The sequence below is a fragment of the Ochlerotatus camptorhynchus genome, unplaced genomic scaffold (genome assembly GCF_037179485.1).
Source record: "Ochlerotatus camptorhynchus isolate MF236.1 unplaced genomic scaffold, CSIRO-AGI_Acam_v1.1 ptg000253l, whole genome shotgun sequence".
Lineage (NCBI taxonomy): Eukaryota > Metazoa > Arthropoda > Insecta > Diptera > Culicidae > Ochlerotatus > Ochlerotatus camptorhynchus.
The window spans coordinates 36,764-325,121 of record NW_027040743.1 but is presented as its reverse complement, the minus strand read 5'-3'; the positions used below and the strand labels follow the sequence as shown (position 1 = coordinate 325,121).

The 288,358-nt window shown below is 39.8% G+C and overlaps 1 protein-coding gene and 2 pseudogenes across 1 annotated transcript; 2 read left to right on the top strand and 1 right to left on the bottom strand.

Annotated features, from left to right (window-relative positions):
• Positions 1-46,634: 46,634 nt before the first annotated feature.
• Positions 46,635-279,323, bottom strand: LOC135704972 (acid sphingomyelinase-like phosphodiesterase 3b). Its single transcript, XM_065226514.1, has 10 exons — positions 278,515-279,323; positions 207,854-209,008; positions 147,912-147,980; positions 139,271-139,427; positions 103,899-104,107; positions 102,771-103,225; positions 69,612-69,807; positions 69,441-69,550; positions 69,190-69,368; positions 46,635-48,795 (listed from the first exon to the last, which is right to left on the bottom strand). The coding sequence occupies exons 2-10, from the start codon at positions 207,984-207,986 to the stop codon at positions 48,375-48,377; spliced, it is 1,929 nt and encodes a 642-aa protein (XP_065082586.1). The 5' UTR covers positions 207,987-209,008; positions 278,515-279,323; the 3' UTR covers positions 46,635-48,374.
• LOC135704974 (heat shock 70 kDa protein cognate 4-like) lies at positions 89,561-90,293 on the top strand (annotated as a pseudogene).
• Positions 260,674-261,971, top strand: LOC135704961 (aspartate aminotransferase, mitochondrial-like; annotated as a pseudogene).
• Positions 279,324-288,358: the final 9,035 nt, after the last annotated feature.

Genomic DNA, 288,358 nt, shown 5'->3' with positions numbered 1-288,358 from the left:
TTACCTTTGGGATAAATAAATAATACTTTGAGAAACAAAAGTTGCCCACTCATTTTATCGTGTCTCAAATGGTAAGCGAACAAAAATTACTGCTGACGAAAGTTACGGAAATAAATTTGAACAGGATGATACTAATAGAAATATGATTCGTCATATAATCTCAGTAATAGGAGCTCAATTTATAGGTCAAATCAAGCAATTGGGATAGAGTAATTTTTTTTTTCCTTGATTTGTTTTCGTCGATCTTGTTTTCCGTGCTGAGTACCAATGCTACCGACGCCAGGGAGGCAGCTCCCACACCTGGACCCTACCTTACAACCCATCAACTCATGAACCGGGGACCAACGGCTTTACTTCCCTTCCGAAGGAAAACGTGATCAGAGATGTTATGCCTCAGAACAACTTGGCGGCGCCGACTGGGATTGAACTCAGGCCTGCTGGGGTGAGAGGCTTATCACGCTTACCAGTACACCACCGGTGCCGCTATGGAGTAATTAAGTTTAACTGCATTTTAAATAATGTCCTAAATCTCCGTGTTTATTTCTGATCTAATTCTGAAAACTAGTGATGTCTTTGCAATTTTACAAAATACCAAGACTTCAACATCCTGATCCCATACATGTGAAGCATTTTAGTGTTTTATTTTTTTTACTCTCGTCTTCTAAGTGTTTTTCTTTTTAAAGTAAAATTGGTGTGCTATGTGACGGGCCTAACGTATGGTTCAAATTTTTTAGTTTATATACTGTAATACTTTAATTGAATTGAGCAAGTTTTTGCAAATGTTTTATTTCTGCATTGCTGATACAATGATCCTTGGTGTGCTCTCGTACTTCCCTTTATTACACGGTATGACCTCGGCCGTACTGCTCTACTGTTCGGTTGCTGTGATGAGTAACGCCTTTGTTCACAGAGTGTGGTTTAAAAGATCAGATACCAAAAACACGTACGATCATGTAGTGTTTGAGCTTGGCCTTTGGCCTACTACCGGGTTTCAAAATAGCCATCCGCACTTACAAACAGATTACTTTCCGATTGAATGCGTAAAAACTTAACGTTATTTATTTGAAGAGCCGAGTGAGATTTTTTTGCTCAGTGAATTGAATCAGTTTAATTGGCCTTAGCAATTACGTTTATGTGTTACAGTATAATACTTTTCTCCCTTTTTTTTTTTTTTTTTTCCTTTGGTTTGTTTTTTCCGTCGATCTTGTTTTCCGTGCTGAGCACCAATGCTACCGACGTGCCAGGAAGGCAGCTCCTACACCTGGACCCTACCTATCGACCCATCAACTCATGAACCGGGGACCAACGGCTTTACTTCCCATCCGAAGGAAGGCGTGATCAGAGATGTTATGCCTCAGAACATCCCGGCGGCGCCGACTGGGATTGAACCCAGGCCTGCTGGGGTGAGAAGTAATCACGCTTACCACTACACCACCGGCGCCGTTTCTTTTCTCCATGTTAATACTTATTTAAATGTGGCAAATTATGTTTAAAGCAAGACAATAAAAGTGATTCTTTTTTTCAGGGAGTGTGACACATTCAAATCTAAATACTAGATGCTTGAAAAATGTTATGCTAACAAATCAATCTACGAAAAATCTACTTTCATTTTTCAGATCTATTTGTTTCCCCCTCCTTTTTTGGTAGGAGATCATCAATAATCTTCTATCTATCTACTCAACGTGCGCACAACTCAGCACAGCAAAAGGAAGTTTTTCCTGTATTGAAGTCAAAGACAGTCCCTTCGTCCTTTCTACAAAATTCTCTCTCAACTCACTCAGCAGAATTCAATCGTAAAACGCTCATCATGCACAAAATAATAAGTGCGGAATCATCTACACTGCTACTTTCAAAATCATTCTGCCTGTTTTGCTAAATTCTGCGTTCAGCGAAGACAACAGAAGCAAATACTCGTTTCTGATGTTGTATGCATGTGACGGAGTAGTAAAGGCAAAATGAAACGATTTTTTCCATTCTTGATTTTCGGTAACATATGAAGTATAGTAGACCTGGCTGCAGGTGAGTTCTGCTGTTCAAAAATATAAGGATCTTTCTCAGGCCTACCTACGACTAGATGCCTCCCTCCCCTCTCCAACTGGAATCGGTGACGAGGTCTTCCAGCCTGTACTTACAGGGAAGTATCGATACGTTCCAAAACCTTCTTTTTCTGAGCCACCTTCCGCTTCCAGCAGCGAATACTTAACGCAACCATCCGATCCAACCTCGCCTTCTGAAAACGACGTAGTAAGCTCGATGTCTTCTGAACTCTGGATGAACCAATCTGCTTTGCAACCGGGACGCATCGTGGAAAGCTTTATGGAAGCCCCCGGTTCCTCTAACTCAGTCGTGCTAATTCCTGTCAGCGTTCATCATAGTCGTCCTGGCCCTGATTTTAGATGTGGATTGGGGGTCTTCCAACTTGCTAGAACAGGCGAGTACATAATTAATAGCGCAAATACGATGTCTGATGCCGATCCAAATTTCAGCACCTTGAATGCCGCCGAATCAACTCTCGTACCTCGGAGCCCGGAACGCGCCGTAGAAAGCTTCGTGGAAGCCCCTGATCCCTCCGTCTCAGTCCAGCCATTTGCTGCCGCCGCTCACCATAGTCGTTCCGGACCTGTAGTCGGATGTGGAGAGGGGGTCTTCCAACCCAGTCACTATGGCGAGTATCCGCATGGTATTGTTAATGTTCATTCGCTGCCTGATGCTTCCGTGATTTCTAGGGAGAACAGACGTTCGATTGTAAGCCGCAAGCAGGACATCGTGATTTTCTTCCAAAACGCCGGCGGAATGAATTCTGATGTTGACGACTACCGACTTGCTGTATCGGATCGTTGCTATGATGTGATTGTCCTATGCGAGACGTGGCTCGATTCGTGAACGCTTTCCAGCCAGGTGTTCGGATCCGATTATGAGGTTTTTCGTTGCGATCGGAATCCAAACAACAGCCGAAAATCTACTCGTGGTGGCGTTCTTGTGGCTGTCCGTTCCGGATTGGAGGCGAGAGCAATCAAAAATGAATCGTGGAACAGGTTTGGACAGCCATTAAACTGGGCGATCGCACATTATTTTTGTGCGCATTGTACATGCCACCAGATCGAGTTCGTGATCTTGAACTCATCGAGACTCACTGTCAATCAGTCTTCACAGTAATAGAAAGAGCGACTCCAATTGATGAGCTATTCATTTTTGGGGACTTTAACCTAGCAGGCGTTTCATGGAGACCATCCCATAGCGGCTTCCTCTATCCAGATCCAGAACGTTCTGTATTTCATGCAGGAGCTATCGGCCTTCTCGATAAATATAGCGTAGCAACGCTTTCTCAAATTAACTACGTAGTCAACGAGAACAACCGTAGTTTGGACCTCTGCTTCGTGAGCACTCAGGACAATGCTCCGTTCATTTCCACAGCACCTTGTCCACTAGTTAAGCTTGTTCCGCACCACCCTCCTCTGATTGTCACTGTTGAGGACAATCTCGTTCGTGATTTCGATAGTCTTCCTGCTGCGGTTTCTTATGACTTTCGAAAGGCCGACCATCGAAGCATTGTAGATGTGTTGTCAAACATGGACTGGGAGAACATTCTTGATCATGACGACGTTGAGGCCGCTGCGCAAACTTTTTCTTATGTATTGGCATATGTCATTGACAGACACGTCCCGAAAAGAATTCAACGCAAAGACTCTCACCCTCCCTGGCAGACGATTGAGCTGCGTAGGTTGAAGTCGATCAAGAGAGCAGCATTGAGAAGATTTACGAAGTATCGCACGCTTCCTCTGAAACATCACTACGTGAGGCTTAATCACGAGTAAAGGGTGATACGGTCAAAATTTGGTCAAGGGAAAACGCGTGTAAATCGGTGAAATCGTTTATTTAAAAAAACAAATTAAATTTCTTTTTCAAGTTCAATTAGTATAAAATTCAGGAAAAATATTCAGTTAGGCTTCCGCTTTTCCAAATCCGAATTGCCGGGCCTTACGCTTGACCCCTGCCATCAGATTTTGTACAGCCACCTTGTCCACCTTCTTCGCCGCAGAAAGCCAGTTTGCCTTGAACTGCTGCTCGCCCTTAGCAGTTTTTTTGGTCTTCTTTAGGTTCCGCTTGACAATAGCCCAGTATTTCTCAATTGGGCGGAGCTCTGGCGTGTTGGGAGGGTTCTTGTCCTTGGGAACCACCTGCACGTTGTTGGCGGCGTACCACTCCATGGCCTTTTTACCGTAATGGCAAGATGCCAAATCCGGCCAAAACAGTACGGAACAACCGTGTTTCTTCAGGAAAGGCAGCAGACGTTTATTCAAACACTCTTTCACGTAAATTTCTTGGTTGACAGTCCCGGAAGCTATGAAAATGCTGCTTTTCAAGCCACAGGTACAGATGGCTTGCCAAACCAGATATTTCTTTGCGAACTTTGACAGTTTCATGTGCTTGAAAACATCTGCTACCTTTCCCCTTCCTTTTGCCGTATAAAACTCCTGTCCCGGAAGCTGCTTGTAGTCGGCTTTGACGTAGGTTTCGTCGTCCATTACCACGCAGTCAAACTTCGTCAGCATCGTCGTGTACAGCCTCCGGGATCGCGCTTTGGCCGTCGTATTTTGTTTATCATCGCGATTTGAAGTCACTACCTTCTTGTAAGTCGATAGTCCGGCTCGTTTTTTGGCTCGATGCACGGTTGTAGACGATACACCCAGCTTATTTGCGGCATCTCGGAGAGAGAGGTTAGGGTTTCGCTTGAAACTACCGGCAACTCTCTTTGTCGTCTCAGCGGCTTCCGGTTTTCGATTTCCCCCCGATCCAGACTTCCTGGCTGTCGACAAACGTTCCCCAAACACTTTAATTACATTTGTAACGGCTGATTTGGCAACTTTTAGCGATTTTGCCAACTTTGCGTGCGAGTAGCTCGGATTTTCGCGATGCGCGAGCAAAATTTTGATACGCTGCTCTTCTTGCTTGGACGGCATTTTGACAACTGAAGAGTGAATTCCAAAATCAAAATAGGAGCAACATTCTACACACACACACCTTCAAAATGAGGGGTGTTCAGGTTTTTTAAATGCAAAATTGAAAGAAATACGTCAAGTTGATATTGACCAAATTTTGACCGTATCACCCTTTATCAGCGAGCCAGTCGTCGATGCTTTCTGCGATTTCAACGAGGTATTCAGCGTAACCTTAAACTTCACCCGAAATCCTTCTGGAACTACGTGAACGAGCAACGCAGAGAATCTGGCCTCCCATGGTCAATGGAATTGAACAGTGAAGTCGCTTCTCGCTTCCACTCCGCAGGATATTTGTCGCCTTTTTTCTGTCAATTTTGCCAGTGTGTTCACTGATGAGAGACTAAGTGACGACCATGTTTCCCTCGCAGCCAGGAACATCCCACTAAATGGTCAAACGTTGAGATGATTTCTAACGCTGCAACGCAGCTCAAATCGTCCTTCAACCCTGGACCCGATGGAGTTCCGTCCGTGTTTTTGAAGAAACATATTGCTTGCTTGTTAACTCCTCTTCACCGTCTATTCCGGATGTCTCTCTCCAGTGGTATATTTCCATCCTTCTGGAAATGTGCACACATGTTTCCTGTCCACAAAAAGGGAAGCAAGGGAAGGGAATTAAATCGCTGAGTGCTGTTTCGAAACTATTCGAGCTTGTTATTATGGAACCGTTGCTCTCTCACAGCAAGCAGTATCTGAGTGCTGATCAACACGGGTTTACTGGCGGTCGCTCTACAACCACCAATCTGCTATGCCTCACATCCTACATTACCGATAGTATGACTGAACGGGTACAGACGGACGTTATATATACCGATCTATCCGCGGCATTCGATAAGTTGAATCATGACATTGCGATTGCTAAACTTGACAGGCTTGGGGTGAGCGGTAATCTCTTGAGTTGGTTCCGTTCGTATCTTACTGGTCGCCAACTTATGGTTGCTATAGGAGATTGCAAATCAGCTAGCTTCTTTGCCACATCAGGTATACCGCAGGGAAGCCATCTGGGACCGTTGATTTTTCTACTCTACTTCAACGACGTGAACCTGGTTATCGAAGGACCTCGATTAGCATATGCAGACGACCTCAAAATATTTTTACGAATTTGCTCGATCGCTGACTGCCACAATCTTCAACATCAGCTTAATGTCTTCGCCAGTTGGTGTACTTTAAATCGAATGGTAGTGAACCCAGCAAAGTGCTCTGCCATAACGTTCTCACGAAAAAAGCAACCGATTGTATTCAGCTATGACCTGCTTGGAACGACACTCGAACGCGTGACTCAGGTGAAAGACCTGGGTGTGGTGTTGGATTCACAGCTAACATTCAGGCAACACATTTCTTATGTCATCAATAAGTCGTCTAGGACTTTAGGATTCATCTTCAGGATAGCTAAGAATTTCACCGATGTCTACTGCTTAAAATCTCTTTACTGCTCCCTCGTACGATCGACGCTTGAGTATTGTTCTGCGGTTTGGAATCCGAATTACAACAATGGTGCCGATAGAATCGAATCTGTTCAACGTCGCTTTCTTCGTTTTGCGCTTCGTAGACTGCCCTGGAGAGATCCGCTTCGGCTGCCCAGCTACGAGAGTCGCTGCCAACTGATAAACCTTGAACCTCTCCGGATTAGAAGGAACACCAACAGAGCTTTGATTATCGCCGACACTCTACAGGGACGAATAGATTGTGAGGCTATCCTAAGGCAAATTGACCTGAACGTGCAACCCCGACCACTCCGTAACAACCTCATGCTGAGACTGCCACTGCATCGCACGAACTACGGGGCATATGGTGCGATTTGCGGACTACAGCGTGTGTTCAATAGAGTCGCATCTGTATTCGACTTTCATCTCACACGTGATGCGATTCGTCGGAGATTCTCATCTGTTTTCGCCGGCCGCAGTGACTGACAGAGAAAATTAGTGTATTTCCATTTATGTTTTTTTACATTCTGACCATGTTGCTTTGTTTTTCTTTCTGTGATTATTTGACATGTAATTTTACTATTATTATTATTATGATTAGTATTATTAACATCATTTGGGCTACAGCCAGCCTGTTGATGTATGGCAACAATGAACAATAAACAATAAACTGGAAAGTTTAGTAAAGAGTGATTATCAACCTGATTCATACCTTCCTCAAAGTTGTCCTTACTCGCTTTCTACTCTACATATACATTTTTCACACTGCCGTACTCTAACGGAACTATCAACTCTATACTTTCATCTCCTCATCTATCGTATAAAACGATCACTTTAATTCTGTTATTTGAAACATGGCATCTCCAACCACATTCAAACTGTTTATTTGTTATTACTTTATGAGGTGGATTTCTCAGTCTTTTAGTAGAAACGATTTGTTTCATGATTTTTCACTCACACACTCATTCACTCACTCAGCGATCAACAAATCGTCATGATCTTCTGCTCAGTAAGCAAAAACTGTCACTCTATGGTCATCGTGTCCCTTATTCCACAGCAAGCTACGACCGATGATCGTTCAAGCCTAAGACCCTTTACATTACTGAGTTGATAGGGTCGCATCATTTGCTTACCATGCTTTAAAAGATCGTATCACTTTGCAAAGTGAATCCAGATATAATTCAACCCACCCAGTAAAAAAATGTCTATCCCGTGTACTCGGTCTTTTGTAACAACGGGTGTCGAACTAACAATCATTTGGTTTACTATGCTTCAAGAAATTGCAGTTTCTAAAAACATATACTAACATATTTTTCTTTGATTTTTTTAAACAAGTTGCATTAGAGGCGAAAAAATCACGTAGAAGCACAAGTGAGTGTACAGGTATCCCTCGAATAACGCGTTACCCGCTGAGTTTAAACCACCGCTTTTTTTTGGCGGATTTTAAATCCACTGGTCCTAATTTATTGCATGTGAACCACTGTCAAGAAAAAGCACTGGAGGGAAATCAGTTTAACTTACTCACTGAGTAGCAAAGTTTACCAAATGTCTGTAGGACGAAGACTTGAGAAGGATTTATAAACTTTCAAACAATTTAAAACATTAAATTGAAAAAAATGTCTAAATTTTTAATCTGGCGCTTAGATTGTTTTTGTCCTCAGCTCAAAATAGTGGGTATCAATTAAAATTAGTTCTTCTTGGGTAAAGACTGGGTGATTTTTCTTGCTTCATTTATGATGAAACTTAACCACACCAACAATGTGGTCTACCTTAGCTCAGCTGGTAAAGGTGCAGCTACAAAGCAAGACCATGCACTATGGGCAAAAATGGGTCCAAAATTACCCAAAATTCAATTGCTCAACAGCACGCTGAATTCCGGCCATGAAAAACAACTTTTCCGAAGGGAAATCGTCCGGAGAATCGATTGCATGTAATCCCATGAACCGGAGAGCCTTGTAGGCATGTGTTTTGGACCATTTTACCCCATTTTCCCCTACTTTTTGGAGGAAATGTTTTTTTACAGCTCTGTTTTTCGTAAAACATAAGCACTTTATGCATGGTTTTAGAATACTATGTCTTCAAACAACAGTTCATGAGATATTAGTGGAATACGGGGTACACTTTATAGGGGAGTAAGGGGTAAAAGTGAAAATACAATCAATGTTTTTTAATACAAAATCCCCTTTTTTTAATATCATAATATTTTTTTTTCTGAATTTTTTTTTTAATTAACCTTTATTTGGTATTTTGAGTGTCATTATCGGCCAAACAGTTCAAAAGTTATAAATTTTTGAAAAAAATCGAAAAAAAATTTACCGCCCTTATATATAAGTAGTGACAAAATAAAAAAAATACGGGTCTAATATGTTGCGATAAGGAACAAAACTACAAATTTTTACAAAATTCTGAGAACCACTATATCGTTTTGCTGTATACAGACAAAAAAAGTGAAAAATCTTTTAAAACAGATGGCAGTAAATTAAAACTTATTTAACCCCAATGAATCTTAAAATTTCGAAAAAAAAAAGCTTATTATTCAAGGCAACCTTTGAGGTCATTCAAACAATCGCATCGTTCAACATTTTTATGAATTAAAATAAATTTAGCGAGGGTTCACTTCTACCCCTTACTCCCCAATAAAGTGTACCCCGTATACCCCTAATATCTCATGAACTGTTGTTTAAAGACATAGTATTCTAAAACCATGCATGAAGTGCTTATGTTTTACGAAAAATAGAGCTGTGAAAAAACATTTCCTCCAAAAAGTAGGGGAAAATGGGGTAAAATGGCCCAAAACACATACTTACAAGGCTCTCCGGTCTATGGAACTACGCGCAATCGATTCCCCGGACGATTTCTCTTCGAAAAAGTCGTTTTTCATGGCCGGAATTCAGCGTGCTGTTGAGATATTGAATTTTGGGTAATTTTGGACCCATTTTTGCCCATAGTGCCATGCTGGAGGTGGCTGGGTTCGATTTCCCGTCCGGTCTAGGAATCTTTTTCGGGTTGGAAAATTTGTTGACATCCCTGAGCATAGATTATACTGATTACAAAAATGGTACAGACAGCTCTATATTAATAACTGTTGGTCGTTCGTAATGCTAAGTGTCAACATAGTTTCAAACTACTCGACAGTTATAAAATTTGAAACAGTCAAAAATGTAACTCCAACTCGATCAGCGCAACGCACTGTTTTAAAAAGGTGTTTGGTATTCATCCCTACATATGTGTGCGTGTGCAAAGTTTATATCCTTTGGTGATTTAAGCACGAATCTGATCACCTGATGGCCTTTGGAATAATTTCTGAGCAATCGGTATCATAAGAGAATATTTGTATTATTGAACAGTAGAAGATCGTCAGAATAATTGATCAACCAGAAGTATTGATAAAATATACAGAGAAGTTTTTGGAGATCTCTGATCACCTGGAGATCTTTGGAAAAAGTAGGAGTCATCTGGTTTCCTAAGAGAATATCTGAGAGATGTTATAAGTGTTGGACACTATGAGATCTTCAAAACAGTACTTGATCACCCTGAATACTTGAAAAAACATTCTTAGTAATTTATGAAAATCTCTGAATACCTGAACGGTTAAGAAATAAATTCTGCGTAGCTTGGTATCATATGAGAAAATATATTAGGGATGTGATTTGGATTGTTGATTATTTATGGATATCGCTGATCACCTGAGAGTATTTGAAACCATTTCTGAGCAACCTAGTATCGTGGGTGAATCTCTGAGAGACGCGATTTAAATTGTTGGTCATTTGAAGATCTTCAGAATAATACTTGATCAACCTGAAGACATGAAAAAATATCATGAGAAGGTTTTGGAGATCTCTGATCACCTGAAGGTCTTTGCAAAATATTCTGAGTCACCTGGTATCATGAGGGAACATCTGTGAGATATGATTAGACTTGTTTGAGTTCCATAGAAAGAATAGTACCTGATCAACCTGAAGTCTTGAAAAAGTATCCAGAGGGTTTTATGGAAATTCGACACATGAAGGTCTTTGGAATAATTTCTGAGCTGCCTCGTATCATATAAGAAATATCTGAGAGAAGGATTGTTGAATAGTTGGATATTTTTAAAATTATACCTGATCAACCTGAAGTCTTGAAAAAGTAACCATGGGGATCTCTGATCATTTTATCGTCTTCGGAATAATTTCTGAGAAACCTGGTATCATGACATAACATCTAAAAAACGTAATTTGAATTGATAGTTGAAGATCATTAGAATAATACTTGATCAAAATGAAGTCTTGACAAAATATCAAGCGGACTTCATGGATATCTTTGAATACCTGAAAATCGTTCGAATAATTTCTGAGCAGCTTGGTATCATATGAGAGAAAATCTGTTTGATGTAAAAGACGCAAGTGCTTTCATACAATTCTGTGAAGATCCATGCATTTCCATGAAGCTCTATGCTGCCGTTATACGCATACAAGTCCCACGGTGCATAAGGATTGCATAGAACATGTGACAGTTATGCGTATAATGGCAGTATAATATACTATGAAATTCCCAGAACTTCTATGATGTACCCCGATCTTTTATGAAGTACCTCTCACTTCTATGCAACTGAATGACCTCCAATTATTGTCACTAAAACTTTTTTGAATACAAGCTTAATAAAGTTTACTGTTATCTATGAAGGTCTCCGATTTATGTGAAGCTCTTCGTATTTTTTATGATGTTATCTAAACTTCTATGATGTGTCCCTGAACTTAGCACTTCCAATTTTTTTTTTAATTCCCGAATTATTTTTAAAACCTCTCAACTACTGTGAAGTTTCCAGAAAGTTTACGATAATCATCTATAAATACATCCAAACAATTTGAAACAGCGTTAAAACAGAATAGTCCAACTGCTCGATTGATGCAAAATAGTGCTCGAATAATGAAACTTTAACTCAGCATTGTGAGGAGTGCGTTTTTGTTCTAGTATAAAATTGAAACAGTTCATATAATATAAAACAGCTTTGCGAACGGCTTTAGTCTTTTAGCTTCAATATGATTATATTTATATGATTGAAAAATCCTGTTATGCCAGGTTTGTCTTTTAATGGAATGTACGCACTTCTGACCGTCTCATAACATAAATCTACAATGCATCCAGTTTTCTCCAGACGAAGTTCAGAAAGCCCTCGAAAATCTCAATTCAACGAAAGGACCTGGAACGGACAGCCTGCCTCCTGTGTTGTTGAAAAACTGTGCCGCTACGCTTGCGTCGCCCATCGCTGGTATTTTCAACCGATCGCTCCAAGACAGAACGTTCCCAAATTCATGGAAAACGGCTTCAATAGTAGGGTAGAGAACACTTCGGCCTAATCGCCCATTTTGGGCCTATCGAACAGAAAACTTCAAATAAATCCTTGATTTCAGAGTTAACAAGTCAGTTATGCGTTTGGTACGATACTTTAGTTAATAAGCTACGGAACGAAGTCAATGAGAACGCGGACTATGAAGGTTTGCACTCATTATTCCCAAAAACAAAGGAAGCGCTCCGACAGAATCAATTTTTATCTTCATCGGATAGGCCGAAGTGAATTCTTTGGCGTTTCAATGGCGTTCCAATGCGTTAGGCCAAGTTTAGAATCCGTAGGCCAAGTTTGGCGTCAAGAAGCAGTGTTAGACTTTTGACAATATCTCAACGATTGGTTTCTCTTTATCAAATCTTTTGGTACATACGGAAAGGAAATAAATTTGAAAGCCATCAGTTATAATAACATTCCGTTTGATGCTAAACTGCGCTAGATTAAGAAAGACTAAATACGAGTTGTGCTTAACATGCCGGGAATGGGGTAGTTAACCCTACCGATCCACAAGTCTGGAAATAAAAAATGACTGATCCACACAGCTCTCTGCAGAGTTACTGCCCCGATCATCTCCAACAGCCAGCACGGTTTTACTAATTACCGCTCTACGACATCAAACCTGATGTGTTACGTGTTTTACAGCAAGTGGATTCGTTTTACGTCGATTTTGCGAAAGCTTTCGATACAGTTCCGCACAACCTCATCATTAGCAAAATGAATTATATTGGATTCCCCACCTGGATCACGGAATGGCTCAACTCGTACCAGTCTGACCACAATGCTTTCGTGGTGGTAAATTCCGTACGCTCCAGGACCTTCGACACTCCATCTGGCGTATCACAAGGCAGTGTTCTCGGTCCTCTCATTTTCATCATCTATGTGTATGACTTGTGTGAGCTGCTCTCATCGTCCAAACTGCCTTATGCTGATGACCTAAAATTTTTTCGTGTAATTGTTTCTCCTGCTGACTGTGTTGCAGTACAAGGAAATATAAATCGTTTGCTGGTTTTGCGAACACATATGCATCGTAACTGCCAAAGCATACACTGTGCTTGGTTTCATTCGTCGTCATGCTTCTGGTTTCACCGACGATTCATAGTATCTTAGAATATGCTTCCCCAGTGTGGTTTCCATTTTACACTACGCATATTCTTACGATTGAACGACTTCAGAAAAGTTTCATGAGGTTTGCTTTACGTCAGCTCCCATGGAATGATCCAGTCATTCTTCCCAGTTATCCAGACCGATACATGCTGATTGATTTGGAATCTCTCTCAGCAAGGCGTATCAAATTTCAACGACTGTTCATCTTCGACCTTATCACCGGCAATGTGGACTGTCCCAAACTACTGGAACGGATTCCATGGAACATTCCTCCTCGTAGATTTCGTAACTCCCCATTACTGGCAATTCCATTCCACAGAACTAACTTTGGATTCAATATGTGTTGTAGTTCATGTTTGCGTTCCTTTAATGATGTTTGTAATTAGTTTGATTTTACTATGTCCAAAAATGTGTTTAGTAATAGAATAAGCGGTTTAGATTAAACAAGTTTTAGTTTTAAGTAATCAGTATGTATGACGTAGTCGAAGACGGTGTGCAATAAATAAATAAATAAATAAATTTTGAGTTGACGATAATAGAACAGTTGGTTGGAAGGCTGCCAAATAACTCACACTCACTTGAGTAATTTGGAGCGTTATACAAACGATTTCAAACAGTTTGAACAATATTTGATATGATAATGACATGAATCAAAAACAAGGTTTGCCATAAATTTCATCGTAACCCGTTTTTTTTTCTTCTAATATTGAATTACCGTTGGTTTAAATTATTTTTGGTACAATAAAAAGTATTGTTGTTAATTTTTTTATTCATTTCATAGCTATTTGTAATTTCTTTCATGCTAAACACAATTTCTTTATGATCCATTTGTTTCATCTTATGATTTAGATAATTAGTATTTAGATAACCTTCATTTCATCAATATTCGATCACATAACATTTGGTCAAATGATTCAGATATTAACAAACTATGGCTGACGAGTAAAGTGTTTAGTAAACCGTTGACTCGTTGTATCGCGATCTGACACCATCGGACTAGCACTGTCAGTAGCTATCCATTTACCAGGTAAAGCTATGAACTGCATCTCCAAATGCTAATATGCATCTTCTTATTTGCTGAATTTTCGCATTCGTCCACATATCCACCAGCCACTTGACTCAATCGACGGAAAAACCATTACTTTCCATTTTTACAAGGTTAGTCGAAGGACAACGATGTGAAAATTTCATTTTTATTGCTCCATTGTATAAGTGTGTATCACCAGTATCAGTCAATAGCCCATAATGTTGGAAAGATGTTCGCTCTTTCTATCACCATTCGCGGCAGAATTTCCATCCGCACGGTTTTTCGAAGGACGCCGAAGTCAGCTAGTGTGAGAGGGGGAGGAGAGTAGTGAGGAACAAAGTGACAAGTGATGACGGCTTCCTCCAAGTCAACTAGACTTTGGATACGGTCGTCCTTCTCTGTGTTACTTTACGGTCTTTTTCTTTTTTCTTGTTCCAATGCCAGAGTAACGAGAAGTACGTGACTATTATGTTCGATTTTTTCGCCTGTGAGTGTTTCCCCCCAATGCATATTTATTGAAGGAATCTTGTTTCGAAGATTGGTGCCCAGCCCAGTGTTACTAGAATAGCCTCTCGTATCCAGCCATGCGTATCAGCGTTCAGAATCGATAAAGGTTGGACCAGGTGCCGATGAGAGTTCGGCAGAAACATATTATGCGCTAAGGAATATTTCACGGGCTCTACGGAAACATCACCGATCGTACTTGTTATGACGATATTTATAGTTAGAGTAAGGTGGGGCAAAAGCTCGAGCTTAGTTGAAAATTAAAATGTCTGAAAACTCCAAGCATTTGGGATCAAATTTATTCCATACACAGGATCCGTAATTTAAGGTTTACAACTATCCCTTACAGAGCTATGGGAACGACATAACGAAACCACAAATTTTTGCCCAGATATTGTCAGAACTTGGCGAATGATGAAATCCCCTCGAACATAGTGGTTTTTCACAATAAATGCACATTCTGATCAATTTATAATTGTTTAAAGTAAATAAATGCGTTTGAGACATTTGTGAATGATTACATGGGTTTGGGATACGAGTCGAACTTTTGCCACACTATCAAAAGTTTGATACTCATTAAATCATCTTCAAGAGAAACGCCCTGACTTAAAATTACGCCTTCACTATTATTTTTCCTGTGTTGTTCGCCCCCAAAGTTTGTACAAATGTTACGATTTATCACCCCGAAGCAAACTTTTGCCTATTATTCTTCAAAAACGTGGGGGAAAGTTTGGTTCTAAAAGGTTTTCCAAACAAGTGTTACAATATTGAGTTTTATTTAGCACGGGCTTCGAAAACCTCAAAACGATCTTTTGCCCCACCTTACTCTATGGCGATGCTGAAGATTGTCAATGTTATTTTTATTAAACTTCGTCGTTTGAAGCTCCTCTTCTCATTCATATCATCGGCAGGCTGGGGAAATACATTCTGAAAATAGAAACCATTCGACATGTGCTACAGTAAAGTCCATCGATTGGCTTCCTTCCGCTCGATTGAATTCGCAAACGTCAACTCATGGTTGGATTATTTTCAAATGAATGCTCGATGAACAGATTACAGATAACGAAAGTAAATCATCTGAAAATTTAATTATCGCCGGTAACTCTCATCACACAGGATGACATTTTAATTAAAACCTAGTCAAAGTGATATCCTACCGAAAATCAGCTTTCCGTCCACCCGTCATCCTAGAGATGGCACGAAAAAAAATAGAAGTTCCGTAGGTCCGTCTTTTAGTAATCCAATATCTCTTTGTAGCAGCAGAAGCATAGAGATCACGTTACCATCGACCATTCTATCCAGCAGGAGAGAAATTAATTCCGGGGCAACTAACAAGATTCAATCTCAGCTTCTTCGCCGAGACGCCAACATCTGCCTTCTGACCCACAAAGATAACCAGCCCCCTCGCACATACACCCACCCACTCACATACGCCCATATCTTCCAACAACGTTGCAAGCCAGGCGGAAGGAACGATGGGAAAAGTTTTTCCCTTCCTCGTTTTCAGGCTCGTCTTTCCGGTTTTGGTGTATTATTTTTTTCCTCGCTGCTGGTAGGGATTGGATTGCTGTTTGAATTTTCAGATGGTTAATTAATTTTGTTTGGTTCGTTCGTGTTCTGCCTAGGAATGGGGGACATATGCGCCATCACGAGCAACAGCATCTCATCGGTGGTGGTTGTAATAAGAATAGTAGTCCCTATTAGTACTAACATCATCAGCAACAGCAGCGGCAGCACGTGGCATTAATTAGAGATTTTATTCCGGATAGCTAATTTCTGATGAAATTAGGCGGAAACTGCGATAATTATCAATCGTTGCGACTAATGATCAAAGCAACGTGCGATGAAATTGATAATGATATAAGGTACCACCACGTGTACGGGGATCCAATCTGAATGGGACTCACTTAATCGAATCCGGTGATGATTAAAATGCCATCTTCCCCGTACTCCTTCACGCACCACAAGATCCAGGATAATCGCTCACGCCGACAAGGACTCGACAAGGAGACACCCTTCAGATGATAACGATGATGACGACGATGCTTTAATTACAAGTGAGCTTCTGCCACTTTATACAGATCGAGGAACACGTCCAGTGCAGCTGATAAAGACGAAAGTAATTAATCTGTCATTTGTTCTTGAGAGTTAATTCTTTTAAGCTCTCAAGAGTGGTCAAACAAAGAACGGGCGCGAAGTTTTATCATCGAATGGCAAAATTTCAAATTAGATAGAACTGATATGGCGAGTAAGACGCGAAAGTTGCACGTGCTGGTGGCAGATGTTCGATCTAATATGATGCGCAATATTGTGTAAGACCAATTGCGGAGTTCATTAAATTCAATTGCATAACTTAGTGCTCTAGCGGTAACTTTTTGCATGAAGGTACATCATATTCGAGAGCATCAATTGCAAAAAAAAAGACTTAATTTACTCCCTGATGATAATAGGTTAAGATGTGCTGAATCCGTCATTTCCTCAATTTGAATAGAAGCTGTGAAACTTGTTTCGTTAAATTTGGGATGGGACGAGGTGAGGAATTGTTTTCTTCCAATTGCTTACATTTTAGAGTAGACGATAGAAAATATTTCAATAAATGGATTGAACGTGTTGCACTTTCGGGTAGAGAGCGGTTTAAGCGTAATCAATTTTATCTTCCTAAATACGGATTTATAACAAGTGTGCTATAAGCGTAGTTCCAAAGAGCTCCTAAAGAAACGCAAAAATATTCTTAAGGACTTCCGTTGGGAATTCAAAATTTAATTTAAACATATTGGATGGACTTTGTGAGGAGAATTTCGAGTGAATTTTATGAAGCATTCCTAGGTTATTATGCATAAAAGTACATAATAATTATGAGTTGAACTTTTTGGGATCGTAAGGAGAATTTCATAGTAAATTCCGAGCAAGATTTAAAAGGAACTCTGAGAACATATCATTTCCTATAGATTTCTGACCACAATTCCAACAATATTCTAACAAAAGCTCCTCAGAACTCCTGATTATATTTCTATGAAAATTACGACATTATTTTCAATGAAATCTGCATATGAAAACAGTTCCAAAGGATCTCTAAGGAGAATATTATTTTCTGGAGAGTATCATGAGCAGTTGCACGCCACCTGACGAATCGATTTTGTTTTTCCCTCTCCGAATTTCATGAAACTTCTCTCATAATTGTTCGCTCCAAGCTCAAATTTTGACTAAAAGTTTATGTTTTACGATTTTGGTAAATTTTGAAGCGTCAAATGTGTCCATTGCAGCAAAGATAGCATAAATCTTGTTAGTGAAGTTTTTATCAGGTTTGTTCCATTTATTGATGATAAATTGTGATTTTTATTCTGCGTGTATTTTATTAATGCAATCCTACAACTTGGTTTCAGACGTCATTTCGATTAGATAAGCCGTTTTCGTGGTACAATTTATTGAAAAATATCGAAAACGCCATTTTGATAAATTAGGCGTAAATCAAAATGACCAAAATCCAGCACAAACTGTAGCCGGCACGGGTCGGTTCGTCATAAACTAACAGCTTAAGCGTCACTCCTTACGGAGGCTGCACGACTCGTTCTGTTCGCCCGGATGAGACTCCCACACAGGCGAGTCAAAGAAGATTACTTGATAAGAAATTAGGACCTATCCTGCCAGATTGAGCTCAATTCACTAAACGCAGCAGAACCACCCTTTTCCCGACCTATGCCACAAACGTAGCTGAACACAAGCGTTAAGAGAGTAATCCATTCTTAGAAATTTATCCTCATTTTTTTTTTCCTTTGGTTTGTTTTTTCCGTCGATCTTGTTTTCCGTGCTGAGCACCAATGCTACCGACGTGCCAGGAAGGCAGCTCCCACACCTGGACCCTACCTATCGACCCATCAACTCATGAACCGGGGACCAACGGCTTTACTTCCCATCCGAAGGAAGGCGTGATCAGAGATGTTATGCCTCAGAACATCCCGGCGGCGCCGACTGGGATTGAACCCAGGCCTGTTGGGGTGAGAGGTAATCACGCTTACCACTACACCACCGGCGCCGTTACGTAATATTTTTTGAGCTTATCAAGTTTTGGGTTTTCGCTCAAAACTTCAATGCGACTAGACTACTATGCATCGTGATCATGTTACAGTCGCTATAAATCAATGTTTCAGGTATTTTTAATTACCTTTCATTTTATATTTTGATCTTTGATATCAAGTGGTTCAAATCATTTTTGAAAAATATCGATTTTTGGGATTATTCAAACATAGAAATGGTCATCGTTATGAGAAAATAAAAAAAATATGTATCTATTATTTTGCGGTAAGCAGCTATACTAAAACTTTTTACGAAATTCTGCAATCCACTATATCGTTTTACTATGAAATGGCATTTTCATTTGTGTGGCCCGTGGACATTGACCAACTCCCTCTATATGGACAGACCCTTTTTCAATTTCGACTTTTAGAACCTCGAGAAAATAGGGTCTTATTTATGCTCTCCTTACAATATCAGCTTATTTTATTATAATCTCTTGTCATTCCAAAACTGCTCGACTGTGCAATAACGGACGAGAGACTGAGTAACGACCACTGGCTGCCAGTTACGTTCCACTCTCTGGCCAAACCATGAGCAGAATTGATATCAATTCCGAGATGTTTTCCAGGGCTTCCACGAAACTCAAGTCGTCGTACAATCAGGGTCCTGACAGAATTCCATCGGCGTTCCTCAAAACGCACTTGGACAGTTTGTTGTCTCCACTGCTGCACGTTTTTCAACGGTCCGTGGATGTCGGCGTTTTCTCATCCTGTTGGAATCTAGCGCACATGTTTCCAGTACACAAAAAAGGCAGCAAACAGAACGTTGGCAACTACCGTGGCATCACTTCACCTAGCGCTGTTGCTCAATTGTTCGAACTCGTTGTTATGGAACCGTTACTCGCTCACTGTAAACCGTATATTAGTATCGACCAGCATGGTTTCATGGCTGTGCCACTAACTAGCTGTGCCTTACTTCCTACATCTCTAACAGTATGTCGAATCGTGCTCAGGCGGATGTCATTTATACTGACTTAGCTGCAGCCTTCGATAAATTGAATCACCGCATCCCGAGCAGGAGAAAATAACTAATGAATACCTAATTCTGATCTGATACCAAAATTTGATATTGACCAGCATGACATAAGAGGTAAAATACCAAAGAATAATACCAAAAAATTACATGCAAAATACTTTGTCAATACCAAAAATTGATATTTGGATACCAAAAGAATACCTGGGTGGTAATGTTTTGGTATTGCATTAACATAATAAGGTATTGGAATGGTATTGTGGGAACATTTTTTTGGTATTATTTTTTTGGTATTTTACCTCTTATGTCAGGCTCATCCATACCAATTTGAGGTATCGAGATATTCGTTCCTGCTCGGGATATCAATCGCAAAACTGGACAGGCTTGGTATTCACGACTGCCTTTTGCTACGGTTTCAGTCGTACCTCACCGATCGCTATCTTACTGTTGTCATTGGTGATCACCAGTACCGTATGTTCACTGGCACGACCGGAATACGCCAGGGTACCGTGGGACCGCTGATTTTCCTGATTGTTAATGGCTAGCTAGATGGACTAGTTTAAAGGGATTCCCCTTACCTCTGGTCTAGCCACGGAGATCGTCTGGGATGGGCTACATTCGCCTATTTTGTTGGCTAGCTCGAGCTCGAAACCCTAGAGCTGGTTTGTCGATACTATTCAGAAGCACAAAACACCTATTAATCACTTTTTACTAGTTTATTGTCTCACTCACTTGTTATGTCTGTAGTGTGGGTGTGTAGATTGCTGGCCAGCAATGACGGGATTCTGCAGTGGGTGGGGTTTTTCGGTGGCAGATGAACGGTCTGTTCCCGGTGGATGCCGGTGCTCGACGGTTGCCACCGTGTGGCACGACGGAAGTTGCGCTGGGCCTCGATCGGGTGATCGACGGTGGTTTCTCGGTGGTCGTCGGTGTATTACCCATGGACGCTTGCTACACGGGTGCTGGATTGTTAACGGACGCCCTAGTGGTTTAGCCCGTAATTAATGGGTCCTGACTGGAACATGAGAGGTGGTCTTAGGGCTGGGAATTTCGCTACTGAGTTTTAATTGGGTCCTACCTCACTCCTTATCTATGCAGTACTTGCCGGTATTTGTTAGCGACTTGTAACCGTTGTAGAACTTCCTCTATAAGAACTCGTGCAAACACAGTGGCTTATGCGCCACTCTCGATAACGAGAAACCACTGGTCGTGTTCAATAAGGTTGCCCGATTTAACTGCTAGAAGCATGAGCGAAATTCTCCGGGGACTCTCAACGGTTTTCTATGAAGCTAACACATCTAGATGGGCACAAACTTCCTAATAAAGGTAACCGAGGTGGATGTAAAATAAATAAAAGTAAACGCAAAGTGAATGTGCTCGAAGTGAAAATGTTGCAAAGCGAACGGTAAGCAAGAATTACCGTTTGGACTGATTCACCACAGGGCGCTTGGTTCAGGAATGAATTACAAAAGGTAAGTTATGTTAAATTAATTTTCATGTATATTATTTTTTTTTTCTTTTAAGCATACTGGTGTATGTGTAAGTGTGAGTGTTGATTTGTGTGTCCTGCATGGCCATGAGTGAACATACCTGCGCAGTGTTTATGGCTGTCAGTTGATGATCATCAGCCGAGGCGCGCACGGATGGCATGCGATGAGTTCACCGTCACACGGTGAGATGGTCGAATTCGTCTCCGGACCAAAACAATCGGGACACTTCGAGTCGTTAGTGTCGCCGGGGGATGCTTCTTTCAACAGTGGCCGAACTAAAGGTGCGGGGGAGGATGTCGGCAAAACCGGTACTCTACCCGATCATTCGTTTCCGAACGCAGACAGGCCAGTCGATTACTCTCGACCCCGTTTTACTGCCAGCAATCTGGAGGGCCAAGCCGGTCCTTCGTCACGCGCACTCAATTCAAAGATGGTGGGAAAAAAACGAGCCTTTAGGCCGTTTATGAAAAGCGCCCGTTGGACACTGATGTCCAACACGAAATTAATATTAGAATAATATACTAACAAATAAATTGTAAGATAATTTACCCTTTTCATTTGTAACCGAAAATTCACTGAGCAGTGTGTTCACGCTTCGTGATACACAAAGTTCGGAATCTATTATTTAATTTCAACACAAAAGAAACAATAGAAATTAGTTCATTTCCAGCACATTTAACAATAAGATTCTACTTTAAGCTTTACTTTACAATCACACACCTCCAGATAAATTCAACAAAAAAAGAAAGATAAAATTTAAATCACTGACCTCCAGCTCACTACTGCTCACAGGCCGAGTTGAAAATGAAATTCCCTATACGATCATCAAAATCAGCTATGAAGCTTCAAATTTAATAGTCATCATTTTTTTTTTCGTGGACTTTACAAATACTTATTCAACACGAATTACCACAGTATACTGTAATTCTAGAATATGTAGGCCATCTACGTTTAATCCTAACACTAACAATCTGTACACAATATACGCAAGAGCTGTTATCTAAAATCAAATAAGCTTTTTATAGCAAGAGAGCCAGGCAGCTGAATCTGCAGTTCATTAAATTTAATTACTGCTGTAGAATTTTAGCATATATATATATAAATGTAAATATTTATGAATAATGATAATATTTTTTTTTTAATCTACGGTAGAAGTAAACTTAAATAATCCATCAACCAGCTGGAGAACGTTACAGACTCTGTATACTTCACTTCTTTTCAAACTTATAGCAAACTTGGCACACACTTAGCTTTTTCTACCGAGCTCAGCTGTGCAAATCTCGGCAAAAATAAGTTTCACTGAGATCTCAGCAAAAGTGACATTTGATTACTGAGTCTGGGATAATGCTTAGCTGAATCTCAGCAAACAAATGAATTGTTTGCTGAGATCTCAATAAAACTTTTTTTGCCGAGATTTGCACAGCCGAGCTCGGTAGAAAAAACTAAGTGTGCAGATAAATCTATCTCGCGCAATGGTTGAAGTGAAAGAGAACCTTTGGTTCAGCTTGACCCAGTAGCTTCCCCAATGACCTAAGCCCATTTCCACCTCCCTCCCACTTTTCCACCACCCCCTTGTCCATATCCTTCTCCTGTTTCCAACGCCCACCTTCATCCTAACTCCTTCCCGTTATGTGTTGTTGGTGTGACTGGGTTACAATATTTAATTAGACCGTTGGTTTGGGAGTGGTTTTTCATTTAACTTACATATTTACTTATATTTACGTTCAAAAACAAGACAATATTGCATACAAGAAACTGACATACTGATTGAATTCACAATGAATATGTGTAGTCCTTGCTATCCTATCTCCTGATTTCTCTCGCTCGAAAGTAAGTAGGGTACAGCATGCTTGGCATACACAGTTTTGGTCACGAATGGTTCATTTGCTAATAACTTTACACAGAGATTATGAAACATAGCTCTTTTTGAAGCAATAGATAGAATAGGGTTTAAGCTTGTTATAGATACATAAAACAAAGTTGATTTTAATTCTAGTAATAAACTGTATTTGTTTTTGCGTTGTAAAAATGAAGCGAGAAATGCTTGCTGCACATCTCGGACTTCAAGAGTAAAAATTCATTGGTGTTGATTCAAATGTAAAGATTTATCTACTTTTTGCATATCTATAGTAAGCTATGATCGTGATCTATCAATTACTTTAAAGAAAAACAAATTTCAACAACTGAGTAAAAAGTTATTAACAAATGAGCAGTTGGTGTGTACAACTGTGTATGCCAAGCATGGGGTACAGGAACCAAAACGGTAACATGATTTACTTCAACGACGTGAATCTAGTAATTAAAGGACCACGATTAACTTACGCAGATGACCTTAAACTCTTCGTTCAAATTCACTGAATTGAAAACTGTTGCTTCCTTCAACGTCAGTTGAATGCTTTTGGTGATTGGTGGATACAAAACTATCTTCAAGTAGCACATCTCGTATGCCGTCGACAATGCTTCCAGAATTCTAGGGTTTATCTTCAGGATTGTCAAAGACTTCACGGATATCTACTGCCTTAAATCGTTGTACTGCTCCTTGTCTCGCTCCATATTAGAATACTGCTCGGTTGTCTGGACTCCTCACTACAACAACGGTGTCGAAAGAGTTGAGTCTGTTCAGCAACGGTTCCTGAGATATGCGCTGCCCATACAGCGTACTAATTATAGCATGTTCAGCGCCATCGGTGGTTTACAAAGAATTTCTAATAGGGCACGTTCTCCGCACTAATTGACTTCGACCTGACACGCCAGCTGCTTCGACGGAGGTTTAGCTTGTTTTTTCAAGATCAGTTTAGTTTGTCTAGAAATGTTCCTTTTTATACGAGATGACTTATTGATGTTTAGTTTTAGGACTTTTCATGTTTAGCTTAGGTTACATCATTGGGGCTAATGACGGCTGTTAATGTTAAGTCATAAAGAAATAATTAAAGAAATAAATAAATAAATTCTATTAAAAATCTGCTTAGAACTCCTTTTGAAATGTCCGCTCTAAATTCGATTCCCTTGAAAATTTTCGTGGATCCCTAAGTCACAACCATCATGGAATTTTCCACAAATCTTCTTAACAATGCTACTCTCAACTCACACAATTGCCTTCGCATTCTAGTTAAAACTTACTTAAATTTCTTCCCAAAACTACCTTGAACATTTTATTTGAACTACCTCTTAAATTTGTTCCGAAATCTTCTTAAAATTCCTATGGGATTTCCATCAAAGTTCATCAAAGTGATTTACTTAAAATCTAGTCCAGTCGAGTGCAAGGGCCTCGAAATTTCTTCAAGATCCTGAAGCATATTTTTTTTCCCGATGTTTCAGCTAAATTCACGAATCATTCCTGGTGATTTCGAGTTTCTGGATGTCCCGGTCACCCTGTAATATTTGTCATTCCAATATGATTATACGCTCTGAAATGGAGGCATTTTTAGCATAGTTGTCTAAAGACGTAGCATAAATCCGACTCTGAAAAGATGACAATACATTCACACAAAGCAAATGTCTCTTACATCCAATATAAGAATGTATTTATTACATTCTCTGCATATTTTTCGTTCAAAAAATGCAACGACATTTCATGCAATGGAGTGCATAGTGCAGGTAAACTTTTCCAGAATGCATATTTTTGTATTAAACCTTCACGAGAAAATTTTCTAGAAGCAATGCATTTGGGGAAAAACCTTTGTTTGGAAAGTAGACTAACTAACAAATTATAGAATTATTTTAAAAACCATCCGGCATCCACAATAGAGAATATGCCCATATTATCTTACTATCTATAAAATTCACTCCAAAACAAATACAGGGAGGGTTGAATATTGAAATAACGTGACATAATTTTCATAGGAGGTGGTCGAAAAATTGTTACAGAGCGGGGATGGGGGTTAATTATGGGCCAATTTTTCGTAATATTATTAATTAACACTCCCCCTAAGTGTACGTGGACTTCAAAATTTCTCTTCACTATGAAAAATGCTTTATTATTCGTATTATTAGAGTCACTTTTACATTCCTGACTTTCGCGTGAGAGGATTGAATGAAGAGATTAATTACTGTACGTCCAAGAATCAGAAACAGAAAGTATTGATCTTCAAAGGAATCAAAAACATCAAAACAAACTGTCACAGTCGTCCCTCTGGATGGTAGCTCCAACTAAAAGGCGGTGTTTATCTGATTCCAACTTTAGCAACACATGATTGATATTCTTCAACCCTGAAATTAAATTTTCCTTCCTACAGGGCTAATGGCACATTATGCGAAATACTTCCCCAGTCAGGCAGAGTCAGAGAATTGAAAGTAGACGTGGAAATGCATGCCCTCCCAGGGCACCACTAATAAGACAGCACAAGGAAAAAAACTTTTCGTGCAATAAAATAAAAAAAAAAATGCTGCCATTTGTTCAGCACCCCGAGGGAGTGACAGTGACAGTTAAAAACATTAAGACGTCGGCATGAGGCGTAATGTGTTGAGCTGAGAAAATTTCAATTCCACATCCGTCGCCGTCGTCATCGTGATACTGATGCAAGATAAGACTGGAGGCTCACCAAATGTGAAATACCATTTTCCGGTTTTCGACTTATGTTTGATCCGAACAGAGCAGACAGAGGAAACAGGAAGCGAACGACGAATGGAATCCACTTACAATGATAATAAAAATTTATTTCCTTCACTGCATGCTGTGAAAATCCCCAGTTCGGTCGTGAGGAGAAAGTCTTCAATGGCACCCACCCGCAGAAGCATGCGGGTGAAAATGAGATGTTTGCTTCCTGGGTTGAACTGGAGGCTGAAATGGGATTTATCGTTCGGAAAAGCTAGCTTGAAGACTTCTTCGGCGTTAAATACGGATCATTCCTATATCTATGGGCACTATTCAGATAGACAACTAACACCGATCCCGAGCAGTGGCAATAACAAAAGCCCGATTCTGCCGCAGAGCTTCCATTGGACCCGGGTGGCACCGTCAGTAATCAAGCGGAAAGTAATGAAGTTGCTCGAACTGAGTATAATTGGGAATTGCAGCCCACCATAATCATGATTATTATTACTGAAGGTAGGTACGGGTACCTGTCGTAGCACACCAGTAGAATTTCATCCAGGTTATCCTCGAACGGTTGCAAACTGTTGCTCCAACTCCGGGACCGGTTCAGAGTAAAATTTTACCAAGACCATTGGCGGTGGCGTAGTTTATTCGCTGAGCATTTATGAGACCATGGAGGACGATTATATTCGTTGTTTGCAGGCTGCGTTGACTGAACCAGAATAGGCCGTTGTTTGTCTCATGTTTCGGAGCCAAGCATAAATGAATTATGAAGAGGACCATTAAATTTGTACTTTTAATTTCGGTCTTAATTGCTTCTGGATGCCCGCCGCGAGACTATTTGTCTTCCATTTTGACCGTCATACACACGGAACACACACCCTCGCCATGCGAAAGCCAAAGTTTCTACCCCATTTTCCAAGCGCAAAACTTCCGCAGTCAAAGTGTAAAAATTTGAGTGCTCGTAAAAGAAACGCTGAAATCAGCTAATTTTTTATTGCTCATTCATGTTTCCAATTTTTCCGTCTTTAGCGAGAACAAATTTCAATGTTCATGATCTCCTCTCCCTACTCGCTTCCGTTGGGCCTTCCTGTTTAGGCAAAAGTTTTCCACCACCGAATTTTCAACCCGGCATGCAACACATACCGATGATTATATGTACATTATACACACACGCTCGCGCTCCGAAGACAGAGGGTGAGGAAACGTCGGTGGTTCCACACGCCGAAAAACTCGCGCATTAGATAGGACAGCAAGGCGAAGCAACAGGGATCCGCAACCCGACCGATGGTATTTGGGTGCGTGTGTATGGACCAGAGTGCGGGGTTGAGGAAAAAGGCGAAAAGTTGGTCCTCGCCACTTTTGAAGCAGTTCGTTTTCTTTCGCTTCGACGCCAAAATAACATAAAACTTAATTAAAACATAAAGATAATATTTCACTCGCGTTCCAGCAGGCACACTGCTTTTGCGTCGCTTCATTGTGGAGAATGGGACTGGAATTTAGTGAAGTTTATCAATTACCGATAAACTTCATTGTAATAATTATTTAAGGTTAATTTTTAGGGATCGAATGTCTGCAGCTTACCGGTTGGAAAAGCCTATGGGCTTAAATAAACATTGTTATTGAACTTATTTGGATAACTGTTTGACTTTTTTACTACTCAAAATAATTCCGAATCTACCCTGATGACAAAAATGTTTGTTTGCCATGAGATGAGCTGTTGTGCAAGTTTCTAGGTTCAGATTTTTTTTTTGTTAAGAAGTGTTTCCATTAAATTTCATAACTTTAAGTCTAGAATAAGATTATTTCTCCGGAGAATGAGGTTTGACCAATAATTGTCATATTAAGCACATATCAAATTTCCACATCATTTGGACCAAACTTAGTGCGATATTAGTTAAATATACAAATCTCCCATGGTAATTCGCCAAAAACTCCAAACCAACTTCAAACCGTTTGCGAGACCTCTTGGCCATCATCTATCTTTAACAGTCTGTGCACTGGCTTTTGGCTTGGGCTTATGAATCGAACTGCAGGGAACTCTATAGTACTCAGTGCAGTACAATTCAGTGTATTGTGCTACTTGTCTTATAATGAATATACGTTGTATCCATGGGATTTTGCTGAATTTCGACAAGTTTTTCACTGAGATCCAGTAAAATTAAATGCCAAGCTGCTGGGTGGTGCCCATCTTGGCCAACAATCTAAGTATATCGAAATACTATTTTTGGCGCATTTATAAAGAAGAATTGTTCTGATTCACAGGGGTGTTCGGAAAAACTCAAAAACTCAAATCTCATGCATGAGTTTATGCGCCTATGAGTTTTGCCTTGCAAAACTCAACGTCGAAAAAATCACCGATGAGTTTTCAGGTCCAAAAATTCATTGCTTTATATTTTGGCGTTATTCATTGTTATTACTATTGTTTGTGCATTTGCGGTTGGAAAACTAACACAACATGAATAGGGATGATATCAATTGACGTTTGAGTGATTTTTATGAGTTTGAATGATGGAATGATTTTTCGGCGTTGTGAGTGTGAGTGCGTGAATATGCATGAGAATCTCAAGCGTGAATTTTGTTTGCCGCATTCGCACGCTAGTTTATTCTCGCAGGGAGGCTCAATGAATGAGGTTTGAGAATGATTTTCCGAACACTGGGGGTGGTCATTATTTTTCTCAGTGTGCCACAGCAGTGCCAAGAAGTCATTTAACTGAATTTTGTTTGCTTGTGAATAATGCCTTGTTTGGCAACCCGGTATTTTAACAGCTCTTGTTTTTGTTTTGTTTTCCAATGTTTACAAAAACGACACGGACTCCAGTTGGGACTACACATTGGATGCAGCCATCTCCAAGGATGCTTGCAACGGACGAGACCTTCTTCGGCGGAAGGCCGACCCCGTACAACGAACGTCAATTATTAGCTGGGAGCCGGCGGAGGAAACGGATTTGATCCGAATTTTTCTCCGCCCGAGTATCATCCGTCGGAAAACTGGAAACCAACACCGGCCTGAACACACGTCGGACTGATGAAGGACGCTGACCTGAAATGGACCAGCCAACTTCATTCAACCGGCACAGCAACAGGGCACAGTGATGATGGTCTACGAACTAGATAACAAAACCGCCAACACCTATAACCTGTTCAATCTGTTCTGCCTGTACGGAAATGTTGTCAAGATAAAGATCCTGAAGACCAAATACCGCCATGGTCATGAATGAAAGACGCCATCGCAGTTGAACCAGCCGAACGCACCATCCAGCACTTGAGCAACATTGAATGAATGGAAATGATGGTAGCAAAATTCAGATTGCATTTTCCAACTACTTGGCGCAGGGCTACAGCGCCTCCAAGAACAATCGCTTCCTTTCGTTGACCCAGACCAGCAAAAATCGCATTCTCCACTTCTTCAATACCCCATGGTTAACACGTTCAATTCACGTTCAAATCAGTTGAGTTCAACTGATTTGAACGCCAATTGAACGTGTAAACCATGCTATTCAACTGACTTGATCAACCCACTTGAATTGAAAAAAGTTGAACCAGGCTCAACTTTTCAAGCTAATTGAATTCAACTGAGTTGATCATTTGACTTGCCTAGTCTAAACCCAGCATTATGCCGTCCGAGGATCTGCCGATGACTGCATTCACCACCAAGGATTGTCACCCGTCGCAAGTGCGAATGTTCCCGCTGAAATCGGAAAGTTCCTCCACCGGATTGATCGAGTTCCCGAGCGTAACCCTGGCAGTGAACGCCATCATGAAGTGCAACCACAGCGATCGATCACAAAGGCACAACATTCCCGTTCATTATGAAGCTGTCCTTCTCCTCCTCCTCCTCCTGAACGGTGCGTGGAGCAACGAGAACATCGAAAACACGTATGCTTGGAAAGAGCGGAAGCTTCTTTTTCTGACATGACAATAACAAATTTTGACACATGTACACTGTGCAGGCGCAGAAAAAGTTCATTGTTGCCAGTAACTTTAAGACTGTATCTAGGTGTGCCCGAGCTTGTTTTCGCACACTGTGCGGAGTGACCATCCCCTTGGATTCATATGAGGCACAGAATAATCATTCGCATTCCCGAAGAATTAAATTTTATTAAAAGTAGAGGCGAGGTAAGGAAAGAAAGAACAATATTGCAAAAAGCTTCGTTGTAAGCTTCCGGAAAGGCGATTTGTTCATAAGTTCAGAAATCTCAACCGCGTTAGCTTCACGGAGACGATAATTCATTGTTCATCGTTTGTAACAAAATTCACTTATTTCTATGTCCAGTAGAAGTAGGGCCAAATACTCGCGATTTACCCGAGGTTCAAGGAGTACATTGTTGAAGGATAGGATCAGGGGAGGAGCTTGGAAGTAGGGTTTCGTTGTCTCATCAGAGCGTTGTCGCCGTTAGTAACCTTAGTGTGGTTCTAGGTTCGTCTAGAGTTCAACCGGCTATGGTGACCAGTGGGCGACAATAAGACTCATCGAGACGGAGAGACAAGACAAACAAAACTAATGAGAGAGTCAAAATACAAAGGAATTAAATTCCTATGCTATAGATTTGCAGAAATGCGTAAATCAACTTCCCAGATTTTTTTTCTAAATTTTATTGGTGATGTAAACATCCATGCATGTAACCTTCCTTTTCACGTAAACTAGCTTGCGGGAAATGTTGCTTACAAAGATGGGCAGTTGCATACAATACCGTATGCGTGATAATGTTTTTTTTTTATTATTATTATGGTCCATTTAACACTCTTGGGTCATTCGTGACTTGTCCGGGGGTGAGATTTGAACTCGTGACTTTGGCGTGAGAGGTAGAGATGTTAACCACTACGCCGGGGTCACCCTCGTGCGTGATAATGATTGCACCATCGTACAAATAAGGTTCCCGTTTGATCTGTGCATACAATGCCTTGGTTTTCTTTGCATGCACGTAACCTATATCTCATACCGTAGTAGGCTGTGTATAAAAGAAAATAATTTACTTAGTTTGACAGTTGCACCATGACGAAGTGGCAGCGTATTCGTGATTTGTCCCACGCGCAAATGTCGCAAAAAGACATTTCAATCGCCGTGGAAGTGTCCTTGGGAATCGTTAAAAGGGTTTTAGACCGAGAAAAGAAAGGATAACTATCCGCGAAGGTGGCCACAGGTCGTCCGAGGTCAGCTCGGGTTCCGAGGGCTATCGCTGCTATCAAAAGGAAGATTCGGGTGAATCCAGTGCGTTCAATAACGAAAATGGCAAAGGAACACGGGATCAGTAACTTTACGGCACGGAAGATCGTAAAGGAAGATTGCGGGTTGAAGTCGAGGGCACGTCGATCCCGTATCAAATTCCAGAACCGACCGGTATATTAGTTATCTTCCGGTAAAAGACGTGGCCAACGAGCACAAGAACGTGTATCTGACCAAGCATCCTGCTAGCGTTATGGTGTTTGGATTGGTGGCTTCCGATGGCAAAAAATGGACCCGGTGTTCATTCCAGAAGGCGACAAGGTCAACATGGAGGTCTACATTGGGATTTTAAGTAGGTATGTTCTTCTGTGGATCAAAGAACAGTACGGTCCGAAGCCAAATTTTGTATTTCAACAAGATGGAGCTCCGTGCCACACCTCGAACTGCACTCAGAAGTGGTTGCAGGAACATCTTCCGTTCTGGGCGAAGGATATGTGGCCGCCATCCAGCCCCGATCTTAATCCGCTGGATTACACAATATGGCGCGTCATGAAGGCCAAGGCCTGTTCTAAACGCCACCCGAGTACAGCAAGCCTCAGACAAACATTGACCCGTACCTGGAGAGAAATGGATCCAGACTACATTATTAGAACCTGCCGTGCATTCCGGAAGCGTGTGGAGGCCGTTATTGCAGCAAGTGGAAACTCGATCGATGATTAACATAGTTTAAGACTCTGAGAAACATCCCCCCTTTGAATAAATAAAAAAAAAACTCGAAAACGAAATTTTTGAGAATATTTTTAATTTTGACATTGCTCAATGGTGCAAACATTATCACGCATACGGTATATGGAATATTTCACTACTTTTTTCTAACTGTGTGCATATAGCAGACATCACGGGTTTCCAACACGTCTATAATAACGGTTGTCTTCCTCGGACCTTGAGGATCTTCAAAAGTTGCTCTCTGGGTAAGTCTTTATCCGTACATTGCCAAACTGCGTGATCGACGTCATGGTAACCGTTTCCACACCGACAGTTCTTGCTGTCCACGAGGTTTATTCTATGGAGATGCGCAAATTTCATGATTACAGTGAGATGGATAACTACCCGAGTAGCACACTTCCGTTAATAAAAGTTGCAGCAACTTATTTATGACTGAAATAAGTCGTAAAGAAGTTTCTACAACCGATATGTGACAAGCATGCTAGTAGGGTAACCTTTTGACAAGCCCTGTTGAAAGAAGCGCGATGATATCGAACCGATTGAAAACTAATCAGAAACCGTCTTTCTACCAGACTGAATGTACTGTAGTGACCTCTTCTCATCACGGGTCAACTCTTTCCAAACACAAGAGTCTACACGCTTCAGAACATAAATGGAGGACTGATATTCCCAAGCAGTCCGACATGGAGTACAACCATACAACAAAAGAACGAAACGTGAGGAACATCTTTAAACCAGTGCACTCATTGAACGGGGAATTCTAATCTACCAATCATCACAATTATTTAATAGAATTGAAAAACATTTTTTACGGAAAACTAACGGTATGAGATTTTTATTCGACAAACATTTTATTCGGGTACCCTTAATTTTTACATTCCTCTTTCTCTTTTCCTAACTAACTGTGTGGATTTTGCAGTAGTTTCTGGCTATTTTAAGATTGCACTTCACCCATAAATCCTAATGCATGCATGCGGACATTTGATCAGTTTTGTACTCAAGGTATCTTTATTACCGACGGCTGCTCCTCATCATCGTCGTGTCGCCAGTGATACAAAATATCATGACACTCAATCTACACTCGTCAACGCATCAACCGACTATCGCTGACAGAACGTTTAGTCACGAAGTGACAGGTAGAGCCATGGCAAACAACATTCACCAGTAATGATCGTTGCTCACAGGAAAAACGTAACACTCGCTGCTTATGATGTAAAGCAGTGAAGACTACTGCAGTACGATGATGAGGAAAAGCGAAACGACAGAAACAAATTAAAACAATGCCTACGCATTCCAAGTTCGTCTTGACACGCACGGCTATATGAGCTACAAACAAATCTGGTAAAATTAGACGGAAGCTGTTGGGCTCACTCATCAACACACTCACATAAGTAAGCAAAGCAGCAACTGCTTCAAAACGGGCACAGATGATTGTCGTGATTGTCAGGAATGACCAGATCGGTGATGAATCACCACCGAAGACGACATTCACCAGTTGATATTTACTTCTTTCGTCAACTTGATGGATGGTCATGGATAGTGCTTCGACAAGCATATTGATAGAAATGTACCAAGCGTTACTACCATCAGCTGTTTGACGATCTTGATCAGTGTTGGGAAAATATAAAAAAATTAAATCTCACCAATGCCCAAGATCATGCTTGATTTTTGTAGACAAAAATCAACAAACAAACAACTGCAAGCTAACAAAACTCACTAGCTGGAAATCTCACCAAACTGTGGTGAGATTGAGTTTCATGATTTTTGCATGGCACACCCGAACGCAACCAAAACTTCCATAACGGCTGGCAGCAGTCCCTTCGTGTCTGCCATCGGTGAATAGTAAAAAGAGATAGCAAATAATTCTTTCTCTTTCTTAGAAAACGAGGTGCAACGGAATCATTTTTGTGTCGAATCGAATCTCAGCTTGATTTTTGCACCTTGTGAATAGTCTCGCAATATCAAAGGAGCTTGTAAAATCAATATCATGCATGATATTTTGTTCCAATATCATGGGTGATATTGAGAGCGTATGAGAGTGGAAAAATATCATTTGATTGATGATTTTGCCAACACTGATCGTGATTGTGATAGGTCGCAACTATGCGTGTCGCCCCTGCGACGCTCGCTGCACGTAGAACAATCATCTCACCAGATTAGGTGAGATTTTATTGAATTCACCAAAAGAAGTTGGTGCGATAATTTTCCGTTGGGTGGGAAAATCGCTCTTCTGGAGCGCGATATAACCGGCGCAGCTCTCTTACCACCTCCGGCCGAAAGTTGAGATCTTCAATGCTGAAGCGTGGGGTCAGGATGGTGAAAATTCGAGAAGGCGCGGTGTGCCAAGAGGGAGATGGGACAAGGCTAATGAATAAAAGCCGTCGAGCGCATTGTTGCAAAGTTTCTAGCATCAATCTTTACCTTTTGTTACAGTGCTATCACGCACAGTACCGCATTAACCTAGCGTAATATTTAGCGGTCACTACACCTAATCGGAATGGAAAATGATCTGACAATTAGTTACACTAACTCTTTAGACACTTCTCACGTTTTCACTACCTCGACAAAACACACCACGAAACTGTTACAAGAAAATTTTACAGCTCTGCACGGGTGGGTTAAAGTGAACGAGATAGAATTTGATACTCCTCAGATAGGCCGCTAAAATTGTTCTAGGCCTTCGTTCCGGAATACGAAAAAACGATCTTATCAAAAGACCGATCTCCGATTACTCTCCGAGTCAACCAGATTTACATCCATTTAACTCATTCCAATCTTTTAGTTTAAGTAATTTTCTTATTATTAATGTTTACAACGGCAGGTAATTCTGCTGGGAGATTAAATTCAATTCAACGAATCAAATTACATGCCTCGCAAAATGAGAAAATTTACGCGCTCAGTGAGTAAGTGAATTTTAAAGAGTGAACTTTCATGCAGGAATAAATTAATTTTGATATGAATTCACTAGTTGCATACTAGTGAGCTGGGATAATGCGTGTCGTTTCGAATGGTAACTTTGATTCAGTGTACTGCCGGTAATCGCAAGTCAGTCCCATCTGCATTATTATTAACTTTGAGTTAGCATCAGTTCATCTTTATATGTTTTTTGAGATGTGCTAATTGAAAATAGGTGGTTTGTTCAAGAAAAATGCAAAACAATAAAAAGAGAAAATAGTCCCACAGCGAAAAGTAACCGCAAGTCAGTCCCATAAGAAAACAAAATATGTTAGAAATGTTAGACAACACATCGCATCATGAGATTTGTCTCAAGATAGATTTCGTCCACTTTCTGTAGGGTATCTGGAACATGTCCGGATGTGGCCAATAAAGTTCTAAAGAAACTGAGTTTGACCGCCAATGGATATGGCTTTGAATTATCATGTGATTTATGAATCGTTTGATGGATGGATTTTGAAGGATTTACCACTTCCCCGGAGATACCTGGAATATGTCCGGGTGTGGCCAACATAATGCTGGTCACTCATCGTGGCTCTTATTGATCTTATTTTTGAATTCTCATGTAAATTGATTTATCGCATGGTGGGTTTGGCACGTTCATAAAAAGCTCTGGTTTGATGAAGACCCATACTTATCGGAATAGATTCCGGCCATTGCTCTGAAACCAACGGAACAAATCCAGAAATATTTAATAACGTTCTTTGGGACCATGGTATCTTTCTACTGTTCAATTCTAATGCAGAATCGTCATGGAATTGTGACTGACTTGCAGTAATTTTTCTCATTGACGTTAAATGTAATCGCAAGTCAGTCCCATTCAGATTTTGGCCATAAAATGAAAATTGCACGATATTTTCTCAATATTTTTGGGTAAACATAGATGCATTCTATAACATTGTACGTTTATTTTAAAATTTATCCCTCCAAAATAAGTGTCAAATAAGAAAACTTGTAAAATCTTTGAACACCATTTTCTCATGTCCAGTGTTTTACAGATGGGACTGACTTGCGATTATGAGCAGTGCAGGTAAGAGGATTGTTTGGCATGCATAGCAACGAACATCTGGGACTGAATCAATGATTTAATCCTTCAGCACAAGGACTAGGATCGTTTGATTACGATCAAGGATTACTAGAATATGATGCATGATCCGGAAAAAAAAAAACAAATCCAAGCTGCTCTTAGCATGCAATTTATTGAAGCCTGGTTTGAACACTTTTGAGAATCTCTGAGGATCCACATGAACTGGTTGATTGATTTGTATTTGACTTTTTAAGATATACGAATTAGATTTCAATAGGTATATAAATATAATTACACTCACATTGTAGTCAGATTTCTCCTAGAAAAACATTCAACCAAAAAGCTATTTCGTCTAACAGCCACACCCGTTTCAGACACACACACCATCGGTAAGCTCGCATGTTTTCTAACGATGTGTCACCGAGCCAGCAGCGAAAGAAGACACTAAATTGTGCCTTCATGCGGGCGAACGAATAGTCGTTTTTGGCCCCTTACCATGTTTTACGCTTTTTCCAGACACCGAACCACACAGAGTTGGAACAAACATAGTTCGTGAGTGCGAGTCATCCTCCTAGAAACACACCATCATCGCCGGGGGGAGGAGAAAACCACCAAGTCACGATGCGTCTTCTCACCCTCTCACGCGCGGAAAATCCGGCAGACTGACTGGCTTTGGTATGTTCCGTAGGATAGGTACGTTCATACTACTAATAGACGATTATGGCAATCAGGAAGACTTCATCCCGTCCCGGAGCTGGGAGGGTGACTTGTGGCCCGGAGACAGCCGGGGCAAAATATTCATAATGATTTTCCGGAGTCGAGCGATGCGCCGTGTCGTCGTTGGCGTCGTTGTTTGTCTAACATACAGAGAGGGAACACTGAAGGAATCGGCAAATTTATAAGCCACATGTGGATGCTTCCCAAGCTACGCCCGTACGGAATCAGTAATAAAAGACAATGAATTTGGGATTATTGGGACGTGATCTCGGAACGGTTTACTGGCAGGGATGATTTTTTCCAAGTAGATTAATATCACGCTGCCATTGCTGTTGTGGGAAACTGTGAATTTATGGCGTCTGATGGAGTCGCGTGGTAGTTGATGGATTTTCGGCTGTTTTTTTTTAGAAATTGTGAACTCGGGAAGTGTTCATTTTATTTAAAAACATTTATTCTTCTGTTTCAATTTTTGGTTATCTTTCTGTTAAATTCTTATACTTTTCACAGTTGTATAGATGCACTGATGTTTTTTTTTTGTATTTGTAGCAATTTCTTTTGTCCTAGAGGTGTGAGACATTTGTTCAGGATGAAATGTGACCGGAGATCGTGGTTTTCTGCATTATGAAAAGTGGTTCTTTCTAAGGTTCCACTTGGTCTTCAATAAAAGTCTAGTTATTGGGATGAAACACATGATTGCATTTTAATCCTCAACAAATTGGTTTAAGTTTTTTCGGTTTACGCGAAATCCTACCGCACTATTTAGATTCCTGTCTTCTGGCTCTTATTTTTTTATCAGGGCTTCTCGTTCTCCAGGCAATAAACACGACGAAACAGCTATAATCAAGGCGCCCTTCTATACACATGTAATCCCTTTTCTTGATTTTTTAGCTAAAATTTACAGGCTATGTTTTACAATTTAGGTAATTTTATTTCCATTTTATGAAACATTTTAGCTATGGAGTAGGCGAAACAAATCAAACCGAAAACGTTTTTTCATGCAAAAGAAAGTACACATGTTTTCATTAACTTCCCTTTCATTGTCTTCATTTTGATACCATTCAATCAGTTAGGTTTGGTGGAGTCTGCGTTTGGTTAAGAAAGATTATTTACATAGCATCCTCAACTTCTCCCGAAGAAGATCGGTTCCTCGTTCGCATCTTTTAAAACTTACCCTCCGAGCCTGCCAAACGGCCTTGTGTTAATATTATTTAATTATTAGGCTCTTTCGATCAATCAGTTTTTTTTATCACATTAAATTCCACTTTCATCCGTTCTATGCAGAAAATTAAAAGGAATAAATTCTCCTTAAACCTTTGATAGTTTGCACACGAGAGTGTTTGCTAAACAACATCCTTTTTCCGGTTGCTATTTAATGTTCAGCTGATTTTGATTCACTGTGCGCTGCTGCTATGCTACTGCTGGTTCTTCGTGACGGTCAGCATTCAAGAGGTTTGCGAAAGCACCGCTCGCGTACATTTCCTTTGAAGGTGAAACGAAGGGTTCCGCTACGCTTCGGTTTGCTTTGCTTTGGGAAAGCCATTGGCAAGATTTATGTGCCACTTTTTGTGCACTTTGAAAATGGTTTATTGCTGCTTTTTTCCTCGACGGCTTTGAGCGGAGCTGAAAGCGATGCCGTGTGGTTTAATTTCATTGCGTTGGAGTCGAATTTTTGTTTTTTTTTTAGGGTAAATGGTGGAATTTATTTCGGTTCAATTTAGCGGAATACATATGCCGGGAGGAATGCTTTGAGCGAACGTGGAAAATTCTTTTCGCTGATTTATTGAATGCAATTTGTGTACTTTCCGCTTTGAAGGATATTGCGATGAATGAAGGGATTTTGATTAATCAATCAATACTGAAATGCAAACCATACCATGCACAATGATATCAGATCAAAACAGCTTAAAAAGGATAGTTAATCATTGCGAAAAATGTTGAAGCATGAGCTGTTAAAAAACGAACGAAAAATGCTAACTATAATTTGCTTGTAGCTTTGCGAAAAATAAGACAGTTTGATTGCAACGTTTTTCAAAGTATCCTAGGATGTGTCAAATTTTATAATCTGTAGCGCTCATTCCGAAATCGCTCATTGTTTGGATTTTTGTGTGGACCCAGACAACAAGAAGTCATATAAACAATGCACGGATATAATCGTAAAATACAAGGGATAGGTCTGAATCTCAAACTCACTGGAGGTTTTAAAACACTCTTGTCCTGCGAGTTTAGCCAGCCCTCACCTCGAGTGAGTGGCGGCAGGAATATGAAAGAAGTCAACAGAAACTCCTCGAGAGAGAGGGAGAGTGAACTTCAGAGAGAGGATGATTTGACGTGAGGTGCGCTTTTCGAGACTCCGGATGATTTTTATGTTCGACGCAAATAGCTCAGAGTTCACTCAGAGTGAGAGTAAGAGCATGTGATAGAAAATATGAACATGAATGGCAGCAAACCTCACTCTCATTTTATCCCATTTTGCTCCCAAGCTCTGAAGCTCAGTGGAATGATTTGGCAGCAGGCATTCTACTCCTCAGAAAAACGCTACGCTTGGCTCATTACAAACTCGCGAGAGAGGTTCCGTCAAGCCTGCCTATAAGAATGAATATCATCGCAAGATATTTAAGTTTCATCGTATATAATGCTAACTTTTGGCCTTTATACAATACATTCAGTGTTGGCAAAATCAGAAATCAATTGATATTGCTTGATATTGATTTTACAAGCTCCTTTGATATTGCGAGACTATTCACAATGTGCAAAAATCAAGCTGAGAGTTGACTCGACACAAAAATGATTCCATTGCACATCGTTTTTTTTTTAGAAAGAGAAAGCATGGTTTGCTATCTCTTTTTAATCTTCACCGATGGCAGACGCAAAGGGACTGCTGTAAGCCGTTATGGAAGTTTCGGTTGCATTCGGGTGTAAAGCAAAAATCATTAAACTCAATCTCACCACAGTTTGGTGAGATTTGCAGTTGGTGAGATTTGCAGTTGGTGAGTTTTGTTAGCTTGATATTTCAAGCAGCGATATCACAGCTTGCAAAATCAACCGCAGTAGTTTCCTTGTTGATTTTTGTCTACGATAATCAAACGTGATCTTGGGCGTTGGTGAGATTTGATTTTTTGATATTTTCCCAACACTGAATTCATTATTTTTACATCGTACAAGAGTGCAAATAAAATCAGATTAGCTCTTAAGGCTTACCAAACTGGACTTTTTATTACAGATTGAGTCGTATATGATGTAAAATTGAATCGCTTACAAAGCAATTTTAAATTATAGCAATTGTTTTGCAATCGACATACTATTCGAATAAAAACAACTTTGATGTGTATTCTAGCTGCCTCCCACTCTTATAATTCTCAACTCATGAAATTCATCTATTGAAAAACTGTTTGAGCACTTCAACTTGAGATATTTTGTTTGTAGAAATGTTCAAAGGGATGACAGAATTATTCCCATGCGTTGGTCATACTAGATGAGTTTTTTTTTTCAAGTCACAGGTATCATCGGGTAACCTGTGAAAGATAACAAACAGAAGATAATTGACCATAATCCACAGATCCTAACTTGAACCAACGTCTACAATGCGGCACATCACATCACATGAGCTTATCGTTCAAAGTCATATTTAAAGAGGTTTTTGTGGTCTTTCAATATTTTGGTAACATTTTATGATCCTGTGCTTTAGAAAAATATTTCAGATCTTTTTGCCGAATTTTCAAGTCATCGTTCAGATACCAGGAGGGTCAATTCCGTATTCCAGTTGACTCAGCTTGACAAAATAATAATAATAAAAAAATAACACACACACTACGAAAAAGCCGTGTAAATTTAAGTTCACATATGTCATATAGGCCTTTTTGACATAGTAATCAGTTGAAAGAAACGACTGATTAGAGATGTTATGCCTCAGAACATCCCGGTGGCACCAAATGGGATTGAACCCAGGCCTGCTGGGGTGAATAAGATTTTGACAAAGATTTTTTTGAGGATCAAGTCTATGTGAATAACAATTCGCGCGAAAGTCTGTCAATGACAATGACAAATCTCAGCACTGGTGGTGACATTCTATTTTTTCTCATGTAAACTATAAGCCAACTTACTTGAATTGCTTGTAAACTTGTAAAATGACATGTAAAATTTCATAGCATGCTCTATTTTTTATCGTTTTTAACGAATTACTGCGCATGTAACTCACCCACTTTTCTCGACAATGTACTATGGTTCATAATGCAATCTAGCGGGACAAAATTACACACTTAGAAATACTTAATCTGACACGTGACGGAATCCATTTTTGACATAAAGGATGAGACGAAAACAAACATGTTATGTAAAATGAAGTGCTTCAAGACTGAAAAGTTCGAAAGTGCGTTTGATTGAGCTGAATTTTACGTCTAATATGACTAAATTTTGTGTCAAAATTGACGCTCGTATATGTCAGCCTCAGAGCACCTAAATTTACATTAATTGGTCTAAGTGTGTACACACAATTTTTTTTTAGTATTACCGATTATGTAAATAAATATCCATGCGTGTGAATTTGTATTTCTTTTCACACAAATTAGCAACTTACAAGAAACGTTGCTCACAAATATGGATGGTTGCATACAATATTTAGAACATTTGGTAAAAAATCTCATAACTTATTATGATCTATAATGAAAACTTGTGTATGCTCAATTTATGTGCAACATATCTATCAGAAATTTACACTTCTTTTTCGAACTGTGTAATAACTTCGAAGCGAAACTTTTTTTTCCGTAACTTGATGTTTTCGGCGAACTTTCTTATTATAATAGGGACCATCTATTACCATAAACCTAAGAGGAAGAGGAGACAACTGGCTTCTTTTTGTCTGGGACGTTTTCTTCTTCTCTCGCAGAAACGACCGTGCAAAAACTATTTTACTATGAGCGACGTAGTCCACTGTCAAAATGCAAGAAACTAGATTCCCTGTTGTAAAAATTCTCGCGTTTCTAAACGTTCACCCTACTGACCAGGCACTGGTTCGCGTTTGACAGTAAATTCGGCCATAAAAGTCCCCCTATTGTCTTCTCTTCCTCTTAGCCATAAACATATTCTGATGAGTTAAGAAACCGCATAGATGGCGCCACGACAACTGTACTCAGTAAATTTGAGTTTCGCATATTAACTCAAAAATTATCAAAGTAGTCTAATATTATTCATCAAATTATGTTTAAATATTCGCCGTCTGACTGAATGCTTTGATTTTAAGATTAAGTTTTCATTCATTATAAGATCTAAGTTAAATAACTCTGGTCCAGAACTAGGGATCGTTGGCTAAAGTGTAATGTCTTTGAAGTTTTTGGTGATGTGGTGATGTTAGTGTTTCCATTTCCCAGCCATTTCTGGTTACCCGGGAATCGGAAAATAGCTGAACACTCTTCCCGGGAATTCCCGGGATTCAGGAAATATTTTATCCAGTAACCATAAAACTTTAATTTTCGGAAGTTATTTATTTATTTATTTTTATCAAGTTCACTTATTTGTAAGGCTTAATCCCGTTAGCATTAAGGAGCCGATAATTCATTGTGCTTTGCTTGTAACAAAAGACACTTAAGGTTCAATTTACTTTGATGCATTTTTAAAAAATTCAAAAGCAGTTTTTTTCGACGCATTATTTTAGATTGCAAAAAGCTCGCGTCATTTTGTGTAAAATATCAAAAGGAATCGAATAGTGCGAGCTTTTTGCAATCTGAAATAATGCGTCGGAAAAAACTGCTTTTGAAATTTTCTAAAAAGCATCAAAGTTAATTGAACCTTAATTCTACGTCTAGTAGGAGTTGGGGAGATCGAAGTGTGCTCTGCTTCTGTAAGGACGTGAAAAATGTTAGAGTGTCAAATTTTAGGCTTCATTCTTTCTGTGATTGATTTTTTCATCGCGTTTTAGCCCGAAACAATGTTCCACTCGAAAACATAGTTCTAGAAAAGAACTTTAGTCTATGCACTAAAGTACAAATGATCGGGTGAAATGCAATTCAAAGTGTTTTTTTTTTTTTTTTATCAGAATCCTTTTCGTCACAGCTGTTATTGGCAAGCTAGCCCGAAGATTCTGATTGGAGGCGGATTGTACAAGAAATTCTTTGAAGATCCGATGGAATGGTTTGATGTGTTGAGCTAGAATTAGGTGATGCAACAGTCTTCCAAGTTTTTGCTTCACGGGCAAACCATGGTTCATTTGGTGAGTTCGTTCCTTTTTATATATTCACTTGTTTCGGTTTCTACAACTTTGCCTTAGACATCATTTCGAAGAGCCGCTTTCGTGCTGTATTTTGATGAGAAATCAAATGTCAAGCGCGTTATTGTCAAAGGTTGGGAACGAGTGGGTATGGCCAAGTTCCAATATAGATTTGCCAACTGATTCATTCGGCAAGAGAGTCATCCTAGTCTTTTTTCTGGTTTTCGACGTTTGTTGTTCTGTTCTTGAAAGTTCATGTGCTCATGATTTGCCTGAAGAATTTTTGAACTAGTTTGGAAATAACCCGGAGATGTCTTAGAAGTGCCTTTGGTTCAACAGTAGTGCAGCAGAACAGTAAGAGTACAAAATTATGAAACTGGCTGAGATCTTCCCTTTATTTTCATTTATAGGTTCTTATATTTTTTTTAAATATATTTTCATTCTATTACTCTCTACTGAAATCAAGTTCTCACCTGTTCGTGTCCAGCGTTGGAAAATTTTTCGAGGTTTTATGAAGCACACAAAAGGAAAAGTTTGCGAGTCATTGGCCCTTACACGGCAATCACTTCACCGTGAGTGACAACTGGTCACTTCACTTCGTTTTCATCGTGAAGTGACACCCGAAATAAGGGCCATTGTGAGTTTTAGCGAACTTTTCCTGTAGATTGATTAGAGACCCGCTTTTTTTCAAGGGAAGATAGAACTACACACCAAAACATTATGAATTTTAATGGTGATGTAAATATCCATCCATGCTAAAATTGAAGTATGTAAACTTCCTTTTTACGTAAACAAGCAATTTGCAAGAAATATTGCTTACAAAGATGGAAGGTTGCATACAATATTTAGAATATTTCATGAAATGACTCATAAATTTACACGATCTGTAATGTGAATTTGGATGGTATGTGACGCTCCATTTATGTGCATCATAGTGACATAAATTTACACAACTTTTTCGAACTGTGTAGGGTTCCTTCCTCCATTTCCTTCCTCCTACGGCCTTTTATTCCATTTTTTCTCTTTTCAGAAAGCGAGTAATGTGCTATAACCATAAACCATATGGGCTAGGACAAGAGTTAGTGCTCATTTCCCAACCACTCGAGGAAAATTGAGCATCACTTAACTTTTTTAGATTAGGTGCTCCCAACGACCAACCACGGTACGAGATGTCCACGTTTTATCAATTTATTGGATTCTGAAGCATCGTGTTTTAATCTTTGATTTTAAAAGGCCCGATGCTTCTGAATCATCTTGCCCGTTAAATGCTGCACAGTAGGCCTGGCCGTTTTGATATTTTTTGCGCATCTCTGATGTTAAAAATATACCAAATGTACAAGCAAAAGGATGGAAGTATATCTATCATTTTCCAGGATGCTTTCATGAACTGCCTGAATTGGTGTTAGATTATATTAGATTAGATTTATCCTATGTCTAGTAGGAGTTGGGTTATTTAAATTTTAACATAGCCAAGATCAACCTCGGAAGATTTTTCCAACAATTTCTGAAAGTTTCATCCAACTTCCCATTAAAGATTTAAACCAGTTTCTTCGGAAGTATTCTAATAATTTTTCTGGGAAGTTTCATCTGACTTTGTATGGAAGTTTCTTGCAACATCTCCCGGAATGTTTTTAAAAACTCGCCCAGGAAGAATCTTCAACCTTCTCCCGGAAATTTCTTCCATCGTCCAATGGAAGTTTTATCAACTTTCCATTCCAATTGTGTCTTCAGATTACCCTCAGAAGTCCTACTGGCTACCGCTGGAAGTGGAAATTATTTCCCATTTCACTCGAACTTTACACAGTGTCTACTGACTCCGAGAAATTTCTTTCAACTTTTTCTGGAAGTCTCTACCTTCTTTGCCCGGGAATTTCTCACAGATTGCCTCAGAAGCGTCTACCGGTTTCGTTTGGAAGATTCTTCTCCAGGAAGCTTTCCTTACATCACACTAAAGATTCGCCAAACTTTCTATTAATTTTCCCCAAAAGTTTCTCCAACTTTCCTTCTTCTGACATCCCTCAAAAGACACTTCCGACTTCGCCTCGAAGTTTTTTCAATAATACCTCCCCGAAAGTCCTTTGCCTCCTGGAAGCGTCATCCAATTTACACGGGAAGTATTTTCAGAGCTCCCCTGCAAATTGCTTTCGACTTTAACCCGGCAGTTACCTCCTACGTCTCCTAGAAGTGTCTACTGGCTCCTCTGGATAGGCTCTTATACTTTCTTCAAGAAAATCCTGATATAATTAAAAAAAAAAAATGTTTTGTATGGTTTTCGTACAAACCAAAACTGTTCCCCGGAAAGGCAAACTAGTTTCCCAGGAATCGGGAAATTATAATTCTGGTAAATTTTGCAGGTAGGAAACGTTAGGTGGTTTGATTTCAAGCCCAACGAAGTTGAAATTTATATACAATCTCTCAAAATCAGTCAAAGAAGATTCTCAATAAACAACAACAGGTAGTACATTCCAAAAATGAGGAAACTCATCATTAATAATTAAAAATTACGGTGTACCGTGATTAGCAAACTTCTATTTACAAGCATTCATAACGGAAGAGCGTTAAAAATCTCTAAGAATATTTAGCTAGAAAAAGTCAGAGTTATGTATTGTCAACTCTCTCCAGAGACATCCATTGTAATCCCTGATATTCCTGCAAAAAAACATCATTAGACACGAGTTGAAAAGGGGGTACGGGAACGGGTTGAACTTCCATCGCCTGGTTGTGATGATCCATATTTAGCAAAAAATCGAACATTGTTATTTAGCTGTTCAACCCAGGTCAAAATAGGTTAGTTCTGGTCAACTTCAAATGATTCTATTGTGAAACTTAAATATATTAAGTTTGTAATCGAGCGATCGTCAAAGGGATTCAGGAACCACCACATCTCAGTTTTTCATACTAGGGTTGTGCAGAATCCCGCCTTGGATTGACTGGATTGCTTGGAATCCTCCCTGGACTGCCATGAATCCCACTCAAAAGTGAGTGAAATTATCCCTGAGATTGTCCGGAATCTCCACTGGGATAGACCGTATTCCCTCTTTGAATTATACAAAGGGTCCTTTGATATGGTTGGGAAGCCACACTGAAATCTCTTCTAGGCTTGTTCTGAATCCCTACTGAGACTGTCATAAAACCCCATCAATATTCAATCGATTTTGAGGGAACACATATCAACATAAATCACTCATAACTTAAGGAGGTAGGGGAATTTACGTATTCTCGGCAACCGAAGCAGCGACCATTTTTCAATAGCCTTTTTCTCAGTATTGCTCCAATATTCTCTAGTGAGAGCGACTATTGTGGGCAACCTCTTTTTATTCGGCAGCGTTTCTATTTGAGCTGCGTGTTAAACAGCTGTGCTTTCATCGGCAACTCGAAATCAGCAGCGTTTTGTAGTGCGTAGTGCGTTTTGTAGTTTCATTTCAAGAAAACCCTGCTAGATTGCTTTTTCTTAGTGGTAAAAATATAATCAAATTTAAGCTGAAAGCCTTAAGAATAGTTTGAATGCATTCAGTGAAGTGTTTACTTAATAAAATCCTGTGAAATTAGCGTTTCAATTTGGGTTGCCGACAATAGTCTGTCATGCCGAAGCCGTCATTTCCCCTAGTACACTCTGTAGCAGTGTTGGGAAAATATCAAAAAATCAAATCTTACCAACGCCCAAGATCACGCTTGATTTTCATCAGAGATCGAAATTTTCGCCCACTTGAGAAGAGAAACGTAATTTTTCACCTTCTAGGAGAAATTGATGAGAATGTGAGAAGCGAGAGAATACTCACAGCAGTTTTCACGAGAAAAGCAACAACAATTTATTTATTTTTCAGAGAGCATGAGCGGCAGATAAATCGTTTCTTTTTCAGTGAATTCTTGATGCCGATAATGATTTTTCACTCATACACCTGAAAATTCACTTTCCGCACGTAAACGATGATCCGAAATTAAGAACCAAAACAACAGTTAGGGCACATCCATAAGTTACGTAGAATCTGAGGAGTAATGGAGAGGGGGTTTCAATATTTGTAACGGACCATGCATAAGGAATAGAAAAAACGCCACGAAGGGGGAGGGGAAGGTCTAAAATTGGTAAGAAAATTGCATCGTCATTTATGGATGATCCTTACGATTTGACACAAGGTATGAAAAGCAAATAAAAAAAAATCTGCAGGACTGGTGGAAACCAATAAAATGCAAACAGGTGAGGCTATGTGAAATCGTTGTCCCTTTCGTTTTGCCGCTGTTTAAATGGATAAAACAGTATGACGTCAGCCATTTAATCATCGGAAGAACAAAAGAGACGACGAATTCCCAATCCTCAACTGTTTACATCACATTGATATGGTACTAATTTGCTTTTTATCTGAGATTGTTCATTGTTTTGAGTGGAACCAGTTTTGATTGGCTTGCTTCTGGCTCCTGTAGAACATTTTTATTTTTTCTTGGACTCGGTAGTCTCACGCTAAAGATTACGAGTTCAAATCTCATCCCGGACACCATTTAATTATTATTATAGTCACTTTAACACTTTTGGGTCATTCGTGACTTGTCCGGGGTGAGATTTAAAATCGTGACTTTGGTGTGAGAGGTATGGATGCTAACCACTACGCCGGGGTGGCCCCCGACCTAAAATGTGTTTAAAATGACAATAGTACAAACTTATAATTCTCGGTCAGATCAACTGTCTACATCTATACTTATTTGTAAAAACATCATTCAAAAACATCAATACTTCGTATTCAAATTTTTTTCATTCAAACAGTCGAGAACCTTGCACCAAGTTTTATTTGTTCTGAACTTGAAACGATCAAGCTATCATTAGTCTCAAAGCACGTCGTACTCCGAATTGTTTATCACAACCTCCTCATTCAATAAGATAAAATCAGTCTGAATGAAAAAGTAGCAAAGTTCCCCAGTCGGGCTTCAAACATTTTCAGATGAAAAGATCTTCCCTAGCACTTGACTTCCCACAGCAGTTGCCAGTTGCGGGTAGGCGGAAACTCATCGTTTGCTCCCAGTTATTGTCGTCGTCGGCAAAAATGGGGTGCATCCTTCCGAGAAGGAAAAGGAGTAAACTTTTCGGAAGCAGCAACATATGCAAAGGCGGTAGTTGTCAAGCGGCTCTATTCATTTGAGAAAAAGGTAAATTGTATATTCTCCCAACCGTAACTTTGAGCGGATGAATTTCGTCGGAAGGCTACTACCCCTTGGGAGCAACCCGGGATTCATCTAATTTACGAGCAGCGTAATCAGTAGAATTCACGATATTTCATTTGCAATTTGTCCCGTTCGATACGGAGCAGTAAAATTGTGATTGCACCCGTTTGGTTCGATAATCCAATTACTATCACTGACTGAGTGCATTTTGGTTCGCATCGATGATGGTGGTGCTGATGACCTGATTCACGTGTCCAAAAATAACTAAAAGCTCACATAGCCTCACTTCTTCCCGAAGGCAATCCCGTAAATCCCGTTCGGCATCTGTCCAGATTGTGTCAGAAGGACACGCGTGAGAATCAGCACGAAAACCATCGCTAATAGCAACAAGGCCGCAGTAATCCCTGCTTCATTCGGTTTTTTTCACGTTTTCCACTTATTCAAACGGGCCATCGTTTTCCACAGGCAGCGCTGAAGGCGACTGACATAAATTTGCTCGCATTTTCCATTGTCCACCGGCTTTGCGGCTTTTATTTCGCATGATTTTTTTTTTATCTCTACTATCTGAGGACGCAGGACCGTTGTTTTTACATTCATCGTGACTGGCAGAATGGTTAAGAAATTTGAACATTCCAGCAGCGTGTTTGAAAATCTTGTCAACCGTTAAATTGAAATTTGTTAAACACAATTTCCCAGCTTCAAAAGTGTTTTAAACCAGTCTAAAGCATTCCTTCCTTGCATACAGCTCGCCTTCGGTGCCGTTATTTCGTACCCGGACCCGGTTGTAATTTGTTATTGGGGATGATGTGAACCAGCAGTAGCAGCGCACACCGGATGTGGCAGCTTAAAATCAATAAATTTAATGAATACGTAAAATATTTCGATTTTTTCATGCCATTTCGCTCGTTTTCCCTCTCGTAAACACTCTGCCGTGTGGTTAAAAATAAAATTGAAAGCTACGCACATTTACATTCACTTTAATCTCACTGGTTCCGGAGAAGGGGAGTGGATAATGCAGCAGCCTTCGTCGCAAGCGACGAACTCGAACCGAGAGACAGGGAGGAGGACACTCCGATGCACATCAAAACGGCCACACAGTTGATGAACAGTAATCGTCCGACGTTCCACAGGATTAGTGCCACCGAGGAAGTGATGCTACAGAAAGAACAACAACAACAATAGCAACAGCCACCGATGAGCAATGCCAGTAAGGCCATCAGCGGAACGATCCCGATTCCGTGCGCACTGGCCGAGTTGTTATTGGAGGCCATCGCCTTGGCTGCCGTGTCCATACAGCTGCGAAAATCGCGGTAATCGAGCCGCGTTATGGCACAGTAGTGATTGAGCAGGCAGACCCCCTCGCAGGACTGCGTCGAGTGGCGGACCGAGTTGGCGCGGTAGTACCTGTGGATGAGAGGGAAAAGAATTCGTCAAGTTAGTAAATAGTTTTCCCTGTCAAATCACTTCATTATATTCAAAATTGAGTTGAAAGGGTTGTAATGTTTCACCATTTTTTTCAATCAGAACAGCTCAATCGATTCGCCTCACGTGCTTCGCATCATTTCATCTACGCAATGATCACATCCTCCGACAATTGTTATTGGTTTTGCATGCATTCCCCATCTCCCCGAAAATAATCCAATTGTAGTCACCGTAAAGGGCGGCTTTGTTCAGCGTAGTCATAAGAAAACAACCCACTCGCAAATCCATTGCATGCATATATTTCCCTGCTATCTATGTTTTTTTTGGGTTCAAGTCCCGAAATACCACAGAACGGCAGGCGTGATTGAAACAACATCGTAAAGCCTCCCACATACCAACCATCCAGGCCAACCCAATTGGAATTGAAGAAGAAAGAAGGAAAGCACCACTCCGGCAGACGTCTAATCCAATTCTTCTTATTCGTTGTTCGAAGATAGATAGAATGTCTCCTACTCCCTTTTTTTGCATTTCCCAATGTTGCGGAGCTTTTTACTCTTCGTACGTCTAAGAAATGGTTACAAATCCCGTGGAATGTGACATGAAACTTGTGCTTGTACAATTTTTAAAAAATCGTAAATTTTTGTTTTTGCTCTTGAACTGCCATTCACTTGACTTAATATTTTTGAAAAATTGTAGCTCAGAAACCAAAACAAAATAAACATATATCGCTAAATTTTTATATGTTGTGAAAAAAGTCAAATTTCTCTACAAAAAATAAAGAATTTGCCATTGTTTCCGAGACCATGACTTTCATGAAAATCGATCATCCATATCAAATCCATAACTGACCAACATACATCACTGAATATTTGATGTGTTTTGTGTTTGGGAGCAGCATGCAACACCCAGTGCTACAACACTGATCGGGGAAATATTTCATTTGCCTTCATCCTCCATCGCACACTCAAAAATATTACTAAACAAAGATAGATTAAAATTTAAACATTTTATGGGTAAGCAATGTTTATACATTGATCCGATTAAAATTTCATTCAAAACTATACTAAATCTGTATAAAGGCGTTTAATTAGTCAGGCTTTATGCATTCTATGAATACCGCAACTTTACACCATTCAATGAATAAATCATTTTTATACTAAGTTCGTATTCTCTCCCTTTATACCGACCTATGCGTCGGGCAGGAGAGTTACGATTTAGTGTTACTTTTAATCTATTTAGATTTGAAAATCTTTTGAGTGCAGTCACTGATACTAAAGCTCGATTCACTTAAAATCTGGACGCACTGCTTATTTTTTTACAGCGGTCCTAGCGGTCGATTCTCAAATGTGACAGCAGATTGTTTGGGAAGCTTTCCTCTTTCAGTGGTAAAAGTTTTGTTACGATTCATTATGATTTAAAAAAGTTGTGACAGATGGAAGTCGAAAGCAGGAAATTAATTTTGGACACCCACGTTGATAATGCAACGTGGTTAGGTTAAAAAATTGTGAAATCGTTGAATTTGCCTAAATCTACCTTGTCCTCAAACGTTTCCGTGAGTGGAAACTATTGTGCGGAAGGATCACAGTAAGCGTCTGAAACTTACGATCGGCAACTGCATTCGAAGGTATTGAAATCAATTATTGCAAACGCAGGACTATCTGATGGTGACATTACCACAAAATACAATTCCAGCAAAAGTACCATCCGGAGGATCCTATCGTTCTTATCGTACCAACAAGCAGCCAAACCACAGCGATCATGTTCCTCCATCGGCAATCGCCCAAACTGAAACCGGCTCCATCTTGTACTGTAATCATGGATGGCACAAGGGTTGAGTGGTCCGCCGAAGTAACCTATCTCGGGATGTTGTTCGATGAAAAACTCCTCTTCCGTTCGCATGTAGAGAAAACTGTAGTCTGCCGCAGATTCCACCTCTCAAGGGTAAACAAACTGGCTGTCTACAAACAAATAATAGCACCTGCGATCCTCTACGCAGCTCCGGTGTGGGAATCATGTGCACAGACTCACAGGAACAAAATCCAGGTCGCTCAGAATAGAGTGCTGAGGATGGTTCTTGATCGTCCTTTTGACACTAGAATAACAAATTTACATGAAGAGGCAGGCATTGCCAAAATAGATTCCAGAATTTATCGAAATTAAGATTAATGTTGCCGGGACAACTAGGGTTAGGAATCAAGGCATCTCTTTTTAGCGTAGTTTAACTAGCTTTAAGCTGTAAATTTTTATTATTAGCTTACGTTTCGCAGGTAAATTATAGGTCTCATAATTACATTTAGTGTTTAAGTAGAATTTCACTAGTTTTAAGTAAGAAATACAATAATTTTAAAGAATACAATTCAATCAATTTATAAGTTGCAAATTACTGTTGATCTTTTTTCTATTCATTAAATCTTCAACCGTTGACAGTTACGTTGACGGCTGCAGCGATGACAAGCGGTGGTAGGGCTACCAGCATCTTTGCTCGTCCGTCCATTACGAGTTCAAGGGGACTGCAGATGGATCATAGCAGTGCCAACAACTAAATTTGCACAAAAATGTAATTTATCAGAACATCCCAAGTAACATTTTAAGTTTTATGAAATACTACAAAGCAACTATAAAACAACATTCATAAAACCCTGGTCAAGGCTATTCTGTCATTAATGCATCCGCCAAAACCTCATTTAGACTAGAATATGTCTAGTTGGCCCACCCTGGAGAAGGTTCTGAAGGGTGTATTCTCGAAGCTCTTCAAGATTGATTTACTGCAAAAGGTTGTATGACGAACGCATTGAGAACCATTTGAAAGCTACAATAAAAGTTATTTAGCAACAATAAAAACCCTTTACAAACCATTTCCACTAGCCGCATGCTGAATCCACTAGGAAACCATCAATCAAGATAGAAAAGGATTTATGAATCCGATCTTATCAAAATTAGTAAAATAGAAACTGATGGTATAAAAATCTTGTTGAATATCCAAATTTATTACAATATTTCTCATTAAGTGGCCTAGTTTTAAGTGCCATATTAAATTTAATGTGAAATTACGTGAAAACATCGAAAAAATTAAGTCTAAAATTTTCTTCAGATCGAGCTTGGCCGAGATTTTTTTTTTATTTTCGCATTTAAATGTTTGCTCATTGCTAAATTTTCCAAAATATAGTTATACTAAGGAAATATTGATTGTAAATCGAAGATTGTACAAAACCAAGCAAACTAATTATAACATGGCGGTGGCATAAAAGTTGATTTTCATGGGACATATGTGAAAAAGTTGTTTTGCTTTCAAGAATTCTTTAATAAATTAATAAGGTTTTAAAATGGCTTTTATGAAGAAAACTTGCAGGCTGAATTGAATTTATCTAAAGCCATTTTGCTTGATCCTAACCCGTTCAGATTTATGGCAGCATTTATGGAGGCAAAGTTGCCTGCAAAAAGTTAAACGTCAAAGTTTGTTTATCTTTCGATAGTTGCGCTGTGAGATCCAGGATTCTTCCAGGCAAATTTCTCCCGATGGATTGGGAGCAGCTACTCAGATAGTTTGCGATACTGTTTTACAACATTTCGCATTTCGAACAGCTGGAAGCGCAATCGTTCCCGAAAAAGATCCCCTTCTTCCGGATGGTTACAGAAGTGCACCATCCAACGATGCAGGGATTTACGCTTGAATGAAATTTTCGAAGAGTTGATTCTTTTGCCGAATAAAATCGCTGCTATGGATCGGAAACCAGCTAATCTCCGCTAACTAACAGTTTCAGTGGTTTGCTGTCGCTTGTTATTTCGATTGTCATCGCAAGATCTGGAGAAGGCTGGTATGTTTTTAAACTTTCGACATTGTTTTATGAATTCGAGGGCCACGCTCACTTTACTCTTCTCCGCAAGATGGTCAGTCGTTGATGGTGTGCTGGTTCTTTTAAAGAAGTAAATTTTGCTGAAATCGACTTGAACTTTTCCTCCTACTTTGTCTATCCTTCGAGATTTCCTTGTCATAAAATTGGCATTTATTAACTATGAGGAACCATCTTTCAAGCTCAATTTGTAAACAAATTGGGGAGTTAATGATGCACTTTAAAAAGCCTAAAAAGCAACAATAAATGCTTTTTGCTCTAATATAAAAACCTAATGGTTGCATTTATAATGATAGAACACGTTTATAAAGTATTTCATCAAGACATTAATAAACAACTGCTAATGACGTTTATGCTTGAATTACAGAACAGTTTTAAAGAGGGATTGATAACAGTTTTAAATTTATTTTTAAAACAAGTTTTTGACTTTCTTGCCAGACTAACAAAGGTTTTTAAAACAGCAAAAAGCTAAATTACAAAGCAGGAATGTTTTACACTTTAAAATGCTATATTTAAACTAAATGGATTGTTCATTGCCGTTATAAAACCATCATAAATCAGAGTAGATGCCAAACGGTTGCTGAATTGTTACTTGGGATGCTTTGATAAGCAATTTGTATATAGTAGATTAGGTGTATATAGTAGTTGTAGGTTAGTTATAGTTGTAAATAGTAGTTATAAGTAGTTTCCTTTTTCAAATTTAAAACAAACCAATCGCACCAAGGTGGTCATTCTTAAAACAGGCCTGATAGGACTAGGAACTGTAATTAATAATAATTGAAATTTCAAAGGAACTAAAGTTGAAAAGACGCATCCGTGTCACTTAATAAGTTATACATGTAAACCACACAAATTCAAGAAATATAGATCATTTAAAGTAAAAAAAAAAAAATAGAGCTAGGTAAAGAAGTGTGTGTTTGACTAGTGCTGTGGCATTAATGGCCCTGCGCTCTTTTTCAATTTCTAATTCTAGCAGAACCATCTACCTACCCTCCTCAGACCTTTTTCTAGCTAATAAAGTATCACACTAAAGCTTCATGTTAGATAGTTTTTCCAACCAGCTCTCATAAAAAAGACAAACATCTGTAAAGTAAACAAAACTTATATGTATTTGTCATAGAATAAATTGTTCGTATATGCTTTTAGTCGCCATCATGTATTTATCAAGTATCATTGGACTAGTGTGTTAGGTTCGTGATCGTTCGTTCGAACCCTCATTGCTTCTTTTCTTTTCTATTAGAAAAATGTTTATTACATTGTCTAATTACTAGCTTTTATACAAGAATAGAAATTTTAAAGAATATCTTATGACAAAAACCCATACGACATTCGTATGAATTCCTGTAGATTTATACGCTCAGTATAGAATGAATCACATCACTATGCGCTTCGGATAAAATGAGAAATATTTTTTTGTATAAAACTGTATGAATTTTCGAATTTTGGTGATTGGTGACTATGTTGAATAGTTCTAATAGGGAGTGCTCCACTTTGTCATACGGGACCCATTTCCGTATTACGCCTCAAAAGCAATGAAGACAATGACCTACATCCAACATTTACTTATGTATCTCTTCTAAAGATCATATTCTAGCTAATAAATTTTCACACTAAAGCTTAATTTTAGATAGCATTTCCAACCAACTCTGAAATTCGTTGCTCGCTAGATAAACTAAGACAGATGTCAAATAAATTCTACGGGGATGTTGAATAACGGATTTAAGGTGATGCGCCCAAGAGAAGTGAAGTATATCAAAAACTGTTCGGCATTTGAGCCTTGATAAATAAATGAATTAAAAAAAAAGGTTAAATACTGTTGCATTGATGAAATGTTTTAAATGCATGAGAAGAAGTGACTTACCCTAGCACACGATACAAGCTCGGCGAAGCGTACACCGTGGAGGATCTTTGCCTACTCGAACAGTCATTAAATTTCGACGAGATGTCTGCGCGTTTCAAACATTTGGAGGGTTTATCTGTGCAAAGTTTCGACGCCGCAGTTCCAGGTGTTTTAATTGGGCTGAACAACACGCACTTGCTGGCAACGCTCAAGCTTCGTGAGGGTCGAGTAAACGAGCCAATCACAACGAAAACCCGTATTGGATGGGCTATCTATGGCTGCCAACGCGGATCCGAGGCCGTTCTGCAGCATCGCCAAATGCACATCTGTGCGAAATCTGCTGATCAGAATTTACACGACTATGTACGAAGTTTCTTCTCCCTTGAAAGCCTTGGAGTTGCCTTGGTACCGCAAATCGAAGGAGATGATGAACAGCGGGCCCGTAAGATCCTGGAAGAAACGACTAAACGCACAACCAGCGGACGATTCATGACAGGACTTTTGTGGAAGCATGCGTTTCCCAACAGCCGACCTCTAGCAGAAAAGCGGTTGAAGTGTTTAGATAAGAGGTTGTCAAAGGATCCGCAGCTGTATAACAACGTTCGTCAACAATTATTGGACTATCAGGAGAAGGTATACGCTCATAAAGTGACTGCTGAAGAGCTGCGTCAATTTGATCCACGTCGAACCTGGTACTTGCCTCTTGGTGTAGTGCTACATCCTAGAAAACCGGGAAAAGTAAGGGTAATCTGGGACGCTGCAGCGAAGGTAGAGGGCATTTCGCTGAACACAATGTTGTTAAAGGGCCCAGATCTTTTGACATCTCTACTTGGTGTGCTGTTCCGATACCGCGAACGTGAGGTGGCCATTTCAGGAGACATCAAGGAAATGTTTCACCAGCTCCTAATTCGGGAGGAAGACCGTTGTGCTTTGTTGTACCTGTGGAGAAACTTCCCAGATATGCCGATCGAAGTCATGGTAATGAATGTTGCGATCTTTGGTGCGTCAGTGTTCACTCGGCTGTCGACAAAAGCAGGCCACTCTCGATGTGTGCTACGCGATCGTCTGTTTTCTCGGCAGCAACCATTGTGTGGTCCTCCTCATTGTTTTTCATCAGCAGTTCTTTCGGTCGATGCGTCGTCGACTTTGGAAAGCAACCGTTTCGTGATGAGTGTGTGAGTGCTGACCACGTTTTGCGTCCATTGCTGCAATGGACGCGCTCTGACCCTCGTTGGCGTACAACAATTTGCTATACAATGAAACCAGTGGAAGCGGCGCCAGTTCTGATGGAGGAGGCTTTTTGGATAGCGGAAGATAAAGTGTTTATTGTGTTGTACCTTTTGACTATAGTTTTAAGATGTATTGTATAGTGACCAAGAATCCTCGGCTCTGTAAAGTTAATTCGGTTGAGCCTTATCAAATAAATTAATAAACAAAAAAAAAAAAAAAAATCTTTGGTGCGTCGTGTTCCCCAGCCCAATCTCTGTTCGTAATGAACTTAAACGCTACGGAAAACGAAGTCGAACACCCAAGGGCGGCAGCCGCGATTAAACACCGTCACTACGTGGACGACTATCTTGACAGTCTGGATACGGAAGAGGAAGCAATCAAATTGGCGTTGGAGGTAGCGGAAATCCATTCAAAGGCTGGGTTTCAAATAAGGAATTGGCAATCCAATAGAATGGCTGTGCTCGACAAAATCCGCGAAGTGAATCCCAGTTCCGTTAAGTGTTTCGCAGTAGACAAAGAGACAGGGAATGAAAGGGTCCTGGGAATGGTTTGGTTTCCAGATGAGGATGTATTTTCGTTTTCTCTGTGCTTCCGGGACGAACTACAGAAACTAGTAGCAGGAGAAGTCGTCCCACTAAATGGGACATGCTTAGAGTAACGATGAGCATCTATGACCCTCTAGGCATCGTGGCAGCCTTTGTTATTCATGGAAAGGTTCTTGCACAGGATGTCTGGAGATCCAAGATAGAGTGGGGTGATAAAGTTCCCTGGGAGATTTACTGTCGTTGGAAACAGTGACTACCTGTACTCTGGAAGTTGAACACTATCAAAGTCAATCGTTGCTATTTCCCAGGTCATAGTTCCAATTGCTACAGATCCCTGGAGCTCCACATTTTCGTCGATGCTAGTGAGCAAGCCTACGCAGCAGTTGCCTACTTCCGAGTTGTTGACAACGGTCATGTTATATGTTCCTTGGTATCCTCAAAAACGAAGGTTGCACCACTTCAATCTTTATCTATACCGCGCTTGCAGCTGTTGGCGGCGGTACTTGGAGCTCGTCTGAGAAAGACGATTGAGGAGAAGCATTCGTTAAAGATTCAACGTACCTGTTTTTGGAGTGATTCATCGACAGTCAACGCCTGGATTAAGTCAGACGCACGCCGCTATCGGCAATTCGTTGCGTTTCGGATCAACGAGATTCTCAGCTTATCGTCGGTAGAAGAATAAGGGTGGATACAAACGAACCTCATCGTGGCCGATGAAGCCACAAAGTGGGGGAAGGGACCATCCTTCGAGCCTGACAGCCGGTGGTTCCATGGACCTGAGTTCCTATACGACAACGAGTAAGAGTGGCCGAGGGATTGCCGCGACGGAATTGAACCGACAACCGTAGAACTTCATCCTGCCTTTGTTTGCGAGCATCTTGTCATTGAACCGATGGTGAAAGTCGAACGATTCTCGCGATGGGAGCGGCTAATACGAAGTGTCAATCGGATGCGGTTGTATAAGAAAACTCCATTGCAGCTGAATGAATTGACACGGGACGAGCTGCAGAAAGCTGAACGGTGTTTGTGGCGGATGGCACAGTCTGACGGATTTCCAGATGAAGTTGCAGTGTTGAAGCACAATCTTCAGTCCATTCCTGCAAAATGTCGTCTCCTGAATCGAACCAGCTCATTTGCTAAACTCACTCCAGCGATTGACGAGTTCAACGTGCTCCGAGTTGACGGTCGCATACAAGCAGCTGACTTTATTGATCACGATGCCAGAAACCCATACCGAAGTTGAGGGTGCAGGTACGTCTGGTGAGGAAACAATGTGCATGGTGCCGTGTGTACAAAGCCGTCCCGGTTGCACCTAGAATGGGATCTCTTCCAAAAGCTAGATTAATGCCATTCTGCCGTCCATTTAGCATGGTTCGGGCCATACACGATCAGAATATTGCGTCGACCAGTGAAGCGGTGGGCGGTTCTCTTCACGTGCTTGACTATCAGAGCAGTACATCTGGAGATAGCTGCCACCTTATCGACGGATTCGTGCAAGAAAGCGATTCGACGGTAGAGGTGCTCCACGTGAAATTTACACGGAAAACGGGACTAACTTTGTGGGAGCAAACAAAGAACTAACTGAGGAAATACGAACGATCAATCAGCAGCTAAGTAGCACCTTTACCGACACCAACACACAATGGAGATTCAATCCACCAGCGGCACCGCACATGGGGGGATGATGGGAGAGGATGGTTCGCTCAGTGAAGACTGCTCTGGGAGCACTTCCTACCGAACGCATACTTGACGAAGAGTCATTTGTAACCATGCTCATCGAGGCAGAGCATATGGTCAATTCCCGACCGTTGACCTTCATCCCACTAGAGACCGCTGAACACGAATCCTTGAGCCCGAATCATTTCCTCCTCCTTAGCTCCGATGGAGTACGACAGCCAGTTAAACAGCCCGTGGATGAAAGATCTGCAATACGAAGTAGCTGGAACATGATTCAACACACGCTGGACAGCTTCTGGCGACGCTGGACGCTACTTACTCACACGCATACCTTGTCCAACAATAGGCTATAGAAGTGAGTTGCAGTCTTGATCTAATGTGACGAGGAGTTGTACCTAAAGTAACTTAAATGTAAAACTTATATTTATATTTTACTAAAATTATGTCTATTCACCAGAAATCTAGATCTTAGCCTAATTTTTGATACTTTGATCAGCAACCTGCGCAGCGAAATTATTGAAGGACACTTTGAATTGGGATGCAAAGAGTTCACATTTTTCAGCAGTTGAGTCAGCAGAGAGATTTCCTAGATACATTGACGAAGGAAGACCCTCTTCGTTACGTTTAGATTTGACAAACGACCAAAATTGCTTCGGGTTGGTACGAAGGTTGCGCTGCATCCGAATTCTGTACCGAGCGTACAAGAAACGGTTGTGGTTCCTGTATGCTCGGCTTGCAGGATTGAACTGTAGTTTTAAGTGAAACGAACGACTGCTGCAATATTTTCGAAGGGCCGAAGAACGGTGGCGTTTAAGCATTCGCAAGCGATTGGTTGACCAGGGTGGTTTCTGTGCAGCTCCAGCAAGAGGTACATGTTCAGCGATAATACTGCTTACAGCGTTCGTGAAAAAATCCACAGCATCATCCAAGTTCTGGAATGAATTAAGGTAACTCCAATCGATAGCAAGTAGAGCTTGATTCATCGCAGCAAAATCAGCCTTTCGGAAATTGAAACTGGTGTTATCATGCACCGCTTCGTATGAAACTGGGACCGTATGGGATAATGCAACCTCTATGGCTGGATGATGAATATCAATAGAAGTCAGTGGTTCGATGGCTTCTGAAACCGTACAATTAGGCAAAGCGATGTCATTTGCAAGTATTAGATCGAGGATGCGGCCTTTTGAATTTGCAATCTGGTTGAGCTGCGATAATCCATGCAAGTTGAATCCGTCCACCAATGCGCAGCTGGCGGTTGAAAGACGGGAACGATCCATGTCCACAGAAGAGTAACCGTTTTCATTTGATATCCAAAGTACGTCTGAATGATTGTAATCGCCAAACTGAAGAGCCATGTCGTTAGCTCCTAGACCAGCGGCGACCGCACCAATTGAGTCTATGTGCAGTTGAATATCGTTGAGATCGTTTTTCCGATCGGGTGGAATATAAATAACTCCGACGCTGATGATGCAATTCTCACCCAAATTTGCTCTAGTGATTTGCAAATGGTTGATGAATCTAAACAGCTACTAAGATGTGTAGAAACAGCTATGAGAACTCCACCTCCTCGATTTTTTTTACTGTTGAGTGGTTGGCGGTCAGTTCTAAAGACAGAAAAATTATTCCCGAATAGCTGCGATGAAAAGATGCACTCGTCAAGCCACGTTTCCGTCAAAACAATGACATCGTATTCTTTTTCGCCAACAGACAGGTAGAAGTCGTAAATTTTTGTCCTTAGTCCACGCACGTTCTGGTAGTAGATTCGCAAGTTTTGGTGGAGATCATCAGAGTGGCGAGTTGCTGAGCTGGAACATGCAGGCACATCAGGCAATGGAACAGTCCAATTAAACGCATACTTGCCAGTGTCAGGAGGTTGGAAGACCCCGTCACCACTCTCAACCACAGGGCCAGAACGACTGAGGCGACTGGAACCAGCAAGCACGACTGGGTCAAGAGGGCTAGGGGCTTCCATAACGCAATAGGCAGTGCGTTCTGGTATCGGTGATAGGCCATTAGAGATGTCATCGATGCATCGAGTAGAACATTCACTAGGTTCGCCGTGTCTGCAACCAATATCGTCAGACGAAGGCAAGATGCAGTGTTCTTGCAATCCTTCTGAAGTGGAAGGTTGGAAGACCCCGTCACCAAGCTCAACTGCAGGGCCAGAACGTCTACGATGGCAGCAACCAGCAAGCGCGACTGAGTCGAGTGGATCAGGGGCTTCCATTAGGCAACAGGCCGTGCATTCTGGTTTGGAGAGTTTATTCGTGTGATGATAAGCTTTGATGAAATCGGAGAGGCGAAATGCTGTGCTGGAACACGAAAAGTCATCAGGCAATGGAATGATTCTATCGAACACATACTTGCCTGAAAAAGGAGGTTGGAAGCCCCCATCACCATTTTCGACCGCAGGTCCAGAACGGCTAAGATGACAGGAACCAGCAAGCGCGACTGGGTCGATAGGCTTAGGGGCTTCCATAAGGTGACAGGCAGTGCGTTCTGGATTGACAGGAACATTGAGTACGACGACGTCCGATGTGAGCAGCTTGTAAGTATTGGTACAGGTGTGTGCAGCGATAACACGTTACTTGTCAATCAAGTGTTTCCTGATGATCGCGAGCTCGAGTAGTTTTTTTCACGAGATTCGAAGGTTCGGATTTCGACTCCTTCTGACCAGTACCATGTATCCTCAACGACGGTTTGAGCGTTCCTTGGTACAGTGGCTTTGAAGGACACAAATGTTAGGTCACGCTAATCCTTACCCCTGGGAATTAGCTTTACTACTTTCACCATGGAGGGGTCGACGTTGGTAATATCACAGATGTGATCCCGAATAGCTACTTCGGTTTGATCTGGTGCGAAAGGTGTCACGTAGTATGCAACTTGGTGTTCGTCAATTTTCAGCTGAGGCTCTTTTCGAGCAACCTTGAGTGAATTGAAACCGGTTGATACGGATAATGGTCCAGGTTGCCCAGTGGTTTGTTGCTGAGGTGTAATTGAAGTGGAGTTCATCAGGTTTGTTGTTTGATTGGGAGGATTAGCAGATGTAACTGGTCTCGATTCAGCAGTGGCACCGGTGTCGGTGGACTTCAGATTCGATTGTTGAGACGAGGTGCTTTTGGAATTTCCACATACGATTTGCACACGTTTGTTACCAACGATGAAATTGTCAGCTGGTTGATGAATGGTACTGTTAATATCATCGAGAACCTCGAAGAAAGAGGTATCATCGCATGATCTGGTTGGACAAGGTATGCGTGTGAGTAAGTAGCGCATTCGAAGGTGCACTTAGGAATAACATGCCCTACTTCTGTTCGAGGGGTGTTCGTTCCTAACAAATCAATTGTAGAAACTTATATACGAATTATTTCAGTCATAAACAAGTTGCTGTAACTTATTGTAATGAAAGTGTGCCAACTGATTAAGTCTGGTACTATTTTGGAATGGTTGCTTTGGTTATTGCTTTGAAGAAATATGTTAAGTTATAATATGTACTAGTAAAAGTTTATAATTGATCCGCACTTTGACTTAAAATTCAAACATGAACCAACATAGATGTGTAAGAAGATTTGACTCTCACTGCAGCAGGATTTATTCCGCATTTCCTTTTTACTTTTCTCCATCCAAAAGAAAAGCCAAACGAGAGAGAGAGAGAGAGAGTTAATAATAATCTTTCTTGTGTGAAATCAGAAAACTTTTCCATTTGCTCAAGAGCTATGTCGTTTGCAGGATTTCCGCTCGTGCATGGAACGCTGTACCTACACTCATAGTCGGGCAGGAATTTTTCACCACCACGCTGACGGTTGATAAAATAAAGAAGAAAAGATGTTCCTGCTCATCTTATCCAAGTCAAGTCGGCAAACGGCGGGTGGCGGGAGGAAGGGTGGGTAATGTTTTCCCTCCACTGCAAGTTGATAGTTTTTCGTATATTCTACCGAAGAGCCTGTGGGGGATCGAGATTGGATGGGAAGCAAAAATATGAACAATCTCGGGAATGCCAGCAAACTGCGTGTGTCACATTTTGCTTCTCTGAAATGGATTAAAGCTCGGAGCTCCAAGTTTGGGTTAGATAAATTTCGGTTTGAGAGATATTTTTTTTTGCACGCTCCTGATTTTGTCCGGCGATAAAATCAGTAAAAATACGACGCAGACCTTTCGGTGGTTTTTTTTTTAGTCATTTGATCGGATGTGTGTGAGTGTATACGCTCAGTAGTGGGCCACTGGGTAATGGAACGAAACCAATATTTATATTTATAAGTGGTATTGAAAGTTATCGATCCGTAAAAGTGGCTGCCGTTTGGCTAAAAAGTTTTTCTATTCGATAAGAATCGATTTCAGGCACGAGTTCTTCGTCAGTTGGTCCGTTGAATGGTGTGGCGTTGAATCAATTCGGAAAATACATACACATACCATACACTTCAAGTGTTAGCTTTTTTTTATTTTCCCGACTACAAGCGAAATGTCCCCGTCGGGAATACCAACTTGGTCGAGCATTGTTGGATTGATACCGCAGATTTGGCCAAACGCAAAGGCACAATCGAGCTGCTGCGAATGGGAGGCAGTTTATTTATTCAAATCTGTTTTCGCCACGAAAATCCTCCACAATGACAGGGCAAATAACTCAAGAGGCTGTAAATTTCGCGGTGAGCCCAGTCAGTATTGTACCTATACATACCTTCTTCCACCATACGAACGACACACTTGACAACGCTCTTGCCATGCGGAACCTCCTTCAGGAAAGACGGGTAAAAGGTTTTATCTTCTGACCTTTCAGCTGAATTGACTTCCCTTTTGGTCCCTGTGACTGCGGAACGACGACGCGAGCTGAATTTGCAAGGAAGCAGTAACACAGTGCGGACTGAAATCCACACCGCTGTAATCTTTCGGCGAAAACGGATTGCGATGGAGCGTTCCCGGGAGCACTATGGATTTCGCGATTTATCAAATGGGCGCGTGACGATTGCGTGTGAATAGGTTGTCTGGGAGGGCCAGAAAGCCTATATATTTTTTTTTTCAACTCAGGCAGTGGCATCTCAGGCATCAAGTACGCACGTAAACTAACTGTGGTGGTTTTTTTTTCCGAAAGAATAACGATATCACTGATGGAGAGCGTAATTGATGAATAATTGAACGCACATTTGGAGATGATTGCTATCAATTTTGGAGGATCGCCACGCTTAAAGAGGAGATGATTGGCTGTTCACTTCCAAGAAAAGTGACGAATCGTTAGGAGGTGATTTTTGTCCGTCAGGTTTTGCAGGCTAGTTCGCTGAGAATTTTTATTCGGATGTGTGCTAAAGTTCGACCGATTTGACTCTCGCCTCATAATCTTACATATTCTAGAAAATACTCAGAGGGAGAGATAGGCGGAGAAAACAAAATACAATTCGGCAGCAGGGATTTGTTCCTAAATTATCTTGTAACCCTTGCTAGAACCTAGCATTTCAAATGACTTTTATTTTTGATTCGATTTACGTGCAAAATAATAATCGATTGAATCGCAATATTTTGCACATTTCTTGGTGCCATTCATTGACCAACGAAGGTCAATTAATCGATAGAGTTAGAATATTGTTTTTAATTCCAAAACTAGTTGAATTTGAGAAGCACACAAAACATAAAGGTGATTGAATTTCTGTTCGATTGCAATACTCTCAAATTTATTCTAGTAAGAATAAGAAATCCTCGGAAAAATTCGAATTGGAATGTTTGATTGACTCAGATTTTGACAGTTCATTTGGCTCAAAACATTCTATCCGCCCATCTCTCCCTCTGAGTATTTCTACTTGAAACTAACAACCTTGGGCAATTTAAGCACAATGATCTTTTTTGTTGTAAATTTAATGTGTTTTAATATTAATACTGTTTCAAAGATATTCGATAAATGTAGGTGTCCGCAACTTCGCCGAAGACACCTTCTCGATCAAACAAATCGATCGCGAGATATATGTTTTTCTATTGATGTGTATCATTTTTGCAAAAGCCCAAAATGCCCCAAAAAACCAAATATGTAAAATGGCATGTTGAACAATAACAAACAACTTTGCAAAGTTTCAAATCGTAGTAGGTTGATCGAAAAAAAAAAATCGTCATTTGAAATGGAACTGCTGCGCTTTTATAATATGCCAGGTAGTTAGTGAATGGAGGCTTGTTTGAGGTGCAAACTTTTCTGAAGTTTCAGAATCAACACTTTAAAGGTTGATATAATTTTGAAACATTTTATTTATGCTGTTACTTCACAATTGTTTTCTGAGAAAAAAATATTCAAAAGAATATGCCCAAAATCGAATCTTCGTTTGTTGTACTGCTGTTTTAGACTTGATAGTTTTGGAAAGGTTGGAATTTTTGAAAATCATTCAGATGAGAATTCTACGGGAAGTGTTGGAGAGGGCCATTTTTTTTTTACCGAGCATAAGTGCGATAATTTATTAGCTAGAGAAAGTTCTGGCTACAAAATGGTAAGTGACAATCTGGAAGGAGCGATATACCTAGCTCCGGTTCTCACAAGTTTCTACCTCACGCCTCCGCGAGTCATATAATCACAAAAGACTGCCAGCTGAAACATGGAAACAGCTGGTTGGCGTAGCCTGGGCAATGTTGTCAATCCGACAATAGCAGAGTGAGGAGGTGTGACGCGAACACTGGTGCGGTAGCCATAGCACGGTGATAGAGGAAATGCTTCGCGAACCCGAGCGTCTGTTCACCATGGAGGTGCGGCTCAAACAGCGTCTGACTGGCATCCAGCGGCTGAATAAGAAATGCTCTTCCCCAAAAGCTACACCTAAGATGGCAGCCCTATCACGGCGGATAGGAGACTTTAGGTCAACCACCTACTGTCTCTGAAACCTTTACAATTATTACAGAAACCAACAGAGAAAGACATCGAACTGATTTAACGGCAACAACTTTTAGCGCAAAACAACGAACACGAATTGGATCATGGAATGTATTGACGTTAGCCCCGCAGGGTAAATTGGCAGCTAGAAATCCTGGGACTGAGTGAAGTTCGTTGGCCATACTTTGGAGAACACAAACTGCCGTCAGGACAGGTACTACTATACTCTGGTATTCGAGGTGAAAACGCATGGAGTTGGTCTCCTACTTAGCGTCCAGCCAAGTGCTGCGCTCATCAAGTGGGAGCCTGTTAATGAAAGGATAATCGTTGCCAGACTTAGAACACGGGTTCGTAACCTTACCATAATCCAGGGCGCCAACCGATGCTGCCGAGCTACAGGTCAAGGAGAATTTTTACAGTCAGAATGCCGTCGTGGATAAGGTTCCAAAGGGTGACATCAAGATCTACACTAGCGACTTCAATGCGAAGATCGGCTCCGACAACACGGACTATGAGCGTGTCATGGGACGCCATGGTCTCGGCGAAATGAGCGAGAACGGTGAGCTGTTTGCAGAATTTTGTGGCAATAACGACATGGTGATCGGGGGCTCGCTTTCCCCCCATTGGTGCACAAAGTCACGTGGGTTTCCCGTGATGGACATACCAAAAATCAGATCGACCACATCTGCATGAGCCGAAAATGGAGACGGAGCCTTCTTGATGTCCGGAATAAACGCAGCGCCGACATCGCGTCTGACCATCACCTTCTAATCGGTGAAATCCGCATACGCATGGCGTGGATCCAGCGATGAGAGGAGAGACACACGCCGTTGTTGAAGATCTTGAGACTCGAGCTGCGGACTTTCCAGAAGGTGGCAGCGTAGAAGAACAATGGACGGCCTTAGAGAATGCCTTTATAGAAACAAGAGAGAACAACTTGGGTGAGCTGCGCACCCAGAGGAAGGAGTGGATCACAGATGAAACCTGGCGGAAGATTGAGCAGCGTAGAGAAGCAAAAGCCGCGATAGAGCGGGCGAGAACCAGAGGAGCCAAGAACGAAGCCCGTCAACGGTACTCGGCTCTAGAGAAGGAAGTCAAGCGCTCTTGCAGACGGGACAAGCGAGCGTGGGTGAACTCCCTGGCCGACGAAGGGGAGAAAGCCGCAAACACTGGCGATATATGCCTCCTCTACGATATCTCACGACGCCTGAGTGGAGCAAGGATGAATCCGAGGATGCCAGTGAAGGACACGACTGGACAATTGCTTACCGACCCAACTGACCAGCTGAAACGCTGGTTTGAGCACTTCGAACAACTTCTTCAAGTTTCGACGGCCAACCAGCCATCAACATCTCGGCATGATCCACCTAGGGTGCGGCGCATCATTCGCGTCAATTCCGAGACCCCATTACTGCAGGGGATTGAAGCATCTATCCGAAGCATGAAATCCAACAAGGCTCCAGGGGTCGATCGCATATCAGCAGAGATGCTCAAAGCTGACCCCATGCTATCCGCACAAATGTTGCATCGACTATTCTGTAATATCTGAGACACCACGACTTTTCCGGCCGACTGGATGCAGGGAATCTTAGTGAAGATCCCAAAGAAGGGGGATCTGACTGTGTGCGACAATTGGCGAGGCATCATGTTACTGTGTATTGTTCTCAAAGTTCTGTGCAAAGTTATCCTGAATCGGATACAGGAGAAGATCGACGCGACTCTCCGACGGCAGCAGGCAGGATTCCGTGCCGAAAGATCTTGTGTGGACCATATTGTCACGCTCCGCATCATCCTGGAGCAGGTCAATGAATTCCAAGAGTCCCTTTATTTGGTATTCATTGACTACGGAAAAGCTTTCGACCGTCTCAATCACAAGAATCTGTGGGGCGCCCTGAGACGCAAGGGAGTGCCTGATAAGATCGTCAACCTCATCGAATCGCAGTATGAGGCTTTCACGTGCAGAGTTCTGCATAACGGATCCTTGTCCGACCCTATCCGGGTAGTCGATGGTGTGAGACAAGGATGTATACTATCACCTCTACTGTTTCTCATCGTAATCGACGTGCAATTGACCGTGTACCGAACCGTGGGCTGCTTTGGCAGCCTATCACCATGGAGCATCTCAACGCCTTCGATTTGGCTGATGATGTTGCTCTACTATATGGGGCCTCCCTTAGCTCAGTCGGTAAAGGCGCAGCTACAAAGCAAGACCATGCTGGAGGTGGCTGGGTTCAATTCCCGGTCCGGTCTAGGAATTTTTCGGGTTGGAAAATTTCTCGACTTCCCTGGGCATAGAAGTATGATTGGACTTGCCACACAATTATACCAATGCAAAAATGGTACAGGCATCAAAAGCTCTCAATTAATAACTGTGGAAGTGCATCTAGAACACTAAGTTGAGAGCACGCAATAAGCTAATATGCGATATGCAATAAGCTTTAAATGCGAAGAAGAAGAAAATAAGAAGAAGAAGTTGCTCTACTAGCACAACGGTGCTCTGATATGCAGAGTAAGCTCAATGACCTAGCCGAACGCTCCTCTGCGGCGGGCCTCACCATCAACGTCATCAAGACCAAATCGTTGGATATCAACACGGGCAACCCTTCCAACTTTACGGTAGCGGGGCAAGCAGTGGAGAAGGTCGAAAGTTTCCAATATCTTGGCAGCCAAATAGCGACTGACGGTGGGACCAAGAGCAACATAGGTGCACGAATCAAGAAGGCTAGGGCTGCCTTTGCGAGTTTACGAAACGTATGGAGATCCAACCCGATAAGTCAATGCACCAAAATCCGAATTTTCAACTCGAACGTGAAATCTGTGTTGTTATACGCCAGCGAGACGTGGTGTGTATCAGCGGAGAACACTCAAAAGCTGCAGGTCTTCATCAACCGATGCCTGCGGTATATAATTCGTGCCTGGTGGCCTCACAACTGGATCTCGAATGCCGAGCTCCATCATCGATGTCATCGATGGGCCCAGGTCAAGGCAAAAGCGAGAAGCCGCTCAGGATGGAAGTCTTTCACGTTGGCCTTTTGCACCACTGGTGGTGCACAGGACCCTTAAGTAAGTAAGTAAGAAAGTTCTGAGGATAGATTGATAGTTTCGTTAAAGTACGGCAGTGTGAAAATTGAACAGAAGTTAAAATTGAGCGAAGGGTCATTGATGGGCCGACAATACAAATCAAATACGCACTCCTTTGCCTAACTCACTTGTTGAAAGAGAGGCCTTGAATTATTTCCTCAAATCCACAGGCAAAATCAAATACGCACTCCTTTGCCTAACTCACTTGATGAGTGAGAGGCCTTGAATTATTTCCTCAAATCCACAGGCAAAATTGAAAACTTCACGTACCGTTCCGATTCAAATTTCGGACGATTCAAATTTCGGACGATTCAAATTTCGGACGATTCAAATTTCGGACACTTTCATTTTTAATTAAATATTACATCCAGTTAGAAACAAAGGAATAATGTTAGATGATCGTGGAGGGCACTAGTCAAAAAAATTTAAAATTTACAAGACATGTGGATCATATTCGACCGAGATAATCAACTTTTAAAAGTGTCCGAAATTCGAGTTTAAGTGTCCGAAATTTGAATCGGCACGGTATGAAGTAACAAGCACTTTGATTGAAAGTTTTTTTTTCTCCGGATATACCGGGAGGAGTTTACAGTATGTATTTGTAGTGGAGTAGCTACCGGTTTTCCTGCAGCTTTGTCTTTGACGTTCTTTTGATTGATGTTTTAGTACTGAGATTTGTAAAAGTTGACAATCTGTTCACCATTTTGAGAAGTGATGTGGGTGTTGGAATGATAAAGTTCCTACAGAAGTTATGTGATTGTCCACTCGATTATGTGGGGTTTCATGGGGGTTGAAAAGAATTGAGTCTGATATTATTTATATCTTGCTATTTAGTAGCAGTTTTGTTATCTTTGTTGATTAAAACTTAGAAAATGAACACTGACAAAAACGGCGAGAAATTATTGTTTTCGGGTCACTGTGGTTTGTTGAGATGTAAAGGGGAACGGTACTCTAGTGGCAAGAATTTTTTCTTGCAGAGCAGAAAATCGTTGGATTAATCCAAGCCTGCTTTGCATTATAGAGTTGATTGATAGTATAATATGAGATAAATGTAAATGTAATATTTAAACGATCCCAAAGCCACCATTCTACTGAAACTATCGATTTTTGTCTTCCTTTTTTTGTTTCGGTAATTGCACAATTGCAGATGAAAATAGGGTGGTCCCCACGATAAGTAAGTTATATTTTAGTTATTTGAAGAAGGTTTTTGTTTTGCGAATGAACAAAGGTGATGCAGATTCGAATGCACATCTCATACTTGATAGTGAAGGGATCGTCTATTAATGTAGGATATCGGACATCGAAATATGTACTCACTTCATAAACTGTGTATCGTCCGCGTTGGTGAACCGATCTGCCAGATTATGCAGCGCCACAGATGAAACCTCCCCCAGACCGTAGTAGTACGTCGTCAGGTTGTACTCCGGCTGCCACGCCGCTTCGCCCAGCTTGTTTGCCTGCTCCAGGTCCAGATAGTACTGAGTGTAGTCCAGAACCTTTTGAACGAATGAATAATTCAATTTCATAAACGTAAACTAAACATTTTACTGGTCTGAGCGCAATCTTACCTGACCCGTGTCGGTGTCAAATTTGTATAACCTCATCGCAGGGTTGTTTGATTCGGACATCTTCCGAGGTGTGATCGAGGGCGCGATCATCATCCACGAGATTGGTTTTCCTGGCAGAGAGGATAATGATGCTCAAGTATCTATTTCCAGGCAGGTTTCCAACTAACTTACCGCTATCACTGTAGACCACCCGGAATGAATCGGAGTGCAGATGACCGAAAAACTGTCCCTGAATGATACTGGAGTACTTCTTCACCAGCCGCAGGTAGCGCAGGTTGTTTTTCTCGGTGAAACTCGTGTGTCCGTACGGCATGTGGCCAATGTGCCGCTCGTCCGAACCAGGTGGTATATGTCCTACAATATATACCTGTCCCAAAGAAGAAAAAATATCACGAAATCGATCAGAAAGAGCACTTAAATGGATGTATCAGATGTTCGTTGTTTTTTGATCCAAGTAAGCGAAGTCAATTCAATCAAGAGTCATAAAATTAAAGATCCGAAGAATAAAAATCAATTTCAGTCATACACATAAAGCAATCCCATAAAAGCATTATCACTGTTCATCTGGGTATCAAAACACGGAGAGGGGACATAGCACAGAAGCAGTTCTTTATTCGGATTTCATGGATTTCCGAAGAAATTGAAACTAACATAACACCTAAACTACCCCCAACGGCCTCAGCTTCCTCCGGTTCGTATCGAAGCGAAAAACTCTCCAGACTCCCCCGAGATCCCTTTCGACCTTTCGGTCTGTTATTGTTGTGAGCTCATACCCAGAAAAAAAAATGAAACGAATATAGGTATCAATAAAAATGAAATAAAATCCAAAAGGCTTTTCTTCTGGCCAGTCGACACGGCACTACCAATGGCCAACATTCATCATATTCCAACAAGGGTAAGGTGGGTGGACGGGCAAGCATGTAGGCTTTTAAAATACTCATCTTTCTCCCCTTTCCCGTTCGTTCATTCGCTTAGTCGAAATTGATCCCTGGCTCACTAAAAATAAGAGGCTTTCTAGCACTTTCGCAGATCGAATAGATGCATTCTAGGGTGACTCCTTGAGTCTTATGCCAACAGATTTTTCATTTATAAATGGGCATTTGTGAATCTTCCAGATCTGCCCGTAGTAGAAACATTTCGCTCATCGGCGAAGTTGATCATGAGATCATAATATATCATCGAGGGAAAAAGTACGATGAATCTCCGAAAAACAAACATTGGATCACCCTAACAACGCCAACACACGTGTACTAAAATGTGAATGAAGAGGGAGAAGGATCGATTCGGTTGATCAAACAAGAAATGACTAATGGATGCGATGAACTTGGGACGGGTTTGCCGTATAGAAACGGAACCCCTTCTCGCTTGAAGCAAGTGGAGAAGGTTTGGATAAAGTATTCTTGATTGAATTTAAGAGCAGATGAGATTTCTGCTCCACCAGTTGTTCGAGGGATGGTATTGACCAAAGGGATAAATTTTATTGGAAAACACAGCTGAAATGGGTTCACTTGCCCGTTCGATTGAATATCCATTCAAAATGAGCTTTTCCGCAAGCTGTTGAATTTTGCTCTGCTCCACAAGGATGATTGATTCTGTTTTTAGCAAAGCGGTTCAAATTAATTTTCAACTGCATCGCCACTAATGCACACAAGCCAACGACAGACCTTCATCAATGAATTATTCAAGAGATGCCAAATTACAAGCTGAACTTTATCTATTTTCATTCGTCTTCGGAACCTCACGACAAGTCACATCGACCACCGACCGCAGCTAGCTGCCACTCTTGATGCAGTTTGAGACGACCTATATTGAACGCGTTCCAGCTTAATCATATCTAGATTTCATGAATTAATCAACTCAATTTGCTGTCTGACAAGACCACTTTCATCCTCCCTCCCCAATTTCGAACTAGCAGACCGACTCCGAAGCTTTCAAATCCGAGACAGGAAAATGCCATAAAGTAGAATTGACCGAATTTTGCACCCCCGCAAGAAACATATACATCTCCCAATGAATAATGGAATATGAAATAGATACACAACCACCAGAATCATGTTCCACCGCAGTGGCTCGGAGTAGGTACATAGACAACATCGATTCCGATTTCGAATTAGTCCGGTGTGTGGGGGATTACAATATTTACATATGTATGTATCGCATACACACACAGTGTCTTACAACTCGTTTTCAGATAAACAGGGAGCCATCGTCTTGTTTGAGGACAGAATTGAGCTTGAAGGATGGGATCTTGTCTCTGTCAGCCTAGCTACGTGCAAATATTGGCCCAGTATCACTGATCCCAAAGGATGAAACCAGATGAGGCCCCTCCGGATTAATAGTAAGTGTCGGTCTGTCGAATGGTCGAATATGGGAGCTAAAATTAGATTTCAATTTTTGAAAGAGGTTTTGGATATGGAAGACTACACGTTGATTGACAGACTCGAGGTCGTGAATCATGTGTACGTGTGTGAATGTTGGTGGGATAGTTTAAGTTGAGGTTGATATGAGGAAAAAATTTCGATTTTTTAGAAAGTAGTTTGAAATTTAAAGGTCCTTCAAAGACTACACATTTAGAAATTATTATTTTTACACGAGTCGTAATTCAGCTTTGTCGTAAATCATGGAACGTAAACAAACATGGTATGTACAATTAAGTGTCCTGAAACTGAAACATATGCAACTCGACAAAAAGTGCGCTTCTCGTCCTTTTCAACTGATTCTTATGTCAAAAAGGCGGCTTGCATGTGTCGGTCTCAGGACACTGAAATTTACATGTCTTTTTTGTAGTGTGTAGGATTAACAGTTGCCCACATTAATGGTTAGGTATTTGTATGCTACATTATGCAAATATGCTAAGGTTGGGATTTTCGAAACAGTCATTTACTTAATTATTAGTTACTTATTAAAATCGATTCAAACAAAACAGTTTTAACAATGTGTTATGGATTTGACCTCCAATCAGTTTCCATTTGGTTTTTGGCCATATTTCAGCATCTTAAATACACTCGGAAGAAAGATGTTGCGACAAAATGAACGAATTATTTTTTAAACAGTAATTGATTGTAAATATTGTTTAAATTTTAGACTACCTGCGATTGGGAAACTGCTGATCCCAATTATCGAAAATATTCTGAAATTATGAAATATTTGGATGCAGTATCCAAATAGGTATTTATGTAGTATAATTTGCGAAAGTTATTATTTGTTATTAATTGGTCGATCGATCGATGAAGCATTCAATTGTTTTCACAAAAAATTAATATATTGTTTTCTCTTGGATGATTTCGCGCGCAAGATTCTTTTGGCATCTTCTGAAAAAAATTCTAATTACTCAACTAAGAAGTATCTTAAAGCTTCTTCGGAAATATTATTCTCGTTTCTTCTAACTTGTACCGAAATTTTTTTCCATATTTCACTACAAGTATTTTAAAACCTTTTCAGGAAGTTTCTTCCAACTTCCACAGTAGCCCTTCTATCTTCTCCTGGAAATATCTTACGATTTTTCCAGAAACTTTCCTACATCTTTCCCCGGAGTTTCATCCGGAAGTTTCTACTTCATCAGATTTCCTCAAGTAAATCAAGTCAGTATATTTCCCAAGTGGTGTGGTCTATTTTTAGTGAAAATCTATTATTCACATTGCTACTGTAAACATAGCTGTTCTCAAAGAAGTCAAAAATGTTCCCCGAAAATGGGAAAAGTGATTTTGGACTAGGAAACACTAATTGTAACTTTTTTCTACTAGTGAATTATAGAATTCTTTAAGATCATTGAACTGTGATTCAATATGATGATTCAAAAAGGATAGAAATTGTGTCTACCTAATGACATGTTCTACATTGACTATTAACAGAAGTGTTTGTAAGCCAGAAATCGATGAAAACTTAAGTAGCACATGTTTTTGATACTTGCAAATGATCGTAACTGGTGTATAACTTTTACAATGTACAGTGGTACGAAGTTGCAAAAATAAATTTTTCTTTTTTTTTCCTGGTTTGTTTTCCGTCGATCTTGTTTTCCGTGCTGAGTACCAATGCTACCGACACCAGGATGGAATCTCGCACATCTGGACCCTACCTATTGACCTATCAACTCATAGACCACAGACCAACGGCTTTACTTCCCTTGATCAGATTTTTTATGCCTCAGAACATCACGGCAGCGCCGACTGGGATTGAACCCAGGCCTGCTGGAGTGAGAGACAATCATGTTTACCACTTCATCACCGGCGCCACTCAAAAAACTTTTTCTTAGATCCTGACCATTTCATTTAACCCATATAATGTATATGGAAGAAGTGTTTGATAAAATTCAGTATATACCTGAGCTGGACCTTAACTGCCAATGTTGTGTTTTTGCTAGATTGTTTTAAATTTTACTCAAGATTATGACCAGTGAATGCCGATAAAACAATTCCCGATATTTTTTTCCGAATTTTGGTAATGTTCCCGGTTGTTCAATTGAAATTAAAATTAAGCATAAAAGCGAAAACCGAAGGTATCACTAGGTTGAATGGGTCATTGCTAAGGAAGCAACATTTTTCTTGGGTTGAATTTGGTTCTGCGTTCGAATTCTTTAAAATATGTCTGTCTGATAGCTACTCAAAACTCTTTACAGGATTTTATTGGACTATTTCAAGTCTTTTCTTTTAGAATAATAACCTTTCACAGAGTTTAGGATTCTTCTAGAATAAGTTCGAAATTTTCCCTGGAAGTGTCTTGAAAATTTAATTATAACAGTTCATAGATAAAATTATTAAATTTTGATAAATCTGCAGAATAAACCTGCAGATTAATCGAAAAGTCATGAAATTTGTCCTTAGATTTCTATCGAGTTTTAAATCAGTTTTCTTTGAATTCACTGAAGCTTTTTGCATAATTCTATTTAAAATTCATTTGAATTTTCTTAAGAATTCCTATTCCCAAGAAATTCACCTCAGAGCTGTCTTGAGATTTTGTGCAGGATTATCTTGCCCTAAAATCTTCTGAATATTTGAAAAGAAATTTCCTTAACATGCTCTAGAGTGTTCATTCGTAATTTCTTTATCCTCTCATAACATTATTCTAAGAATTCCACTGGAATTTTTTGGTATTCTTCACGGATCCTGGAATCCTCTTCACAATGTTTTTTGGAATTTTTTACAGAGCTGCTTAAAAATTCTACTCTGAACTCACACAATTCACGTGGAATTGAAGTCTTAACCCTCTTAGAGCTCTTTCTAAATCTTCCTTGAATTGCATCTAAAATTCCTTGGTTTTATCACTGAAATTCATGGCATTTTTTCTATGAAAATATACAGAGCGTGTCAGAACAATAGAGTCGCCATCTTATTGCTACTAAAAATTGTTTTTTAACTAGTAGTTATGACATTTTTAGGACTTATAAAAAAACCAAAATTTCATTATTTCACAAAATTAGGGAAATTTACCAATTGTTGCACACCACCCAATTATTGCACATTTCCCATTTTTACTGTGCAGCATTTATCAAAGGCCATGAAATTTATCGATCATAGTGACATGTTAATCATTGTTCGATTTTTGACTGCTAAAAACCATACTTTTGAAAATAATTGTTAGGAACATTGTCTTCATGTGTTCACAGATTACAACGAAGATTAACAACACCGTATAGATAGCTTCGAGTAGACCCCTTACATAATATAGTGAAACGCGTATAGGAGTGAAAATCAATATTAGGAGATGGAGCAGGTCGTTTACGGGAATCCAATCCCATTCTACCCAGGATCAAAGGTCTCCCCAAAGCCCACAAACCGGGGAATGAAATGTGAGAGATCGTGCCTGCAGTTGGTTCTCCCCACCCACAAACTAGTGAAGTGGCTTGTCACCGAGTTCCACAGTATGCCGTATCAGTTCCAGAATAAAGTAGTTAGTAATACCCAGGAGTTCACCAAGCAACTACAATCTTCAGGAGAAATCAACGAGTACGAGATTATGGTATCTTTCGAGGTCACAGCTCTTTTTCCCAGCGTACCGGTCAAGGAAGCGATCAACCATTTGGAGGACTGGCTATTAACACAACGAGAGGATGCAGCATGAAGAAACAAGGTTCGGACGTACCTTAAGCTGACCCGCCTTTGTATGGAAGATAACTACTTCTCTTTCCGAGGTAACTTCTACAAGCAGATGAAAAGAGCCCAAATGGGAAACCCCCTATCCCCCTTCCTGTGTGAACTTTTCATGGCCAACTTGGAGACAATTCTGAAGGAGAAAGGACTATTACCTATCCGTTGGTGGAGGTTTGTTGATGATATCTTCAGCTTAGTTAAAATGGAAACCCTTTCACAAATTTTAGATGAGATCAACAGAATTCACAAGGATATAAAATTCACTCACGAGGTAGAAAAAGACGGGAAACTCGTATTTATCGATATTCTAGTCATCAGAGAATCTTCACCATCATCTTTGCTTGAATACGAAATTTACAGGAAGCTAACAAGCACCAAAAGAGTTATCCCCTATACTTCTAACCATTTGTTCCAACAGAAAATGGCCGTCTTCCACCACAGGATTCATCGGATGCAGACTCTTCCACTCAGCGATACAGGAAAGGTTAGAATTACAGTACATCTTGAAACAGCGAGACTCAACGGATACAAGAAGACCACAATCCAGGCAATCATTGATAAAAAAGCAAGTATTCTCCAAAGGAGATTATTTATAACACTCACCGCAGAACCTGAACCCTTGAAACGAGTGTCCGTTCCATTTGATCAAGATATTACTTGTAAGCTAAGACCACAGTTAAAACAATTCGGATTAGATTTGGTTTTTTTACCAGTAGACATAACCAGTTGAAATCATTTTTAGGATCCACTAAAGGCCCAGTTAATGTTTTAGGTAAAGCAGGTGTGTATAAAATAAGCTGTAATCATTGTAACAAAGTATACCTTGGACAAGCCTAGAGAACTTTGGCCACTAGATTTAAAGAACATATAGCGGAGGTTAATAAGGCCAAAAAGCAAGAGGAAAAAGGCCTAACATATGATTTCAAATCAAAGGTTGCAGAACACATCTTCACAGAGGACCACCAACTATCGACGGACGACATCACGATTTTACAAACCGTATCTACATCATGGAAACTGTATGTTGCAGAGAGCCTCAAGATCAACAAACAACGGAATTCAACTTTACTCAACAAGGATCAATGACACTGAAGAAGTCTGCGCATTGTAGACGAAGTACGCGTATCTGTCATGGATATACAAATAAGGTAGTGGAATGAAATGGAAATTACTAAGGTTTTATGATTGTTTTATTGTGTCTGATAAAGCCAATTTGAATTCCTCTCATTAAACCTAATAATCAATCCAAATGTTGATTAATAAGCAGCTGCTATAAAACAAGCTGGCTATGAAACATCAATTTTCAACCAGTGATAAGTCCTCAATTTCATCTTGTCAAAATTGTAAACAATCAGCGTCAAAACCTTTCTCCACCATGGTTTCATGAGAAAAAAAATCAAATATTCTGGCTATGAAATTTACAGAAGCATTTCAATAACATTGTACGCAAGAACCCACTTCCGTAATTAGCTCCAGCCAAGAAACAAGTTCTTCTGTGTTTTCTACGGATATTATGGAGGCAGCTCTAGAGAGTCTACAACCCAACCGTTTTGCACCATCATGCGGAACTCAAAGGTTGGTTTTATAAGATTCTATTCCTAGTCTTACGTGGAACAACTTTGTTATTATTCAGGAAAGTGTATTGAGGATTCATATATTTATTATGTATATTAAAACTGTGAATTGCATTTATCGATTTTTCGATATAATTTTGCAGATGATACAGTACCCTAGCAGCACACTTGTCACAAAACGGTTGTAGCAACTTCTATGCGAAGCTGCCGCAACTTTTCGATATGGAAGTGTGTTGATTGGGTACAATGGATAGCTAAAAAAATGGAAGATGTTTAATTGCTTAATATCGAACCTGCAAAATGCGTGTCTATGCTGTGATACATCACGACTGTTCCGGTTTCGAGAAGCAAGCTTGATCATGCCGTGACAGGCGTTTTTCAGGTTTGTTATTATGACTGTTAGGTGTCCTTATACTGGATGCTGTAATATGCTGAATGATTGGGTTTTCTTAATCACTGGGAATGCTAACGAATATTCGTTGTTAATTCTTATGGCTTTTCTCACTTATGTCACTGTTGAAGCAATTTAAAACCTTCGAAGGAATTGTCTGCACAATAGTTCGTCTTTTTGCAAACCTAGTTTAAATGTATTCATCAAATTATCATATAGAAAAATTATCAAGCTCAATCCTTTGTAGAGGTTCGTAGCGCAACCATCGTCATCATCGACATTTGGGGATGCGCATGTTCTTTTATCAAGGGCACACATTCCTTGACCTCTTCCTTGTATCATTTATGGACGTCTTAGCATTCCATTTTGAATTGCACTGTTATTGAAAGTTCACAACTTAAGATATGGAATATACTTCATTTGGGCATAACTAAGGCATACATGGACCACATAAAATGTACTTTCATAGCTTTATAAAAAAAAACTGGAATTTAATATACGATATGAAGACACTGTCTGGACCACATTTTGTTTCATTTTATATCTTATCTAAAAACAAAGGCATTGCGAATTTTTATCCAGTATTTGTCCCTTAAATGCTGGCAGAAATGCCATTCTTCTTGATAGCTTGTCTCCTATGCGTTGCTTCCACTTTCACTCAAGCGTAGCACTATTGTATCCGTCGCTTGGATTCTGAAAAATTTGCTAGTCTTCTTGATATGATGTCTTAGATGTTACTTAACCTGACAGTGTTTTCAGATCTAAATTCCGTGGGTTACAAATAAATTGTGCGAGATTTTTTCATAGTTTTACGACAGATTATGGGAATTTCGGGAGCATTTCCCATCATATGCAGTCTTTGGGACCTAGTGCAATCGATTCCGTGCACATTTTTACCTGTGAATAGAGCTGTTTGTGAATTTTAATTGCTGAAGGTCAACCGTTTGCGTTTCTAAGAAATGGTCAATTTATCAGTAAGCCATAAAATCATGGTGTAAGATCTTCCAGAGAACCCTAGTCCCCAATACTTTAAAACCAGGGGAACAATATTTTTCAGTTATAAAAAAACTCATTGTTACTATTCATGCCTTGTTGATAGTGGCAAAACTTTACCTTGAAAACAGGGTTAGTGTGAATCCTAATCTTCTATTCGTTGTTCCCTAGTTTGAAGTGGATAAGACTTGGGTTCTGATGCATGGTAAATATTGGTGTCAGTGCTTAATTTTTTTAACAAGGTATCCGTTGTTGACTAAAAAAGTGGGGCATTTTTGGAGTTTGATCTCACTCTTTAAAGGGTATAAATAGTGAATCAAGACAAGCATGACAACTGTACGCTCGAAACAAAAAATCCCGGCCTATCCACTTTTGGCAGTTTTCGATCAAATTCCTGGGCAGGAATTTGATATCTCGTTTGAACGAAAAGTGCCCCGGAACAATTTAAAATAAAACAGAAGTCTGAATTCACTAAAAAGTTTCTAGTCTGGCTAGCAATCTGCAGTTAGGGGGCTGAAAATCGAAACTTTCGTTAATTCTCAAAGTATGAACCTACAAATTTACCAGGTGGATGCTTACAGAAGAGACTACCTTTTCTGGAGCAGCATGAGGTGGATTCTGGCCAAAATTTGCAAGCTGTCACTACTCAAATTCCATCAAACAGTGGTACAGCGAAAATGGTGTCACAGTGGTTCCCAAGGAGATGAATCCGGAACTAAGGCCAATCGAGGAATACTGGTCTATTATGAAGCACACACTGAAGAACACTGCAATTGAACTGAAGGATTACAAGCGAAAATGTAATTTGGCAGCCAAACAAGTGGGAACAAGGCTCGTGTAAAAGATGAAGAAAGACTGAAACAATTTTTCGTGTTCAACCTTTAAACAGCATTTAGTGACAACTCTAGATAGGGCTGAAATTAGGGCGTAACAACCTTTGTAAACAATGACTTCTATCGATGACTTCTAGGAACTCAAGTTCGCCCACGAAAACTAGCACAACCGCCATGTAGGAGAAGTCTTCCTCTGCCAGATGGTATTGTTGATTTGCGTTGGCGAGCCTTAACTTTCTAGAAATCATCGAAAGAATTAATTGTTTACAAAAGCTGTTACGCCCTAATTCTAGCTCTATCTAGAACTGTCAATAAACTGGACACTACCTGACTGGACATGAATCTTAGATCACCTACATTCAATGGGAAGAACTTTATTAATCGCATCACTCTAGTAAGTTCCATAGATCATCTCTTTTCCTCTTCTGAACATCTGAATATTACGGAAAGTCAGTCTGTTTTTTTTTTCTCATAAAAGCATTTAAATGTACACCATTTAAACACGAACCAAATTTGCTATCAGTCATTTCCACACACCGTTCAGAGGTCATACAATTTGTCACCTTCACTATTAATGTGGCCCTCTGAACCAGCTATTAAGATCTCCACGCAAACCTCAAGTCAAAAAGATAAAAAAGTAAGAAGCGTGTAATCTTACCAAGGGGCTGTCATAAACGAAATTACGCCACCGAGAGCACACCCTTTTCACCTCTCATTGGCCATCAGCGTCAGTTTCCTCAGTGTGTTAACACACCCGCGCCGCCATTGCCGGGGACATAAAAGAAAATAGCTGGAGTTGACTTCCGCTTACGCACTATCTCTCCTCCGCTTTTGAGATTGTTGCATAACATTGCTGTTTCATTACCACCACAGACTCAGGCACCTGACTAAATACCATCCAGTCGTTCGTCTAACAAAGTATGAAGTGGGAAAATGCCTTTCCATTATGTTTCTCGGTTGTCCCTGCCCAGTGCTCGACTGGGGTTAGTTGATGGCACGACCTTGCTTTGGAGACGCATTCACCATTTTTTATGAACACCATCACCATTTCCTTGCTAAGAAGAATTTCTAGGAAAAGTTAAACTCATTAAAACCGTAATGCCCATCGTATCGTGTAAATGAGGAAAAGGGCTTTCACTCACTTACTAAGTTTCCACTGTTTTTCTTGCCATGTCACACTACTAGCCCCGTAGCTGGAGGGTGATTCGGACTTTCGTCTTTTGGCCGGCATTTGAAATGAGCGATCTAGATGGCGTGCGTAGGGGGAAGCCATCTTTTGCAATCAGAATTTGTTGCCGAGTGTTGGGTGCGAGAGATGGTCGGAAAACGGGAAGGAAGTTGAGGTTCCCACGACGATGGAAGGCAAAGAGTCGCATCCCAGACCATAAAATGAGCGGTTCAAAAGAACGTGATGAAAGTGCTTTTTCATCCACAACCCGCATTCAGTACAGGTTGGTCCTGGGGGCTTGTTCTTGTTCCCCGACCACGACCACGACGACGACAACCATGACGACGGTGGGAGCTTTCCCGGTAATGGCTAGTAAACAGATGTGAATTTTAATTGAATTTTTTTGCCTCCTTTTTCATCAGCAGTGGAATGCAACTTGTCACAAGCCATGGGAAAAAAACGACGACGACGGCTGCGGCGATGGCAGAACGTGACCGTGGAAACTTTGGTTGGATACATTATTTTTCTGCAGTGGTGTGCAATTTTCGTAAAATTGATTTTCCTCCCCCAGCATGATTAGATAGATTTGAATTTTTGTTTTGTGAACATATAACAGCAATTCAATTTCGCTTCGTTCATCGCTCAGGACCATCATCTTCTACGAAAAACAAATTAAATCATGCCAATCAACCGAAATTCATATCTGTGTTCAAATCTGGTTTCATCCAATTCCATAAACTTTCCAGACTTGTTTGCACTCGATTTCGTTCAGTGGCATTGGCTACCAATCTCGATCCATTATTAAGAGAAATTGAGAGATAGAGAGGGGTAAATAATAAATAAAGACGGTCACTCTGGGAAGGTACTGCCTGGTCATAGCTTGGAGCATAGTCGCCCACCGACCGAACCGTAATGAATCATAATTCACAGATCATTGCCCCGGTTAACAAAATCAAAATAATTCAGCAATCTCGATTCTGGTATCTGCATGGAGAGAGCCGCCACCCTTTATTGACCGCATTATGGGATAACGGTGACGACCATCCCACTTGTGTATTCCAACGATAAACTCAGTCTGCTGTCCTGGCTGGCAAGCTATTGAATTTTGAAACGGGTCACCGCAAATCTAGAGATCTGCATACACGCATAACAGACGCAACCATTCGAACGAAATGTTCTAAATGCAGACCGATAGATAGGTTAAGAAATTCGATCCGACAGACATGTGACACGGGCCAGCTTGATTTTCAGCCCTAACTCGGTATGATATCTTGTCAATCACCATTTTCCTAGTGACAATACCCTTGTCTTCATCCCGACTCTCTTCCTAGAACAGGATACAGTGCTGAAAACTTTAATGACACTGACGGATGTCCATTATGCGACGCCGTCACAGATTTCAAGCAGGTTTTCTTAGATCATCTGGGGGCAGTAGGTCAGCTAGAAGTATGATTAAAGGCTTGCAGTTGAGTTCTTGTCCAATATTGCCACTCAAATTAACGCCAATGATCATGGTATAGAATGCTCACAATGCAAACGGCTGGCAGCACCGTAGGGAAATTTGATCGATTTAGTTTGGATGTAGAAATGGTAGCTCAGACTAAAAGTCTCGATAAGCACATAAAAAAAAGAAATTATTTTAAATATATTATTTTAAGCGGTGCCGGTGGTGTAGTGGTAAGCGTGATTTCATCTCACCCCAGCAGGCCTGGGTTCAATCCTAGTCGGCGCCACCGGGATGTTCTGAGGCATAACATCTCTGATCATGCCTTGCTTCGGAAGGGAAGTAAAGCCGTTGGTCCCCGGTTCATGAGATGATGAGTCGATAAGTAGGGTCCAGGTGTGGAAGCTGCCTCATTGGAAGGAATTCCACTCTTGAAAACGTATTTTTTTTATTAATATTTACAAAATATATTTCCCGTGTTCGTTTTTGCTAATCTCTATTGGTTGTCTAAAAATTATTCTCAGAAACAATTTCGTTAGAATCAACGGTTTTCGAGTCATGATATTTTGAATAATACATATGTGAAAACACATAATCTTTTTGGAAAGATTTGTCTTGAGTAAGAATAATCACTTGACTTGTGTAAAACCATAATAGAATAGCTCGATTTTGGCTAATTAAAAGCTTATAGTTTTGGCTTTATTTTGGCTGGAATAGCTCTGTTTGCATATTAGCTCCACGTAAACAGGAATTATACACGATTTTTTGACGAAGACTGCGTCTTACAGGAAGTTAAGGAAGTAAATAGAAAATCACGGAATATCATTACGAAAAGGTGTTAGGTTTTGAACGCTTTTAACTTTGTCATTTACGGATGAAATTAAAATCCAAATAAACCAATCGATAGGAAATAACTCTACAAATTTGCTAAAATAAGTACTTTTCCAATGTTCAATTTAAAAAAAAAACTGTTGAAACATGTTCAAATAAAAAGTTATAATTTTATTACTATTTTCATGAAATAAACGTTCTCCCCAAACCCAGACGTCATAATAGAGTACCAATCGGTTGCTCATCCCTCCGTTCATTTTCTCTTCGGACGGCGTGGCGAGCAGGTACCAGCAGCAGCAGTAGGAAGTGAACAGTAAAAGGTGGAACTCTCTCTCTCTACCGTTGAGCAGAAAAACTTTCTTGCAGCGGACGGCGTGATGAGTGGATCACCTTGACAACCAGCATTGGGGTAGGAAAAGACTCACCTCTTCAGAAACGATTTATTTAGGATTGATGGTATTTTCAGTAGTGGTTTTGTAGTTAAAAATAGTATTAAGCAAAGTCGGTCGGACTATAAGGAGATCATCCCATTTAACTTGGGTGTTTGGTCTGGATCCCGTTCGGACCACTTGAACACTCGGTCGTCGCTAGGTGGAAATCAGCTAACCACCAACTCCGATTTCTGGGCGCAAATGTACCAGTCGTATTTGCTATGTGGCTAGAATACTGCCACCTAGTATTGAATCCATACATTTCCATACACGAAGAACGCATAGAATCTTTCCAAAAACAATTCCTTTTATATGCCTTACCTAAATTGAATTTGACTGCATTTCCATTACCATCTTATGAAGCGCGCTGCATGCTCATCAATATACAAACACTTAAGGAGCGCCACCAATTTGCAATACTTTTCTTTATCAACGACATTATTTCAATGCGCATTGATTCGGCAGAAATTCTCGCACAATTAAACTTTTACACACCTTATCTTAGAACACGGAATTTATTTTCTGAAAAATCGTACAGAACAAACTATGCAAAAAATAGTCCAATCAATGGAATGATGCGCCTATATAATTTGCATTGCGGAACTATTGACATCACTATGTCCAAGCAGCAAATAAAAACTAAGCTAAAACAGAATAGAATTAATGCATAGTATGTAAGTAAAAATTGTAATAATCATTGTATGTAGTCTACACTGGCTTGACGAAATGAAATAAATGTTGAGTTGGATAAGGGTTAAAAAAAAGAATACAGCGATTGTGAACCACACCGAGATACCCCACTGCGTTGACGCCATCGCAAGTCAGCCATCGTTGGACCTGGAAATTGAGCTCGTAAAATATTCCCTAAATCCAAGTCAAATAATGTAGACGTTAGATTCTTAATCCATAGTTCTCTTTGGGATACACTCTTTACGAATTAAATTTTGCAATAGCTTGAGTTAATATCTCTTTATTGAATTAGTTTGTGAACCATTTCATAATTAGGTTTGATAATCAACTTAGTATGGCAAAAAAATATCTTGTCGTTAGAACTGAATTTTTGTCAACGACCACACGTCTCTATGGGGAGCTCGTTTAGCTTTATTTTAATGGTGAAAAATTGTTTTTTTTTTTATGTTAGAACCTGGTTTGGTAAGATGCGCCAACGCGTGATTGGTTGGCAGCCGATCAACGCGAGGATGTGCAAGTTGAGGATTAAGAGCCGTTTCTTCAACTACAGCATCATCAACGTGCACTGCCCACACGAAGGGAGCCCCCCGACGACGAGAAAGAAGCGTTCTATGCGCAGCTGGAACGACGGCATGTACGACGGCTATTCGCAACGGGACGTCAAAATCGTCATCGGCGACATGAACGCACAGGTAGGATTGGAGACAATGTATAGACCGGCAATCGGGCCAAACAGCCTGCATGCCGTATCGAACGACAACGGCCAACGATGTGTGAACTTTGCAGTCTCTCGAGGAATGGTAGTTCGAAGTACCCACAAGGATATCCACAAAGCCACCTGGAGATCACCTGACCAACACACAGAAAACCAAATCGATCACGTTCTAATCGACGGGAAGTTCTTCTCCGACATTATCAACGTCCGCACGCACCGCAGTGCGAACATAGATTCAAACCACTACCTAGTTGCAGTATGCATGCGCTCAAAACTCTCGACGGTGCATCTCGACACCCATCGAAGTCGAACTCCGCGACCCAACATTGAGCAACTACGGGACGCCGGAGTTGCTCAGGACTACGTGCAGCAGCTGGAAGTTGCACTACCCACGGAATAGCAGCTTGGCGCAGCTTCTCTTGAAGATGGTTGGAGGGACATCCGTTCCGCTATAGGTAGTACTGCTGCAGCGGCATTAGGTACTGCAATCCCGGACCGAAAAAATGACTGGTTTGACGGCGAATGCCAACTGTTAGTAGAGGAGAAGAATGCAGCACGGGCGAGAATGCTGCAACACCGCACGATATTTAATGTGGAGTGATACAGACAAGCGCGGAACACGGTTTTCCGAAGAAAGAAGCGTCAGCATGAAGACCGAGATCGCGAGGCGATGGAAAATCTGTACCGCGTAAACGACACACGGAAGTTCTATGAGAAGCTAAATAGTTCGCGCAAAGGCTATGTGCCGCAAGCCGATATGTGCAAGGACTTGGACGGTAGCCTTCTCACGAACGAGTGTGAGGTGATTGAGAGGTGGAAGCAGTACTATGACGAGCACCTCAACGGTGAAGAAGCAGAAAACGAAGGTGGCACGGCAACAGACCTTGTAGCACGCGCGGAAGACAAAGCAACTGGTGTAGATCAAATACCAAGTGAGCTATTAAAATACCGTGGTGAAGCACTGGCTAGAGCTTTACACTGGGTAATTTCCAAGATTTGGAAGAAGGAGATATTACCGGAGGAGGGGATGGAAGGTGTCGTATTCCCAATCTACAAAAAGGGCGACAAGTTGGATTGCTGCAACTACCGCGCGATCACACTGCTGAGCGCCGCCTACAAGGTATTCTCCCAAATTCTATGCCATCGCCTGTCACTATTTGCAAGAAAGTTCGTGGGGCAGTACCAGGCGGGAGTCATGGGTGCCAGCGCTACCACGGACCAAATTTTCGCGATTCGGCAGGTTCTGCAGAAATGCCGCGAATACAACGTGCCCACACATCATTTGTTCATCGATTTCAAATCCGCATACGACACAATAGATCGAGATCAGCTATGGCAGATTATGCACGAGTACGGATTTCCGGATAAACTGACGCGATTGGTCAAGGCGACGATGGATCGAGTGATGTGCGTTGTTCGAGTATCGGGGAAACTCTCGAGTACCTCTGAATCTCGAAGGGTTACGGCAAGGTGATGGACTTTCGTGTCTTCTATTCAACATCGCGTTAGAAGGTGTGATCAGAAGAACTAGGATGGACACGAGTGGCATAATCTTCAGGAAGTCCATCCAGCTTCTTGGCTTCACCGATGACATCAACATTATGGCATGGAACTTTGAGATGATGGCGGAAACGTACATCAGACCGAAGGCTGAAGCTAGGCGGATTGGACTTGCCATCAACGCATCAAAGACAAAATACATGAAAGGAAGAGGTTCTAGGGAAGACAATGTAAGCCTCCCACCCCGAGTTCAGATTGACGGTGACGAAATCGAGGTGGTCGATGAGTTCGTGTATTTGGGCTCACTGGTGACCGCCGAAAATGACACCAGCAGAGAAATTCAAAGACGCATTATGGCAGGGAATCGTGCCTGCTTTGGACTCCGGAGGACGCTCCGGACAGTTGGAATTTTCGTCGTCAGTCAGTGTAGACGCGTTTTTAATTCGTTCCCGGCCACGTACGTTTAAGCGTTTAAAATATATTTTTTGTCGACGCTTTGCTTTTTTCGTTTGTGTACTGTTTGTATTGAATATGAGCTGTGAAATTTGCTCGCCCGATTCTACCGGTGATACGGTAATGTGTACCTGCGTCGGATGTCCGCGAACGTTTCATGCAACCTGCTTGGGAGTAACTGTCCTGCGCGGTTCTATTGGAAAAAGGGATAAAAAATTGATCCGCAGTCATATGTGCTGCCTTGACATAAAATCGCTGACGGAGCAACATACACTATTGGCCGACAGCAATAACAATAATACCCAGATCGTTCAACTCAGCAAAACAATATTGAAGTTGTACTTGAAGCCATTGATCGCCTCGATCGCTCAGTGAAATAAAAAAAGAACTAATGGGCACTAGAAGCACTGGATCTTCTGGCACCCTAATGGCCATAAAGAACCACATAACATCGCTATTTGATATAGCGATGGAAGCGTCTAAAGAGACTATATCTACGTCATTGCAAACAATGACGTCGGATATGTCTGATGACTTGAAATGTTTGAATGAAGAAATCAAGCAACTCTCAAGTCTCACGATGGACATGAATTCTAGTGCGCCAATGCACAACAATCCAATGCTACAGTTGGATATTCTTGATGAATTGAAGTCCATTTCTGCTAATGTAACACATTTTCATAACGCATCTTTGACTCCGTCAGCTAGCTCGTGCCCCAGTCTGGAAATCGAAATCAAAAACTCAAATTATGCCGATGACTCAGGATGGCGACTTCTGGGTAACAAACGAATATGGAAAGCGGGCTGGGCGGATTATGATGCTCGGAAGTTGCATCGCTTGAATCAGCAAAGAAAAGGCTGGTAAGGCTAAAAATCGGAAGAAGCAACGAAAAGCAGACGCACATTTCAATCATAGTCACAGTCGTAATCAAAATCATCAAAATCACAATAATACCACAAATCAGCACAATATCATCAACTACAGAACAGATCATCACCAGACAGAATGAAAACAACCGTCTTCCTCATGATAGACACCTTCTTGCTGCAGCGAAAGATCGGTTTTCAAGGCCACCGAATAATTACCAACCAACAATCCAATTTCAAAGGGGTGAAATATTAAACCCCTACCCGGTGAGTGATGTTTTCCCGCGATCAGCGCAAGCGCACCCGCCCAACAGGTTGACTCCAGGACGTTCAGCTGCATTGTGCGAGGCGTGTTCTTGCAAGCATTCGGGTTTTCTGCGGAATTGACGCACCACTTGGAGGAAGATAACATTATCGTGGATCCCGAGGAACGCCAGGAATTGACGAGTTCTCCACGTGAGAGGGTGGTAATTAGTTTTAATAATTTAAATTTGTCGACCGATAGATTTTCTACAGTAAAAACGACAGACTTGCCTGAAGTCAATAATAGCAAGAGAAAGTGCGGTAGCAAAGATTTTATAATTTATTGCCAAAATTTTAACAGGATGAAGAGCGCGATAAAGGTCAATGAAATGTGTAAACAGGTAGCCGCTTCTAGTTATCCTATCATTTTAGGCACCGAAACAAGTTGGGATGCCCGCTTAAATAGTAGAGAAGTTTTCGGAGATCGCTTTAATATGTTTAGGGATGATCGTAACAAAACGTTATCCAACAAAAAGTCTGATGGAGGTGTATTAATCGCAGTGTGTGCCGACTATGAATCGGAAAAGATTAAATCAAACAAGTGTAAAGAGTTTGATCATGTTTGGGTAAAATGTTTTATTGGGGATCAAATTCACATCTTTGCGACAGTGTATTTTCCTCCTGAAAGTGCCAAAAAAGAATCGTATGAATTGTTTTTTAGTATTGCTGATACTATTATTTCTAAATGTGAAGCAAATGTTCATATTTACGGTGACTTTAATCAACGAGCAGCAAATTTTATTGTTGACGACGAAAATGAATCTGTTTTGATACCGATTGTTGGAGACAACGAAACGCTCCTTTCTTTATTTGACAAAAGCGCAGATATTGGACTTCATCAAGTCAATCATGTCAGAAATCATAACAATTGTTATTTAGATTTATTATTTACGAATATGACCGATGATTTCTGCGTGATTAAGGCTCCTGCACCTCTATGGAAAATGAAATATTTCAAACTGCAATAGAATTCTCCGTATTTATACACGATAACACCACAATGTTGGATGGCGATTTGTTGGAAACCTATTTTGACTTTAGTCATGCAAACTATGAGATTATCAAAAACAATTTAAAATTTAAATTTAATAATTATCCTTAGAAAATTTACCTAGACAACAAAACAGGAAAAACGACTAGCAAGATCAGTAACTTATTTGCTGAGTTTTTTTCAGGATATTTATACAAGTCATGATGACCAAGACCGGGATTTCCAGTATTTCTTATACCTTCCCGAGCCAATGAGAGATATTGTAGTTAATAATGTTACCCTCAACGAAATCTTACATTTTCTTAATACATATAAATACAATCTCTGAATGCCACAGATATTTTAGAAAATCTAAATTTTTATGCTCCCACTTGTTCCTTAAGAAACAGAAATATGTTTTATATTCACAACCAAAGAACAAACTATGTCAGGAACGCGCCTTTAAATAGAATGATGTCTTGTTATAATAAACATTATGAAACAATTGATTTGACAATGAACAAAAATGCTCTTAAAAAACGTTTCTCTTCGAGGTTAGTCAGAGATTGAAAATTAAAATAGATGTTAAGTGTTTTTGTAAATTAAACTGGTCTACATTTGATTGACGACGAATAAATAAATAAATTAAAATAAGCGCAAATCGAGCCATATGTTCGTAAAATCGGGGTTGCTTAAAATCTAGAGTGCGTAAAATTGAGGAGGGAAACTGAATGTACGTGCCTGTGGGGTAATATGACCACGGACTTTTTTTTCAAGCGGTTTTAATTCAGCTATTTATATGACAATTTCACCAAATGATAAATCAGTAGTCCACCTTGCAATGACAAACCAATCAATTTCACTAACCCCGTTACTCCACTGTCGCTTGGTATCGAAACTGCCGGAGGTGTCATGAGCGTTCTGATCAAGCGCAATACCACCATCCCCACCAAGCAAACCCAAACCTTCACCACCTACTCGGACAACCAACCCGGTGTACTGATCCAGGTCTTCGAAGGTGAACGTGCCATGACCAAGGACAACAACCTGCTCGGCAAGTTCGAACTGTCCGGAATCCCACCAGCTCCCCGCGGTGTCCCTCAGATTGAGGTCACCTTCGACATCGATGCCAACGGTATCCTGAACGTTACGGCCCTCGAGAAGTCTACCAACAAGGAAAACAAGATCACCATCACCAACGACAAGGGCCGTCTCAGCAAGGAGGACATCGAGCGTATGGTCAACGAAGCCGAGAAGTACCGCAACGAGGACGAAAAGCAGAAGGAAACCATCTTCGCAAAGAACGCTCTGGAGTCATACTGCTTCAACATGAAGGCTACCATGGAGGACGACAAGCTGAAGGACAAGATCACCGACAGCGACAAGACTCTCATCATGGACAAGTGCAACGACACCATCAAGTGGCTCGATGCCAACCAGCTGGCCGACAAGGAAGAGTACGAACACCGCCAGAAGGTGCTGGAATCCGTCTGCAACCCAAATTATCTCCAAAAGTGAAATATATCTTTCAAACCGTCAATCAACGCGTTATTTCATAACATCGAACCATAATCCAGTACCAGTGAACCATTGCCGTAGTCTAAAGAGTTGTATTCAAGTCAGTGTACCGTCGTTGCAAGGTGAACATAAAAAGTTAACCTTTACCGCCCAGAGACCTAAAATTATACGTTGGCAAATTAGGTTACTGCGATAACATGCGACACGAAGCACAGTGGAGCTTGTAATGCGGAGTTTTTTGACTCGTATAAACCAGCTACCACCCAGCCTAAAGCCGTTTCTTGTAGCACTGGCTTGGCAGGTCCCAGCGACATGCGATCGGAATGCAGAAGGTTGTAAAACTCGCTGGCCCCAAGTAGTAGATCCACTTCACCGGGAATGTTGAATCGACCGTCTGCCAGCGGCTTGCTGGGATGAAGTTCCCAGTCGGAAATGTCGGCGAATTGGTGTGGAATCGGATCAGATATTTTTGGCAGCACTGCACAGTCTATACGGACCTCATAATCCGAAGTTCTCGATTGCATGTCGACTTCGATGGCCTCGGTGATCTTCGTTGTCAACCCAGAAATTCCTTTGAGCGGCAGGTTGATTCGGTGCGGTTTCAGTCCCAGCCTCTTTGACAGCTTGGCGGTGATGAAGTTGGCTTGTGACGCGGAATCTAACAATGCGCGGGCGCTGTGTTGCTGCCCACCGGAATCGACGAGATTGACTACTGCAGTTGCGAGGAATACCGACGTGAAGCAATCACCGTAGGAAAGTTGATTGATAACTCCGAACGAGAGCTGACTACCCTTCGCCGGAACGGAGTCCAACGACGGTCCTTCGTGGAGCAGAGTGTGATGACGTTGCTTGCACTTGCGACAATCCCCAGCGGTACAAGACGCTTTACCGTAGGATGCACACAAACAGTTCTTGCAAAGACCCAGCTGATTAACCAAACGGATTCGCTCGGCAACTGGGATTTCCTGGAACCTTTTGCAGTAGTATAGCCGGTGCGAAGATTCGTTGCAGACAGAGCACTTGGATGGACTCTTTAGACTACGGCAATGGTTCACTGGTATTGGATTATGGTTCGATTTTAAGAAATAACGCGTTGATTGACGGTTTGAAAGATATATTTCACTTTTGGAGATAGTTTGTAAACTTTTTTAACCATTTCCCTCTATACCTGTCTAAAGGTATATAGAATATTAATCATTCATCAGCTCTAATTTGTGAGCCATTTGTCTCTGAGAACTTATGTAAGAAGATAAGGTCTGCTACAAGGAGTTAAAATCAATTCAAAAGACACTGTTGAATAGGAGATTCTAGTGTATGTATGGATTTCCTGTTAAAAGCAATACACACCCTAAACACCAATTATTGTTAATGTAGATTTGATAGTCGGAAAAACACATTACTGATTTTAAATTATTGTTATTTTATCGATATAAAAATTGTCTTATTCAAGGAATAACATCAATTTTTCATTATATATAATGTTTCATCGAAATTTTTGAAATTCACCACGGCCCAGTAGTCTTATTTTACTCTATTTTAACATTTTCTTCTAGACGCAACATTGTACATATCTTATGATAAATCATTCATCGTCCAACTTTCTTCAAGTAAAAAGCTGTGTCTAACAAACTTTCTATCACGATTCAAATCAGACGCGAAATTTGTCATTTCACTCGAAGCAACAAATCATATTTCATGTCATCCTAATCTTAGCACTAGCACACAGTCTCCTTCTCCAAAAATCCCAGTCACTTTCAGAAGTGTGAAGCATGCCCCCAAGGACTAAAAGTGTGAAATTTCATTTGCATTATCATTACCTTGCCAGGGGGACTCCGAACCGAATGGTTCATGAAAAATGGCCTAAACTTTTGGTCAGATGTTCTTGCCTGGGAAATGCTCCGTCAGCTAAGTTTGTAAGACGCTTGCTTGTCCTTGCAGAAAATGCTTTTCGGACAAGAAACAGCCAACAATGAAACGACGTATTAATTTTCGTTTATCTCTCTGATGAAATCTGCGTGTCTCCAAAATAACAAATCTTCAAGAACTATGGTTTTCAACTGTTTTTCACCAACTATTTAATTGAGTTTATCGGTGCGCTTCCAATTCGCGATTACCACTGAATTCAAACCACAATTTCATCTGCCGGAAATTTACATCAAGCATCAAACATTTCCCTTGAAGGCAAGGAACTGAAAAACAAAGCAACAACAAACTTATTATCGCAAAGTTCCAACCCACCCTTTCTCCATGACACGGAACATTATTAGCTCAAACTCGCTCCACTGTCCGTCCAACCATCGCGACGTCCATGGCGCTGTTATGTTGGGCTGATAGAGTTCAATCAGTGCATGGCGGTGGCAGGGGAAACTTCACCACCAACTCTTCTGTTTTACTTTTTGGCACTGTCGGCTTTCACTCGCAGTGACGGAAAAGTTTCCCGCACCCTTCCCTGTCTGGTATCTACAGTGAAGTGATGAAGATCAGAGTGTTTCTTATTTTTTTTAACGGAGGAAACTTTTCTCATTCAAAACCAGCGAGGTCATGCCCCAAGTAGGGGAGACACAACCAGGATGGACCAGCTGTCACCTCAAGATTTTTGGCTACGAAAATTAAAAGCTCAACTTATTTGCGAACTTTCCGGCAGTGTGGCAGCATTTCGGAACTCATTTCTTTTAAGTGTTTTCCAACGAAGGGGGCGGTCAAATTTAACGGGTTTAAACTCGGAGCGAAATTAAACCTAAATTAAAAATCGATTAATGGCATCATTATGCCGCTTGTTTTTCTCCGCTCTGGTAGAAAAGACGAAGACATAATTATCACAACTTGTCAAGGATTTATTCTGTGCTGTTTTTCTCTCAATAAGGATTGGAGATGTGTTTTTATTTATTTTGAATTTCTTTGCTCCCAACGGCTGATGCCGTTCATGCAGACTTGAGTGGTGCAAAAGAAGAGGAGTGCTTCCTTGCCAGAGTGCTCGAAACGAGTGGAAAAGCGCGCGAGTGATTATCTTTTATCTTGAGCGGAGATTTATAACAGTAATTACGGGCGGCAGGATTTACTGCTTTACGATGAAGAGAGCTGTTAATTCAAGATCTGCTTGCTCAACCCACCTAGCATCCGTCGGCTTGTCACGAGTGGGCGTTAATTCCATCATAGTACTGGAATGCTGGTGTTTGGAAGGGATTGCGATCAAAATATTAGTTTTGATAGCAAGCTTAGACACACAATACTATATTCTGTGTTGCATAATTTAATCAAAACATTTCAAAGGTGAAATTTCCATAAAATAATTTACTTATGATTATGATGCAGGTGTTGGCACACTAGGGCAAGTGAGTCATTAGGCCGAAAGCCATTAGGCCGACAGATGCAAAGGAATAAATTGATCTCAGCATATTCTTTGAAACAATATTCAACTGTTAGAATTTTTCCAGATACACTTAAGTACTCATCCCCTAGGTATAAAAGTCAAGATCACAGGTATAAAAATGAAACTACAATGTGTGGGTTAGATTTTGACAAGTTCTTTAGTGGGAATGACACTGATGAAGACTGCACATTGTAGTCGAAATACGTATCTGTCATGGATACCAAAATTAATTAAGTGGAATTAAATGGAAGATACACTTCGATTCCAAAAATACCCATATTGATAGGTATTTGATATTATTTTCAACTTTTTATGAACCGAAGCCGACCTATTAGATTTTAAAATGATGTTAAACATTCATTTCTGGCCCCTAGATGTTTCTGGGATTTCGAATATTTGACAATATTTCCCACTTTTCTGAAACCATAAGTCTTATACACACACAAGGCCCTATACTAATAATAAGATCCATAGTCATACTGTTTTCTCATCGTGTGTTCAGTGAAACTTATCATCGCAGGGTTCTCCATCGTTGTCGTCATCGATGCCGGGTTTGAAAAGCTACAACAGTAACTCGATCATAGTGATAGCTAGTGATTTCTCTTGGAAATGCAGATAATTTCTCGGGTTCAAACAAAACCAAATATCACGTCAACACATTCCTACCCATTCCTTTTTCTTGACCTGCACTCGGAAGCGGCCGGTGCTTGTATTGCCTATTACAAAGTTTGAGATCCCCAGTTTTTACACATTGAGGATTTATGTTAGTCCCAAGCATCATCGGTTGGTTCTCTGCTGGTCTGGCAATAACGGAGTAGTAACCGCAGGCGGTCAATCATGCTCATGCTCATCAAGGCAGGAATGCTTCTTCAAATATTTCCTCGCCAGGCAGAAGATTTTCAATAAGCAGCATTATATGTTTGCTTATGATTTTTAATTACACGAATCAGTGCCTTCCTCTGATCTTCCAAGATGCTTAATAACCACGCCGAAAAAAAAAAAAAGAATCCACCACCAAAAACAAAGCTTTACTTTGGCTTCGTTGGCTCTTATTTAATCAAACATTAAGTAAATTAAATGCGAAAGAAGATACAGTAAAAAGCAAGCCGAGCCAATATGTTGAGCTAACAACCGGAGAGAAAGAGCACCAACCCATTTTTTGTTTTTTTTTGCTGCTGCATTCGTGGATAAAGCCCGTTCAACGCTGCGTTGGCACGGGTGTCTTGGAAGAATATAGATTTAATGAATTTCAAAACTCCTTTCTTGGGCTTTTGTTTCTTTTAAATACAGTACCCGACACCATGCCTCCAACCCTGCTTGATGGGTTGCATTTTGCGCTCAATAGCGCCTTCCAAGAATCAAGATAATACTACCAAATGACTAGGAAGAAAGTTACAGGAGAGGAACAACCCATTCACATACAATGTGTACTGTGCACCATCCCATCCCAGGCATAGATACGAACATGTTCGGGGAAGCTATAGAATAGACTGGCGAAGAAAACCAAAGGAGGAACTTTTTCCTGTAAGACTTTTTTAATTAATTTTATTTTTCCCTTTGCATTTTCTCCTCTGATTTTTTTTTTCATTTGAGGGGTGTGTTTGCTGATGGTGCCAAGTCTTTCCTTTTCAAACAACTTTGAACCGTGGCGATGGTCTTGCTTGCAGCGAGGGTTAGTTCTCTTCTTCACGGGGACCTTTGGGATTTTTTTTAAATTTTTTTGACTGTGCTTCTAATGACAGGAACAAGTTTAATAATTTAATTGGGAGATTGGTAATTTAAAATGATTTTTCAGCACCGAAACACGGCAGTTTCCAATGTTCTGTGCAAAATTATGCAGAACATAATCAACGTGTCTCGCTTGTGACAGCAGGCAGTATTCTTTTGGAAGATCTTGTGTGGATCATATTGTAACGCTCATATCATATTGGAGTAGGTATACGAATTTCAAGCGACGCAATCATGATAATCAGTAGGGCACCCTGAATGCAGCTGACCCGTTTCGTTGCTGGTGTGAGACAAATATTTATGCTATCATCACTACTGTTCCTCATTGTAATCGACGAGATCTTGGTAGCTGCAATTGACCGTGTACCGGACCGTGGGTTGCTTTGGCAGTGTCTATCACGATGGAGCATTTTATCAACATCGATTGGCTGAAAATGTTACTCATTTAGTACAATGGCGCTAACGCAATGCAGAGTAAGCTCCCACAATCAACTTTAACATGACCAAATCGTTGGATGTCAATATGGATAAACGCTTCCTATTTTACGAACGCTGTGAAAGCAGTGAAGAAAGCCGAAGATTCAAATATATTGGCAGCCATACAGCAACAGAGGGTGGGAGCAATATTGCCAGAGGTGCACGAATAAGGAAGGTCAGGGTTTACGAAAAATTTGGAGATCGAAGCAGATTAGTGTGCCTCTCTCTCAAGTAAGTCTCCCAAGTAACATTGCAAGTTTTATCGAGATCTTAGTCTACAGAGCCCTCATCAAATCATAATTGTTAGTTCAGGGTTCAGGGCTAAATCCTGACCGAACTCATGGGAACTTGCTGAGGAGAAACATCTTAGATTGCATCTGTTTCGTAAAGCCGTTGGTTTCGGCCTTTGTGTTGATTGGATCGATATACAAGACATTCAGTGTTCCAAAAATAAAGACTTACTTGAAAAAAAAATGCACAGACAAAAATGATCACCGAAAATTCATTTAAAGTCGGATAGTTTTTAAACTCTCAGGAAATAAATAAACACATATCTGCTATGTTTTTGAAAAGTTGGTTTATTCAACCTTCTCTCCCAGGCAACAGGCATGCACCTTGGGCTTAGCGCTACCCATCAAATCCTGAACAACACTTGTTTTTGAATACCTTTCCTGTTTTCCGGAGCTTGCCTTTCATAATCGCCCAGAATTTTTCTATTGGGCGAAGTTCTGGCAAGTTTGGCGGATTTGTCTCCCTCGTCACAAAAACAACATCGTTGGCTTCGTACCACTCCATCACCGTAATCGCGTAATGGAACAATGCCAGATGCCATCAGATCTTCGTGGGACCGAAGGAAGAACAACAGACGCTTCTGGAGGCATTCTTCTTTATGTATTTGGTCGTTGATGGTGCCTGTCGTTATGTACGGCTTGCTAAATTTACCGCACTCACAGATAGCCTGCCCCACTAAGTTCTTCTTGGCAAATTTGCCGACCTTCTTCTACCGAAATCGGAACATCCAGGCGGAACTTGCCGATGAAAAAATCCAGGTCAGGGATCTGCTTGGCGTCCACTTTAATGTACGTCTCGTCGTGCATTACGATGCATTTCGGCTGCACCAACCACTCGCGGTACAGCTTCCTGGTGCGGGATTTGGCCACCGTATGTTGTTTATCGGTTCGGTTAGGTGCCTTCCTTACCTTGAAGACATGAAGTCCGGCCCGCTTCATTGTCTGCTGGACCACCAATATCACAAGCCATCATCACCACGAAAATCACCCGTGATTTTCGACCAATATCAGCTGTGATTTTTGATCCCCAAAATCATCCAGCATCAATATCAACCAAGATCAAATTTATCGAAATTCATAGGATTAGAAGATATGTTACATTTTAGAGTCTGGGACATTCCGAAATTCATGTCAGCATTCAAGATGAAATTAAAATGGTGTATTTCAAACCAAGATGGCTTCCACAAATCCAATATGGGGTACCAATATTCAACATGGTGGCCTCCGGACAGTGCATATGCATCTAGATTCATGCAATATGGATATCTATGGAATGAGTCGATCCGCCGATATTTTGTAATCCAAGATGACGAAAATCAAATATGGCGGCCTGACATTTTGAGGAGTATTTAAATGGAATTGCGAGAAGTTTTATTTTCTGGTGATTTTTTTAAGAGAAGCCAAAGAATCGTTCCAAAAGAATTTATAGAATAATTCCATTCCCCGGAAGAAAATGCCAAGTGAATTTTCATGAAAAATCTCCCTCGAATATGAAATGGGATATTCTGAGGTTTTCATAACTAAGTCTCCAAAACTTTCATGAAGGTAATGAATTTTTAGTTTAAGAAACTAGCCTGAATAAGTATCCCCGTCATAAAGTTTTTAAACTTTCCTGAACTTTTTCGATTCCTTAATTTTCCTGACGATCATGGATCTTGTCTAAAGATCTTGGTTTTTCGAAACTTCTTTAATATTTATGTAATTTTTTAGTGCTAATGTAACTGCTCTAAGGTTCTCTGTTCTTTCCGGAAGTGCTCGAAACTTCTCTAAAGGTTTTGAAGCTCTCATTAAGCTTGTTGTACAGCACTGCATTTAATTGAATTGTCATAAAAATGTTTAAGCTTTCACAAACTTAACTTATGTGAAGAACTATCGATAATTTTCTTAACATTTCTAAAGTTTTCCGAAAATCTGGGTACTTCTTAGAATTTTCCTTAATTTTCTGAGACAAATGGAACTGTACTCTCTCTGAAACCCTTTTTTAGGAGCTCCCGTATTTTGTTCATGAAAGTTCCTGTAGTTCTCCTATGCTCCATAGACTTCTATGAAGTTTTCGAAATGTTTCTGAAGATCATCTCTGCACTTCTGGTAAATTTTCAATGTTTTTGAAATAACTGGACCTGGTTTAAGCTCCCACAGTTTTATTTTAATGAAAACGTAAAAGTTAATATTGGGCGAATGGAAATGGAATGTCAGCCTAAATGCCCCAAAGTTGGGCCCAAAAATAAATTCAGCAAACGACTAAAATTTCAAAAGTGACCAAAAATATCCATATGTACCGTCGCAATGACGTGTTCATGTAGATACAATTGATAAATTGCAGATTTTTAGCGATGGATCCAATCTTAGATCCATAGGCCAACATAAGAGCCATTTCCCCTAGTACTATGTGTTTCACAGAAGTTCTCAAGATTTTTCTGAAGTTCATGGAACTTTCCTTAAATTATCGACATCATAACTTCTTCAATAGTCCAGCCTTTCCTGATGTTATTTAAACTGCTCAAAAGATTTCTGAATTTCCATGAAGTTATCTACCTGAGCAGGAGAAATTAACCAAAGAATACCTAATTCTGACCTGATACCAACATTTGAAATGGGCCAGCATGACATAAGAGGTAAAATACCAAAGAATAATACCAAAAAAATGCATGTAAAATGCATGATATTTGGAAACTAAGCAACTAAGTGGTAGCATTTTTTGGGTATTATTTTATGGTATTTTACCTCTTATTTTAGGCTCATGCATACTAATTTAAGGAATCGAGATATTCGTTTCAGCTTCCTTGAATTTTTCAGTATTTTTTTTATAATAACCCGCAATTTTGTTGAAATTAATTGGATTGCCTTAAAATTTACACAATTTTCCTTAAGTTTTATAATCTTTATAAACTCACACAGAATTTCTCCTTTAATCACAATTTTTTCCTGAACTTATCTGGACATCCCTACAGTTTAGTATGCTTACCTAGAGTTCTCTTTTTTTATATTTCGGTGATTTTTTTTAATATAGGTATATTCATAATTCTCTGACGTTATCGAAGTTTCCGGACCAATCTTAGAATTCTTGGAATTTCACATAATTTCACGGAATTTCTTCTACGCCACTGCAAATTTCATTGAGTTAATGAGATTGTTTTGAAATTTTCTGATCTTCTCAACCAAAATTGATACCGAAAGTGTATCAAAGGTACTTCTGAACGTGTGTCGCAGTTGGGTGTGGTGAAATTTGTGCATTTCCGGTTGATTTTCCGTGGAAATTCCGTATCACAAAATAAGTCATCGAGTTCCTTTCTTTTTTTGCTTGACGGTTCTGCTTTCGCGAGAGTGACGTTTATTGGATCCGCTTCTTTGCACGGGTGTGTTTTTCGTAGCCAGTGGTGTGTAAGTGTGCTTTTGATTTTCATTGCCTACCGGGAGGCCGGTTCATCGTGTTCGGATGTTACGCTTTCGGCGTGTGCGAGTTTGAACACGGTCCGGTTGGTAAATTAGCTGGGGAAAGTGCTGATAATGTGTTTGCCGTGAGTTTTGGTGGTGATTCGGTGGCCAACGTTGCCGTGAATCAGTGAGTTTACGGCTTGCAAAAGTGCTCGTCTGCTGGTCTCTCGCCAGTGTCGGAGATTGTGAGCGAGCTGAAGGATGCCTCGCTGGATACGCCCAAAACTGTACGGGCGGTAGCTGGTGGCCGTGAACGGTTCCTGGAGAAAGCACTAGACGCGAACCTCCTCCCATATGACCATGGCAATGCAGGAAGTATTACAACAAAGGTAATTGCTGTTAGATATTTTTGCAAACAGTAACAGATAGCAGACATGAAGCTCAAGTGGAGGTGCTGGGCAAAGTTGTTATATCCTAGAAAAATGGTAAGCTACGAATTCGCGGTTGTCATATTCATAGGCACCATCGTATAAGCAGTCGTAATCGCCGTCATAGTCGCCGTAGGCAGTACCATTAGTGTATTCAAAATTAACCATCATCCAATGAAACTATCGCGTATTTCTGTTGTTCATTACATACCAAGTGAAATTCGAGAAAGTTATTTCATTTAAATAGCTTGTTTAACCAGGGCTTCAACAATCGTCACATCGGTCATAGCTTGTGATGATTGCCTGAACCATGCGTAAAGAGCAAATCGAAACATTCAACGTCACGTGAAAGTGGAACTTAATGAAGGCCTACTTTTTTTTTCCTCAGACCAATCATAAAATTCTCGGAGTTTCACATAATTTCACGGAATTCCTTGTACGTGTATCAAAAGTACTTCTGAACGTGTGTTGCAGTTGGGTGTGGTTAAATTTATGCATTTCCGGTACGTACGTACGTACTTACTCTTTCGTAGATTTTAGTTTTAGGATTTGAAAGATCTTCAGTTGCACTGGATTGCTTACTTTTCTGTTCATGCAGAACATCGCATTTCCAGATCATTTCATATTAAAAATGTATGGTAAGATCGCTTGTTTATCGTGTATTTTGTAAAAAAAAAATGAATAGTTATAACAACACGAGTAACGGTATAATCGCTCGGTTGCCTAAGAGTATCCATTTTTGCTTACTCAGCAGAACCTCATAAGACTAATCTCAAGCCCATCTACATTCAAGATTCGTCAATCTTTTTATTTGTTAACATGATTACGTGGTAATTACAGCAACTCGATGATTAAAAAGGTGCTCGTCTGCCTAGTGGCAAACTTTTTTGCTTACTGAGCAGAAGACCGTGGATTCAATCCCAAGCTCCTTCACGTGATATGATCGGTAGGACATCAATTTAGCTTATTGTTTACTAAAACGAACCCTGCTGCAAACGAAACCCACATTGAGGATGATTGCTAGTCCCAAGCATCGTTTATTGGTGCTCTGTGTAATTACAGCTGGTCTGGCAATAACAGAGTAGAAACCGTGGGTGGTCAATCATGCTCATGCTCATGCTTGTTTTTAAATTTTCTAATCGTTCTCGAAGTACTTGGAACCTCGCTGAATGTCATGAAACTCTCTAAAAATATCTCAATTTCATAGAAGTTCTCTGGAATTTCTTGAAAATGTCGGTGCTTGCTAAAACTTCTCACATTTTATTTAAATAATGGAACTTCGTTGATGTTCGCTAATCAACTTAGCAAAATTTTCGCAGTTTATTGAAGTTCTTGAAATTTTTGTGATACAACAGTCTTATAACACTCTCACGTTTTCCAGATGTTAATATAAGCTTTATTGCATGTCAGAAATTCTCTCGGAGTTTTTCTGAAACTCCGAAATTTTCCTGAGTTCTAGATACTTCTCTTCCCTTTGATTTTTTAATCTGTTTTGATGTTCTTGGAGCTTCCCTGAGCCCCTCAATTATATTGATGATCTCGATTCTGCTCTAAATATATGTAATTCTTGTAAACACCTTTAAACTTCCCTAAAATTATATGGACTTCTGATTATTTCTGAAATATTTATGAAGTTTTCTTGAATTCTCTGAAGGTCTCTGTACTTTCCTGAGATTTTCGCAGCATGTTATGGAACTATTCTGAACTTTTCTTACCTCACGCTTATAGATCTTTAAACTACTTCAAAAGTCTTACGAAAACTGCCTCTCTGGAATTTCTCAAAGAGCCCTAGATCTAGTTTTTCCGAGGCACTTAGAACTTATCAAAAGTATCGACAATATTCCTCATGTTCTCTATATATCTTAAGTTCTCTTGATACCTGTGAGGTTCTCTAAAATTAAGAAGTGATTTGAAGATTTAAAACTTCCAAAAAGTATCCGTATTTTCAGAATGTCAACGACGTCGGCGAGAGCTTGAACCCAAACCCAATGGGGTGAGAAATAAGTCACGCTTACCATTCAACCATCGGCACATCCAGAAAATATCGAAAATTATTCGATGATAGGGTAGGGCGGGGCAAGAACGCCACCCTATGGTTAAAAGATTTTTTTTTATATATTTAATAATCGCAATAAATACATTACATTATTGTCTGTTTTAGTTCTTCAATGTCTTCTTTAGTTTCGTACACCGTTTGGAAATTTCATGTAAATTTTTGCGAGATATAGTGCACATAAAATTAACACTAGATTTCGCGTAAATTTGCGCGATATTTCATGTAAATTTTAGCGTAATATCGCATAAATTAGCAATATTTTATGCAAGCTTGTAAACGCTCTTTATGCCATGTCTAGCTCAAAATTAAACGATGGGAAATTCTACGCGATAAGTAAAACTCAGAATTTTTGTGTGTGTATGGTTGATATTTTGCAATGTATCCAAATTTGAATATTTACAAATTGAATTAGCAAAGTAACTTTTCTACACCGTTTGCAGACATCCCGGGAAAGATGAGCTCCCCTGCGGAGGAAGACTTGCACCTATAGCAGAATTTGTTCTTGTGATATTTTTGTCAATATGAAATAACAGCACGAGGTTGTAACATCAATTGAAAGTTGCAACAAACGAAAAAAAAAAAGGATATTGATAATAGCAGATTATTATTACAAAGAGAGGATTTTTTTCGTTCATCAATGTCTCGGTAGCTATTGAATATTTCTAAATCATTTTAAGAATGTTGCATCTTTGGACCATCGTTTGTACAGTTTTTTTTTATTGTAATGTCATCTTGCCCCGTCTTACCCTACAAAATTATAAATTAGCCTTACACAGAGTAGTTCAAGAAAATGTTATTTGGATCAAACATATTACCACCGCCAAATATGTACTACTTACAAATTTCTTATGTTCACTAGATTGCGTTAGCACGTTCTCGAGCCACGCCCACTGTTTCTCCGACTCGTGGCTGCTTGCTCCCGATAATGCACTGACGTGACCACCGCTACTGCTGCTGCTACTACTACTACCGTCCGCTATACTACTGCTGCCGCCACTATAACTATTTCTCCTATCACTGTACACGGGATAGCCGTTGGGGCTCCCCACTATCACTCCTCCGGGGCCACCAGCGTTGCTGTAGTCTCGGTGGTAGTGTTTGCCGAGGCCCATGTGATGATCCCGGTCGTAGCTGTGGCCACTGATGCCACCGGTATAATGAATCGACCCGTCCGGTCGCTGTTTCACGGCCGACGAGTGCGACTGTGAATATTTGGGGTCATGGCGCATGAAGTTTGTGTTTAAAGCTATTATCCGCAGATTACTTCGCTTCTGCTCGATTGTGTAGTAGCCACCTGGGGAAGAGAAAATATTCATCAGCTTGAACCGTATCCAAACATGCAACTGATTTCCCTCCTCTCTCGTGTCTATCAATAATGTTCTTGTTGTCTCGATTCCCCACTCAAAGTGTCGAGCACTATACTCGGAAATCTACTTTCACCACATTCCGCTCTTCCTTCCCCGAGGGTGAAATTCCCATAAATACCATCGATCGACCCAGCTCGGTTACTGCCGGCTAGAGGACGATAAGAAATTCATCTCCAACTACCTCCAAACGATTGCTCACCTGGGACAGGCAACAATCATCCACTTGAATCGGGCCAGAAAAGCACAATAATACAATTATGCAAATTGTGTTTACTTGTACTTTCTTGCTTTCTTGATGCCATTCGCTTACCAGCAATGGGTCTTTCTTTGAATGTTTCCTTTTCCGTCGGTGCCGAGTACTTGCTCACGGTCGGCTGGTTGGTGGAAGAAGGAACCACCATCCATCGTCCCAGAGGGCATAAACAACTTCCTCAATCAAATATTCACCTTGCTCTAATCTCTCACTCCGTCGTCCGTCCGTCCGTCGTCGTCGTTGCTCTTACTTTTCGTCCTAGCAAAATAACTTGCTTCATCCGTCTGTCTGTTCGTCTGACTGCCAGTCTGTGTCAGTTTGCCTCCCACTCAAGAGTATTTACTTACCTTTCTCGAAGGTCTGCAGGGCCTCGGAAGGCAACCAGTGGCGCCAAAGTTCACCGAGCTGGCCAAAGTTCGGGCTGCCGTCATCGTGGCCTACCACGGGGAAGACGAACTGCGACGGGAAGGTGCGACCCAGCAGATCGGTAATGTTCCGCAGAAGCTCCAACCGGCCCGCCTCGTGCAACCGCTTGGCCGAGTGTGATAGGCCATCGCTGAAGAAAAAGAAAAATTTCATGAGATGAGAAGATGAGAAATCCAACCTGACGAGATTGGGAAACGAAGGCGAGATTGAGGAAATTAGGTTTTCGCGCATGAAATGAAATTAAATCGATTGTATGGCGAGTGGTGTGTGGTGATACGTGCGGGAATGGTTCAGGAACGTTTCCGGAATGTCAAAAATGCGAGTCATTCCCATGTCACGAGCAACCCGAAACGAGGGACGCCTGCCGGAATTGCCAACTATTGTTGGTTGATGGGGATGGCAGATAATGCCGGGGTGGAAAATGTATGGTGTTGAGAGGATTTTTCGGAGCGGAATTTGCTTTTCAAGAATGCTGAAGATGTCAATGTCGGTGGTTTCTTGTGAATTCAATGCAGAACTGAATGGGACAGGCTCGATTCGCTATGAAAAGTGTTTTTCGGAATTATGAAATCAATAAATGTTATGATAATATTTAGCATTTGTAAGTTACGAGAAGAGGTTGTAAAGAGTATGTCTTTCACATAAAAGTTGACAATTTATTTGTTTAATATCGAGTAAATGAGTGGATTAAAATGATTAAATCGCGGATTGTGACTCTCTAAAAGAGAAGTGAAATTTCAACTTTGGTTCGTCTATGTTGTAATGTGATTTATTTGATAATTTTTCAGACTGTAGAATAGGATCGATATTTTTTTTTATAAGCAGGATAAAAAAATTTAATAGTAGGTATAAGTTTGATTATCTTTAAATAAAAAATAATTTGTTTTTGTGACCCAGGACTGTCGTTTTGATCACATTTTTTTGTAACTCATTCTCATAAAATTAGCAAGCTTACTCTATCAAAATAGCATTGCAAGTTTTATCGAGGTTTTAAAACATGCTACAAGTCCAAATCATGGTCTACAGTAGTGATGCACCAAATAGTGCTATTTGACCAGGTATTAAGCGTTTACACCATCATGTTATCTGATGTTCGGCCTTTGCTCAGCTAACAAGTGGCCAACAATGTGTTTGAGTTAAAGCGATTGCAAAGCTTGCTTTACGGAAGGAAACCGACGTGAGGAAGCTGCTTCATCAACAGAAGCAACTTGTGGAAGAAATCCACTCTCAAACGGACGCGAACCACCGCATTGCTGCTGACCTAAAAAGTAGAAGGGTCTGTGCCTAGGGGCACGAACGGGAGCTTGACGTAGGACTGCTAGGGCACGGAACAAATGTGAAGAAAATTTAGTTCTTTTAATTGATCGATCATCTATTATCTTAACTCTTTCCGTTTTTGATTTGTAGGCGTACCAAATTTGTAGTATTTTTTTTCAAAGAGAAAGTATATGAAGAGAATCGATCAAAATCACTTGCACCCCTGCCTCCAAGTTTGAAACGTGTGATTCACAAGCGCGTGTGACAATAACCGGCATCAACGAATCAAATTCGTTGATGTCACAAAAAATTACAAAATCACTTGACAAACGGCTATCAAGCTTATCAAATGACATGGCATGGCACTTTCAATAAAAAGGGCCGAATCATCACCTCATCATCATCATTTAGAGCCGAAACTTCTGGAAATTCTTGAGGAAGTGAAATTTGTATCTGGGCTGTTTCTAGTCTTCAGATAAATGCTGCAGAACCTCATCAAAAGACATTGGAGGAAGAATTAGCTGAAAGTCCTCCAGTACACAAAAATACAATATCTCCAAAAAACTGACCATTTATCTCCTGGATGGCGGTTTTTAGGCAACAAATGGCACTGGAAGCAGGACTGGTCTAAATTTGACGCAAAACAACGGACTCGCAGGTTGCAGGAAAAAGCTGCTGAAAAAGCCAAACGCAGCAGAAAACGACGAAAACAACAACAAATCCACACCAGCAGTACCAAAAACATCATCCAAGGAAATGACAACAACTACTGGCCACAGCGAAAGAACAATTTGCTGGACTGCCATTGACCACCGACCACCCAATTGCAGCCCTCTCGGTCCCAAAATTTATCAACTTCAGGAAGGGTGAAACCATCAGCCCATATCGAACAGAAAAGCAGGTACAATACAACAACTAGGCTGAAACGCCGTCATCACTTCTGCAATCAAATACAACATCTCGATGGTAACTCGACTCTATGCGTCCACCGATCGTAAGCTTGACGCAGAAATCTCCAAATCAAAAATAGAATGACTGACATGCAACACGGCTTTTTCAAGGGTCGCTCGACCTCGACAAATTTACTTGAATGTATAGGCTATTAATTGAATGCAATGGATAATGGAAACCACGTAGAAGCCTCCTTAACAGACTTTAGCACTACCTAGGAGTCTAGGACACATCAACGAGTAAGCAGTGGAGTATCTGTTCATATAGAAAATTAAATTTAAGTTTACCTAGTTTCTAAGTGAAAATGTACCTGTGTTAATATATATTCGGTAAATGCGATGTTTTTCTTCAGTCGAGTATTAGTACAAGACACTGAAGAAGTCTGCACATTGTAGACGAAATACGCGTATCTGTCAAGGATAAGCAAATAAAGTAGTGGAATTAAATGGAAAATACTAATCCTTCTCTCTCTCATCAGACTTTAGCAAAGCATTTGACCGCATAGACATACCAATGCTACTTTTTAAATTACAGGGCTCCTAAAATGGCTGGAATCATATTTAACTAACCGCCAACAAATAATTAAATTCTACGGAAAGAAATCGAGTCCAATTCAAGTCATTTCAGGCGTACCCCAAGGCTCTCATTTGGGACCTTGTCGTTGAGTTTTTTCCCGGAAATTATTGTTAAACTAGCTACAATTAATTAAAAATGATTTTTCTCCATATAGTTTTACCTGCTTTACTATCAGTTCGCAGAGAGCCAAAAAATTCAAATTTGAGAGAGAAAATTTGCTCTCACGACCTCAATCTCTCAACATGCCATGTATTTTTTTAACACTCGATTTGTGATTTCCGTTTCACAGATTATACAATACAGTACCTGTCACTACAAAACATGTCTGGTATCTCTATATATGCATTTACTTTATGATTTGAAATCCCTCCTTTTTTACACATTCTGCGCAAAAGATAATTTATGCCCCGCCCCATACATAAAAATCGGGTGAGCTATTTTGTGAGCAGAATGTGTAAAAAAGGAGGGACTTCGAATAATAATCTAAATGCATATATAGAGGTACCAGACATGTTTTGCACTGTAGTGTCCTCTGTGAACAATTATAGGAAAACAGATTGTGTGTAGTTTCCGATAGATGTCACCGCAAACAACAGCAGTGACATCTGATGGAACATGAATGCAAAAGCTTGACAAAATGATTAATTATCTTAGACTCTGAACTAACTTTCATAGACCATTACAACACAATTATTCACAGGGCAAATAACATGCTAGGTTTTATCAAGTGCTTTTGCTATAAATTTCAGTACCATACACAATTAAAACACTATATATTGCCTATGTGAGGTCAATATTGGAATGTTGCAGCATTGTATTTATGTCTCCTTTTTCAATTACGCACGAAGAAAGGTTAGAATCCGTACAAAAACAATTTCTATTATACGCTCTTCGTAAATTAGGTTGGACATCATTTGCTTATAAACATACAAACATTAAACGCGCATTGACTGCACAGAACTTTTATCAAAATTGAATTTCCATGCACCTACTCGGCAACTCCGAAATTGAAATTTAGTTGCCATAAAACATCATCGCACAAATTATGCAAAATATGGGCCATTAAACCGCATGATGGCCTCTTACAATCAATACTGCGAAACTATGGACTTTACAATGTCTCGGCATAATATAAAACAATATTTTTTACTCCATAAGGCATCATAAAAAATAGGAAAGCTGATACTGCTTAATTTTTATTAAAGAAAAAATTATACTTTTAACCTCTTTTCCAAAGTTGACGAAATAAATAAATTTAAGAAAACAAAACTGTATTCGAATATGTACTAGTCTTCGTTGGTTGACGAAATAAATAAATATTCGGCCCAAATTCTATACATTTGAGTGAAACTTTTGTGGATTGAAGGAAAATCTGTGAACTTCTCGGAATTTCAACAAACATCAGGGCACCTCTGCGAAGTTTCCGAAGGAAATTTCCGTCAACTGCAAACGTATTGACTAGAGTTACTGTCATTTCAATACGACTCTTGTCACCGAAAAACAATTGTGAGAATACGAGTTCATCGGCGTTCATCCGACACACTTAAACAGACACCATGAGTTCAGTAAAAAAAATTACCGTCTTAGATCGGTAATGCTAAAAATTACATATGTTTCGGTAATTTTTCGCTTTATTGCTGGAAACTGTAAATGAATTGACCGGATTTTGGTAATTTAATTTTAATTTAACGAAAACAGTAAACCTTTTTACCGACAGCTCTGTTAATCAGCTTCATCACTGACTTCGGTGAAATATTTAACTGAAGTTTCTTTAATCAAAGCGTTCCATTACTGAGTTAAAAACGTTCGTGCTTGTGAAAAATAAAAAGGTGAAATTATGGAGGCTGATATGCAACACCAAGATTATTTATTTATTTATTTATCACCGTCTTCGACTAGTCGTACAGACTTAACTATTTTACTTATAAACTAGAAATTACTACTATTCCAATTTCTAAAAACGTTTTTAGTCAAGTTAAAATCGAATTCGTCACAGACAACATTGAACAAGTGAAGACACGAATCAGAAGGGTTGTTGTAGCCGTAGTTTGTTCTGTGGTATAGGACTGCTATTAAAGCTGAGCTCCGAAACCGTCGAGGAGGAATGTTGAGCGGGATCTGTGAGAGAAATTCAGGGCATTCGATAGATCCTCCAATAACATCGAAAATAAATAGCCGCTGCATCGTTACTCGTCTGACAGATAGTGGTTCCAATCCTATGAGCTTGCATCGGTCAGAATAAGGAGGAAGATTGGTCGGATCGTTCCAAGGAAGTTGTCTCAGTGCACCCGTTCAATCGTGAGAACATGAGCTACATAATAAGGGGACCAAATCGGAGCAGCGTACTCCAGAATGCTACGAACCAACGAGCAATAGAGAGTTTTTAAAGCGTGGATGTCGGTGAACTCGGAAGCGTGGCGACGCACGGATGAATCCCAGCACAGAAAAAGCTTTGGCAGCGGTAATGCTCACGTGTTCGTTGAATCTGAGCCTCGAATCGATGGTAACGCCAAGGTCACAGATGGACGACACACGTTCCAATGATGCAGTTTCCATTCTGTATTGGAGAAGAATGGGGTTATTGCAGCGACCGAAGGTAATAACTTTGCACTTCATGTTATTGACCCGCATGCCCTTATCGCCACACCATACCAGTATAGTATCAATATCTTCTTGTAGGGCAATACAATCCGGAAGAGAAGATATGACACGATACATTTTTAGGTCATCAGCGAATGAAAGCTTAAACGAGGAAAGCAGCAGACACAGGTCATTTATAAAAATGTTGAATATTAATGGTCCCAGAACGCTTCCTTGGGGTACACCAGACGTGATTTTGAAAGTGCGGGATCGAGTCGAGTTGACCGCAACATATGCAGTACGATCGCGCAAGTACGAATATATCCACTCTGTAATCCAATCTGGAAAACCTATGTGCAAGATGAGCGAATCGTAGATATTTTCCGTAAGCAAATTAATTCTCGTTATCTAAATACCGATTACAGATGGCCGATGTTGTTACTTGTTCTTTTTTCTGTCGGTTCAAGTTCCATTCCCGTTGGCGACGATCTGAAAACAGCATTTGGAATCTTCATCCAATGCTTCTCTGTTTTCAGTGTAGCGCCGAATCCTTCCGACAAAAACTTGGAACAATTTGCAATACTATATAGCACATTGATCACGACTGCAGCCAAATTTTTGCATGGGTAGCAGTGACCGCCACATTGAAACAATATTAAAGCAAATTACAGTTGAGTCGGTTACCTTTTTAAAAAATTACAGATCACTCGGTAATTTCCGATTTGCATATCGTCCTCAAAATTACAGTTCTCCGGTAAAGTCGACTACAAATCAAGCAACGAACATCGGTAAACGTTACCGTTCGTTCGATAAATTTGACAGCTAATTTAGCTGATCCAGTTAACAGATTTTTCGGTAATGTTCTCGATTACCGAAAACATTACCGACAGTTCAGCTGTTGAGAATTCGGTAAATGAATTACCGAAGTCGGTGATTTTTTTCTAAGTGTTGAGGTGACTTTTCTCACTGCATTCACCAGCCAGAATGGGGTGACACAAGTAGCTCGAGTCACCTCACCTCACGAGCTACGCAGCGTACAACCAGAACAGTTCTGATACTAATTTTGTACACATGCATAACAAAAAACCAAACATAAATTTGAAAATTAATCAATTGGCGACTGGATCCAAAATTGGATCCCAATCTATTTGACATCAAACTTCACTTTTCATCTTTTGGATTAACATCTTTTTATCACTGTTATAAAAATAGTGACATCGTTGCTGTTAGAATGATAAGATTATATTTTACTGAAGGTGTGAAACTCCACGTAATGCGTATATGAGTTCAATAAATTCTTTGTGTATTCCAATAATAACGGAAGTGACATTTGTATATGCTTGAAACAAGTAGCTAAAGCAAGTAAACCCTCTTTTTTCCAACCAACTTTAGCTATCGACCAAGCAACCTTACCAACTTGACGGATTTTATGGAATGCTAGGCACTACTGCTGGTAGTGCCTTGTTTAGTCTACACTGCTAGCAGATGAACCACCAACAGCAGCGAGCATACTTTGAGAGGGGACATGAGGCAAATTATTCCGATGACACAATTTTCTGCATCGTGTTGTTCCAGTTGTGGCTTTTTTAGTATTATTGCAACGACGAGGATGACGACGACGGAACTGAACGAATTCCCACACATGGGCTTGCTTGATAGCCCTCTTCTAGCACAAATAGGGGATGTGTGTAGGAATTTACTTTTTGTTGTTGTTTCGAGTTGTTTCCTCTGCTTCTCGTCGTTCCGGAAGTCTCTGTGTCACATGGCTCGTCACGGATGTGCCATTTATGGATAGTGGTACTTCAGCACCGAACATGAAGGAGGCATGTCAGGCAATGTTCTTGTCTTTCCGTGTGACATGCAATGGGCAATATCTCTCCGGGTGGACGGTTTTAATTGAGATTTTTTACCTTATCGTTGCGAGAAGGCAGCAAAACAGATTGCTAACCATTAAAAGCACAAAATGAAACACATACTAATTGAGTCATTCATTGAACTGTTATCGATGGCAAAGTGACCCCGTAACTTCCGGTTGACTTATCTCCGCGGCCCAATCAGCGATTACTACCAATTGCAGCAATAATCCCGAAATAAATGTGTACCGCCCACGTGCTTGCAGTACTCCTGCAAAATGGGCCACCTGAGGGAAATTTATTTCACCTCAAATGTTCCAATCGTGCTCCGTTCAGCTGCCAATCTCCCCTGACTTCCATGCTGCCACGCTGCTGCTTCCAGTCGTCGTCATGATTGTGCCCCATTTATGGCTCGACGATTTTTTAATCCTACATCCTGTTTCAGGTTATTTTTTGCAAACCAACAGCGGCGGCAAAAAATATTTCAACCCACATTACATCCAGGCACCGAGAGAACCTACATACCGTTCGGATTCATATTTCGGACACTTGAGGGATGTGCAGCAGAAAACGAACATTTACTTTATTGTTTCATTGCTTCCATACACAGCTGAAGTATCTTTAAATTGAGCTATCTGAGATGACAGCTTAAAGTAAATATCAAAATTTTCCGAAAACAAGTATTATTTGACTAGGACTACGAAGATTCAATCTTCGGACACTTGTCTTGGAGGAGATTGAAATTTTAAAAAACTATATTTTCTATATGCTTTTTAAACTAAGTACGGTAGCAATCACTCTATAATCTCATTTAATTCGTTTGATATACCTACGTTATATTTTAATTCAAGTTTAATGCCGTTTTTTTTTTCAAGATTTGTTTTCCGTCGATCTTGTTTTCCGTGCTGAGCTTCAATGCTACAATGCACAGTGGTCTAAAAGAGCCAAAACGTGTTTTTTTAGTTTATGCGACAACGGTTCATTTAAGCCATATAGTGTTTTGGAAGAAGTTTGTTCACTTAAAAAGCCCCTTCTTTTGAGCTTAGCCATTTCATGATTAATCTGCCTAGTAGGGAGATGAAAAATTTGCTTTTTTTTTTGTCGAGATAGCAAAATGGTGTCTTGGGCAAAGTTTTAGAGAATATAAAAAAAAAAACATTTTTGCTGTAGATTTCAACCCTCTGTCTCTTATGTTTACAGAGATATGTCATTTTTTTTGGTAAGAGCCTTCAGCTGCCCAATGCATACCAAATCATCAGTCTTCTTTAGTATTCTCTGCTGAACTGCTAATTACCAAACTATAGTAAACCGTGTACAGATAATCCTTTTCTTGCATTTGTACATAGAGGCTCCTTCATACGTCACTTACTCTTGGTGGTGAAGGAAGAAAATTCAAAATCGGTTAAATCGAAGTAGGCATGCAAAAAAGAGTAGGCGTTGCAAAGACGCGTGTGGTAAAAGTTTTGATTCCAAATTCTAAATTGTAGTGACCAGTTGACTGGAAAAGAAGGTGATTCGTAGTGTCTATTATAGTGATTGGTTAACTGAATAAACAGTGGTTCTTGTTTCTCGTGGAAGGTGAGTCCCGGTGTCTATTTTAGTGTTAATAAATGAGTGAACTACGATTGGTCTCTGTTCCCCCCCCCCCTCCGGTAGGTGATTCACAGTGTCGGCAGTAGTGACCGATTGATTGGACGAACAGTGGTCCTTGTTCTTCCCGGAATTTGATTCTCGGTATTTGTTCTAGTAACCGGTTAACTGAACGAACATTGGTCCTTGAATCATCTGACCCGTTAATTTCAACAATAAGACCCCTTCCAAAACAAGCAAAACTGCCTTTGTCCGAAGATGCTCAAACTCTTCTAGTTCCATAAACCGATGCATGATCCGATGGTGAAACAGAAGTAAGCGACAATTCTGAAAGTGACGAGGAAATGGGTAGCGATGAATATTTTTTTCCTTTGATATTGTATGAAACGGTTGATGAAATATAACTTTATTGAGATATAGGTAGAAATCACAATTATACGGGACGTCATGATCCTATCGTTTGGTATTAAGCAGATCAGCAGAGAATACTAAAGAAGACCGATGATTTGGTATGCATTGGGCAGCATTTTAAGTATACCTTCAAATGTAATCAACCTGGTTTGCCCAATTTTGCCCAACTTTGAGCTATTGAGCTTGGAAATAGTCCTTATATTGGATCAAAACTTTGAATATCTTAAGAAATATTGAAGATAGGGACTTGCTTTCCAAGACAAAATGGCGTATTTAAAAAACAAACACATATGTAGAACATACTAATGTCAAAAAATTACTCCCTTAAAAGTTATTTGCAAAAAATATGATTTTCTGAAGGCTCTTACAAAAAAAAATGACATATCTCTGTAAACATAAGAGCTACATGGTTGGAGTCTTGATCAAAAATGTTTGTTTTAATATTGTCTAAAAGTTTGTTCAAGACTATCTCTATGCTATCTCTACAAACAAAAAAAGTAAGTTTTTCATCCCCTGCTAGGCAGATTAATCTCAGGAAATGGCTAAGCTCAAAAGAAGGGCTTGCACAAACTTCTCCCAAGACACTATATCGCTTAAATGGACCGTTTTCGCATAAACTAAAAAACGCACGTTTTGGAACTTTTAGACCACTGTGCAATGCCAGGGAGGCAGCTCCCACAGCTGGACCCTACCTTTCGATTCATCAACTCATGAACCGGGGACCAACGGCTTTACTTCCCTTCCGAAGGAAGGTGGGATCAGAGCCCAAGTAACATTCCTAGTTTTATAGAGGTTTTATAGCATTCTAAAAGTCTAAATCATGGTATACAGAACCTTTATAAAACTAAATTTGTTCCTTGGGAGATGTTATGTCGGCGGCGCCGACTGGGATTGAACCCAGGCCTGCTGGGGTGAGAGGTAATCACGCTAACCAGTGCACAACCGCGCCGTTGTTTAGTTCCGTTTAAAATAAAAATTTGTGATTCATATTACAGGCACTATTTTTTTAAGACTTTTGGAAACGCGTTGATAGTTTCACCAGCAATGTTATCATTCAGGAGCGATACCTTTAAAAAATAGTTGTTGACCGCGGCCTGTCTAAAGGAACAACCATGACAGATTTTAAATGTTTATATCATATAAGTGTAAATACCTAATTGTTAAGTGTCCGAAATATGAATCAGAACGGTACCAGAGCCCATTTCCATTTACCAGCCATAAGCAATTACCTGTGAAAGCAGGTCGGGCCGCAAAGCTCAGACATGTGCAGCACCGTCGTCGTTGTTGGTCTGCCGGTTGGTCGGTCGGTCGGTTGGATTCGAGCTGACGTGAATACTGAAGGGAAAAATAATAATGCCTCTACCGTGGTCCTTTTGTTCAGCCGTTTTCATCTCGTTTCCAGCTTTCCGGGTATGTCGCCCGGCTTTTTTTTGTCTTTTAATTTGGTAGCACTCTCGCTTTATTCCCCGATTCTCTGAATCTGTTTGTGATGTAGGACAGTAATTTTGAAAATACCTTACCCATGTTCGCATTCCTTGTCCCTGTTCGGAAAGGGACAGTAATATTACTAACACGAAAATATCTGCGTCTATCAAAGAAGATTAATTGAACATATGATTAATTTTCTATACCACAGAGCAAGGCAAATTTTGGGGATTTATAAAATTACCCAACTGGAGTATGATTGTTCTTGCCACACAATTATTCTAATGCAAAAATGGTACATACACCGAAAGCTCTCAATTAAAGGGTGTCCACGATGAAATTGCCACACACAAAATTGATTCGCAAAATTCGAGTTTTCATCCGATTGCCATCAAATTTTCAGGGATTGAGAAATAACTATTAAACTTCATTTTACCATTTTACTCGTATTTTATTTACAGTCCATACGCAAATGCCCGCACCTTGGCCTTAACCCCGGCCATAAGATTCTGCACAACCTGTGAATCAACCGTTTTTTGCATGTAAACCCATACTTTCTTCAGTTCCTCGACTGTCTTCACTACCTTAGGTCGTTTAAAAAGGTGCTGCTTCATAATCGCCCAGTACTTCTCGATGGGGCGGAGCTCCGGAGTGTTGGGAGGGTTGAACATTTTCGGCACGAAATTGACCTTATTGTCCGCATACCACTTCAGCACGTCCTTGGAGTAGTGGCATGAGGCCAAATCCGGCCAGAAGATTGTTGGGACGTTGTGGGCCTTCAGGAGAGGAAGCAGCCGCTTCTGGAGGCACTCTTTTATGTACACCTGTCCATTCATCGTGTCCTGGGTCACGAAAGGTGCACTCCGCTTCCCGCACGTGCAGATGGCTTGCCAAACCAGGAATTTCTTCGCAAATTTGGTCATCTTCTGAGTGCGGACATGCTCCGGAACGCTGAACTTATCCTTGGCCGTGAAAAACAGGCTGCCGGGGATCTGTTTGAAGTCGGCCTTCACATATGTTTCATCGTCCATGATGCAGCATTCAACTTTCGTCAGCATGTTGAGGTACAACTTCCTGGCACGGGTTTTGGCGGACTTGTTCTGTTTCTCGTCGCGATTAGGGGCCTTTTGTACCTTGAACGTTCGAAGCCCAGCCTTAGTTTTGGCCTTCTGGACAAAACTTCGGCTTAGGTGCAGCTTCTTAGCCACATCCCTAACGGAGGCGTTCGGGTTTCGGTTGAAGGCCCCAACTACGCGGTTGTGATTTTTGGTGTTGTACGGAATACTTTTTCCTTCACTTCTGGGCTTCCGATCGGTGGTCAACCATTCCTCGAACCGCTTAATCACTCGCGACACCGTGGAATTCGCGATTCCCAACGTTTTAGCGATGGAACGATGCGAGAGATCCTTGTTCTCGTGATGAATGCGCAAGATTTTATCACTCACGAGCTGTTCTTTCGACTCCATTTCCGATCATAGGACTTTAAAACTTGCAGGATGTAAATAATGCACTATGAACTAAATCCACCCAAATTTTCATTAAATTCTACCCAACGGTTAAAAAGTTAGAGCAATTTCATAGTGTGGCAATTTCATCGTGGACACCCTTTACTATCTGTGCAAGAGCACCTAGAATACTAAGTTGGAAGCACGCAATAAGCTGACATGCGAGTCATGAGTCACATTTTGATTCGTTGTAATAATTATTTGAAAATCTTAAGTATTACAAAGCTTTGCGAAAGAACACATCACTTTGCTCACTTCATATAGATTATTTTCATGAACAATGCTGGCAGTTTAGAGACGAGGTATTGTGAATGTCAAGATTGTATTCAAATTTCATAAAAATTTGCATGAGCCACCGTCTACGCCTAAGTCTGGAGGGTTGGTATGGTACTCATAATAATCAAAACACCAAGCAACGGGAATGCTTCGTTTCGAAGTTATTAATTTTTTCCCACTAGACTGTATTCCTGGAACGTGGGCCAGGTTGATGAGCTTACATCTTTAATTTTAGATATATTTAAGTGTTTGGATTAGCGTCAGCATAACTTACATTCGTGGATCTTTTAACCAGTTATTTTCTATTTACCACATGTTTATCATATTTAATATATTATTTTCTTCAACTAATGTTAAAGTTATACCAAAAACTGACTTTTACTCATTTTAAGAATCAACTGAAAACGAAACAATAACCATCACATTTCACATTTCTTCCGCAGCGCCAATTACGAACCGCCAGCTTCCCTACCTAATTCCGACAAAAATCGACAACGATGAATAAAACATTACCAAATATTCAACGAAGAATGTCGACTGTAGCAATCATTTGGTTTAGATCCCTCGCGCGTTTCACCTTCACTGGCAAGCCCTTCATGCGCTCAAAATCACCATCCAAAGAAGCACGCCCCTTGAGATGCCAGAGCAGTACGACATGAATTCGTCGTCATCGCCAAATTCCCTCATCGCATTCCAAGCACCAGACCAAGGTCTACCTAGGACGCTTCCATCAAGTTTGATCCGGAGAACGAAAGGAAAACATGAAAGTGCAGCATTAAAGTTTCATTTGCACGAAAATTCATATTACTTTTCGGGTCCTTTGGTCTCCAATCTCCGCGTCCCATGAGAGTCTGCATGCAAGCGAAGATGCAATTATTCTAAAAGCTTCATCACGAACTGTTGCAGGTGCGCAGAGGTACGGTGAAACTTCTGCGGGAAAGTGCGGCGGGATGTTGCTGGTGGGATAAATGTCTTTTAAATTAAAGTGAAAACGATTGAATCTTGCCACCCGTGTCGGTCGGTCGGTGATATGGTAATACGTCTGGACTGGGACGAGAGGCTGGTGGCGCAGACGACGGGAAGGGTTGTTCGATGCTGTTAGTTTTAAAATTCATTCAATTGAAAATGCTAATGCATCGATATTAAATATTCAATTTTCTCCGTGTTCTTTCTGCTTTGGCGGCGATATTGCCTCGTTGGGGTTATTTTAAATGGAAAGCTGCTTGGGTGAGCAATGGAAGCTGGTGCGGGCCAGACGGGGATCTAATTACTGGAACGAAGCTCAGACTCTGAGATCGGCGTAAGGCTCAAATCTGATGCTAAGGGTTTGAACCGAGTTAACCTTTTTCGGGGGGAACTGTTCCGAATAACTGTTGGTATGAATGAGATTGATTTGAGGGAAAAAGGACCAAAGGTGGTTTGGAAACGTGCCCCGGGTTAATTTGGAATAACAACATTGAATTTAATGTTACTGATATAGCTACCACGCAGTATTCTGCTATGCTACGTAATCTTAATGACGAGACCCAATAACAATAACATTCTTTCCATAAGTGATATCGCTGTTCTGCTTTGGGATGGCTTCATTCGAAATTCGACATTCACATACACGCTTCCTGTCGGAACATTAGGCTTTAATTAACTTGCAGAAATCGAACAAGTTTTCATTTGATCAGCCTAGCAATGTAATTAATATTAAATGAAGTTCAATCTGTTGCCTCGTTGCCTTGCATTACCGTGTTAACGAAGAATGTCATTTTCTTGGGTATTAATTGGGTAATCATTTCGTTACAGATGTGAAAATTTTCCATCAATCAAAAACGAATCTTTACTATCTTCGGTTAATTCCAGGCTATCCCTAAGGAGTAGGTTCACCGAACCCATCCACTTCGCGTTTTCATTGGCACTAATCTCACCTTCCTGAAGTCGTACAGATCTGAAAATTAAACGTGATGCTTGCTTCACTACAGCATACATTTGGATTTATTTTCAACATTGTACATTGGGTAGATCTCCAGATGTGGGCCCGTTTTAATGCAAAGTGGTAAAGCAAATTGTATGAAAAAACTACATAGGGCTGTCCTTTATAATGTAATACGCAATGGTGATGTGGTTTTATATAATAAATGTTATTTGTTAAGTGCAGCAGGAGCTTGTGTTTTGAGTAGGAATAGGAATTTGAGCGGGGTTCTCTCTGTTTATACTCGTTAGTATGACTATGATTGTCCTGAAAAGAGCCTTTTGATATGAATTTTAGTTGGGACCTGTTCAGAAATTTCACTCTTTTGAAAAATCTTGGTGGCCCTGAAAAGGGCCGATAGTAGTACAGGCTTAAAGCCTTTGGAAGATGATGATGACGTGTAGGCAGCTGGATCAGCAAATCTGACCGGAAAATCCCATATTCTTCGGTTCAATGATTGGGCACTCGCAAGAGTCTCGGCCCGTCTGCTGCTGGACAGGGGTTGAACTAGTGTCTGTGACAGGTTTGAAGGCTGCAGAATATCAGTGTCCACACAGCTAAAGTTCCTCCCCTTTTTAGTTATTCTCGTTAAACTCCTTCTCTCAACAAGTTGGTAAATCTTAGCCTTTAGCAGAAAGACGATTAACACTTTTTTCGGCAAATTTATGACCCTTTTTCACGTCATGGTTCTTCTCTATGTCTGCTCAGATAAATTAGTTATTGAAAATAGAAGCTTCGAAGATACGGGCACCGATTCTTCTAGCGGGACAAACAATTAAACGCATAGTTTCCTACTGTTTCCCAACGCTGCGATGTTCTTGGTGAGGGGTGAGTCGATGCATTTTCACGCAACATTAGTATTTTTATTTATTTTCTCTACTGTGCAAAATCCAACGATAAGAAATAAGAGGGATGTCGGTTACGCGCTCGAATTATTGAAAATTCTTTAAATATGTTATCGAATAGCTGGAAAAATCGTAACGATTAATCGTTAATCGAATATTTGGAATTTCATGTTTTTTAGTGGTCCTTCGAAAATGTCGAACAGCAGTATTGTAACCAGCAAATGAACCAAAAGCGGTGCAATGCTAGTTTTTATTGCTATGACGACTACTTAATTAAAGGGCTTAGAAGCAGAGGGGTGAAATTCAATTCACTAACCTCTTTCGCTCTATTTCTGCTATGCCTCTTCTATCATCCAAAACAACAATCGTATCAATGAATGTGTTTGCCGTTGAGTTATTAACGAAACAGAAAGTCAATGAAGAAAATAGATCAAAATCACTTGCACCCCTGCTTCCAAGTTTGGTTACAAGGTTGCAACTCTGGAGAGCATTTTGTGTGGTCGTTGGGGGCGTGTGGTTCTGAATATGGCGATGAGTGTGCAAAATGTTACGCAATTGCACGCACACACCCGAAGATCAGAGGCGAATGCCACTTCGACTTGTTTCGTCTACTAACGACTCTCTGATGACAGTGTGGTGGGGAAGCAGCAATGCTACATAGATATGTTTCGTCTAGAAACGATTCTCTGATGGCTGTGTTGGGAAAGCAGCATATGCATGTACGTAATTGGTGGACTTGTTAGTTATTTCGACACTTTTGGACATTGCTTTACATTTACCACTTTTCAATAGTTTCTTGTTGAAAATCAACAGTCATTGTTATCGATGCGTAGAACTATTTCTGATCGATTGGTGGTAAAATTATTGAAATTGGTTCAGGGGCAGTTGAGTTATTAGCGTTCAAAATCTTTCATAATTTCGTTACATGTTCCATTTTTGGTTTTCACAAAATGTACCTCCATACAGAAATCACAGACATAGTCCTACGTCAAAATGGATTCCGTCAATCGTGTCATATCCAGAGTGTGTAAATAAACAGGAAAATTGAGCTTGAGCTTGACATAAGATGAACGTACATTTTATAATGGTGACAGGACATTAGGCATAAGCATCATAGGCATACGTATGATAGACAGACGACCTTAAGTATTACAGATGTAAGACATAATGGATGGTAGGCATATTTAATAACTAGAAAAATCCACGTTCGGTGTATGGCAAAAATATAATGCTCATAATTATAAATCAATAAGCTTGGTCAGGAGCAATAAACTAGATAGACAAGTGGAAAATAGCAATGGAAAATATGTTTTCACTGGTAAAACTGCGAAAATAAGCAACCACTTAAATTGGAAAGATGCATAAGAAAATTCAAAAATAGCATTAGATAATATATGTGTGAACAATGGAGAACCTTGAATGATCCATACATATGATGAATTTCCAATTGAAAATTGATAATAAGCAATAAAACAAAATACCAGAGGAGTACTAAAAAATCAAAATGTTAAAATCAGTTTTATGTTAATCAGTATTATGAAATGTACAACTTTACCTACGACACCTTTTCTCTAGGACGCTCTTTTTAAAGATTAAATCGAGTGCATTCTAGGCCGTAGGAACAAGAACTTAGCAGATACCTAAGGTGCTTTGCAAACCGAGTGACTTTGTCGACTTCAATGCGACGATCGGCTCCGACAACTCGGACTATGAGCGCATTATGGGACGCCATGGTCTCAGAAATATGAGCGAGAACGGCGAGCTGCTTGCATCCTACATCCAAATCGTTGGATGCCAACACGGAAAACCGTTTCAATTTCACGGTAGCTAGGCAGGCAGTGGAGAAAGTCGAAAGCTTCCAAAAGCTTGGCAGTCAGATAACGTCAGACGGCGGCACCAAGAGCGATATAGGTGAACGAATTAAGAAGGCGAGGGCTGCTTTTGTCAGTTTGCGAAATGTATGGAGAGCGAATCAGATCAGTCGACACACCAAAATCCGAATTTTTAACTCGAACGTGAAGTCTGTGCTGTTATACGCCAGTGAAACATGGTGTGTATCAGCGGAGAACACTCAGAAGCTGCAGGTGTTTATCAACCGATGCCTGCGGTACATAATTCGTGTCTGGTGGCCCCACAATTGGATCTCAAATTCCAAGCTTCATCGTTTGTGCCATCAAAAGCCGATAGAGACAGAAATTGGTAAACGGGGCTGGAGGTGGGTCGGCCACAAACTACGACTGAGCGGAAACGAAATCTGCAAGCAAGCACTGGACTGGAATCCAGCAGGACATCGCAGCAGAGACAGACCCAGAGGCTCGTGATGGTGGAGCCTAAACAGTGAAATTAAGAGGGTTGATCGAAATTTGACTTGGGCACAGGTCAAGGCCAAAACTAGTAATTGCCCTGGAGGTACGCAGGATCGTGAAGTAAGTAAGTAAGTAAGTAGGTAAGTTATGACGGACTTATGATCTATTTACAGTATTTACATAGGGAGTGGGATTTGCATTGCTCTGGGTATTTGATCCACGATCGGTGATCGGTGGACAGAGACTATTTGCACATGTGCGCTCTCTGTTATCTCTGTATGATATATGTACAACATGGTGTAGGGTGTTTTGATCAAAGCTTTGATTTTATTTCACTCCGTCTATAACACCATGCAAAAACAAAAAAGTGGTCAGGCAGATACTGCTTTGTCTAGTCCTTTATTCTGGGTGCACGACGTTAGGCATACGGTCGTTAGGCATACGGACGTTAGGCATAATGTACGATAGGCATAATGGACGTTGGGCATAAAGGACGTTAGGCATAATGGACGTTAGGCATAATCTACCGGATGAATTCCAGAAGGATGATAATGGAGACCGTCTATTGATTGCTGACTTCGGTGACAATAATGAAAGAGCCATAATTTTTGGAACTCATGAACGACGTCTTGGACAGGCAAAGTATTGGGTTACAGATGGTACGTTTGCCACAGTTCCTTGTTTGTTTCGGCAACTCGTCACTGTTCATGGAAGTATCGCTCCCTCACATCAGCAGACGGTTCCGCAAGTTTTCACTCTGATGACAACAAAAACAGAATCGTTGTATCGAAAAGTATGGCAGGAAATCCTGGAAGCAGCAGGTATGTTTTTTTGTTATTGAATGAAAAACCACAGAATTAACCATTCTTCATTTCATGAGCTGTTCTTTGGCATCATATTTTATTCAACCTTGGATGTTTTTTTGTTATTGAATGAAAAATCACAGAATTCACCATTCTTTATTTCATGAGCTGTTCTTTGAGGAAAACCTTTTCTTCTTTGACTTTTGTAATATGTGTGTAAGAATATATTACAACAAATGTGTGATTTTTTTATTTCTAGATGCGATGCTGAGTTTTCATTGTAAGATTACTTAACCACTATCGCTACTAATCATGGATCTAAGTAAATATGTACATACGTCACTTATGATATGATAAATAATGGATTCCAAACTGTGCTTATTAAATAAACTATGTTTATTTAACTTGTATCATTTTTTATTCAACGCTATGCCTAATTTAAGCATTGTTTACAGGTTTACAGGTTAAGCAGGTTTCTAGAGTTGCACAGCAGCAAGGTATTTTATGCTTAGCGTCCATTATGCCTAACGTATATTATGCCTAACGTCCATTATGCCTAATGACTTTATGCCTAACGTCCATTATGTCTAACGTCCGTATGCCTAACGTCCGTATGCCTAACGTATTTATGCCTAATGGGGTACACTCCTTTATTCTATTATAATTTATAGAAATAAGACATAATATGCGATTATCATTGTAATAAAAGAGCCTGTGATAGAACCTACGAACTTCTGCTCAGTTTGCAAAAACGGTTCACCACTAGGTCACCGAGCCCTTTAAATCACAACAAACCACTTATCCCAAAAACAGGCGTCTCCAAAATGTTCACACTTCAATTTTATGATCAAGTCCTAACAGTGGCAATTTTCTGCAATATCTTCTACCAAACGCTTCTATTGTGACAATACCCGTGGGCTAGATTTCAAAATTTTCTGATCAATAATCAAAAACGGTCACCTTTAGGCTGGACTGTTAACATCACAAAATAGCACTACGACCCACGAACGTTCAATCCTCCGATGATTAGCAAATAGAACTCTTGGTCAATAATAACAATCAACCAAGTGGCAAGCCCAAACACTTTAGAGTTTGTAGATGTATGGTCAAGATGTAATGAATAACTAGTTTCTTAAGCCCAAATACAACAAGACCAAAATAAAAAGTTCTAAGCAACATGAAATAAAAACAATCTCCGAATGGAATTAGTTTTTTTCTTAATGCTGAACGGCTGGCATTATTTAGTCGGTCAGCATTTTTTAATGTCTTGAAAAATGAAAAGATGTTTAAAAATCTGAATACTAATTTAAAATAATTTTCCATGATAGAGATCATATGCATTAATTTAAGCTTTTAATATTTCAATTTAGATTTAGGCTGAGATTAAAAATTACAAACGTACAGTAATCTAAAAAAAATAACAATGTCAAATATTTCATTGAATGAAAACTTAAAAATTATTTCATTAGTATTGGATCATTTTTAGCACACATACTCAATGGTTCGGTATCGAAAATTATTTCCATCTTTCCGCGGAAACTAATTTTAATTTTATTGGAATGATTCTTAACTAAATTCCACCAGAAGATTTCTGCAACTTCTCCTTGAGCTTTTTTTTCATATTGTTTGCCAGAAGTGCTACTGGCTTCCATCAAAATCTAACTCCGGAAATTTCTTGTGACAGCCACCGGAAACTGCTTCGGATTTCTTCCAAGAGTCCTGTTGACTTGCGCTGATACCCAAGCAACACATTATTCATGGCAACATGTACATTAACCAAAACTAGACATCTACAGTACATGCAGAGCTCTCAGAAACCTAGGAACTTGTGGATCTATAGCAACTCTCTGAGCTCATCAGAATTTTTAGAACAGTTCACACTTTGAAAACTTGTTGAGTTGCGATCATGAACTGCACTGACTCTAACAATTCAAGGATTTTTTGGTACCCATTCGATACACTGAGCACCTTCAAAAAACTCTTCGGTCTCAATTGATTTTCTTAATCTGCAGCAATCCTTAGAAAGTTTGGGAATTCCAGGATATACTAGAAGCCTTAGAGGATCACATGAGCTCACAGAACCTCTATTCAGAAGGCACACACCATTAGGGCAAATGAGACCACATAACCAATTTTTTCTGAGATCAACTAGCTAAAGGCTAAAAAATCTCCCTAATAAAAACCTAACCAACCAGCAGGTTTCCTTTTCCTCCTTCCCTATGTTCATCAGAATCAGAATGGATTGCTTGATGCAGCTGCTCACTTCCGTCTTTGAGACATTCAGTCGGAAGCTCGTCCTTTCCGGCAGCTTTATTGTTTTTTCAGTTAATGTATTGCTTTTTTAACCCCAGCCAGCGTTGGAGGCTCAACAGCTTGTTCATCGTCTACGATGTTTTGTTGTTCTGAGACCCTTTTTCAAGCATGTTTACGATCATCGGGAAATGAAGTTGTTTTTCAAATTTAATCCGTGACTTTTATCTAGATGTAAAATTTTAATATTAAGGTAAATCAACAGTTTAAAGATGTCAACCATCGTCTTTATCAGTCACACTCAGTTAATTAAATGCTTCTAATTTAACTGTTGTGACTTAAAATAGGCATGCTTACCTAACACGACGCCAATAATGAAGTCATACAGCTTATCACGTTAGTAAAACCCCAACTAACGAAGCTCCTCCAACCCTATCAGCTAAAGTAATTGCCCCAAATCATGCTCTTCCTGTTATAACTCTGTCACACGACCTAATCCATAGCATTTTTTTCACTCATCATAGGATGTCATCGGTCAAAAATGCCTCTCTATCTTAACCGTGTGTGCAGCAACGGCTTTTACCAGTAAAAGAACGTGATATCGCATGTGCACCGGAATACAGCTAATCCTCAAGCTTCATGCATTGATAATCAGTTAATTTCCGGTCTTTCTTCTGTGGCTTCCCACTTTAGGGATTAACTTTCACCGAGAAAAAGTCCCAACCTGGTAACACACGGTTCAAGTATGTGTGTGTATGTGTGGGAAAACCTGATTCCGATGGAAGAAAGTTTCCGTTCTCCATTCCACCTTCCCCAGAAAAAAAAGAAAAGGAGTTGTGCTGTTATCCTTAACACCATTTTGATTATACTCCAACGAAGGTAGCGCGGGGACTACTTGAATCGGTCGTAAGTGTATGTAAGCTTTCGCGTGTATCGTCGTCGTGGCTGGAGGTGGAATGGCTAAAACTTTGAGATTCTAATTCCGCTCACATCCCTAACATGGAAAAGAAGAGACTCTTTCACGCTCAAGTACCCCGACGACGACGACGACGACGACGACGACGACGACGACGAAGAACTAGAGTACGGGCCAGGAAGCGAGCATTCCCGGAAAGCGGCAGAGCGAAACGCGCGTCAAGGTGGAACAAACTAAAGTGCGCCTAAAGTGGTTCACATCAACTTAAGTAGCTGGTGTAGTTTGTGTCCCTATCCACTGGGGCGACGGCCGAACTGACGCAATTCCTGGGAGCTGCTGCTTACGGTTAGAATGTTGAAACAACTTGAGAGACTTTGCCCGCTGCTGGCATACCAGCAGTGGTTTTTGGGTTAGACACAGAACGTAAGAGTTTCGTTTACACGCCCGCAACTAAGCATGCATAGCACAAACCGACGAAGGTGAAGGCCCCCGGGGGAAAATCTGATGTGGAAATAAATATGTAATTATCCCTAACAATGTTTTATACATCATCTTTCCGGCTCATAACACAGCAAGAGTGAGGGTTTGGAAATGAGGGCATGGCAACAACAAGAGCAGTGGAATTCCAATACGAGAATTGCGGTGTGCTTGAAAGGAGTCTTCTCATCTGGGAAATCGCGTATTAAACTCAAGAACCTTTCCGCGATAACCGATACCCAGAGTTGCGCTTTTTCTGCCCTGCCAAAGAACCGCATATTCACCATCAATTAACATTGTTTCAGCTCTTCACACCACTAATAAAGATCCATGGACTGCTGCACGTCACTCCCCGTTCAGCACCCTTGGTGAAAATGGAACACATCAACCTCATCCAGGGAGAAAAGAAGAAGGAGAAAATCCCCATTGGCAGTAATTGTTTGTTTGTACGTACATAATTATGCAATTGAAGAAAATGAGTAAGTTGCTCATTATTGTTCCTGGTGCGGGCCATTACCTGCCTTCTATGGACCACACCCTTCCGCTATTAGTAAACCCAAGGAAAAGCCGGAATTCATTCAATTCAAGTTGGCACTTGCCTTTGGGGCTGCTAGATGCTCTGGCTACCTCCAACAGTGCAATGGGATCGGAAAAAGTTTCCCGCAGTCACGGGAAATAGGCTCACCCTATGCTGCCAAGCCATTACGGCTACTACTACTGCCGTTCGTCCATCGTCGTCGTTGTTAAGGAGGATGGCTGTTGCTCTCCATCCTATATCCGGACCTATCAGGAGCACTGACTTGGAGGTACGGGCAGCAATAGCGGATGCGGTCCTCTTTTCGCTTCTGGCTGCAGAAAAGCGACGGACGTGCATACCGGTCCGAGTTGGCAGTTGGAAAAATACATAAAATTGGAGTCCTACCGAGAAAAAGGTATTTTGCGGACGATTCGGTTTTTCACTCGTAATTGAGAAGAGGGTGAAACGCAGAGTACAGGACGGGTCGCTAGCAGCTGGTGGTATTGTTTCAATTATCGCTCTTAATTCCGACTAGTTGGCGATTGTATCGATGACCGAGCCCGCTTGGTCGGACGCTGTTGGGGTGTCATAGTGAATGCGAGATGCAGTGTGGTTTCCACCGAACATAAATTCAAATCACGATTGTAATAGACAATTTTGAGAATGGAATGTTTCAATTTTCTCGGAATGAAAACCTGAAAACATAGTTATTAGCACGTACATTTGCATATTTTACCAATTCACCACTACGGGTATGCCTTGCCCGATGTGATTCTCCCTAGGTCCATCCTGTAGGTAGCGATCTGTCGTTTGTTCATTTCATTTCCTAATTCATGGTGTGACTAGTGATAGAACTGGCCAGTGGCCACACGGACGATGCAGTTTTTTTTTGTTGTAGCTTCATTTCAATTGCAAATTATTTTCGCTTCAAGCGCGATTCAATCCTGCTTTAGTGGCAAAAAACAAGCAAGCGGAAGTTTGAGCTGTATGTTCCCATCTAGATGGCTAACAAAAAAAGAGAATTAGGGGAAATGTTAACTTCTATTAAAAAAGCCATTTGTAAATTGATTGAATTGAATCAAAAGTTGAGAGGACATTTTTTTTATCTTTCAATCTTCATTAATTTATTTGACTGTATACTGAACGTTCTTCGTTTGATTTGGAGACATCAGAAATCATGCTAGGTACTTTAATGTTTTAATTTGAGCTCTATTCAATAAATACACACTTAGAAATAACAAATTTTACATGTACTGGTTTCTATATCGGATCGATTTACAGCTGCTACCGATTAATCCGACCAACAACAACATTCATAAAACCCTGATCAAGATAGCTTTGCCTTTATTACATCCACCAAAACCTCATTAAGACTAGAATCTGTCTAGTTGGCCCACCCTGAAGAAGGTTCTAAAGAGTGCATTATCGAGACATTTCAAGAATGACTTGCTGCAAAAAGGTTATATGACGAATGCATTGAGAACCATTTGAAATCCTTATCAAAAGTACAATAAAAGCCATTTAGCACCAATACTTGTGCCATTTGCCTTTGACGCTTGCTAAGCGCACTAAAAATAAAGCATCAATCATGATAAAAAGTAGTACATAAATATCGTTCGATCTTGCCAAATTCATTGTTCAAAAATGAATCGGTCAGAAATCTTCATAAATTTCCTTATCATTAAAGTGAAAGAATAACTCAAGTTATCGAAACTCATATTGTGGTCAAATTTAGGTGACAGATTAAATCTAATGGGAAAAGTGCTTCGGAAAATCGAAAAAAATAAGTCCGCCTACGGAAAACGTTGATTTGACTTATTATTTTTAATTTAGGAAACAGAATATAGTTGTTTATTACGTTAGCCATTGCTCCCAGACGATACAATTTGATGATTTTCGTAATCTCTATCACTGCTCATTGATGAGTTGATGAGAATAAAGTTATTTTAAAGGAAAAACATCTTGAAAAATGAAGAATATCAAAAAGCAAATGGAACAATAACAATATGGCGAAAGCATAAATAATAATTTTCCATAAGCCATTTGTGAAAAAACTGCATTGCTTTCATGAAATGCGGCATTTATGAAGATAATTTGCAGACTGAATTGTTTTGATCTGAAGCCATTTTGCTTGCTCCCATTCCGTTTGGTTTTATGACGGCATTAATGGTGGCAAAGTAGCCTGGAAAAAAGTTAAACGTCAGAATTTGTTTATCTTTCGATAGTTTTGTTGTTCGATCATTACATCGAGCCTCCACTATAGCGTTGGATCAACAAGTTGCGTGGCATCCTCGATAAGGGCGATTATCATCCATTGGAAGCAGTCAATCAGGAAGTGTGGAACAGGTGGAAGCTCAATCGTTTCCAAAAAGTTTCCCATCTTCCGGATGAGTTTCCTGTCAACAGTTTTCCGCAGTCCCAGTTTGGCACTGATGCTATTCGAATCATCATAGCAACGTTATTAATGGAGAAGGCTGCTATTGACAATATTCCTATTAAAATGATAAAACACCTTTATGGAGAATTTTGTCGTGACATCAATAAAACAAATACCAATAGATTTACTGAACAGTTTTATAAAGGGATGGAGTGCTGCATTAAATTCATTTTTAAAACAAGACACTTTCTGATTTTCTCGTCAGACTTTAAAGGGTTTTAAAACAGCATAGAGCTGAACTTCTAATCAAACATTTGTTGCACTGTTAAATGCTGTACTTAAACTCAAAAGATTGCTTATTGCCGTTATAAAACCACAATAAATCAGAGTGAAAGCCAAAAGACTGTTAAATTGTTACTTGGGCAGCGATCTCAACGAAAATGATGACGACCATCACAAAAAAAATGAGTTATTTGATAATTGAATCTACGATCTTCCGTCCAGTAAGCTAAAGCGGTTCAATTTAGGCCACCGAGATGACAGCTAACCACTGCAACTGACGATCGCTTAAGCCCTCCATCATCAAGCTATTCGTAAAAATTACGTCCCTGGAAGGAGTCAACTATGTTTTCGAACATTAATTAAGCATTTCATTTTTTTAGTAGCATTCAAGCATTTTTTTAAACCGAGTATTATGAGCAGTGATCGGCAATGATCTTTCTAAAAATAACAATAATCGGTAAAATAATGGAATTTGGGATTCAACCCACGATTTTCAACTCAATAGGCAAGAACGGACGCCAGTAGGCCACCGAGCACTGAGCAGTTCCAAGCAAAATAGCAAAACACTCCGATTTGCAAGAAATTTTCCGTTATTTTTTGCAATGGACAAGCATTCACTTCATTGCTTCCAGGGTCGTCCAGACCCTACGTTGTGTTGTTATGATGGACAAAGTTCTTCTGATCGTGGTCAAAATTAAAATTCGTGATTTAATTTCTTCCGAGAGGCATCGTGTCATCTGATTTAACTGATGAATCGTGTATCTAATATTACTGATAAATGTATTAACTATATTTTGTTATTTACACATAAATCGTACAACGGTTAGGGACTGTTCATTAACCATGTAGACAGTTTTTTAGGATTATTGACCTTCCCCCTTCCTCTGCGCAGACATTTGTTCATACACAATTTTTAAAATTTATATGAGCCGTGGATAATTGCCACTGGCGATGGCCTTAATTATTTCCGTAGTTAATGAACAGTCCGTTGTGTTGAATTTAATTATAATATACCTTTCCCGTTGATTTTTCCTTTTAATTCTACTACTTTTGTTTCACTTTCACTTTCACTAATTCACTTTCTCTATCCCTTTGAACTATAACAGGTACGTATTTCGTTTACTTCTTGTAAACTTCTTCAGTGTCTAGTCATAGACTTAACGAAAAAGCATTGCTTCTATTCCTTATAAACGTGTATTGGTAGTGTGCATATATGTGTGTTGTGGTTTCAGGTATGGTGCTTGTAGGGATGGTACGTATTTTAAAGTCAGTAGTACATAGTACAGATACGCGTGTTTTGTATATTGAGGCACCTAATTTGCCGTTTGGAATGGTTGACTCCGTGAAACAGGTAATAGTCTTAAAAACCAGGAATATCCATTTATTTTGTCCTTATTCAATAAATTTGCTTGTCTTTATTTGGAATTTCTGAACTTACAGCCACGTCATGCTTCCATGGGTTTGTAATATGTCGTACAATTATTATGTTCTCCTTTGTCAATTGATATGTGTCAGTAAATACATGTTCAGCCACTTTGGATTTGATGCTACTGAAGACACTGAAGAAGTTTGCAAGTAGACTACCATGCATCTCCATCGATTTAAAGCGACTGTAACATGGTCACGACGCTTGTTAGTCTGGTCACATAAAGGATATTCCACATCAAATAGCATAACGAAAAAAAAAAAAACGCTGAAGAAAATTACCTAGTTGACCGAACCTTTTCAAACTTTCAGAAAATAAAATGTAACCCATTAGCAAGCTTTTGGCATATTTATTTCATTCAACTTCAATACCATAACCGTACGGTCACACCTTACGCTTAACTCCACTCATTAGGTTCTGAACAACATCTGGCTTCAGCTTCTTCTGTACGGAAGCCCACTTTTTCTTCATGTCTTCCTCAGATACCTCCTTGGGATGCTTCATAATAGCCCAGTATTTTTCGATAGGCCTTAGTTCCGGTACGTTGGGGGGGGGGGGGGGGGAAAGTGACACCGTTGGCTTCGTACCACTCCAGGACAACATTTGAATAGTGTCACGAAGCTAGATCCGGCCAGAAGATCGTCGCGTGTTGCTTCAACACGCAGACGCTTCTGTAGACACTCCTTGAGGTAGATCTTCCCGTTTACAGTCCCGGTAGTTACGAACGGTGCACTCCGTTTGTCACAAGAGCAGATTGCTTACCAAATCATGTTTTTCTTGGCAAACTTTGAAAGTTTCTGCTTCCTTACTTCCTCCGGAACATCAAACTTGTGCTGGGTGGCGAAAAACAGGAGCCCCGGAAGCTGCCGGAGATCCGCCTTGACGTAAGTCTCATCATCCATGATGAGACAATGGTGCTTCGTCAGCATCTGGGTGTACAATTTCCGGGCCCTGGACTTTCCCACCGTATTTTGCCGTTCGTCACGATTTGGAGCCTTCTGCACTTTGTACGTATGCAGTCCCTCCCGGTCCTTTGCTCTCTGAACGAAAGACTTGGACAGATTGAACTTTTTGGCCACATACCTGACAAATCATTGGGATTCCGGTTAAACGCTTTCACGACACGCTTGTGATCCTGATAACTAATAGAACATCCATTCTGACCACATTTATCCTTCCGTTTGATGCTCAGAGTTTCATAGTAACGTTTAATCACACGACTCACCGTTGACTGCACGATTCCGAGTTGTTTTCCGGTATCCCGATGAGAGAGTTGAGGATTTTCCAGGTGCTTGCGCAAAATCAATTCTCGACGTTGCTTTTCGGGTGATGCCTTTTCCAACTTTCGAAAAACTGACAGTGATAAAAATACAGTGTAAGCAATACATTCTAAACTACTTCTACCCACATTTTCAAGAGGAAATACCCAATGGGTAATCCTCTACACTGTTTTTTTCCGTGATGCAATTTGATGTGAGACACCCTTTAGGAGTATTGAGCGAAAACCCAAAAATTGATAACTTCAATAAAATATGACTCGAAGAAGAAAAAAATAACAACTGGCTTAAATCCCAAATTTCCAAGCAAAAATATAAAAGCTTATTACGTCCTCTGTCTACAAACCATGAAGACCATAAAAAAACTTATTAAATCACTGTTTTTCAATACAAAATCCCACTTTTAATATTTTCTTATTTTTCCTAATAAAAAAATGTAGCTTGATATTTTGATCCTTGAAACAGTTGTTCTAAAGTTTATGCATTTTTGAAATAATGGGTTTAGAAAAAAATTAAATATTTTTTGGACCACATTATCATGAAAATGGTTACCCTAATGACACAATAAAAGAAATCGGTTTTAATATTTTGCGATGAGGAACAAAAATATTAATTTTTACGAAGTTCTGAGAACCACTACATCCTTTTTCTTATGGGCTGGCTGAATAGACAAAAATCATAGAACAAGAATTTTTGGCCTAATTTGTTAACTGGTTTTCAGTGTAATACAGGTCAGACTCGATTGTCCAAGGGTTCAATTATCGTGGGTAAATGCAACATCCATTGATGCATTTTAACCAATTTGAGCCAATTTGTGCTTGGTGGAGATAAACAAAGTGATATAGAAAGGTAAGATGACGAAGGCATCCTGAGGTGACCATACCATGCCATCCTGAGTTGTGAGGGACCATACTGGGTGTATAATTACGTAGTTGAAAATTCGATTTGAATTGTTGCATAGTTGAAGATTTTCAGAACAAATCTTCATCAACCAGAAGCCTCGAAAACATAGATCTCCAATCACCTGATGGTCATTGGAATATTTTCGGAGCCACCTTCCAGCATGAGAGAATATCTGAGAGATGTGATTTGGTCTACGGGCGAGAATGCTGCAACACCGCATGAAATTTAATGTGGAGTGATACAGACAAGCGTGGAATGGACAAAACTCGGTTTTTCGAAGTAAAGGACACACGGAAGACCAAATTTTTGTGATTCGGTAGGTTCTGTAGAAAATGCCGCGAATACAACGTGCCCACTGGTGATCGCTAAAAATGATACCAGTAGAGAAATTCAAAGACGCATTATGGCAGGGAATCGTGCGTACTTTGGACTCCGGAGGACGTTCCGGTCGAATGCCGCACGAAGATAAATACCTACAAGACGGTGATTAGACCGGTGCGGTGGTCCTATACGGCTACGAGACCTGGACTATACTCGTGGAGGACCAACTTGTTGTTTTCGAACGAAAGTTGTTGCGTACTATCTATGAAATTTGTGAGCAGCCTATACCAGACCGGGAATCGAACCCAGCCACCTCCAGCATGGTCTTGCTTTGTAGCTACGCCTTTACCGACTGAGCTAAGGGAGGCCCAAACATAAGTGTTCTCCCACAAATCCGAATTTTATCCAAATTCGATCAAATTTTATACAGATGACCCACCCTAGTGGTTATGGGTTAATTCAAGAATAGTTTGATGATGATAAATCTTCCTAATATTCACATTACAGTTATGACCCGATCCTGTCAACCTCTCCGCGCATCAGACTGTTATTTTTCAATAATTCCACATAATCGTAATTGCATACCTTACTCCTTCAAGATGAATGTTTAAGATACACATACTTTGCTAGCTGACAAAATGGGGTCATTGCTGTATAATTATCCTTTTTTTGCAGCCTTCATTCAGGTGCAGAGGTAAACACGGCACACAAACAACAAAGGTCACTTCAATATTCCTTCCCTTGATTGCAAGGACGTGGCCGGCGCCGTTATTGATCTACAACATATAGAATCACTGAAACTTGTACAATAAGAATGGACGGTCACTCCCAGCCCCATTCAGTTGATTCATTTTACAATTTCACTGATTCTGATCAATCACGGAGTAGCAACCATTGATATGTGCAGTCAATCTAAGCTAAGCTATCTATTGGTTATCTTATATGTATAGTGTTTATAGTACTACATTTCTCTCATTATTGACTTAACATCATTTAATATTTTTTTTTAAATTACATTTTATTATACTTAATTCTTAATGTTAGCTATTATGAGCAGCTCCAGGCAAGCATAGTGCCAGCTTGAAAAGAAATCTAAATCGTTCATTATCTGTTTTGTAAAAATCTTGTGTTTATTGTATCTTGTTACATGGCATTATAACGCATTTTCAATATTATATTACATTTAAATAAGTATTAACCCGGTAACACACATTTCAGGTCATCCAGGTCTTAAATAAGATGGGATCCGTTCCTTTTATCAAAAGTTGTGATATTGCATCATATCTGTGATCATATGCTGAAAATATATGAATTATCGCGTATTTCTGTTGTTCATTACATACCAGGTGATGGTCTAATCATGTTTTGCCGTGGAGTGTTTTGGTTTTGAGATGCTCGATAACCTTAGAGGGATCGGTTTTGCTTAATGAGCAGAATATCATGGGTTTAATCCCAAGCTCTCCCACAACATAACACAACACAAACATATCAAGTATCATTCTAGCTAAAAATATTTATTTGCATAATATAACCTGGAAATTTCAGGGTTACATCTTCCTTATTGGGAGCTGAGGAGACATAGAGCTGCATCATATTGTATGTAAAATAATTATTATTTTCATTGCAGAATATCAGTTTTTTAATCCATATAAATGTATTTTCATTATTACGTATTTTAATGTTCTGATATATTTCATTTCTCCATTACATATGTTTACTATATATAAATAAATACTGGGTTGGGAGGGAGCATCAGGGTATCATTTGACCTGGAACTGGACGATTGGAGTGGTATGACAACCGGAGTCTAGGAGGGAATAAACACTATCATTTTCTTTATCCTACCGATTCGATTGTGATGGTGTGAATTGTACTCCAACAGTTTCATGGAGATTGACGCGCCCTTCTTAACAAACCATCCTGTAGGAAGCTTAATAAGTATTGCGAATTGCGTTATTCGATTTGTTGGATCGTATCGTTGGAAGGAGATTCTTAAATTCCCGTGGATTTCGCGTAAGTGTCTCTGCTTACGGGTCCACCCCACCGTTTTTGGCTCTTCATACAGTAATATTGTGAATTCAGATCGGTAGCTCAAATGGATCTTGCTTTTAAGTGGAGCTGCATACAAGACCAGATCTTCGAAGGAATGGTGGCTACCTTACATAAATACATATACATGACCCACCCTAGTGGTTATGGATCCACTCAACCATAAAGGGGCTTCAAAGCATCTGATGAGGGCATGGCAGGATCATTGATCCCCTCAAAATTGTAGGTGGCTTCATTCATTGTTGAAGACAGTGAGATGAAAATTGGCCACCCAAAATCAAATCAAAAGTTCATTTCCAGTTATTGTTGTATGTGACCATCATCAGAAAAAGCAAATAAAATTATTTTAGAACGTTCAATTTGGGCACGTTAGCACGGTGCAATTAATATTCATCATCGTTTAAACTGTGCTTGATAAGCGGCAACGAAAAAAAAATGATTTTATTATCCGGAGTGATTTTGTTTTATTAGGCCTCCGAATAATCGTGTTCAACCTGTATTTTTCCTATTTTGATTGAAATGATCTCAAATATTGGTCTCTATGCGCAAATTAAATATAACTGTGAACTAACAGAAAGTTAAAAATTACCAAAAGTTCTACGACTTTTGACAATTGTATTGATATTGGAATAGGACATTTTGAGTTAAATCAATTTGTATCATGTTTTTAGTGTGTTTTCTCTAATTTTGTTACGAAAATTAACCATGTATATTTTCCCAAGGAAGCATTTATGTTTTTCTAAAACTTTGTCTCAGGCAGCATTTTGATTAGAAGTAACGTTTTCATGCCACGATTTATTGAAAAATATAAAAAAAAACCGTTTTGAAAAAAAAACAAATAAGAAGGATCCAAAATAGCCGTATTTCAGCCCAAATGTGAATGCCCATAACAAACAATAATGCAAAATTTAATGCAAATAGAAGAAGGTTGAGTAAGATCTTTTTTTTTATTGAGACTTATAAAAATAAATGTTTTGTAAATTCCTTTTCTTATATTAAGTTTCCGTCATTGATATATTAGAGAGATACGCAATTTTGCCTTTAGATTTCAGTTTATATATTTTATATTTTATGAGCTAATCATGGTTTTGACCCCAAAAAAAGCATTTTTTTTTTCTTAAACAAACAATCCCAGTCGGCGCCGCCGGGATTTTCTGAAGCATCACATCTTCCTTCGGAAGGGAAGTAAAGCAGTTGGTCACCGGTTCATGAGCTGATGAGGTGATAGGTAGAGTCCAGGTGCGGGAGCTGCCTCTCTGGCGTTGGTAGCATTGGTACTCGGATCGGAAAACAAGATCGACGGAAAGCAAATCAAGGAAAAAAAAAGAAAGTGCTGCTCAATCCATTTAAAACAATTTGTTTTCAATAGTTTTCTCCACCGATATGCTTATTGTGAAAGTATAACGAAATGTATGGCCATGTGATATTTTAGGATCAAATACATTAATAACTCCTAAAATATCATAAATTAATATGGGCGACTTCAGTGAAATCGTGGTTTAAAGAAAAATATGAGGTTTAGTAAATTTCATTTATTTCCACTACCTTTATTTTCTAATCCTTGACTAGGTTAAGCAGATAAAAGTAGTGGAAAATAGAAATTATAAATCGTGCGTTCTTTTTCTCATAAAATATAACATCTATAAACTTACCTCCAAAGACAAAATGGCTATCTTCATTATGCACATAGGTTTTATAGACGAAAATTATTGACAAAACATTGATTTTTTGAAGTTTCCATTCGAAAATCGTGTTTATCTTACAAATTGTAAGAGATAGGGGCTTAATGTCTTCTTCAAAACAGTTTTTTTTTTTTAGTATTATCCAAAACATTGCCGAAAACACGATTTTGCTATCTTGACTCAAACATAAATTGTTATCCATCTCTCTGCTAGGTGGATTAATAACGAAAAAAAAACAATGTTCAAAAGAACGAGCTAATCATGTAAAAACACTTCTTCAAAGCTACTGTATCCCTAAGATAACCCATTTTCGTCTAAATAATAAAACGTACGTTTTTTCCACTGTGCAGGGTACAGCAGCCAGTTTCGAAAAGGTGAGGTTTAAAGTCAGCGTTTACGTAGCTACTCTTTGAGTAGTGTTTACATAGTTTTCTATGAGACATCACTTCTGATTGCAAAAAGCTCTCGTCAATGTTTTTCTTTAAATTTTTTTGCACAAAACGACAAGAGCTTTTGTCAATGTGAACTGATGTCTCAGATAAAAGAATATTATAAATTTTAACCTTAAGCGAAAACAACAAATCAAGAGGACTGGCAACTCTTCCATTTTCTCATACGAAAGCTATGAGACAGGTACAATCGCGTCATTTGCCGCTCAAAGGTAAATGCTTCAAACGAATATGATAGCAAAGATTACATCCTCAGGCGAAGGGTTTGTGTATTTGCTCATTTTTCTATGCGTTGCTTCCACCTTCACTTAAACGCAGCGCTACGGTATTTGTCGCTTAGATTCGCATGTGATTTGTTGTCTTCGCCTTAAGGCTATTCGCCCATTCAACAGGTTGAAGAATGAACCTCCATAAATCACGATAAAATATTAAATTCGTTTATAACAGTAAATGTCAGTTAGAATCGTAATCCGTTCTTCAATCCCATAATTGGTCAACAAACTGGAGCAGCTCGAAAAGTCACGAAGAAAAGTCCCATCCCATCAGTGACGTGAAACTTCAGAGGAAGGAAGTGAATCGTAGAAAAAATTTCAATTTGATCATTATCGCGAAATAAAATTGAACCGAATAAGTTAATTATTCGATTCGAGTTCGTTGCAGAAGGAAGGCTTCAGCAACAAGAATTCCCAGGAACTGTTTGTAAGGGTAGGCATTTTTCCGGAACGGATGGATGCTCGTTGGGCTCTTGAACACCTTGAGGGCAAAACGAGCGGAAATTACGAATAAAAGATAAAAATCAGTGGAAAGAAATTTAAATTGGATTCAATTTTCTGCTACTTCAGAATTTGTTCGACGAAGAAGTGGAGGGATTGCATGGAAAAGACGATGGCGACGGGAAGTGTGATGATGGAAATTAAAAGCAAGAAAGCGACGGCATTCCGACGGAGGGAAGTAGGAGTGGTGTTTTGCTTCATTGGAGGATGAGAACAAAAGGAAATTAAAGATCACGCTGCGTAACAATTAGCTAATTATTTTCTCAATTAGGAAACGGCTGGAAATTGAGTTTAACGAGTTTCGGACCTTTGTTACCCTGTGGTGGAGCGTTAATACCGATGTAATTACTTTGAACTTAGCAGATTTGTTCTTTGCTGTGGTTTAACGAAATCATGCTTCAGTTCATATAGCGATGATTGATATTCACACGATTGTCCTTGAGACGTTTCACGACGTCGCAGACAAAAGTCAATCTGTTCTATTTCCCTCGGGGACTTTCCCCGAATAAAGAACCTTGACACTATTTGTTTCCCCCCACGGGGCACGGCAGATTCAAGACAGTTTCATGGAACACAATTTATCTTCATTTTACCGCGCGCATGTAGGGCTCCGTTTCAAAGGACGCTCGTATTTCTTCACAAACACCGTCAGCCGAAGGATCCTCCAGAGGGAAGTGAATCCAAGTGAGTCCTTTCACGCATTCTACCAGTTTCGACTTCCCTTCCCCTGGAGCCCGATTTTATTTATTCATGGCGTGTTCCCGGCGCAGCAGCATTACGTAATTCCGCGTGATCAAATATTCAAAATGCTAGATGACGCATAAAACGCCAGCTTTTCCGAGGAGTGACAACTCTCCGAGGCTTCTCGGATTCAGCGAAAAATAGGCACAATAGACATCAAGAACAATAATTCTCCAACTGCCGACGGCGACATCCAGCGCGTGGCACAAATCAAATCGTTTCCGATTTCAACATAAAGAAAGTGACGACGACGATCAGCGAGACAATAAAAAAAAACGCACAGTCCAAGAAAACGCGCACTGAGTGTGAAATGTGTGAATCGTTTTCTTTTTCGGTAACGATGATTTGATTTATTGGAAATCGGGGAAGTTTTATGGCTGTTTGAAGAAATATTAATAATATTTGATAGACGAGCGCTTGGGGAGCGATTCTGGCAGCTGACTTCCGGAACGTGTTCTCGAATGGAATGAATGGGACTGGGGACTGGGGAGGAAATGAATGATTCCGGAACTTACCCGGTCCAGAGCACAAATTCAACGTTATCGCCTTGCTTGGATTTCATGGCATGTGATGCGGACTCCAGCAGACTCCATGGACTGTCACACGCGTAATCTCCGAACTGGCCGGGCTTCTTGGTGTTGCTCGAGGGCGATCGATCGTTGAGCCAACAACCTACCGGATGGGAAAAGTGTATGTTATTTATTGGTTGCATTTATAGACTAGTTTGATGGAATGTTTATGAAAGCAGTATTATTTAATTTTAAATATCCTTATTTAATTTTAACAGCCATTTGATTGAAAGTTTTCGTTACTGCAAGGGTATTTATCATACAGTTAATTATTAATACGTAAAGCAGTATTTATATCATGATTTTTAAATCATGGTATAATTAATGCTTTAAAAAAACTGATTTTGAGATTTGTCTCCATTTCGACTCGAGTAATTTAAAATTGAATTGAAACAGAACTTGTCACATGCTTTTGAGCTTATGTAGCATATAATTTGTTCGGTACGGTCGCGAAATCTTGAAATTATTGATACATCCGTTAAATTAACTAATTTGATACAAAGCTCAGTTAAAGAAGTAGAATATCTAGGGAGGAAACCAAAATTAATCAACTTCCCAACATAGGCTATCACATTTATTTTGAAGGCATTCTTTAAATGATAAGGCTTTTTTTCTCTCTTCGGTTGTCTTTCGGAATTCACGCGGTTTTTTCGTAACAAACATAATTTAGATATGCACGAAGGTCTAAGTCCTCAGTACTATTATTTTAAATTTATGCAGACATGGCAGTCCTGTCACTCCAAACCAATGGAAACGCATTATAGTTTTTAGGAAAAACATGAGACCTAATATTAAAATATATATCAAAATCAAACAAAATATTAGTGTCTGGATTTTTTTTAATGTTAAGGAAAAAAAGTGAGCTTTCAAAAAAAATTAAACACAAGGGTTCCTTTGGTCTCAGCACTGGAAAAGCCATAACAAATATTTTAGTATGTTCAAACTTATTTGATCTTCAGCTTCATATTTTTTACTTGACACTGCTTTCAAATACCTTTCATTTGCTGAATAAAGATCGTAAAGCCTGGTACGCAGCTGAAAAGTAATGACGTTTCTACGTGCTACGGGATAGGACACGGAATGCTAAAGAAATTACTTTCCTTTAGCATTTCTTGACCCAGTACGCAGTTTTAAAGAAATCGGTAAAGAAAAGATCGATTACATTGGTGGCGTGATCGACATGAAAGTGGTGCATCCTGAGTGTAATTTCACTTTCTTTGCGGAATAATGATCTGATAAATTATTCCGTTAGGTAATGTTGGCGCTTATTGCAAAACTGATGTTTTGGATGCATTTTAACAGCATAAACACAAATAATTTCTTTCCTTTATTTAACGTCGGTCTCTGCTCCGCAATCTAGTGCCAATCACCGACGGACATCGATTGCCATGCATTGACGGCAATCGAATGTGCAGGAAGGCAGCTTCCACACCTGCATAGGATATCGCACCCATTCACAACACACATGGGCCGGGACCAACGGCTTTACTTCCCTTGCGAAAGGAAGACGTGACCAGAGGTTTTTATGCCTCAGAAAAATCCCACCAACCTCGGCTGGGATTGAACCCAGAACCATTGGGGTGTTAGAAAGCAGTCACGCTTACCACTACACCACCGGCGCCGGCTAAACACATATACTTGTTGATTTTAAAATTTGACGACACCTCGCTACAATATCAAAATTTGGCAAAAGACACCTCCCTATAGCAGTCAAATATTCTTTTGGGAAAAATCCTCAAGAAATACTTTTCCGTTTTTATTTCATCTGCGAAACAGGCATAAATCGGTAAAGTAGTTAGAAGGTTATGAATTTTCAAAGTTGGAAATATAGGCAAAAATGTTGATTATTTGGACCACCCTGACTCAGGAAGGTGCACCTTTATGGTCAACTGGTCTAAAATTCATTGTTAAGGAACAAAAATACCAAGTTTGAGCAAATCCGGAGCAATATTTTTGTTGAGTGCTGATTGAACCAGCGACCGAAACGGATGTGTTTTGTTCCTTCTGTGCTTTTTTTTTTAGCTGCTGAAAACCTTTTCGCATGCGTTTTGTTCTCGAGTGACTGGAGGTGAACTGGTGATCGCATTTAAAAGTTTTGAATACCGTGCGTGATTTTTTGATCTCTTGTTGCTTATGCAATGGTGCTTTGTGTGGTCTTGCGTTTTTCTTTGCCCCGTACAACCTCTATCACACTGATATATTTTTCTGTTGCTGCGATGAGCAACTTCTTTGTGTGGTGTTAAAGAAGACAGTGCGAAAATACATGACCTTGATTATGCGTGGAGTGCGTTCTTTTGTACGTACGAGCTAGAAGAGCGTTATCAGTGATTGAGGTGGTTCAAGAAAAATTAAATAGCATTTCTGAAAACATGACGCTGCAAAGTCTCTAGGCCGGTCGAGTGAGATCTTTCCATTTTATCTATTTAAATTTTATTTTTTGTCACTAATTTATCAAATTATCAAATGCTCTATATTGACGAATAGAGTTGCCAAATCATTCACCCTCCCACTAACACAACTCTTTCCTTCCTGTGACACCTATGAAGGTAGTATGGGTTCCCTGCACCTTCTTAAGTAGATGTTGGATTAACTTTCCCTCCCTTCCCCTGTGATTGTAAGGATGTGGCCAGGGGTATAATGCGATGCTTGTATTGTAGATTTTATTTTCGTGTGGGGAAAATCACTAATCCCAAGTGATATTTTCTGCGTCAACACTCGATATTTTCTGCAAAACGTATTAGTTGACCATTATATAGCCACCCACGATTTGTACAATCGCATATGCTATGCTATGCTATGCTATGCTATCCGGAGCAATATTTTTGTTGGAAGTACATTTTTCATTCAATTGCTGTAGGTACATAAATACAGCCATTCCATTGCAACACGATATTGTGGTTCTCAGAGTTTAGTAAAAATTAGTAGATTTGCTTTTTATTGCAAAATATTAATATATTGTGGGTTATTTAAAATTATTTTTCTGTATTATGTAACCGGAAGTCGCCTTCTTTTCTTAAAAATGGGGTCAGACAGATCGATTTCCGGTTCCTTCAGGTCACTTTGATTCCAAAAATACCCATATTTGGCAGAATTTCCATGGTTTTCTGTAACCGGAAGTCGCCATCTTGGATTTAAAAATGGCATCATACATGGATTTCCGGTACCTTCACGTTTCCCCGATTCCAAAAATACTAATATTGTGGGGTATTTCAAATACTAAACTGAGAGGTACTAAATTGGAGTTATATAAATAATTGCGAAAAAATAGCTTCCAACATTAAGAAATTATAGTATTTTCGTCAATTCTATTTTGGTATTTTTGCTCACGGTAATTTTTTTAAATATTTTTTAGACACAAATTTAGCAAATTTTTAAAAACATAAAATTCTCGAAAATTCTTTATTAAATTGTTATAATTTTTAATCTTTTCAATGTTCATGAAAATGGCAAACTTTTGAAACATTAAAAATTAACAAATATCGTGGCAGAACAACTTTTAGTAAAATTATTGAACTTTTTCCTAGTTAGCTTTTTTATGTTATTTTTGCACAAACAACGATTTCAAATGTTTCAATTATTGATTGCTGCAAACCAATTGCATCTAGCTTTAAAGGATAAATGACGGCTTCGGCAAAACGTTAACCTATTATCGTCATGGGGGTAAACAACGTCATTGAGAGCTCAATTTTTGCATGTGAATACATTGTGTTTGACAGCATCTATTGGCCAAATTTGAGTGCACTAGGACTTTGTTTACCCCCTGACGATAATAGGTTAAGATATTGTCGAAGCCGACATTTCCCCTATATAACAATGAATTACTGTCTGTCTGTCTGTCTGTCTGATCCATATAGACTCGGCAACTACTGACCCGATCGGCGTGAAAATTTGTATGCAAGGGTTTTTGGGGCCGAGAAAGGTTCTTATGATGGTTTGAGACCCCTCCCCCTTCTTTAAGGGGGGGGGGGCTCACATAAAAATGAAACAGAAATTTCTGCATAACTCGAGAACTAATCAAGCAAATGGAACTTGGCATGTGGAGGTATAAGGAGATGGTAATAGGGGATAGCCCCTTAGATAAGCGGGGGGGGGGGGCTACGTACAATATAGTATGCTTTTTTTAAACGGCGCATAAGCTCAAGCTAATATTGATTCGCGAGCAAGGCCGGGCACACTCAGCTAGTATCATACACTGATAAAATTTCAAAGATTCAGAGTTGGTTGGAAATGCTAACATGAAGCTTTAGTGTGATGATTTATTAGCTAGAGAATGATCTTTAGAAGAGGGTAGGTGGATAGTTCCGTTAGAGTACGGCACGACACTGCGTATGAAGTAACATAAAAACACTTTGAATGTTTCAAAGATTGTTTTTATGTGCCCCACACATGATTTTTTGCAATGTGATCAATAAATGATAGCTATGTGTCGGACACTTACTTAATATGTGTACACATACAAGCCATATGTAACCACACATACTATTCATTTGACTCATAAATTTCATGTGTGCTTCTGGGTGGATTATGTTTATGTGTGGTCACATGGAAATCATGTGGAATTTCACATGGAAATTCATCAATAAAAATATGTGAGATTTTATTAGTGTATAAATATGAAACTAAAACGTGCGTGCCAGCTGAGGCTTATTTTCGTGACAAATGTGGCTGGTAATTAAAGGTAAAATTAGAGAGATTAGAATTAAAATATGCTAAGTTGCAGGTTATATACGTTGTATATTTGGCATATACTGATATCAAAAACTCATGCAAGCGTTCAATCGTTATGACCATTTTTTAAAGTGACAGTTATTCCGAATCACCAGGTATATAAATAGATCACATAATATGCCCATTTGATTATGATCAAGATTTTCAACCCCACCTTCCTCCTCGTCCCATTGTAATAAACTGTAGGAATGTTGGAACCTCCCTCCCTCTCTATTGCCTTAAATATTTTGTGGATGACCCAAAACGTCTTAATGCCGAAAATCCATTCGGTCAAACGACCATATGTCAAATGAGATATCATCAAATAGGACGAAGCTCTTCAGAAGTGTATTTAATGAACACTAAATTGAAATAAGCGAAAAGGTCCCACTGGGATTATTCTACCCAAAGAAGAAGATGTATGTGAAAAGATTCACCGTATTGACAGTAATTAACATCGTCGCCTACTACCGAAATGATGATGGTATGAATTCGTCTGTTCAAGACTATCATTTAGAATGTTCCGATTACTGTTATGATGTCATCATTCTCTGTGAAACCTGACTAAACGACAATACCCTCTTCAGCCAAATATTCGGCTCAAACTATGAGGTTTTCCGGTGCGATAGAAGTCCCACGAATAGTAGGAAGGAACTTTCTCGAAACCTGCTCGATGGACTGGTGCCGCACAAATCTGGGTGAAAATCAAATTCTCTGATCAAAAGTTATTCCTTGGTGCAGTATACATCCCTCCAGATCGTATTCGTGATGATTTGCTCTATAAAGCTCTCATCCGATCTGTTATATCTATTTCATGTGACGCTGCTGTATGTGACGAATTTGTTATCCTTGGTGACTTCAATCTACCCGGAATTATTTGGCAATCTTCAAATAATTGCTTCTTGTAAGCAGGCACGGAAAGGTCTTCGTTCCCATCGTGCACCAATGCCTTGCTAGGTAGCTATAGCATAGCAAACCTTCGCCATATTAACCACTGTTTCAACAAATTTTGGACGAAGGTTGAAAGTTGGATTGCTCCAGACATCTCAGTGAGTCCAGCTCCACTCTTGAAACACGTGCCACATCACTCACTCCTGCAGTTAATCCTTAAAGACAATAATCTTCCAGTTTTCAACGATAACGCAGAAACGGTGAGTTATGATTTCAACAAGGCCAACTACAACAACATTATTACTGTTTTGAACACACTTGATTGGGAAGCGCTACTAGATCACGAGAACTTTTTCAAACATTCTATCATATGTCATAGACCACCACGTTCCTAAGAAGACTGCTGAATCTTCCGAGTATCCGCTATGGCAATCACGTGAAATGTGCCATCTAAAAACAAAGAAACAGCACTATTTGCGTATCAACCATCGTTACCAAAAATTTAGTAAAGCTTCTTTTCTGCTTACTAGCGCAATATTCAAGCATCCATGAAATCAAACCCAAAGTCCTTTTGGAGCTATATTCGAAGTCAGAGAAAAGAGAATGGATTGCCATCGACGATAAAGTTGAATGACGCTGAAGCTTCGAGTGAACCGGAAATCTGCCAACTGTTCTTTACGAAAATGGCAGCTGTTTTTTTTTCAAACGATTCGATGCAGCCACAACAGATTAACGAAGCTGCTTCTAAATTTAAGTATTCGACTTTACTTGGACCCAACTCTCACTACGTACCGGCACCTTTCCATCGCTATAGAAGACAGTTTATATGTTCCCTGTCCACAAAAGGGTGACCAAACTAACGTTGACAATTACCGGGGTATTTATTTCTGCGCTGTGTGCAGTATCGAAATTATTCGAACTAGTGGTGCTGGACCCTATTTTTTCCAATCCAAGCAGCTCATCTCCGAAGGTCAGCATGGTTTTATGTCGAAAAGATCATCCACTACGCATCTCCTCTGCTTCACTACGTACGTTGTTGAAGGAATGTCTGAAAGACTGCTGACACTATCTACACAGATTTGTCATTAACTTTCGACAAAATTAACCACGAAATTGCTGTTGCAAAACTCGCCAGGTTAGGTTTCACCGGCTGTCTCCAATCTTACTTGACCGGTCGGCGTCTTAACGTCAAGATTGGAGAATGCCTCTCTAACGCCTTCTCTGCTTCTTCTGAAGTTCCTCAAGGCAGCCATTTGGGCCCGTTAATTTTCCTATGGTACCTAAATGAGATCAACATTTTACTAGAAGGACCTCTTTTATCATATGCATTGGAAAATAGCTAAGCCACACGATGTGACTTTCTACATATATTCGCCGACAGGTGCGACATGAACAGAATGGGGCTAAACACGAATAAGTGCACTGTAGTTTTAATATCAAGAAGCCTGAGTCCACATATCTACGACTATTCTTTGTCGGGTGTTCATGTTAGTAGAGAGAGCATGGTGAAAGTTCTTGGGGTGGTCTTGGATTACAAAATGACATCTAGTAAACACCTCTTTTATATAACGGATAAAGCTTCGAGAAACCTAGGACTGATTTTCCGCGTAGTCAAAGATTTCAAAGACGTGTACTGTTTGAAATCACTATACTGTACCCTCGTTCGATCGGTACTGGATAATGGATCAGCAGTTTCGAATCCCTTCTATCTAAATGGATCCGAGAGGGTAGAAAGCGTTCAACGCAGGTTTCTTCTCTGGGACCTGCGTCAACTTCCATGGCGCAATCGCTTTGAGCTGCCACATTATGGAAATCGGTGTTAGCTGATAGGTCTGGACACTCTCAGCGTCAGAAGAAATACATCCAGTGCTCGGGGGGGGGGGGGGGGGCGACCCCGGCGTAGTGGTTAGCATCCATACCTCTCACGCCAAAGTCACTAGTTCAAATCTCACCCCCGGACAAGTTACGAATGACCCAAGAGCGTTAAAGTGACTATAATAAAAAAAACACACACACACACATCCAGTGCTCACTGTGTTTCTGATGTGCTCTGTGCGCATGTTGACTTTCCACTCTACTGGCACATCTACTTCTTCAGACAAGAGCACGTAGTTTGAGAAATAACTCATTAATAAGATTGCCGTTTGTCGTACCTACTATAGTGCAAACTGTGGAATGCATGGCCTTCCGTGAGTTTTTAATAGAGTAGCCTGTATTTTTGATTTCTATTTTTCCCGTGAAACGTCGAACAATAAGTTTGTGACTGCTTTCAGGTGATTTATGTAGTTTAGGCTAAATTATTATCATCATTGGGGCACCGCACAGGGTCTGTTAAATAATATAATGTCAAGTCAAAATATGCAAAACATATTATATCCAAAACATAAGATAACGGCATGTACTCAGCTTTAGTCAAATGGGAAAGGGTTGTGCTAGATCGAATAAACCTTATCATAGTTAATTCTATCTTTCAAATCGTTTGTTAAAAGGTAACCTACAATACACTTCTTCTAAGATCTTCTTTTGCATTCAAAAACATCAAAGCAAAGGTAAAGCATTTTGCCTTCAATTGTATTTGATGCACTAAATAAAGACAAGAGACCATCTGTTCACCGCTCAGCAAACCAGCAAATTAATTCGAAATCAGATTCAATTACACCTTGTTCAGATGCTTCGAAAACAGTTTTGATTGAACTACTTATGATAAGTTCAATATCAAGAGCGATTCCATCTTAGTCTGCTTCAGTAAACACAATCATTCTTCTTACAGCAGTCAGCTAAACTCAGAACAACCGGGAATGGAAGGTCTGCTGAGATTATGGGTAATAAGACTTATTGCACTCCAGTCAGTTGGTGTCAGGAAATTGCTCGCGTTCTATCGGCTACATCACTCTCTATCAGATGGTGTTCGTTCCACTGACTAGTAAAAGCAAACATCTGAATGCTACTTTTCCACTTTTTTTTCCTACTAGATCAGTGTTGTACTTACTGCGGGTTATATCTCCTTTGGTAGAGTAGTACGAGTCGAAATGTAAATCCGTTATGTGCCAGAAGTATCCTGCAAACAAGAAAGAGTGGAATAATGTAAGTATGAGTAAAAGGCTAAAACGAACCGACATAAAGCAAGTAAATATTGAATCCAAATAAAGCACACGAGCCAGCAGACTGAGGGTTCGATACAAGTACAATCATTGAGTGAGTCTGAATGCACTGAGAGAGAGAGAGAGCTTCATTTCCGATGAGCTTCGTTCCGAATTCAGCATCGATTTTTCTCCTAAGAACAACAACAACAAAAATATCAGCAGAACCTCTAAGTATCAAAGGAGAATCTTATATATTTCGCATTTTTATTGCTTTTGGGAAGGCGGCTGGAATGATACAACGCCCCCTCGTCTTCCAAGTCCAAAGATATACTCATCCCAGTGCAAGAACAAAAATGTGGCTGCTCGGTGGTCCTGGTTTGGAAATTGATTCTCATTCCATAGCCACCCACTTGCGCTGGAACTTCCATTCGTTGGCATCTCGGTTTTGTTGTTTGGTCTTGAAATCGACGATCTACAAACGATTTGATGTGGGGGAGGGGGGGGGGGCTTATTCACCGAGAAGAATATTTGTATGCCATTCATATAATTGGTTTGCAACGTCTTTGGCTGATAACATTTCCGCTTTGAGCTTTCCGTTCAAGGAATCTCTTTTGATGAGTATAAATGGCTTGCTTGGTAAACTCTGGGGGATAGAAAAAACTACAACGACGTTTCAAGAATAACTGGTTAACTGTATTTCAGTTTCAACATTTTAATTTTAATTTGTATCGCTAAAACGTTCGAATGAATGTTTTTTTTTATATTGCAGAGATCTCTTTTTTTCTTCTTTATTATAGAGATTTTTAGCCTTATTTAGTTCATCTCTTCGCAGAGATCTCTTTACAACAAATAACTAAAACGTTAAATGTTACGCTTCCCTGGTTTTCATACATAACGAGCGAATCGTTTTGCGTATTTATTATTGATAAAAAGCTTTTCCTGCACCATCAAAGGCAAAAGCAGCCCAGCAACTCGCAATTCCGATAGTGAGTGGAAATGTGAAAGAACTGAGATTAATGTGAGTACCTGAATCGCTTGTTACCATGCAGGCACTGGCAGCAACACGGAACGAAGGAGCCCTGTTCAGAAAACCATTCGAGACGCTTTTTTCGAGGGCCCATCATCTTCGTCGTCCTTGTCATACACCATCCTCGGGGAAAGGTATGGAAATAAAGATGTAAATAAGAGGCAACGACGTTACCCAATTTGTTCATCGATTTTCTGAAGTGGTGCTTGGATCAGCATCCCTTACCCATGCTGGCTGGATCGTTTTCAAGGACCAGGAAGCAATTTTCTATCCAGCTTTTATCGATGCTGTTGATACCGATGTCGTCGCCGTCATTGTCGTCAGAACTGCCGCCGTAATGCAAATGTGAAATTTGTTCAGTGTAGTAGCTGCGACGACGGTTGTTTGACCATAGTTTTTGTGGTAAATGGCTGGAACGTGAGCTGACGACAGAGAAAGGGATTTTCCCATCGATACCACTCACTCGGTCTGAGATAATATGGTGGATTTTAAGGTTGTGCTGAAGTGATGAAGTGAAACAATGTGCTTGAGAGTGAGAGATGATTGGAAGCTTTGTTTAGGTTGAGGTTGAAGTTTCGCTCGTAAAACGCAGTGTTTACTTACTGTTCAATTGATTGAATTTGAATCCTTTTGATAATTGAGAGGTACCCTTTTTTCGACAGTGGATCTCAAACATTCGTTGATTGCGACCCACCTATATAAAAGACAACTATTGTACAGAGTATCTCAGATTGGATAATACCATAGAGGTAACTCTAAGACTAGAAGGTCCCGAAGAAACGAGCTCAACTTTTTGACTCAGCTCTGGTGCTATCTTCGGCCCCAAACTAATCGATGCACCCCTCGAAACATAGGAAAATCCACGAACCCCTCAAACTTTCATAGCGAATCAAAACAAGCATAGTGCAGTACTGGAATTTATATTTATAGAATGGGAAACGTTAATCGATTTGCTTGGGACCAATAGGTTAGTCAAGTAGTGAGCCAATTTAAAATCGTTAGTTTCGAATTGATTGTTGGTAATACCAGGTAATACAATTTTATTTATTGCAAAAGTGTAATTTTTACAGGAAAAGTGACAAATTTACTTCGCTGATGATAAATAAGCGATTCTGCTTGATTTCAATTTGTCAGCTATCATTAAAGCTTTGCTTAAGGTAGCAATACAATATGGGGTTAGCACGCTGATAAATAGACTTATTGAAAGAACTTAACATGAAAACGTCAATCATCATTTGTTGCTAAAACATTTGCTTCCTAATGCTTCATTGATGTGGAAACAATCATATTGCTTCCAACAAGACATTGCTCTGGCTCATAAAACGCAGATGAACACTCAAAAACACAAAAACTGAATTCATTACTAGCAAAACATATACTGGATCTTAACCCGCTTGACTTCTTTGTTAAGGACTAGTTGCTACAATCTAAAAGAACAGAAAGAGGTCTACAATGGATCGACTCAAACAACGCTTCCTCAAATTTTATAAATTAACAATATGGTCCACTCTTCCATTATCTCCAAGACACGGTTTTCCCCGACACTAGCGCCACTAGTGACACAAAAAGTGAGTAAGAGAGAGCCCGACGGTCAGTGGATTTAGGGAGTAAGTCGTGAGCCCTCGTAGAACCGACAAGGAAAGTTTGTTGCGTGTGGTGTGAAATTTTAGTCACCCTCGCCATCGGTCCAAGCCACGCTTTGTTTTCTGGACCGCTAGGAGACCTGACCCCAGCCAAGTAATCCGGTCATCACGGGGTCTTGAGTATCGGACCGCTTGTTATTCAGTCTGACGACTTTCGACGCCGTACTGCCGCTCCAGGTTAAATCGATACCCGGTTTCACGGTCAACCCACCATTAGTCGCCCCTGGCTTATTCTATCATCGGCCGAATCAACCTGGCACCGGCCAAGTTACCGGGCTATTCACGAATCTGCCCGGTCAGTCCACCAGCTTGCCAGTCGATCATCAGTCGGACATCAATCTCCACCGCATTGCGGACAGCCAGCCCTTCGTAGATGGCCCGCCATTGTTCGCCGTCGGCCCCAGCTATTGCAGGTTGACTACCCGGCAAAGCCCAGATCACCCCGGCCATTCAAGTCCTCACGTTGCCCACCCGGCAGCTGATCAGCACCCGATATACCTCCCGGGCTACCTTCGTCGCCGTTTAGAGCCAGAATTACCGGCAAACTCACACGGGCGTCTACCATCGCCATATCCCGGCCAGGGTCTGCCGAACCACCTGCTATCATCACCGCTTCCCGGCCAGAGTCAGTCGAACCACCAGCCGATCACCGTTCGATACTGCCCCGCCCCACTGCCATCGCCGGCCAATAAAATACAAGGTAATGAAAAAAAAAACACAATTGCAGGTCTCCTCACATCCGAAAACTCTTCCACGCCATTACGGACCAGACCCGGAACCTACAAGGGACTTGAGTGCGCACCCCGGGAGCTGCCGTTGGTTAAGACCAGCAGCTTGGGGCTTTGGAGAGTTCCCTTCAGGGACTCAGTGGTTCCGGGGCGGAAAGTAGTTTTACAACCTGGACCCAACCTATCGACCCATCAACTCATGAACCGGGGACCAATGTTATTCCTCAGAACATCCCGGTGGCGCCGACTGGGATTGAAGTCAGGCCTGCTGGGGTGAGAGGTAATCATGCTTACCATTACACCACCGCCGCCACTGTATTCTTTAATCTTAGATGTTTGTAATAAGTTGAGAGCCGGCAAAATGCTCACTACAGAAGCGTTAAAAGCCAAGAAAAAGTGAATCTTACTCAACAGTGAGTAGTTTTCGTCGACAGTGTACCACCAACATCTATCAATTTCTCTGTAAAATCATCATCTAAACTATTTATTTACTGATTACATTTTTTGAAAAAACGCAATGCGTCGATCGTTTTGCGCAGTTTCTGGATGTTCCAGCTCAACAAAAGGCCCTTCAAGTTTTGATTTCTTCCGGATTAAGGACCGTATCGTTATTTATTAATACACCTTTAAAATTCTCTATGAAAAAGACTATGGTTTGTTTTGCCAGCTGTTGATTTTTGAACAAACATATTACCACAGACAAACAGACATAACACATTGAATATTTCTCACTGTACACTGTGGTGGGCACTACGCTAAACAGATGGCGGTAGTGTGTAAACGTCAAACGCAAAGGAATGGACTAGGCGCGCCACGGGTGGTGGTACTACCAACTACGATACTGTTAAATTGTCCGTAAAATGCTTGTTCGATGAACAACTTGCGAATGTAATGTCTGTTTGTCAGTGATATTACCTCATTGAAAGTTGAAGTTTGGTTCCAAGTGCAACAATGAGAGGATTAATAGAAGAAAAACGGAAATCTAATTTGACCAAGTACTGTACTGAGAAAGAGTTATTAATAAGAAAATTGACGAAGCTAGAAGAAGTAAGTGTGTGTGTGGTTCAAAATGCAATCAAGCCGTTCGCTATACATAACACCTTGAAAGATCTACCCGGTCGCGGTCGAAATGCTGGACCATCTAAGCCTGATTTGGATCCAAAGATTTGTAAATTTTTTGAAAGAATAAAGGATGTTGCAAGCTGGGATTGCGCGATGTCGATTGGAATGATCCAATGTGCTAAGGAACTTAACTCCAGCTTTGTGTGACGGCTTTCTCAGTCTTATTTTTTAAATCTAATTTTTAAAATTATCGTTGTCCTCAAATGGTGATCAAAATTGTGTTTCTGGGAGAATTAATTGAACTTCCTTGAGGAGACGAAATTAACTTCCTGGAGACGCTGGCAGAAACTTCCTAAGGTAGATTGGAAGAAACATCTCAACAAAGTCTTCAGCGCTTACGGAACAGTCGAAATAAACAAGTACATAATTCCGGAAGAAAGAGATTCCTGGGGGATGTTCTAATGATCCAGAAAATTTTCCTGATATTAAAAAAAACATCCCTGAAGACTCCGAAATTTCCCTGAAGTTTTCGGAACATTCCTGAAATGTACTTAGAAATATTCCATAATTCCTCGAAATTCCTTAAAAGCTATTGTAATTTACCTGAGATTAGGGGCTGTTTTGGAGTTCTCTGGTCATCCTTGAAGCGCTCGGAGCATCCCTGATTATAATAAGACTACCGGAATGTCTCTAGTCATCTTATAAGGTCTCTGGACTTTGTTGAAGATTACGAAATCTCATAAGTACTCTCACAATTTTCTTAAATTTATTGTAACATCAGCATTGAATTTCTCTGATCTTCCCGATTTTTTTATTTTTTAAAAGTTATCGACGCTGCCATTGAAAAAGCATTGAACTTCCCATAAATTGTTTTCGCAATGTTCTAATGCGCATGTAACTTCCCTTACGTTTCCTAAATTTGCATGGAAATTGCTGAAGTTTTCGGAAATTGTCTGAGTTTCTCGGAACTCCTTTATCATTTCAGCAATTTCATTGAAATTAATTGATCTGTCCTGATGTTTTCTGAGCTTCACTAAAATTCCTGAGAACCATTTAATTTCCCTGATGTTCTTTGGACTTGTGAAGTTTCCAAAAATGTTATGATGTTTCCTGGAGTTCGCTGGACTTTTATGAAATTTCCGGGTTTTAGAATTTTAACAGGAGTTAATGAAATTGTCTTTAATTTATCGAAACTGACATTAAAATTTGGACTTTTCTGAAGTTTTAAAACTTTTGAAATGTGCCTGCAGCTAGTGTGGATCCGCAAGAAAAATCTGATAACATCTTTGAAGCTCCGGGAAAGTTAAAAAACAGGCGGGAGAAGATGAAAGAATCATTCGAGTGAAGGCTGCAAAAGCTTCCAAGGTAAAGTGGAAGAAAATTCCAGGGAAAGTTGGATGAAACTTCAGGAAGTTTAAAAATCTAATCTAATCTAATCTAATCTAACACCAACACAGCCAGTTCATGAAAGCATCTTGGAAAATGATGGATATACCTCCATAATTTTTCTTGTCTATTTGATATATGTTTCACATCGAAGATGCGTCACACATATCAAAATGGCCAGGCCTACTGTGCAGCATTTAAGGGGCAAGATGATTCAGAAAACATCGGGCCTGTTTAAATCTAAGATTTAAGCACGATGCTTCAGAATCCAATAAATGGATGAAACGTGGACATCTCGTAGCGTACGTTCCGATTTTGGTAATTATATGATTGGTTGGTCGTTAGAAGCAGGCTTGCAATTGCTCATTACAGTTTAAATGCTATTTTTCGTAATTATGAAACCATGAGATACTGTAATGATAAATTTTATTTGTAAGATGCAAGAAGAGGTGGTAAAGTTTGTGTAAGACCTATAAAATTTGTCAATTTTGCTTTCAGAAGATCGGGAGAACGATCGGTATAAAACCTTAAAAATCGGTATTCTGAGGAACCTTATGTGTATATCGGTATCTAGTTTGGAAATCGGTATAAATACCGATAAATCGGTATATCTGGCAACGCTGATGCCTGGGCAAAATTCTGTCACAAGCCGTCACTCAGCAGGAGCAGTCTCATTTGTTCTTTGCAACCCCTTTTTGTTTTGACATGTGATGGAGGAGGCTAGTAACTAGAGCAATATGTGAAAATGACCTATGTGCCAAATGTAAATTAATACTTTGAACGTCGAATTCTCGTGAATATAGACTCATTCTGGCAAACCGACACGAACATCTGAGAGATAATTTGCTCTATCAGATGATATAGCTAGTTTGTATAAGCGTGTTGTAATTCGTAAACAATCAACGTTTAAATGCATTGTTTACGTTTGGCTGGTATGCCTTCTTCACATGTTGCTTAAGAACGTTCTGAGGAAATCAAATCCGTGTAAACCGACTTCCCATATTTGGGTTGACGATTCTTAGCGTTTTGCCTTGAAGCCGTTCTAGGCTTTAGGCACCAGATGGGTCAGACCAACGTGAGTGTCGTTGGAATCGCTGGAGGAGGAAATGTTTAAAAATGATTAGAGAAACATATGCGTGGAAGCATCGATAATGCGCTCCCGGGAGAAATAATTTGGTGAGTACGTTCCAGTTGAAGATTGGTTAAAAAGTGTATTTGTAGTGAAGCAAACTATGCATTGCTTCAAACATTTTGTATATCCAAATAAATCATATTGCATGATAAATACACACAGGGCATTGTCTGCTGACCATTGCCACGGGTTTATCGTGGGAGTCCCAGATACCCGGTTCAAGCTTTATTTGGCGGCGGTGGCTCTTCTTGACCTTCTACTCCCTGAGTAGTTAGTGTGAATAAAGGCGTCTATGTGATGTTTTGCTGTACCTGTTGTGGATATCTAGTGCATTCTGTTCCCTTAACTTGTTGAGGACACCTTGTCTTCCCTCAAAAGTTACCTTTTTTGAAGTAGTAGTCTTCACAACATAAAGGGCACCATTACGAAGCATGTTATTTGATGAAATTAATCGCAGTTCTACTTGTCTAACACCGCCAGCTGAGTGAGGGATAGAGGATGACACACACCCACACACGATTATTAGCGTGTGGACAGTTTGCTTTCTGTCAGTTGCTAATCTGGCATGTAAAGAGGGATGGCAGATATGCCTTTTGACTTAGGACTACGTCTGTGATTTCTGTATGGGGGTACACTTTGTGAAAATCAAAAATGGAGCATTTAACAAATTTATGAAAGATTTTGAACGTTAATAACTCAGCTGAGTCTGGGCAAATTTCAATAATTTTATCACCAATCAACCAAAAATATTCCTACGCATCTGTTAAAATTAAGAATTTATTATTTTTCAAAATGTAACTATTGAAAATTGAACAAATGTGCAACTATTGCTATGATAATTAAAATTATCACCGATTGTCTGCGAAAAGCGATTTCTCTAACACAGATGTCAAAGTTGAACTCCATCCGGTCTCACCAAACGGTGTTTATTCAATCACCGCGTGGTGAGCGTTGGTGTTCTCCAGTACACAACGAAAGGCTGCTTGCAAGCAGCGAGCTGCAGCCCACATGAGCATCCATAGAAAGAGGAAGAAGCCGCACCGCTATTGATCGGAATCAGTAGCTCTTCGTGAGTCGCTGTGGGCCATCTATGTCTAGCGCGTCATACTAAAGAGCATAAACAGAAAGAACCCCCTTCAAATTCCTATTCTTAAACAAAACACAAGCTCTGCTGCAGTTAAAAAAAATAAGATTTATTATGTAAGACCACGTAGTCCTACGTCACCATTGCGTACAACCCCATGGGGCTGTCCCCTGTAGTTTTTTTTATTTGTTTGGGTCGCCTTTAAGCTCATAGTACGTTCATACTATAGCTGTTATAATGTAATATAGGCTTTCTTGATATCATATTATATTACTTGATATCAACTATAGTCTGCATGTAGCACAATGTCATTACATCAGGGTAGGTATGAAGTAACGCAAGAGAAAGCTAATACTGACTGCAACTCCTTTTATTTGACTATTATTTATATTTTTTTTTTTTTTTTGCTCTAAATTTATATAATTTTAGTATCACCTATTCTGAGGGGTATAAGCCATTAGGCCAAATGCCATTAGATCGAATGGGTCAATAGGCTGAAGGGTAATTAGGTCACAATAATTATAATTGTTCGCTTTTCGTGATACGTCATCTGCGTTGTTCCAATTTGAGAACATACTTCAGTCTGAATATGGCCGACATGATGATTGACTTGCACTATCGGTTCTTATGTTTCAGAGTACAGTTGGAATCCATTTTAATTTTTATTGATGGAGCCGATATTTGTTCTCTTAATTTTTTTAAGTGAAGAAGAGATTCATCAGGTAAGGACTTCCTTTAGAATTAATCAACAGCAAATAAAGAAAATTGAATTATGCAATGCATCAAGACGTTAAAACCCATTTTGACAATAAGCCCCAATTGAACCACTCAAATTTAATGCTGGAAAAATCTGCTAAAAAAATTAAAAGGCCAGTAATTTCTCATATTTTTCTCGTCTTAGTTCCTAAAACATTTTATTAACCTATCACTTTCATATTTCTTTAAATTTTGTTAGTAGTTTTGGAATCCAAATTGGAACTCTTAGTTGAAGATGCCAAGTTTCAAATAACAGTGAAAGTTCGACAATTGAAGAGAGACCAGAGTAACAGTGAAAGTTAACATGAAAAATATTGCCAAATAATTATTTTTTGTAATGTAAGATTTTAATAGTTTTCTTAAGATCCTGAATCTTTTAAAAGGCTTTTAATGAATTCATGTATGTATTTCTCATCTCACTCAGAGATATTGTATCATTTTTGAAGTTCCAGAGTATTATTAATTGTTCCAATGAATACTCAAGATTCATCTTTTACTTTTCGGCCTAATCACTTACACAAGCTTAATGGCATTCGGCCTAATGACCCATTCAGCCTAATGGCGCCTAGCCTAATGGAATATGGTAGCGCCATACATATATTTTTTAAAATTAAGAACCAATGGCATAGGAAATTAAACAATCGGAAGTTTAAAGTCCTTGACTGGAGCATTTGGCCCCAAATACGCTTCAATGATATGTTTTCATAATTCTCGTGCAAATAGACTTGATAACGATCATGGCATCGATAAAAAGAACTTGGACCAACCAGACATCCAGAATGGGAACGATTTTCCAACCTCATCTCCTGGTCCTCCCGGGCTAACGAAGACCGCAGCCAGTGACTACGTGACGGACACTGAACAGCAATCTCGTCAACAAGCGAACGATAACGATGTCCATAATTGGAGGGCCAGCCACCATCACCATGTGCACCAGCCGGCTGTCTCATCGTCAAAAAGGCATTTGGAATGGATTGCTCATAACGACATTTTTTTCCCTCTATTTAACAATTCCCGCTCATCATCGCGATGGGTGACGTCGCCGGGAAAATGATTTTATCGATTGTGTTTGTTTGTTTGGGTGTGTACGTGTGTGCATGGGTTCATTATGGCTGAACAATGGTGGTTTATGATTTGTTTGATGAGCGGTTGATTGCCATAAATTATGTTTGTGCCGCATCATTAGATGCTTGTCCCGTGATTAGTGTGGAACATTCACAAATTGTATTGCTTGATTTTCAACAACCTAAATTGACTGATTTTATCTGACTTCAATCAAACCATAGAACCCGAGCAAGATACAACTTTGCTGCTACTTCCAGAGAATAACCTCCTTTGAACTTCGGATAATCCCACCTAAATTAACACATCACAAGTAATATCATTTTGTATTCAGTCTAAATTGCTCCAGTGCTCATTTTGCTGCCTTATTCTATTCATCTCAGGTAGGATAATCCCTCATAACATAACACTCTTGTGGGATGCAAAACTGCACTCCTGCTAGTTGTATCCAAACAAAGTTATCTAAGCTCGTTAGAACTTGCTCTTCGTTCTCTTCTGCATGCCAGTCTATGCGTAGCATTTGGTTGGTATTGCGCCAGGAAATAAAGCACAACCGGAAGGCAGACTTCGTTTGGAGCTCACATTCTCACTCCTCCTTGCTCTCCACAACATTCACCTGTGGTATTTACCACAGAAAAAAGCAGCTCACTTTTCGCACATTCATCTTTTACTACTTTATAATCAACATTTGCTCCAAATGCAGCACATTCTGCTCCACCGTCGTTGGAATGATGGCAGCTGCAAAGATGTTCTTAAAATCCTACCCCTCCTCGCACCAAGGCCAAACCACTCCCCCAGCTCTTCTGAGAAACGCTGCAGGTGTGCGCATAGTTTTGAAGAGATGTTGATGATGATTGCATTTCCACTCTAACGTTCCATTCCCGGGAATTAACTACGCTATGTTGGTTTTATGTGCCAAATGTGAGTCTCTGTGTCTGTCTACCATATGCCAACCAACGCAAACAGAGCACGAGCGAGAGGGTAGATGATGCGTTTGAATGTAATCGACAAAATTTAATTGCATCACAGTACTGCTGATGGTGAAGATCCCTGCTGGCTGGTGTTATCCAGCAATGACTTCTACTGTGTAGTGTTGGCATTAAATACTTACTCGCAATGACATGAACGACTCAATCGGACGGATGCTGATGAGAGTGGGTGTGTGCGAGTGTGTGTGTGGGTGTGTGAGTGTGAGTGACCACTACAACATGCTCTTGCTCTAACTGTCGCTGCAGGTACGTGTGAGAAGCATTTAATGTCATTTCCTTTGGATCGAATGTGAAGCCAGGAAATTATGGGATTCACTTTCGATGTGGCAGCATACTGCATTGCACAGCTGGGGACTCCGAGATGATGTGAGGAAATAAACAGGATAATTAAACAAGTCGTATAATGGTATTCCTCCTGCAACAGGACAAGAAATGAAACCGTTTTTAGATTGAGGTTTCATGTTTTCCTGCAGAGGGTGGGGTGTTAATCCCTGGGGTTTTATGTAGCAATGGGGAAAGGATGTCAAGTGAAAATGAATGGTGATGAAATGATCTGGGTTGGAGTTAGATAATTTTAGGACTCACTCTACAACACTTCTCATTTATGGAGAAAAGGGCTGTAAAACATTCAGAGGGTGATTTTTTTTCCTTGATTTGTTTTCCGTCGATCTTGTTCTCCGTGCTGAGAACCAATGCTTCCGACGCCAGGGAGACAGCTCTCACATCTGGATCCTACCTATCGATCCATCAACTCATGAACCGAGGATCAACGGCTTTAATTCCCTTCCGAAGAAAGGCGTGATCAGAGATGTTATGCCTCAGAACATCCCGGCGGCGCCTTTTGGGGTGAGAAGTAAAACCAAAATGATGATACAAGATCTTAAAAATCTTAAATTTTATAGCCATGAAAACAAAAATATCATTAGAATCAGTTAAACACACCTAAGACCTTGCATCTAATCTTATAAGCCCAAAAAAAAGGATGTTTTGCAGTTTTCTTAGTCTAACTTTTTGGCGTGATGACATAGAAAAAATGTTTTAACACATACATTTTCCTCAGAATCAGAGCAGTTAGAACCAATCAAGTACGATCTGTGGACGAAAATTGCCGGTGAACCACGGAATGAAATACGAAACGTTAGAGAAAAAGTCCAAGGGATTCCAAAGGAAGCAATTAACGACCGCGGAAGAACAGAAAATGGTGAGAGCTGTCCAAATTATTGCTAACAAATTAAATATCAAAATTAAACTGGATACGTGCCAGGGTTGAAAAGAATATTTTCGAACCTGGAAGTGTGTATGTATAACCAATATCCATTTGTACCGTCGAGCGGTGACCAGGCCCTAAGTTGTGTATTAATGTTTTTTTCCGGATCCACGAACTCTTCAAAAACAATCGAATTTTCGATTTCTTTCACTAACCGAGAAACATTTCATGTTCCATGCAACGAAACGATCAAACTGCGACTAAAGGTCCGTTTAGACTATCTGATTTCTTGGTCTGATTTTAACCGCCGCCATAATGAAAGATCTACTCGAATTTACTTTCGACACACTTTGTCGAAACCCCCTGTTTGTTGGTGTTCACACTGCTTGCAAATGTCGAAAGAACTGACAATTTATATTTCAAAACAAAACTGTAACAGGAATCAAAAGTAAATACTTCCATTACGAATTACCGGAAAATTGCTCTAGCTTCGACAGGCGTATTTGCTTTTATTATTTTAAATAAAATGAGAAGGAGAAGGTGAACTTTGTAGGAAATGGTTGCTCAGGAGGAACACCGGCAGGGATCTGGCTCATCTTGTCCTTCAAGAGCTGCGATATGAAGATGAAAATGGATTTCAAAACTTCGCCAGGATGTCGATACCAACTTTCGACAAGCTAGTGGGAAAAGTTCTCTATAGATCTACATGATTCCTTGAGTTCTGAAAATTTCTGTTAAGAATTGAATTCTGCGTAATTCTTTGAAGACCTTCGGACGTCCCTGAAGTTTTATTTCTATTCTCCGGTAAAATATCTTTAAAGATCCACAAACTTTCCTGAAGATCTGCAAATTTCTCGGTAGTTCTACAAATTTCTTTGAAGTTCTGTATGTGTTCTTCAGAATATCTGCAAATTTTTCCTAAAATTCTTCAAATATCCTGAATCGCTGAAGATATAAGATCCTTAAAGATCAACAATTATCTTTGATGTTCATAAAATTTTGAATAATCTACGATCTTCACGAAAGTTCCGTAATTTTCTCTGTAGATTTTCATGATTCAATGAATATCTGCAAATATTTCTGAACATCTACACAATTTCCTAAAGAATTAGAAGATTATCTAGAAATTTTTGAGCTCCCGAAAGTTTTAGGAAGTTTTCTGAAGTTTTACCAATTTTTCTGAAGTTGTGCAAATATCTCTAAAGATCAGTGAACTTACCTGAAGTTCTGTAAATTTTTTTTAAAATCCAAGAATCCCAATAAAAATCCTTTAAAATTTATTTAAACATCTGTAGATTTTTCAGTAGATTTACGATCTACCCTCTGAACTTTTCTGAAGTTCCTAAAATTTCTTTCAAATTCTGCAAAGTTTTCTGAAGTACTGTATTTCTGCTCTGAAGATCTGCAAACTGCCCTGAAGTTCAATAAATATCTCAGCAGATCTCCGAACTTTTCTAAAGTTCTGTAAATTATTTGTGGATTCTTGGATTTCCATAAAATTCTGCAGATCTTTCAAAAATTCTTTGAAATTCCCCAAAGCTCTACAAAATATTTGAAAATATTTGAACTTTGCTGAAGTTTTAAAAATGTATCTGAAGAATTACGAATTTCTCTGAAGCTAAATACTTCTAAAGTTCGGCGAACTTCCCCGAAGTTCTGTGAGTTTTGCTGAAGTTTTGTATTTTTTTTAAACGTACGATCTTTCTGACGTTCTGCAGACTCCTCTTAATGTCTACGGACTTCTCTGAAGTTCTTCAGATCTATCTATTTCCAACTTCCATGGAGTTCTGCAAAATCTTGGACTTTTGTACTTCGCTGCGATTTGTATTTGGAATTTAGGTACTTTTCTGACATATAACGAATTTTTCTAAAGATCTCACATTTATCTGAAACAGTGAAGCTTTCTGAAAAATTTCTGCAAATATCCTGCAAAGTTCTGTACAGTTGTCTATTCTCAAGATCTACGAAAAAAAAACTTGAGGCTCAATAAATTTCTCAGTAGATCTGCAAAGCTCTCGGGCTACCATTAAGATCTGAAAATTTCCCTGAAGATCTTCGCAATTACCTTAAGTTCTCAAAACATATCTGAAAATATTTGAGCTTCCTTGAAGTTTAAAATGTCTCTCTCAAGATCTAAACATCTCCCTGATATTGTATAATTTTATTTTAAATCGCCGACCTTCCCTGAAGTTCTGCAAATTTTACTGAAGATCCATCTGAGATTCTAAAAATGTATCAGAAAATCTGCGCACTTTCTTGAAGGTCTACAAATTTATCTGAAGATCTATGACCATTAGACTGATGCAATTTTTTATTCGCTCCACAGTGTTCAAACGGTTTCAAATCAGGTCCTGATTAGCCTCCCAAAATTTAAACTCATTTGGTAAGAAACTGACTTAGCAAAAACCATTTGAAGTTTATATTGAAATTACGATGGGAAAACCAAACTTTTTGTTCATTGTCTTCTGCCCCTTTTCCATACTCGTTTTTTGAAAATTTCTGTAACTTTTCTTACGGGAAATTTTCTAAGCTACAACTTTGCGGAATCTTGTTTTTCAATCAAATGTCAAATTAAATTGTTATTAATTGTTTAAGAGATTGATAATCTTATGGCATGATCAAGCAGCTGTTCTGTGGGCAACACTGTATTCTGAGTGTGACATAGTAGCCATGATTGTTGTCCTCTATTCTACGTGCTAGAAACACCAATGTTGCCTGCTGAACAGTTGAATGAGCATAATCATAAGACATCAGTGACTTAAATCATTAATAACTTTTGTTCCTTAAATTTGATTGAAAAGTAGTTTTCAACAAAGTTGTAGCTGAGAAATTTGCAACAAGCACTGCTATCATTTTTAAAAGCATAGTGATGTGGTGAATTGTTAGATAGATATGAACAAAAACATAAGTTTTCCCATAGTAATTCACATATTAAATTGAAATGGTTTGTGCCAAGTCAGTTTCTTACTAAAGTAGTTCAAATTTTGGAAGGCTTAGCAGGACCCAATTTGGAAACGTTTAAGCACTGTGGAGTGAAAATTTCAAATTTTGCATCAGTCTAATGGCCATTCTTGTGATTTTTTCAGAAGTTCTGTAATTTTGTAAGTTCTGTAGTTTTGTTCTGAAGATCTACGAACTTTTCTGATGTTAAATAATTTTTCAGTAGATCTCCAAACTGCTGTGATATACTTTATATTCACTGTAGATTCTTGGACTTGTCTGATCTGCGAATTTCTCTAAAGATTTGCAAAATTTCGCTTATTGTTTTACACATTGATCTGAAAATATTTCAGCTTGCTTGAAGTATTGATAATTTCTTAAGATCTTCGATCTTTCTTGTGATTTTTTTTTATGAATTTCTGCAAATTTATGTTAATTTCTGTAAAATTTTCTGAATTTTTGCAGTTCTGTTCTTAAGATTGACGAACTACCCTGAAGCTCAACAAATTTCTCAGTAGATCTCCGAACCTCTCTGAAGCTCTAAAAAAATCTTACTAGGCTCTCAGACCTGCTGTCTGGCATGCTGATTCTTATACAATACATGCTTCGTATTATATACACATTGTTTTGTTGAACATGCCAAGATCAAAACCATTACGGAATCTTTCGGCCAATCACACTGGAAAATAAGAATCAGTCGAACCATACACAGGACATTATTGAATAGTGAAATCGGTTTACCTTCCCTAATAAAAAAAATACCATACCCGAACGATAACCCAAATGATTGAACTATCCCACAAGTGGTTTGGATGATACCCTGATCACGTCGTTAAGCAAAATAACCATACACAAGTTATCAGGGTTGCTGCTGGATTCCATCAACACACAAATCAAGCGTTTTTTAACGGTTCAAATCTGTGAAATTTTAGAAAGAAAAAAATCAATATTTTCACCTAACTTGCGGCTATTTTGCTGGATGAGTCGAATGAAAATTAAATGCAAACCTATTTCGTTCAACAAATCAAACGTCAAATCTAATCATACTGTCGAAAAAGTGTGAACGCATCCAAACATTGCATCCGACAAAATTATCGAGCAGTTCGCTCGAATCAGACCAACAAATCAGATAGTCTAAACGTACCTTATACCCCGTTCACATTACAGCGTATATCACTCATACATCTAGTTTTCACTGGAAATCCTTTGTATGAGTGTTCATTGCAAGACAACCTATAGATATAGGCTGTAATGTGAACGGGGTATTAACTATACTAAAAGGTTGTGCTATGATCCAACTTGCTTTTCTGCTGCTAGTGCGCGCTTGTGTTGGTGCAAGCGCTACTCGCATCTGTCAATTAACAGGGTTCGGCAACCTGATACCAACTTCATTACACGGTAAAAGCGTTGGGCGCAACACCATTTGATAAGGGTGATAACATACATGCGGAGCTTATTATGAGTGAAAGTAACCTCGGAATGGGCGTGACTTTCCAGACGTTCTGAAATGGGTTGCTGGATCTGCAATAGAGCTATAACCTTCTAACTCCAGGACTAAAGCTGTCTACAATGACCATAAATACGACATTGCAGAGATAGTTCTTTCATAATAATACTGCCGGCCAGTGGGGATTAGAGGGAATACACACACACACACACACACACACAAATTTATCTCGAAATCGGAGAAATAAAAACAATTGGCTAATGATTTTCAATATATTGTTCTTATATTTTTAGAAAATCAAAATGTATAGTAAAATAAATAAATTTTTTAACTAGAGGTCCCAAACTATGATCCTATTGAATTAATGTTTGGGTACATTCTATTTATTTTTATTCTTATGAAAGTCACCTTTAAACAAGTCTCTCAAATTTGCCATCGTAGGTTATGAACTAAGGGGCTGTTCATAACCTACGAAGACAGGATCTCCATTGTAATAAGCAATATGCGGACCATTTGCGTAAAGAAATGCTTGCCTTTACCAACTGTGATAAGGGAGGCAACATAGTCAAATATAAAACAACCAATATATAACGACAACATAAATTTTCATCTTTCAAAAATAGCTCTTGACTGAAAAAATCTTGCCATAAGCTGTCTTGTGCGGCAACCATAAATAAAAACAATGTGAAGTGCAAAGAATTGTGCTGTGGAAATTATTATCTGTTTATTTGTTTATTTGTATATTGAAAAATTCAACTGACAATTATTGTCTAAATGAATAAAACTTAAACTAAATAGTTACGGTCAACGGTACGGAAAAGGGCAAGTAACCGATGACGTAACACGTCAGCTGATACAGTGGTTCCAAAAACAGAAATTCGCGTTGACGAAGAGCACTCTCAGGGGCATACATACTTAGCTGAGCCAGCAGCGTTAGACAGTCCATATCACCCGTAAGCAGCTTTGCCAGTATGCCAGATTAATCTGGATTTTCCAGATTTTTAGTCGTCTTGTCAGATAAAAAGACAGACCACGTATAGTTCCAGATTTTTTTAAATTTGTTCCAGCTTTAACGAGATTTTTGTTGCTTTAAAAATATCACCGCAAATGATTTACAATCTAATAAAAAAAAAATAAAAAAAAACCAAACTTGCTACTTAGATTATTAAAGTCCATCAACGTTGGACATTATTGGAATTTCAAGGTAATTCTGAAAATAGTTCACACTGAAGTGTATGGTGAATTCCTGGTGAAATCAAACGAGAATTTCAAGCTAATTCTGAGTAGAGTTCCATCAATCTTTGTTGGCTTCGTGGTCGTGCGACTTCACCCGTCGTTCAGGCGTATTGTGAGTGCCACGAAGTGAGGGTTCGATTCCCGCCCATGCCGGTGCAAATTTTGAATAACTGAAAATTTCCCTACTGGTCTACTGGGTGTGGTGCGTTGTCCGTTGTCTAGTGTTAAATATTCAGTATGTGCAACCTCTTGTTGAAGACGATGTCAATTGTCTTATCAACTCTGAAGACAATTGCATGGAAATTTTGTGAATAAAGGAAACACAATACGAAAGACAAATCATAGAAAAATTTTATGATGAAACTTAAGGAGTATGCTTATACGACTCGTGAGAATAATTTCAATGGAATTCTGTCCAATGTTTCTATGGAGATTCATTTTAATAAACAAAAAAAAAGATATTTAAACGGAACTATGCGGAATTTCTGGGAAACTTTCAAAACCATTTTGGCAAAATACTTGAGTAATTAGGAAATACTAAAAAGGATTTCGAAACAATTCAAACAATGTTAAAACCTTACCTACAAAGCAGTTCAAATGGAACTATCGAATGAATCTGAAAAAGACGTGACGGTCATTCTGAAGAGTGTGCCAAGGAAATTATTGAGAATATTTTAAGATTTTTAAAGAGAAAAATGGACACAAATTTGTGCTAATTCTTGGAAATCATTACCAGTTTGAGGGAGTTGTGGAATTAGAGAGTGATTTATATGAGATTAAAAGAGGTAATGCTGGAAAATTTTGAATTTTATCAAGATTAAGGGGAATATAGAAAAGAAGTATGATGGAAATCTAGGATGATTCCAATGGAACTTAAAAAAAAGGCAAACATCCTGTGAAGAGTTCCAAGCAAATTCAGACTATCCAAAAATGTCATGATCTGGGACCCAGGAAAAATATAAATTCAGGAATTTAGATTTATTTGAAGATAAAATAAAAATAAAAATATTCTTTGGCACAAAATTATACGTTATGGTCATGCGAATAGTGGAGTTACCCGTTGTTAAGATAAACTGTGTGTGAGTACCATGATGTTAGACTTTGATTCCCACTTAAGCCAGGTAGATTTTACTTCAAAATAAAATGGCATACTGGTCTACTGGGTGCTGTGTGTAGTATGTTGTTAAGAAATAAATTTAAATCTGATCAACCTCAGGGTAATATTAGAATTATTAAGAACTAGCCTCAGGCTAAAAATCTCTAAAATAAAGAAAAAAAAAAAAAAAAATTATTAAGAACTAATAAAATCTTTAAATTCTGGTGCTATATCAAATAAAAAGGACTACATCGATTATTATTTTAAAAAATCCATCCCATCAAAAAAGCTTCTCATTCTTTTAAAAAAAGTAACAGTTTAAAAAAGAATTCTAAACTTTTTTTCTGCAGTGTTTTTCCCACATTTGACTCAATTTGTGAAATGCTGCGTAGTGTCAATACTTTTCAGCTTTTGGATGATTTCAGCAATGCTAACAAGTTATTTGCTTTTTATAATTTATTTAAACATGTAATTCATAACCGTTGTAGTACTTTAAATGATCATACTGACCGATTTTTACGGGAGATTGACTCATCACTTGGATTTCAATAGCATTATATTAAAAACTGGATTTTTTAAGCATTCCAGATTTTTCAAGATTTTATATTTTAACTGGTCCAGATTTTTCTGAAAATGACCTTGCCACGCTGCCCGTAAGCAGCTTTTCAGCGAACATAGCTTGAGCGACCGTTCGTCTCACCTCTAATGGTTCGATTTCCAGGAAACGGCAACGCTCCTCGTACGGTGGCAAGTTTGTTGGGTCACGCCAGTTGAGGAAACGAAGAGCATATCTCACAAACTTGCATTGAAAGGATTCAAGTCAAGTTCACCAAATAACTAAACTTGACTCCAATAAGGATCGCACAAGCAAGCAGTAGAGTGACCTGAGGCATAGCGGGTCACGGAGCTCGTCGGCAATTTTGAAAATAAAACCCAATTGTCGATTAGCTCTGGAGATGATGTCATTGTAGTGGGTTCTGAAAGTGAGTCTGCAGTCCAAGGTAACGCCGAGATCCGTAGAGAACATAGTCAAACATGATTGGTTCAATTTTTCGGTGATGGGAAATAATTTTAAATTTTTCGATGCTTAGATTCAGAAAGGCGACGTCGTTTAAAAAAATCAAAAACAGTAGCGGTCCTAGGTTACTGCCTTGCGGAACTCCCGAGTTGTTTGAGAAAACATCCGATTTCGATGCGCCAATCTTAACCCGTACATAGCGATTCACCAAGTAAGATCTGATCTGATTCCACGATAATTTGCGACATTCCGTTTACCTACTTTTTTGTAAACTGGGAACAGATAAGAAAGTTTTCAGCGGCAGTGGAACTCACATTGCTGTGCCGAGAGATTGAATAGCCTCGCAAGTGGAAGGCGCAAGGCTCATGTTTGGGCGTAATAACCAAAGGAAGAGTAGAAGTGAAAGCAGATTTTCAAGAATAAGGATTCCTAAGGCCTCCTTTAGCTCAGTCGGTAAAGAAGCAGCTACAAAGCAAGACCAAGCTATAGGTGGCTGGGTTCGAATCCCCGGTTCGGTCTAGGAATTTTTTGGGTTGGAAAATTTCCTGACTTCCCTGGGCATAGAGTATGATTGTACTTGCCACAAAATAATACTAATGCAAAAAAGATATAGACATTGAAAGTTCTCAATTAATAACTGTGGAAGTGCAAGTTCTAAACTGAGAGCACGCAATAAACTAATTGCCAATAAGAAGAAGAATATTAATGATTTTATTTTTTTAAATTATAACCAAGGTAGATTCAAATGGTGTCAAACAATCAGATACAAATCAAAGAAAAAAAATGCAGCCTACAATAAAAATCTGTGGTGATGAAAAAAAATGTAAAAATGTATCTGCGTCAAGAAAGGTTGATTGTACCACGAAGGTGATCAAACGACACGCAAACGACTGCTGTAGTACCCTCCTCCAACAATGACTGAAAAAGAGCAAAACGCGAGACTCAGTAGAAGATTTAAATAACAATCTGCTTTCAAGAGCTGTTCACCATTTGCTCCATTCCAGTGCAGATCTTTACCGTTTCTAGCCACCTGACTTGTACCAGTTAGTAGTGACTGCAATCCCAGCAATGTAGAACAGCAGAAAAGGGTAAGAGCAAAATGTCGAGATCTTTTGTCTGTTTCCTGAGTCCTACGTTTCCTCTTTGTCTTCTCCGCCCGGCTTTGATCTCGAAAGTCCTCATTTCCGGCGGCCATGGCTTTTCCAACAACATCGACGGCGAAGAAGCTGACATCGTCTCTATTGTTCTTCTCTGTCATTTTTTTTTGCTCCCGGGATTCAGTTAGCAATGTTCCTAGTCTACGAAACACGAACCATTTCACACCTTATGTCTTGTCGCAGATCTTGTTTCCGAACAAACAATTGAACTTTCCACTTTAAGATCTTCGCTCTCTACCTCAGTTCCTCCACATCGGACGTCATCAACCGTGATAAAAAGCTGCCTTTCCATCGAACGCACAAAAGCCCTAGAGTTTTTTCAAAGACACAATGTGTTCGTTTTCATTCCTCGCTGGTTTCCACTTTCTTTTGTTTCGGGTCTGAAAGTCAACATCTAGCTAGGGCACCGAGATGTGGTTAGGGAAGATGTCACTCTATCTGACTAAAGGTTCACCGTTCCGTATGGCTGCTGGCGGGGTGGGCACGGGTGGTGATAAAGTTTGCTCATTGTTTCGCGGTGATGTTGGGAAAAAGTTTTTCCAGACTCTGATGTACACGACGTGCGATGGGAAAATCTTCAATTGTGATAAGAAATGCTTAAACGGTGGTCTGTTGAATATTTATGAACTTGAGAACAATCTTATAACGTCAATTCGTTAGCCTATGAAATCATAATTTGGCATTGCCCCTCGAAGCTGAGGAAAATATATTTGAGCCAATCTTCATCCCCACAACCAATTACCACCGACAGTGCTTTAATGCAAAATTTGTTTACCATTCGCTAAGTGATCTAATTTGTACCTCCAATCATCCAAATTTACCGTCTCTCCATGAGATGTCACCGTTGAGAGACAAGCAACGCCTGTTTCTTTCAATTTCCGCCTGAACCATAAACATTTTGCCAACTGCTTGAATCTAGCTCGGAAGTTGACACACTCTTTCGAGGATTATAGCGTCTATCGGCTTGCACACACACATACACTAATCTGCCTAATACCAACATTTTCCCCCCTAGTGCCCTTTTTCAGTGAATGTTTTGACCCCTCGAGCCCATGTAACTTCTAAACACACGCAGACACGCCTAAAATAATCCCATTTTGGGAAAACATTTTCTAATCGAATTACTTCTTCCTGCTAAGTGAATGGAAAGCGCCTTACTTTGGCGTCGGCTTGCTTGCTCTGCCACTGATGCCGCCACGTTGCTACGAGCAATTTTCTGGGAAAACTCAAGTTCAGAGGAAAAATCAGCAGAAACTTTTACTTTTTGGGGGCAAAGTTTCTTTCCCTTTCTCAGGACTATCTCTATTCGAAAGATGCCAAAAATAAAGCGAATAAATTTGGCTAGCCGGCGTGGGAAAGCAAGCTAGATTTTCCCACCGTGGCGTGGGAGGGCAAATGATGATCACGATGATGTCGAATTGTCGAGCCGTAGCAGCAAGAGCTGGCGGGGGAAAGAAAAGCGAAACTAAATAAATAAATGAAATTCTTCCACTTTGCGATGCTTGTCTTGTCGAATTTGTGTTTGCCAAACTGAGGCCTACCGACGATGAAACCACCGGCACAGTTCTGTGGATAGGGAATGCACGGGGTTGATCTTGGTGATTCGGAGAGTTCGAAGACCACCACCATGAAGCTCACTCTCTACCAGAAGGAGATTAAATGAGTCACAACCGTGTCTAGGCTTTGGCTGCCGTGGCGTATGTATGTGGGTAGCTATGAATAAATTATGGGTTCGATGCGATATCCTGATTTGTATGCTAGTCGGGTACACGGATCTGTCGTATATTGGTAATATCTACTACACTATAATAACATTTAGCTACGCCTCTGTTATGAAACTAATATTCCGTTCTTAAAAATACCCCAGGCTTAAATTGAGATCATTCAGTTTTGTGATTCATATTGCTTCTTGAAGAATTCAAATATTGCATTCCATTAAAAACCTCAAATTATCTATCGATTTGGAGATATGGTTTCTCGATTTGGATTGAAAAGAAGAGAATTAAGATAATTTATAAATATTCATAGTTATTTATTTATTCGTTAGCTAATAAAAGTTAACATAAGAACAGATAGCAAGCATAGGGACCACCCATAATCTCCTTTTTAATTGTAGGAGAATTGTAGACTACAGTAGACTTTTCTGAAACCTCTTCCCCACCCCCTAAAGTATACGTAAATTCTTATCGTTATTTTGTCTCAGATTCATAGTTTTAAATCGTTGTTTGTGGATTTATATACAGCACCCGTTCGGTTTTGGCAACACAGTGGAATGGATTTCCTTGAAATTACAATTTCAAATAAAAGATTAATTACTAATTCCTTATTAGAGAGTTGTATAGATTTTTCTCCTTTAGCTTACTTAAATCTTTGGTTTTTATTAGTTAGGTAGGTTCCGATTCAACACATTGTAGTTTCATTTTTATACCTATGATTTTGACTTTTTTACCTAGGGGATTTTGATAAGTTCTTTAGTGGGAATGACACTGATGAAGACTGCACATTGTAGTCGAAATACGTATCTGTCATGGATACCAAAATTAAGTGGAATTAAATGGAAGATAACCTAATAACGTTCGATTTTGGCAACACTGCATTTTCGGGCTTATTTCTAAAATCGAAAGGGAACTGTATTCAATACTAAAAGCTTGATACAAATGCGATTCAATATGATAATTGGAATCCCTTCCGCGGTTATTAAGAACTGCATTGGAGTGCTGGTCGCACCTTTAGAACCCACCTTCAACCTCTCTTTGGATTCTGGGATCTTTCCCGACGGCTGGAAGGATTTTTTTTGTTTTCCCTGTCTTCAAAAAAGGCAATAAGCAGTCGGTGTCCAACTACCGTGGTATCGCTGCTTTATGTGCAGTCTCAAAACTTTTTGAACTATTGGTGCTAGATTATTTAAAACACACATGCGACTGAACAACACGGATTTATGCCGAAGAGGTCGACCGCTAAAAATCTCAATCAATACACAACATCAATCATACGGAGATGGAAAGAGGTCATCAAGTGGATGCTAACACCGATCTTTCTGCTGCTTTTGATAAAATCAATCACGAGATTGCAGTGGCCAAACTAGAGCGACTTGGTGTTCACGGTTCCCTTCTTGATTGACTTCGCTCACACCTCATCGGTCGACATATGTCTGTGAAGATTGGAGACCTTTTTCCTCAATCGTTCGCTGTTTCTTCTGGTGTATCTCAAGGCAGTCATCTGGGACCGTTGATATTTTTATTGTTTCTGAATGACGTTCACTTTTCGATCCGTTGCCTGAAGCTGTCTTATGCTGACGATTTCAGAGATCGAAATGATTCATTGTTTCTTCAGCAGCAGCTGGACGTTTTTACTGTTTGGTGTGACAACAACAGGATGGTATTAAATCCTTCTAAATGTGCCATTATAACGTTTTCCAGGAAAAAATCACCTATCTGTTATGATTACAGCCTGTTATATTAAATGTTTGCGTAGAAACTATAAAAGTTCAAATATATGCATAAAGTCCCAGAGTCAAGCTGCTCTTAATACTTTAAAGTCGGCGACATGTACAATAAATCTTGTCTGGGAGTGTGTTCAATCACTTCACTGTCTTGTCATAATCAAGTCAACTTATAATGGGTTCCTGTTCATTGCGGGATTGACGGAAATGAAAGAGCTGATGCTCTAGCAAGACTTGGATCTTCTCATAAGTTCATTAGGGCCAAGGCCATTTTGTGGCTTATCGGGTGCATCTCTTAGAATGGAGCTAAAAGCATGAGAATCATCAAAAATGGAGAAAAACTGGAAGATCACTTCCATTGCTAGGCAGTCGAAGCGATTCATTAATCCAAACATTTCTGTAACCCACACAATCCTGAAGCTTTCTTAGAGAGATCTTAGCATATATACAAGTCTTATAACAGATCATTGAAGACTCGGAACATTTTCTATCCCAAGTAACAATTTTGGTTTTATGAGGGTTCTGCAGACCAAAATTTAGACTTGTAGCATGCTTTAACTTCGATAAAACTTTCAATGTCTCTTGGAATGCCACTGTCCGGAAAGTTTCAATAAAAGGCGTAAGTTCTTTGACAAAGGGCTATTATGACATTTGGAGAACAACTCCCAGTACGGAAGTGCTATGGCTATTAGTCAAACATTAACGTGGTCTGTGTTCGTTACATCATAACTTGAGAACGGCTTGATGGGTTTCCTTCATTTCTTCAGCGTTTTGTTCGTTAGAGTCTGCGGCAGGTTTATAGAGTAATTGAGTTTTCGAAAATAATGAATAAAATTGTGAAAACCGTGAAAAACTTATATTGCGTAATGTATGGAAATTTTGAATGGGTGGCCTATTAAGCACACATCCTCTACCATAATTAACATTTGGGTTGATATATTAGTTTTGTTATGGCTATTTTGTTTTTCGGAATGAGTGTCTGGAAGGCTTTTTAAAAGTCCATTTAGAATACACACATTTGCATTACGTTGCCGTAAATTTCTAAGCCAAGCAGAAGGGGTAGACAATAAATTTAACATTTGCATTTATGGACTGTAGACAATCACAATCACCATCCCTTCTTCTCCAAGAGTGTTTACGTAGTTTGTCACCAACCCCAAAGAAACATTGAGAAAATAATGAAAACCCAGAGTTGAATGGGTCATCAAGAAACGTCAGGCCAACAATGGCACACGGTTAATGAGAACCACTAAAATTGAGTCGAAAACACTAAAAATGAACTAAAGCACCGCAACTGAAATTTGTATAAGGCTTTGTATTTGTATTAAGTACTCCTGTCGAGGGTCACCCCAATATATTTTCAACCGATGCTTTGGGACGCATTTATACCATGCATCCAAGCTGTTAGTGAACGTGCATGGCCCAAAATAAATTTCAGGCATGTGAACGTGAAGCATGTCAACGATTACAATGATTGGAAAACGACACTCATTAGAATCATACATTTGCCGGAGCTGTACTTTCCTCACGTCAAAATCAAATACGTGCATTATTTTCCATTATAATATCGACGTGCTTTCCCTCAAAGCCTATTGATTTGTGGGCAAAATACAAGGACGATATGACGAATGATATTTTACATCGAATGCGTCTTGCCACTTCAAATCCACAGTTAGAAATCAGAGGGGAGATGCATAATAAGGCGCTGGTTCTGATCGAAGACATATCATACCATACCATCATCAAACGGTAAATAAAGGACTCGCACAGCTAGGTATGATTCCACAAAGCGTTCGATGCACGTTGCATTCAATCAAGAAATGCAACGAAAACAACAATACGACAATTTATTATAAAACTACCGAAAAATGTCATTCTCATGCAGGAAAACGTCTACTGGGTCAGCTAGTAGCTAAACAAATGGGGAATCTATCACAAAAGATCATAAGTTAAGCTTGTACGATAGTAATACAAATATTGTTCCCCAAATACCCACTGTACTGTGTGAATACATGAAAGAACAAAACCCAATAAATCACATAAACGTATTTCTTGTAAAGTGCAAAATATTGTGAATCTGATTTGTGGTGCCAAATGCTTGTGATAGAACAAACATTCCATTACTTAATCTTCTCTGATAGTCTCAGTTCGATTGAGGCTATTCGGTCGATGAAACCAGAGAGGCACTCATCTTATTTCCTTTCAAAGTTAAGGGAGCAGATGAGTTTGCTGGTCGAAAGATCATGTATGATTACCTTTGTATGGGTCCGCTCACATTGCGCAATCCCAGGCAGACTCTCTCGCAAAGGTGGTCGCACAACAAGGCGAGATTTATGATAGAAGAATTTCACATGATGAATTTTCCCCATTAGTACGTCAGAGTTCTCTTCTAAGTTGTCAAAACAATTGGACAAGTAATTCTCTTGGGCGGTGGTTACATTCCATTACTCCAAATTTTTCTTCGAGAGCGTGGTTCAAAGGTCTGGATGTAAGTCGGGGATTCATTCGCGTGATGTTAAGACGCAGTTTGGCATTGCCCGGGTTATAACGCCTCCAGATCACGACCAGGAGGACTATTGGATACTCCTGTGACCCGAGGTAGACAACTCCTCCGTGAAGTAAGAGATGTATTGGGAACCCGTGATCTTCCCTACATGCAGGCGATCTTCGAGTTGCTTTGTTTGTCTGACGTTAGAATTTTATGTGACCATGCCCTCCTTTCCACACATTTTCCAGACATTGTGTCCCAGTCTTATTATGGACCTATTTCAGTGCTACTTGCCCCTGCTCAGCCGGCATTTGGTCAACCGTTCGAGAGTAGTATATGAAGGAGGCTTCAGAAACCTGTTTCCTACCTAGCTCCTTCCAATCGAAATTTTTACCCATTAGCTTCGAGCCCGCCACGAGTAATTGGTACCCAATACTAACCTAGATATACTGCTGTTTAAAATGTTAATTAAAAATTACGGATTTTTGGCTCCACAAAGTGTCACACACGATTGAGCATAGTAAAAAGTGAACTAGTTAAAAAAATAATTCGTTTATTGTTGGTGCAGTTATTTTTCTTTATAGTTTTGTTTAAAAATCAGATATTTTGGAAAACTAATTTAAAATGCGTAGACTTTCCCAAATAACCCCCTCCCGCTTGCCCTCTCGTAGACTAGTTTAGGATTTTTGCTAACCACTATCTACTCCTATAAAGTCTACGTGGCTTATAAATGGTTTTTACCCGTAAATCATTTTGGAAAGCGCAAAGACGATGAGAACCAAAAGATTACTTTTCCCATAAAATTCTCACATTATCTTCAAAGGGCCAGTGCGGTATCAGATCGAAACCAAATGAGCTTAAATTTTAGGAGAAGGATCTGGACCGCATACATATACATTAGACTGCCAGCGAAAATGGTAATTTTTTATTTCGCTAACAAACCATATACAAAATGTTTATTGCCTCGAAAAATGACCCTATGCAAAATTTGAGCTCAATCGGACATGATTTAGGGGTGGCGCAAACGCGTCAAAGTTTGACTTTTTTCACTCTCGAAAATCTCCCAAGGGGGGGGGGGGGGCTTATATGAAATTTCAGAAATCAAAAAAAAATTTTTGATGCCAAATGTCTTAAAAATGCATGAAACGTCGAGATTTGGTGTTACCCCGATTTTTTTTTTTCAAAAATCGACCTTCTGAGACTGATAATTGGACCACCCTAGTGAATTATTTCATATTAGATCCTAAATGGTGGTTTAATTCGATATATAAGCAGGTTGGAGACAATTGTGAACAGTTTTAGAAGCCGCCTCCATCTAGAACTCATGAAAAAAGTCCCAGGAGGTCGATTTTTGAAAAAAAAATTTTTTCGAGATAGCACCAAATCTCGACGTTTCATGCATTTTTAAGACATTTGGAATCAAAAAAAATTTTTTTTTTTTTGTTTTCCGAAATTTCATGTACCCCCTCCTTGGGAGATTTTCGAGAGTGAAAAAAGTCAAACTTTGACGCGTTTGCGCCACCCCTAAATCATGTCCGATTGAGCTCAAATTTTGCATAGGGTCATTTTTCGAGGCAATAAACATTTTGTATATGGTTTGTTAGCGAAATTTGATGGTCAAATTTTTCCCATACATTCATTGGCAGTCTAATATACATTAGGGTGGATCAACATATCGATTTTGCTCCACCCAGCAGCTGAGTGCCCTATCCCTTATAACTGCTATTGCATTATTGTACACTCCTAAGAATTATTTAAAAAATAACTATTTTTCAATAGAGATGAACCAGCCTAAGGCTAAAAGTCTCGTTAATAAAGGAAAAAAAAAACTATTTTTCATTCATCATTGACGTAAATGTAAGATTGTGAAAAAAAAAATACACCCAAAAAGTGCGTTTTATTGGTTTAAATTTCTTCTTTCTTTCAACTGGTTTTAAAGGCCGCTGGCGTGTGTCGGTTTCCCGAAATATTCCAAATAAATTGGTAGCGTGTACTCACTTTAACCATTTTAGATCATTCACGACTTGTACGGGGATGAGATTTGAACTCATGACCTTTACAAAGGTATGGATGGTAACAACTCCAGCGGACGCGTCCCCTATCCCTAAGTTGGCTGGATTTTCTCATACCTTTAATTATCTTTGTTTTTAGTCGATGACGACAAATGACAAATTCGAACGACGAGCACGCCAAAATCTCTAAAACTCTTTAATATGAAGGATACTGGGACTGAACCTAAGTTAGCAAAATCGGCCACTCTAAGGCCACCGAGCGCTTCATATCATAACACTACATTCATGATCGAGTTGTTGCTATAACCATTCAAATTCAGAATAAGCCATTGAGACCAACGGACTTTTAAACCCGGGGACATGAAGCTATGAATAAATACTTAAGTTTTCACTGAATTCTACTTTTATTTGACGTTCATTTTTTCGATTACTTAAAATAACGCCTGCATATTTTTCTGTTTTTTAAGATTTTTTTGAAACAATTTGTTCTAAATTAGGCAAGGGTTCACTCAGTCAGTCAGTCACTCAGCACATTGTGTTGAAATGAGATCATCACATCCATCGGCATACAATCTCATAGGCATTGGATTGTTGTTAATAAATAGAAGCACTGCTTGACAACTGGTATTGAAGTTGTTCACAACATTGCGTGCTGTTTGACTGTATATTCAGGATCATCCTCTGAACTCTGATCAGCAGTTCACTTCTCGGTACACTTATAGTGGGCTCAAGGGAAAGAGGCAGTTAATCAGACTCCATTAGTACCCTTAATTCAAATAATGCTGCAACTCACACAAAAAAAACTACAGAAGTCATATTCATCATCCTCTAAAGTCTGTCTCCAACAATGTTCTACACTGGTTCCAACTCTTTTCGGCCGCTGATAGACCGATGATTTTTATATCATGAAAAGCTAGGTTTCTGATCCGCCTTTGAGAGCATTATAAAACTCTTAAACACAGGACTTTTATTATCCTACACACCAAATTTAAATCGCTGAACATCAGCAAAATTTTGCTGATTTTAGACTTGATGAAAGATCAGCAAACGTTCCAGCAAAATAATGCTGCTGATTTTTTCACCAATTCCAACTTCTGTCAAAATGACAACCTTTTACTGAAAATCAGCAATATTTCTTTACTGATCTTTCAGCAATTAAAAATTTTGACATTTGGCAGCATTTTGCTGATCAGTAAATCGAATTTGTTTTCACTATATGAGCTTCCAGCTTCTGTAGATATACGAATAATAAAGATAAAATCGCCAGACTCCTTTCCAAGTATCGTTTATTAAATGTAACCACTGTCCGAGCCAGTGTCCTTACCTACATAATTTTATCTATTTGTAGTTTTTTTAGCTCTTCCTCCTCCTGCGGTTTGAATGGTGGTGTACGAATGCAAAAATACTTGTGACTGTGATGCTAACAGTTTGACAGCTCTTTTACTGGGTATTAGTTTATGTTAGCTGATGTTTTCAGTAAAAATATCATTTGTTGTTTTTCAGTAAAGCATTGGATTGCTGGTCATGATCCAGCAATCCGTTTTACTGATATTGAAAAATTAAATTTGATGTGTATGATAATAATAATTTCGCACACCCGCCACTTCCCGCTTAATCATCAACCCAATTTATCCTTGAGATTTCAAGCCAAAACATTCAGGTGTCAGAAATACCGGGTTGCTGGGATGGGTATTTTACAAACAATTGCAGCTTTCTCTATGACCGGCAAAATCGGCACACCTGCGGCACACTTGTGGCATACTGACCAAAAAGATGACCCAAGATTGGTGTCAGGAGTGACCTACACTTGGAAATTTGGTCACAATTTGAGATTACAGGATCTAAACTACGGGATGAATAATGAAAAACTCTGTTTAAACACTTATTGTAGACAGCATTTGCAAACAGTACTAGATTCAATTAATCAAGAACCAGGCCTGCATGCTCTATCTCGATGGCGCAAATAATTTTTCTCCCTGAAAACGAGTCTCGTTTCAACATGAATATAAGTATAAGAGAATAACTCATTACCCTTACCCACCACATTAACCGAACAATAGATCTAGCGCGATCGAGGTTTTCCCAACGTATAGCAGAACGGAATCGATTGGTAATAAAGGGCGTATTTGATTAAAATGACCCAGAGTTAAAGCTACATTTTGCTGATTTAAAAAAATTGTCCATTCCTCGTTCAATTTAATAACGGATCATGAATCTTGTGAGCAGCGCCGATGGTGTTGTGGTAAGCGTAACTGCCACTTCAAAGGGCCAGTATTCAATACCAGTCGGAACCATCGGGATATTCTGAGGCATAACACTTCTGATCACGGGGAAGTAAAGCCGTTGGTCCCCGGTTCATGAGTTGATGGGCCGATAGGTAGGGTCCAGGTGTGGGAGCTGCCCTCAGCACGGAAAACAAGATCGACAGAAAACAAATCAAGGAAAAAAAAAAATCTTTGAACAGTAATTAAAAACAGATTCTCAAATTCATAACCAGTAAGAACATTCACAACAATCCAGCTTCTCTCCAATTGAGTCCAATTTATTCCATTCGCTATTGATTTGCATGTGACAGAACTATTCCTGATTCACCACCCCTTTCAATATTTATTCCCAGTTCCGATTTTGCATATTCCATTCACTCAACTTGTACTCCATTTGAAAGCTTACAATAATAGCATAACCATCGTCGTTCGTCGCAGTCGTCGTCGCCGTCGACTCGACAAATAAATGCTTATTGATTCTGTCGTAAATAAGCGCTTCCCGTTCCGCATTCGGTTGTTGTGAAATTTTTCCCAACCCCATTTCCTTTGTTTTCATATTGCCGTAAGACCGTAAAAACCGGCGAGCGGAGAGCTAAAATATTGCCACGATTGTACTCACCCTCCCCCTTCTAGCACCACCGAAGTGCGCGAGGAACGCTGAATAAACGATTAACCTCCATTAAACACGGAGGGGGTGGGGGGGGGGATCCAACAAGCAAAAGAGGGCAATCACCGCTACCCCCACGCTGTGCGGGAATGAATGGTACGATGAGGAGCCATGTTTTATTATTATCAAACGATCGTTTATCGCAATTTTCCGTGCGATTTCGCATCGGCATTTAAAATTTGAAGAACAAGGTCTACACCGCAGGAAAGGATGCTAATGGAGGAGGCACTTGGTTGTTTAATGTTTTTAAAGTTAAAGTAAATGCAGCTGATGCGCCAATTTGAATGACCCTGACTTTGTAGAGATGTCAGTGGATGGATTAATCAGGATTACACATTAAAAACAAGAGAAAAGATGAACGTTTGAACTGCTCAACAGTCTGACTGTGAATGAATCTGAAGATGATATGTATGTACAGGACGATAAAGCCATTGGATTGTTTGTAGGATAAATGACGGATTCGGCAATACCTTTACTTATTATCGTGAAATACTTGAGCGGTCGAATTTAAGCTCTCATGGACTTTGTCTAAAAGGTAAAAGTTTTGCCGAAGCCTATTCAACTTTGTAGGAGAGGAAAACATTAAACCATTGGCAAGATTTGTTCAGTATTATCTTATCTAATCTAATCCAATCTAATCTAATTTAATATGAACGAATGAGAAAGATCCTGGAAAATTATAAGGTTAGATGAAGCCTTATAATTTCACTTGTCAATATTGATGTTTGCAGGATATCTGAGACATGACACACATTTCAAAACGGCCCTACTGCGTTGTGTTCGCCACATACAGGGTGCGTGACGAATTTTTGCAGTAAATGGCATATTTGAGAAAAAATACACCAGTTAGTTATTCTAGCGATGAATTTTGTGCGATTTATTTTCTTTCGCAACATATGGAAGTTGTAAGTAAATTTATTCAAAAAAATTGCCTTCCCTTTTGACGACTGTAGTTAGACGCTTCCGGAAACTGCCGTATGCACGTTTTAAAAAGTTTCGATCCATAGATGTCATCACTCCTTGATTTTAGCTTTAAGCGACTTAAGTGTGGTATGAGGGGTTCTATTGGGATCCCGTTGGACGACGCCCTATACAAAATAATCCAACGGATTGATATCGGGACTGCTTGGGGGCCAAATTTCTTCCTCCCAAATTTACGAAATATTTTCCGTAAGCCATTTCTGTGCTTTATTAGCAGTATGAGCAGGTGCTCCGTCTTATCACTTTTCCAAGCCTTTTTTAATATTATACACTGTTCTTTCAGACACATTTACCGACTGAATTATTTCTTTCATGCATACTCCGGCGCGCAACAAAGCGACAACGGCTGACAGATTGCTCTCTTGTTTCGACATCTTTACGTTTACTCAACATTGTTTGTTTAAATCTTACACTTAACAGTATAAGCTATCCAGTGCTGCCAAATATATCTAAATCATGATGCACAAGCATGAGAAATTACTATTTGAAATTTACTGCAAAAATTCGTCAGATGATTCTGCGAAATGATTTGAGTTCAAATTTAAATAATCAAACAAGGATGCATTTCGTGAATCTACAGGGCTGGAAAGATGCGTGAACATATCGTACCAAACGGTCCGAGTGATATCAATGATATTATAATAATGTGTCGTGTGATTGGTATATATAATATTCATCATAACAACAATGGAAAAGTACGTCTTTTTTTTCATTTATTTTAGTGAATTTTAGCCATTGGCTAGTTCTTCACTTTGCAGGAAAATATCAGAGGTATAAGGCCTGCCTTGGGAAAAAAAAACCACAATTAGAATTTACAGAGTTTTGGTTGAACGACATTTAAAATTTGGGAAACACAGAAGAACAAACTAGACCGTTGACATTGAGTTAACTTATTGACTAACCCGAACAAGGCAGAGCTCCACCGTGGAGGGCGGTGCCCCCGTCCAGTAGAGATGCCCCGACGGCCGAAAGAAAGGAATCAAACATTGAAAAACAAACCAGCGTCCTTTAGGAAGGAGATCAGGATCAAAGGTTCGTTTCCCAGTATGCCGCCGATATGCCCCAAAAGGCCATAGTGTTGCCGCACGAGTGTAGTAAATTTGGACACACGCAGAGAATGTGCTGGAATATTACAGACGAAGCAGGCCTTGCGGAAAACTCCTCCGCCGAAATCGTGTGAGAGCCGGGTGTGACCTGTGCGAAGCCTGGAGATGACTCGTTGCTCCTTCAGGTTCCCAAGGTCCTTCCATGGACGCGTGCTCTCCTTGATTTTCCTTAGAAGCGGTCCTTGGTTTGCCAACCATTCTTCTTATCACCTAGCCTGCATGGACCCATCGCTTGATGTCCGGAAGGGGAACTTCATCGGTGTACCTGGCACCAGATAGTCCCGCCCCGGCCAGTCTGTCAGCGTCGGAGTTGCCAGTGATGCCACAATGCCCCGGAACCCAAGCGAATCCTTGGGGGGGGGGGGGGGTTTGTTTAATGATCCCCTGAATCCACGGATGAGTGGGCATTAGACTGATGCAAAATTTGACTTTTTCGCTCCACAGTGCTTAAATGGTTTCAAATCGGGTCATGATTAGGCTCCAAAAGTTACAACTCATTTGGTTAGAAACAGACTTCGCACAAACCATTTGAAGTTTACATGTAAATTACTATGGGAAATCTCAACTTTTTGTTCATTGCCTTCTAGTCTTTTTCCATATTGAGCTGCAAAACAGCTCGATAGCTATTCTTATAGAAAATTTTCTCAGCTACAACTTTGCTGAAGATCGTTTCTATGTAAAACGAGACAGGAAATATTTATTAATTATTTAAGAGATTGGTAAACTTATGACATGATCAAGCAGCTGCTCTGTAGGCAACACTGTATTTTGCAGTGTGACATAGTAGCCATAATTTTTGTGTCCTATTAAACGCCCCAGAAACACCAATGTTGCCTGCTGAGCAGTTGATTGAGCATGATCATACGACATTAGTGCATTGTACCATTAATAACTTTCGATCCTTGCATTTAATCAAAAAGTGGTCTTGAGCAAAGTTGTAGCTGGGAAAATTTCCTACAAGTAAAGTTGAAAGCTTTTGAAGCAGACCAATATGGTGAATTATTAGATAGACATGAACAAAAATCTTGGTTTTACCATAGTAATTCCCATACAAACTTCAAATGGTTTGTGCCATCTCAGTTTCTCACCAAATGGGTTCAAATTTTGAGAGGTTAGTCAGGATCCGATTTGGAATCGTTTAAGTATTGTGGAGCGAAAATTTCAAAATTTGCATCACTCTAGTGGGCATGTTGGACTGGAGAGCATAAATTACGCTGTGTGAATCCGTGAGGATTATGACTGGTTGGTTGGATGGTGTAATTGCTGCTTCGACAATGGCCGCTGCCTCTGCAGAAAAAAACAGAGCATTGTGGCGGTAGGCTCAATCTCGTTGGCAAGATCTTTCCCGCAATGCCTATCCCAACTCCGTTGTGTGATTTGGACCCGTCCGTAAAACGATGCGTATGCCTGGGGTACCCGGAGTTTAGCATCTCCGCGACGGAATTTCTGAGCGCTGCCGAGTTGTCTCCTGCTCTAAACTGGTCCTTAATTCGGCTTTCGATGTTTAATGGTCTCGATTGCCAACTTTTTCCTCCCAGCTCTTGGCTAATGGGGGGAAGTCGGTATTGGCTGCTGTACGGAGAATTCTGTTCCCCTTCTCGAGGAGATGGATCCATTCGTTACCCGATGTTTTTGCCAAGTAGGCAGCCGCTTTGATGGCGACTGCGGTGTCGATTCTAAACCGGAAAGGAAGTACCCCGACTTCAGCGCAGACTGTGTTGGCCGGCGTCGAGGGCTGGATACTTGTAACTACCCGGATGTAGCCATTGTAAACCGGTGCAAGGACTTGCAACAGTTTGTCCTTGGCCATTGCGGTGAGCTCCAGACCGTAGAGTAGACGACTGTCAATAACTGCCTTGGTTACATGCAGCCGGATAGTTCGGTTGTTGGTGCGGTGCGGCATGGAGATTGTTTTGACAAGGTTTATGCGTGTCTTGCAACTATCCTTAACGCTCTGGAAGTGGTGCGTGAAGGTTTAGTGTCGATCAACTAGAACGGCCAAGATGCCCCGGCTGAGGCCGCCCATTTGGCAACTGCCGATACAGCTGCTTGTGCTCGGATGCGGGTCCTTGCGATGGTGCGGCCGGAGGCCACAATTAGCACGTCAACCGCGTAGACGAGAATGTGGATGTTAAGTGGCAAACGAGTAAAGATCCGGTTCATCGCTATTAGGAAAATCGTCACCGCGAAAACCGAGCCTTGCGGCACCCCTGTTTTCTCCGGGAAAGAAGAAGACTTTGTGTTCCCCACGGCGACTTTAAACGATCGTCTTGCCAGAAAGCCTCGGATAAAGGAAAGGATATTTCCCTTGAATTCCCAGGTGATGAGCTCTTGAACTACTAACGGCGTCCATGTTCTGTTGAAGGCCTTGGAGATATCCAAGGTGACGATCTCCGCGTGGTGGCGCTTTTCCTGCGTGTCCTTTAAAAGTTCTCCCAGCGAAGCGAAATACGTGGAGGTTCCTTTTCCTACATGAAAGGCGTGCGGCCGGTGGTCAAGGTATTCATTTTACTCCTATGCAGCGCGAAGCTGACGATTGACCAGCACCTTGCTTGCGCAGCTGGTTAACGCAATCGGACAGAATTAATCGGTACCGAGGTGTGGCGTTAGCCTTTGGGGTCGGGATCACAAAACTTTCTCGCCAAGCGGCCGGAAAGTCACCAGTACGCCACACCTCGTTTGAAATGTCTAATAATTTGTCCTTTCCGCCGATAGGAAGATTTTTTGGAAGGGGATAACCTATTTCGTCTGGGCCAGCCGAGTTGCCGGTGCTGTATTGCAATGCAAACTGCAGCTCCTCGATGGAAAAGTCTTGGTTAATTGAAGAGTTGATGCTGGCTTGTGGAATTTGGAAATTGGCGATATCGGCAGTAGATGGTCTTGTTTTGCGGAGAAAAGTGGGCTCATATTGGTTGATAGCGAAAAGCTTGGCAAAATAGGTGCAGAGCTCCTCAGCTACGGCATCAGGGTCGGTGATGTTTGTTCTGCCGGTCTCGATTGAGAGCGGTGTGGTGTGCCTTTTCCCGCTAAGGGAATTAACTTTTCCCCCACAGGACCGCGGACGAATGGGAAGCATTTATACTCTCCAGGAAGTCGGTCCAACTATTTCGTTTGGCATCTCGGATGGTCTGCCTGCATTGGTTGTGCAGTTCTCTATATGTTTGTAGGCTAATTCCTTTTGCGGGTGGTTGGCTGTGAGGCGCTTGAAACGCTGAAGTTCCTTTCGCCTAGCTCTCTTCAGACCACCAGCGAATAGCTTTTCGCCCAGGAGTTGGGCCAGTCCAGGGAATGGCTAGTCCTGCCGCATCTAGGATTATGCTCGTGAATTCTGGAAAATTGCTAAGATTCTTTTGCTCTAATAGAGTATTGACGTAAATCTCATAGGACACCCACCCAGAAATATTAAATATTTCTGTATATTAATAAATTCTGGGAGGGAGCATCAGGGCATCATTGAAGTTGTAACTAGACAATGGAGTGGAGTGCCAGCCGGAGTCTAGGAGGAAATGTGTACTGTCATTTTAGATAGTTACATTTCACTCCAACAGTTGCAATGAATTTGACGCGCTCTTCTAAAAAAAAACCCTCCCGTGGAAAGCTTAACATGTATTGCAAATTTCGTAGTTCATTTTGTTGGATCATATTGCTTGAAGGAGATTCTCTTATACCCGCGAGTTTCGCCTAAGTGATTCTGCTTACGGGCCCGCCCAACCCTTTTTGGCCCTTCATACAGCAGTATGTTGAATTCATAATGATAACGAAAATTGATCTTGCTGTTGGGTGGAGCCGCATGCAGGGCAAGACCCAAGCTAGGATGGTGACTTTTTACATACATACATACATCAGAAGAAGAGAGATGAATCATCCACAGCAATTAGCGTATAGATTCAAATTCAACAAGAAAAAAGAGGGTAGACCAAGCCTTTCTTGGAGGAAATCATTAAATCAGGACTTTGATAGATGTGAAGAACTTCCCAAGTAACCAACAAGCCCGTTAATCGCCCTTTTTGGTATATAAGGCTGCTATACGATTGATATAAAGCTCGGAAACCATATATTTACCTTATATCGCAAAAAGGGCGATTATCGGGCTTGGTGGTTACTTGGGTTGATATAGAAGAATGGAAAGAAATTTATGAGAATGAGGATAGCGAAATTTCAGATGGTGTATCGACAGAGGAAGAAGATCAAGTAAAAGGAAGTTATAAACACTGGAAGAAAAAATGATAAGACAGAGAATGTGTAACAAGGACTGTTGCCAAAAAAAAGTAAAGGGGTGGTTGTGTCCTAGACACGACCGCAGTATGACGTAGAACCACACAAAATTGTTGTTTTTCATGCATTTTTGACTATTATACTTTATCTTAAAATTTTCAAGTATTTCAATGTTTCGGTTATGGTTGATTCAAAACAATTTACACATTTTCTTTACAAATATCCATGTGAAATTCCACATGATTTTCATTTGACCACACATAAACAGAATCCACTCAGAAGTACACATGAAATTTACACGCAAATGAATAGTATGTGTGGTCACTAGACTGATGCAAAATTTGAAATTTTCGCTCCACAGTGCTCAAACGGTGCCAATCGGGTCCTGATTAGCCTCCAAAAGAGAAAACTCATTTTATAAGAAACTGACTTGGCACAAACCATTTGAAGTTTACATGGAAATTACTATGGGAAAACAAAACTTTTTGTTCATTGTCTTCTTGCCTTTTTACACATTGTACTGTTAACACATTCTATTGCTATTCTTATGGGAATTTTTATCAGCTACAACTTTGCAGAAGATCATTTTTCATCCAAACGTCAAATTAAATAGTTATTAATTTTTTAAGAGATTGATAATCTTATGGCAAGATTAAGCAACTGTATTGTGGGCAACACTGTATTCTGCAGTGTGACATAGTAGCCATGATTTTTGTCCTCTATTCTACGCGCCATAAACACCAATGTTGCCTGCTGAACAGTTGATTGAGCATAATGATAAGACATCAGGGACTTGAATCATTAATAATTTTTGTTCCTTACGTTTGATCGAAAAGTGGTTTTCAACAAGTTCAGCTATCATTTTCTAAAGTAGAGTGAACTGGTGAATTTTGAGATAGATATAAACTGAAATTATGGTTTCTCCATAGTAATTCCCATATAAACTTCAAATGGTTTGTGCCAAGTCAGTTTCTCACTAAATGAGTTCAAATTTTGGGAGGCTTATCAGGGCCCAATTTGGAACCATTTGAGCACTGTGGAGCGAAAATTTCAAATTTTGCATCAGTCTAGTGGTCACGCATGGTTTTTAAATGTACATATTTTAAGTAGGGGAATTTACGTATTCTCGGCAACCTAAGCAGCGACCTTCTTTCTATAGCCTTTTTCTCTGAGGAACGCACACATATGCAGTATTGGTTTGTTTACAATCTTTTGCTGCCAGCTGCTCTAACAATTTCAGTCGAAAGAATTGTCAAAAACTGTTTTGAAACGCTTTTAAAAAGCTCCAATCTTCTCTAGTGAGAGCGAGTATTGTCGGCAACCAGTTTTTCTTCGGCAACCGTTCCATTTGAACTGCATGTAAATCTGCTGTTCTATTATCGGCAACTCGAAATCAGCTACAATTTGTAGTGTGTGTGTTTCATTTCAAGAAAACCTTGCTAGATTGCTTTTTCCCAGTAGTAAAAATATAGTCAAATTGAAGCTGAAAGCATAAAGAATCGTTTGCATGCATTCAGCGAAGTGTTTTCGTAAGAAAATCCAGTGAAAATAGTGTTTCAATTTGGGTTGCCGAAAATAGTCTTGCAAGCCGAAGGCGTCATTTCCCCTATGTGGCTGACACATAGATATTGTTTTGTTAGGATCGGTATTTGAGGGGTGGGGGGGGGGCGGGTTAGGAAAGGTTGTTGAGGGGTGGGGAGGGGGTTGGTTAGGAAAGGTTGTTGATGAGTGGGGGAGGGGTTAGGAAAGGTTGTTGATGAGTGGTGGTGGGGGGTTAGGAGAGGTCGTTGAGGGAGGGGAGAGATTGTTGTGAAGGGGGGAGGGGAAGAGATTGTTGTGAAGGGGGGAGAGGGAGAGATTGTTGTGAAGGGGGAGGGGGAGAGGTTGTTGTGAAAGGGGGAGGGGGTTTCATCATTATTGTGGTCACGCCGTGATCCACCTTAAGTCGCTGATTTGGTCCTGCTTACTGCAGGACCAAGCGCCACGCCGTCCGAAGCGACAATGAGCAAAAGCAGTTAAATGATCTTTATTTCTTGTGTTTGTGTGGTTTACATGTATGAATTTTTCAAGTGACACAGATGCGTCTTTTCAACTTTAGTACAGTGAGATTTTAATTATTATTTACAGTTTCTAGTCCTATCAGGCCTATTTTAAAGTATGACCACCTTGGTGGGATTGGTTTGATTTGAATTGGAAAAATGAGACTACTTATAACTACTATTTACAACTACAACTAACCTACAACTACTATGTACACCTAACCTACTATATACAAATTGCTTATCAAAGCATGTTCTGATAAATTACATTTTTCTGCAAATTTAGTCTTAATTTCGTTAATTTTTGAATCTATTTTGGCAATGCCTGCCTCTTCATGTAAATTTGTTATTCTAGTGTCGAAAGGACGATCAAGAACCATCCTCAGCACTCTATTCTGAGCGACCTGGATTTTGTTCCTGTGAGTCTGTGCACATGATTCCCACACCGGAGCTGCGTAGAGGATCGCAGGTGCTATGATTTGTTTGTAGACGGCCAGTTTGTTCACCCTTGAGAGGCGGGATCTGCGGCAAATCAGCGGAAACAGACACCTAACCAAGGCAGAACACTTGACTACTGTTTTCTCTACATGCGAACGGAAGAGGAGCTTTTCATCGAACAACATCCCGAGATAGGTTACTTCGGCGGACCACTCAACCCTTGTGCCATCCATGATTACAGTACAAGATGGAGCCGGTTTCAGTTTGGGCGATTGCCGATGGAGGAACATGATCGCTTGTGTTTTGGTGGCATTGATTTTGATTTTCCACGTGGTGGCATAATCAGCAAAGGCGTTAAGGCATCGTTGAAGTTTGTTCGTTATTTCGCGAGGCATCCTTCCTTTGACGGCTATTGCGGTATCATCTGCGAACAGGAAGAACACGCAACCGTCACCGAGGGGAGGAATGTCGGAAGTATAGATGCTGTAAAGCAAGGGGCCCAGCAGACTTCCTTGCGGAACTCCTGCTGGGATGGAAAACGTGTCGGAAAGACAACCATTCAACGATACCTTAAACGACCTTTGCTGAAGGTAGTTACGGGTGATTTTAACCAGATGTAATGGGAAGTTGAAGTTACAAAGCTTGTACACAAGTCCGTCATGCCAAACATTGTCAAACGCCTTTTCAACGTCTAACAAGGCCATGGCTGTGGACTTGGATACAGCTTTGTTACTTCGGATGTTATTCATCACCCGTACTAGCTGATGATTGGTGGAGTGCCCCTTTCTGAATCCAAACTGTTCCGGAAGGAGAATGTTATTTTCCTCGACAAACTTGAGCAAACGATTGAGAATAAGTTTCTCGAACAATTTGCTCAGCGCTGAAAGGAGGCTGATTGGTCTGTAGCTTGAAGGCAATGTTGGATCCTTACCGGGCTTGTGGATTGGTATGATTTTTGCTACTTTCCAGATGCTTGGAAAGTAGTGCAGTTCCAAGCATCTGTTGAAGATAGCGGTTAGAAGAGACTGCACTTTCATGCTGAGTCTCTTCAAGATCAAGTTGAATATACCGTCAAACCCGGGAGCTTTCATGTTCTTGGTGCATTTCAGCGCTGAGCAAATTTGTTGTACTGTAATCATATCCGCCGGAGGCACGACACAAGGGGAGGCATCTAGGTTTTGAACGCATTGCGCAACCTGATCATCGAGCGGACTTTGGATAGTCGAGCCAAGCAAATGCGATGAAGCGACATGCTCGCCGATCGCATTTGCTTTCTCCTGTGGGGTAATTAAAAGCCGATCGTCATCATTTTCGACTTTGAGAGGTGGAACGGGTTTGGGATGATTTTTCAGGACCTTGGCTACCTTCCAGAATGGTCTGGAGCGATCGTCCAGATTTTGGACAACACGCCCCGAAACTTTCATTTCGGAGTGAGTCCATTCTGGAAGCAATCTGCCTGTTCAGATCGGCCATTTCACGTTTTTTGCCCAGGTCTCCAGTCCTCTGAAACTGGCGTCTACGCACATTTCTCAATCGAATCAATAATTGGGTGTGGGAATCAATAGCAACAAACTTACCCCTCACAGGAACTTGTCGAACGCATGTCTCGTCAGCCTCGGATATGGCCTGTTGGAGTCCTTCCAACGCCCGGTCGATGTCATCTACGGTGTCGAGTAGTGGATTTTCATCGATGTTGCTGTCCACCATTCGACCGTACTGCACCCAGTTGACATGGTGGTAGTCTTTACGCAGGCAGCCTCTAGCAGGAACCACGTTGACACCGACTTCAGTCACCACCGGTTGGTGGTCGGAGCTGAGATCGTTGTGCGCCTCCGGCTTGGATAGTCCGATGTTTGACAGGAAAAAGTCTAGCGTGGAGGGATTTCCCGCCGGAGAGATGAAAGTTGGCTCGTCCGGAAATTGCACTGTGTACAGTCCAAGTTGTGCGTGGTCGAACAATAGACATCCGTTTCGATTCCTCTGGTAGTTCCGCCAAGCTTCATGGCGGGCGTTCAGGTCGCCCCCAACGATGAATCGGGAGCTAGTACGGGTGATGGCGGTCAGGTCCTTCTTGAATTGGATTCCTAATCCGTTGCTTGCGGTACACTGGCGTGGGCAGTAAACAGCGATGAACCGGACGTTTCCAGTTGGTGATTCCACCTCCACACTAATGGCCTCGATGATAGAAGTGCGGATGTGGGGCAGAGTGCAAAACTTGATTCCCTTTCTGACGATGACCGCTACACCACCCCCCCTGGAGCTGGTGCGATCAAGCCGGATAATGTTGTGGTCAGGCAACCAGAAGCTGTCACCGAACTTTAGGTGGGTTTCGGTTAGAAGACCCACGTCGATGCTATGCTTGCGGAGGAAGTCGGCAAGCTCAATTTGTTTAGCTCTTACAGAGCAAGCGTTCCAGGTAGCGATGGTTAGCGGTTTAGACACCATATTGGATGATGAACTTACCGAGCACTTGGATCTGTTCGGGCTTATTGCGGCACTTACGTAGAGCACCGGTCATGTTGATAAAAATCTCCATCAGTTCGTCTGCTGAGAACAGATCGGGATTGTTTGTTTGAGCTGTTGGTTGCCTCCAGAATCCAGGGGGGGATGGAGAGTTTTGTCCAGCAGAAGATCCAGACGTTTCTTGAGGGGGCGCGGATCGCACCCTGGGATTCGCTTGTCCACGAAGAGGTGGAAAGTCCTCTGTCCTGAAAGCCGGGGCCTTATCCTTACTTCGTGCTGGTTGATTGTTGGTGGACGCTTGATTTCGGATGCGCTTGAAATCCTCGCGTTTAGGGCACTGCTTGTTGGATCCTTGGTGAGCACCACCACAGTTGGCGCATTTGGACGCCACAGCTTCATCCGCAGCACATTCGGAGGTGGCATGGTCTTGAGCGCAATTTCCGCAGCGTGGCTTAATGTTGCAGTTGCGGGTACCGTGTCCGAAGTTCAGACACCGCTGGCACTGAGTCACATCGCGATGGCCGCCACGGTATGGCTCCCAGCGAACGATGATGGAATTGATGGACCGGATGGCTTTCAGTGCGTTGAGCGTCACCGTTCCCTTCTGGAAGTGTACCAGGAAAAGGCTATCCGGATACGCCTTTACATTCTCGTCTCTTCTTGTCATTCGATACACGGCACTTGGGGCCAGCTTGTACCGGTCCCTGATTTCTGATTCGATAAACTTCGGGTCGAAGTTTGGTAGGCCCTGATGACGACCTTGAACGGCTTCTCACTGGGAATGTCGTGGGTAAAGAATTCCACCTTGGAAGTCCTCAGGTGGGCGACGACCACGTCAAACTCCGTTTTGGTACGGAGCATCACTTTAGTGCCGACTCTGCCCAACTTGTATTCGGCTTTAACACCCAGCGTCGCTAGATCCGCAATGAGCACATTAAGATGGGCATTTTTCACTACCAATGGAGGTAGCTTCACTTTTGCCGTGCTCATTTCGGCAGTATTCACGGTTTCGGCAGCGTCACCGAAATCTCCAACATCGCTGTTGTTCGTCGCAGTGACATCGGACTGGCCTCGATTCTTCTTCCTCTTCTTGATGCGTTTTTCCAACACAGCTGGCTCGATATTCCCATCCATGGGGAGAACAGCAAACCTGTTCGAGGTAGGCACACCGGAGCTTCCTTCACCGGGGTTCTGGACCTTCGCCGGGCTTCGCGACCGATGCTTCCCCATTACGGGGCACACACACACGCACGACAAACCGCGAAAGAGAGAGCGCGAATACTATCGCCACGAACTTTTCAAACAACTCGAGAGAGCGAGCTAACACCGAACTGAACTGCTTGACGATCAAGCAGAGAATCATGAGCAAAAGCATGACAGCAGCGCTGTTTTATATCTTTTCAGGTTCAGAACCTGATAGGATTTCCCGCAGTTTTTTATGAATGGGGCGGAGCAGAAAGTTTCTTTTGTGCAGAATATGTAAAATAGGATGGACTTTGGATGTTAATATAATTGCATATATAGAGGCACCAGATATGTTTTACCGTCAGTTGTGTGTAATTCACCAACTGAATGTCATCAAACATGTCTTCAATGCAATTTTTTGTTCAAATTTGGTAAAACTTGGTTTTACTAATGATTGTGGTATGTTTAAAATTTATTTCCCGGAAAAAAGGGATCATTAAAGTCTGTCTCGTTTTCGGGTTATTGATGAGGGGGGTTTTAGAAGTGGTATTTGAGGGGGGGCGGGTAGGAGAGGTATTTGAGGGGGGGGGGGGTTAGGAGAGGTATTTGAGGGGGGGGGGGGTAGGAGAGGTATTTGAGGGGGGGGGGTTTAGGAGAGGTATTTGAGGGGGGGGGGGGTTTAGGAGAGGTATTTGAGGGGGGGGGTTTAGGAGAGGTATTTGAGGGGGGGTAGGAGGGGTTTGATGGTGGGGAGAGGGGTAGGAGAGGTTTCATGGTGGGGGGGGGGTAGGAGAGGTTTGTTGGTGGGGGAGGGTAGGAGAGGTTGTTGAGGGGGGGGGGGGCCGAGAGATTGTTGTGAAGGGCGTGTGTACTTTTCCTCATTGTGGTCACGCCGTGATCCACCTTAAGCTGCTGATTTGGTCCTACTTACTGCAGGACCAAGCGCCACGCCGTCCGAAGCGTTAATGAGCAGTGGCATGAGACCAGCGCTGATTTATATCTTTTCAGATTCAAGCAGAATGATGTGCAACCAAGTGGTATTCGTTTATGATGACTGGGTTTGCGAAAAAGGCTTATTTCATGAAAACAGTGATAAAATTATCATTTGTACATTTTCAAAAGTTTAATTACAGAAAAATTGGAAAAATATTTATTTCAACAGGTTCGTAATGTAATATCCTATCGATTGGCGTATTTGGATTTTAATTTCATCTATAAATGACAAAGTTACAAGCGTTCAAAACCTAACACTCCTTCACCACACATATTTTTTGACTTGCACCCCAGTATAGTAGACAAAGACGTAGTTCTACGTCAAAAACTAATCTTGGTTGTATCTCTTTTTCGTTTGCAAGCATTGGCAGAAGAAGATGGCTTTATAACAGAGCCCCGTCTTGAAACGAGTGTACGATTCCAGATTGGTTTCTGTAATGAGAAGTATCACGATCCTCATCGAAATTTAAGTATTATTGACAATAATCATAACAATCAACTGGTATATACATTGAAAGGGAAGGGACGGTTCAACAGGGCACCCGATTGAAGCGATTTGGAAGGGGAGAGTGGGAATGCCAACTCCCTGTTGAGAACATTTCGTGGATAAAAGGCGGGCTCTTCTCCCCACTCATTTATTTATTTATTTATTTATTTATTTCATCAACCGATGTAGACTAGTACAAATACATATACAAATTTGTTTTTCTTAAGAATATTAAAAAATATATTGTCAGCTATTATATTTTTACTTCCTACGAGTTATGATTCCGTATGGAGTTAAAATATTGTTTTAGTTTATGCCGAGACATTGAAAAGTCAATGGTTTCGCAGTATTGATTGTAAGACGCCATCATGCGATTTAATGGCCCAAATTTTGCATAATTTGTGCGATGATGGGTTACGGCAAATAAATTTCGATTTCTGAGTTGTCGAGTAGGTACATAAAAATTTAATTTTGATAAAAGTTCTGCTGAGTTAATGCGCTGCGAAACGATATCGTTTACAAACGAAACCATTGCATATACACGACGCTCTTTTAATGTTTGTATGTTTATAAGCATGCAGCGTGCTTCATATGATGGAAGAGGAAATGATGTCCAACCTAATTTACGAAGGGCATATAATAGAAATTGCTTTTGTACTGATTCTAATCTTTCTTCGTGCGTGATTGAAAATGGAGACCATACAATGCTGCAATATTCCAGTATTGACCTCACATAGGCAATATATAGTGTTTTAATTGTGTATGGGTCCTGAAAGTTATAGCAAAAGCGCTTGATAAAGCCTAGCATGTTATTTGCCCTGTGAATAATTGTATTGTAATGGTCTATGAAAGTTAGGGCATCTTCCTGTTTGGGGGCTTGTCTTTTTGACCAATTGGCTGATCAAGTTGCTGGAAGGAGATTCTTTATTGTTCCGTAGATGCGTATAATTTATTTTGCCTATCGATCTACCCAATCCGTTTTTGGCCCTTCATACAGCGACATGTTGAGGACAATCAGAGTTATTAAGCTTGATCAAGACAAACAGAGAAGAGAGCCCACTGCTGTCGGACTTAGTTTCCGTGCTAAAATGGGTGGTAAACCACTATCATCATCATCAATTCTCATAGGCCACCCAGTCTGCCTGGTCGTATCGTCATCTTGGACGCCGCGTCGTTACAAATGTCGACCTCGCGCAGAGCTGTATAAGTATTGGATGGTGGTCACTGCCGTGAAGGTCTGGAATTACGCTACAGGTAGCCTTGCTTGCAAGGTAGCGGCTGATAGCACCCACGTCAATGGCCGAGGACTGCCCGCCGTTGAAAAAGTATCTCCATAAGGCTCCTATGATACCCATAAGCGAATCCTGTCGATTTCAATATTTCTATTGAACACCGCTAACAGAACAATCGCAGCTCCTCTTCTACCTCATAGGTACACAAAACATCATCTGACGATCCAACCCACCATCATTAACATGGTGAAAAACTGTTCCGCTCACACAGAAGCAAATACTACACTTCCGGCGGAAGCGAAAACATCGGAAACACCAGCGATTTCACAAAACTGGACCAACTAATTTCTATTTTTTATGAAACACACAAATGTTGGCTACTTTTCTCGTAATTCTAGAAGAAAAAAAAAATCTAAAAATAATGTTTTATTTCAAAGTTTGAATGGTAGTAATCGTCATTTTAACTGCTCGAATGAAGTGGTAAATTGACACAAACAATTTGACATCCGGAAAATATTCGCGTCCGTTTAGAAGCAGGGCTAGATTTCTAGATCTCCATTGGCTAGATTTGTTTAGTTAGTACTTAGTTAGTATTTTACCGAAGACATCAAATCAAGAAGACTGGCAACTCTGCCAGAATCCAAGCGACAGATACAGTAGCGCTGCGCTCGAGTGAAGGTGGAAGTAACGCATAGATAAATGAGCAAATACACAAACCATTCTTCTTAGGTTGTAATCTTTGCTATCCAATTCGTTCGAAGCATTTACCTTTTCGCGGCAGATGACGCGATTGTGCCGGTCTCATAGCGGTCGTATGAGAAAATGGTAGATTGGCCAGTCTTCTTGATATGTTGTCTTCGATTTTACTGTAGAAAGCAGGAGCACGTTTTTTTATACTACATGTGCGTAACTTCATTGAAACACCTCCTCTGCAAGCTTGAGGCTATCCCCATTCCACAATGGAAAACTTATCACGCATCCGCCGGCTTCTTGGTAACGCCTAACTACCTTCATTGAAAACCGAAAAAAAAACTCCTCTCTGCAATTCAATTCGCATAAATAACAACATCGAAAATTTGAATAATGACATCATTAAAGGTGAATCAAATTTGAATAAATTAAGAGGCATCATATGCGTGTGTCGTTATACATAGTCACTCGTCTCGGTCTCGGTTATCTCGGGCTTGGCCAGTGGGTGACCATGAGCGGTGAATGGGTGCTGGGTGGTCAAACGAGGTGGCAAAGTGCAATGACAGGTAGCTGCCAGTAGGTGGTTTAGCTAGCAGACCAACCTTAAACATGACCGTAGCTCGGAGGCTTGTTAGTTTTGCACATTTGTCTGGTCGCTTACGGAAGTGGCAGCTGAACGCCACTCGGAGATTAGTTATCTCTCTCTCTCTGCATCCAGCCTCCCACCAGATAGATGCACTGCATAATCATTTGCCCTACTTGTTGTGTGAACGTGAACATGAGTGCGTGGTGAAAATGTTTGCTCGAGGAAAGTCGCTTCGCAAGATAAGCGGTTCCATTAAAAAGAGATTATCATATGCTGATATGAGTCAATTAAAGCGAATGATGGCAAACTTGGAACCGGTTAGATCTCCTGTTCAAGGGAACAGAAAATCGATTCCATTTGCTTTTGGCTGCCTGACGGTTGAAAAGTAACGAAAACCGCAGCGGTAAAAGCAAGGACCGGAACACTCGACCTCGGAACTTTGTCTGCTGCTACACTCGTAAAGTGGATTGTAGATGATGGTAGTCACACGGAAGCCCTCTCTTCCACCATGTAGTACAAGTGTATTTTAATGGAAACTGAATGGAAAGAGCAGACTAGAAGAAGAAGAAGAAGAAGCATTTAATGTAGGTCAACCAGGACACGTACTTCTCGTTTGTCGTGTATTCGACAGAGCAACACCATTCGATCTGGTTCATTAGGTTCGAGGAAAATGGTACTTGAGTGCACAGGATTTCTGCTTCATAAAATGGAATTTGTCCAACTTTGGTACGTGCTATGGCATAGGTGTGTGTAGGATAGGCGCTGTCCCTGCTGATTTGTTTTTTCCCTAAATGATTTAAACGTCTGAAACAAGCCCAGTTGATTGCAGAATTCGCCTTTTGAAACAAAACGCCACTGTTCTATTTCCAAGGACAATTAGATTTTTTAAAACCACATCTCTCTTGCCCTAAGGACGTGCCAATTATCCAATCCGTGGAATCTGGAAAACAAGAGAAGAAAAGATCCTGCCTTGTAACTGACAAATGGTTACAAGCTCATGTGTGCTTTCGAATCTCGGGGGCACTGCTGCATCGAACGTCCAAGTCATTTGTTCAGTTTCTCCGAAAGCTGCTCCGTCATGTCGTCGGTCGGTCGTTCGTTTGTTCATCCGTGTTGACCTGCAACCTAAGTGTACAAAAAACTTTCCGAAAGGTGAGCACTTGCATCGTTTCCCCACATTTTCCATTTCAAATTGATCCACGTGTTACACCCGACCGACAGACCGACTTTGACTCGTATTCTGCAACTGCAACGACAACGAAACGGAACGAAATGGAATTAAAAGTATCTGCTCCATTTAATTAATCCTGTGAGTGTGCACCAATCCTTCCCCAAACAGTTGCAGAAAATGGAATTCCAAACGATTGCACCCGACCGACCTGGACAAATGCTGGCAGGATTCGGTTTATGCGGTAAATGGGGCGTTGAAAAATATCGGTCAAATTCAGGTATGCACGAAACTCACCAAATTAATTGCGGCACTGACAAATTCCAAAGAAGCAATGAAGAAAGCCCCTCCTCCGCGCGTCAAGATAGCTCTCTTTACATTGTAACGGAACGAAAGCTACCGCTCATCCCCGCTCACCGTGCCATTCAGAACGATTAATTCATCGCCATTTAAGGACTCGATGGTGATGGAAGAATTCCTTTGCTAAATTGATGCCTGTCTGTCCTCCTCTGATGCCCTAGGGAAGAATATCAAACTTTTCTGTTTGTGATGGATATTCCCCGACTTTGATGGCATTTGTCGCTTCGTTCAGAGGGGGTGGAAATTCCACTCAATTGTTGGCAAGTTTTCCGGCTGAGCTTTTGTTGACGCGAATGGCGGAAGACGATTTTCCGACCAAGTTTTTATAGCGCTTCTAGAAAGGTGCTATCTAACACGGAACGGGATGGCATTCTATTTGCTTTGTGTTGAATGATAATGGGGAAATTTAGGAGGAGTTGATAAGGTTTGTACCTATCACTCAACAGCAGAGGCTACTTTTTGCTTCAATCTAATATTATTATAATATGGGGTTGTTCTTAAACCGCGTAGACTTCTTTGAAGGGAGGATGGTTTGCCAGTGGTATACAAATGTCCGGAAAAAAAATATACGGACGGTTGTCCACGCAAGGGCCTACACCCGAGCAACGTCGGTTAACAAAATGAGAGCAAATGAATATGAAATCTTTTTTTATCTAGTTCATTTATTTGTAAGGCTCAAGCCGATAAATTAATTGTTCTTTGTTTGTAACAAAATTCACTTAGTTCTATGTGAATAGAATTGTAGGAGTTAAGCCGGAAAATCGCGGCTTACCCGAGGTTAGAGGGGTACATTGTCGAAGGATAGGAAAAGAGGAGGAGCTTGGGGGTAGGGTTTCGTTGTCTCATCAGAGCGATGTCGCCAGTATGAACGGTAGTGTGGTTCAAGATTTGTCTGGATTTCGACCGGCTATGGTGACCAGTGGGCGCCGATGAGACTCATGGAGACGGGGAACAAGACAAACAAAAACTAATGGAGAGATACAAAAGACAAACGAATTACATTATTATACTAGACATTTGCAGAATCACATAAATCGACTGCATATAGCAGATATCGCGGGTACCCTAATATGACATCTTGCTATTGATATCAAATAGAAACCTCGATTTGATTTCAACAGTTGACTAAACAATTAAATGTTCACTATGATATGACAGGATTCAAAACTAAAAGCAGCTTGATTTCAAGATTTGCTGTGAATATCTAATCGAAAATAAATAAAGTTGCCGGAACTAGTAATTCAGCAGCAGTTCCAGCTGTGTAAATAATCTATCGTTAAAATATGTTTACTTAGTTTGAACTCTCATTTTGGTAGCTTTCCTGCTGGATCGATGCATTTATTTGCATGATGAAAGTGCAACTGCACACTGCTGATGGATGCAACCGACTAATGCAGATAATCACATGGAAAAATAGGTGACGCCAATAAGTTTGCTTTAGATCTATTGAACAACGACTCTTTTTTTAATTTTCCTGACTGAATGTTCTATTTTTTTTTTTTTTTCATTGGGTTTTTATAAATTTAGTTCATTAGATACTTTTGAAAGAAGTTAAGTTTTATTTCAGGAATGTGTAACCTTGTTAAACCTAAAAAAAATGTTCACGTGGAGGTGAACCAGCCTCAGGCTGAAAGCCTCCGTTATAAAGAAAACCTAACCTAACAATATTCAGAATAGGCATTTTCTTCATTAATTCCTTATACATGAATTAGCATTCAATTACAAGAAATTCAATTAAACTGAAAGCTTAAAATGCATTGATTTTTTTTTTTTTTATTATTCATTCTAATAATCTCAACGAAAGCTAGTTCTTAAAGCAATGACGAAAATCCAACATCATAATAAGTAATCAATTTGATTTAAATTAACAGCAGATTGAAAACTAAATATGATTTGTGTTTGATGTAGAATTACGTCTTTTGGCATCATATTGGGGGTGAAATTAAAAAAAAAACCAAAATCGACCGCGTTACAAAAAAAAATCAGGTTTTGACCACTTATTACTCTGTCAATAGCGGATAGATATTAATTCTAAACAACCCAATTGATTGGAATGTCATCTACGATTCTGCTAAAATGAATACTTTATAATTTTCAAAACGTCACTATTGAAAATTGCACGAATATGCAACTGTTGCTTTACAAATGAACATTATCACCGATGTACTGTGAAAAGCACATTCCCTAACACAGATTTCAAAATCGAATTTATTCCAGTCTCACCAAACGGTGTTTATTCAATCAAAATTCAGTAGTTTTCAAATAGCGTGTAAAACATTTGACTATATCCCTTTGAAACAAAGATGTACATTGTATGTAACGTATCAATTCGCCAAGAACATCAATTGAGGACTACTATGCCATCGTACTTCACCAAAATGTTCACCAATCGATCCAGGTGCAACGCATGAGCCCCGCTGTCATCTCCAAGAACATCGAGGAAATAATTCCACAGCATTGTTCTAAACTGGCTTCCGAGCTTTCAACCCATCGGTCCTTTTCAGGACCACAAATAGAAAAGTAAAGTAAAGAGTTCAAGTAAGAGCTTGTATCCAAGACATATCGTCCAGGATTGGCTACATGGACACTAGACTGATGCAAAATTTGACATTTTTGCTCCACAGTGCAACGGTCCCAAATCGGGTCCTGATTAGCCTCCAAAAATTTGAACTCATTTGGTAAGAAACTGACTTGGCACAAACCATTTGAAGTTTATATGGAACTTACTATGGGAAATCCAAAATTTTTGTTCATTGTCGTCTAGCCTTTTTCCATATTCCACTGTTCAAAAGTTCCACCACTTCAAACTAGTGAACAACGAATAGAAGATTAGGAATTACATAATTGAACACTATCTCTCTTTTCCCTTGCTTCAAGATTATTCTCGGTACAGGAAAACCGAGGTCTTATCACTATTAAGGCATACACAGTTAAATAGACTATGTGTTCCTTTTATTACTGAAAAATCATGTTCCCCTAGTTTGAAGTAGTCAGGAATAGGAATCGGTTGGTGACCTTAATACAAAGAACGAAATAATAGTGAAGAATAATGGAATGTTATCAGTGATGCAAACTTGAACCACCTATGGTGGTAAGCGCCAGTCGGTATGATCCTCGGATTAAATCCCGATCATGCCTCGATCATCCGTCCGACTGCTTTGATGTCAACATCAGAGTTAATCAACTCGACTCTAAGCAATCATCTTGCAGATCATCCAAACAAGATCGGTATTAAAAGTTAATCCGAGTTTGAGCTCACCACCACTTGTGTGCATGTTGATATTGCACACAGAAAATTACTTGTTAAATATTTAATTTCCTTCTGATATCTTTCTCATTTTCAGGGGATCGCTTGTCGAAGCACTCTCCATGATCATCCATCAAGTTGACGAAAGAAGTAAACAGCAACTGGTGAATATCGTGTTCGGTGGTGATCCATCACCGATCTGGTCATTCCCGACAATCACGACACTCATCTGTGCTCGTTTTGAATCAGTTGCTGTTTTGCTAGCTTATGTGAGTGTGTTGGTGAGTGAGCCCAACAGCTTCCGTTTAATTTGGCCAGCTTTGTTTGTAGGGCACACAGTCGCGCGTGGCGAGACTAACTTTTTTTTTATAATGGAACACTCTAAAATTGCTTGGATTTCAGCTTGGAACACAGTTGGCCATCTGCCCATAGAAACCGATATTTCTATCACTGGGCCAGTTACTCCTGCTCCCACTTGATTGTTCAATCTTGAACCATCTGTATAAAAAACAATTGATCCTGGACGAAGAAGCAGGCCACCAAATTGCCATGAATTACGCCCAGGGTCAAATACTTTAAAAAATTCGATTGAAATTGTATCTTTTCTCCATCCAGTCTTTGTTGTTCCTTACAAGAGAGTTGATACTAACAGTTTTTAGAATCCTAAGATGTCCTCTAAGGTCTCCTTCAAAGAGTTTCACTGACCTTGTAATCCTTAGAGCACAGTTTTCGGCTTCTAATTGTACAAATTGATGCAATGGTAGCATATAAAGCAAAGCATCCAATGCCTTCGACGGTGTACTTCTCATTGCACCAGTTATTGAGAGAGTTGCTAACCTTTGGAGTTTTTCTAACTTTCTCTGAACAACACTCTCTTTTGTTTTTGGCCACCAGACCAATGCACCATAAGTAATCCTGGGTTTCACAATTGCCAAGTAAAACCAATGGATCATTTTCGGTTTCAGTACCCACTATTTGCCGAATGTTCTTTTGCATATCCATAGAGCATAAGTAGCTTTAGGCAATAATGCTCTAGATGCATATTTCAATTTAATTTACTATTAAGGATTACTCCAAGATATTTGACAGCATTAGAAAGTTCCAAAAGTGTGCCTTTCAATCTTATGTTGTCTAATGCAAATTTCTTCCTTCGCGTAAATGACACAATAGTAGTTTTAGAAGGATTTATGTTTAATCCTTCCGTATCACACCACGCAATTTGCATAATACAATCATATTTGCCACGTACAATTATGACTATATCATCTGCGAAGCCAATTATTTCGAAGCCTTGGGCTATTAAATTTTTGAGAAGATCATCAACTATTAAAGACCACAATTGCGGGCATCCTTTGGATGCGCTTACACTGATGAGTAAGCTTCCAAGGTTTGCTGATATTCCTCTTTTTGATAACATTTCATTGATCCAATTTACAATGCTTTGATCGAAACCACGATTCAGTCATTGAATTGTGAGATGAATTATCGAATGCACCTTCAATGTCAAGGAATGCAGCAAGTGAAATTTTCTTTTGTTCCAAAAGATCTTACTAGTTTTGTAACAACTGTAAAGGGTGTCCACGATGAAATTGCCACACTATGAAATTGCTCTAACTTTTTAACCGTTGGGTAGAATTTACTGAAAATTTGGGTGGATTTAGTTCATAGTGCATTATTTACATCCTGCAAGTTTTAAAGTCCTGTGATCAAAACTCGCGGAAATGGAGTCGAAAGAACAGCTCGTGCGTGATAAAATCTTGCGCATTCATCATGAGAACAAGGATCTCTCGCATCGTTCCATCGCTAAAACGTTGGGAATCGCGAATTCCACGGTGTCGCGAGTGATTAAGCGGTTCGAGGAACGGTTGACCACCGATCGGAAGCCCAGAAGTGAAGGAAAAAGTATTCCGTACAACACCAAAAATCACAACCGCGTAGTTGGGGCCTTCAACCGAAATCCGAACGCCTCCGTTAGGGATGTGGCTAAGAAGCTGTACCTAAGCCGAAGTTTTGTCCAGAAGGCCAAAACTAAGGCTGGGCTTCGAACGTTCAAGGTACAAAAGGCCCCTAATCGCGACGAGAAGCAGAACAAGTCCGCCAAAACCCGTGCCAGGAAGTTGTACCTCAACATGCTGACGAAAGTTGAATGCTGCATCATGGACGACGAAACATATGTGAAGGCCGACTTCAAACAGATCCCCGGCAACCTGTTTTTCACGGCCAAAGATAAGTTCAGCGTTCCGGAGCATGTCCGCACTCAGAAGATGTCCAAATTTGCGAAGAAATTCCTGGTTTGGCAAGCCATCTGCACGTGCGGGAAGCGGAGTGCACCTTTCGTGACCCAGGACACGATGAACGGACAGGTGTACATAAAAGAGTGCCTCCAGAAGCGGCTGCTTCCTCTCCTGAAGGCCCACAACGTCCCAACAATCTTCTGGCCGGATTTGGCCTCATGCCACTACTCCAAGGACGTGCTGAAGTGGTATGCGGACAATAAGGTCAATTTCGTGCCGAAAATGTTCAACCCTCCCAACACTCCGGAGCTCCGCCCCATCGAGAAGTACTGGGCGATTATGAAGCAGCACCTTCTTAAACGACCTAAGGTAGTGAAGACAGTCGAGGAACTGAAGAAAGTATGGGTTTACATGCAAAAAACGGTTGATTCACAGGTTGTGCAGAATCTTATGGCCGGGGTTAAGGCCAAGGTGCGGGCATTTGCGTATGGACTGTAAATTAAATACGAGTAAAATGGTAAAATGAAGTTTAATAGTTATTTCTCAATCCCTGAAAATTTGATGGCAATCGGATGAAAACTCGAATTTTGCGAATCAATTTTGTGTGTGGCAATTTCATCGTGGACACCCTTTATCTTCTTTGATATCCGTGTTTTCTGATTATAAGCGGTGAGGGATTCCTTATATTGTTCCCACTTTTGTGTTCATTTAGCCCTATTGAAAAGCTTTCGGGCTTTTTACGAAGTTTCTGTAGCCTGTTGTTCCACCAAGGTACATCCCTATTTGTAGAGCGTTCATTTTCGATGCAATTCTCATAAAAGGCATGTTGGATCAAATTTGAAAGTTGTTTAGAACTATTCTCAAGTTCTTCACAAGTGTTTAAGCTAATTGCTATCGTTTCTCTTCCTGCCACTAGCTCTGAATTATATAGCTCCCAGTCTGTTTTCCTAGAATCTCTAAAAATTTGTGTGAACCGTTGACCAGCCTCATATTCAAATAATATTTGCTTGTGATCAGACAAAGATATGTCGTTGAACTTAGAATGCGTAGGCATTGTTTTCATTTTCTTCTGTCGTTTCACTTTTGCTCATCATCGTACTGCAGAAGTCGTCACTGTTTTCGTTGTGCTTTACATCATTAGCAGCGAGTGTTACGTTTTGCCTGTGAGCAGCGACCATTACTGGTGATTGTTGTTTTCCATGGCTTTACCTCTCACTGCGTGACAAAACGATCTGTCAGCGATAGTCGGTTGATGCATTGACGAGTGTCGAGTGAGTGTCATGATATTTGCATCACGGGAATTAGCTGAACACTACTATACCGTTTATATTACTAGGTCAATCACCATGTATCCGTATTTTCAGTCATACTTCGGCATATTTCATCGGTATTTTATTAATTTGTATAAAAATACAACATATTTATAAATAATTTTTCCAGGGTGCTAGAATCTTTTAAAACTCTAGGGATTGTCTTCAAGTTTCAAGTTTTTTCTAGTCGTATTTTAATTAAGTTAGACTTAAAGTCTTACAATCTTACAATCCTGGATCTTTTTAATTTTCCGTGGAAACCCCTCAAAACATTTATTTTTTTACTTTCCCAAGAATTTTCTAAGAAACAAGTTTTAAATTATTGATAAAGATGACGGGAATCATGCTCAATAACATTAGGAAGAAATCCATCGTAAATAGTTAACCAGGGTGGAAAAGTGATAAATTGGTATTACGAATTGTTTGAGGAATCTAAAGCTTGCAAGAAATTAAGATCCAAAGAAAAGATTTTTTTAAGGTTACGTTTTGCTCGATATCTGAATTTTATTTTCACCAGACAGTGACAGATTTTTAAAATTTGGAGTCTGATATAATTTTAAATTTTTCCTACTTATTTACCAAGCATTTAAAACATATAATTTTTTTAAACCAAGCATAACCTTGACATAACAGCTCTTTTAATGTTGCATATAAAATTCATTCTAAACGATTAGAATTTAGGAAGTTTTACAATATTTTGTGACTCCGACAATTTAGCAAAGCAAAATGATAAAACACCTTTAGTATCCCTAATTTATCAAATTTTTCAAAAACGTATAATAATAAAGATGTTGCGAATTTTTTTGCATTACGCACTAAAAACAATTTGGATTTAAATTGGGATTCCCTTCAAATTTTGACTACCTGCTGAAATTTTTGATATTCACTCTACTTAATTGTTGGTTTTCTCATGAAACCTCGTTCTCAGTTTATTCTATGTATAAATTACTGTTGTTATATTCATTAAAATTCCTTATGTATTTTCTTCAGATTTACCTTTGATCATTTTTCAGAAACCTTTTGAAAGTCACCTCCGACCTGCTGTTGAAGTTTGCTAATAATTATCTTGAATCCTTCTTCAGCACCCCCCGGAATTTTTTTTTTTTATCTGGTTCGTTTATTTGGAAGGCTCAATCGCGTTAGCTTTACGGAGCCGATAATTCATTGTTCTTTGTTTGTAACAAAATTCACTTAATTCTATGTCTAGTAGGAGTTGGGCCGATTACTCACGGCTTACTCGAGGTTAGAAGGGTACATTTTCGAAGGATAGGATCAGGGGAGGAGCTTGGGGTAGGGTTTCGTTGTCTCATCAGAGCGTTGTCGCCAGTATGAACGGTAGTGCTGTTCTAGCTTCGTTCGGAGTTCAACCGGCTATGGTGGGTGACCAGTGGGCGACGATGAGACTCATCGAGACGGGGCCCGGAAATTTTCTCAGAACTTCTTTTTAGAAAGTTACAAGGGTTCTCCTTAAAATTCCCTAAGATTTATTAAATATTCAATTCATTTATCTTTCGAGCTATTTACTTTACTTTAGAACTCTAGTCAACATTGTCAATCTTTGAAATACCAGACAAGCTTATTTTAAGATAACCGAGACAAACCAGTCCAGGGCTGAAAGTCTCCTTAATAAAAATATATGTAAAAAAATAGTGTTAAGATCTTTGAAAATATATCAACATGTCAGATTCTTGGGAAAGTTTTAGAGTCATTATTGTTTCGTAGAAGAGAAAAAAAAAATTAAAGTTTCAAATGGGATTTAATGAACAAAATATTTTAATTTTTTTAAATTTGAAAAATAATTCTCAGTCCTTTAACAAAAATCAAGAAGCATGAAGATTTTCGTAGTCTGTGATTATCAAGAAAAAAATGTTACTTAGGTATAATCAGGTTTTGCCTGCAGTCTATATTTTATTTGATTTTTTTTTTTATAAATATCGTAAATCCTAGTTATTCAATAATAGATGAATCAGCCGTATATAGGAGTAAATTTTATCATTCCGTTGAGATCCTTCCTTTTTGTTTGTTAACATTTTATTTTAAACAAGATTGGAATGCAATTGAGGAGCTTAACTACCTTCCTTTGGTTTGTTTTTTTCCGTCGATCTTGTTTTCCGTGCTGAGCACCAATGCTACCGACGTGCCAGGAAGGCAGCTCCCACACCTGGACCCTACCTATCGACCCATCAACTCATGAACCGGGGACCAACGGCTTTACTTCCCATCCGAAGGAAGGCGTGATCAGAGATGTTATGCCTCAGAACATCCCGGCGGCGCCGACTGGGATTGAACCCAGGCCTGCTGGGGTGAGAGGTAATCACGCTTACCACTACACCACCGGCGCCGTAGCTTAACTACCTTGACCGCTACCGCTTTTGCTAACTGAGTAGAAGATCGTGGGTTTATTCCCAAGCCCCTCCAAAACAAAACTATTAATATGGTCGAATCGCCTGCTTAAGCGAATCCTAACCCATCTCCTACCCAACTATCAAACTCCGTAGCATCTATTTGTGCGTCGGTGAGTAGATGTTACATCAACAATATCCTTCCTTTCTCAAATAGTTTACCTTAAACAATAAGAATAAGAACGTTAAAGTAGATATATGAGTATGCAGTATGTCCGCAACATTGTTATGATAAATGAGTTAATTTTCATTTATACTTGTTTTTGTTGATGTTTTGTGCTTTTCCAGGTGGAAATATATTTTTGTTTATTTAGGAAACAATACTACAATTCTCATAATCCAAATTCGACTGCGCGTTTCCAAGTAAAATTTGACTCCACTTCTCGAAATCTAAATTCGATTGCACTTTTCCAAGTAAAATTTGACTTCAATTCTCGTAACACAAACTCGACTACGCTTTTGCAAGTAAAATTTGACTTCAATTCTCGTAATCCAAACTCGATTGGGCTTTTCCTGGTGAAAACGTATTTCTTTTTTTCGACTTCCCGCAGCCACATCGCTGTTGATGTTGAATCCAATAATCAGGAATTGAAACCGAGATCTGGCTATTGGATATTGGAAAAAATTCCCTGTCCTTGGGTGTTACATCAATAAAAAAAATAAGAGTAATAATATAGATCCTCGATTCTCAACCTGCAGTTCGCGTACCCCCACTAAGCGAAAAACAAATGAAAAGGAGTAATGTTAAGCGAGCTTTACCGCTCGGTGGAGAAACGTTGAGAATCGTTGATATAGATCAACAGCGAATAATTTCCATCGGTTTCCGACCATTGTCTGTTATATTTAGTAGTAGAAAAAGTAGTACTCACCTATTTTAGCTTCCGTCAGTTTAACACAGCATATTGCAGCGAAGCATGCCCATGTTAAGGTGACGACCGGGAAGACCTTCAATCTTCTATGGAGGTCCATTTTAAGTTGCCCAGGTAATCCATTATGTTTCATTCATTCGACATTTGAGTAGTCGGTCTTTGAATTCGTGCGTGCTGTTTGCTCACTGTGCCTTTTTCTACCGCCGTGGGATAGTGTTCACTAGCATTATTGCCCTCGGGCGTGCTGAAATGTTTTCCACTCTCTGCAAAAGTTTTCCCACCAACGCGCATCTGTTTTCACACAATTATTAGCCGAAATTTCGATAGCGTGCGTCCGGAGGGAAATTTCTTCGCACCTCCTCCAACAGCGTCGAGTGGCAGCCTAAACGTGTTTGACTAAACTTTCCGCCCTGGCAGACTAATAGAAACAAGGTGGCAATAATGGTTGGGTTGGCGAATATAATTACTTTATTTTCCTTTCTTTCACGGCAGACTGAGAGGGGGACAACACCTCACGAACCGAATCCGAAATCACTTTTCCCTCAATTATGTGCACGTGTTTGTTTACTTTGCCGAATAACTTGCCTCAGCCAATTCGCACGTAGGAAATAATACAGGCAAGGAGCGCGTGGGGGTCGGATCGTCCTACTTTTTGCACTTTTCTCGAGTATCAATTTTCACTTAGTCGAAACAAAAATCTTGGAAATAAACGGACGAAAAAAAAAAGAAAACTTTCGCAAAAAAAGGAAGGTGCCTCTCAAGTTTCCCTGGTAGATTCCTGGAGTAAGGAAACTTTATGAATTTTTCAGGCTCACGTAGCAGCTTTGATTTTGTTTTTCCGCTGTCACTGTCTGCAGCCGTCACATTGGCGTCCAACCAATAATGCAGTGGCAATAGCAGCCGATGGGGAACCGAGGAGTCGAAATTAAAAAATAATCAAGTCAACTTCGTGACACAATCACTTACTACCTGGCGTCTTTGTCTTTGGTTCACGTGTTTTCAAAATGCCGTTTCCAGCAATGGTGGTGCTGGTGTTCGTTAATAATGTACAAACACTGCGAGTTGGTATTTTTTTCTCTCACTGATATTTATTCGTTCTTCGTGATAACGATAATGGTGGGCTATATTTGGGTGTCACCACGAGGTTGAACCAATCTGGAAATAGCAAAGAAGGATACATTTTTGATTAGATGTCTGCTCAATTGTGGGTCTGTGCATTAGGATACAGGTTATCTGGAAGACTTTGTAAGTTTTTGGTATTGAACTAAGATTGTGGCTACTGGAGGATATAAAAAAACTGATAAAAATCAATCAAAGTCTTAAAGAATTAAACACTTTGGACACCAATCCAAAATCTAATTTTCCTCAAACCTTGCACACACGATATTTTAAAACGGATTTTTAATTATTTCATCTTGTTGGACAGCTTAAGTAATAGTTAATGATAGGTCATTACCTCTTCTTCATCCTTTTATTCTTCTTCATCCTTTTATTCTTCTTCATCTTATTAGTTGTATTTCAAGCTTATTGTTGATTGCATATTAGTTTAATGGTGTCAACTTAGTGTTCTAGATGCACTTCAATAGTAATTAATTGAGAGCTTTCAATACCTGTACTATTTTTGCATTAGAATAATTGTGTGGCAAGTACAACCATACATTATGTCCATGAAGGTCGAGAAACTTTCAAATCAGAAAAATGCCTAGACCGAATCGGGAATTGAACCCAGCCACCTCCAGCATTGTCTTACTTTGTAGCTGCGGCTTTACCCACTGAGGCCCTGGGAGGCCCCCTGACAGTTAATTAAATATTTGGTTTTCCAATCGGTAGACCGTTTAAGCAAGCTAAAACTTACCGATTTCTTAAGTTTGAGATGCTTAATTTATGTAATTCGGACGCTATGTGATTTCATTATAATAATTTCTTGTTCAAAATCAGTAAGCTTTTAAGACTCCTTCAATTGAGGTCCAACTTGGTTTTGGGTACATTTTTTTCGGTGACCAATACATGAAGTAGGCTGCGCTGAAAATCTGACGTGTTGTTTTTTCAGCTGCGTTTCTTCCTTCCGGAAATTGAACAATTATAGTTTCAAAATACTTTAAAGTATGTGCCAAAACTTATATCCAATCATCCAAGAAGTGATCAGTGTCGATTTTGCGTCGGTCGTTGTGTTTTTTTTTTCCTTTATTTGGTTGATGATCCGGTCAAAATCTTACGGAGGCCGTTTGCCCAACCTGCTACCAGAACCAAACATAATAGTGCATTTATTCACAAGCTGATTATTCATCTCTGTCTACGGCTCTTTATGAGACAACTGGCTCTGATCATCGCTAACGTGTAATCGGAAAATGTACACTTGAAGGATCGGGGCTGGTCTTTTTCACGATGCGTGCCCAGAGTGACATGAAGAAGGAAAGTGATGTTTACTTATTGTGTGGTTGGATTCGCTGGAAGAGGATTTTTTTTAAAATGACTAGAGAAAATTAAGCATCGGGAATACGCTCCCGGATATATTGATTTGGTGAGAACGTTGCAGTTGAAGATTGTTCGCTCTAAATAATCCTTTTTGAATACATTTCATTAATCAAACATTATTATATGCTGGGTTTGGGGGGCTGCCTAAGGGTTTCAAAGGATGTGTAGACTGGACAAGGGTTCGTAGATTTGCCAGTCCCTTGTCACGTCTTGATAGACGTACATCTTGTCGTTTGTCTTCCAAAGGTCTCCAATGAAGTTGTTTCACCCTGCTGCAACAAACCATCAGGCAGAACTTTACAACCAGTGAAGTATCTGCAGTCATAGGTAATCCTTGCACTGATGGTGGGTTCTATTCACATCACATCACATCACATTTTTTTCTGTGACCAATAATATGATATTGAGGCTCACTATTAACAACGCGTCGTTATGAAATAAATATAAGCAAATTTATTGTTTTACCATTGAAATAATAGTGAGCCTCAATATCACATTATTGGTCACAGAAAAAAATGTACCCAAAAACAAGTTGCCTTGACGCAATTTCAATGAATAGCATCTTCGTGAGTTTTTATCTAACTGTAGTTCAACAAAATAAAATAAAATGCATCAGGTCCTCCCTAGGCCCCCTCCAGATAAATTTTCTAGCAACGGCAATGGATATCATAATGAGAGAGTGAGAGAATTTTCCGCTACCTTATTTGCTTAACCTTGACAGATACGCGTATTTCGTCTACAATGTGCAGACTTCTTCAGAGTCTTGTACTAATACTCGACGACAATGGATATTGTTGACAAATGAGAGACCATTGTAAATAAGCAGTGCTCTTTTAACCTTTTAGCGGGTGCGTTAAAAAAAAATTACGTAAACAAGCGCGTCGTGAATTGAGTACACGGCGAATAATTCCAGATTGAAAGAAGCAGTCTTCAGAATAGTTGTTCCGTTGGACAATACCCGTTTGGCAATGGCCAGTTTGGTTCGGAAGTTATTCACTAGGTGGCGCTAGAGTACACATAAACTTCTCCAATTTATATTTCAGAAATGAAATGAGAAATGAGAGATTATGAACTGATCTGCCATTCCACATCAGGTCACATGGGCACCTTAAATCCAACTTTTTGACAAATTGTTAGAACAGTTTAAAAAGAAAACTGTTAAAGAGAGAATAAATTTGGAATTTCACTATCCGGATATCTGAATAATTACTATACGCCTGATAACCATCTCAACGTTTTCCCAATTTATTTTATTTCAATATTGGGTACTGGAAAGCATGATATTCTGTATACTTAATATCAATTCAACGATATTCCGTTTGTCTGAAAGTGATTTTATTATAACTGAACTGAAGTATCCGGATAATTGAAGTCCCAGCTCTAGGTGGCACCCAAGTTCAAATAAACTCACTTGGTGGCGCCAGAGTATACATTAACATTATATATATATATATCTCAGGATGGACACCATATAGAAGCTTCGCGTCTTCTTCAAAATTGTTCAATTGGACGCAACTCATTCCAACCCTTGCTGGATTGTGATAGGGGGAGATGCAAGCACTGAAAAAACTCATCAACAACAATCCGTTGTGGTACATGCAACCGATTTGTTTGCAGAAAGCACTTAACAATAGTGGCAAATAGCGAAGGGGAGGTCGAATATGACTGATTGCACTCAGCAAATGCTAAGTTTGTTTTATTAATTTGTATTCATGATTTTAGCTACTAAGCATTAACTATAAAGCATAAAAAATCCTTTATTTCCTGGCGCCACATAGTGCTGGTAATTTTCAACTAAAATTCACTACTGAACAAGTCTCATTCGTTTGAACAACTTTGCTGAAGATAGGAATTTTAGATATGGTCTTTATCCAGAGCTACCACTAGATGAACTTTATTTATACTCTTGCGTTACCTAGTGAGTCAATTTTCAACTAAACATCTAACTACTAAACGGGTTTTGTCCATTTAAACAACTTTGCCGAAGAAAGGAAGTTTCTATCTGGTATCGATCCTGAGTTACCACTAGTACATTATTCATATTCTAAAGTCTTGTAGTGAGTCAATTCACAACTAAACTATTCTTTCTTAAACGGGTCTCATAATTTTGAACAATTTTGCTGAAGAAAACAAATTCTATCTGTTATCAATTCTGAGTTACCACTAAATAAAATTTAATTGTCCTCTGGCGCTGTCTAGTGAGTCAATTCCCAACTAAATTGTTCACTGCAGAACGGGTTGCGTTCAATTCAACAACAATGCTCAATGCAAAATCTTTCAATCTTAACTAGATCCTGAGTTATCAATAGAAAAAGCTGTTTATCCTATACCGCCACCTAGTGAATCAACTAGTGACCAGCCGGATAATGTCCGACTGCACAACTTTGCTGAAAACAGAGTTTTCCTATCTGGTATATTTTAAGAACTATAATTGGCGTGTACTGAGATGACGCGACTTCTTACATTATTTTTTTTCTTTGATTTTTTGTTCGTTGAAATTGTTTACAGTTCTGAGTACCAATGCTACCGACGCCAGGGAGGCAGCTCCTACACCTGGACTCTACCTATCGTGCAATCAACTCATGTACCGGGGACCAAAGGCTCCAGGTTTAGGAGATGCTGCGTCAGCATTGGTACTCAGTACGGAAAACAATTTCCCGTTCTGCAGTGAACAATTTAGTTGGGAATTCACTCACTAGGCAGCGCCAGAGGACAAAAACAGTTCATTTAGTGATAACCCAGGATTGATAACAGATATAAATTTTATTTCTTCAGCAAAAAAAAAATTCGTATCTTCAGCAAAGTTGTTCAAACGAATGAGACCTGTTCAGTATTGAATTGTAGTTGAGAACGTGGCGCCAAGACATAAATAATTTTTTAAATGCTTTAAAGAAAATAAAAAGTGTGTTGACATAGTTAACAGTCAGATCGAAATTTATTTTTTGTGTTTGAATGTGTATATCAAATTCAAATTTCAAAATATCTAGCTTTATACAATTGCAAAATTGTGTTTGGTGTTCAAGTTGCATTGACATGAGTTAAATGATTAAAAAATTCGTAAAAATAACATTCTGCTTCAAATATATTGCTTATTTGTTCTATATGGCTTTTGAGTAGAACTTAAAACTTGCCGAAGAAAGAATTAAGCTAAGAAGTCAAATAAAAAGTAGAGACTAAACGTGCGTGTACGATTTATAACTTGGACAGTCATTAAGTTTGTTCGATATTTAAAAAAAAGCAAATTTGCATGATGGATTTATTTTTTTAAATAGTTTTTGGACCTTGGAAATCACTTTTCTTTCAACTTTCCTCTGCTTTGAAATATGAACTGTTAAAGTAAGTTATATTTCATTGTTGTCATCATCGATTGTGCATAATTGCATTATCATTGTCTTGCCTCATAGTAATTGTTGCTTATTTTCCTATTCAAATTTCAAAGATACTAATGTCATTTGACGAGGTGCGCATTAATAAAAAAAAATGGTTTAGTAACCCAATACAACCCCTTCGGATTAATAACCGTCTCCCTCTGTTTCAAAACCTAGCTATAGTTCGTCCTTGTTTCAAAATGCTGGGAAATGTGTGTCATTCCATCACACTTTTCCAAAACCGGAACGATTTACATTTTCAAAAATAAACCACACCTCATGTTCACCAGAACCAAAAAAAGTTAATTCGGCTGCCAAACCAAGCTCGTCAAACCCTCCTTCAAAGCATTCGTAGCACCATTTACCCAGAAGCTTCGTAATATGTCTTGGAATGGAAACCGGCTCAGTACGAGCCTTTACGGGTAACAATAATCAAAACCACAGAGATCTTCTCGCTAACCATCTACGGAACGAGCCTGAAAAGCCTTTCGGCAAATTCTAATGTAAACGGGTAGCACACGGAGTCTGCGAGTGATTTCCCACCAAGCCCCCGTCCCGCTTGCTCTCGTACCGAAGGTAGAAAAATATGAAGTAGATATCCTCTTCTCTGACAAGCTTTGTTAGGCAGCTCCCCAGAAGACATGATGAGCTACGTTTTTATGGGAAAACCATGCATTGTCTGATTCATTCTGATATATATAGGCATATTTCCGCACACGTTCCCTAATAGGAAATGAATATGGAACAGTTTCACAGAAGAAATGGGTAAAGGAAGATATCTCCACCAGTGTGAAGCGTGGACTGTTTTCAAGCATTGTGGAGGCGTCGGGGATGAAAAGCCTTGTCTGGTTGAATGATTTAATGGTTTTTGTAATGCTTAGAAATGATCGCTCGGGATGGGGGGAAACGGGTTTTGCGGTGGAAGGCTGTTCAGTTTGTTGTTCCATATAATTTGGTAGGACAGACTGTTTTTGCTTGAGCAGGAAGGTAAATCTGGAGCTGTTGTGGAAAAATGATTTACGAGCTGTGATTTGTTCGTGTATTCATTTGGAAGAGTAAGTACGGGCATTGAAATATGTACAGTTTCAGAAAAATTCACACGAAGCATTAAACTCTCTCGATTCATCACACAAACACGAAAGAGACATCGAAGCCCAAAGAAAGTACCACTTCAATAACGAGCAGGAAAACCAAATTAGCCACATTTTCCCTCACCCGAAAGGACGCCTCAAGAAGAAGAAGAACGTGTAACTTCATTATCACGTACAAAGAGGCGTCCCCACTGGCACGATCCGACCAACCGACCAAGCAACAAACCAGCACCAGAGTATTTCTGTGTATACACACAGAAGTTGGGCGGCGAAGGAATCGATTTCATGGGCCAAGATCAAAAGGAGCAAAACTTTGCCTTTGAGGCATCGTAGATTCCAGTAGGATACCTATCTAGTATAGTTAGTAGCAATGGCACACAACGAGAAGCCAAAAGAAAATTAATGAACATGTGTAATTTTCGTATGGCACCGAAACTCGGCCTGGCTGGGGTGCACCATCGCTCCTGGAAGCATCATCGATAAATTACTAAATGGATGCTCCCCAGAGGCTGTATTTTGCCGTTCTTCGATTTGCTTTGCGTATTTTCGGCTCGTTCCAAATTGGGTGGAAATTTATGCCTCCCTAAGTTGCGGCGGCTGGTTTCGTTTCTTGGTAGAGCACGTCTCTGCCTTTCCGTCGATACATCCCTGGGGCTGGGATAGGTTGTAGCTGCCTCGTGCCTACATTCTCAGACTGGGTTTTTCTTTCTCCAAACCAGTAGTGTGCAGTGATAAATGGGCTGCGGTAGGTGTGCGTTAGGTTCATGTTCGATCCCAATGCAGAAACCGGTCTAGGACTGGTTCCTAGGATGTCTTTGGGGTAGGTTTTAAGTGGCGCTCATTTGGATGGTGGTGGCGGGGGTGGTGCTGGTGTTTGGGACGACGGAAGTGGTAATGAATAGGTTTGGATTAATTATCAGTATACTGCACTAATATAATCAGGGAAAGATTCTGTTTAATTATCACCAGTGAACAAGGACAGTGCAAGGTTCAATGTGTGAGGTATTGGACTGAAAAACTGCTCCTTTGTTACTTACATCCATGGGACACATTCACGACTAAAACCTCACTCGCCTTCTGCTGAGTTCTATCTAGGGAATATGAATTTTTGCCTCATTAATTTGGCTAAAATTTAATTTTGTCAAGATATTTTTAGCAACTGTCATTTTATAATCTACCTTGTTAACGTACTCTACGGGGTCTTTGGGAAATAGAATCACATTCCAAAAGATAATAAGTGCAGAGTTTTTAAATGGGACGATCACAGGAAATATATATCTTTCAGAGTACGTTCAGAACAAACTTAAATAATTTTAAATAGGGGAAATGGCTCTAATGTTGGCCTATGGATCTAACATTGGGCCCATGGCTAAAAATCTGCTATTGATCAATTTTATCTAGAAGAACGCGTCATTGGGACGGTACTAATGGATATTTTTTGTTGCTATTGAAAATTTAGTCGATTGCTGAATTTATGTATGGGCCCAAATTAGGGGCACTTATGCCGACACAACATACATTTCCCATACATGTGTAGTTCAATCCTATTCCACTGGACCTACGATCCAGATTGACTCCACCCATTTCTATTCCTAGAATAAGCTGTATGTTTTTATTTTTCCTTTCAGCCTGAGGATGGTTCGTTTCATAATAAGTTGTATTTGATATCCAAGTTTTTTTTAACCTTTTCTTGGAAGTAATCTGGATCAATATAAATTATCATTATTCCTTAAAATTTTATCTAGCCTTTTGTCCATTCGACCCTCTACATTTCAACCGATGTCTATTGTCCATTAGACCTTTTGTCAAATTTCATTCGAATTTTTGTTCATTCGTCTGTTGGTCCATTGCGATATTTTCGCCATTTTAATCTTTTGGCCATTCCAACTATTTAAACATTCGAACTTTGTCCTTCAAAATTTAATCAGTAGGGGAAATGTCCCTAATGTTGGTCTTTGGATCTAAGATTGGGCCCATCGCTAAAAATCTGCTATTTATCAAATTTATCTAGATGAACGCGTTATTGGGACGTTACTAATGGATATTTTTGGTTGCTTTTGCCCATTCAACGTTCAGTCCATTTCAAACTTTTGTCTATTCTACCTTTTGTCTTCCTAAGCTTTAATTGTCCTTTTGTTCACTCGACCATTTTAACCCTTACAATTTAAATTGACCTTTTATACATTTGACCGTTTGTCCATTCGACCCTTTTGATTTCACTAAACGTTTTGTCCTTTTGGCTAATTTCGTTCGACATTTTGTTCATTCGCCCTTTGTACAATTTCGACTTTTTCTCCAATTTGAATTTTGTTTTTCAATCATTTGTCCTACAACATGGTTGCTTCCACTCATTTGCTGTATAAAATTGTTTTTCGGAATTATGAAATCATCAGACATTATGATGATAATAAATACTTATAATTTACAAGAAGAGGTTATAAAGTATGTGTTTGACCCACAACACCTGTCAATATTGCTTTCAGAGCGTCACAATCAGCGATTAAACGATTCGTGAGCACTCTAAGTGAACGCTCACAAATCATAAAATCGCTGATTGTGACGCTCTGAAATCTAAATTAACATATTTTATGAGTCAGTAACCTATTCTAGTAATTTACAAGTAAGGGTTTGCTAAACGTAAATTGGTTCGCACTAGGGGTAAGACAGCTGTACTCAGAGTTAAGGTGGTTCGCTGTGAGATCCTTATTCTCGCTACCACTTCGAAACTTTAATTGCACAAAAATCAGCTTCCACGACACGTACTACAATGAAACCGTTACTCCACGTTTGCTGCACTGCCGCATACATGCAGTAGCAATTTCAGGTGAAATGGAACTCTAATTTCCGAGATGTGTGTAATTGAAAATTCGAGGTGGAAATGCATTTATAGCCTACGTGGCGGCCATTTGTGGACTCTACAAGGAATCACCTTAATATATTTGCAGTGAGTAAATTTGAGTTACTCATATTTACTTAAAAATAAACAAAGTAGTCTAATATGTTTCATCAAATAATGTTCAAACAATCCCCGTCTGTCAGAATGTTTTGATTTCAAGATTTAGTATTCATTCATTAAAAGATCCAAGTTAGATGGCTCTTGTCCAAGCCAGGGAATGTTTAGGCCTCTTTTGCTTTCTAGGATGGATGGCTAAAGTGTAATGCCTTTGAAGTTTTTGGAGATGTGGTGGTGTTTTACCCGGGAATCTTAAAATAGCTGAAGACTCTTCCCGGGAATCGGGAAATATTTTCGGTAGCTATTTATTAACACTTGAACTTCGTCAGGATTTCCCCCGGAAGATTTTTCCGACAATTTCTGGAAGTTTCTTCCAACTTCCCCTTGAAGATTTTGACCAGCTTCTTCGCAAGGATTCTTATGATTTCTCCGGGAGGTTTCGTCTGACTTTGCACGAAAGTTTCTTCCAACATCTCCTGGAAGTTTTTTTTTAAACTTGTCCTGGAAGAATCTTCCACCTTCTCCCGCAAATTTCGTCCATTGTTCAACGGAAGTTTAATCATCTTTTCATTCCAACAGTATCAAGGGTTCGCACAAAAAGACCTGTATTTCGTGATTCAATAAGTTTAAAAAGTTCATTAATGGTTGCCTTACAGAAATTTTATTAAAACTTCAAAGATACAGCATTAGATGGTTACATTTCTCCAGTTCGAACGAAATCTCGAGCCTTCCTCTTGATGGAGCCCATTAGCGATTTTACATTAGCATTTTTCGGTTGGTCGAAATTCCGGGAAATTTGGAGGATTAATTAGCTTGAGGACAATATCGATCTTGTTGGCAGCATACCACAAATTGGGCCAAAAGCTGACTTTGACCCTATGCTTGCGGATGAACGGCAATACACTGGAACCTCCATTTACGAACCAAAACGGTGGTTCGTAAATCGAATTAGTTCGTAAAAAAAACCTCGTTATTTGGGATTTACTTTGTAAAAAGAGGTTTTTGAAAATATTGTCAAATACCCCACAATATGGGTATTTTGGAATCAGGGTGACGTGTAGGGACCGGAAATCGATGTCTGACCCCATTTTGAAATCCAAGATGGCGGCTTCCGGTTACAGAAAAACTTGGAAATTCTGCCAAATACCCCGCAATATGGGTATTTTTGGAATCGGAGTGACGTGTAGGGACCGGATATCGATGTATGACGCCATTTTGAAATCCAAGATGGCGACTTTCGGTTACAGGATAGCAGAAAAACACCGTTAAATACACAACAATATGGATATTTTTGGAATCGGAGTAACCTGTGAGAACCGAGAATCCATATCTGACGCCATTTCGAAATCCAAGATGGTGACATCCGGTTACAGAAACACTGGGAAATACTGTCAAATACTCCACAATATGGGTTTTTTGGAATCGGGGTGACTTATTAGGACTGAAAACCCATGTATGACGCCATTTTGAAATTCAATATGGTGACTTCCGGTTACACAAAAATAATGTTAAAGAACCTACAATACGGGTATCTTAAGAATCGGGGTGACGTGGTGGTATTTGCCAATTTTTCTGTAACCGGAAGCCCCCATCTTGGATTTCGAAATGACGCCAGACATAAGTTTCCGGTTCTTACACGTCACTCCAATTCCAAAAATACACATATGGGGTGGGGTATATGATAGAATTTCCAAGTTTTTCTTTAACCGGAAGCCACCATCTTGGATTTCAAAATGGGGTCAGACATCAATTTCCGGTTCCAAGATAGCGGCGTTATTTGGGATCTACTTCGTAAAAAAAACCTCGTTGTTTGGGATTTACTTCGTAAAACGAAACCTCGTTATTTGGGATTTACTTCGTAAAAAGAGGGACGTAAATTGAATACTGCGTAAAAAAAGACTTCGTAAACGGAGGTTTCAGTGTACATGCTTTTTCAGGCATTCTTCGATGTAAACTTGAGCTGTCATCGTCGAGGATGTGACGAATGGTTCCGTTTTCAGGCCACAACTGAAAATCGCTTTCCAAATCATGGCCTTCTTCGTGAACTTATCGGCAAACACGAACTTGAATCTTCCCAGCACATCCCCACGTCCAGTTGCGATGTAAAACTTTTGACGTATGTTTTGTCATCGATCAAAGAACAGCTCTTGTGTTTCGCCAAAACGCGTTCGTAGAAGAGCCTTGCACGCTGTTTGGCCACGGAATTCTGCTTCATGTGCCAGTTCGGCTATTTACTGGCTTTGAACGACGTGTATCCTTCCCTGGCAAGGATGTTCCGCACCGTTTGAAAGTTGGCGTTGTAACTTCTGGACACATCTGGAATCAAAAGACCGGGGTTGGCTTTAACGCACTTCAACACCTTGCTGCTGAACTGACGATCCTTGGTTCCAGTTTTGACGTAGGACTACATCTGTGATTTCTATATGGGGGTACACTTTGTGAAAACCGAAAATGGAACATGTAACAAAATTATGAAAGATTTTGAACGTTAATAATTCAGCTTCCCCTGAACCAATTTCAATAATTTTATCACCAATCGATCGCATTTTTCAAAATATTACTGTTGAAAATTGCCAAATATTCAACTGTTGTTATGATAATAAAAATTATTACCGATTGCCTACGAAAAGCAATTTCCCTAACAAAGATTTCAAAGTTGAATGCCATCCGGTCTCACCATACGGTGGTTATTCAATCCCCCGCGTGGTGAGTAGTAGTGTTCTCCTGTACACAACGAAAGGTTGCCTGCAAGCAGCGAGCTGCTGCCCACATGAACATCCATAGAAGGAGGAAGCAGCCGCTCCGCTATTGATCGGAATCAGTAGCTTTCCATGAGTCGCTGTGGGCCATCTGTGTCGAGCGCGTCATACTAAAAAGTATAAACAGAGAGAACGCCGCTCAAATTTCTATTCCCACACAAAACACAAGCTTCTGCTGCAGTTAACAAATAAGATTTATTATATAAGACCACGTAGTCCTACGTCACCATTAAGTACAACCCCATAGGACTGTCCCTTGTAATTTTTTCGTAAGCCCGCTGATTCTTCTCCACACTCAAGGTTTTGAGCGCTCAACAAACTGTTGTTTGCGGCATCTTCAGCACTTTAGCCAGCTTGGATTTTACAATATTTCTTCTTCTTTCGAGCTCCATTTGATGTTATTTCTGAACGCGATCGACTACGTTGATCAAACTTGCCCAAGTAGTTCTATATGTGTGTAAACAAACCACTGTCAAAGATTTTCGATTCTCAACACTAGAGGCGTGCAAGCAGCGCGTGAGAAGCGTACCCATTTAATTTTAGTCAGCCTTTACTAGTTATCATAATAGCATCTAATGATTTCATAATTCCGAAAAACATTGTTTTATAGCAAGTGAGAGGAAGCAACCCTGCCCTACAACTCGCTATTGATTTAACGCACTGTATATTAGGAAACTGGAAAGAAGAAAGTAGGTGTGCTACAATATCCGGTTCCAGCTACGAAACATGACCGGTTGTAAGGATAGCGGGTGTATCTTTAATTAAAATTCGCTTTCGGCTTTGGCGCATGCCATATTCTGGGAATTTCGTCGAGGGTACTCGGCTTCTCGATACAAAACACAATATAACAGCCTAATTCAATACTACTACCCAACATTTTGGTTATGCCGAATGAAAGCTCTAATTTTCCGTACTCCAGTGCTAAGCAAACTAAACAAGGGTTTTCTTGAGAATTTCCAAAGATAAATTGATTTGAATCAATATCACATTAGGGCTCATCGGGTGTTTGTCAATCCTCTTCTTTTTATGTTCATCTGTTTCCATACACATGTCGGATTGCTTCTTCATAATTGTTGTTGTTTGTTTTATTAACGACCCTTTAACTTTTTTCTTCTTTCTTTATTTAAGAGATTTTTTGACGTAGGCTAGTTCATCTCCGTCGACCCTTCTTCATTATTTTCACTGGCAAAGTATCAGCTTTCTTATTTTTTTTAATCGGTGAAAGGTCAAATTTTTTTCCAGAATGACTTAGAAAAAATGTTTTTATACGTCTATTTTTTTAAGAAAAGGAAGAAACCTGGTTTTTGCTTTTTAGATTTTCGATATCTTTTTCCATGATTTTTAGAATAATCAAAACTGTTTTTGGGGTGGTTTGCTTCTCCCTAACAAAGATAATAGAGAATTTATAATTGTACATATTTCAGTTTTATGAGGCAAAGGACAGGCTATTTTTTAATGAACTATCTTCATTGTTGACATTTAAGTAGTCTTGAATGTTTTCGGATAATGGTCTAAAACTCGCCGTACAGCGATTACTGTGGTTATAGCTCATTTCAGCAGCTATTCTAGCGCTTAATTCATCGAAAGTCAATGAGAAAAACTGATAGCAGTTTTATTTGATGAACTTGAGCATTCAGTCGATGAATATGATGTAAAATTGTCATGAAGAAAAATCTTAGGTGAAACATGTTTAAGGTTAAGTGTTCCGTTGATTAGCTTAAGACCTCATTAACTTAAGATGAAATTTTGATATGCTACATAGAGACTACGATTGGTCAACCTTACAACCCCTTGCTCCCAACAGCTCTTTCGATTTGTATTGACGTCCCCAACAACTGTGCCAAATTTTGAAATTCGATTGAGAAAACTGTACTGAAGTTCGAAGATCACTATTCGATTCGACATCTATGCAAAAAGTTATATTTTTTTTTGTATATAAGTCCATGTATGCTCCGCACATACCTAATTGGGTGCACATGAGCTGGTAGTTATGCGCGGAGCACTACGCCGACAGTAAAACAATACAAACATGTTTTTTATAATTTTATCAATCCATGTCGCTGGTTTGGTAAAAATTTAGCAATTTTTACAAGCAAATGAACACATATTTCCATACAAACAGCTCTCCCGCAAATCAAGATCGCAGGTCTGTCATGTGATCACTAAATGTGCGCAATGTACGGATTTGCTGAAATAAACAAAGTGAGAATCAAGCAAACACAAAGTTTACTTGTCTTTCACCCTGCGCAAGTGTAAAGCAGCGGATAAGAGAAGACAGACACACACCCAGAAATAACGGAAACTTAATGTGTAGTCACATCGCTTCGACGGCTCCGACGCAAAGAGCGCCACTCAGTGTAGGGTTGCAAATGGGAAACCCAGCAAAAAGACAACATTCGTTATGCCCTTCTCCATCTCCTATGTATGCAGTCGTGGTAAGCAAAGTCTGCAAGCGCATAGTAGTAGTAGTAGTAGTAGTAGTAGTAGTAGTAGTAGTAGTAGTAGTAGTAGTAGTAGTAGTAGTAGTAGTAGTAGTAGTAGTAGTAGTAGTAGTAGTAGTAGTAGTAGTAGTAGTAGTAGTAAAATTATGTTTATTTCTGTTGATTATGATTGATGATTTAACATTTTAATTTATTAGCCTACCTGGCTCTTCATATTTGTTTCATTTGCTGTTCTAATTTAATATTTGCGTTCTCGACTAGTTTGCAGAATACCCCTTGGGGGGTGAGTTTTCATTGAATTTAAAAATTTGATAAGGTACCTACTTAATCTAAAGCTTAACCTTACGTGCCAGATTCCTAATGATCAGCTGATCGGATTGCCTACATCAATCTCTGAACCTTTGGATGGTAGCTGTTCTCCGTAACTCCAGTGTATGAAGACCAGCCAGGCGATGGACCTCAAAGTTCCTCATTCGTGGAGGACTGTTGAGGATCATTCTCAAAAACGATCCACCATCAGGGAGAGCCGGCATATCGGAGGTGAACAGGTTGAACAAGATGGGGCCAAGGATGCTTCCATGTGGGACACCCGCACCGATGTGGAAAGCATCCGATGTGATGCCATTGAGAGATACACTGAATGTCCTGTCCGTGAGGTAATTTTTAATTACCTTCACTAGGAAGATTGGCAGACCGTTTCGCTGCAACTTGTAGACCAGGCTATCATGCCAAACATTGTCGAATGCTTTTTCAACGTCCAGCAATGCCATGGCAGATGTTTTAGATACAGACTTGTTCCGTCTGAGAATGTTTGTTACTCGAGTCGAACGACCTTTACGGAAGCCAAACTGCTCCTCGAGCAATATGTTGTTTTCCTCAGCAGATGGCAGGAGTCGACGGTAGATTGCTCTTTCGAACAGCTTGGATAACTTGATAACTTGAAGGAGAGGATGGATCTTTCCCAGGTTTCCTAATGGGAACGACTTTAGCTGACTTCCAGCACGAGGCGAAGTAGCCAAGCTAAAAATCAGTGCTCAGGTGTTTTTGAGTTCTAGATTCAGGATTTGGTCAAAACCTGGGCCCTCATATGTTTAGATGATTTGGTATAGGCCAACAGTTCGTCAGCCGTAATCACAGTTAGGAATTCGATTGGGGTTGGTATCCAGTATAGTATGGACTAGGCTTGTTCAGTCCGAGATTATGCGAGCTGACGAAATGTTGACCTATAGCATCAGCCTTTTCTTCAGGGGTTATCAGATGAGCAACTGAATCATTGGGTTGATTCAACGGCACAAGTGGGGGAATGGGTCTTGGCTTATTTTTAAGGTTTTTGGTTAGCTTCCAGAAGGGCTTTGCGCATTAGCTCATTTTGTTACTAAAGTCTTCATTTCTGATCCTGGTTTGGATTATTTTTGTTAGACGGTTGCAATGGGTCTTCACGGCAGGTAGTCCAGTACGTTGGTACTGCCTACGCATGGTGCTACGGAGTCTGATAAAGTTTTTAGTGGGACTATCAAGGTTCAGAGTATTGCTCACAAGGAATTCGTTCAGAGTATTGTTCCAAGGAAAGCAGGCATCGGTTAACGTCTTCGAGGGCGTCCAGATTTACTTCGTAGTCGACGGCGGTGTCGCCACAGTTCTGGAACCGATTCCATTCAACACGCTGGTAGTTTCACCGGGATGCTTAAAATCTATTAGCCGAGAAGCCTATTTCGGCCACTACCGGGTCGAAGTCCGAGCTCAGCTCCTGGAATGCCACAGGTCAAGAGATTTTGTGACCCATGTTGCTTACGAAGATGTCGATGGTCGCATGAACCCCAGACCGACTCAACTGGGTGGATCGCTTTCTCACAGATTAGTTGGAAAAGAGTGTGCGAAGTATATGGGAGAACCACACACTCTTTGTCGAGTGTTGTGAGATGCTTGTACAAAGTTGACTTGCTAACGCTCTGAGGTGCTTTCCAGCCCTGCCAGATCGTAACAAAATTCGTTCAAATTTGACAGTTGAATCAAAAGAGTTGTGTTCATAGAAACGCCCAAGCAACACCAATTATTTCTCAGCGCGCACAACAACCTTAGTGTGACCAAATGAAGGTCTAAATTATGGACGACGCATCGCATATTAAACTTAACTGTACCTTAACAAGCGCAGAAGGTGGAATTTACTTGCACCTTATGTTTATTGCAATAGGTGTTGCGAATCAGTTACATGTAACATGATACTTTGATGGCATAAGTTGCAAATGAGGTTCGGCTGTTTGGTTCCGATTTTGATCTGCTAAATATTTTGTTTTTAAATAACTATTATTTTCAATGAGGCAATCTTATCGAATAAGGTCAGTCATATGGAAAAACCTCATACATTTATAGGGATGAACTTTATCGGGTTTAGTTTCATCATCGCTATTAAAAGTTTTGAAAGATATTTGTTCCCCAAAATAAAGGATATCGTTGCAAAAGTCGCCAACTTGTATTCTGCACGAGATGAAAGTAATTCCATTCGATTCCTAAGCCTTTTACCAGTAAATACAACGAATTTGATCAAATTTCTTCCTGTCAGTTTGTTCGCTCAATGTAGAATTCGTTCCCAACCATGAAAGCATGAGCTTCAGCGATACATGTCAGAAAATCAGTTTCCTACTTGATAGCATCTATTGCATATACATACCTACCTACCCGGGTACCAAATGGCAGCAACGCAATTTATGATTCCATATTAATTAAAGATGAAATTCTGGCATGAAACGAGCCACTTTATGCAAATGGTAGGTACCTACGCCGAATAACGTTCGGTGACAACCAAGAGGGATGGGGCTATCATCATCCGTATACTGATCCGTGTGCACAGGAGCACGAAATATGCAATTGCTCGCTTATTCAACTACATGAACCACCCACAACACTCTGACTCTGTCTGCCTGCCTGTTGGTGCTGACATTTTCCAGCTCAAGATTTGCGAGCTAATATATGCAAGTAAGAAAGTAAGATATCTAATCTGGGAGGCAGTTGGAAAGAAGGAACACTCTAAGACTGCCTGCCTGCCAGAGTAAAACTGAAGAAGAAAGCTCGTCTAACGATGCGGAAAATGGGAACATGCTTCTTGGAGATTTGGAGACGTAGGTACGTACTTCAGGAGCTTAAAAGGTACATTTCGCCTCGAGTGTCTTGGCAACGTCAGAGGTTAACTCGTCTGCTCGGTTCAGCTCAAGTGTGGGCGAAAAGTTTTCTGGCTGAGTATACTAGACGGCACCAGTTAGGTGTTGTTTATGACAGGAAGGGTTTGTTGAAACTTGGGAAGTTCTCGGTTGGTGTAGGGATGATTTCATAATTTCAGCTTCGTTACTGCCAGGAATGTCAGGAAAATCAGAGTGGAGTTCAGTTTGGTTCTTAAAATATATCCATTTCCTTGTTTTGATGTATTGTGCTACACGCATTCGGTGTGACCTAACAGTGGACGAGAAATATATGTTGCCACTTTTCACCGGCAGTTGTAATAATGATGTCAACGTCAAGTCGAAGGACACGGCACTTTTCGCTTCCCCGTCGCATAAATTCTTTGTGACGTACCAAGAAATATGTTAATCATTATGGTTCCACATCACGTAATACGATAATTTTAATCCGCTTAAGACGGTGCTTTTCTCCGGCTGACTTGCGATGAGCGCACAAGGCCGCCACCTCCGTGGAGGAAGGAGCAATTTTTCTCCCTACTTGGCCTGGCACGAGGAACAGCAACTACCTACCGGAAGATCCCTCGAAATACATAACGCAAAATCGCATAGCTTGGCACGTTGATCCACCGCGTACCAATCACCGGTTTTTATTGTGTGCGTTTTCTGTTCCAGAACATTGTGTGCTGGGTGAAAGTGCCGCAAGAAGCCGACCACAGTCGTTTACATAATATGTTTCTTGGTGTGGGGAATATTTTATCCCGACCCACAGTCGCTCAGTTTTGGTAGAAGACCTTTTGCTTTCTATTTTGACGACCCCGCTGCTGCCGTTGCAATAAGCGTTTTGGTGTAGCTTGTCGGTATTGTCTGGACATTTTTTTTATTTGTTGTTCGGAATAATCAATGAATAGTATTGCCGCATTGTAGATAAATTTAACTAATTTCACTATCCGGAAAAATGTAAATGTGACTGGGAAAATACTGGGAAATTGTCATAATTAGGCATGTATCTTATTATGCAAATCCCTTGAAGCGTTGTATTGCCAAATTGGTTGGATTGCTGGATTTGTTAAAATTTAATTTGATTGTCCAAAGAGTATTATTATTTAACTTTATTAATTGTCCAAAGAGATCGTCATCACAGTTTACAAGCTGTGAGCTAGCGTGCAGAGTTAAGTTGAAGATAATTGTTTCTGATTTTGTGAATGTATTTTTTTCGATTCCTTCTTCCTGAGCAACTGGTTTTTTTTCGTTCCATTTTCCCTGTGTTGAGGTAAATCGGTTTCGGTGGTACGTGAGTCTCCACAAAGAATATTTTAGATGATGGTGAGGGATTCTCACTCTCCGACGATGATTATTCGATTGTTTTAGTTGATTATTTATTTTATATATTTCTCAATACAATAGAAACCAAAAAAATCTTTAAATTTATATGTGCAGCAATTTATTTAAATATGTAATTCATATTTATTTAAACATGTACTTGGCACATCACTTTGATTTCAATAGTATTATATTAAAAACAGGATTTTAGGAGCATTCCAGATTTTTGTAGATTTTTTATTTTAACTGGTCCAGATTTTTCTGAAAATGACCTGGCAACGCTTCCTACAATTCTGCTTTAGAGAGCAAGTCAGGGTGCAAGTGAGAATGCCGTAGTGGAGTGATTCGTAATTGCTTTTGCAAACAAAAACGTCAGTTGCCAATTTCTCGCGATTTGTAGCTCAATGTCACAAAAAAAAAACTATACCAGCTGATAGAGAAGCAATTCCTCTACATGCCTGTATTTCCAATATTGAGCCGGAATATATCGCAAGAAATCGGCGATCAACATGTTTTTTTTTACAAAAGCAATTGCGCCCAAATTTCAAATTACTTACGGAAATGTGCAATTGTGGAATTTTTGGAAAACCATAATAATTGTGTAATATTAAATTATTGTGAAATCGATGTTGACCGCTGAACGCTGAATAAAAATATCCGAATGTATGTAAATTACATCTGTGCCAGAATAGAACGTATCTGTTTTTAATCTGATTTGTAAGCGAAATTTAATGCTAACCAAAATTATTAATGATCTTAAATTCAGTCACAGTTCTGCATAGCGACACAACGGGATTTACTGTCCTCTGTCACTAAAATAGCCACTTCGATTTTGGATCTCAAGCAAGGCGCAGCCATTTTCACTTTTTTGCTAAGTTGACACCTGGGGTGGGACGTGCTGTCAAATCAGCCTACTGATCATTCTTGTATGAAATTGGTTCCAAACGTAAACAAACCCTGTAGGTTTCTTATGGCTTGTTTACGTTTGGAACCAGTTATGCTAGGTAGGCGACGATTGTTCGTATTTGACAGCCACCTCCCCCCCTTGGTTGACACACACTCGTAGCAAACCAGTAGATGAAGACATTTGAGAACACCACGGGACTGACATCAAATCAAGCATAACATTTGATAACGGCACAAAAGCATTTGTAAACAAACTTTCTAAAGCCCTTTACACGCGAACCAAAGTACGCCCACGCAAACCAACAACATCATCGGATAGGGGCAACTATCACCTTTCCGAAAGTGGTATTGGTTCGCGTGTAAAGGGCCTTAGAAAGTTTGTTTACAAATGCTTTTATGCCGATATCAAATGTTATGCCTGAAATGTTTCCACTATAGGAATTAGTGACGTTTAACACACGCACACTAGCGGGTGCATCGCCGTGTAAGGCTGTTTATTATTTTCCTCTGGCTAACCTAAAACATGTATGAAAGAAGATCTGTTGAAATGAGTTTGACATCGATTTGTTATGTATTTTCCTCGGATATTTTCTAATATGCTCTCACATATCGCACCAATACAACCGGACGTGATAATCTCAATGAGATTTCACAAATTTGACAATACCCTCTTAACTGACCTATATATTTATGAACAAAACATACAAACTTTGCGGTTGTGATATGGTAAACTGTTAGATGGATAAACAAAACATTTGGTTTTCCTATAGTAATTTCCATATAAACTTTAAATGGGTTGTGCCAAGTCAGTTTCTTTTCAAATGAGTTCAAATTTTGGGAGACTAATCAGGACTCGATTTGGAATAGTTTGAGCACTGTGGAGCAAAAATGTCAAAATTTACATCAGTCTAATAGCCAGAAATCTCACGGTTGATTCAAAGGCTGTGCAAGTGTGAGTGTTATAAGTAGAGTGTCAGAAAATCTCACGTGAGATTTTATTATAACTCAAGCTAGTTTTTCTCTCATTTGAGATTGTGACGTTTTATGTTTTGAGTGAGCTACCATTGCATATCATTAGTGAGTGCGGACCTAATATGTGCGGAATTCATATCATTTTGATCATGAGTGGAACAACACTGCACGGAAGTTGAAATACTTCTTTATTAATAATCCACAATATAACGACGCAAAATATTTCAAAAGGCCAGCTCAAGGGCATAACCAAATTTGTTTGTCTTTTTTGTTTGTTTGTTTGTGTTTGTTCTTTGCGAACAAAGAACTATGGCTTGCCCCACTTTTAGTGGAATGTTCAGTTCATAAAGACGTGTTTTCAGAAAATTTAAATTATTAGAAGAAGTGAGTTCTAGTGAAAATTTTCATAAAATAATTAGCAAAATCTATTGAAGTTGTGAAAGCGTAAATGTTCATTAGTTTAAATCTAATTTCGTAGAAAGTTTATCGATAACTTTTGGAACTCGAATTATGAGATCGCCATAACTACACAATAACTATGTAATGCCATGAAATTAGCACTTTAAATGTAAATTGTTACCTGTTGAATTCTAATTTGAATTTTTACGCTAAAGTTAGTTTAGTAATACTCGCCGAAAGGGGAAAACCATAAACTAAACCTTGTGAAAAAGAACAGATAGCGGCGCTGGTGGTGTAGTGGTAAGCGTGATTGCCTCTCAACCCCAGCAGGCCTGGGTTCAATCCCAGTCGGCGCCGCCGGGATGTTCTGAGGCATAACATCTCTGATCACGCCTTCCTTCGGAAGGGAAGTAAACCCGTTGGTCCCCGGTTCATGAGTTGATGGGTCGATAGGCAGGGTCCAGGTGTGGGAGCTGCCTCCCTGGCGTCGGTAGCATTGGTGCTCAGCACGGAAAACAAGATCGACGGAAAACAAATCAAGGGAAAAAAAAGAACAGGTAAGAAATAACATTGTAAAACGTGCGTCAGTACGTTAAGGGGAGGTTTACTTGGATTTTTTCAAAAAAAAATTGATTTTTTTTTGCATAAAATGAAAGCTACAAGTGTGTAGAATATGTGGCCAAAAGGATTTTACGATCCGAAACATATTTAGCGAGTTATGGCGCTTTGAGTGAACCTTTGTCATGCGCGCTGAGGGACGCAACAAAAACTTTAAACGCGTTTTTCTCGAAACCATATTTTTTATAACAACTTAGAGCATAGGGCTTGAACAAATGATCCGATTTACAATCGGAAAATTGCGCTTTGAAGGATACTATTTTTTGTATGGCTTATACCTAAAATGAAAAAAAAATGTTAGTTACTATTTTTTAAGCAAGGTCAAAGTGAGAAAAAAAGGGGTAAAAAAAGCACTAAATTTTCAAATGTCCATAATTTGGTCAATTTTTGTCGGATTTCGTTCTAGTTAGGTATAAGCCATAGGGAATATTATCAACTTTAACAACAATAAAAAATTTTCATTTCAGTTCACCACCAGAGGGTGTGCACTCGAAGTTCTGCAGCAAAACCTGACTGACACTCCTCCACGCGAGCCGCCATTTTGAGCCGCCATTTTGTTTTTTTACCTTCAAAAAATTTCCAAGTATTCAGGAATAGTGGACAAATATAATTATCGAAACCGGAAGTTCGTATGTCTTTTCATTCTCCTGAAAAAAAATTCCAAAGTTCAACTGTTTTTCAGCCAAATCCAAGTAAACCTCCCCTTAAGGCAACATATTTTCATGTTAATAAGAAACCCGTGGGTGTCGGTGTCGGCGTCTGGTACGACGTCAGTGTTGGGAAAAGTGGGACCTTCTTCAACAGACTCTTGTTGGACGAGTCTACACGAGAAGATCTTTCCGTGTACGGTGGGCAGCATACGTATCGAGAAGCCAGCACGGTAGTGGTTGAATCACGAACATTCCACGCTCGACCGGAGACAACTCTACTCCTGGAACTCGCATACCACCCTTTTACACATACCCCCCCCCTTCCCCCTGGAAAATTCCTAGCTCGAATAAGTCAGTTAAGCAGAGTAAATTCGAAGCTTGTCGAGACACCCACCATCCATCCTGGCTAAAGCGATACGGTGTCGAGCTTCGAACACGTTTAAGGTTCAAGCCTCGGCAAGCGGTACAACGGGAACATCGTTACATGCAGGTACTCCGCGGCGGATGCAATAAGAAAGGTAACGTAACCACACAGGTTAGTGCACACCTAGTGTTAGGGTAGGAATTGTTCACCCTGAGAAGATAAAGAGCTCGAAGATAAATAGATTTAGCTGTTTTAAGCTGAAATTTGCTAAGACTTAATTTTTGTATTAAATCTTTTCTTTAAGGCTTGTACTCGGAAAAAAAATGCACCATTTTTATCCGTGTGTAACTTTTTTATCCGTGGGTAAAATTGATGAAAATCTGGGTATAACTAGTTTGGAGTTAATTGTTTACTTGTGCAAAATTTCATAACAATCGGTTCAGTGGTTATTGAGATGTCATCGAAACAAGAAGAAAATCGCCGGAGAATTTTGCACGCCGTCATGGAAAATCCGACTGCGACCATGAGATGGATAGGAAGACAACTGGGAATCACCCATACAACTGTGTCTCGGGTGGTAAAATCGCTTAAGGAGTCCCAGACGACCGAGCGGCGGGCTGGAAGTGGAAGAAAATCGAAGACAGCTGAACCTGTGAAGGCTCGGAAGGTGTTGGATTATTTCAGCGTAATCCGAACCTTTCGATTCGCGACGCGGCTCTGAAGGCAAAGTGTTCCATCTGGTTCGTTCAGCGAACCATGAAACGAGCTGGACACCGTGTATTCACGGGCCGAAAGGCACCGAACCGGCGTGATCAACAAAACACGGCGGCCAAATCCCGCGCAAGGAAGCTGTATCGAGAGTGGTTAACGAAACCGATGTGTGTGGTTATGGATGACGAAACCTACATCAAGGCAAACGCAAAGCAGATACTGGGGCTGGAATTCTACGTTGCCAAATCACGGTTTGATGTTCCGGAAGACATAAGGAAAAAGAAAGTGGACAAATTCGCCAAAAAATACTTGCTCTGGTAGGCCATATGCAAATGCGGTAAACTAAGTAAACCATACATCAAAATGGGTACCATCAACAGCAAAATTTACCGCACCGAGTGCCTCCAGAAGCGTGTGTTGCCCTTCCTGCGGTCCCACGGAGGCGAGAAATTATTTTGGCCGGACTTGGCATCATGCCATTACGCGCGATCGATGTTGGATTGGTACAGAGACAATAACGTTGTTTTTGTACCAAAACCGCCAACCCCCCAAATTCACCAGAGATTCGTCCGGTGGAAATATTTTGGGCCATAATGAAGGCCAAAGTTCGAAAATCGTCCAAGGTGTTTAAGAACGAGCTGGAGTTGAAGAAAGAATGGATGAAAGTGACCAAAAAGGTCGGCTCCACCATTGCACAAAATGTATCTTAAGGGGGTCTTAAGGGAAAGGTGCGGGCTTTCAGCGATGGAAAGGAAATTCAATAAAGTAATTATGCCAAAACGTAATCCATATGTATTAGGTCATTCCCTGAAGGTTTCAAGAAAATCCGACTTAAAATAAATTTTTGGCGAACACTTTTGTCTGGTGCATTTTTTTTTTCGAGTACATGCCTTACCATAAAAGGTTTTGTTTTTGCTTTCCACTAAGGGTATCTCAAGTAAGTCGGTTTACTTTTTAATTTACTTCGTGTTTGACTAGGTCCACGAAATGAATTAGAACTGGACTCAAGATTTCCGTACGTCTTAGAATTCGGTTTGGTTACAACAATAACTCGCCTTGAGAATCAAAGTATCAGGTCGGGCATCCCTGAACCAAACATTCCTCAAACGACCTCTAAATGTAGTGGCGCTTAAGTCGTTTGTAGGCTAACATGGGTTAAACCAAATTTCAACGGCATGGACTAAGACAATGTAACGCTCAAATCGGAGTTCTTGAGTAAAAACGAAGCGTTACAACCCATAATGGTTGTATCATATATAGAAGATTATAAACTACCATGGGACCTAAGTATTCTAGATACATCATGATAATTTATCCTTGGCATACTTTCACCAGTTGTGCCTTCTGATGTTCTAAAGTGTCGCATAGAAATATATATATGTGGAAGGGCTTTAAGAACACTTAATTGAGTTTAGGCAATGCTACAAAGAAGAAGGATGATATTAATAAGAAGAGTCATATCGTTGCCCGGGCTTAACACACTTGCAATACTTTTGACTTCATCAAGCTGCCACCATCCAAATCAATGTATCACGTTTTCCCATTTTCTCACAATAATCAGATCAAGTTATCCGGTTATTCAATTTCCTGCCCCATCTCAAGATCGTTCCCGCCGCAGAAATTGGCAGACGATGAAATTACCGACGGCCGACCGGAAACCTCTCTTCCTAAATCAATACCCAAACGGTTTCAAACAGCGAAATAGAGAATGAAAAGCGATTGACAAATACGGTACACTCGTTAGACGGCACTCCTCCATTCTTGATGGACAGACGAACCGGGCCCGGCACCGTCACAAATCCAATCAGATAAACGATGCAAATCAGTTTAAAGACTTTGGGTAAAATTGCGCCTTTTTCCATCAGATTCAGCTACGACCCACCGATGCCGACCGCGTGCATCGATGGAAACAAACAGAATCCGATCCCTTCGCCTGGATAAATTAGATTGGAGCTTGATTTTGGGGTCTGACATATCCCTGGCTCTGGTAAGCTGTCTGTAATATTGATTTTGGATTGACCTTGCCGTAAGGATGGATCTTCCTGTTGGCGCGAGGGATAAACATGTCAATCTTCCGCTGATTCGACTACATACTTAGGATCCCAAAATCTACGACAAAGGACAATAATAAAATTATGTCACCAACTGCTGCTTGCGAAAGAAGATGGCACCGTGGAACAAACCGAAATATACCATGGAATATTGATTGTTTTTTTTTGGCCCCCGCAGTAAAACCAAACACCAAAAAAAAAAAACAAATCGCAATAAAACTCATTCATAATAAGCATGACTTGGCATTGACTTTGTCAGGGTTTTCGTCGCATTCCCCCTCGATGCGGGAGGCAGAAAACCGGAAACGAGGAAATATGCAATAATAGACCTCTATCCGCGGCTGGCTGCTTGGCTGGCTGGCTGGCACGAAGAGGCACATCAAACATTCAACATTCCACGAAGGCTATCGGCCAGGCTGGTATGGATGTGACCTAGTTAGTGTTGAGTCGTAAGGCGATGTGCAGTGTGTGTTTGGTTGATTTGTGCTGTTTCCTATTGGCTGGAGGGTACGAGCGAATTGTTTATTACTTATGCCAAGTTGCTCGCAATGGAATTGGCGATGCTAGATCGATGCGCTGTAATTGGATTGTTTTTGTTTTGTTCTTTGCTTTGTTTTGGTACTATATCAAGAGGAGGTAGAATTGTCACATATCATGCGAATGCTTGTTTGGCGTTTTTATTTGTGCTCCTAGAGTACAGTTGGATCGATTTTGATCTTATTTGTACGGGTTCGAAGGATGTGTGAATCCCAGCATAAAGGTACATCTAATAACTTTACTGAAATAAAGTCAATAAATTCATAGATAACGTTACCGTGACGTAAACTCAGGTGAAATATCAAGTAATGTCATGGTCTTGTTACCAATTTTTTATGTGTGTGCCTTGGTTTGCGCAAAATTTCAAGAAAGTGATGTTATGTGACGATTTAAATTAGTTATATTTTCCTTTGTAGACTAAGCATAAAGGCAAAAGCGAAAATGTAGGAGAGGTATAATGTGGGATTTAGAAGAATATTAAGTATTCCAGCAATTAAATTATTTCCTAGAGAGTTATGATCATTTTCAAATTTTAATCAAATTTAATTTTCATTTTTCTGTACTTTTGGTATTTGATATTTGATATAATTCTTCTGACACTTTCATATTTTAATGAATAAAATTATATAAAATACAAACAAATAGACGTATACAGATTCGATTCGTGTAATCCAAATAGTATGAAAAGGACCCCAAACGATTGCGCCAAATTCCAGAATTGACCGCACTACACGACCTCAAATAGAAAACATCACGAAATTCACTGGAAATTGACATAATGAATCCAAGCTGCCTGTTTGCTCTTAAGATGATGTCATCATAGTGGAACCGGAAAGTGTGTTCGTGATCGAGGCTAACTCCCAGGTCTCGAATACGTTGTACCCGCGCTAGAGGTTGCCTGGATAACGAATATGAAGACAAGATTAGCTTGAACTTTCTGCTGAACGTGATCACCTGACATTTCTTGAAGCTAAGAGTCATGTTCCTTATGCACCAGTTTTCAAAGGAATTCAAGAGATTCTGCAGTTCAAGACAAGCTTAAAATGTCATACATTTTAGCATCATCAGCATAGATAAAGTCGCACTCCCAGAGTTAGAATCAGGGACACGTCGTTGATAAACAACGAGAACAACAGTAGTCCCAGGTTGCTCCCTTGTTGTACGCCAGTTTGATAAACAGACAAATCCGATTGACTTGAACCGATTTTCACACACAACGATCTGTTGGTTAAGTACGACTTGAAACAATCCACTAAAACAGACGATACACCAATCCTCAATCTAGTTTCTTCAGAAGGATGTTACGATCAACCCGATCGAAATCAGCCTTCAGGTCGATGTAGACAGAGTCCACCTGCTTCCCGGAACCAACTACTTGAATGCACAGTGAGATAAATTTAGCAAGGTTTGTAGCAACCAACCTTTTTGGATAGAATTCATGCTGATGGACCGAAATGTAATGTTTTGAGCGGATAAAAAGAACGTCGTTCACTGTGATTTCAAATACTTTTGAACATGTACTAGCTCTCTGTCTGCCTCATTCCGGTAGGTACGGATAGTTCCCCTATGGTTCTGATTATGGTTTATTAGCAGCATAGAGTAAAATATTTAATTTTTAAAGAATAAAGTTTATCAAGCACGCAAACGAAAAAAAAATAATCCCTCAGAAAACGGTTAGTTTAAATCTATCCTGTCATTTGATCATCATCCTTTTTCTCGGTTTTGGCTGACGTGGTGCCAACGCGCATTCTCTTCCTTGCTGTTTCAGAGCTCTCCGAGGAAGACTATTTGCTCTTGTCCGCATCGTTGTTCTTTTTGTGGGCATTCTCCAAAGCTTTGATGAACTGTTCCAAATCGCCATTGTTGTCTGCTGCCACAATGCCACAAAATGCTTCCATGGTCAGCTGAACTTGCGATGCGACCGGTCCCAGCTGTCCCTATTTCAGGGCATTGGAAAACATGGACATGAACGCTTGTTGGAATTGCGGTGAGAATAGTGTTTCCTTGAGTTGTTGTTTCTTGTTTTCATCAATCATTCAAATACCTTTGAACATGTACACAAGGAGGTTATTCCACGGCAATTTCTGACATCTCGTTTATCCCCCCTGTTCAAACACTGGAAACAAGAATGGTGATTTCCAATTCGAGGGACTTGGCTGAAACGAAAGGTTGAAGAGTTTCACCAAAGCTTGATATAGCGCCAAAATGCATCTTTTCAGCATCGCTGAGGAAATTCCGTCAGGTCCAACAGATAACGAGAATTTCAGTTTCCTTATTGCCATTGCAACCTCATTTTCAGCGATGTGGAAATTGTCGAAATCCACGACGTCCTGTGGAGTATCTCGAACTGCCTGTTCAACTTGAGCAGGCTGCGCAGTAAAATTGTTAAAGGCCATTTTAAATTGTGATGCAAAGAGTTCACATTTTTAAGCAGCTGAGTCAGCAGAGATACATTGATACATTGAAAGGGAACTCCATATTCGTTACGTTTAGATATGACAAACGACCAAAATTGCTTCGGGTTGGCATGTAGATTGCGCTGCATTCGAATTATGTATCGAGCGTCACAGAACAAAAAATCTGAATTTTAACTATCGCGTAAAATCTTCCTTCGTTTAATTTTGATCTATACTTGGCATAAACAGTGAAATCGTTTACAAGCTTGCATACAATATTGCCAATTTATGCGATATTCCGCTTAAATTTACACGAAATATTGCGTAAATTTATGCCAAATCTAGCGTTAATTTTATGTACGATATATCTCGCAGAAATTTACTTGAATTTTTCGAACGGTGTACAATAAACGGTTGTCATTTTTATATGTTCTACTGGCACGATTTAACTGTAGTTTTAAGTGCAACGAACGACTGCTGCAATATTTTCTAAGAACCGAAGAATGGTGGCGTTTGAGCATTCGCAAGCGATTGGTTGACCAGAGAGGTTTCTGGACAGTTCCTGCAAGCGCTACATGTTCAGCGATAATACTGCTTACAGCGTCCGTTAAAAAAAATCATAGCATCATCCAAGTTCTGGAATGAATTAAGGTAACTCAAGCCGATAGCTAGTAGAGCTTGATTCATCGCTGCACAATCAGCCTTTCGGAAACTGAAACTGGTGTTATCATGGGACCTCCCTTAGCTCAGTCGGTAATGGCACAGCTACAAAGCAAGACCATGCTGGAGGTGGGTGGGTTCGATTCCCGGTCCGGTCTAGGAATTTTTCGGGTTGGAAAATCTCTCGACTTCCCTGGGCATAGAAGTATGATTGGACTTGCCACACAATTATACCAATGCAAAAATGGTACAGGCATCGAAAGCTCTCAATTAATAACTGTGGAAGTGCATCTAGAACACTAAGTTGAGAGCACGCAATAAGCTAATATGCGATATGCAACAAGCTTGAAATGCGAAGAAGAAGAAGAAGAAGAAGTTATCATGCACCGCCTAGTATGAAACTGGGACCATATGGGATAATGCAACCTATATGGCTGGATGATTAATATCAATACAAGTCAGTGTTTCGATGGCCGTACAATTAGGCAAAGCTATGTCAACTATGTCAGTATTAGATCGAGAATGCGGCCTTTTGAGTTTGCAATCTGATTGAGCTGTAAAAGTCCATGCATCCGTCCACCAATGTGCAGTTGGCGGTTGAAAGACGGGATCGATCCATGCCCACAGAAAAGTAACCGTTTTCATTTGAAATACAAAAAAATATACGAAAGATTGTACTTTTGATCTACACCTAAGTTTGTTGATCATTTTTTGTTTTCATTAACGTCTTTTTACAGCAAACCAACAACTGAAAACAGCAGTGCTGGTGGTGTAGTGGTAAGCGTGATTACCTCTCACCCCAGCAGGCCCGGGTTCAATTCCAGTCGGCACCACCGGGATGTTCTGAGGCATAACATCTCTGATCACGTCTTCCTTCGGAAGAAAAGTAAAACCGTTGGTCCCCGGTTCATGAGTTGATGAAATAAGTCTGCCCCAGTCAGTTTTCGCTCAGCTATCGAAGCAGCAGCAGTTATTTTTCAACGTGTTGATCACGCTATTGTCAGTTGTTTACTTATTTTGCTGCACTTTCTTCATTGCCTGCAGCTCTGTCAGTGCCTTTGTCGATACCGTTGAAAGCAAAAATTTCGGGAATGGTTGAAATAAAATGTACCCTTTGTTTTGCTTGTTCAAATGGAAGTCTACCATGGGTAAGATTGCTAATTTTAAGGAATCATTGGATGTAAATCCGCAGGCACGTAGCCATGGGGGGGGCTATGGGGCTGAAGCCCCCCCAAAATTATTATAATCATGTAAAAAAAAAAACTGACCCAAGATAATAGATATCTGTTACCTGTACTGTACAGGTAATAGATATCCATTACCTTGGTAAGGTTTTTTTATTTTTCATATTATATTAAAATAATTAATGGACGAGGCTTCAGGCCTATAGCCCCTTCTTAAATGAGACTCGGGCTGTACCTATATAGTGTGCATGAACAATTTATGTTTGCAGCGATTCTGTTAAAGATGATGGGACCATCGAGTTTTTATGAAAGATCAGCCTCGTTTCACTTCTGTAGGAACTAGGGTGTAGACCCAATTTGTAACCTTCTAAACACAATCCGCACTGTACCTTTTTTTTTCAAGCAGGATTTCATACAAAATAGAATGTTTCTACAACAAATGACTTCTTAATTACCTTTTAATATGTACCATTGGATTTAACAAAGAGTCACACATTGTTTCTATTTAGATTTCAACTCTTTAATTGTTCAAAATTCAAAATAAATTACTTTTCGTTTTAACCCAGGTGCTCAAGCCACCTAGTAACTTATCTGCTGTAATTTTTATGATATAAATCTAAGTGATTTTACATTGTTCCTGCCTTAGAAATAAACCTGCATGTCAGTATAACAATTCACATCAAAACTAAAAACTAAAACTATATCTTATCTATTATAAAGGTAATTAATCGTTGCAATTGAAGATTGCAGCGATTTTTCCCTAAAATTATTAATTATTTTGTTGGACATTTCTAGATAGAGCTTCTCTCGATGATTTTTCGAAAGACATTGCTCTTCCTGGCAAATCAACATTACCATCGAATAGGGGAAGACTTCCCCTACCCGATGGATAAGTTGATTTGTGTAGGGGTGCCTTGAGTTGCTAGAAATCGACGAGAGAATTCATTGTTTACAAAAGCTGTTACGCCCTAATTCCAGCTCTATCTAGATTTGTTCTAAAGTCTCAATATTCAAAATTCTATGTACATCGGTAGTATTTTACCAGGGAGGCAATTTTGGCACAGTATAAATCAGGACCGGTCTAAAAATTTATTTAAATATTAGAAGTTTATTCTTCAGGCAAAGTATGCATTTTCTGTTTATAAAAGGATACAAACATCTTATATATGTATTACATCAATGTGATCTTTCAACACAACCACTTTCAATAGGATTACAATCTAAATATGTGGACCTCATATCGGCTCTTAATCATGCGAACAGTATAATACAGGTTTTTAAGGAGAGACGAGCTAACGCTGAAGCAAAATTTGCTGAAATTTTTAATGCAACCTCAAAGCTGCATATGTCTGTTTTCGAATGCGCAGTTACGACTACATCCACGTGCATCCAAGCAAACAATACGTGCAAATCAATCATCAGAAACACCAGAGGAATACTATCGAAGAGCAACATGATCCAAAACATGATGGGACGTTTCACAAAAAATGATGACATCCTTCCGGTGTTCCAAATATTGTTGCCTGGTTTTACAGATATTGGAGAGTCATCCCAACTTGACAAACTTAAATGTTATTTCTGTGATTTCACCAGCCTGGTTGCCAGAGTAGCGACCTATCACAATCACGATCGCCAAACAGTTGATGGTAGTAACGCTTTGTACATTCCTATGCTCGTCGAAGCTGACCATCCATTAAGTTGACGAAAGAAGTAAAAAGCAACTGGTGAATGTCGTTCCCGACAATCACGACACTCATCTGTGCTCGTTTTGAAGCAGTTGCTGCTTTGCTTGCTTATTTGAGTGTGTTGGTGAGTGAGCCCAACAGCTTCCGTTTCATGTTGCCTGCTTTTGTAACTCACACAGTCGCACCTGCCGAGACGAACTTGTAATGCGTAGGCATTGTTTTCATTTTCTTCTGTCGCTTCGCTTTTTCTCATCATCGTACTGCAGAATTCTTCATTGTCTTCGTTGTGCTTTTCATGATCAGCAGCGAGTGTAACGTTTTGCTTGTGAGAAGCGACCATTACTGGTGATTGTTGTTTGCCATAGCTCTAACTCTCAGAGCGTGACAAAACGATCTGTCAGCGATAGTCGGTTGATGCGAAGACGAGTGTCACGTGAGTGTCATGATATTTTGCATCACTGGCTGGTTGCAGGTAAAGGTGCAATATGAGTTCTGGTGTCGGACATCCATAAATATTAACAAGAATTTTGAGGCATTTGGGCTGCTTGATAAATGTGCCAGTGTGGAAAGATCTTTCTCCACACTGAAACGAATTAAAACTAATGGGAAACCAGCGAGTTTCGGGCTTGGCTATAATATCAATTAACTGCTTAGAGTAAAGCTAGAAGATTAATTTTGTAATAACCAGGTATAATGTCCAGGATATGGCTCTACGTTGTGTTTAATTTGTTGCTCAGATTTTTGGACAGCAGTTTGGAGATCGGCAACTAATTCAAATGAAGTAAACGAATACATTTCTCATTCACTATTTATTACCTCTTTCAGGCAACACCCTGATCGGAAGTCAAATTCAAACTTAATCTGATTGCATTAAATATTTGCACTTATATAGCTAACTGGAACAATACAAAATATCACAGAATAACGATCAATTCAAAAACAAAACAAAAATACAGTGATGCTAAAACAAAATCTTAAAAACATACAGAATGATGAAGGCAACAATATTCGCTGTTCGTGTTTCGTGTGGATCACATTGCTACCACTGCATCGAGGGATGTTTGTTATTTACCGCCTTCATAAATTTAAATGAATTAGGATCCGGTTCCGGTGATTTTACGATTCAACACCATTAAAATCTTAAAATAATTATGTTTTAAAAATATGTAACAAATTTTTGTCTTTCTTAACAGAATGCAAATCTTGATCATCATTACCAACAGAAAACAATTAAAACTACAAATATTTTCTTGAATTTCATACATTTGTTTAACTTTTCTCATAACTGCGTATTAAAGAGTTTGAAAAATTATTATTTTACATTCTGATGGTTTATTAAAAATTCCGATCAAAGATTAAAACGATTTAAAAAAAAAAAAATGATGACACATGATTTTAGTAAAAAAAAAACAGTGTATCAATCGATGTTCAGTTAGGTGCACATTTTATAAATCATTGAAGTTTTTATGTCATAAAATTAGCTCCCCCGAAACCAAATGCTGGCTACGGGCCTAATCCCGTTGACATGGATGCAACGTACCGGATTTCAGGGGAGAAGGGGATCTTCATCAAGTTCAAATCTAAAAAAAGTATGAATTATGCCCTGATCAAGGAATCAGAAATATCTCCAAATGACAAAATAACAAGCGATCAACGAGCAGAACGATAACGCTTTGTCAGAAATGGAAAGCAATAATGATATAAACTTCTTCATTTTTCTATATGACAAACAGCTTCGGCAACACAGCTCAATCGGGCCAGTAGAAGGAAACCATCAAATAGCTGCTTCACGAAGTTAAGCCGAAGATGATACACGCGTGTAAATGGGAATTTTTTGTTTTGTCTGATCTCGATTTCGATGTCCTCGACCATGTATATTGCAACAAAGCAGGCAAGCAATATATAATTACTCTTCTACCGGGGGCGACCCCGGCGTAGTGGTTAACATCCATACCTCTCACGCCAAAGTCACGAGTTCAAATCTCACCCCCGGACAAGTCACGAATGACCCAAGAGTGTTAAAGTGACTATAAAAAAAAAAAACTCTTTTACCACTCCACTTGAGCTGTGTTGCAGAGAGAGTTTTTCATGGACCCGTGGTAGTCGTAGCAAGCGTTTTGCCGTTATCGTTGGTTGATTTATATGCTTGGATTCGCTGGTCCTGATGCGTAACCCGGAGCAATTCATTTTCAATTTTGCTAATGGAAAGGCAGTGGAGATTTGGATGTCGCTTGTGGGGGGCAATGTGCAATACGTACGAGTGTATGATTCACGTTGATGCATCATCTGCAATCAATCAATTTTGTATTGTTTGCACATGGCATTGCAAGATCTCGAAACGGCACTAGGATGGGTCAACTTTTCATCCCCTTCTCCCCACTACTCTTTCAATCTTTATTGAGGGCCTCAAAAACTGTGCCAAATTTAAACAAATTTGGTTGCGATATGGATTTGCGGGAGTAAACTTTGTATGGGAAAATGTATGAGAAACGGAACGAAAGTATTAAGTTGCTCGTCAAAAAACTATGCAGAACATCTTTGTCGAAGATCAAAAATTAATTTGACTTAAGCATTATTTTTAAATGTTCACAATTGGATTCAATTTTTAACATCTCCAATTAATCAAATTTTTAACATCTTTCGTTGCAAGTGGAAGACCTAAACTTTTTAAATTTAGAAGCGGTAAAACTTTTTTTCCATGTAAAATTCCTAAGTTTAAAATGACGTTACTTGTTTTGTATATTGTTGTACCTCTTGACACATTAAGAAACCGCTAAATGTTCCGATTGTCATGATATAAGGTAGATATTTGTTTAACGTTTTTCAAGCGAATCAAATTGCCTGTTTAACTCCCATCACCTTTGGAATCCTATTTTATAACACTTTTTTGAACGTTCGGAAATTTTTGAAGCGACATCGACACAATCTCAAGTATGCACATTCCAAATTAGGTTTCTTTCGTCGATTGTGGAAATTGGTTAAAGTGATCACATGGTATCTTAAAGCAGAAATTCTGTTAAAAATTAACGATAATTTATTCGATCCCAAGTCGTCGGCTATCGGTAACTTCAATTGTAAAGATTGCACTATTTAAGACAATTTTCTTAAACACAATGAATCAGCTAATATATATTGTAACAAGCTAGAATATTTTGAAATATATGAAAATATCTACTTCTGTTCATTTATCATCCCCGGATATGAATAAAATCCAAAAATATGTTAAGTTAATTAATTAACAAACATTAAAAAAAATGTCCTGTTTCTTGTTGGACACAACTGTTAGAGCATTTAATAATTCCTAATACGGTGTTTATTAAATGCAACATTATTTTGTTTTTCATATTCCGCCATGTAATTCTCTCAATAACAATCCCTGTGTTTCTATACCAACTGAAGGCGCGAAACAAAACCAATACAGCATAGTGCCAAATCAAAGTCATCTTCAGTTAATAGCCCTCAGGTCCAGAACCACTGCCGGTCAGGGTTCATTACCGCGATAGAAGCAAATGTCTGTCTTCCTCCCCCGCCATGTCAGACGCAGACACATCCTGACAGCCAGGCGAGGCAATTTCGACGTAGAAAAACACGAGAAAAATCGATTCCCGTCACGGAACGCCAGCCCCCCTTCCCCATTCGATCCACTCAAACAAACAACCACCTTTCAATTTCAGCCGCCTCAGCAAAGCAAACAATTCTCGGATAATGATGTTTTTCTGCTGGTGATTATTTTTCCTGTCGATAATTTTCTACGTGTCCTCCACAGTGTGGCCCACCCGTGACTAGAACCAGCCGGAAAAGACCAATTTTGACGCTGTCGTCCTGAACTCACCCCCTGCTGAGGTTAGTCCTGCCCTGACGAGACGCTTCTTTAAAAATACTACCTGTTCCACGCTGCCTTGACGGCCATTAGATAATCGTTACGACGATGAGTGACGGAATCGGCTGTCTGGTTTATGACAAAAAAAAATTGCGTCTCCGTTAGCGCCACTGAAACACGCCATATGTCACGTCCCGGTGGAAGTGAATAAATCATTGAAGGTATCATTAATTTTCACAGCGAATTTCCTCACCGAAACTGCTTGAAGTGGAAGTTCTCGGAAGGTCATCGCAGCGAACAGAAACGGAAAAAAATTGCTGGTGCTGAAAAACTGGAGCAATTTGTTCATATTCCACGAAGCCAGCGAGTGGAAGAGTTAAAGCCATATCTGGCACGGTGGAGTAGACACAACGAGACAGGAGAAAACGGAAACTAAATGCAGATAATTTCAACAGGAAAATGAAAATATGCTGACTTTCGTTCTACAGCAGCAACGCGTGGAATGTGGGCCAGAAAGTTTTTCGCTTGTGCAGCTGAAATTTCAAACGAATAAGCAGGGAGTCATGTGAAAATTGTCACACCTGGAACTTTTTTTTCGTCACTCTGAAAAAATAAAAATCCAGTTGTCTTCTCGGATAAAAATGAATCAAATTTCACCAATTTTAAACGTTCCATCTAGGTCTTAGGGACGACTTTGCATCCGCTTTAATCACCGTTCCGCGTCATTGCCTCACAAATCCAACCCTCTAATCACATTTCTCCGCCTCCGAATTTCCTTGAATCAACAGACCCATCCGATTGACGGAGAGCCAGCGGGTTTGCCACAGAACAAAGGGTACACAGTTATCAGTCTGACCATTGTTTGGCTTTGGATGTTCCTCGGCAATTCTCAACTCCTCGTTTTCTCCCTGATCTCATCTGCGCGACCCTTGCGGCAGTGTCCACACATACCGGCAGCGGACTACATAGCTGCTAATGTCTTTTATCTAGAGCCAGAGCTGAGAAAACGCCAACCCTCACCGTGAGATAGAGATACGATGGACGGAGGAAAAAAATAGGAAAATAGATACAGAAAACACAGACACAGGAGAAAAATTTCACTTTCGTCCTTTTGCCTTTTTACCGACGATGGCTTGGAAGAGGCTACTGAAAGCTAGTTTTCCGGCTTGGGTTGATTGGGGATGTTGTAGTAAGGGGTTAGTGCAAGGGCATCCGCGCACAATGTGCTTGCAGCGGCATGAAGTGACTGACAGTGAAGAACAAAAACCAATGTTATCAGCTTCCTTTATAATGAAAAATCATATAAACCCATTTTGGTATGATGGTAATATGAGTTGCGAGATGCATACGTATGCAATAGTCGCTCTCAGTTCAATGTGTTTTGTGAGTATTTATTTTTCTACTTTCCAACTTGCGCTATTGAATGTTTGATCGACTTCTCGGCTTTCTCGATCACTGTTCGAATTGCATCCACGGTTGATCTTCCTATCCGGAATTCGCACAACATCCTGGACAATCCGTACATTTTGTCAGCCTGTTGAGGATAATTCTTTCCAGTAGTTTTCCAAGTATCTCTAGCATGCATATAGGCCATACTTTGCTAAATCCCGTGGTGGTTTTCCTGACTTCGGCAGCAACACTAGCTTCCGTATCTTCTATTTGCCTGGGAAGTGAGCTTCATCAACGACACATTTAATGGCAATACTTTACTATTTTGCTCATATCTCCTTAATTCAATAAGGTAAGGGATGACGGGGTAAGATGGCCACCCTAAACTTGAAGTTAAATTTAACCAAAACTGTATTGAAGTAATGAAATTGGGTTGTTAGCGGAACGCTTAAATAAAACAGCAAAAAGGGTTATCTTCCATTTAATTCCACTTAAATAATTTTGGTACCCATGACAGATACGTATTTCGACTACAATGTCTTACTTATCAAAAACCAAACCCCCTGAAGTACTTATCCCCAAGGTAAAAATGTAAAGATCACGCAGCAGAAGGAGTCTGTGCCTAGGGGCACGAACGGAAGCTTGACCCGCTAGTGGACGGAAAAATGTTTAAGTAATAATATTATCATTCAGAATTGAATAGCACTGACAAGCTTTAAAATAATAGGTACTAATAATCAATAATTTTCCGTCAGCTACACCATAGCCGTCCTAAGCGGGCATACTGTTGGTATACACGCAAAAAAAAAACGGTCCGATATTCGTGAACAAAAATTCACGATAAGCTGAACAACTAGTTCTTTTGAATTCATGACTTAGTTCCCATAAACGTGATCGAGTATATAGAATTTACATGAACTTAATCTCAAATCCGTGAACATAGTTCAACGCGACTAGCGATTTGGTAACGCTAAGCAAAATACAAAAAAAAAATCATGATTTCGTGAAACCATGACCCCGTAATTGTGACTTTCGTTCCTGTAGTCGTGACCTTGGATCACATGCAAAGCTGTCATTTTCAGGTTGTTGTCAAACGTATCCCTACTGAGTGCTCGGATTCGTCGAGAATAGTGTTTGATTATTAGTGCATGCAGCTGAGTCGTATCGTCAGAATGGTGGTGCAGGTCATCAAGCTGGCCGTAATCCTCGAAGGAAAGGGTGAACCAGTGAACGTCCTGTTCCAAAGCGAGAAAGCGGCACTAGTTTTGGAGAAAACTTTGAAGATTGCCCCATAGGCGGTGGATATATTTTCCGCTAATTTGGACCCTAGAAATAACATGGAAGGAAAGGTGAGCAGCACCGATGCGGCTAGGATCGGTGGGGATGTGATCAGTGCTTGTTGCCTGTTATGATGATGATGAAGGTGGTGGTGATGAGCTGAAAGTGTGTTCACTCTATCTGCTGGATAGATGCCTGCTGCCAATATGGGGTATGGGTTTGCATCGTTCGGTTGTTCCAGCCTAGTATTCCGTTGCTTGCAGCTTCTTTTCACTTCCATGCTGTACAATCCAATAAAAAAATTGAAAATTATTTTGATGTTGACGTTTTACAGTCCATGAACAATGCTCCCGTTTTCGAGAACAGGTTCACGATATCAAGCACTCATGAGCTTTAATCACGTTTTCCAGAACAAGATCATAATTTTCAGAACAGAGTTCACCTTTCTATGACTTCTATTGCCTTTGCTGGTGCCCAATGCAGCATAGCTCAGGCGTTACGTTTATTTTGCGAAACAATGTTCACGATTTTATGATTTTTATTCATGGTGACTTTCGTAAACGAAATATTTACTTGTTCCGAAAATCGTGACTTGAGGGTGACGAATTTCGGAACGGATTTTTTCCCGTGCATGCAGCAAAAAATAAGCAGTCCTGCAGTTTTGTGTGAACCATATGATATGATCACCATAAATACTTCTTTTTACGGCTACTGCTGGACACGGGTTGGAAAGACAGTGAACTTCGCTACGAGAAATGGGCACTCAGAGAGTCGGCCCAGTTGCTTCAGGATTAGAGGCTTGGTTGCTACTATTTTGCTGGTTCCAGGAATTTCATTCATGCCAAGTTTAGTAGAACTCCTAAACCATCTCTTTTGAAATCAGTTATTGGCCGTTTCAGATAGGGAAAATGAACGAAGCTTAACCTCCGAAACCATACAGGGTGCGTCCCTGACGCTTCAGAGCATACACTATGTACATTGCGGTAACGGTCTTCCATCTGACGTCTTCAGAGTAGGTAACAGCATCACGAATGACCTTTTCCAGCAACATCTTCAGCACACCTCGGGTTTCCTCGTAGATCAGACCGGAGATACGCATTATCACGACGAGCCTGACGACGGTCTTGGAAATAACCTGTAAGTTATCATGCAACACCTTACAATGACGCTTGGCTCCTCCTTCGCCGAGTCCTTTGCCTCCCTTTCCACGTCCAGTACAGAGATGCCAGATTTTTTTCTTTGCAATTCCGTAGACTTATTCAAATCTACGGATTTCTACGGATTTTTTTTAGTCGAAGGTGATATTTTTTTATAGTTCTAAGGTGTTATTTTACTTTAAATGATAAATCGATAAAAGAACTTTTGAAAAACTACTAGGGACAGCCCTCTGGGGTTGTACGCAATGGTGACGTCGGACTACGTAAATGTTATTTGTTAACTGCAGCAGGACTTGTGTTTTGTGTAGGAATAGAAATTTGAGCGGGGTTCTCTCTGTTTATACTCTTTAGTATGACTATGATTGCCCTGAAAAGAAGCTTTTGATATAAATTTTAGTTGAGACATGTTCAGAAATTTGACTCTTTTGGAAAATCTTGGTGGTCCTGAAAAGGGCCGATGGTAGTATAGGCATGAATACCATGATACTGTTGCACCTGTATTTTTTGGCATACTTTCACTGATTGCTTCCCGGGGATCCTTGTTAAGCCATAGCAAGATGTGCGCGTGAGGACTTCCACGGTGCTGAAATTCAATCGTGTCAACCAGCTTGATGAAGTACACACAGCACGTGGCTGGATCATCATTGACCAGAGTTGCTCTTTGTAGTGCAGTCCATTCCTGGATTAGATCTGTTAAGTCATTGCCATTGTGTCCTTCTGACAATCGATGTAGGAGATTCAACAAATGGGGCCACTTCATCTCATTTGCACTGAGTGTGAGAAACATCGTAAGCTTTCCCAATTGTCGCATCATGGTGAACAAATTTCTCTTCCTTTGTAGCCAATACTGTACTGAATTCGGTATTGATTTGAGGAAGGATAGATTTCGCTCAATGCACTGCTCCATTAATAAGGCGGCGCTTAAGATTGACTTGACACGTGTGATGTTTACGGTCCCCGGGAACTTAAAAATGTATTGCAAGCCTTCGGAAACTCTAAGGCGAAGAAATTTCATTGTCATATACAACAAATGTTGTGGTTTGGCCACACGCCTGTCTTGACGACGAGTTTCACTGGATGCAATCATGAAATATGTCACCCGAACTATAGTCGCTATATTCATAGTCTGGCGGGTAGTATTTCGATCTTTCAAAAAGCGGAACCAATTCAATATATTGTAGACCAACAATTGAAAAGGTCATATTAACTTTTATAAACAAAATGGTGATTATTCTTTCCTCGACAATCGAACGCAAATTACCGGCATCATCGGATAGGGGAATCTTTCTCCAACACAAAGATAGTGTTAGTTTGCGTAGGCGAGCCTTGAATCACGAGAAAACAGTTTCCGAAATTTTGTTCGCAATAGCTGATGTGCTCTTTTCTGTTTTTGGTCGTGATTTGCTTGATTGGTTCCGCTATTCGACAGCTCAATTGGTTCCCGAGATTCTATCCGCCAGACTATGAATATAGCGACAATAATCCGAACCCCTGGCTTGAATTTTCGTAGATGGCCGAAACATATGGCAGGAAAAGCTATCTCTTCGCCGTGCTCGTCATATATTAATGACAGAGGAACCCTGTTTTGCGTGGGAGCGATCTCCAGGCATTTCAAAGGAGCGTTTCCTGTTGCCCAAGCAGCAATTCTGTCTCATTATCCACGGCAATGGTTTCCAGCTCAATTTGAGGATACACTGCAGGGGTTTCAAGACCATCTTTGGCGATCTGATCAATTGTGATCCCGTAGCGGTGGTACAGTGGTGTTGTAATCTAATAAGAAAGCCACGCTTTAACCGTAGTTTCCTTTTTAAAGCCGGACAAGTATTACGACTTATGGATTACGTGCTTTTTGATGAACACGTTGAAGGCCTGATCATCATCGAGCTGACGGGGAAGAGAGCTCTCTTACACAACGCAAACGGTAGAACAATATTCGATCAAAAAGAAAATTATCAAATAACTATCATATGACACATGTGATTTCGTTCTGATTCCTCAATTTGGTGTAAATTAAACCATTTCTGATCAGAAATGTAATTACTAGGACATCGTTGCTTGCTATTTTCAGAATTCACACAAGCACAACATTAGTAGCTCTTATTATGAGAAAAACTACAATATACATACATTCGTGACGGCCTTCGGCGACAGTGTCGTATGACAGAGCGTGTCGTATGACATTTTAGTTTTGTACTGTAATTTGAAAGCTTGTTTTGCAAGTGTCGGAAGCAAAGGCATGTGTCGACTACGGTGACCGCTTACAAGACTGGTCTCGACACGACTTTTATTCGCCTTCACACGGCACCGTGGAAAACTTTTCTCTTCAAGCAAAGATTGACAGTATATTATGGGAACTTTCGGCAGAGTGAAGAGATGCCAAGTTTCACGCACAGTCTGACGTTTGCTTACGGGATATTTTATTGGAGGGAAGAGCTACAGAGTCGCCGTCAACGCCAAATTATTCTATCAAAAAGCGGATAAGTGAGTAAGAAAACGGTTGACAAGTTGCAAGGGTATATTCTACTTTATGCTTCTTTCACTTCAAAATCAGATTATACTCTAGATTGTAAAACTCAATTCTGAAGGGAGACGTACACTGAAGAAAAAAATCCGTAGAAACTGTACCGAATTCCGTAGATTTTGCCTACGGGTCCGTATTTCCGCAAAAATTTGTAAAATCCGTAGATCCACGGAGATTTCCGTAGATCCACGGAGATTTCCGTAGATCTGGCATCTCTGCGTCCAGGCAATGTTTATGCCGTTTAAGCTGCCTTCGGATACGGATGACAGGAAATGGAGGCGAAAAACTTTCCATTTAACTCTGACCTACTTGACGGTCTAACAAAGAATGATGCTTATTTTGACCATGAATACCACTTTTATACCTACTCGAAGGCTAAATTCTTTTTGCAAGTTGCTGCAGTTTTGTTCTTTCATCGTTTATGATTGGTTAAACATAACAAAAGTATGTTATTAAACAAAGGAGAAAGCGATTGAAATTTGCATTCAACGTGTTCGATTCATCGTATCTGCACCGTTACTACACACTTAGATTTTTTCGCCGAGATGGGCACCACCGAGCAGCTCGGTATTTTATTTTGCTGGATCTCAGTGAAAAACTTGCCGAGATTCAGCTAACAAACGGGAATTTTGCCGAGATCTCAGCTAAAAAACATATTTTTTGCTGAACTTCCAACAAAATAAAATGCCGAGTGGCTCGGTGGTTCCCATCTCGGCAAAAAAATTTAAGTTGTAAGCACAATGGCTCGTACCAAGCAGACCGCTCGTAAGTCCATCGGAGGGAAGGCTCCTCCTGAAATCGATCTGCGCTTCCAGAGCTTGGCCGTTGCAGGAATCCAGCAAGGCCACCTGTGCGCCATCCACGTCAAGCGTGTCACAATTATGCCAAAGGACATTCAGCTGGCTCGTCGTATTCGTGGTGAACGCTCTTAATTTCTCCATCGAAATCCAACAAAACTGACCCTTTTCAGAGACATTAAAAGATTCCACAAGAGAGCTGGGAAGGAAATTTCTGCTCCTCTCACTCATCGCATCACAGTGAATCCTGATCTTAAAATTGCAACCAGCAAGTGCCCTTGAACCAAAAGCGGTGCGATACTAGTTTTCATTGCTGTGACGACGACTGTAAGGGGTTTAGAAGCAGAAGGATGAAAGCCAATTCTCTATCGGTTTCCTCTTCTGTGATCACCATAGCTTCACTAACCTATTTCGCACTATTTCTGCTATTCTCTTCTATCATCCATGACAACAATGGTATCAATGAATGTTTGCCGTCGAGTTAACGTTATCCGACCTTCTTAGCTACTCCTCCGTGAATGATCAGAACTATTCAACTTGCACAGTGCGGTTGTTACTAGAGACCGAGAATTCCTCAACATCTCCACGGCTGTCTCGGGAAGGATAGTTGTGTTAGTTAGGTAGGTTATTTTGCGATCAGGACTCATGTGGTAAGTGATGTGATCGGTTAAAGCAGAATTTGTTTTTATTTAAATCTAGTGGGGATAGGATTGGGCAGAGTGAAAAATTGCAAGGATGGGGACGGGCCTGGGGTTGAACCCCGACATTCTGCTCAGTAAGCAGAAACGGTAAACACTCAGCTACCGAGTCTCGTCGTAATGCTACATCGACATGTTTCGTCTAGGAATGATTCTCTGATGACTGTGTTGGGAAAGCAGCATAAGCATGTACGTAATTGGTCGATTTATTAGTTAATTAGACACTTTTGGACAATGCTGGACATTAACCACTTTTTCAATAGTTTCTTGTTGAATCAACAGTCGGAAGCATTGCTTTCGATGCATGGGAATATTGCTGATCGATTGGTGATAAAAATTTTGAAATTTGACCAGGGGCAGCTGAGTTATCAACGTTCAAAATCTTTCACAATTTTGTTTCATGTTCCATTTTCGGTTTTTGCAAACTGTACCCTTATATATAAATCACAGACGTAGTCCTACGTCTAAATGAAACTACAATGTGTAGAATCGGAACCTACCTAACTAATAATAACCAAAGGTTTTAGTAAAGTAAAGGAGATAAATCTATTCAAATCTCTAATAAGGAAAAAATCCCATAGGCTTGGTAGCCATCATAATGAAGTAATAAAATTGGGTTGTTAGTGAAATGCTTAAATAAAACAACAAAAAGGATTATCTTCCATTTAATTCCAATTAAATAATTTTGGTACCCATGCACATTGTAGCTTGTAGCATTTTTATACCTGTGATCTTGACATTTTTACCTAAGGGATGTGTACTTAAGGGGGTTAGGTTTTTGATTATTGATCTTTCGCTAATCACATTGATTTTAGAAATTTTTCTTTTCATTTGATGATGTTTTATCAAGCATCAAAAACAGACTAAATAATGTAAGAAAAATCATGGGGGGTAAAGGAGGCTACCCCTAGGGGTACGACGGCCACATGGAATATATCAGAAATACTAATCACTAGTTTTTGCCACTTAGCGGACATATTTTGATTGATTAAAGGGTGCATTTTTTAGCAAGTCACAGTGATCTTCGAATGATGCAAAACATCACTATATAATAAGGATTCCTGTGAGAAGAGCAAATATATATGATAACTATACCTCATTAGTTATCCATAGTTATGACATACTACGACATGTACTTAACAAAATATATGTGATTTTGACCTGAACAAACAAGAATCAAAGAACATTATTTAAGCTTCTGCCTAAAGTAAGTATTACTAAAGTAAAACGGCACAAGGTATGATTGAATGTAAATTTTAAGCATAATCTAATACAATACACCCTTTTCGTGGTCCCCGAATACGTTCCTGAAATCAAATATAAAGTGTAAAAACAAAATTGGAATTACGATAGCAGCGGACATCAGCGGCACTGAAGGGGCAGAACAAATAGTAAAGAAAGAGCGAGTATTGTAGCAGTCAGCAGGCAAGGAACTACTAACCAACCACCCATCGCATCGTAGCAACAACGAGACAAGGGAGGAACGAGTTGAAAAATGACCCTGCACAAGATAAAAAGGTAGCTAATGTCCGGACGCCATGAAATAAATAAGCGTGCTATTTCTCCTGCCGCATGACGAGAGGAAGGAAAACGAATACAGTAATTCCTCTATTTATGCCATGGGTGGTACCGCCCACTCACCGCTGTTTCTTGGTTGTTCTTCAACTAATTAGGTTGATTTTTTGTAAGTGATTATTGTCAACCCTAAACTCGTTATCTACAGGAAATCAGCTCAATTGGTTGAAGAACAGCCTAGAAATAGCAGTGGATGGACAGTACCAGCTACCACATAAATGGATGGATTAATGTACCTATAGGATGCGGCATCAACAGCTAGGGAAAAACTCTTCCGCTCCACCAGTAATGAGGTGGAATTTGTGTACCACGACAGGGAAACTAAATTGAGAACAACGTCAACTGGGAAGAGCCTGAGCAGAACCGTGAATGCGAAGCAAAATATATATTTTATTCATTTAATTCCTCTCAGCAACTGACCCTGGCGGGATGTTTGCTTGCGAGGAACTGAGTCAAAAACAGGCCAAGGAAATTTACCCATGGAAATGTTTTCTTCGCTTTTCACTTGAACTGCTGATGCAAAAGTTGAAAATTATATTTGTTCCAGCAATGGGAGTGGATGCTCGATGGATTCCACTTGAAACGCCAAAGCCCGGGCAGATCGAGACAGCGTGAATTCCATCTCATGAAACATCAAAGCCACTTTTTGGCGGGAAATTTTGCGACGGCCTTGAACTCTTGCAGGGACGATCTCTTTCCGGGAAGGTACATGGAAAAGAAGGGGTGACTTTTTTTTTTGGATAAATTGAGGGAAAACATTGAATACGAACTGGGTTTCGATAAGCATCTTAGCACTGCTCCATGATGGATGGGAAACGAAGTGTGTCTAACGAAATACAAAGGCTTTAAAGGGAAGCGTACTGTGATGACATTACAGGAAAGCTGGGTTGTAGGGCATTGACACGTTGTAGTTTAAATTTTCAGTATACGTTTTAATCAGAAATGCTTTAAATCCACTTCAAAGATACTGATACTACACACTTATGTAAATTTAGGTGCTCTTAGGCTGACATATACGATCGTCAATTTGGACATCAAATTGAGTCATTTCTGCTCAATCGAACGTACTATTCGCCTAGAAACGTACTTTTCAGTTGTGGAGCACTTTAGGTTCGGTAACTTTATTAAAGAGACTATCAGCCATTGGCTGGTTCGTCTCTGCAATCAGAGCACTTAATTTTACATGACATGTTTGTTTTCGTCTCATCCTTTATGTCCAAAATTGAATCTCGTGTCCCGTGTAACATTATTTATTTCTAAGTGTACAAATATAGAAAAATAAGCAAATGAAGAAGAACTCGTATATTCGGTAAACCGTATATTTGGTCAATTCAAATAATGTAATATGAATATGTTTAGAAATGAATCAATTTTTTTATTTTCTACACACTTAGAAAAAATCATGTAAATTTAGATGCTCTGAGAGTGACATAAACGAGCGTTATTTTGACAAAAAATTGAGCTATTACAGACGAAAATATAGCTCAATCAAACGTACTTTTCGTCGAGCAACGAAATTTCCAGTCTCGGAGCACTTAACATTGCATGACATGTTTGTTTACGTCTCATCCTTTATGTCAAAGATGGATTCCGTCGCGTGTAAGATTAGATATTTCTAAGTGTGTAGATTGTTATGGAATAAACATGTTTACAAACATGGCCGCTGACCTCCAGTTCGAATGATATACCTTAAATATGACTGTGTAAATAATGGTATAAATGGATCGATCAAAGATTAGGGGTCACAGAAGGTTTTAAAATCATGGGAGATTTTCAAATTTAACTAAAAATGCTCTTACTTTTATTCAAGTTACCCCAAGGAGATGGTCACTCCGCACAGTGTTCCAAAAACAAATCTGGGTACACTCATTAGCACTGTTTGGCACCCATGGTTAAGATTTTGTATGTCATATAAAGCGTCTGGCAACACTGCACTATCTCTGCGCCTGCGAAGTGCACAACTGTCAAAATTTGATTCAATCATTGTTGTTGACACAATCCAATTTTTGGAAACCGTAACAACCGTGAATTTTCGTATAGTTCCACCATTAATTCTTCATAAGACACTCAGCTCAGCCCACATCCAAATGCCTGCCCGAAGCAGTAAATTATTGCACGTAAGGCTCTCCGTTCACACATTTGGATAACTGCGCATACTAAAATTAGGAGACTTGTGCTGAGAATGGTCAACATTGCATGCATAACAACACCCCACTCAAACAATCCTACATACCAAACATCACCGATATGAAGGAAATATTCCTCCAAGAAATCTTATAGCTCCAATCCTCGGTAAAAATCTCCGAACTAAAACCCGACCACATTTCCTATCGTTCGGGCTCAATCTGTTATTCACGTAGAGAGCAGCTGACTGGGAACTTATGTCCACATTTTAGCACCCAGAAATACCATCCGGCTGCACAGCAAACAAATGTAATATCGATCAACGTAATTCAAGCTGATGTATGAAATAATGATGTAATAGCAAAAAGAAGATACAATATTACATCAATGGATGTAATTTTGTTCGCAAAATCGATGTTCATCGTACAACGTAATGTTACACAACCGACGGAATGATCTCTGTGCAGCTGTTTGGATGTAATATTCAACAACTTTTTTTTCTGTGTGGAGTTGCTCATCATGATACTGTGCTGTTATTTTTCACCTGATTGCTTCCACGACAACAGCTGCTGCTGCTGCTGCTGCACCGGCCAATCCATCATTCAGCATAGAAAGTTGCAACAACGTTTCGCAAATTTTGGAAAATTCCGAGGCAAATTCATCGTGCAGCTTGTCCCGCAGTCTTAGTTCCGTTTCTTGGATTGCGTTCCCCGGTATTATATTCTCGGCAAGGAAAACAAAACATTCAAGCTGTCAGTATACCGGGTTGCCAAACATGAAATTATTCACAAAGAGAGGCAGTTCAGCGTTGCCAGAATATTTTAAAGCTTATCGGTATCTAAGGTTTTAAAAATCTGTATTTATCGGTATTTACTATTTTAATTAATTTTAATTTTTTGCCGTTTTTGAAAGCGAAATTTTAAATCTTTTCGACTATGATCGGAAAATTCCGGAAGAAAACTCCGGGGAATATTTCAATTCGCTTCTGGAGGAAGCTGAAAACAACATCCAGAGAAATTTCCTGGAGGAAATTTGAGGAAAGTTCTGAGAGAAGTCGGAAAATCATCCGCAAAGCTTCCAAGCCATAAATTGAGAAACTTCTGGCGAAAATTTAAAGAAACATTCATAAAAAAAAATCGGATTTCACATTCAAAGGAAGGCAGAAAAGTTTCGGAAATCGGAGATTAATTCCAGAAGTAGCCATTTACAGGGGAAGCCAGAAGGAGCTCGGAAAAACCTTCCAATAGAAGTCAAAAACAAAAAACAACTGGACAAAATTCCAGAACTAGACGAAAGAAATTTCTGGGGAAGTTTAATTGAACTCCCTGGAAAAGACTGAAGAAACTTCCTGAGGTAGATTGAAATAAAACATTATGGAGGAAGTCGGAAGTTAGAGCGCTAACGGAACAGTCGAAAGAAACAAGGACATAATTCCGGAAGAAATAGCTCTTCAAATGGCCATAAAACATCCCTGAAGACTCCGCAATGCCCCTCAAGTTTTTGGAACATTCCTGAAATGTACTTAGGAATATTCCATAATTTCTCGGGCTATTTTGAAGTACTCTGATCATCTTTGAAATACTTCACGCCTTCCTTCGGATGGGAAGTAAAGCCGTTGGTCCCCGGTTCATGAGTTGATGGGTTGATAGGTAGGGTCCAGGTGTGGGAGCTGCCTTCCTGGCACGTCGGTAGCATTGGTGCTCAGCACGGAAAACAAGATCGACGGAAAAAACAAACCAAAGGAAAAAAAAATCTTTGAAATACTTGGAACTAACCTGATTATAATGAGACTACCGGAATATCTCTAATCAACTTTGAAGGTCTCTAGACTTTCTTGAAGATTACGTAATTTCTTAAGCGCTCTCACAATTTTCTTGAATTTATTATAACATCAGCATTGAAGTTCTCTGATCTTCCCGATTTTTCTAATTTTTAAAAGTTACCACCACTGTCATTAATAAGCATTCAACACTGTCATTAATAAGCACTCCTATAAAATGTTCTCACAATGTGCTAATTTTCATGTAACTTCCCTTACGTTTCTTTAATTTGCATGAGTCCGTCGGAACATTGCTGAAGTTTTCGGAAATTGTCTGAGTTTTTCGAGGGGTGCGACACATCCAAATCTCGATTTTAAATGGACGAAACATCTTACACTAGCAAATCAATCTACGAAAAATCTTTTTTCACTTCTTGCATCTAAACTCATCTACTCGCATCGCTCTCCCCCTTTTTGCAGGAAATCTTCAAAATCATAATCAATCGTATTCCTATCTATTAAGGGGGGAAGTACAATTAGAATTTTTTTTTCGAAAAATTTTTTGTTGGCTTAATTTACTCTATATGTATCTGGGAATGAGCCTTTAAAAGCATAAAGCCGTCCGGAACTTATTTAAAAAGTTATACGCAATTCAGTGAGTGCATGTCAAATGGCTGAACATGTCAAAGTTGAACTTTAAATGCTTCTACTGAAAAGTAGTGTTTTCAAAATCGCCGTGCAATGTACAGGTCAGAGTTTTCATTCAAATCGATTCCGGTTTCTGTTTTATGTTCATAATTAAATTCTCCACAACATGAATAGAAAGATTTTTTTAGATTTGTTTGTTATAACATGTTTTTTTTTATAAACAAAGTAAAAAAAATAGGGTTTTTTAAATTTTTTTTTTCAACTTCAAATTTTTTTGTGAAAAAACATTATTTTTACATACGAATAAATTCATGTTGTGCGCTGTACCTTCAAATTTAATGTCCTGTTTTTTTTTGTTTCAGACGTGATCATGGACATAGGGACTGCACGGCGCAAAGTGCTGCTTTAAAAAATTGACGGCGGGTACTTCCCAAAACTGCGAGCAGCCTAGAGGTCGCAAATTGGACGCCATTTTGGATTTTCGGACTTGAAAAAATTCCCAGTTGTAGAGCAAGAATGAATAAAGATTTGACAAAAAAACTCAGGTCTCTTACTCTTACCAGTTCCCTGGAAAAAAATCCAAAGTTTAGGTCAATTGAACCGGAAATCCCCCTTAAGCGCGAGTGCATTTCACAACAGCAAAGCAACAAATTTCCTGCATCTTTGATAGAGTCGCCCCTCTCGGAGTTTCTCGGAACTCCTTTAAAATTTCAGCGATTTCTTTGAAATTTATTGACTTGTCCTGATGTTCTCGGAGCTTCCTAAAGTTCTCTCAATTCTTTTGAAACTAATGGAACTGTCCTGAAAACCATTAAATTTTCTAGAAGTTCTTTGGACTTGTGAAGTATCCAAAATGTTTAAGATATTTGCTTAAGTTCACTGGAGTTCGCTGGACCGGGTTTTAGAATTTTAACAGAAGTTATTAAAACATTCTTCAATTTATCGAAACTAACTCAAAAATCTTTTCAGAACTTCTTAAAAGTCCTTGCAGTGGATCCGCAATCAAAATCTGGAAGCATCCCTGAAGTTCTGGGAAAGTTGAAAAAACTGTCGGGAAAAGATGGAAGAATCATTCGAGCGAAGGTTGAAGAATCTTCCAAGGAAAGTCGAAATAAGTTCACGAGAGGAAACGTAAAATAATGTACGATGTGAGGTGGAAGAAAATTCAGGAAGTTGAATTATGTTTAAAAAGTATTTCCCGATTCCCCGGAATTACCAAAAAGAGCCATCGACTGTTTATCGATTCATTGGTAGCCAAAAACGGTGAGGAAATTGAAACATTAATCGAATGAATCATTTTTTTTCCTTGGATTTGTTTTCCGTTGATCTTGTTTTCCGTGCTGAGCACCAATGCTACCGACGCCAGGAAGGCAGCTTCCACACCTGGACCCTACCTATCGACCCATCAACTCATGAACCGGGGACCAACGGCTTTACTTCCCTTCCGAAGGAAGAAGTGATCAGAGATGTTATGCCTCAGAACATCCCGGCGGTGCCGACTGGGATTGAACCCAGGCCTGCTGGGGTGAGAGGTAATCACGCTTACCACTACACCACCGGCGCCGCTGAATGAATCATTTTTAAAGATGAATTTTTTAAAGGCTCAAAAAATTTCAGGTATTCAATATACTTTTCAATTATCAATATCTCTAAAAGGAGCAAACCGATTTTTAAACTTTCAATAACATTCAAAAGATCGTTGTTTTTTTAGTCATATGGTGGGAAAACTGCAAGAGCGATTTTTGTTCAAAGCATTTAATTTAATTTTTTTTAATTTATATTTTTATGCAATACTACCATAACTCTTCAAATGAAGGAGATAAAAAATTGCTTTGGCACCATCAAAAGCTCTAAAACTGTTATTAACAAAGTTTTTGCGAGAAATCAATGTATGAAAATATAATTAAAGATAACCTCTATTCTACGGTTTACCCTTGCTTATATTATAAAACATCAAGCATGGACCGCTTTACACTACCTGCGTTTTCCGGAAACTCCGATAGATTTTTGATGATCTTTCCTGCGCCTCGAAGGCCAGAAATTGTTGCACTGGTTGCTGCTGCAAACAATAACTCCGCATAAAGAACTGGCTTGTTTAAAAAAATCATAACTCATGAACATTCAGCAAAGTTGCCGCAAATTTATTGTTCTACAACTGTTTACAACATTGTATTGGTCAATATCCAACAATAAAAAAGTTCACATTTTCAATTCACCAATTTTATTGAATAACATAAAAAAATTGGCCAAAAAATATGAAGATGCTTTCCGGAAGACACAATTTGCCTAAAACCAACGGTTTTAGCGCAAAAAAATGTGTCTTCCTAAATTGTGTGTTTGTGAAAAATGGCCTGTTCCAAGACGATTCACAGCTCAGCTGCTCTGTTGAAGAATTCAGCTACATTCAATAGTTTCATCGGTAAAAGAGCCTGCTCATGGTGGGGTGCGGTGCAGATGGGTCCACCGGACGTAATCCTGGGTGTGACCGAAGCCTACAAACGGGATACCAACCCGAAGAAGATCAACCTTGGTGTGCCTACCGGGATGACAATGGCAAACCGTTCGTGTTTCCCAGTGTCCGGAAGGCCGAACGCAGCCTCATGGAGAAACAGCTGGACCATGAATACTCGCCCATTGGTGGAACGGCCGAGTTCTGCAAGTACAGCATTTCCCTGGCATTGGGAGATGGCAGCCAACACGTAGCAAACGGACAAAATGCCACGGTACAGTCAGTCAGTGGAACCGGTGCCCTGCGCATCGGAGGAGCCTTCCTGAATGGGTTCTTCCCGGGCTCCAAGGACATCTATCTACCAACTCCATCCTTGGGTAACCACGGTCCAATCTTCCGTCATTCGGGACTGAACGTCAAAGCCTATCGGTATTACCAACCGAGCACTTGTGGATTTGACTACCAAGGAGCTCTAGAGGATTTATCGAAAATTCCAGAACGTTCCATTGTTCTCCTGCATGCCTGCGCCCACAATCCAACAGGTGTCGACCCGCGTCCGGAACAGTGGGCCGAGATATCCGCCGTCATGAAGAAACGAAACCTGTTCCCATTCTTTGACATGGCCTACCAGGGCTTTGCCAGCGGTGATGTCACCAAGGATGCGTTTGCCGTTCGTGCCTTCCTGAAGGACGGTCACCAGATTGCACTGGCTCAGAGTTACGCCAAAAACTTAGGCATGTACGGTGAACGTGTTGGAGCATTCTCGTTGGTCTGCACCGACAAGGAGGAAGCCGCTCGTACCATGTCGCAGATTAAGATCCTGATTCGTCCGATGTATTCCAATCCTCCAATTCACGGTGCTCGCTTGGTGACGGAAATTCTTGGCGATGCCAGCTTGAAGCAGGAATGGCTGGGCGATGTCAAACTGATGGCCAACCGTATCATCTCGGTGCGTAGCAAGCTGCAGGACAATCTGAAGAAGCTGGGCTCTTCCCGCAAATGGCAACACTACACCAACCTGATCGGCATGTTCTGCTTCACCGGCATGGACCAGAAGCAGTGCGAACGACTGACGAAGGAATTCAGCGTCTACGTAACCAAAGACGGCCGCATCTCGATGACCGGCGTTACGACCAAGAACGTCGACTATCTGGCTGAAGCCATGCATGCCGTAACCAAGTAAGGCAAGCTCGAGCTTGGTAACGAAAGTAAACCGAAACACACACTTAAAAGCATTTTGCCTTTACCCCTTCCCTTGGTTGGACAAGCTTGAAGGATTCATTTAGATGGAGGCATTTAAAACCAAATTAATCAGAGTCTGCACAAGAGCTTTTTTGTTTTGATCTATCAAACTTACTGCGTACTGTTTGCAAGGAAAAATGATTTACAGTCAAACCCATATTTTGTATATTTATATATTTACCTCCTAAAGGTGTACGAGCACGATAAACAAAAACCTATATGAATAAAAAAACGGAGCATGCACGAAAAAACACGACTCGGATACTGATTCGCAGCAACTGATAGTTGATAGAAATAAATACGGCGTTGGGACCATTTTGCAATCAACGCTCGTCGGTGATTGCTCGACTGTGGATCAGGAAACGATGTTAAATAAAGGAAAATAAAATCAATCTCTAATGATTGATCATACCATTTATCTTTAAACCTCTCTTTATCATCACGAACACTTAAAACGTGAGATTTCTATAAAAAGGAACCTGTGTACCGAATCGTATTTTAATACTGCCACGTAGATCGTTTTCAATGACTTCAAATCACCATTCCCATTCAAGCTAAATTAGCGAACCATCGTCGTGTAATTACGCTTCGGCCACACTGTTCCCTTCTCCAATTATGCTCTATCCGAAAGAAATTGACTTACGACAGCGATTACGGGGCCAATTATTTAATTTTCCACCTCCTAAACACGGCACTCTGTACTGAATTTACATCCTTTCCAACTCCCAAGTTCAATCAAACGACCATACCACACGGCAGCTACATAGCGGGTCCTTTGTGTATAGTTGTGGGGTACAAACGAGAAACAAAACTACAACAAAACGCCTCTTGCTAAAAGCCTAAAAATACCTCCGCAATAATAGACCTCCGGTCCAGAACACACGCTCTTTTACGAGGCATCCGCTTTGGTGGAAATTGATAACCCAGCTCGAATAAACACACAAACTGCGATGGCGACCTGCATGTACCTATCGATCGCTTCTAACTATCCGCACCGACTGGTCAAGAGCATTCCAGTGAAATTCGATTTTTCTCGAACCCCTTGGAGAGGCTTCAGCTCGCTGCCACCGTCGTCGTCCTTGGTAACACAAGTTTCCATCACTCCGTCCGGCTCTAGCGCCGAGGAGCGGTATGATGCGATTGACAGCGAACCGTGACATAGAAAATGGACAGCGCAGCGTCGAATTCAACGGAGGCTGAACAAAAACAAAGCAACAAAAAAAGGTTATCGTGTTATGGAAATTTATGTTCTGAATCCCCTTGACTTCGGATGGTACATTCAGAGCTTCCGAAAAAGAGAGAAAGAGCCAAGCGAGGTCAGCAGCAGGGATCAAGAAATATGCCAAGCAAGATAAAAGCATTGTCTGTGGGTATTCATTTGAATATCCTTTTTTGAGGCCACATTTTGACACGTGGATGTAGACGAGTTTTATTGATTAGACGTTTTTTTGTAACAACAGGCTAAAAGTTTGATACCTTGATACAGCCGCGTGGGTGGTTGGATATTTGGTTTCACAATAAATTCGGGTGCAGTAAATTTTATGACTGGATAAAAAAGTTTCAAAACTGAAATGGCCTTTAGTCTGAAGGATGGTCGATGGAATTGATGTGATTTCGGATTAATATTGACAGTGTCGTAAAGCTTCGACTGGAATTTTTATGTTCTTGGGTTTTAGTTCCCACCTAAGCTGATATCGATTGAAAGAACCTCTGAACTTTACTTCAACCGTTAGCGATGTAACTGCATTTTATAATGTCTAAATACTCTGCCTTCACTTAGCTTTTAAATACTCCCAATTCCATCATCGCTTGTCAAGGAAAAATACGAATCCACCATGTGCCAGTCAGTCAGTCGGTATACATTCAAAGTTCAATTTATTCGCCTACAGGCAGGCGAACCCCATTGAAGTGGAACGCGAAAAGTATCAGTGAGCTAAATAATGCGGAAAAATCATATTTTCCTTTCTGCTGATTTTCCCCATCACCAAAACATAACGGTAAATTCCACATCACCAATTTACTCCACACACGCTAGTCAACCGTATCTACTACGATGGCAACAACGGTGAAAGAACGCGTCCGATACGCTTCTCCTGTTTCACAGTAAGGTGCTCCCGCTTCGGCATTCATCGCAGTTCTCAGCCATTTTTCGCTTTCCATTGTGGTTGCCATATCGGGTTGGTATGTTTGTGGGTTCCGTATATTTTAGCGCCACCATCGCTTTGCTACGGCACTAGAGCCTTGTATTGTCAGTTTTTTTTCCGTTATAACGTTTTACAAAGCTGAGGAAGGGAAAAGGGAGTGTTTCAAGAATTTTGCGGTATTTCGCGTGCGCCCGGTTTCTGTACCCAGCGTAATGTGAGATCCTCACCTATCCGTAAATCTGGTTGTTTGCGGGGGGATACAAATGAAGCGGAAAATCGAAGGATAAGCCACAGAAAGCAAACCCAGATTGATTGGTTGCATTTAGTGGGCGCATTAAAGTCGATTGGCTTGCTGACCGATGCACAGTGGTGCCAATGGTGTCAAAACACGCGCTTTTTTATTTACGCTGAAATGGTTGATTTAAGGTATTAGGTGTCTCCTGAGAAGTTTCTCGAGTTACAGCACTCCTTTTTATGGTAAAATAAAATTAAAGATTAATGCACCTTAAAATGAGATGCAATTTTTTTTTAATATCATGAGATACAAAATAATTATGAGGGCAAAGCGGTAGAGAATATTACTGGGAACAACTTTGTTGAAGACTATAACTTTCTAGCTCTTATAACTGCTGAGATATAAAGGTTTTTTTTGTGGAGACATCTTTCAAATCAGTTTTGTATCTGTAACTTTTTCTACAATATTTCTACACGTTTGGCATGTTGTAAAACGATATTAGAAATATTAAATTACATATCTTCTCACAAGACTGCAAATTGCTATCATTTATATTAGAAAAGTTATTTACATTTTTTGGTTGTAAATTACCCAACTTCCAATACCAATAACTTCTAAACGGGCAAAAACAAGCAGGCCATTCTTTGAGCAATTGAAAGTACAAGAAATTGAAATAAAATGGTGAAGAAATCAGACCGCTCCCACGTGACCCTTAACCAAAATACTTGCATTGAAACTTGTCACTTTTCAGAATTTGAAATGGCGATTTTGTGAAACCACGGGACTGTTTTCCAGTAGGTGTGAAAAGAGGCCTACAAATGAATAACCAAGTAACCTGGGTTATTTCTAGTGACTAACAAAATCACTCGGGATCAAAATCAAACTTCCTCCAAAGGTATTGGATCTATATCCATGGTACTATCTCCCCGTGTCTGTTCACTAAAGTGCTCATACACGGGGCGAAAGTCTGAAGAGGCCCAGGAAAGCAGAAACAAAGATACCAAGCAATACAGAACCTACCACACAAGAAAGTTTTCCAGAGAAGCCACGAATACAGATCTTCTTCACCGTCTTCTGGAATCCTCATAATCCTCAAAAATATAATTATTTCAGTGATTTATGAAAGAGTTACATGTTGATCATTAGAAACGTTCAAAATCTGATGAGACAAATCAAGTAACAATTTTAGTTTCATCATAGTCTTGAAGAATGCTTTGAAATTAATCTTTTACCGTACAGTAGAAAACTAAACAATCAAAATCTTCGTACTACATTAGACAAAGAAAATTTTCAAAAATGTCAAAATATAAGAGATTTAGGTGTAATTCTAGATTCTTAATGGACATTTGACCATTACAACACAATAATACACAGAGCAGATAATATGATAGAACGTTTTGGTCTCCACTTTAAAGATCTTTATTCAATAAAATCACTTTACGTTGCTTATGTGAGGTCAATATTAGATTATTGTAGCGTTGTTTGGTCACCTTATATGAAAAAAGCATGAAGAACGAATAGAGTCTATCCAAAGCAGTTTTTTATTATATGCACTACGCAAGAAGCACCCCTGCGCTTTGCTCCGATAGCGTTTAGGGCGTCGTTGTGCCAATTTGGTCGTGGCACATTTCGAGTATGAGACAGTGATTGCAGTTGCTCAAAAGTGCCTGAGTAAAATGCAAGTACTTTCGATGATTACCCGTAGCTGTTACAGTGCAGATATACACCCATATTCTCGTTTATGTCTGGACATGTTTGTCATACAGAAACATTTTTATTTGATTTTGTGTGGTGGATGGGTTTCGAGCGTGGACGGGCATATGGGAGATAACATTAAGTTTACGTTAGGATAACGTTGAAAAATTGAGAAATGTATCGCTTCAGTTTGAGGAGCACTTCACTTCGCAACCGATGAACCATTCTAACGGCCCACATTACCGTGCAGGCACCGTGTGTTGGCAGGGTTCAATATTGGGCAGTTTGATGTTTATAAAGTACCATCAGCAAAAACTGTATTTTGAGCTTTATCGCTATACATTCTTAGTTGTTTCTCAGAAGATTATCATGTTGGTGTACGCTGATTCAAAGAGTAAAGGGTATTAACATTTAGCTGTCCGTAGTTGGGCGTTGTTGAACTTGAACCTTAATCACAAAATAACTTTTAATGTAGGTTCAGAGTGAGACAATGTCACTGAGATATGGTTGGTTGGGTCTTCAGATGACTATTACTTTAAAAAACTAATCCTAGTCGTATCTCTTTTTCGTTTGCATGTAACACTGTTTGATATTACTAACCGTACCGAGCCTTCATTCCGTGTGGTGAGCTAACCTGAAGAAGAAGACGATGACCACCCAAGTAACAATTCAGCAGCTATTTGGCATCCTCTCTGATTTAAGATGGTTTTATAACGGAAATAAACAATCCATTTAGTTTAAATACAGCATTTCAAAGTGTAAAACATTTCTGGTTAGTAATTCAGCTTATTACTGTTTTAAAAACCTTTTATAGTCTGTCGAGAAAGTTAAAGCAGCTCTCAATACCTCTATAAAACTGTTGTGTAAATCAATCATAAACTTCATTTGCTATTGTTTATTAATGCCTTGATAAAATACTCTATAAAATTGTTCTGTCATGATAAAAGCAACCATAAAACAATTCGGTTTTAAATGAGAGCAAAAAACATATATTGTTGTTGTTAAGACTTGTTAAAGTGTACCATAAAATCCCCGATTACTATGTTTCCAAATTGAACTCAAAAATTGGATCCTCATAAAAGCAATATTAATGACAAGGAAATCTCGAAGAGTAGACGAAATAGGATGAAAAATTCAAGTGTTAACATTCGACCGAAGGGAAGTCAATTGCAGCAACGACTGAGCAACTGGCGTTTGCATCACGTTCTGACCGGTGTTGACCGTCTCCTTTATGAAACAGTCCAACCTTCTCCAGATCGGGCGAACGAAATAATTTGCATTTGTACCTACAGCAAAGTGTTGAAACTGTCAGTAAGTGGAGATTGGCTGGTTTCCGATTCATAGCAGTAATTTTATTCAGCGAAAGGTTCGAAATTTCATTCAAACGTTCATTCTGCATCGTTTTATGGTGCACTTCGGGAATCATCCGGAAGAAGGGGATATTTTACGGGAACGATTCGAGCTTCCAGCTGTTGTTGTTGCGATATATGCGAAATGTCGCAATACGGTTCCGCACACTTCCTTAGTAACTGCTTCCAATTCAGCGGGAGAAAATCCCCTGGAAGAACGCTGGAGTAAAACCTCGATGCAATGATCGAACAACGCAACTATCGAAAGATAAACAAACTTTGACGTTTAACATTTTGCAGGCAACTTTGCCTCCATAAATGCTGCCATAAATCTGAACGGGGTAGGATCAAGCGAAATGGCTTCAGATAAATACAAATTTTCTTTATAAAAGCTATTTTAAATTTCTTAGGGATTTCATTCAAGCAAAACAACTTTTTCACAAATGGCGCATGCGAACCAACTTTTAAGCCACCGCCATATTACAATTATTTAGTTTGATTTTTACAAACTTCGTTTTCAATGTGTATTTCCATGGATATAACTTTATTTTGGTCAATTTAGGAATGAGCAGATATTTTAAATACGATAATCATAAAACATATCTCGGCTGAGCTTAATGATCAATCTGAAGAATAATTATTTTTTCTTCTTGATTAAAAATAATAAGTGAGATCAACGCTTTCCGAGGGCGGACTTATTTTTTTCGATGTTTTCATGTACATTTCACTTAAGATTTAATATGGCACCTACAACTTGGCCACTCTATAAGAACAATTTTAATAATTTTGGAAATTGAATAGCCGTTTTATATGATCAGTTTATATTTCAATTAAATTGTTAAGATCGGATGGTATTTTTGAATCCTTTTCTATCTTGATTGATGATTTTTCTAGTGGATTCAGCAAGCGGCAAGGGAAAATGGATTGAAAAAGGTTTTAATTGTTGCCAAATAGCTTTTATTGTAGCTTACATACGGGTTTCAAATGGTTCTCAATATGTTCGTCATACAACCTTTTTGGAGTAAATCAATCTTAAAGAGCTTCGAAAATATACCCTTCATAACCTTCTCCAGGATGGGCCAATTATACAGATTCTAGTCTTAATGAGGGTTTAGTGGATGCATCAATGTCAAAGTAGCCTTGACCAGGGTTTTATGAATGTTGTTTTATAGTAGCTTTGTATTACTTCATAAAACTTAAAATGTTACTTGGGGCATGAGCCCCTTCTCGGAACGAGTGTATTGGTGATGGACCTGGTCTACGATTCAAGGTAGGATTCTGTGATGATGAGTACCACAAAAAAGGTAAAATAAGTAGCACGATCTTCATCGAAATGTAAGTATTATTAACAATACACTGGAGTCGCTTTTTACGCGGTTTTTTTTTTACACGGTTTTTTTTTACGCGGTTTTTTTTTACGCGGATTTCGGAATTCACGCGGTTTTTTTTTACGCGGATTCCGGAATTTACGCGGTTTTTTTTTACGCGGATTTTGGTTTTTTTTTTACGCGGATTTCAGAATGTACGCGGTATATCGCTTTTTACGCGGTTTTTTCTTACACGGTCTTTTTTTACTCGGTTTTTTTTTACGCGGATTTCGGAATTTACGCGGTTTTTTTTTACGCGGATTCCGGAATTTACGCGGTTTTTTTTAGGCGGGACGTATCACCCGCGTAAAAAGCGACTCCAGTGTAATCATAACAATCAACTCATATATACATTGAAATACACATACAAGGGATGGTCCAACAGGGCACCCGATTGAAGCGTTTTGGACGGAGAGAGTGGGAATGCCAACTCCCTGTTGATAACATTTCGTAGATAAAGGGCGGACTCTCCTACCCACTCATTGGAGCTTCTTCCTGTTTTGTGGCTTGTCTTTTTGACCAGTTGGCTGATCAAGTTGCTGGAAGGATTCCATAGATGCGGATAGACGACTTTGCCTATCGATCTACCCAATCCATTTTTGGCCCTTCATATGTCGCTGTATGAGGCAATCAGAAATTATTAAGCTTGATCAAGACAAACAGAGAGGAGAGCCCACTGCTGTTGGACTTAGTTTCCGTGCTACCGTTTTCGATTTTTTTTTATTTATTCAAAGAGGGGATGTTTCTCAGAGTCTTAAGCTTTGTTAATCATCGATCGAGTTTCCACTTGCTGCAATTACAGCCTCCACACGCTTCCGGAATGCACGGCAGGTTCTTATAATGTAGTCTGGATCCATTTCTCTCCAGGTATGGGTCAATGTTTGTCTGAGGCTTGCTGTACTCGGGTGGCGTTTAGAACAGGCCTTGGCCTTCATGACGCGCCATATTGAGTAATCTAGCGGATTAAGATCGGGACTGGATGGCAGCCACATATTCTTCGCCCAGAACGGAAGATGTTCCTGCAACCACTTCCGAGTGCGGTTCGAGGTGTGGCACGGAGCCCCATCTTGTTGAAATACAACATTTGGCTTCGGAACGTACTGTTCTTTAATCCACGGAAGAACATACTTACTTAAAATCCCGATGTATACCTCCGTGTTGACCTTGTCGCCTTCTGGAATGAACACCGGGTCCATTTTTTTGCCATCGGAATCCACCAACTCAAACACCATAACACTAGCAGGATGCTTGGTCAGATACACGTTCTTGCGCTCGTCGGCCACGTCTTTTACCGGAAGAGAACTAATATATGTACAGGTCGGTTCTGGAATTTGATACGGGATCGACGGTAAACATGCTCTCGTCGGTGAACAGGATTACCGATTTTTTTCGCTTAAGGAAGTACAAGATTTTCTTGCATCGTTCGACTCGTAGCTTCCGGATGCGGTTGGTAAGCATGTGAGTTTTTTCCCGTGCCCTCGACTTTGCCCCGCAATCTTCCGTGCCCTAAAGTCACTGATCCCGTGTTCCTTTGCCATTTTCCTTATTGAACGCACTGGATTCACCCAAATCTTCCTTTTGATAGCAGCGATAACCCTCGGAACCCGAGCTGACCTCGGACGACCTGTGGCCACCTTCGCGGATAGTTGTCCTTTCTTTTCTCCGTTGTCCACCGGGACACTCCCACGGCGATTGAAATGTCTTTTTTTCACTTCGTCATGGTGCAACTGTCAAACTAAGTAAATCATTTTCTTTTAAACACAGCCTACTACGGTATGAGCTATAGGTTACGTGCATGCAAATAAAACCAAGGCATTGCATGCACAGGTAAAACGGGAACCTTATTTGTACGATGGTGCAAACAATATCACGCATACGGTACAATGGGTGGTAAACCACTATCATTATAAATATCATATCATATATGCACTTCGCAAGAAGCACGTTGCTTATTGATCAGCATTCAAGCATTGAAAGAACGTCGGGATTACGCAAAAAAAAATTATCAAACAATATCATTTCGTAACGCATTGACTCAGCTGATCTTTTGTCAATATTTAAACTTTTATTTTTTGCGACTAACTTTGAAATATTCCATAAAGACTCACGAACATTTAAGACAATTATTGTTATTTGGGAATGATCATAAAATACTAAAATTGATTTAACGAAAATACCTTAAAATCACAGAATGGTTAAAAGTATATCAACGATTAATGATTAATGGACAACCATATCCATTTAGCAAACATTTTACGACATTTATCATCATTATCCGTCATCACAATGAGGTAATTGATTCACTAAATTTGTATTATTTTAGAGCTATTCTTCAACTATCATCATTAGTATACACATACTTTAACACGCACTATTAAAACGAATATTTAAAGAAAAATATTTCATGATTTTAGAACGAAAACTTTCTGGCTAAAACACGTTCACTGCATATACTAACTTGTGTTCTTCGTAGTGTCACAAAACTACACGCAATCGAATACACACAAGTGATAAAAACTGATTTTCAAATCTTTTGTTGAACGACGTTGAGCACCAAGAAAACCACTACTTTGGATCTGATTATAAAAAAAAACGTAACTTAAAATTGGCCGTATTATACCCTCCCTTCCCTTCCGCCTGTTATCAATCATAATAATTTTACCAATACCTCTCCGCCCCCAAATGTAACGCGAAAGATTTATTTTTTTTTCAGGCAAGAGTCGGCATGAATCGCATTCATGATTGCTAACATAATATTTATGTACATTAACTTCAGATAAATAATTGGTAAAACAAAATTATGCCACACCGCATTTACTGACAGAAAACTGTCGCAATACAAACTTAAAAATGATTTTTAATTTATCAGATTCCTTTTCTTTTAAAGTTTTTCACATCACACTTTATGGTCATTGAATTCTGATCAGAGTTATTCTTCTTCTTCTTCTTCTTCTTCTTCTTCTTCTTCTTCTTCTTCTTCTTCTTCTTCTTCTTCTTCTTCGCATTTTAAGCTTATTGCTTATGGCATATTAGCTTATTGCGTGCTCTCAACTTAGTGTTCTAGATGCACTTCCACAGTTATTAATTGAGAGCTTTCGATGTCTGCTACCATTTTTGAATTTGTATAATTGTGTGGCAAGTACAATCATGCTCTATGCCCAGGGAGTCGATAAATTTTCCAACCCGAAAAATTCCTAGACCGGACCGGGAATCGAACCCAGTCACCTCCAGCATGGTCTTGCTTTGTAGCTGCGCCTTTAGGGAAGCTCCTAAGTTATTTATAAATTCTCATTAATATGCACATGCATATTTAATTCCTCTCAATCTCATCTCAAAATTGCTCTCAAATTCTCATCAGAATTCTATTCGATTGATTCTTCTAAAATTGTATTTAAGTGGTGAATCTCTTTACAGACTACTTTTAGCCTTCGTCAGAATTCCATTCATTTGAAATTACAATGGAAATCTCTTCTAAATTCCGTTGGTTTACAGTACAGTAGACTGGCCCACAAAAATAAAAGTTCTAATTTTTCGGCTAATTTGGATGTAGAATGAGCTGGTGCTTTTAGATTCAATTTTATATAGGGAATTTTCATAAAATACATGAACAAATGACATCTCTACACTCTTTCAATCATAAAACAGTTTCCTTATTCTCGATTTCATGCAGATTTTCAAAACTTGTAGTTCAGCTAATGAGTAACAACTTTGCTGAAGATTGCATCATGAATCCAGTTAGTTTTATTGAAATATTCGTTTTTGAATGTATAGTGGCATTTTGTATACATTTCAACCAAATCTCCAACATGAACATTAAACCAAACTCGCCAGCCCGTGTAAGGTTAAAAAGAGCTGAAACATTCAGATAGTGGTTGTCGTACCAAAAGACACGGGCCTGGGTGTTGGCCTGTGGAAAATATGAACTTTTATTTTTAGTGATAGTATTACGTTGCATAAGTTGCCTGTATTTTGTTGCAATATACGAGCAGCGAATCGTGATGCTTTATGGAGCACAGTTGTTTCTCATAGTTTAAGCAACGTATGCTGAAATTTTGTGCTTAATCGAGTTTGCTGAACCAGTTCTATGCATGAAAGAGTGAAGGAATATTATGTCTCCTTACATTTTAACCAGTATCCCCATATAAATTTTAAATCAGAAGCGCCAGCTCGTGTAACATCCGAATGAGCTGAAATTTGCAGAGAGTTGTTTTTTCATCTAACGGCACAAATCTAGGGGTTCCTTCATGTGTTCTCAATTTAGGCCAGTCTACTCTACAGCATTTTTCTTGAAGCTGCCCTCAGAAGTTGATGAACCCAACCAAAGGATGTCAGAATTGCTTACAATTATTACGATGATGGATGTTAGTGGAGACCGCATGAACGGACGATGCGATATACCGAGCAACGGTCCAATACAAGAAAATGAAAAAAAGAAAAATGTGAAGTGTATTAGTGAGTGAATAGAATCATGTTTTTTGCAACAAGTAAAGCTCGAAAGAGCAATTCTTCTACTATAATGGCACGCTGGGGAAGAGTTTAACCTGTCGGATGAAAAGTTGTTTACCCTGCAGCAGTCTCAAAATGATCAAAACGACAGAAATATTCCACGGTTCCAAAGTACCGTTCCAGCAATGGTTTCTGGAGGAATATGCAAATGTGGAATATTACATCGGTTGTCATGGAAAAAAGCGTTACAGATTAGCAAGTTCGTTCAGAGCTGATGCAGAGATAGTTTTTGAGCAAAGATAAATAGCCTCCCAGTTCAACAGATTTGAATCCCTTGCATTAGTTCATGTGGTCATAAATACGTCGAAGGTAAACGAGTACAGGGTATCTAATGTGATCCAATTCAGATTCAAAGCTGTGGGACGAAATGCCTTTAAATGTCGTTTGTGCCATCTGTGACGCTGAACACGTTCATTAAGCTCGTGATCTTGGCCTCATCCTGGATTCAGCGCTGACCTTCCGTTTACGTTACAATCATATCACGTTCATACAGAAAAAAAGATCTGAATTTTAACCAACGCGTAAAAACTTTCCTCATTAAATATTGAGCTATTACTGGCATAAACAATAAAATTGATTACAAATTTTCATGCAACGTTGCGATATTACGCTTAAATTTACTAGCGTTTATAACATATGTGATATAGTAACACTTGCAACATCTTGCATGAAAAATTAAGTAAAATCCAGTTGTAAATAAGTTATATATTAATTGCTTTTAAAACATCCTATTTTAGACTCGTTGTATTGTTGTTTGTGAAGTATTCAACCTTTCTGGCAAGCACTTGTTATCTTGAAGTTATAATTCGATATTGCATGTCTCAATTACCAGTTTATAACACATTTATAACTGATTGTTTTCGATGAAAGCTTGCTAGCCTTATATACAACATGTTTTCATATATCATTATTAGAAACATGAATACATCTGAGATATAACTTATTGATAATATGTTATTAATAAGTTATATTTCAGTTGTACTCATGTTTCCAAAAATGACATATGAAAACATGTTGTATATAAGGCTAGCAAGTGTTCATCAAAAACTATCAGTTATAAATGTGTTATAAATAGGCAATTGAGAGTTGTCATACCTAATTATAACTTCAATATACGATTCAAGTAATGTTCTTGTTGTTCGTGTTATAAACATGTTTTGATAACAATTATGAAATTTCTCAATGCATACTACAAACTGCACTACAATATGGCTGACCAATAAAGCAATGTATAGAATGAAGAAAACATTTAATTTGCACTTTCAACATCACATGTACGTTTTGTAAAAGAGAAAAGCAAGATAATTTTAAAAGAAAGTTGATATTCGTTTTGTTTTGTTTTTTTGCAAAGTTGGGGAATTTTATCCAGGGTATTTTATGCAATTCAATTTATTATATTAAGCTTTTTTCTAAGAGCCAATGAGTTTTTTAGAAGTAGAATGTATAGATTTACCATAAATTTGCAACCGCATAAATGTTTGCAGTACAGAATCTCAGTTAAGGCAGTTTATTCGCACGATAAAATTCCTCCGAAGAATAAGTTGTGTAAATTGATGATAAACAAATTCCATTCGTAGGAAGGATGAAATTAATTTACAACATGTCCAAAACAGTAGGTTGCGTTATAGTCATAAATAAGTTGCGCAAGTCAAGCATATGTTATATATAGATCCCACCTCTTGCGCTTTTTTCGGTATAAATAAGTTGTATACAAGTGACTAGACGTAAATGTTTACCGCTGATTTTGTCATAAATAAGTTATGTAAACCCGTTTATGACAAATTGTGTTGCTTGGGGATAGACTACTACATGAAATATCGTGTAAATTTACACCAAATCTAGCGTTCATAACATGTGTGATAGATATCACAGAAACTTACATGAACTTTTCATACCGTGCAAGGTGAACCGACAGTTGGGATTCATATTCAAAATATCCAGTGAATTTAAGGATTGCAGCCTTTGTACTACGCTCTGGTACGATCGATTTTGAAATCCAACTCTGTAGTGTGGTGCCCGTACCAATAAACTTGTTCAGCTAGGAGGATTTATTTATTTATTTATTGTTTAGTAAATCATCTGACAATCAGTCTGAATGAATATGTAATATTTACAAATTGAGGCGTTGGCATATCAAAATTGAACGCGGATTCAACCGATGTATGCAAACAAACCATTGCAGATATAGGTTGGTTATAATTAAACAGAGTACGATGAAATCCCGGCTGCATCAGGGACCGCTGACGTAATATCCTACCTGAAGCACGGAAGTCAAGGAGCGATAGAAGATAGGAGCAATCGACGTCACCGTTCAGTAATTTAACGACTAACGTAGATTGTTATAATTTTCGTCTTCGATCAAGCGTTTCAAGACCACGCAGACGGCATCTAGCGGGATACGCTGGAAGGTTAGGGGACACTTGATCCTCCAAGGATTACACACACTTCAACCAAATGTACGAGTGTGGAAAAATAATACTCTGTTTGGGGATACCTGATCCCTCAAATTTTCACACATTCGATCATGGGATGTGTGTAAACATCAATGTTCAAATAAATATCATAAAATGGGGACAATTTTTAGAACATTTAAAAATGTATATATGAAGGCTCGAGAGATTTATATAAAAATTTGAATAGTTCTTGAGTCCTCTCTCGCTTACAACTACATGGCATCAATTGACATATGTCATTCGAGTCTCCTCCATTTTTTAAATGCCTTTTTATACATCTACCACAAAGAACGTAGTTTGGGAAATTCATACAACATCTAGGAACCTTTTAAGTATTTATTAACTATCAAAAAATATTTTTCTCTGTGATATAGCCAAAATCAAAACAAGGGATCAAGTGTGTCCAGTCGCCCGTATTGCTGCTTTCTATCTGTGTTTTGATACTCTGATAATTAGACAACAAAGACATACAATAAACAAAGAACAAGGACAACATATCAATTTTATTTGCATGAAATGTAATCCATATTCTTTGGTGTTAAGCAAACATTAACAGCAGAGATAAACAACAAATCTATGCCATTTTTTTCAGTTAACACTTGGTTTGTTACATTTCAGATGTTGCATTCAATTACATAGCTGCGTATCAACCAGCTGATACAACTGCATTCAAAAAAAAGTTTCTGAGGTTCGTCAAAACATTTGCTGAAATTTGGCACACACAAATTCCTTATCACATCACCAAATCAAGGTTATACCACGAGAGGCAAGCAAGATAAATAGCTTGCTTACTGACATTTACTGAGATAAGGGGGCTACACGGGAAGGGGAGTTATTACAGTTAAAATCATCATGCAAGCACTTGTAAATAAAATGCATTGCTTGTCATACCGTCACCCTTATCGCACATCTCTTAACGTCTGGACTCAGCACGTCAAAGCGGCGATGCTACAGTGAGACGCACACGATTTGTGTTTCCAAATCCTTGACCATAGTGGAGTACAACACCGTAGTACAGTACACGACTCTTTCACGAAAATCAAGACAGGTTTCTCTGCCAAAACTTTCACTGTTTTTTTATTTGATCCGTGATAATGTTGCCTTCATCTTCTATTGACAGCCCAAGTGATAAAATTTGTCGTCTGTCAACTACCCATGGACCTTGTGCTGTCGTGTATTCAATGAAACTTGTGACGCCTATGATTTTAACTATAGAAAGTAAATTTATAGACGAAGGATTCAATAATTAGTTTTGTAAAATATCTGCACAACTTTATGTTGTAGATCTAAATAAATAAATAAATATTCAATATTCAATTTGTACCCGATTTAAAATTTATTTTCACGTGTTTACCTTTCTTGAATTGCTACCATTTGCTATCGCAAAATCTGTTCACTATTGTCATAGCTTCCTCATATTGATTTTTTTCATCATGTGGACAACTAGATCCAAAGATAAAGCGATATAAGAGCAATTTAAGATGCTTCCATAGTAATCCCAATACAAACTTCAAACCATTTGAATGGCCTCTAAACCTTCTTCAGTAATTAATTTTTTTAGAACAGACTCATATTTAAGATATATAAATCAAACTGATGTGTGGCTTACAAATGCTTTTTACATAATGAATTTCCCTACTGGAACACTTGAAAAACACCATAATGGCAACAAATCCTCCAAAACGATCGGAATCAATTCTTAAACATCTAAACGTTCAAGATGACCTAAACAATCTGCAGGTTGATCTAGAAATGTTAAAATGCCTTCAAAGTGCTAATAAAAAAATTCCAAGAAAATGTCAAAGTAGACATTGAATTTTAGTTTTGATACGTCTAACTATTAATCACTTTTTAAGGGACGAAGATTTCTTTGAGTAGTCTGATTAAGTTTAAAATAACTAAAATGCTGTGTATGAATTGAGTTGAAAACTTCATCAGCTTTTCTCGATTTTTCTAGCATAACATTTAGGATCAATTGTTAAACATAATAGGAGACTCACACAATTTTGAATTTACATTAAATTTACATAAACTTTAGAAAACGGATCACCGTACTTTACTTATCATTGTAAGTGTCGATGGACCCTAGAAAAAGGGCAGCCATATGAAGAAAATTCCGTACCTTCACTTGTTGAATTGTACACGTAACACTCTTTCCTACCTTTCCTAGCAGACTCGAGTAATCAAATGTAAACTATTGATTAAACTTCCATACCCATTACGAAAAACTTCCATCATCAACGTCCGGCAACCCAGAGCTGTTGGTGACAACTTACAAACAACTCCTACACTCCTCCCTCTGAACCGCCCATCTTTTCGACCAACTTTATTAGAAATATAAAGCGCCTTACCCGGGAAGACCCTGAAAGGCACCAACCATCATCATAACACAAGAGTTTTCCTGTCACAACGGATCAGCCCAATGATGACGCCAAAGTTTCAGAGAAGCTGTACGCCACGCCGCATCTCGCAACTCCATCCTTCCCGGGACTGTTCCGTTCAATTTCGCATTTGGGCTGTCACGTGAACTTGACTAACCCAGCACCCAGCCATCCAAACAGCCAAGCGAGTGGAGGATAAACTTTTGGCTGCTGGGAAAAATTTCCGCAATAAGCCCTCGTTGCTGATGCTACTGGCAAGGATAAGAGTCAAAACTTAACGACGAAATACGAGAAAAACGAGAGTACAAACTGCAGAGTGAAACGAGCTTAGCAACACGAATAAAAAGGAAAAGATAAATACCGTGTTTGCGATCCGGACGGCGAGAGACGTCGGTTCCATTTTTTTTGTGAGTATTTACATTTTCAACAGTCAGGTCACCAACGTCGACGTGTTTGTCGTTCCGGTTCTCGTCGCGGTCGCCTTTTGTTGGGGCGCAAAGTTTTCCCAGCTCTTGAATATCCGAGCACTCTGTTATTGATCTCACTGACTCACTCACGTGAAGGCAAAGTTTTCACTTTAAACGTCGAATTCGCCAGCACTGTTGCCCACGTCACACTTGCTTCCGATTTTGGGCGTTTTGTGTCACCTGCAATCACGCATTCGAACGATGAGTTCCCATGTAGAAACTCATAAATTTTGCTTCTTTATTCACGCACCTTCCGCAACCATCCACCTGACCGAACACTGTGCTAATCAGCAATGTATTTCGTGCGAAATATTCTTCTAGAGCCCTCGTTATCTTAACATACCAGCACCCGTTTTCCTTGCACCGTCGTTTTCCTCTTCTCTTGGAAAAGCTTATCCTTTTCACTCGTCAATCCGTATGTCAGTCTCTGGAAATCACTTTAAGAGCCCACTCTCAAAGGGCGTTTCGCCTCATTAGGCATCGAGGGATCAATTGCGCCCGTTTCCTTTCAAACAAAAACACGATTCATGGCATCGAACCATGTGAGCTCTGTTTTGCATAGGCCCTCGCTTTGAAGTCGTCTACTGCAGCAACACTCAACTCATCCACCTGCTGAAGGGAGAACATCAATTCACGATGGGACTAAAACTTGCTTGGAATTCAAACCACACCGCAACTGGAGAAGACACCGCGAAAAACACATCCGAACGGGCCGACGGTATCACATTAAACTGATCAATTCGATAGGCGAGCAAGCGAAAGAGCCTCGGTCCGTTTTGGATGAGATACCCAAAAAAATGCGTTCCCTTCCAAAATGAGAGATGGAGAGAATTTTCCACAACGACTCTGTTTTCCGGACAAACTACAACTTGAAACCACTGGTGATTTTCCTCGCACGAGCGTATACAGTTTGCATGCAGCTGAAGAGCCAGGGATTCGTGGTATTTAGATAGAACGGCGCATGTCCACTGGAACTGAACCCGAACGGTTGTCAAACCTTTCGATGGGCTAGAGGACTAAGCCGACTACGGAAGACCATGCAGGAACTCAGTAGCTCAATTCGAGCAAAACATGCATCCAAACAGATGGGAGCTTTCGGGTCGTCGGTCGTGCATGGCAGCGTCGTAACCATAACCTAGATTCAGCTGGTCGATGATGAAGGGGACTGACTGGAAGTTCGGATTTCAGCGTGCTACTAATGCTGTTGAGTGTGGAGGTAGATTGTGTGTAAAACGGCTTTCACTATATATTCTTTCAGAGGGTTGTGCTTTGTGTCATCCCGAAGTTGAATGTTGCAGGTGGAAATGGGATATGATGTGGAAATTTATCACAACCCCCTAGTTGGAGGGGATATTGTTGAGTTAATTCTGGCTATATTTAAATGAAGCGATCTTTCGCCTGCGGTTCAGGAGGAATTTTCAAGCAAGGTCCTAGCGAAAGTTTAATATAAGTGTACTTTACTTACCAGAGTGTTATATAACAGTGTTTTCAACTCCTCATAAGACAACCAGTACCATTTCAATTGTATTAACTTATAAGATGTCATAAAAAGGTGTTTTCAACTTTATTTATAACAAACCTTTGAAAACATCAAAAGAAACTATCAGTCATGGCGTCGTCAAATTAAACGCCAATTTTGAAAGAAAGATTTTTTTCAAGAACTTTGTAAATTCAACTAAGTTTTATTTTATATACAACATGTTTTATAGTGGTATTAAAACATTAAAATGTACGTTTAAATAATATTTACAAATCAAAGCAAATTAAAATATTTTGGCAATTTTTGAAATCATGTTGATGCTTTCTGCATCAGTTATAATACCGTATGCGTGATAATGTTTGCACCATCGTACAAAAAAGGTTCCCGTTTCACCTGTGCATACAATGCCTTGGTTTTTTTTGCATGCATGTAACCTATAGCTCATACCGTAGTAGGCTGTGTATAAAAGAAAATGATTTACTTAGTTTGACTGTTGCACCATGACGAAGTGGCAGCGTGCTCGTGATTTGTCCCACGCGCAAATGTTGCAAAAAGACATTCCAATCGCCGTGGGAGTGTCCCGGTGGACCGTCAAAAGGGTTTTAGACCGAGAAAAGAAAGGAAAACTATCCGTAGAGGTGGCCACAGATCGTCCGAGGTCAGCTCGGGTTCCGAGGGTTATCGCTGCTATGAAAAGGAAGATTCGGGTGAATCCAGTGCGTTCAATAGGGAAAATGGCAAAGGAACAAGGGATTAGTGACTTTACGGCACGGAAGATCGTGAAGAAAGACCGCGGGGCGAAATCGAGGGCACGGAAAAAAAACTCACATGATTACCAACCGCATCTAACGAGTCTAACGATGCAAGAAAATCTTGTACTTACTTAAGCGAAAAAATCCGGTAATCCTGTTCACCGACGAGAGCATGTTTACCGTCAATCCCGTATCAAATTCCAGAACCGACCGAGAACGAAATTTTTGAGATTTTTTTTTTTTATTTTGACATTGCTCAATGGTTATTATCACGCATATGGTACATTTACACAACAAGCCTTTCTTATTCTTTTACCAAAAGATGTTTTATATGTTACTTGGGAAATATATTGATTTGTCAACATAATGGCGCATACAAAAGAAAGAGATTCTAAAAGAACTAAGTCGAAGGTTCCTATACTTCACTGCATTTACCCCCCTATTTCTTATCAACTGTAAAAGAAATGAAGTTGTGAGTGGATGAATCTATTATCTTCTATTATTCAGGACTCAAAATGTCTTATGTTTGATACTCTTTCGACTAATTCCTGGGAATCGGGAAATGCTTTTATTCAGTGAACAAATAGGTCCATTAAAATGTTAATTTTGACGTAGGATTACGTCTGTAATTTCTATATGAGGGTACACTTTTTTTTCTCTGTTCGGGACCTAACACTACTGCGACCAGTAAATTGATCTATTGTAGTATATCCCGTGTCCTTAGTTTAGTGCATGTCGTATTACTCCATCACTATTGAGAAATGATGAAGTATTCGATTTTTTTAGAGTTGTCACTCTTGCATTTATCGCAAGGATCCGACTCTAATTGAAAGGTCCCGCTATTTATACCCTTCGGAGTGTTGAAACACCCTCCAAAGGCGCGCCCCTTTGTCAGTACCCGGGAATTTCAGGAAAGTCCAGAGAAATCCAGTCAACTTGAGGAAACATGTGCAATATTTTGTAAACTTCATAAGTTCAAAGAGCTTCAGGGAGATTTAATGATTTTCAGGAGGGTTCCATTTTCTTCAGGCGAATTGATGGGAAGCACTGAATATATCAGGACTGGTAAGCCCAAGTAACAATTCAGTAACCATTTGGCATCCACTCTGATTTATGATGATTTATATAGGCAATGAACAATCCATTTAGTTTAAAAATAGCATTTCAAAGTGTAAAACATTACTGCTTAGTAATTCAGATTTTCTGCTGTTTTAAAAACCTTTTATAGTCTGACAAGAAAGTCAAAAACTGTCTTGTTACAAAAATAAATTTAAACCAGTTCTCAATCCCTCCTTTTTTTTATATTTTTATCATTTAATTTCATAACCTTTTTTTTTTTTTTTATTACAAAATTAAACAATTTTTACTACTAATTCTTAACTAAGAAAACAAAGGCAAATTTTCCAAAAACCTTCCTGTAAAAGACTCTTTGATTCCATCTTCGGCTTCTAAGCATGTTTTTGAAAACGAAGATTGAAGGGTTCCTATAATGCTTCATATTGTACATAATTCCTTCAGTAGCTAGCCATAGAGCCGCTTTCAGCTCTTTACATTTTTTTTCCTTTATGTGTAGTAAAAATTTCAGTAGCACTTTTGAGTCTAACGTTCAACTGATTCCTGATTATTTCCTCAACCCAATTCCAAATTTCACGAGATAAATTACAATCTTTGATTCTATGTAAATTTGTATCTAGTGCATTACAAACATCGCAATTCTTTTCCGTCTGTCCTCTCTCATTATATTTGGACAACTTTTCTTTATTTGGATAGATGTCATTCAAAACTTCAAAAAACATTGACTTGGCTTCTGAACTGTACACATTTTTGCTAAAGTTTTCCCACACAGTGACCCAATCAAAATCAGGGAATTTTGCCTGAATTTTTGGAATGTGAGGCTGTTTAGCTAACAAGGAACTATATATTAGAGCAATAGTATTCAAGTAAACCATATTTTTATATTGCTTTGCAATATTTATCCAATTCGTAGTGTTACGAGAGAGTTTATGTGTATATTGGCAGTTCAGCAGAAAATGATCGGGATCCTTCAACATGTTATTGGAGTCGAATAAAATTTGCTTGATAAATAATGCTTTCATTTTTTCCTCCAAATTAACCAAGGCTAGACCTCCTTTTCCATAGGCCAGATAAAGTTGATTGCAATCTACTTTAAAAATTTGAGAACCCCAAAGATATCTCATTACATTTTTTTTAATTCCTCTAAATGTCCTTTCTCAGGTGGTAACATCTGTCCAATATACCATAGTTTGCTTAATATAAAAGTATTAATGATCCAAGTTTTTTGAATAAAATTTAAATTTCTAACTCCGATAGATCCCAGACTGCATTTGCAAGTGTTTATCAATCGTTCATAATTTTTTCCAATCATTTCTGTCCAATTATTAGTTATTATCATTCCTAAAAATTTTAACTGTTTAGCTTCTATTATTCGTTGTGGTCCTAATGAAAAATTGTTTATCCGCAAAAATGCTGATTTATTTACATTTAGTTTGATTCCAAATGTTTTACCATATTCATCAGCTATGTGTAATACCTTATCAAATTCAACATCAGATAGAATAATTATTGTTACATCGTCTGCGTATGCTACAATTTTAATGAACTTATCATCAATTAAAATACCTGTTATCGAGTGATAAACTTCTCGTATGAATGGTTCTAAGTACAAAACAAAAAGAATCATTGATAGGGGACAACCTTGTCGCACAGATTTTTCTATTTTAAAGCTATTTGTCAAGTGACCATTGAAAAGTACACTAGAGGAAGCATTTATGTATAAATTTCTAATACAGCTAACAATCTGAGGTGGAAAGTTATAAGCTTCTAAAACTTTCCATAATTTCGCATGATCCGCATTATCAAACGCCTTCTCCATATCCAAATTTAATATTGCTGTTTTAAATCGTTTTGACCCATTTGCTTTTGCTATAACTGTTCTCAACTGATCAAGTGTATCTATACAAGACTTGTTGTTCACACATGCAGTTTGCCCTTCTTCTACAACTTTTCCTAAAAACTGCTGAATGCGGTTGGCAAGAATTTTGGTAAAAACCTTGTAATCACAGTTCAGAAGGCTAATAGGTCTAAAGCCCGAGATGTTTTTAGAACAACCCGATTTTGGTATTAATGTTATGTATCCTTCGCAAAAAGAAGAAGGAGGAATAACATCGCCATGCAATAAATCATTAAACAGTTTAATCATATCATGTTTTAACAGATCAAAGTGCTTGGTATAAAATTCATAATTAATGCCATCTGGCCCTGGTGTCTTTTTCTTGGTGCAACTGAAGACTATGTCCTTGAGCTCTTGTTCGTCAATATCACGTGCAATATTTAATGAATCCTGGTTGCTCAATTTTTCATTGATATATTCAAGTGAACCGTTGTATGCCTGAAGCCGCTGCTTTTTGAAGTTGTTGCAAAAATGATTAAAAATGTACTTTTTCAATTCATTTGTACCTCTAATGATATCGCTACCATCGAGCAATTCCCCAATTGTTCGACTTTTTGAATTTTTATGGCGAGCTATTACTTGATAAATATTAAATTTTTCATCATTCATTATACTGTTAACTGATAACTTCCCTTCTAGATTTTTTAATTTTTCAGTTTCAATTTTGTAAATCATTGCTTTTGTAAAGTTCATTTCCGTGCTAACGTCTTCATCATTGTTTTGCAAACTTGACAGTTCTATTAGTGTTTTATATAAATCTGATTTTCTTTCAGTTATTTGACGATTGAATTCTATACTTTTGCTTTTATAAAATTGTTTCACTTTAGATTTAAAATGATTTGTCCACCAACTGTGGAAGCTATTTTGATAAGATATTCTGTGCTGTTAAGCTTCGTATTCAAAACAGAACTCGTTCTCAATGAGATCGTTATTTATGAAGCCTGTATTAATCTTCCAATACCCTTTTCCGAAATGATGTCCTAGATCTGTCTTATTAATACTTATTTTCATTGCAATAGCCTTATGGTCAGAGAATGGTACACTAGATGTTTCAAATGATACAACTGATTCTACAAATTTCGAAGAAACGTAAAATCTGTCAATTCTAGAAGCAGATGTACCTCTAAAAAATGTGCACTGCACAGATTGCCCTTTAATGGCTTTTTCAATATCTTTCAGATCTAAACTTGATACTAATTTTTTTAGGCTACCGCAATAGTTTTTTGTTGATCCTTTTGTGTCGGTTGCATCTAGAATACAGTTGAAGTCACCTCCAACTACATGGTGCATTACATCGGATTTGTTGAAATGAATCGCAATGTTTTCGGAAAATAAAAGATCTCGCTCTTTTTTATACTGGAAACCTGCATGCCCGTACACATTTATGTAATTTATACCGTTAACTTTTACTGATATTATTCTTCCACTAGGGTCACCTATTATATCATCATAATCCAATCCTTTCCGTATTAACACGGCAGTTCCTTGAGATTTTCCCACATTGACATTTTCCAACATGTGAGTAAATAAATGAAAAATTTCGAAAAGCTACCTCCTGACAGAAAACTATATCCGCATTGCTGTTTATTATAAAGTCTTTCAGCAGCGAAAGCTTGACCCTTGTCTGGATAGCATTAAGATTGATGCTAGCTATTACTCTACTGTATAGCATGACAGTTACGATTTAGCTCTTCGATTACCTTTGACTGACGACGATCTGCTTTTCTTACTTGCCTGACTTAGCGATTCCTTGGCCGCTTTTCCGAGCAGTTGCTCGTTAACGGGATGGTCCTTCGAGTCTCCGTTTCCTCTTTTATGCCTTCTCATCTCCATTGATCGGCTGATTCTAGGAGGGTTTGTATTTACCCCAGTGCCTCCGGTTTCCGGTGTTCGCATAGGTGATATGTCCATTTCCTCGAAGCGCTTGGCGAAGTGCTCGGAATTTCCAGACGATTTCCCTTGTTCCACATTCATTTCCCATGATGGCGGCAACTCTTCTACCTTGTTTTGTGTTCAAGATGGGTTCGATTCTTCCGATACCGGCTTCGGTGTGATTCCGTCCACAACGTCAGCGAAAGACCGAGGTTGTGTATCATCGGTACGCTTCTGATGATCATCGATTCTGCTCTGTACGGAGGAGCGTTTGGGACACTTCGCCTTAACTCCTTAAAACTGTTTTGCAAGAATGAACGTCATTAGCAATAGTTTATTAATGTCTTGATAAATTACTTTATAAATGTGTTCTATCTATTATTGTTGCTTTTTAGGCTTTTTCAAGTGCATCATAAACTCCTGAATTTTTCTGTTAACAAATTGAGCTTAAAAGATGGTTCCTCATAGTTAATAAAGGGTGATACGGTCAAAATTTGGTCAATATCAACTTGACGTATTTCTTTCAATTTTGCATTTAAAAAACCTGAACACCCCTCATTTTGAAGGTGTGTGTGTGTAGAATGTTGCTCCTATTTTGATTTTGGAATTCACTCTTCAGTTGTCAAAATGCCGTCCAAGCAAGAAGAGCAGCGTATCAAAATTTTGCTCGCGCATCGCGAAAATCCGAGCTACTCGCACGCAAAGTTGGCAAAATCGCTAAAAGTTGCCAAATCAACCGTTACAAATGTAATTAAAGTGTTTGGGGAACGTTTGTCGACAGCCAGGAAGTCTGGATCGGGGGGAAATCGAAAACCGGAAGCCGCTGAGACGACAAAGAGAGTTGCCGGTAGTTTCAAGCGAAACCCTAACTTCTCTCTCCGAGATGCCGCAAATAAGCTGGGTGTATCGTCTACAACCGTGCATCGAGCCAAAAAACGAGCCGGACTATCGACTTACAAGAAGGTAGTGACTCCAAATCGCGATGATAAACAAAATACGACGGCCAAAGCGCGATCCCGGAGGCTGTACACGACGATGCTGACGAAGTTTGACTGCGTGGTAATGGACGACGAAACCTACGTCAAAGCCGACTACAAGCAGCTTCCGGGACAGGAGTTTTATACGGCAAAAGGAAGGGGAAAGGTAGCAGATGTTTTCAAGCACATGAAACTGTCAAAGTTCGCAAAGAAATATCTGGTTTGGCAAGCCATCTGTACCTGTGGCTTGAAAAGCAGCATTTTCATAGCTTCCGGGACTGTCAACCAAGAAATTTACGTGAAAGAGTGTTTGAATAAACGTCTGCTGCCTTTCCTGAAGAAACACGGTTGTTCCGTACTGTTTTGGCCGGATTTGGCATCTTGCCATTACGGTAAAAAGGCCATGGAATGGTACGCCGCCAACAACGTGCAGGTGGTTCCCAAGGACAAGAACCCTCCCAACACGCCAGAGCTCCACCCAATTGAGAAATACTGGGCTATTGTCAAGCGGAACCTAAAGAAGACCAAAAAAACTGCTAAGGGCTAGCAGCAGTTCAAGGCAAACTGGCTTTCTGCGGCGAAGAAGGTGGGCAAGGTGGCTGTACAAAATCTGATGGCAGGGGTCAAGCGTAAGGCCCGGCAATTCGGATTTGGAAAAGCGGAAGCCTAACTGAATATTTTTCCTGAATTTTATACTAATTGAACTTGAAAAAGAAATTTAATTTGATTTTTTAAATAAACGATTTCACCGATTTACACGCGTTTTCCCTTGACCAAATTTTGACCGTATCACCCTTTAAAAGCCAAATTTATGACAAGGAAATCTCGAAGGATAGACGGAGTAGGATGTAAAATTCAAGTCGATTTCAGCAAAATTTACTTCTATAGAAGAACCAGCACACCATCAACGACTGACCATCTGGCGGAGAAGAGTAAAGTGAGCGTGGCCCTCGAATTCATAAAACATTGTCGAAAGTTTGAAAACATACCAGCCTTCTCCAGATCTTGCGAATAGATGACAATCGAAATAACAACCACTGAAACTGCTGGCGGAGATTAGTTGGTTTTCGATTCAAAGCAGCGATTTTATTCGGCAAAAGAATCAACTCTTCGAAAATTTCATTCAAGCGTACATCCCTACATCGTTGGATGGTGCACTTCTGTAACCTTCCGGAAGAAGGGGATCTTTTTCGGGAGCGACTGCACTTCCAGCTGTTCGAAATGCGAAATGTTGTAAATCAGTATTGCAAACTATCTATCCATTGGGAGAAAACCGCCTGGAAGAATCCTAGATCCCACAGCGCAACTGTCGAACGATAAACAAACTTTGACGTTTAACTTTTTTAGGCAAATTTGCCTCCATAAATGCTGCCATAAATCTGAACGGGTTAGGATCAAACAAAATGGCTTTCGATAAAAACAATTCAGCCTGCAATTTGTCTTCATAAAAGCCATTTTAAAACCTTTTGAATTTGTTAACGATTTCTTAAAAGCAAAACAACTTTTTCACAAATTACACCGCCATGCTACAATTAATTTGCTTGTTGTTTACAATTTTCGATTTTCTATCTATATTTCCTTGGATATAACTATATTTTGGTAAATTAAAGGGCGAACACGAAATTATTGCGACACCGAAAATGGCATGCCAATTTTCTTATAATGTTTAGAATCAAACCAAAATTT

Bases quoted from the DNA above. Each gene is read 5' to 3' on its own strand.
- LOC135704972 (XM_065226514.1), bottom strand. From the start codon at position 207,986: ATGAAACATAATGGATTACCTGGGCAACTTAAAATGGACCTCCATAGA. The intron at 104,108-139,270 runs GTAAGTTCCGGA...CTTTTTCTTCAG, and splicing joins GAATTTGTGCTCTGGACCGG to CGATGGCCTATCACACTCGG. The intron at 69,551-69,611 runs GTAAGTTAGTTG...CCTCTCTGCCAG, and splicing joins GGTGGTCTACAGTGATAGCG to GAAAACCAATCTCGTGGATG.